The sequence below is a fragment of the Bubalus bubalis genome, chromosome 2 (genome assembly GCF_019923935.1).
Source record: "Bubalus bubalis isolate 160015118507 breed Murrah chromosome 2, NDDB_SH_1, whole genome shotgun sequence".
NCBI lineage: Eukaryota > Metazoa > Chordata > Mammalia > Artiodactyla > Bovidae > Bubalus > Bubalus bubalis.
In genome coordinates, this window is record NC_059158.1 from 82,652,836 (window position 1) to 82,917,878 (window position 265,043).

General features: G+C 37.9%; 1 protein-coding gene, 2 non-coding genes and 1 pseudogene across 8 annotated transcripts; 2 read left to right on the forward strand and 2 right to left on the reverse strand.

Annotated features, from left to right (window-relative positions):
• The first annotated feature begins 21,439 nt into the window (after positions 1-21,439).
• TRNAC-ACA lies at positions 21,440-21,511 on the forward strand. Its single transcript has one exon. It is a non-coding gene; the product is annotated as a tRNA-Cys (tRNA).
• Positions 21,512-31,161: 9,650 nt separating this feature from the next.
• On the reverse strand, positions 31,162-234,522 carry CSRNP3 (cysteine and serine rich nuclear protein 3). 6 transcript variants are annotated; one of them, XM_006065133.4, is made up of 7 exons: positions 234,392-234,522; positions 219,817-219,978; positions 196,865-196,953; positions 117,284-117,454; positions 60,010-60,269; positions 43,867-44,163; positions 31,162-41,672 (listed from the first exon to the last, which is right to left on the reverse strand). In XM_006065133.4, exons 3-7 carry the CDS (start codon positions 196,875-196,877, stop codon positions 40,620-40,622), a joined length of 1,794 nt encoding a protein of 597 aa, XP_006065195.1. In that variant the 5' UTR covers positions 196,878-196,953; positions 219,817-219,978; positions 234,392-234,522; the 3' UTR covers positions 31,162-40,619. The 6 variants fall into 6 exon arrangements, with proteins under 6 accessions (XP_006065195.1, XP_006065197.1, XP_006065196.1 ...); XM_006065135.4 differs by lacking the exons at positions 196,865-196,953; positions 219,817-219,978; positions 234,392-234,522 and adding an exon at positions 135,866-136,380; XM_006065134.4 differs by lacking the exons at positions 196,865-196,953; positions 219,817-219,978; positions 234,392-234,522 and adding an exon at positions 134,059-134,335.
• On the reverse strand, positions 73,695-73,801 carry LOC112583014. The gene has a single exon (XR_003107380.3). It is a non-coding gene; the product is annotated as a U6 spliceosomal RNA (small nuclear RNA).
• On the forward strand, positions 141,026-145,245 carry LOC123331125 (annotated as a pseudogene).
• Positions 234,523-265,043: the final 30,521 nt, after the last annotated feature.

The window sequence follows — 265,043 nt, forward strand, 5'->3', positions numbered from 1 at the left end:
CCACCAGGGAAGTCCCCAAGTAGTTGTTTTTTAAATGGTTGTAATAGTTTTTATTCCCACAGGCAGTATATGAGAGCTCTTAGTGGCTCTGAGTCCTCAGCAGCATTTAGTATTTTTAGCCTTTATGATTGTAGGCATTCTAATGAATGTGGAAGGGTATCTTATGGTTTCAATTTTTATTTCTCTCATGAACAGTTATTTTAAACACTTTTTCATGTTCGTGTTAGATAGTCATATATCTTTTTTGTAAAGTGTATGAAAAAAGTAAAGTCTTTTGTACATGTTTATTGGATAGATTTCTTTATTATTGATTTGTGGAAGATGTTCATGTATTATGAATAAAAATCCTTTGTTAGACATATGTATGGTAAATATTTTCCCCCAGTCTGAATTTGTTTGTTTTCTTAATGATATGTTTTAATGTACAGAACTTCTTTTTATTGAAGTGTAATTTATCACACTTTATGTTTAGTGTTTTGTATGTTCTAAGAAATCTTTATCTGCTCCAAGGGTGTAAAATTGTATTTCCATTTCTTCTAGACACTTTATTGTCTTATCTTTTATTTTAGGTGAATAATTAATCTTGAAATACTTTTTATATAGAGAGTGATGTACAAATTTGAGATTTATTTAATTTTCATACGGATATCTAGTTGTTCCACTATCATCTGTGAACTTTCTTTCCCCAAAGAATTGCACTGCTGTCCTTGTGTAGAAATCAGTGCCCTCTGTGCATGTATCTATTTCTGGGCTCTCTAGTCTGTTTTATCTAGATCTACATGCCTTTCCTTATGGCCATACTACACTATCTTGCCCCTTCATGGATCACAGCCTTGTCATGGCCAAGGGGCTTGTGTAACTCAATGAAGCTATGAGCCATGCTGTGCAGGGCTACCCAAGACAGACAGATCATAGTGAAGAGTTCTGACAATACGTGGTCCACTGGAGGAGGACATGGCCTTGAGAACCCCATGACAGTATGAAAAGGCAAAAAGATATGACAACAGAAGATGAGCCCCCCAGATCAAAAGGTGTCTAACATGCTACTGGGAAAGAGCAGAGGGCAATTACTAATAGATCCAGAAAGAATGAAGCGGCTGGGCCAAAGTGGAAATGACGCTCAGTTGTAGATGTGTCTGATGGAAAAAGTAAATTCAGATGCTATAAAGAACAATATTGCAAGGCACCCTGGTGGCTCAGTGGTAAAGAATCCCCCTGCCAATGCAGGAGACAAGGATTCGATCTCTGGTCCAGGAAGATCCTGGAAGCTGTGGAGCAATGAAGCTTATAGGCCAAAACTATTGTGCCTATGCTCTAGAGCTGCAACTACTGAGCCCCTGTGCCACAAACACTGAAGCCTGTGTGCCCTACAGCCCATGCTATGCAGCAAGAGAAGCACAACAGAGAAGCCCTCCTCACAATTAGAGAAAGCCCACACAGCAATGAAGACCCAGTATAGACAAACATAAATTTTTCCTTAAAAGAACAATACTGCATAGGAACATGGAATGATAGGTCCATGAATCAAGGTAAATTGGACATGGTCATGCAGATGATCAGATTGAACATCAACATCTGAGGGAACTAAAATGGACAGGAAAGGGTGAGTTTAAATCAGATGACCATTATATTTACTATTGTGGACAAGAATCCCTTAGAAGAAATGGAGTAGCTTTCACAGTCAACAAGAGTCCAAAATACTAGTACTTGGGTGCAACCTCAAAAGTGACAGAATGATCTTGGTTCGTTTACATGGCAAACCATTCAACGTCACGGTAATCCGGCTCTATGCCCCAACCGCTGATGCCAAAGAAGCTGAAGTAGACTGGTTCAATAAAGACCTACAACACTTTCTAGAAAGTGAAAGTCGCTTAGTTGTGTCCAACTCTTTGCAACCCCATGGACTATACAGTCCATGGAATTCTCTAGGCCAGAATACTGGAGTGGGTAGCTTTTCCCTTCTCCAGGGGATCTTCCCAACCCAGTGATCAAACCCAGACCTCCTGCATTGTAGGCAGATTCTTTACCAGCTGAGCCACAAGGGAAGCCCAGGAATACTGGAGTGGGTAGCCTATCCCTTCTCCAGAGGATCTTCCCGATCCAGGAATCAAACCCGTATCTCCTGCACTGCAGGCGGACTCTTTGCCAATTGAGCTATCAGGGAAGCACTACACTTTTTAGAACTAACACCCAGAAAAGATATCCTTTACATCATAGGTGACTGGAATGCAAAAGTAGGAAGTCAAGAGATACCTGGAATAGTGGGCAATTTGGCCTCGGAGTACAAAATGAACTAGTCAAGAGAACATGCTGGTTATAGCAAACACTTTCCCTTCTCCAGGGGATCTTCCCAAGGCAGGGATCAAACCTAGGTTTCCTGCATTGCAGGCAGATTATTTACCAACTGAGCCACAAGGGAAGCCCAGGAATACTGGAGTAGGTAGCCTAACCCTTCTCCAGCAGATCTTCCCAACCCAGCCATTCAGGTATGACCTAAATCAAATCCCTTATGATTATACAGTGGAGGAGACATATTAATAGATTCAAGGGATTAGATCTAGTAGACAGAGTGCCTAAAGAACTACAGACAGAGGTTCATAACATTGAACAGGAGGCAGTGATCAAAATCATCCCCAAAATAAAGAAATGCAAGAGGGCAAAGTGGTTGTCTGAGGAGACTTTACAAGTAGCAGAGGAATGAAGAGAAGCAAAAGGCAAGGGAAAAAGGGAAAGATATACCCAACTGAATGCTGAGTTCCAGAAAATAGCAAGGAGAGATAAGAAGGCCTTCTTAAAGGCAAAGAAATAGAGGAAAACAATAGAATGGAAAAGACTAGAGATTTCTTCAAGAACATTGGAGATATCAAGGGAACATTTCATGCAAGGATGAGCACAATAAAGAAAAGAAATTGTAAGGACCTAACAGAAGCAGAAGAAATTAAGAAGAGGTGGCAAGAAATCACAGAACTATACAAGAAAGATCTTAATGACATGGATAACCACAATGGTATGGTTACTCACCTAAAACCAGCCAGGACTGTGAAGTCAAGTGGGCCTTAGGAAGCATTACTACGAACAAAACTAGTGGAGGTTACAGAATTGTGGCTGAACTATTTAAAATTCTAAAAAAGATGCAGTTAAAGTGTTGCACTCAATATGTCAGCAAATTTGGAAAACTGGAAAAAGTCAGTTTTCATTCCAGTGCCAAAGAAGGGCAATGCCAAGAAATGTTCAAACTATCATACAGTTGCACTCATTTCACATGCTAGCAAGGTTATGCTCAAAATCCTTCAAGCTAGGCTTTGGCAGTATATGAACTGAGGACTTCCAGATATACAAGCTGAATTTGGAAAAGGCAGAGGAACCAGAGATCAAATTGCCAACATTCATTGGATAATAGAGAAAGCAAAGGAATTCCAGAAAAACATCTACTTCTGCTTCACTGACTACACTAAAGCCTTGGACTCTGGGAATCACAACAAACTACGGAAATTACTTAGAGATGGGAATACCAGACCACCTTACCTGTCTCCTAAGAAACCTGTGTGTGGGTCAAGAAACAATAGAACCAGACATGTAATATGGACTGGTTGAAAATTGGGAATGGAGTATGAAAAGGCTGTATGTTGTCACCCTGCTTATTTAAATTCTGTGCAGAGTTCATCATGCAAAATGCCAGGCTGGATGAAGCACTAACTGAAATCAAGATTCCTGGGAGAGATTTCAACCACCTCAGATATGCTGATGATACCACTCTAATGGCAGCAAGTGAAGAGGAACTAAAGAGCCTTTTGATGTAGGTAAAGAGGAGAGTGAAAAAGCTGACTTAACATTCAAAAAACAAAGATCATGGCATCTGGTCCCATCACTTCATGGCAAAATAGATGGGGAAACAATGGAAACAGTGACAAGAGTTTATTTTCTTGAGCTCCAAAATCACTGCAGACAGTGACTGCAGCCATGAATTTAAAAGACACTTGCTCCTTGGAGGAAAAGCTGTAACAAACAGACAGCATATTAAGAAGCAGAAACATCACTTTGCCGACAAAAGGGTGTATAGTCAAAGCTATTGTTTTTCCAGTAATCATGTGTGGATATAAGATTTGGACCATAAAGAAGGCTGAGCGCCAAAGAATTGGTGCTTTTGAATTGTGCTGGAGAAGACTGTTGAGAGTCCCTTGGACTGCAAGGAGATCAAACCAGTCAATCCTAAATGAAATCAACCTTGAATATTCATTAGGAGGTCTGATGCTGAAACTCCAATACTTTGGCCACCTGATGTGTAGAGCCAACTCACTGGAAAAGACCCTGATGCTAGGAAAAATTGGGGGCAAGAAGAGAAGGGGACAACAGAGGATGAGATGATTGGATGGCATTACTGACTCCATGGACATGAGTCTGAGTAAACTCGGGGAGATTGTGAAGGACAGGGAAGCCTGGTGTGCTGCAGTTCATGGAGCTGAAGAAACTAGTCTGTCACTGTTTCCAATTTTTCCCCATCTATTTGCCATGAAGTGATAGGACCAGATGCTGTGATCTTAGTTTTTTGAATGTTGAGTTTTCAGACAGATTTTTCACTCTCCTCTTTTACCTTCATTAAGCTCTTTAGTTCCTCTTCCTTTCTGCCATTGTGTCATTTGCATACCTGAGGTTACTGATATTTCTCCCAACAATCTTGATTCCAGCTTGTGCTTCATTCAGCCTGGCATTTTGCATGTACTCTGCATACAAATTAAATAAGCAGGGTGACAGTACACAGCCTCGTTGTACTCCTTCCCCAATTTGGGACCAGTCTGTTGTTCCATGTCCAGTTCTAATTGTTTCCTCTTGAGCTGCATACAGTTTTCTCAGGAGCCAGGTAAGATGGTCTGGTATTCCCTTGTCTTTAAGTATTTTCCACAGTTTGCTATGATCCACACAATCAAGGGCTTTAGTGTAGTCAGTGAAGCAGAAGTAGATGTTTTTCTGGAATATTCTTGCTTTTCCTATGATCCAACGGATGTTGGCAATTTGGTCCCTGTTTCATCTGCCTTTTCTAAATCCAATTTGTACACATCTTCAAGTTCTCGGTTCATGTTCTCTTGAAGTTATTCTCAGTGGTGGTGAGGGCTGAGAAAAAAGGACACTCATAAGTTGCTGGGAGTGACATAATCTTCCTGAACGGCAGTTCAGCAGTGTGTTAATTGCCTTAAAATTGTGCAAACCCTTTGACTCAACAATTCTATTTCTAGAAATTTGTCCTATAGTAAAAAAAAAAAAAAGCGTTTTTTAACTTTTACTTTAAGAATATTCATTAGGATTTTGTTTAGTGAAGGATTAGAAAATTATAAATGCTTATTTGAAGAAGATTGTTGTGAATAAATTTTTGTATATCTATACAATGAAATAGTATATTTATATATAAATTTATATATATCATGTAAAAAATATTTGCACTTTTAAAATCATGGCTAGACCCTTCACAAATCCAATCTCCACCCTGTAAAAATGCCCACTTTTCTGAGTTTTGGGTTTATTTTCCTATGTTTATTATAATTCTACTACATATGTTTATAATTTTAGTATACTATATATACAAATACAAACATTAAACATTACTGCTTTTGAAGTGAATTTATTTAGATGGGAAGTATATTTAGAATATACTGGATTTTTAAAAATCCAATTAGAAATCTGCATATTCAGAATAATCTCATTTTTTGTGGAAAAAAATCTGGGAGGATATACAACATTGTTACTAGGTTAATTCTGGGTGGTGGGGTAATATCTGATAATATAGATATCTTACTTTTACTAACTTATTTTATAGATTAGTTAAATCAGTAAAGGTGCTTATTGCATAGAAAACTATGGTTAGAAAGGATTATTTAAAAGGTAGTGTCCATTGAGGAAACCAGAATTAAAAGAGACACATGTACCCCAATGTTCATCGCAGCACTGTTTATAATAGCCAGGACATGGAAGCAACCTAGATGTCCATCAGCAGACGAATGGATAAGAAAGCTATGGTACATATACACAATGGAATATTACTCAGCTATTAAAAAGAATGCATTTGAATCAGTTCTAATGAGGTGGATGAAACTGGAGCCTATTATACAGAGCAAAGTAAGTCAGAAAGAAAAACACCAATACAGTATATTAATGCATATATATGGAATTTAGAAAGATGGTAATGATGATCCCATATACGAGACAGCAAAAGAGGCACAGCTGTAAAAAACAGACTGTTGGACTCTGTGGGAGAAGGCGAGAGTGGGATGATCTGAAAGAATAGCATTGAAACATGTATATTATTATATGTGAAATAGATCGCCAGTCCAGGTTTGAGGCATGAGGCAGGGTGCTCAGAGCTGGTGCACTGGGATGACCCTGAGAGATGGGATGGGGAGGGAGGTGGGAGGGGGGTTCAGGATGGGGAACACATGTACACCCATGGCTGATTCATGTGAATGTATGGCAAAACCCCACAATATTGTAAAGTAACTAGCCTCCAATTAAAATAAGTAAGTTTAAAAAAAAAAATAAATATATAAAAGTGTCATCCTTAGTACATTTTTCACTTCTAATTATTAAAGTAAAAACAACTACTAGTTGTCTTAGGAAAAGTAGAAGATGATTAAATTATACTTTTATTTACTTAGTACAACACACTCATGTTTGGTTTAGGCACAAATGAAGGCAATAATATTTTTGTGACCTATATTTCACTTGCACCACTGTGGAAAGGTCTCCTTACCCCTGTAAAAGACAGTAAGGAAATACCTGCATAAAATGTGAGAATGCAAAGAGAATTCACAGAAGCCCTTTAACCAGAGAGACGCCCAATCTCCTATTCTTGATAAGGGCAGGGTAGTGAGACCATATATTCTGCCTTATATTTATCAAGTCTTGGTATCTGGTTTCCAAGAAATTTGTACACATCAGTAAGTTAGACTTTAGGTGACTTATTAAAACGAGTAAGATATGATCTGTTCCCTCAAGGAGTGTCCAGTTCAGCGAGAAAGTGGACCACTGATCAGATGATTACAGTTAAGGTAGAAGTTGGGGATAGAGATGAGCACAGAGTGCAAAGAGAGGTAAGAGGGGTGACCCTGTTCACAACAGTGGGCATGTGGGTGTCAGGGAAGTTTTGCTGGAAGATATTTCTGGGAGCTTTACTTTGAAGGGCCACCTAGATTTAGCCAGACTGACTGACCTTCAGCTTCCCTCAGTAACCTGGCATTTACTCTTTGAATTAAGCATCTTTCACCCAGTCTTGAGAGCAGGAGGTGGGCCATAGTGAACTTAGAAGCAGAGAAAGCAGAGCTCATCCCCCTCCGGACTCTTTTTCTGCCAGACCTATTGGACTCACACCCCACATGCCCTAGCTTTGGCAGTCCCTCCCTCCCGGTCTATTTTGCTCTGCTTCCTGATTAGTGAGCTTTGTAAGTTCACAGGGAAACTGAAGGCATGCTATGACAGAGGTCCTCTTCAGCTCATTTTCTGCTGGCAGATATCCTCTATCAGAAGCAATATTGATCTTTTTCTTACACCGATAGGCTTGTAATTGTTACTGAGTTTTTAAAACCTAAAGTATGTGTTGTTAGAAATCACATTTAGTGAAAAATCTAAAGAATAGCAAGTCAATAACTGACATGAAAATCAGTGTTTACTGAGAATGTGGAAGTACGGGGCTGTGATTGGGAGGGAACACACAAGGACTGTCTAAGGTCCATTCCATCAGTATTTCTTAAGGTGGGTGCTCAGATGTTCATTCTTCATGAAAATGAAGATTTATATTTCATACAGTCTTCTGTATTTATGAAGCATTTTATAATTAAAAGAAAAAATAGTTAAGTAAAGAAGGAAGGAGGGTGAGTATGGTGAAGAGTTGGGGGTGGTGGTGGAGGTGAAATACACATCATGAGGAGGGTCCACTTTGTTTACTATTATTTTATTGTCCCTAAAATGGCCCTCTTGTCTCTCATCTGCCCTAAAGCATTAATGATAAATACTTATCTGTATAAGAGGCTTTGCTAAGCAAAATGCTCGGTGAATTGGATGTGGAACTTAGAATACTTCAGAAGGGCCTACCGGATATGAATGCTGTAGAGCCAAAGCATTGAACAAATGCAGCATAAAAGGATTTGCATTACGTTCCAACCACAGAGCAAGTGCATTTAATGGAGTTATAAGGGAACCATGGGAATTGTGTGTTTATATAAAGTAGAGTTCAAAGGGAGTTGCCAGGGTTTCAGTCGGGAAAGGGTTTGTGGAGGAGGCAGGATTGCTGGAGCCATTTAATAGAAGCAGGAGAGTTTGAACTGGAGGGAAGAAAATGTTTCAGGCTTTGAATTATTTGTGGTCCTGTTGCTGTTTTGACTATTAGGGGAGCAGGAACTGCCTGCATGGTGATCTCCCCAGGCCTGCAATGGATTGTCCAGGAATGCTCCACTGTGGCTTCCACTCCTCTCTGGCAGTCCTTTCCCCAAACCACAAAACCCAAATGAATGTGCTTTTCTTCTAAATAGGCATGACTTTGAATATGAAACCAAAATTTTTGGTTTGAGAAGAGTCAACATTTTGATGGCATTTATATTTCTGGTGTTTATTTTTCAAGTGCAGCAGTAAAGATAAACTATCCTCCTCCATCTGCGCTTACATCTTTCTATAGTTAGCTGAAAAGTGGTGCTCATCATGTTTATCACCCATTTTTGTCTGCTTGGTGTTTACTTTTAGATCTGTTTCTCAACAATGGGAGCATGTCCGCTCCTTGGCATTCAGATTCATGTTGTGATGGGAGAAGAGAAAATGTTACCAAAGGCCTTATGAGTCAGTGTTCCGGAAGATGATTTCAGCATCCTCTAATCTAACTCTGTTTTCTGCTTCTTTCTTTATGCTCTTGTCCCTTTTCATCATCCTTCCTCCTCCCCCATGTCCCAAGGTCTTCTCATTCTTCTACCCTCATTCTAGCAAAAGGCTTCATATTTAGGAAGACTGATCAAAGTTCCTCCAAGAGAAGGCTTGAGATAATATATCACTCCCACCCTGTTGTTCATCACAGGAAATTTTGCCTATATTGACTAGAGGGTGAAGGACATACTTATATGTCCTTTGGAAGGAATGATGCTAAAGCTGAAACTCCAGTACTTTGGCCACCTCATGCGAAGAGTTGACTCATTGGAAAAGACTCTGATGCTGGGAGGGATTGGGGGCAAGAGAAGGGGACGACAGAGGATGAGATAGCTGGATGGCATCACTGACTCGATGGACGTGAGTCTGAGTGAACTCCGGGAGTTGGTGATGGACAAGGAATCCTGGCGTGCTGCAATTCATGGGGTCGCAAAGAGTCGGACACGACTGAGTGACTGATCTGATCTGATAAAGAGTAGTTTAAATTACTGCTTCCCAGATGCTGCTAGTGGTAAAGAATCTGCCTGCCAATGAAGGAGACTCAAGAGATTATGGTTTGATCCTTGGGTTGGGAAGATCACCTGGAGGAGGCGATAGCAACCCACTTCAGTATTCTTGCCTGGAAAATTTCATGGATAGTGGAGCCTGGAAGTTTACAATCCATAGAGCCACAGAGTCAGACACGACCGAGCAGAGCACTGCTTACAGTTGGCCCTGATAAAGGAGTCAGTTTACTTGTTTTTGATAGAAATTTTATCCACTCATGGTAGAGGTATGATGGAATAATTTTTATATTCTCTATGTAGAAAATAACATTAAAATATCATCATAGGGCTATAGCATGCAGCTAAAATATGCAGTAAAATATAGAGGCATATTAATTAAAACTTATTTATTGATTTTATGACATGATATTTGTCAGCTTTTAAAAATTGGTCTTATTTGTTGAGATTTAAATTCTCACTATAGGTGTTTATCTTTGCACTCTATGTTCATAATTTTAAGTTTTGTTTTCATAACAAGAAACCCCCAAATTGTAAAAGCTTCCGCCTCCACAATACTTGCATCTGCCCCTGATGCTCAAGGATATGAACACTTGCAAACGTGAAAGCTGAACAGGTTAAGCTTTAATAAGGAAATTTATTTCCATATCCACATAGGAAGATGAAACATTGCTTCTCTTATGCTGTATTTATGATGTTTCTGATTCTGCTTTCTAACCCATCAAAAACATAAAAAATTGGTTCCTGCTATTGTGTACAACCATCTTTCCAAATAGTCAAATTTATGTTACACGTACTCTTTAGAGCACCAGCCACCCTAATTCTGAACTGTGCTTTTTGATTTACTGGAAACCAGCCCAGTGGGCATTGCCCTTGTGTACCCATTTTGATATAGTGCTTCCATGCACTGATATTTAATGAATATTTAATAGAGTGTGTTCAGCTAAATTAGGTCAGCAGCTAAGGTGGTAGGGGAGCGGTATTTTTTTTTTTTAAATGCTAGAGCAGCTTCAGATATCAAAGCACATTAGAAAACGGAGACCTTGACAGAGTAAACAATAGGGATTGCCCTCTTCCCTCCCCTCCTCCCCACCTTTGCCAGAGGACTCCAGGAGCTGCTTCAAATTCCTGAAACATCTAAGAGATATTTCAGTCAGTAGAAGCTTGGGCCTAATGCTGATGTGAAAACACAGGGAGAGAGGAGTTATAACCCTTCAGCCTGAATGCTTTGGAGGGTGTGGGGACTCACCGAGTTAGCAGAGTGGATACAAATTGTTGTAGAACATCGGAGGATTTAGTGGTGACTTGGCATTGGTTCTGCAACTTGCATTCAAATGGTTCAGGAGGAAAAATGAGAGATAAAGCAAAGATGATGAAAGTTCACACTGGGAAGGCTAGATGAACGGTACATGGAAATTTTCTGTACCACTCTTGAAATTTTTTATACACCTGAAATTATGTAAAAATAAAAAGTTAAAAAATGACAGCTACAACAAACTAAAAACTGAAGAAGACAATAAAAAAGCACTATGGGTCCCATTTTCAGCCTACCTTTTTCCTTAGTATAACGAAAACACTGACACAAACAATTTAAATAAAGGACTGGATCCGTCTCTATGGCATACATTACAGAAATCTGGGCACCACTGTTTTGCTAATAAATTATTTTAAATGCTACCAACCTGACAGAATTGGGACTCTGTGAATGAAAGGAATTTGAGTCTTTTAGGACTTGACAGAGGATTTCACATTTCAATCTACATAGATACTATAAGCCGTGTTACCCCTCAAGTATTTTGAAAAGTGGGATAAAGTTAGAGGTCCTAAGCATTCCAGCCTGTTATCCTGATTTCATTGTTGTTATCATCGTTTTTCACTGTTTTATATTCCCTAACTAGTTATATATATATATATAAAATATATACTTTTATATAAAATTATATTATACATATATAATATAAAACTGTTACATAAAACAGGTGGCTATTTTAACACTAGCACCACCAAGGCTTCCCTGGTGGTGCTAGTGGTAAAGAATTCACCTGCCAATGCAGGAGACATAAGAGATGTGGATTCGATCTCTGGGTGGGGAAGATACCCAGGAGCAGGAAATGGCAAACTGCTCCAGTACTCTTGCCAGGAGAATCCCAGGGATAGACGAGCCTAGCCGGCTGCAGTTCATGGGGTCACAAAGAGTCAGACACGACTGAGTTTCTGAGGAGCATATATCTATGTATAATTTGTCTTGGGTTATAGCCGTTATAAAACAAAGTAGGTGCCATTGATACACTTAGCTGAGGGTTTTGCACTGTGCTAGAGGAACGAAAGTTCTGTTTGCTAAGTGGAGGAGAGCTTTGACTGGGGTAAGGCCAGCCAGTCTGTTGTGTGGCTCTGAGGACACTACTGGCCAAAGAAGAGGGGTATGAAAAAGCAAAGAAAGATGCAAAACCACTTTCCTTATGGTGTCCCTGCATTCAGAAAACGAAGAGGAAACACTTTCCCTTTGTTTCCTCTTTTTTCACCTCCTCTGCCTTCCTCCTTCCTTTTCTCCATGACCTTCTATTTCCAGAGCTTCAGATAGGCCTCCTCTACTGTTCTTCTGCTGTGTTATTTTAAATAGACATTTAATATGCTACAAAATTTAAAAGCGTTAACAATTTTCACCATTTACTACATCTCCTAAAAGATATTTATGTGGTTCTAAGCAACTACTTTTGGAGAAGGAAATGGCAACCCACTCCAGTGTTCTTGCCTGGAGAATCCCAGGGATGGGGGAGCCTGGTGGGCTGCCGTCTATGGGGTCACACAGAGTCGGACACGAAGCAACTTAGCAGCAGCAGCAAGCAACTACTTTAGTGGTAACTTTAGGAACAAAGACTATAAATTAAGAAATGCATTGTGCAGTTTTACTTTTGAATTAAAACAACTTTTCAGTTTTGTACATACTCAGTTAGGTACAGCGATAAAGAGGAAACCTGACCTAGCTGGGATATTGGGACTCTTAAGTTTCATGTTCTAATGAAACAGCTTTATCTATTCTTATTGAACTATAGTTGATTTACAATATTATATTAGTTTCAAGTGTACAACATAGTGACTCAGTATTTTTATAGATTACATTCCATTTATAAGTATTATAAAATATTGGTTGTATTCCCTGTGCTCTACAATACACCCTTGTATCTTGTTTATTTTGTACCTCTTAATCCTCTAAGCCTATCTTGCCCCTCCCTTGTCTCTCTTCTCACTGATAACTGCTAGTTTGTTCTCTATATCTGTAAATTTATTTTGTAATATTTATTCATTTGTTTTATTTTTTAAATTCTTCATATAAATGATATCATACAATATTTGTCTTTGGTAGTGCCTCAAAAAGGTATATGTAGGTTATTACATGATCCAACAAGTCTACTCCTGGTTATATACCAAATAGAATTTAAAACATATTTTAACACACACACACACACACAAATTGACTCACAAATGTTCATAGTAATATTTTTCTTATTAACTAAAAAGTAGAAACAACCCAAATATCTATACACTGGTATGATATACCCATACAATGGAATGTTATTTGAAAATAAAAAGAAATGAGATCCTGATATATTCTACATGGATGAACCTTAAAACCATTAAACTTAGTGAGAGAAGCCAACCATAAAAGATCACTCATTGGATGCTCAATTTGTATGAAATAGACATAACCATAGAGAGAAAAAATTGATTAGTTGTTGCCAGGGGCTGGGGAAGTAGAGGGAGAATGGGGAGTGTCTATTAATGGTTAAAGGGTTTGTTTTGTGAGTAATGAAAATGTTCTGGAATTAAATAGTGGTGATTGTGGCACAGCTCTGTGAATATATTAAAAAATAACTTTAAAATAGGACATTTTATGATATGTGAATTGTATCTCAAAAGGAAACATGTTTTTAAAAGCTGTTACTCTACTGAGATGTAAACATTGAGGTTGCTATCTATTAATCAAGGAACTGAGAAGATTTTAATTATTGAACAAGGAAAATCCGGGGGCCTGACTTGGATTAAACATCTTTAGTTATCTATTCCTGCCTCACTATTACTTTACAGAGTATCCATAGCCCCAGAGCTAACTAGATCATCATCTTGAGGAAGAAATAGACCAATGGCAGTCTTTATCATGATCCCTACAGAGCACCTGTATGGATTCCACAAGACTTAGAGGCCAACACTCATCTGATGCTGGACAGCTCAGGAAGGGGCAGAATTTGACCTTGATTGAGTCTTAACATTCAAGAATAAGGAAGAGGAAGTGAGAAATACAGGTGCCAAGACAGTGAAACAGCAAATACAGGGCTTCTTCGGGGGTGGGAAATGTGTCTTCTAGTTTGCTCGTCCATAGGAGTAAGGATATAGGAATACTGGTAAAATGCAGAAAAGGTTGTGTTAGATTGAGGAGTTACACCTTAAATGCCAGGTTTCAGAGACAGAATCAAGCTAAGAGAATTCCACTTGTGTCCTGGACTTTCTATAGGTCAATGAGTGAAGTTAGATAATTTACTTCACTCTTTGTGCTGAAGGTTACTTTTCTATAATGGGAGATATTGAAATTGATTTCTACAGTGTTTTATTTGGGTTAATTCTGTATTTGTTTCCTATTACTGCTATAACAAATTAGCACAAACTTAGTTGCTTAAAACAACATAAACTTGTTATTTTATAGTTCTAGAAGTCAGAAGTCTAAAATCAAGACATTACAGAGCAGCATTCTTTCTGGAGGTTTTAGGAGACAATTTGAGAAACTGTTTCCTTGCTTTTTCCAGCTTCTAGAGGTCATCTGCATTTCTTACCTCATGGTCCTGCCTCCATCTTCAACGTGCCTCATTACAACCTCTGGTCCCATTGCCGTATCTCCTTTTTAAACTTTGACACTCTTGCCTCTGTCTTATAAAGGTCCTTGTAGTTACATTAAACCCCCAAACCTGAGGCTTCTCTGGTGGCTCAGATGGTAAAGAATCTGCCTGAAATGCAGGAGACCTGGGTTTGATCCCTGGATTGGTAAGATCCCCTGGAGAGGGCATGGCAACCCACTCCAGTATTCTTGCCTGGAGAATCTCCATGGACAGAGGAACGTGGTGGGCTCTCCATGGAATCACAGAGAGTTGGACATGACTGAGCAACTTTCACTTAAGATATACAGATTTCAAATGGGTTCCATTCTAGATCTTAAGGAGTGGGGTCCAGGAATATGCATTTTAAACAAACTTCTCCAAGTTTGAGAATCCATGCTATGAGAAAAGACATGTCACTCAAAATTTTTGTGTACAGGAGTGAGATTAGTAAGACAGTATTTTAACATAAACTTGAGCTTTTTAAAATCACGAGAGAGTTAAGCTCTGTTAAGGGCTACTTAAGTATTGGTCTACATTTTCTTTTTTTTTTTTTTTTTGTAACAGAAAATTCAGCAAATAATTTGGATCAAAAAATGGAAAACAAAAGCAAAAAGTTTGGGTGTGAGAGTGAGGGAAACCTGTTTCTGTAATCTGTGAATCACCCTAATTACTAAACTCCTTTGCTCGTTGGGGGAATTCCGCTTTAACATACCTGCTTTTGATACTGAAAGCTCAGCTTCTCTGTGCACTGGTGACGAGTCAGATCTTGGAGTTTTGAGTCAAGCAGAAAAGGATAGCCATATTGCTTTGCCAGCAAAGGCAACCACAATGGGCTAATGCCCTCAAGACTCTGTCCCCAACTTGGGGAAGATAGTGAGAAGTTTTCTAGTAATTGTTCAAAGACAGCATGATCAGCTTGTTGACATTCTTCTGATGGGCTGGTGGTAAGTAGAAATCAACATCATCAGCCTTCACATCTAATTGGTCTGGGGTCTTCATACTTGTGGGCAGCATACCATCATTAATCATAAACTTCTCCCATCTGGCGGTGGTTTCAGTCTCTACAAAATAGCTCAAAGATATTGTTGTGTGTATCCACTGATGGGGAAACAGGACCTTGGTCCAAGGCTGCTCCTGACTGTTTCTCTCTGGTCTCACATCCTCTCCCTTCACTAATTAACAACTGTTTGTATCTGCCCAGTGGAACTCAGAGAAGGCCATGGAGGCTGAATGAAGGTTGTTTCCTATAACCAAAGACATGGTGGACAAGAAAGGCCTTGTTCCAGGAGCCCCACTAGGCCTTGCATACTACCACGTTCCCATGGCATAACCTGCCAGGAGAGAAGCCTTTTGAACCCTGATGTAAGGATTCAAAGTGACTGACTTAGGGCATCTTAGATGGGTCCAGCTTGGGAAGTATCTAATAGTTGCAGTCATTATAGTGGTGTTTATATATATATATATATAATCTATATAAAATTTTATTTATTTATTTTTGCTTGTGCTGGGTCTTCATTGCTGTGCAGGCTTTTATCTAGTTGCAGTGAGTGGGGGTTATTCTCTAGTTGCAGTGTGTGGGTTTCTTCATCGCTGTGGCTTCGGTTGTCGTGGAGCATGGGCTCTAAGGTGCACGGTTTTCAGTAGTTGTGGTTCCCGGGCTCTAGAGCACAGGCTCAATAATTGTGGCACACAGGCTTAGTTGCTCCAGGACACATGGGATCTTCCTGGACCAGGAATCAAATCCATGTTTCCTGCATTGGCAAACAAATTCTTTACCACTGAGTCACCAGGGAAGCCCCCATTCTAGTGTTTTTAAAACTGGAGTACAGTTAAGAATTCTCTTTTTGCTTGTGTGCAAAGCTCATTCAATATGTTTAAACTCATGGCACTCACTTTAGTGATAATTAAGAGTTGGAAGAGAGTATAGAAACATTTTAATAATATTTAGTAGAAAGAGCTTGAGCTTTGGAGACAGACTTGGGTTGGAAGGACATTTGGTTTTTCCAATTACTTGCTGGGAAATCTTAACTACTTAACCCTTCTAAGCTTCAGTTTCCTCTTCTGTATATTATGCGTAATAAATCTTGACTTGTGAACTTGTTAAAAGGAATAAACGAGACTTAAATAAAGTCTCTGTCATGTTAGTTCACACATAGTAAATATTATTATCTCCCTTTTTATACAGAGGAGAAATTCTTAGCAAAAACCCTCTGTTGTGTGTCTTTCCTAAATAATACAGTTGACTAGCCTAAACTCTGAGGGTAGAACTGACGGCTTTTATTTGGAACCTAGTTCTTTGCAGAATCACAGTAATGTGGCTAATATAGTAATTAGAAACAGTAACAATTTTCCTGTTATAAAGGTGTGCTTCTAGCAGACTATTACCTGTAATGGCCCATATCATCGTATTTCCTTTTACTCCTCTTTCTTTGGCTACATAATTAAATTTACAAGCAACGAGGAGGTCAGTACAGGGCAGGGCACAGCTTATGTGGCAGTAGCAATAAAATGCTTTAGAGCAGATAATTCGCTACTTCAAATGAGATGGAGATGCTGAGGATGGTTTCTCTCTGGCCAGCTGTAGGTGATAAAACTCCATGGACTTAAATATGATTCTAGAACCACACTGTTCAGTGTAATCGTACCTAGCGATATGGAGCTATTTAAAATAAAATGAAAATGAACTAAAATTAAGTAATTTTTAAAAACTTGGTGACTCAGTTATACTGGTCACATTTCAAGTGCTGAGAAGTCACATGTGACCAGTGACCACTGTATTGAACGGCATAGAGCATTTTCATCACCAGCATTGTGTTAGAGCACCTATATGTTAAGGTTGCTCAATTAAGAATTGTTAATTATTCAACTATATATTGGGGAAAAGGGTGGGCTGTGCTATGAGAATAAGCTGAGAGGAAGAGTACAGGAAGAAAGAGAAAATAGAGTTTGTCTTCCTGGATTGACATCTGGTAATTGACAGTTGAAGCGAGAATAAACCATCCCTTAGGACAGGAAGCAGAAACACCCTGGCTAAAGAGTTCATTATGCTTAAGTCTGAAAGGCTGGGGATGGTACGTCTGATACAAAGGTCTGGCAGTCAGTGCGCCTACTAGGCTCCCAGTGGGTTCCTGCTGGCAGCTGTCACCATGACAACGCTCAAGATGAAGGCTGGAGCCCTGAAAGGAGCTGCTCTCACTCGGTTGCCCCACACCTCACACTTACGCTGAGTGGCCTTAACCACAGTCTAATCAATCAATCACTGTGAAATCCCCAGAGAGCTCAATTTAAGTACAATTTATTGCAGTAAAAAGTAAGACTTGGAAAAAATTTCAGGCATTAAATCTAATCAGCAAATGTAATGTTCAGCCTCTTTCTGTTAAAAAATCAAAACATAAATCTCATGGTATGCTTGTTGCTGTATTTGATCTTTAGGTAGGAAGTGGTGTCCCTTTTCCTTGCATTAAGATGACATTTCTCATTCAGGGTAACCATGGTAGTTATTGGTACTGTTCAGCGTTTGCTTTCTTTCCAAGCACTTAGTAGGATATCATTACCAAGCCCCTTTGTTTCTATGAAAGATTAAATTATCTTTGTTGGGAGTCAATTAAGATAACAGGAAGTAAAATGCAATTCTATTTCTGTCCATGTGATTTATTTTGGTCAATGCAATGGTCCTGGAACTGCTATGTGACTTCCAGCCAGAAATCTTTAAGAATCAGTACATAATTAACCACCTTTTTCCTGCTGCCTGCAATGTTTCAGATGCTGGAAGGTTCCATGGCTCCATCAATCTCAACACCTGCTAGGGGCAGCTTGAAGTAGAGTGCCCTCCCCCCATTAAAGATGGACCTGAAATGAGACCAGGTTTCAAACCAATGAGACTTAGAAGCTTGTTTGGTGCTAAACATAAAATATTTTCAAATCTCTTGACTAAAACAGTGGATATGCCAAAATTTAAAAAAAAAAAGAGTGAAAAATCTAATAAGAATGAACAATTTCAATGTAAACTGTCCATCTCAAGAGTACCCAATCTATCACTGGTCAGTGTAAATGAAAAAAATCACTTTAATAGTGTGATTACTTCCATGCCAGTATCATTTATCTTACCAGCAAAATTTATTAGTCTTGGTTTAAAGTAAAAAATTAGCCTTGCACTAGCAACTGAATTTTTCTACTCAGACTCCTTGATGAGAAAATCCACACAAAGACATCTGATGATACCTATATATAGATGCTGCATGCTTAGTCGGTTCAGTCCTGTCCCACTCTTTGCGACCCCGTGGAGTGTAGACCACCAGGCTTCTCTGTCCATGGGATTCTCCAGGCAAGAATACTGGGGTGGGTTGCTATTTCCTCCTCCAGGATATATAGATACTGAATTAAAAATTTTAATTTAATATATAGATATTTAATTTTTAAAATAAAATACTCCAGTCCTTATGTTTAAATACAAAAAAACAACACATACGCAGCCTATGGGAAAGGTAGGTGATATATAGTTAGTACATTATTTAACCTTTCGAAGATTATTTGGGGGAAAATCCTGGGGAATAATGTGGAAAACATATATTTTATTTTTACTATTTTAGATACAGTTGTTTAACTTTACTAGCTCATTCATGAACTAATGTAGTTGATTTTGAATGATTTATGGATGTTTCAAAATGCCAAATAGATTTTTAATGTGTTAATACTTGCCACAAAGTTATAGTCCAAATAATAAAGCAAAAAAAAAATAAGATTGTTTTGAACAATGACAGCCTCCTTATGGGGCTTCCCATGTGGTGCAGTGGTTAAGAATCCACCTGCAATGCAGGAGATGTGGGTTCCATTCTGGGTTGGGAACATTCCCTGGAGGAAGAAATGGCAACTTACTTCCGCATGTTTGCCTGGGAAATCCCATGGACAGAGGAGCCTGGTGGGCTATAATCCATGGTATCGCAGAGGAGTCGGACATGACTTAGCGACTGAATAACAACAACCAAACCTCCTCATTGTAAGCATATAGTCTTCAAAAAATGCAACTCATTTATGTATATCAATTCTGTCGTGTGTGTACTTGTGTGTGCACCTCATCCATCACCTCAAATAGTTTTTAAAATTAGATGTAACTATAAAAGTTTAAAAATGAAAATGTTAAAAGCAATTGTATTCCTTTATGATCACAAATCCTAACATTGGACTCTAGACGTCCACTGGGTATCATTAATATAAAAAACAAAGAATGATTCTGATGTATTTTATAAATACCATGGCTGAAATTTCTCCTTTTATCTTGATCCTCAGAAAATAAAATCTCCTTTATCAGAACCTTTTTTTTTTAAATGCAGTTAACTTAGAAGTTAATGAGGATGCTTTGGTAGTGTGTGTGCTCCCTCTTCTCTTTAGAACAGGATCTAGGACGTTCTGCCTGGTGGCCAGTAAGGGGAGCCATCACAAAGTAATTACGAACACATTACATTTCCTCCTAGAATGAACATTTGTGAGGATTTTTCTAATGCCCGTCTTGCTCTTCAGGGAATTTTCTAGGTCATCACTGACCACGCTTTGTGAGCCCCCAGGCTGTCATAGTGGGGGGCCATCAGATAGTAAATGCTGTAGAAATGCTCAGCTGCTGTGCTGTTTCTTTGGAATCCTTCATGTCCCACGCTGTTAGAAAAAGCTTCTATTACCTAGGAACCAGGCCAAAGGCTCTGATCTGAGTCCTGCTGTTTTAATGCCTGCCCCTACTCAGGTCTCTTTATCAACTCCTCTCACTCTCCAATAATAAATGTAAATTGCATGTTTCTTTCAAGTCCACCTACCCATGTCTTTCAGGAAAAGCCATTTGTCTCCATGCACCTGGAGCTAATTCTCACTTCTAGCATCTTATCCACTGAGCCAACCTCCTGCCCTGCTGCCTTCTCCCAGACTCCCCTCAATGTTATTTTACTTCTTCTGGAGGCCTGAGTGCATGTGTTTTCAGGTTGGCCCAAAATGAAAGAATTCAAGCACTGAATATTCCCGGTATGGTATTTCTCCACATTTGTTTCTGATAACTCAAGAGACGAGGTAGAGCGTTTGAGTGTGGCACCTAGCCAAACATAGATGTTTCAAGAAAAGTCAATAATGCATATTACAAACATGTTTTGGTGACCAAACACAGCCTCCCAGCTATAGGTCTCCCCTAGAAAAGTGAAGCAATTATCTCAATCAGTCAAGTGAAAAGGTCCATTTATACTTCAATTCTCTGGCTAATTCAGGCAAAAGTAAAATTTTCATCTGAATGATCCCAGTAATTGGCTTGCTGCTCTGCTTTACTAGTGAAAGCTTGACAAAGAGGCAGAGGCTGTTCCATACTGACAGGGAGGTTCTGATCATAGGGAACTTGTGCAGAGAAAATGCTTATAAGAAAGCACATTAGCAGTGGAGACTTTGTCGAGAAATTTCAACAAAGGTAGCTCCTAATCATAGATTATTAGATGAACCTTAGAATTCAGTCTTTCTTTTCTTCCCTTGTCACCGGTTACCCCTCTTCCAGTGTTTCCTGACTAGAGCAAGCATACATCTAGACACAAATCAGGAAATCTATGTATCCTCCTTCCTCGTCGTTCTTCTTCACTCAGTCTTTGACATATATTTTGATGTAGTTGCCACCTGTCTGTTCCCATGGCCACTGTCTTAGTTCAGGTGAGTGTTTGTACTTGGCTTGAGCATTTACTCATTTGATGGTGATTTTCTGAGGCTCTCCTCATATGCAGCCACAATGCCAGTTACTGCAAATACCATGATGAGCAAGACCTGGGTCCATCGATCATGGCTACTCTTAATTGGTTTTCTGCTTCCTGTCTTGTACATCTCCCCTAATCCATTTTATTTTGCTGTCGGACTTACTCTTCTAAAACTCCAAGTGGAATAAAACTCACCACTGCTTTATAGCCAAAGTCCTAAGTATGACAGACAAAGACCTTGATAAGCTGGTGTTGACTTTATGTTCATTCTCCCTTTTGCCACTCCCTTGTGGTCTTATGTTTGGTGAACCTGAACTTTGCACAGTTGCCTTGACTGGAAACACCCCTTCACTCCTTCATCTGGCTGACTTATACCTGTACTGCTTTATTACTTGGTTTTAATTATTACAATTACTTTCTCTATATTATGAAAACTTCTGCCTGGGTTTTAGGAAGCATGACTTCCCTGGTGGCTCAGATGGTAAAGCATCTGCCTACAACGCAGGAGACCCGGGTTCGATCCCTGGGTTGGGAAGATCCCCTGGAGAAGGAAATGGCAACCCACTCCAGTGTTCTTGCCTGGAGAATCCCATGGATGGAGGAGCCTAGTGGGCTATAGTCCATGGGGTCGCAAAGAGTTGGATATGACTGAGTGACTTCACTTTCACTTTCACTATGAACAAAGCTAGTGGAGGTGATGGTCCCATCACTCCATGGCAAATAGATGGGGAAACAATGGAAATAGTGACAGACTTTATTTTCTTGGGCTCCAAAATCACTGTAGATGGTAACTGCAGCCATGAAAAGAAAAGATACTTGCTCCTTGGAAGAAAAGCTATGACCAACCTAGACAGCATATTAAAAAGTAGAGACATTACTTTTCCAACAAAGGTTTGTCTAGTCAAAGTTGTGGTTTTTCCAGTGGTCATGTATGGATATGAGAGTTGGACTGTAAAGAAATTTGAGAGCCGAAGAATGGATGCTTTTGAACTGTGGTGTTGGAGAAGACTCTTGAGAGTCCCTTGGACTGCAAGGAGATACAACCAGTCCATCCCAAAGGAAATCAGTTCTGATTTGGAAGGACTGATGCTGAAGCTGACGCTCCAATACTTTTGTCACCTGATGCGAAGAACTGACTCACTGGAAAAGACCTTGATGCTGGGAAAGATTGAAAACAGGAGGAGAAGGGGACGACAGAGGATGAGATGTTTGGATGGCATCACCAACTTGATGGACATGAATTTGAGCAAGCTCCAGGAGTTGGTGATGGACAGGGAAGCCTGGTGTGCTGCAGTCCATGGGGTCACAAAGAGTTGGACACGACTGACAACTGAACTGAGACTTGGCAGTTAATTCCACAGGGGATGATTTCAAGAGTCCTTAGGTATCCGAAGAAAATTTCTATGTAGTGTAAACATCAGTTCTTTAAGCAGACCTCTTTCGTTATAGTTTTTTGTCTCTTTACAATTCTGATCCTTCTTCTCTGAATACAGTTCAGGAAGTGGATGTTCTTAAACTGCAGTAACCAGAACTGAAGTTAGCACTTCACAGTGTGGGTGGGTATCGGGGTGGTGGTGTAGGGGGAGTGGTGTGGTTAGGGCAGGGAGTCTATCATGAAGCATAAATCTGGTCTAGGTGAACATACATGTTCATTTTTTAAATCTAAGTCCAACACTTTACATTTAGCTCTTGTTACACGTCTTCACTTCCTTCTTTTGAATCCTGAGTTTGTGATGGACACAGTAATGTCCCATTCCAATTCATATCAGGCTGATGTTGTTTCTCTTTCAAGGAGGGCCTCAGTTACAGAGAGATACCTTGCTTAAAAGCATGACCAATCCAGGGTACTCACATGCAATGATTGATCACTGTGGGCTTAAAGACCTGATGTCCTTGGTTCACTAGGGGACAATTCCCATGGGCCGTATTGGCTCTGGGGCTCCCTGTGGGCTGTACTGAGTTCACATCACAGTTTCATTTATTCCTCTGTTTAATTCCTTCAGCCTCTTTGATTCTACAGGTATTAATACGTAATAAATATCTGCATGTCAACCCCCATTTTAGAGTCTGTTTCTCTAAAATCCAGTCTGACAAGAAATGGTTCAAAAAAAGTAGTCAATATGATGGGATTCTGGAGCTGCACTTGCCCTTCACTGATGGTATATGGACCACAGATGCCCAAGGTGGCAGCCCATTGGGGTTAGCGGAACTCAAACACAATGAAGGACAGGTAGGGGCACCTAACTGCTAAAAGCCAGAAGGTTGCACTTATCATAATGAATGTCAGAGTCAGAGTAGCAAGAAAGGGTCCTGACACAGAGAGCTATGGAAATGGCTCGTAGATACTGGTGTATCTACTGACAAAATAGATGGGCAGCTTTTATACCATCACAAGAAATTAGGATAGATGACTAACAGCCTAAAAGCAATCACTCTGATAAAAAAATCATAATAGCTCTTGCCCATTTTCCAGACCTGAGCTAGTTTTCAGACTCAGGATGCACTGACCCAAGAAGGGGCTAAGTCCCTAGGAGGAAGGACCCAACTGTATCATACAAGTCTATATGGTAATGGTTCCCCGAATCCTCCTAAAATGGGACCTACAACCATTTACTTAGATGACTGTTCACCAGGGAAATAGGAATATCCCAACATTTAAGGACTGTTTGATGCTGCATTAGACTCGACTATATCTGGAGAGTTGAAGCCTCACCATGAGCCTCCTGTTTAAGAGGGGACCTGTAAGAACCAGGAAATAAACAGAGTCCTAGTCCAGGGCTGGCTTAAGTCCACTAGGTTTGTAGATCCACCAGTGGTCAGTTCCCCTGTCTCAGATCACATAATTGAGATTGGCATATTTGGTATACATGAAGTCAGGACATTTGGCTATGGGATAAAGGCTATAATAGTGAGGAAGGCCAAGAGGAAATCTCTGAAACTGTTCCTTCCCCCTCCCTCCAATCAAAGTAAAATAAAATAAACAAGGTTGCATTCCAGGGAGGATAGTGAAAATTAGTCTTATCCTTAAATTAATGTGTCCAGGGGTGGAGGTCCCATCACATCTTCACTTAAGTCACCTATGTCCCCGTAGAATGCAGATAGATCTTGGAAAATGAGAATAGATAATTGCAGATTCAACCAAGCGGCCGCTGCAATTGCAGTTGCTATGTAAGATAGAAAGAACGTTTGCTAGAGAAGGCTAATGAACCTCAGGTACATGAGTGAGGTCTTTGATTTGCAAAATGTATTCCTTTCTCTTCCAACCAGAAAAGAGAAGTGAAATTGTTTGCATTCACGTGGATTGGGTGACAATATACATTTAGTTTTGTACTTTGTCATAATATAGTGCAAAGAGATATTGATTCTCTGGACATCTTGCAGTTAATACCACCCCATCTCTGATATTCTGCACATCAGGCCAGGTGAGTAATAAATGGTCAGCATGCTGGAGGCATTAGGTGCTCTAAAGGGCAGGAGATAAACCCTTTGAAGACTCAGGAGCCTGCCACATCAGCATAATCTTTGGGGATCCTGTGGTCTGGGGCATTCCAAGACATATCCTTCACAGTAGAAATAAGTTATTGCATCTCCTACCATGAGGAGGGAAGCATAGTACCTGGTAGGACTCTGGGTTCTGGAGGCAGCGTGTTGCACACCTGGGAATGCTGCTCTGATCATAAACTGGACAATAGGACAAACTGCCATCTCTGAGTGAACACAGAGCAGACAAGGTCTGTGTAGCAAGTCCTGGTTGCAGTGTCAAAGTGTGGCAGAAGCTATGACATCAGAGGTGATGGCAAAAGATGTGGTATGGAGGTTAGGGCAAGCACCTGTGGTATAATCACAAGCCAGGCCTGTGGATCAAGGCATTGCCGTTTGTAGTAGTAATTTATATGCCTTTTGAAAAACAACTCAATATATTCCTGAGGCTTGGTAGAGACTAAATACCTGACTAGGAGATGCCAAGTGACCATGCCTTTGGAATCAGATCTCAGAAGTTGGGTTCCAACAAAGCCACTAAGTCTAAAGATAAGGCAGGGCTACCAGTGATCCACAGTAAAATCAAAGCAGAAAGACTGGGGCTAAGCACAAACCAGACTGGAAGGCATAGGAAGCTGCATGAACAGGGAGCCCCATCTTCCATCTCTGTGCCAGCACCTCTCACTCAGCTCACACTTCTACCATGTGGAGGATTCCTTATGTCCATTCCTTATGGAGGAGGAAAAAAACTTGAATTTTGTTTGGAAAGTAGATGCAATGTAAGCCCAAAACGCATGGCAGCTGTTCTTCAGCCTCACTCAAGGGTTCAGTTCATTTCAGTTCAATTGCTCAGTCGTGTCCGACTCTTTGTGACCCCATGGACTGCAGCACACCAGGCTTCCCTGTCCATCACCAACTCCCAGAGTTTACTCAAACTCATGCCCATTGAGTTGGTGATGCCATCCAACCATCTCATCCTCTGTCATCCCCTTTTCCTCCTGCCTTCAATCTTTCCCAGCATCAGGGTCTTTTCAAATGAGTCAACTCTTCGCATCAGGTGGCCAAAGTATTGGAGCTTCAGCTTCAACATCAGTCCTTCCAATAAATATTCAGGATTGATTTCCTTTAGGATGGACTAGTTGTATCTCCTTGCAGTCCAAGGGACTCTCAAGAGTCTTCTTCAACACCACAGTTCAAAGGCATCAATTCTTTGGTGCTCAGCTTTCTTTATAGTCCAACTCTCACATCCATGCATGACTACTGGAAAAACAATACCCTTGACTAGACCAACCTTTGTTGGCAAAGTAACGTCTCTGCTTTTTAATGTGCTGTCTAGGTTGGTCATAACTTTCCTTCCAAGGAGTGAGTGTCTTTTAATTTCATGGCTTCAGTCACCATCTGCAGTGATTTTGGAGCCCCCCAAAATAAAGTCTGCCATTGTTTCCACTGTTTCCCCATCTATTTGCCATGAAGTGATGGGACTGGATGCCATGATCTTTGTTTTCTGAATGTTGAGCTTTAAGCCAACTTTTTCACTCTCCACTTTCACTTTTATCAGGAGGTTCCTTAGTTCTTCTTCACTTTCTGCCATAAGGGTGGTGTCACTTAAGGTTAGCTTTGAAAGATAGTGGCTGGGGAAGACATTTCATATGGGCAGAGCATCAGTGGTGTGCCTGGCTGTTCTGGTGTGGAAGGGAAAATGGCTCTGTTAAGATATATGGATCATGAACAGAAGTGAATGGCCTGGCTGATTAGTCAGGGTCCTGTGATGAGAGAGATCAGAAGATTAGGAAAAAGGAGGTCTGGGGTAGGATCATGCGGGTGGGCATATGAAAGTGGGCACACAGTGTGAGGATTGTGGTATTTCATGTTAACACTGACCAGACAGCATCCACGGCAGAAGGGCCACGAGACGGCACTATGGACCCATGCTGCCTATTACTTTGTCCACTGTCCACATGTGGCTTGTCCAAACTGAAACATGCTGTTGGTGAAAATACTGGACTTCAAAGATTTAGGAGTACAAAAAAGGAACGTAAAGTGTTTTTTGTTGTTGTTGATTACCTATTGAAATGTTTTTTTTTAATATAAGGGTGAATAAAAGTATTTTGAAATATCTTTTTTTTACTATTTTCCATGCAGTTACTAGAAAACGTAAAGTTGTGTGTGGAACTCACCCTTGTGGCTCACATTATGCTGATGGAGGCAGAAGAACTTGGCCAGCTAACGGCAGTGAGCCTCAGCCATTGTCTACTTCAGTGCTGCCATGATGGGCCCGTGAATTGGGCAGCAGTGGGAGACAGGAAAGTTATGCTGGCCCCTTGAGCACAGCCTCCCATTTACCAAGGTAGATAAAGCTACCATTGCTGCCCAAACTACAAAATGCCAGCAACAGAGACTCAATATGGTAAGCCCTCGATATGATGCTATTTTTCCAGAAGTCTAACCAGACACTTATTGGCAGATTAATTACATTGGACTTCCTACATCCTAGATGGATAAGAGGTTGTTTTTCATTGCTGCTGTTGTTTGCTTCTAACTTAAAAATATATATATATATATAAATATATATATATATATATATTCCAAGTCTGATTTTGGTTTTCTTAGCTGCAAGGCTTACAGTATATTTAATCTGCTCATATGAGACCCCCTATCACACCATATCAGAACAGTGAGCTAACTTATAGGAAAGGAAGTGTGTAGTGGGCTTGTGACTATGAGCTTTCCCTGGCCATATCATGGACGCAGAAGCTGCCGACCGGACAGAGTGCTGACCAGCCTGCTAATGGTGCAGCTGGAGTGCAAGTTTGGAGGTGAAATTCTATAGGATGGGGTTATGTAGTCTATACACTGGATCTTTATATACTATTACATCCCCAATAGAAAAAACACATGGGTCTAGGAACCCAGGCATTTCTTCCATAGGGTGAAAGCAGAAGTGGCCCCACTTAATAGGACCCACTGGGGAAAACTCTGCGTCCTGTTCCACAACTCTATAGGCTCTGCCAGGCTGGAGGTCCCAGTTCTCAAAGTGGGCACACTTTTATCAGGGGACTAAAGATTCCCATAGAATGTAAGCTGCTGCCTGGGCATTTGGGGCAGGGAGGAGAGTTGCCATCTTAGTAGAAGTAATTGATCTTGATCATTAGGAAGAGATGGGTTTACTGTTATACAGTGGGAACAGGAAGAACTATCCATTAGGATGCCTCCTGGGCCTGGGTCTTACCACCAAGGAAGCCACTGAGATTAGCAGAAATGGTTGCTGAAGAGAAAGTGGAATGTATAGAGAACGAGGGAGATGATGTGTATCAGGGGTGGTTCTAAGACCATCCGCAGTGGCAAAAGCTGTAGTTCATTCTCCTAACCAAGCTCTTCTAAGTTTTCTTGAATCCCAGAGGGCCTGCTCCCTGAAATTTAAATGAAGAAGTGGGTCTGAGTTGTGGTCTGTGAAAGACACAGATTTGTCACCTTTAAGAATTCCCCTCCAGGGTAGGGCTTCCCCAGCTTCTGAGAGTGCTCAGTAAACAGTTTCCAGTGTGCAGCTCTATTTTGGGGCATTTCTACTACAGAGGACCAACTTGCCCCAGAGCACTCCCTTCCCGGGGGACCACGTTCAGTGACTGATTGTAGGGTGGGTATAAAGTTCCAACCATTTTCAGCCCCCAAGCTTGGAGAAGCCCTTTCTTGTCCAGAGCACCCAACTGGGGATGGCTGGCTGGGGCTTTGTTGGATCTGCTTTGTAGCTTGATCTCCTCCTTACCTGTGTCCTCCTCAAGCTTCCACAAGCATTGGTCCCTAAGGAAAATCCTGGTTGCTAAACTGCATCTCAGCATTTCTGCTGGAGAGCACAGCCTGCAACCCCAGGCTCTGCGAGGTTCAGTCCTCTTCTTTGTACCATTCTCATTCTCTCTCTTCAGTTACCTCTTTAAACACCCTTTCACTCTCAATCTCACATCTTTATCTAAGTTCTAGATTCCTATTTCCTTCTGTCCATTTGGTATTTTCACCAGTATTCCAGCAACACTCCTTGTCCAAAATGAACACACCTCCTTGTAACACTAATTTCTGTTCATGATTTATCTATTCACTTGAATTCTTCCCTGTTCACTTAAATGCTCCACCTGTAGTGTCTTGAGTTCACCATCTTTTTGCTGCTCTTAATCTCTCTCACCCAAGCAGGCTTTCAAATAACCAACCTTTTCTTTGCCATAATCGTCTGGATCCCTGTCCTTGCTTGTCTGGAGGGGACCTGTCTTGTTCATGCTGCCCCCTTGTAGTCTAGCAAAATGTCCTAAACATAGTAGGCCCTTGACAATGATTTGATGAATGAGTAGCGACTTCAATAGCGACAAGGAAGATTTCCACTCTGGCATTCCCATCTTCCCAAACTGTCTGCATCTTGCAACCACTGTGCTCTCACACTGTTAAGCATCACTCTTACTTGGTTGAACCTCCTCTTCTAACACCTTCAAGATTTCCCTCCTTCCCTAAGGATAAAAGGAAGACTCTCCAGACTAGTCTTCAGAGTTTTACAATATCTGAATAGATTTTCCTCATCCGATTGTTCATTTGTCCCTCCAGGTATATCATCTGCTCTTAGCAGCGTCTTTCTACCCTGCACAGAAGGGGGTGACCTGGTCCTGACTCAGTCCCTCCTCAAGCCATCCCACATCTTGGAATCTGGATGTCCCCTACCTGTAAAATTTCTTTCTCCTGTTGAATCTGACACCATCTCCACCCTTTCAGACAGCCATCCTTCCTTCATCTGAACTCCTGCTAATGCACCACTCAGATTTGTACTGAACATATATCAGTAAACATATTTTAAGCATCTACTATATTCTGGGTGTTAAGTTGGATGCCAAGTACATGGTGAGTAAAAAGACACGTTTTTGGTTCTCAGGGAGTCCTGTAGAGGGAGTAAATAGGTAAATAAATTCAGTGAGACTTGAAGTGCTGTGCTGTTACTCAGTCACGTAGGCTGCTGACTCTTTGCAGCCCCAGGGACTGTAGCCCACCAGGCTCTTCTGTCCATGGAATTTTCCAGGCAAAATACAGGAGTGGGTTTCCACTTCCTACTCCAGGGGATCTTTCCTACCCAGGGATGGAACCTGCATCTCTTGCGTCTCCTGCACTGGCAGGCAGATTCTTTACCACTAGTGCCACCCGTAGCATCTGCATTTAGCATAAAAAAGCAGGCCATCCAGGAGATTCAGAAAGGCAGCATGAAGTTTGAAGGGGCATTTGAGTTTTTGTTCAAAAAATAAGTACTCACTAGAATTGTGCTGTCAGGATGTAGTTGTGGGGTGTATATTCTGGGCAAAGGAGGAAGCAGAGAAAAAATAGTGTAGTAGAGTCAGACACACGGAGAAGGCAATGGCACCCCACTCCAGTACTCTTGCCTGCAAAATCCCATGGATGGAGGAGCCTGGTAGGCTGCAGTCCATGGGTTCGCAAAGAGTTGGACACGACTGAGCGTCTTCACTTTCACTTTTCACTTTCATGCATTGGAGAAGGAAATGGCAACCCACTCCAGTGTTCTTGCCTGGAGAATCCTGGGGATGGGGGAGCCTGGTGGGCAGCCGTCTATGGGGTCACACGGAGTCGGACACGACTGAAGTGACTTAGCAGAGTCAGACACAACTGAGCAACTGAACAAAAACAGCAACGGCAAAGTCTAAGCAGTCTGTCTGTGGGCAATTGAACAAACAGTCTGACAAGTAAAACAGCTAGAGAGATTTGCTGTACCCAGATCTTACATCGCTTCATGGTGACATTCCAAAAGTGAAAGTCGCTCAGTCATGTCCAACTCTGTGACCCCATGGACTATACAGTCCATGGAATTCTCCAGGTCAGAATACTGGAGTAGGTAGCCTTTTCCTTTCCCAGGGGATCTTCCCAACCAAGCGATCAAATCCAGGTCTCCTGCATTGCAGACAGATTTACCAGCTGAGCTATCAGGGAAACCCTGGGTACATTCCAAAGAGTTTGTGTTTTATCTTGTCAACAATGAGAAAGGAACTCCACAGATTTTTTAAGTAAGTGAGCAGCATGATCAAATTTGTGTTCGGGGTGATCAATCACATATTATGATTTAACTTTCAAAAATATAGATCTAGTGTTCAAATGTAAGAAAAACAAGTTGTTTGAAGACAGTGACCTGTACATAATAGGAAATTAGGAAGGATCCATTTTCTTTTCTCTTCATTCTACTGCCAATAAAAAGAAGTTTGGTTACGTTGAGTCAGCATGATTAAACAGATAGGCATGTATGTGTACCTATGTGTACATATTCTAAATACCAAATCACACCGATTCCGCTTCAAGCAAAGCAAAACACAAATACTGCTAAACATGTGAACTGCAGGATACTACTTACAAAAGACTGGATTTGTCTTGGTAAAAATATCCTCCCCAATTTCACTGGAATAGGAAGTTCCTCTCTGGCCCTCATATTTGTTTACATGTCATTACTTGATGAAAGGGTTGAATACAGCTGAGGAAGAAAAATGTTATTAAGCATCTCCACTTAGAGATCAATCACAGTAGAGTTAGCACATCTTTGAGTCATTTCACAGGAACTGGCTTCACACACAACTTTTCAGGAATGTATCTGTTATACCGAAGGAGGGAGGTATTCTTGTATGTGTGTGACCGCTTTGAAGGTAAGAACAAAAGATTTACACAAAATGCAACAGTAGATACAATTTAGAAACTGGTTTTACTCTGCTGCAAACAAATGGACAAGATATTTGTATAATATATAATAAAAAGTACAGCATAATACAAGTGCCACTAATAAAAGAAACTTAAGGATAAGACTTAAAAATGCTTATTTGTAATATATATATATATATATACACACTGCAATAAAAAGCCACAATAAATACACGAATTTCCATGTCATTCATAATAAATACTGAAAATATAAATACAGAAGACTACAGCTAATATGAATAAATTATTACAACATAAGGTCCAGGTTAAGTTCTGTTGACTATTACTGTAGCTTATTTTATATACCCTTTGGCATCTTTGATGTTATAACTTATACACAAGAGAAATCAATCTAGAAACTATGTGACATACAACATGATGTCTTAGTGTAAAGTGAAGGTATGTATGACTTGTAGTTTGATTTTCTTCCCGTCAACCTTTCTAAGTGATTATATTGAGCATAACAGTAATAAAGTATCTGTTGAAATATTGTTGAAATTGAGTAAAGGTCATAATAAGAGTCAACAAAAAGATAAAACCAATCACAATATAGAAAATGTTATACGGTGAATTGATCCCACTGTGTTTAGATTACTTTTTTTTTTTTGCCAGTGAAATCCAACAGATAAGAAACAAAAAAACCCACAAATACTCTCAAAAGACTTCCCTTGTGTAAAGACCATTCCCAATGTCCGAATGGTTCAATGTAGACTGAAGGATAACACCCAAGTGCTTTGGATCATTTGATCTACCATTACATTCAGCTCACAAAATTTCACCAGAATTTGCAAATGTACCAAATTTCTATGGCAGCTGGAAAGTGGACACACAGTTGATGTCTAAGACTATGATCAAGATAAAGATACTGCAAAAGGTGACATTTGTCTATGCAACCAATTATACATACACATTTTAAATGGGGAGAATGCATTTTTGACCAATGTCAGATGACCTTTTCCTATCAAACTGTTATACCCTGTGACACTGAGGGAAACACATTGAAATAACAAAGTGCCATTTTCTGCATTAACAGGCATTAACCAGTACATATGTATTAATAGTTCTATCTTAAGAGGCTATTACACCAGAAATGCAATAAACTAAAATGAAAGCAGATCAGCTTTACTAAGACACAATAAAGGCTGAGGTTCTTAGGAACAGAGTTGTAATCTACATTTTTTTTTAAACTATTTCTGTACTGTAAATGTCTAGCATTTATTTTACATCAAACACTTTTGAAACATGTTTCACAAACTACGCCTCAGACTTATTTCCAAAGAGGTGTCTAGAGTCAATTAAAACATGGGCCAAATGATTCAACATTCTTTACATAAGCAATATATAGGGTTTTTGTTTTTTTTTTAAAGCAAAAAAAGGTTATTTCCCCTAATGTTATTTATAGGGAGCAACCACATGGATGTGGCTGTCAATTCACAAGATCATCTGAGTTGGGGGAGTTAAGCAGCTGTACCTAGACTGGAAAAAATCCTGTAGAGAGAGGAGAAATTGATTTCCAGGGTGCTCCTTATTTTCCTGCTGGTTCTAACTCCAAGCTGGAGGCAACTCTGAACAAACAGAAAAAGCTCTCTGCAGGCGGTGCTTGGATCAAGTGATGTAATCAGAAAAAAATCACCACCCTCCTGGACTCCTCCTTCTGTTTTCAGGCCTTGTCAGGAGAACACATTTTTAAATCATTGTGTGGAACCCTGAGAAGGCAAGCAGCCACTGTTTCCAAAACATGGGAACAAAGGCTGGGATCAAATGGTGGCTGAATAATTTCTCTGGAGTCATTCTATCCCACACCAGACTCTCCATCGCCAGTCCATTCCCCAGAAAAAGTGGGAAAAGTAGAGATTCTCCTTTGTCATTTTAGGGTATAGAAAGATGAATGAGAAAGTACCTATTTGGATGCAAGAAGGGAGAAAATGCTCCCTTTTTGTAACTGTAACTTCTCAGAAAATTGAGCAGTTTAAAAGTGGAGTCACTTGATCCTAGTTCTGATATCTGTCACTGGGGATCTGAAACAGTCACTTTTCCTGATATAGCAATGGCAAAACAAAAAAGAAGATAAAAACAAACCAAAAACTATAGCAATATTTGTCATGAGCAGGTCAAGTTACTGAACATTGTCCCAATATCCACATCTTTATTTTTAAAACTCTGATTTCTTAGGAGTCTTAGGGAATCATCAAATGTAACAAACACCAAAGGTAAAGGAAACCCAACTTTCTGAGGCTCCCAGGACAATGGCCCAAATCACCACATCTGTTGCCAGGTGCCTAGTTCACAAAGACAGGCCAAGACATTTTCCTACTGTGAGAAAAGCCTAAGAGAACTGGATTGTGTTGCTAAGGAAACCATCTTCCCCAGAGATGTTAAGAATAGATGGGTATCTATCCTGTAGGGCATGCCTGAGTGACAGTCTCCCCTAGAGGTAGATGGATGAGTTAGATGACCTCTGGAGCCACAGGGCTATAAAATTTGAAGAATACAGAAGAATCCCAAACTTTCCATTATTCACACACAGTTGGCCATCTTAAGTATCTTTGAAAAGATGAAACTATGCTGAGATACCCATTTGGCATGACTAGTGCCTAGTGAATCAAGACAGACAGTAACCTGTGGCAGTGGACCTTATTTGGTTATGGTAAAGATGAAATGACTTTGCCAACTACTAAAATTTAAAATCAATTATATTCAGAAATCATTTGGGTATCATTAAAACATTCAAGGATCAACACTAAATTAAAAACAAAACAACAGCTAACCTTGGGCAATTTATATTCTAGTTTTAGATATTTGGGTTTTTCCTCTTTAGAAGAATTCAGATAAGGATTTCATTTCATTTCTTCTTTCTCTTTCATGTTTAAGTATCTTTTCAAAATGGTATATAGATCTTTGAATTTTTTTTAAAGATAAGCACTTTATTTATGGCTGAGGAGAAAAGCTTGGTGGCCAACATAAAAAGAAGGAACAAAACAAAATTGGATAAATTTTGCTACAAAGTTAGAAATTTCAATTTTATTTTGTATAGGTTCCCTACTTCGAGACAACAACAAAACCATATTAGGAGGTCACACCCCTGACAGGGTCATTTCTGGTCCTACCCAACATGGCAGGAGAGCTTGATAAAGAGCTTGGGTGATAGACGCTCCTAGACAATTTTTAAAGAGATATTTTCTAAGTCAATTTCCCTTCTAAAAATATTCATTAATAAATAACTTGCAATATCCTGCTAAGCCAGATAAAAATATTGGGAGAAAGCCACAAGAGAAAGGAGAATATCTAACAAAGAAGTATTCCAAAATTACAACTGAAGTCATTCAAACAGGTCACATAAATTAATTTAGACAAAGGCTAGGCTAATTTCTATCATAAATTTGTCTTCTCCTAAACCCTTCTAATCAATATATATTAGCTTAAAAATATTTAAGCGGCCTCACACGTCACTAGAATGAGTCATTGAACTGAGCTGACTATTACCATGGTAATGAGTAATGCAAAGAAAGGAATGCCACCATTAGTACGCTGAATACAAGCATTGTCCAACATAAATTCTACATTCTTGAAACTTCAGTTCTGCCAGAAGCTTCTATGAGATGAAATAAAATGACACACTAGAGTTGGCTTTTCTTGAATTATAAGCAAGTATAGAGTATCAAGTGGAAACAATTACCCTGTATAGTGATATATTTATCACAAGTGAAAGAAAGTAGTCAACAACCTGACTTAAATCTTTGAAATTCATTTTCCATGAATGTACCAAGTATCTGAATTTACTAAAATCGCAGGCTATATGTTAGATTACAAAAACTGTATATAAAAATGAACTGGCTTAGGTTTTGAATCTGGTTGTAAAGACCTTCCTGCTTCCCATCATTCTGTCTGAATCACCACTGCCAGGATACAGAAATCAAGGCATTATTACACTTACTATCCAGACAGCGCAAAGTTAGACTAACCCCAGGGCTGCTTATCAAGTAAAACCCAGGTCACATCAAGCTTTTCAATTTGAATTTCTGATAAGAAAGAAAAAACCCAAAATACTTGCATTGTTAGAAAGGGAGGAATCTCTTGCTCCCTTTTGTAGGAGAGGGGTTGAAATAAAACCAGAAACAACTGTTTTAAATAATCACATTCAATATACAGATTTGGCAGGTGAAATATTAAAGAGCTCTTTCATTTCCATATTCATAACTTTTGACAAGAATCTATCAGTCTTTTTAATATAAAATGTGTTTACATCTTTAAAATAGTTTTTTTTTTTATCATGCTGTAGCTCTGTATTTTTTTTTTAAAGCATCAAATTATTTTTAGATAGGAAGATGTAATTGATGGGAATAGTAGGTCACAGATGTGAACACCAACTGGGCTGTGAGGGTCCACACTGTAACTTCTAGGTTTTGGGTTGCCATTTATGAATCCAGTTTTTCTAGTAAAATAAAATTCTAGTTTCTCAGCTCAGCTGAAACTTTGATTCTTAGGAGATACCATAACTTTTTAAGCTTATAGTCCATTCTCACCCCACCCAAAATTTCTATAATTCTAGTGAGTTTTCAAATTGCTGATATTCAGTTAAATTAAGTCAATTACATTCTTTAATGCTACAGAAAACATCTGATGAGCTGTGCTGTTTGCGCAGAGCTGTGGCATTCGGCTTAGGCATTTAAGTTACTCAAGCACAAGTTAGCAGATTTCAGAATGAATAATGAAATCAGTAGTTGCAAATTCAAGAGTGATTAAGGCTTTAGTTTTTGGTGTTGGTTATGGTAAGAACTCATAGCTTAGTTCCAGTTTTGAATTATAGTTGTCTTGCCTTTGAAAGCATGAAGCTAGTTCCCATTTAAGGTTGGTATTTTATACATCGACTACAATAATAAACTCTGAACTATCTTGAGACAACAAGGAGCAGATGCCATTTGAAGAGAAAGATTAAGTCTGTATTTGGAGAAATGGAAGTCTTGTGGCACCTTTTACAAGGGTAGTCTCTTAACTTTGGAGGATGTCGATTTTCTACCTGCTAATTCAATGGTTTGTAATCCCTGGCTAGAAGGATGCCGAGTGACCTGTTTTCTACAAGTTGCAAGGCAATGCTGTTGGAACCAGGAACTCAAGCTTAGCTATTTTATAGGCTCTTTGTAAATAGAAATGAGTGATGGTGTTCTACATTGTTGCTTCAAAGGTTTCCTGAAAGGTTTCCTGGGTTATGTGTGAGTCAACCTGCCTTTGAAACTGTCTGGTAGGAGTGCTGGTATAAATTTAGTATAACTTACCTAGGTCTAACACCAAAGAAGCAATTATGTGAAAATCTCTTTTTCATTGGGTTAAGTTCTTCTAGTTGTGGCCAAATTTAATTCATAACTTTCAGATAGAGAGGGAAGTAGGAGGATCCAGTGAGTTCTACTAATTTAGGCAAAAGATGTATCTTTTTTTTTTTAAGAAGTATCTTTTTTAGTTGCAGTTTTCATGTAGTCAGACAAGAATTGATGTCATCTTTTCTAACATCACTTTATAAAGTCATAACTTAAAAGGACTGTAATGAGGTTTGATTATTTCATTCCACTTTTCATCATTATCATAATCCCTTAGAATTGTAGTGTTTCCCCCTCTTTTTAACCACCTAGGACAGTTCCTCTAACATAGTAGATGTTCAATAAATATTTGTTAAAAGAAAGAATTGATAAACACATTGTAAATATGTTAAGACCAAAGGATTTTGACTTGTGCAACAATCTCAGAAGTTTAACCAAAGAATTAGTGATATATCAGTTAATAAGAAATAAATCATTCATTTCCTTCCTTAATGACAACCAAACGAGAATTCTGCCTAGAAATCATCTGTCAGAGGATACAATTTTAAAGAACATAATCATTTATAATCTCCTTTTTCCTTTGTTAATGTGTGACCAGTGTTTCTGTAATTTATTGTTTTTATTGGGGGAGGTATCGCTGGGCTATATATGATTATGAAGATTTTAATAATAAAATTAATTAGTAAGTATTAGCTTCAAATTTTATACATGATTGGCACTCTGGGAAAAATGCTGTTTCACCACAAAGAAAAGACTGGCTTTCAGAAAGTAACCATATTCTTCAATTAACCAAAAGACAGAAGACAAATGGATTTTACTGATGTCTTAAATAATCAATGATCAAGAGAAGGGAAAAAAAGTAAATCTCTTTGATTGATTTCTTTCTCCCAGAGGAAGCCTAGAATGACAAAGGAAATGCAAGCTGCTCCAGCCACTTGACTTGCAAATCAATTTGGCCTGGATTCTAACTGGGAATTAAACCCTAATAAAAGGTAGAGGGCTGGTGCTAAAACAACAGGGACTAAAGCACGGAGCTTTGCCATTGACAGTGAATGACTAAAAAGCCGTGTGTCAAAACAAGACTATAATTTGGCTAGCTATACTACGGGGGTAATACAACAGCTGCAGGTCAGGTTACTGTGTCTCCGTGTAAAGATCTGAAGAATCCACTGGCTGCGTCCAGCTCTTGGTCCCCATTTAAAAATGCTTAGAAAAACTGTAGCCCTTCCTGGCATGTGGGCATTTTTTTGTTGAATAGATGATCTATTAATGGAAAAAAAAAAAAAAAAAAAAGTCAAATGGCACACTGTGCTCTCTCTGCTTTTCTGGGAAAAAGTAACAATGAAATGATTCTACCATTAGTATCATTTACAATTTTGAGCCAGTATATTTAAACTATAGTTTTAAAAATCATCTTCATTTCCAGACCACAGTTGTAGATCATAAAACCGAACCAAATGCTAGGGTAGGGAAAATTCAGTACTCCTTATTGGCCTAAAATTTGTCATTCTGTAATGTGTGGTATTACACCTACTGTGTGTGTTGAGGGAGGCATGTGTGCGAGTGTTTTCATAGGTAATCTGTGTATGTAGGCAATATTTAGGGGTTAGGTTATAAATATATATATGAATGTTTGGAACAGAAGCTCTCGTGGCTGGAAGGTTAATAATGTGTAGCAGTGACTTTTGACCCCAATTAGACAGATAGGGGAAAAGCTCTGTTTTTTGTTTGTTTTCCTGTTTCTAGATTAAGCATCTTTTTGGAAATGAAGCTACAAAACAGAGTCCCAGTCCAACATAAACAAGTAGGTGTCAACCTTCTTGTGAAAATAAAGCTGAACTGAATTAAATATCCATCCTTTCAGAATCTAGACTGGCATTCTACCCTTCAATTCTGCACAGAGACACTTCTGCCCCACTCTGCCGCACTGTGTTCCAAGCATACGCTGAGTGCTTCACACATAAGTAACTATTTCAAAGGCTTGCAATGGTCTAATCAATATGGCACACAGGATTTTTCATGTGCTCAAATGAAGGAACAATAGTGTCTTGTCATTTTCTCTTTGGGCCTGTGCTCTTTAGATTGTATTGATAGGGGGAAAATTTTGGAGATCAAGCACTAAAAACTGTAATTTTACAGACAACATGAGATATGCTATCAAGATTTGAGCAAAACCCCAATCTGAATAGCCCAAAGGGCCTGTCATTCAAAAGGAGCATCCCTGCCCCCATTACTGCTACCTCCATAAAGACCAGCCCAAAGCTGCTTTAATATTAATACTAATGGTTCTAAGGTTGGGTTGGCTCATTGTGGGGGTAGAGCAGGGGCTGTAACCAACTGCACAGTGGAAGAGCTGCCAAGTAAACACGTTTTCCCCAAGTCTTAGTAGAAACTCTTCCATTGGAGGACTTTCTCTAGACCAAACATTTTTAAATTCAGTGAAATAAAATAGTATTTTTCTAAGGACTTGAGATCTACAATGTATTTATATCCGTATTTCTAAACATCCAAGTCTAAGAGACAAAAAATAAGTAGTGATGCAGTCACTGAATAGCAAGGCATGTCCACATTTCAAAGAGGCATAAAATGTGAAATGACATAACAATAGAAGGTCAAAAATATGAAACAGATTTAGCATAGTCATATTGCATTGGAACTAAAAAGTTAGAACACACTATTTAGTTACCTAAACTAATTTACAGGAAAACAGGATCTTAGAAGTCCTCCGACGAACCAAGTGCAGATAATCTAAAGGTGGGGAGTGCATGTTTTATTTCTATCTGTCCCCTTTTATAAGAGAACATGAGGTAATTAGAAAGTATTCAATGCATTCTGGACTGTTCTGCTAATTGTCCCAGGCAAGAGAAATCAAAATGCTTCAGAAAAGTAAGGCCTAGTTGAGTATTTGGGTAGAGGCCCCCACTTCAGTCAGCTAGTCACTAAGTGTAAATTTCATTAAACACTCATTTTTGTAGAGACGGATTGATCACGCTGTAGAAAAAGGCTGGTTGCTGAGGCTGTGTCTCTTCCATGTTTTCTCAGCCTCCTCTGCTTTGACCGAGTTAGGTCTTGAGAGTGGTGAAGGAAAACAGGTCATTTTTCCTTCATAAAGTATCATTGGATTGATTCCTCTATTTAATTCTATGAACCTTATAATAGTTACAGATTTTAAAAATGTTTTTTGTTTTTAATTTTTCATCTCAAAGAGTTCTTAGTCCCCACCCCTCACAAGGTACCATGAAGGGGCACTAAAGTGCATTTTGATGCAGGGGAGTAGAGTTTGAAGGTGCTGTCCAAGCTAAGAACCAAGATGATGCTGTGTTTAAAAAAGAAAGGCAATTCCTTCTACCTCCATCTCTGGAGTCAGCTGAGGGAGGGCAATGAACTAGGCCCTCACCAGAGGATTGTCCTAACTCTTGACTTTAGAGAAAACTGTGTAAGGACCTGCACATACAGACTCATTTGTTTGTCCAAAATAGCAAAAATAGGCCTATTTCACCCTTAAGAAAGTATTTGCAAATCTGATCAGACATGATCATAAAAACGTGAATGGATTCCAGAGGCAATCCATGTGGGCATGCTCAGTGGTACTAACTATGCATCTTCAGCTGAAAAGAACATGCTGCAGTTCGTTTTCATCAGAACATGACTTCTAGCTACCATAAATAAAATACACGTGGGGCAATTAAATCTTTTTCTTACAATAATAACTTTTACATTAAAAAGTCACCATCATCTTCAGATATATCGAAAATTAGGACTCTAAATCTCATTTCCCAGTCTCAGTTAACAATCTTGCACAGGCCCGATAATCCAAAACTTGGAGCTCTGATCTACACAGCTTGGCAGGTTTCACACAGTTTGACAGGTAGGCAACTGTGAGATATGCTTTTTTTAAAATTAGCATTTTCTATCAAAACAGTCTGAAATCATTTAAAATCCTCATAGAGATTGCGTTTGTGCAATGGCACAGTCGCATAGCTAGAAAGGAGAAAACAAAATACAGTCTGGAAGCTTCACCACGGGCCAAGTTTTCTTGGTCCTCAGTTGAAACCACAACGAGCCCAGGAAATCCAATTAAATACAGTGCTTTAAATAGGAGAAGAGTTGGTCCTAGAATAACTTAAACTACTAAACAGGGACAGTCTCGACCACAGGCGATTTGATGCACTCTTCGTGCAATCTACTCTTTTCTGCAAGGCTCAAAGGATCTTCAGCAGGATGCTCTGAAATGTGACTGTCACCATTCATCGCAGAGACAAACCCTTCCTGGGAGGGGCCTTTCAAGTATGAGTGAAATTCCACTTGAGGATGACTGGACCTGTGTTCGGGATATAAGCTATTGCAGGGCACGCCGCCGTCATTTTCCGAAGAGGAGCAGCAAACGATGACGGAGGGGTTGGCGGCTGGATAGTGGGAGGCGCCGTACGCCTCTTCGGCTTGCCTGGCGTAGTCCACGAACTGCTCCGGGGTCATGGTGTAAGGCACCAGCGAGAGGGTACCGCTCTTGACAGTCTCTCTTTCCGGATAGTTCTCAGAGATCTGGTTGGGAGTTCCTGGAATGTGGCTATCTATTTGGTAATAGAGGGTCGAAGAGTTGGCATAAAAAGGAGCGTTCTTTGCGTGGCTCTCGTGGACGGCGGTGCCATCGGAATAACAAAGGACGGAAGGAAGAGGAACCACCTCGGCGTGGGGACCCAGACCTTCCACGAAACTGTCCCCTTTCTCGTCGTCGTCCTCTTCCTCCTCCTCCTCCTCTTCCTCCTCCTCTTCCTCGGACTCGCTGGGGGCCAGGCTCTGCGTGCTGGAGTCCGTGACTCCGCTGCAGAAACTGCTGCCATCCTCTTCCTCCTCCTCCTCCTCCTCCTCCCCCTGGCAGTCTAACTCCTCGGCCGACTGCAGGTGCAGCACGGCAGCCTGCTGTTCCGTTTCAATCTCGAAATTGTCTGCGAGAGCATATTCGACGGAGTGAGCCACCGGGCCCATGGAACTACCGTGCGCACTTATCTCCCCGTGGCAGCCGTTCAGCGCGGGGATTTGCTGCTCTCGGTTTTTCTCCAGTTCAAGTTTCATTATTGTGTGCAAAAAGTGAGTCCGGACACGGATAGGATTAAATTCAATTCTACCTGCTGTGTTACTACATCCTTCTTTAGTGCAGCCACAGGGGAAAGACATTCGATCCACCTTGGGAGGAAGAACACAGATTAGCCCTCCTGGAACTCTTAAAAAATCAAATCAAAATCCGGTACCTCACGGCAAACCCTTGGAATCTGGGATGACAAACCCACTTAGGCCAGAATAAATGACAAACAGCCAACAGAAACAAAAGGGGAAGTGAAGGCTTAGGACAGAAGGGTTAAACTAATTTTAAACCTATGCTCCATATAAAAATGAGTTGATGGTATGGTTTTAATCCATTTATCCCTCCTGCGCTTTCTTTACTTCTGTTTCCATCCTCCCTTACCCCTTCTCTCCTGCCCATTAATTTCGGCCCCATTTCCCCCCGCCCCCCCACCCCCCAGTGCTTCTGTCTTTTTCCTGAGCTCTTTTTTCAGCAGCAAGCCAGCTCACACGCCCAATTTTAAACAAATTTACTGCCCTCATACCCATCTGCTATTTTTAGTCTAAATAACATGACACTCCTCACACTAGCCATGAGTTTTTTCTTTTCTTATTATAAAATGAACTTCTCTGCCTGAGACACCATTTAGTCTCATGCAGCCTGATAATTCACTCGCATTGGTTCACTGTCTTCTTCTTTTGGGTCCTTGGTACTTGATGCACTGTGGGGGCTGCGAGAGGTATGCACATTCATGACTGACTGGTGGACTCTGGTTTAGTTGCTGGCTTCCCCTCCCCTGCTCTCCCTTAGACTACAGGCTTCTCTAGAGAAGCTGCTTATTTAATCAATACCCCGAATTACTCCAATAATTGGAGTGATTGAGTGATTGGGTTCAGCAAAGGGTGTAAGACTGAGGTCCTCACTCAGTGGAATTCTGGGCATCCCAAGGAACGCCTAAGATATGCTTACTGTCTTAGACCCCATCTGTATGCAGACCAGGAAGAACTTGCCTTTCTTGCTACCTTATTCAAGCTCAGGAATTTCCCATGTTACAGAGAAGAAAGCAGATTTAATCCCAGTCATCCTGGCCCCAACAAAAAGCAGTAGCAGATGTCAGAGCCAGAATCTAGAGCCACTTTGGAAGCTGTGATTTCCTTTTCTGTGAATCCACCTCAAGCAACTGCTCAACTGATGAGAACTGCCTTCTCCTTTTGTCTGCCTGAGGGCTTTAACTGAAAAAGTTGAATTTCTGCATAAAATACCACCCCCTATTTAATCACATAGCACCAATGCTGCAGATGGACAGGAATCTGAGAATCATCTAGTTCAGGGGTTGGTAAGCTTTTTTTTTGTAAAAGGCCAGAGAATAATTTTAAGCTTTGTGAGTCATACAGTCTCTCCAGCAACTACTCAATTCTGCTGTAGAATTATGAAAGCAGTTATAGGAAACATGTAAACAAAAGAACAAAAACATGGCTGTGTCTCCATAAGATTTTATTTACAAAATCAGGTGGCAGGCCAGATTTGGCCTGTGAGTAATCATTCCCCAACCCCTGATCTAGTCTAGCCCATTCAGGTCAGAGGTGCAAAAACTGAACCCAGTAAGCTTACCTGACTTGCCAGTTTCACATAGTGGCAGAAAACAGAGCCAGAACTCAGTTTTCTGAAGTTCCAGTCTAATCATTATTCCACTAGTCTGCACCACTTTTAACCAATCATCATATTATAGCCCATGGATGGATTAGAGAATGCAAACTCAAATGGTGGGGATAACATGATCTCCTTGGCTGCTTGTTAGAAGCCAAAGTGAGCTCATATAATAAATGAATCCAAGGGGAAACAATTTCAACTGATAATTGCAGTTTGGATTGCCTTTCACACTATGTCATATATGTGTATATATAATATATTAATGTGTATGTATACACATTAATATATATATACACATACACATTTATATATTATGTATACTATGTATACAATACATATATTATATATACAAATAATATTATATAATATATAGATATATGTGTGTATAGGTAATACACATACATAATATGTAAAATATTATGTACACATATATTTACATAGATATGTATATATGCATGTTTATATAATATATATTATGTATAAGTATATATATTACATATACTCATGTCATTGAATTAGTATTTCTGTCTTCTTGAATCATGTGTCTTGCCTTGCTTCAGAGTTTTTTCCACGTGTGGGAAACTTCATTATATGTAACACAACTGCCTCTTTAGTGGGTAGTGTATGATGTCTTGCCTTTGGGTTCCCCGAAATCCCAATCCTTACCTGACATTTAATGCCTGCCAGGCTGCAGGTACACGTTTCTGGATCACAGAACACCCGGCAGTCACAACCACAGTCCTCTCGAGACAGGCGGATGGCCCTCAGCTCATGCTTTTCCTCCACATCAATCTTTTTAACTCCAGAGGCCCGCAGCAGTGCTCTTCGTTTTTTTGTTGGCAAGGGTTGAAGAAAGAAGTACTCATCCACCTCGGTATTGTCTAAATCAATGTCATCATCAGAAATGTCATCCACTGTAAGAGTGCTTGCTTCTTCAGATTCCACGGTGCCATTCTTTGTCATCTAGAAATACAAAGCAGCAAATAAGAGACTTAGCAGGTTTGAAAATTCCCCACTTTTGCACTTGGTAAGAATGAAGTTATTATATAACACTATGTCCCTATAATCCATAAGTGTTTGTGGATAGGTATGGGAGATTAACAGGTCTACACTTCCACTTACAAATGATTCATATGGGATGAAAAAAAAACAAAACTGTGAGTCAAATCATTTCCTCTTACTTTTCTCTTTAGAGAAGTTACAGGAAGGTACATGAACATATCAAAATGATAGGCTTTTATATGGACACAAGACCTGTTAATTGGAACTCTTAACCTCCTAATCTAGGAGCTACAGTTGTTGGAGCTTTCAGCCAGCATGATGTGAAACAGGCCAAAGGTTACAGATGCCCATCAGTGAAAGCTATCTTTAGACTCAGTTCGTGATGGACACATTTGATGTTGGGATAAATGTGTCCTTGTTCAGAGGTGATAGCATCTTAGTGGAAGCTGCTGCCACCTAAATCAGCAAAACATGTCCTTGAAACAACAACTCTGTCTTTTGGGCTCCAGAGAAGCCATGTACTAGGAAATAAAGTTTTGCTCCCCGTGCTGTTGGGATTACAAACATGGTTTCTGTACAGAATGTTCCATGAACAAGGCCTTGATACGAAGCAGTCAGTCAGGTCAGTGTGCTCTCAGTAAGACAAGAGCAGATGGCAGTGAGGCAGGCTCTTGCACACAGGTACCCAAACAAACTCCGCCCCCAAAGGAGTTCACAGGAGACGACCCACAGTGGTACCTTCTGCAATACAGCCCCTGGGCGGCTGGGTCTCATACCATAACTGTTCTCTTCCGTGTATATTTCTTTCCTAAATTAATTTCATTCATCAGGAAACCCAGAGTCAGTATTTCACTTCTTACTGCTATATCACCACAGAACATGTTTTCTTCATAAAAAAGCATTTAGAAAGAGACACTTTCTCTGAATATGAGCAAAACATATATTCTGAGAAGCAGCACAGGAATAAATGCAGAAACTCAGTAAGGGACTATTCAAAGAAGTTCTAAATAGAACTTTTTTGATTCTTTAGCTTTTCAATGTATTACTTTATGGATTTCATTAACTGTAGTCATTACTATGCTTTTTGATCTTAACAACAATTCAGTTATTACACAGTTAAAATACCCTGGTGACACCAGACACCATTTTCTCATCTTCATAGGAAAAAGTCTGACACTTAGAGAAGAATATTTATTACTGACCAAAAATCCCAAACTTGACAACTCTGAATGTATTGAAAAACAAATAAAAGGTTGATCTTTGCCCTCAGGTGGAGGAAACTACACAGTAGGAAGTATGTGTGTGTCTGTGTGTGTGTTGCAAAGAGTCCCTGAAATACATTCTCAAAAGCTGTTGATTTATTATATATATATATATATTATTTTTTTTTAACTTCAGAGCTTAAATCTATGTTCTAACAAAGTTAGGCATTTCCTTTTATTGGGTTTTGTTTCTTGCTGTGATCTGTAATTTATTACCTTCCTTGAAATTTCTTTATAAATGCATTGGTTAAGCTGTTTTCACTTTTCTTTGATGTCCACTAATAGGATATTACTTTGTTTGGCTGCTATTAGCAGTTTTGTTAATTCTTATTTGCCCACAGAAGCATCTTTCTATCTGTAAAGATTTGATTTTTGAAGGAAGTCAAGTGTATAACTGCCTAACATATACTCAATCCTCTGAGATAGGTAAATCTGCATTAACCAACAGGAAGGTTACCTTTCCTATTTTGTCATCTCTGTGGCATTTAAATTATGTTTTCATTAATTCTTGGCTTGTCTATGTGAACTTCATCGAAATTCTGACTCCGTAGCACATGCAGGACACCCAGGATTCATTTCAGTACCTCCTTCCTACTTAATCTCCATGTTCTATAATATTTTTGCTCCCTTGTGAAGCTGGTAACATCACAAAAACAACAAGAACTTCATTTCATATTAATAGAGCTTGATTTTTTAAAAAATAATGGCAGCTGTCATATAACACATAGAATCTAAAAATCAATAAAAATAAGTAAACATTTTAAAGACATGAAAATTTTTAGGACAACATGAATAACCCAACTGGCATCTAAGAATGAAAAAGAAACAACTGTATCTCAAATAAACTGCAGATGATTCTTAATCCAATACCACATGATCCACTGATTCCATTCCTGAGCATTTCATTCCTGAGCATTTATCTGGAGAAAACTATAATTTGAAAACATACACGCATTCTTGTATACACTGCGTGTATGAATGAACAATGCTGGTGTTCATTCACAGCAGCACTGTTTACAGTAGCAAAGACATGGAAGCAGCCTAAACGTCCACTCACAGAAAACAGATAAAGAAGATGTGGTGTGTGTATATATACATATATATATATATGTCTGTGTGATGAAATATTAAAACAAATGAAATGATCCCATTTGCAGCAATGTGAGTGGACCTAGAGATTATCATAATAAGGGAAGTAAGTCAGACAGACAAAGATAAATATCATATGGTATTGCTTACATGTGGAATCTAAAAAAAATGATAAAATGAACTTATCTACAAAACAGAAATAGACTCACAGACAGAAAAGAAACTTATGATTACCAAAGGGAAAGGAGAAAAGAAGGATAAGTTAGGAGTTTGGGAATAAAATATACACACTACTATATATTGTATAAAATAGATAACCAACAAGGTCGGTTGTTCGTTCCCTGTATAGCACAGGGAACTCAATATCTTGTAATAACCTATAATGGAAAAGATTTTGAGAAAGAGATATATATATATATATATATATATATATACACACATATATATACACACACACACACACAAAACTGAATCACTTTGCTGTGTACCTGTCACTTAAATTACAATAAGTAGTTTCATTTTAAAATAAAAATTCAATTAAGAATCTAAAAATCCTTGATACAGAGTGCAAACTATTTTTACTCTTGTTCAAGAACATACAAGGGCTCTAATCAAAGATTTTCAAAATCTCACATTATCACTGAAGTGGTCTGGCAAGGTTTTCTCCTCACCTATCCAATATCATCTCTGCCATTTCTAGTGAAGACTGGAACTATTCCAGTTCATCCTAGTTAACTGGCTTGTCTCCCCTCCTCACAGTATCTGGTTTGGTGTGTAACCACTGACAGGTACTATTCTCTGCTGTCCCCTCGGAAGTCCTTCTCCAACTCTCTCCTCCAGGATATGCCCAATTGCACCTTTAAAACTCAGGCCAAACCTACTGAGCTTAAATGCTCTTTTAAATTAGAGTATTGCATACATTATTTTCAAATGCATTTTCTATATTAGAGCAATGGAGAAATAAGTCAATGAGCATTTTATTTCTGTTCACTAACTCATGTTCATTTCACTTTCAAGATCTAGTACAACAAACTCTGGGGAGTCTTCCAAGATTTCCTCATCTGTTTTTGCTGACTCCTTTACTCCATGACCCATCTTCACAGGAATATTTATTCTGTACCATTTTTTTCTCTTTGACATGAATGATACCTTTAAATGTCTTTTTCCTAACTTAAAACAGAATCCTTGAGTTTTCAGACATTAGTTCATCAAATGCAGCCTCCTTATTCTATGCATTCCTGAAGCTCAGATTATTAACAATTACATCTTCTCTAAGACATGCTTATAGAATCTAATCCCCTAACTTCTATTTTAGTATGCTTTTCCCTGTATAAAACAGATGGATTCCAAGTTTCCAGTGGTACCTAATGCAGTATGGGGACTATTAATATAATGTGGAATTAAACCACAATGTGCCTAAAAAGTTCCTTTGTTTATAAAATAAATGCATACAGAGTAAAGAGCACATTCAAAAAAATGCTCTCTTTTGAAGTTGATTCCTTAGAAGACAATCTGTATCTTGGACCATTTCTGGCTCAGTGCTATTTTCCCAAAGAATGCTGCCTTTTCAAGAGCTCAAAGAAGGCTTGCCAAAAAAATGTGATTTAAGGAGAACATCAAATGATACTGACCTTCAAACCTGTTTGTGTGTGTGCGTGTGTGCGTGTGTGTATGACAGAGAATGAGAGAGAGAGAGATTGGAGGTGGGGGTGAAAAGAGAGGTGAGAGAATCAGATATGAGATAATAATAGCAATATGAATAACAATAGTTTTGAATCTGCATGTCACTGCTTCAAGCACTTTACCTGCATAAGCTCACTGAGCATCACAAAATATCTCATAAAGTAGATATTAGCATTAGATTGTTTAACTGATGGGGAAACTGAGGCACAGGAATGCTAAATAACCTGTCCAAGATCATAGGCAGTAAGGTATGTACTATGTCAGAATCCTAAATATTTAACTCTGCAGCTTGTATTCTTAACTGCTTTGATAATTAGTTAGATACACTCTTTTTATATATTTAATATATATTCAGTAATCTTTTGTGCTTATTTTGCATTAGGCTCTAGGTGTGTTGGTGCACAAGATATGGGTCTTGAAATCAATGGATTAAAGAGAAGAGGAATCTACTAATTTTTGAAGGTGGGAGGAGAAGGGGACAACAGAGGATGAGATGGTTGGATGGCATCACCGACTCAATGGACATGAGTCTGAATAAACTTCAAGAGTTAGTGATGGACAGGGAGGCCTGGCATGCTGCAGTCCATGGGGTCACAAAGAGTCGGACACAACTGAGAGACTGAACTGAATTGAACTGATAACGATTTCCTAACTGAACTTGGACACAGGGCATTGAGACTATGTAGAAGGGGCAACTGGTAGCTCAGATACTAAAGAATCCACCTGCAATACAGGAGACTGGGGTTTGATCCCTGGGTTGGGAAGATTCCCTGGAGAGGGAAATGGCAACCCTCTTCAGTATTCTTGCCTGGGAAATCCCATGGACAGAGGATCCTGGTGGGCTACAGTCCCTGGGGTCACAAGAGTGATAAAACTTAGTGACGAAACCAGCAGAAGCTGCATCTGGTGGTGGGGCAGGTGGTGGAGTGAGGAGGATAGACTTCACATCTAAGCTTGAATCTGAAGATGGAGTAGCAGTTAGCTGAACAGGTGGAGGCAGAGAGTCCCTGCTGAGCAACAATAGCTTTACAGGCCTGAGATGGGACAGAGCTTTCACTGGCCTACAAAATATGCAGACTGGATGAACTTGTGTGGCATCCCTTCCTGTCTTGGCCCATAAGCAAAAAACAAAAAGTAAATAAACAGAACGTTTTCAGAAAGTAGCAACCCCCTTCCTCTGCCTTTGCCATCTTCAGGTGATAAGTAATGTCTTAACTCATAATTTGATTTAATGATCCTTATATTTATCTCATTTATGTGAACATGTGTTTATCCTGCATTGGAAATATCTTGAGGAATGCTGTGTGTGTGTGTGTATTTGCTTTGTTCTAATGATGCTACTTAAGATAGGGCTTAGTTCTTGAGCCACTGTGTAAACTTGTCCAAACTCACTCTACAAATTAAAGGATTATAGCTTTTCTTAAACAGAACTGAAACTCCTTACTTTTGCAAATCTATCTGATATGTACTGATAAGTATGAGTAAACTGTTTCCAAAGCCCAATAGAGTAAAAGTTTTGCCCATCTAAATATGTTTGAGGGATGGGACATGTTACACATTACTTCCAGAATCACAGAGTGATTCTTAGACTATCCTGAATCAAGGACCAGATGGGATGGGGGAGTGAGTGGGGTGGGGGATTGGTGAGTGGGAGATTGTCAACTCAGTAGTCAATCGTTTTTTTTTTCTCCTGTACCATGTAGTGAATATATTCCACTGTAAATTCCAACAAGATGAACTTTTTGATGAATCGAAGGCTTGAAGAAACTAACTTAATGTAAAATAATTATAGCGAGGGAAACTACTGAAAACGTGGATGGACCATAATGCTAAAAACAAAGCAAAAACCCACAAAAATAAAAACACTTCCTTTCAGTGGTTTAATGTGTTCTTAATAATAAAAACTCCTGGTTATTACAAAGTCATTAACACATGTATCAATGATAGTGGCAATAGAAATGTGAAAAAATAATTCAGTTCCACAAACACTGATTGCTGCCTATAATAATGAGGATGATGTGGAGAATGACCCAAGCCATCATAGACTGAAAACCAGGTGCTGAACTCTCTACTTTATATAAATTATCTCACCTGATTTGGAAACAATCTTAGGAAGTATTTTAACAGTTGAGAAAATTGGAGCATGAAGATAATTTGCCAAAGTCTAGCTACTTAGATAATTGGTGATTGCCCTGAGAATCAAACTCAGGTTTGGTTTGACTCCAAAGCTTGAGCCAGGCTCACAAGACCAGTCTGGAGTGAAAATTCTTAGAATAATATTAATAGAAAACCTGTGTAGAAGAAAAGAGAAGGATATGGTTGCAGTTACACTCCAAGAGCTGATCTCAGGGCTGTGGCACAGGAGGTAAGAGAGCAGAAAAGCTTCCTTATAATTAGCTCATTCAGAAATTTAAAAAAAATATATGATTCATACACAGAGAACAAGAGCTCAAAAAAGAATACAGGAAGCCAGCTGAAGATATGACATTCTCACCAGTTAGCATTTCCTTTGAGTAATCTATTTTGTGAGCTTGTGGAGGTGTTCTTTCTAATAGACATGCCAGCAAAAGAAGCTAGTCCAAGTGATAGCTACCACTGTTGAACTCATGTGTCACTTTTCTCAGCTGACTTGTAACTCATTTACCCTGTACTATATGCTTAGTCACTCAGTCATGTCTGACTCTTGGGACCCCATGGACTGTTGCCCACCAGGCTCCTCTATCCATGGGGATTCTCCAGGCAAGAATACTGGAGTTGCCATTCCCTTCTCTAGGGGATCTTCCCAACCCAGGGATCAAACCCAGGTCTCCCGCATTGCAGGCTGATTCTTTACCGTCTGAGCCATCATTGCTTACCCTGGGGGCATTTAATCAGCATAGTATGCTGCCTAATTTTGTAGTAATATATTAGTTTTGGTGATTGGTTTTATGTATATCTCCCTCATTATAATGGGAATATGTTGAGAATAAGGACCACCAGCTACTAGTCTGCTGGGGAGATGACCGTGTAATAAATATGATCGAGTGTGGTAAGTGCAACAAAATATATGAACAAGTTACAGAAGCAGTGGAGAGGAGGAAATGACAAATAAATTGGGAGGCAGATACAAAGACACAAAGCAGAATCATTTACTTCCTATTCTGATTCCACAGTCTGTATCAAGAAGAAAAACCTTTAAACAAGAAATGGAAGAACAGATACGTTAGGAAGAATTTCATGTAGAAAAAGAAGGTGGCAGATAGTGAAAGAGTGCTCAGCAGTTTTATGTAAGAATCCTTGGGCCTGGGCTATTCATGTTTTAAATCAACGAAAAATTTGAAAGTTATGACTACTCTGCCTAGTATCTGCAAAGAGTCATGGGGAAAGGAATTAAAAGGTAATCAAAATGCAAGTGAATTATTATTTTTAAAAGTGCAAATTCTAGATAAAATTCCAAAAAAAGATGATTTAAAAAGATGGTCTCTATACAGGTGAGAACAGGGAACAGTAACTGTAAGACTATTGCCTGGGCTCACTCGGGAGAGAATGTCCATTTGTCAAGTTAAAGTCCATGCAGAATCTTAACCTATTAAACAAACAAAAGTGAGAAAGGTATCAAAAGCCCTGACCCCATGGAACATAACTGGAAAACCAGTGATCTAGTCTTGAGATTCTCTGACAAAGTTTCTTATGTTCTGTACATGGAAGGATGGAATACCAGCTGATTAATAAGGGTATGGTTGAACGCATGGATTTCAGTTAGTTGAAATGTTGAAAATATTTCAAGGAACAGAGATACTCAGACTCTTTGCACCACCAATAAGGTGTGTGCTGCCTAGAGATCCTATTGGCAGTAGAGATTAGCCCAGGAAAGGAATCTCCATGAAGGTCACCTGGGGTGGTGACAAGGACCCTCTGACAGGGTATCATGAACTTGGCCCTGTCTTGTTAAATGTAGTTTTTAAACAATATCTTGGATGGATAACTAAAAGGCAGGTTAGCACATTTTTCAGATGACAAGATCAAGTTCATTCAAATAAAAAAACCCAAAATTTTATTGACTGCTCTGTGTACACCATATATAGTACTAAAAAGGATTCTTACCCAGGAGATGTTAAAAAGTTTTAATTTGCATGATGATGCAGATCTGATTCACCAGGCCTGATATGCATGTTTGCTTCCTTGTCTTTTTGTTGTTGTTGATTTACTTACCACCAGCATAATATGAACAAACAAACTGATTAAGATCCAAAAAGCTCCCTGTACCTTTAGCATATACCTGTGGATAGAGTATCTACAGCTCAGTTAGCAGGTAATGTAACATATCCTTATGTACTGAAAAAATCCCATCTTGAGTGCAATGTCCAGATCAAGTTCCATAGTTTTTAACTGGAGTATAATTGCTTTATAATGTGTTTGTTTCTGCTGTACAAAACATGAATCAGCTTTATGTATACGCATATCACCTCTCTCATGAGCCTCACTCCCACCCCACCGCCAGGTTCCATATTTTGAGGTGGACATTAATAAACAGCATTATATCCAGAAGAAGTAACCAAGGCTATAAGGTGTCTGGAAAACAGAAGCATTAGAGAAAAGAACTAAGGATTTTTAAATCTATAGAACAGAGACACATGGAGCCCATTTAACCTATTGTCAAATATTTGCATGTCCATCAAGACTGCTTTCCGGAGAAGGCAATGGCATCCCACTCCAGTACTCTTGCCTGGAACATCCCATGGATGGAGGAGCCTGGTAGGCTGCAGTCCATGGGGTCGCTAAAAGTCGGACACGACTGAGAGACTTCACTTTCACTTTTCACTTTCCTGCATTGGAGAAGGCAATGGCAACCCACTCCAGTGTTCTTGCCTGGAGAATCCCAGGGACGGGGGAGCCTGGTGGGCTGCCGTCTATGGGGTCACACAGAGTCGGACACGACTGAAGTGACTTAGCAGTAGCAGCAAGACTGCTTTCAAACACTTGGAGTTTGGAGAACAGGAACAAGATTTATTCTGTGTCTCTGGAGGCCAGAATTAGGGTCAGAAGGTAATATTAGATGATAGCAGGTTGATCAATATGAAGAGCTTTCTAACAATTATCACTACAAAATGGAATGGGCTTTCTCAAAAAGCAGTGTGTGTTTATATTATAGGACACGACTGAGCGACTGATCTGATCTGATCTGTATACATACATATATATATATATATATATATATATATATTAATCCCAACCTCCTAATTTATCCTCCCTTTCTTTCATCTTTTGTAACCAACTATACTTCGGTAAAGCGTCTGCCCGCAATGCGGGAGACCCGGGTTTGATCCTGGGGTCGGGAAAATCCCCTGGAGAAGGAAATAGCAACCCACTCCGGTATTCTTGCCTGGGAAATCCCATGGACAGAGGAACCTGGTGGGCTACAGTCCATGGGATCACAAAGAGTCAGACACGATTGAGAGACTTCAATTTCACTTTCACTATACTTCAATACATTTTTTAAAAAAAGCAATGTGTTGGGTTGCCAGAGATGTGTAATAAGAGGCTGGATATACATATCTGCATTTGTATACCCAAATACACATAGGATATACATTTGATGAAAGGAATTCCTGGTTACACGTTATGTGTTGAATAAATAGCCTGGGTGCTAATGTCTCTGGCAAACCAAACTAAAACATTCATATCACTTTGATGTTCAGTCAAATCTTACAGTGTAAGTCTTTGGTTCATTAGTTGTTAATTGTAGGTGGCAATTTGGAACCAGATTCATTATGTTCGGCTGTTTTGTCAGCTGATAAGAACTTCAACAACCTGAATTTACAATGAGTCCTTGGTTTACATATTACCCCAAAAGTCACCAGAAAAGATGATAATATCAACAAATAGACATAAATTTTCCATATATTCCTTTATTCTTCCTTCTGGTTTAGACAAGCATTGTCTCTTTTAGCAGAGGCTAATAAGTGACATGAATCCAAGAGTGTCCTGGTAAATATTTAATAACTACGTCTCTGAAAAAAAAGGGAGGGGTGTTTCTAATTTGTTGTCAAGTTTTTTGTGTTTGTCTAATGTTGTGTTTGCTTTGTGCTTGTCAAGTCCCACAATATGACTATTCCCATCATTGGTGATTTCAAGATACCATGGGGGAAGAGATGAGTCCAATCCACTTTAGTGATGAATTTTTATAAGCTGACTCCAGAACACCACTGTGTGAACCCCACATATTAATGAGAAGAATCAGCTGAATGGATGTCTCCTGGACTCGAAGATCACTATTTATTGCATAGGAAAACTGTAGAGATTGATTACATATGTTTAATTTTTCCACTTAAAAATGCCAGCAGTTTTGAAGGAACCTATTCTTAAATGTATTGCATTTGCTCAGGGCTGTATTTTCTCTGATCCTCTCAAAATATGTTGCACATATGACATGGCAAGTATTTGGGAAGTCCATGTTTTCCATTTGGTGTTGGAGCAATGTATTCTGAAGTACTGGTCCTATATAAGCTTTTGAGTAATCTCTACAGAGGCTGACAAAGAAATTCTGTACGGAGTTTAAAAATACTAAGTGGAGTTTAAAAATACCAAGACCGGCACACTCTTGTCAGTAATGCCTAACGCAGCCCCCTCTCCTCATTCTGCAGGCACGGATCCCGGGATGAAGGAGTCACTCTGATCCATCTAGTAAGAACTGTCGTATGAGGAAATAGTTAAAAACCTATCCCTAAATTTGGAAACTATAGGTTAGAGATACTTGGCGTCAGCCATCTCTCACAAACCTCTAATGGCTTCTATCTCCTAGAACATTTAGGAATTTTACTTGAAGGTTAGTTAAATTATAAGACTGTTGAGAGGAAACAAGAGGGCAGGGCTGGAAGACTGGGCGTGCAGGTGGAGAATTATAATACTGTACAGGTAATTACTAACTGAATAAAGCACAGTCATAAATCTAAGACTGGGTGAAGGAAATTTAGACAGAGACATTTTAAAGTTTGCTCATTAAAGGAAGAGTTACCATCTGGCAACTCTTTTTTTATGAGGAAAGAGAGCAAACAACCAAGCATTACTCAAGGAACACATGGTAACCCCACAATGTAGAAACAGCTTTGACCTTAAAAAGGAGAGGAAGAACGATCAGGGTTGGGAAAACATTGAGAAAAAGAATCCAGTGAAAGTTGTGGAAACTAAGTTACATTTCCTATACCATGGTAATAGAATCCAGAAAAATATAATCCAGGCGAATTCAATGCCAAGGTTCCTTTGAAACATAGAAGCAGCCGCCTAATGGATTTTACAGATACACGTGAAATGGGAATAAAGGCTAATGTAATTGTTCAACAGAGTGGTGCAGATGATGAAATCTAAGTACTTAATTTGGAAAAATGTGTAGTATTAAGATGACTGCAATGATTACTGTGAAGAGCATGACATGTCTGAATGGGCTTGACAGGGAAAAAGAACTGTACTCTGTAATTTAGAAATCTAAAGCTAGTTATTTCTTCTAGAAACATGTACTTTATTCAATAAGCTTTCTCTATTAATTGTTTCTAGACAATGTTTGGAACAAACACCACCACCACCAATAAAGGCACAGTTGAACCCTCCCCCCCAATAAAATTGGATTCGTTCTACAAATCTAATTATATATATTACTTCTCAATATATCAAACTCATAATCAGATTGAGAAGAATCACTAAGACATTTTATAATGAAAAGCTAAATTTCTATCCTTATTGTGTTTCTGAAGTATTTTATTATAAAGAAACACGAAAACACATGTCTGTGTTCTTTTTACTAATCTTAAGACTATCATATGGGCTTCCCTGGTAGTTCAGCTGGTAAAGAATCCACCTGCAATGCAAGAGATCCCGGTTTGATTCCTGGGTCGGGAAGTTCCCCTGGAGAAGGGATAGGCTACCCACTCCAGTATTTTTAGGCTTCCCTGGTGGCTCAGATGGTAAAGAATCTGCTTGCAATGCGGGAGACCTGGGTTCAATCAGTTGGGAAGATCCCCTGGAAGAGGGCATGGCAACCACTCCAGTATTCTTGCCTAGAGAATCCCCATGGACAGAGGAGCCTGGTGGGCTACAGTCCATGGGGTTGCAAATAGTCTGACGTGACTGAGCGACTAAGCACACAACACAAGACCATCATACAGAGTAAAGTAAGTCAGAAAGAAAAAAACAAATACTGTATATTATCGCATATATGTGGAATCTAGAAAAATGGTATAGATGATCTTATTTGCAAGTAGAAATAGAGACACAGACTTAGAGAACAAATGTATGGAAACCAAGAGAGGAAGGGGGGATGGGATGAACTGGGAGATTGGGACTGACATATATACACTATTGATACTAAGTACAAAATATATAACTAATGACAACCTGTAGTATAGCTCAGGGAACTCTACTCACAGTGCTCTCTGGTGACCTAAATGGGAATGAAATCCAAAAAAGAGGAGATATGTGTATACATATAGCTGATTCACTTTGCTGCACAGTTGAAATTAACACAACATTGTAAAGCAACTATACGCCAATAAAAATGAATTTTAAAAAAAGGCCGCACTGGAGGAGATGTCATTGTATAAACTGATTCACTGTTTATGACCTGAGACACCTTGGAAAGACACACAGGTGGAGTGGAAAGAAAAACATCTCCTTTATGTCCTGGAGCTTTTGTTTCTGAGGTAAGTAGGAAGGAAATGACCCAGTACCAAGTCCACTGAGTTTCCTGGTGTGTCTTATCTGGTTGCCATAGTGAAGGCTTTGGAAGAAGTTTGACACTGAAAGCTTTGCAAAATGTTTTTGTTTTTGGTCAGATGTTCCTTCGATCTCCTCCCTTAATGGGCAGTTCACTGTCACCCACAGAGGACCATCCCCAGGAAAAACCAAAGTGGCAAAGTTTGTCCTTAATAATCCTCCCTTTCTTCTTTCGGTCCCTCTCTCTGCTACTGACCCTCTTTAGCTGCTTTAGCCAAAAAATGGAATCAATTTAGTCACATTCTGTTGCTTATCCCAGAGGTATATTACAAAGAAAATGTCATATTTAAAGTGAAATCTCAAGTACCTGATTGAAATTGTTGGATCCGTAATGTTTTTGGATGGCTAATTTTAGATTTTGGATAGCTAAACCTTAGACAAACACAGTCAATGATATTTAAAAACTCATTAAAGTTAATATACATTTTCCTCCATTAATACCCCTCAGATTTTTTAGTCAATGAGTCCACACTGCTTTGATCTTTTATTAGTTTTCTGTGAAATGTGTTTCCCAGTTTCTGAATACTTTCAATAGGCTTAGATCAGATCACCTTAGAATCCCATTCATTATCTTTTTTGCTTGGCATTCATTTGAAAGGAGTGATGATATCCAAATGCCTTTTGTTTGTATCTTCACCAAAATGGAAAGTTGCATGTTTTCAGACAAACCAAGGCATGACACCCACTCGGAAGATTGTCTCTTCAACTTCCAACAGTAAGCACAATGACAAAAGTAAATCAATAACAGAAGCCTCTTTTTGCTTTTTCTTCAGCTTGCTAAAAATAAAAGGGTAAAAGTAACTGAATACGAATTATAGTATCAGAATACATCACTGCCTGGTAAGGAGGAATGCTCCTGAAGGTATGTAGCTCCCCCAGTAGTCATTGTGTGTGTGTGCTACAAAGGTCACCACAATAAATCTTCTGGTTCTCAGATAGAATTACAGTTCCCCACCTGTTAAAAACCACTACACACAGTACCAAACCCCAGACAGGGATGACTCCCAATAGGTACAGAGATTGTCTTTCCCAACACCTATGGGGGGTAATCAATTAATTTTCGAATAGTAAGTAACAAGATAATAGTTTTCTATTGAGTGAGCCAGTTAACATCTTTGTGCTTCTTTATCTTCAGTTGTACACATGGTCTCATAATTTACCTATTCCAGTGGGTTTTTGTCAGGATTAAATTAAATAATGTTTATAAAATGCCTGGCAAGTAAAGAATCATTTAATGAATGGCAGCCATCACTATTATTCCACCAATATTTTGAGCTTGGAGAATGACTTCATCTTTTGAGTAAGGGTTACAATTGGTTTACAGTGAGTTAGAAAAGCAGAGTGTGTATTTCAGAAGCAAATCTGAGAATTATTATTAAATTAGGCTACATTCAAAGCTATCATGAAGAACAGCAACAATAGTGACTTGTTACCAAAAAAAATCTTAAGGGCCTTTCAATGAACTGTGTCAAAACTACCTCCAAAGGAGTTATGAGACTTGCTCTAGGCTAGGTTGTAACTAGCTTCGTTTAAGCAACTGTCTTCTTGCGCAGTTGGGAACAAAGCACATACATGAGGTGCAAAATACCTAAAAACAGGGGTTTTGAAACACACATCACACCTCTGCTATCTGACTTCATATCGGCAACTAAAGGTACAGGTGACACAGGTGTGCTTATGGTGTTTCTGCTACTTAGCCAGTGATCCTTTATGTTAAGCATTCTGGATTATGTAAGAAAAATCTTTGTCTTTCTTCCTTTGTCCTTAGATAATAATGGGAGGCCATTTACTATGAGCTGATAAGTTGATGGATCAATACAAATATAAAGAGTGTCTCTAATCGAGGAAAAGGTTTTCTGAGCTGTGTTTCTCTCCACTTAATCTCTAAGATGGCACAATGATAGTTATCTCTACCTGGATCCCTCCCTGACATCACTTTAATAACTCAAAAGCCTCTCAGAATCACCTGGATTCCTTGTCATATTCTTGTCATTGAGAAAGGTACTATCACCCACAACCCATTCAGTTTTGCAAGCCAGAAATTTAAGAGTCATTCTTGACAGTTCCCCACTTTCCTTCCAAATCCAACCCATCATCAAGGACTGTTGATTTTATTTCCTAAATTACTCCCTCTGTCCATCTCTCTTCATCTCCCCTACCATCAGTGTAATCTAACCTACCATCATCTCTCTCCCGGACTATTGTAACAGCCTCTTAACTGGTCTGACTCCATAAGCTCCCCCGACACAGCTACCCCTGGCCCTAAACCACTCTCAAATCAGAGCATGAACCAGATCACACTATTCTGCCAACCGACCCCATGCCTAAAACTCCTATATGACTTCCGATAGCATTAGGATGAGAAAAACAATGTCTTAATCAGACTGACAAAGCCCAACTCTACCCCGTTCACGATGCTCTACTCCTTCCATCTCTGCTCCAGGCTCACTAGCCTCTGCGAGCTCCCGGTGCTTCCTCCTGACACAAGGTAACTCAGCGTTCCCTGCTGCCTGAACCACTCTCACCAACCCTTTCTGCCTAGTTACCTGTTCAGATTTCAGTTCAATCGTCACTTTCTTAAGGAAACTCCTTGATAGCTGGCCGCCATCAATTCTCGGGTACATACTTTCCTAGCACCTAGCAACTTCCCTTTATGGTACTTCATGAAGCTGTGATTTTGTCTACATGATTAATATTTTTCTTTTCTGTTAATATGTAAGTTCCAGGAGAAAAGGGATCACATCTATTTTTCATAGCAGTTAGCCCCAGCTGAAGCACAGGGTTTATGACCTAAATAAATATTTATAGAGTGAATAAAAAAACAATGTCAGGGAAGTTTTCTGCCCTGTTTTCAGTGATGAGACTATACTCTTTTTCCTTTAAAAAAGCCTCAGCAGAGAGTCTGCTCGGAAAATACCCATTTTAATCTGTGGATCTAAATGTGAAAATGGGTGAATGCAACCAGATTGAGGTAAGGATTGGGGATTTGGTGAAAAAAAAAAAAAGTGCATTTCTAAGGTTTTTTTACCTTTAGCTTTAGAGAGTTCAGTTTTTCCTCCCTGAGGTGTTCTCTCAGCATCTCACGGTGGAGCCTCTCCTGCTCTCTGGCAAATTCGCCCAGGGTGTACTGGCGCACACTGTTGTGTCGGCTGGACATGCCCAGGGTGCTGCCGCCCTGGCTGGGCACACTCGTGAAGCCCTGCCTCCTGGTGAAGTAGTACACAGTGACGCAACTGAAATGCACATTCTTGGTCCTCAGCCGCTTCTCTCTTTTGAGGATGGAGGAAGCTGAAAGGGAAAGAAACAACTCAGAGAACAGCCCCACAGCAGTTTTCGGATGAGGTGACGAATTAGAAAATGCCACTCGATGATCTTAAATTTACGGTCAACCCTTTCTGGCTGGGAGACACTAAAAATGTTGTCACTCAGAATTGGCACAGATTCCGCATTCCTTGCTTAGATTTTCTCCTAGCTGTGGTGGAGTAGACTTTTAAGACCTCTATAATGGTAGTCCAAGAAAACTTTTAGGCAAGTTGCCAGTAGTCTGTGAATCAGTGGCAGAATTTAATTTCTCATTTCCCTTCACCTTTTAAGTTTTGCTTTCATGATTTTCACATGAGTTGTATTTTACTATAATCAGAAAAGACACATACTACAAACTCTTTGGCTCTCATTTGATATGGAAGGCACTTGGTGTGAAATAAATGTCTATTTTTAAATTTTAGAAAATTCCAAAATGCAATAAACATTTATAGAAAAAGGCTCAATGGCACTATTTAGGCATTTTTACAATCTAAATGTAACCAAGTTTTCATCTGATGAAAACACCAATAAGTAATATTACGGACAGTGGGACTTTAATCCAAGTATACATTGAGAATATAGAAAATGTCATGAAATATATCATAACCTTTACTATTAGTTACAGAGACATCAAGATGCGCAGAGCACCATGGAAGATTGAGATGAACTCTGTAGTTGAGAGGAACAGAGTTACACATTGACCTTTTGAAGTTGGAAGATGTGCCGGTCTGTTTATTTTGTTGTGAAGTAACCCAGTCTTATAGAATTTGAGTGATTTCTTTCAATGAAACAAAAAGAAACAATGAACCCCTCAGATGTTTTATATCAGCTAACATTTATGGACTGTTCAAAGAATTATGCAAAGGACTATGCATGAGTTATCTCATTTTATTCTTATGACTGCTTGAGTTGGAATAATCCAAGCCTCCTTTTTGAGGAAAACAATCCACAAAAGGTTAAATAACATGGCTAAGGTCATATAACTAGCAGTGAAAATGGGATTCATTATTCTAGAGCCCAGTCTTTTAGCCATCAGGCCACAGTAGAAAGCTGGGATCAAACTAAGCAAGATGAACAAGGCTAAGATTTGGTGCCACACTGCTTCTGGGAGATGTCAACTGCTCCAGACTCCAAAGATGATTTTTATTTGTAAGACTGTATAAACAATGAAAGAAAAGTAACTACAGGAGCACTGGATTTATATAAAAATATGCTTCTAAGGGAATAGAATGAACTTCCAAGTTCAGTTGTCTCATTTTCTCCTTATAAAACCTTCAAGCCAAATAGAGACGTTGCTGTGATACATATCATTTTGAGGATTTATATATTCAATAAACATAAACTAGTAGTTTTCCCAGGCAATTTCTAAATGATTGGATATATTGGTGGAAAAGACATCTGTGATCCCTGCCCACATGGAGCTTGCATTTCCAGTGATGAGAAACTCAGAATAAATAGACTCAAACAGAGTAAAAGAAATAAGACATTTGGGCAAGAATTTAGCTTTCTCAACTTTTCCTCCTCATTAATGCTTTACTTCTCTGGAAGAGATTGCCAGGGAGCAAATGCTTCCAGCATGTATGTAGTTTTTCCGTTTATTTTTTTCTAGTTATCTATGTACATGTTCACGGCAACATACTTGTACTCCTGGCAGTAGTGACAATTTTCAACTTAGATTTAAAAGCTCTGATCTGCTTCATAACTGTAAGTTTAAATCATCTCAAAACAAAGAAGAAGTTGTCAAAATGTAAAACATTTCACCATAGAAAGCAAAATTCAACCATGTGCCCAGTAATTTGCTACCTGATCCGACAACCTCATCCATCACCACCTTAAGCAGGCTAGAGCCTCTGATTTTTGGGTGATAACCTTGAACTTATTTTGCTCTTCATATCATAAAAATGATACCCTGAAAATACTATCTTTCAAGGCCATAATTTACAAATAAAAATATTTTAATGTACTCATTAAAATAATTATTATAAACACATCTGATAATTTTCTTACTTGTTTTTTAGATAATTCATAGTACTCTACATGAATTTCCTTTAGAAATTTTTATTGAGATTTTGTACCTACGTTTTTGGATTATAAAAGAATTCCACCTTTTGGATGAATCCACTGTACCATCCTTTCACAAAAAGCCATATTATATTTTCCCCAGAAAACTGTTAAGAGATGATTTTCCAAGGCTTGGAAAAAGACAACAGTGGCAGAGAGTAGGAGCCCTTCATCTGGGCTCCTGGCATTTCTAACACCGTCACAGTGCACATGGACTTACGCTTTTTCCTATCCGCTACAGCTTATAATTCAAACGTGCTTATACTTGTTTCAGCACTTGCATATTATAAGTAGCACTGTAGAAATATGATCAAAAAGCCTATAGAATACATTTTAAAGGAAGGCTTTGGGATGTTGTAAGATTAGCCTTATGAAGAATATTTTAAATGTGGCTTTCCTGAACTTAGGAGGCACTCATGTCTCTCTCTTCTGATGATTGAACTGGAGCCCTAGAACAGGCCCCTGTGGGCTGTCTCTTGCCTCCAGAACCAATTGGACTAACAATCACAGAATGAAGTTATCAAAAAAGAGTCTGTGTTTTTCAAACCTGAGAAAAACATGAGAAAAACAGATGAAATCCACTCAGCACATTTGCCATAGGGAATCTGAAACCTTGAGGCTACACCTACCTAGTAATCTGTGCTCTTTACAGGATAATTGAACTCAATGTTGTGTCTCTACAGAGTTCAGGGTTCATTTTACTACTGTGAGGTCAAGAGCAAGAAAAAAAAAAAAATGAAGGAGACAGTGGCGTTCATTACTGCTTTGAAAAATAACTAGTCTGTTTTCATATGCAATGCTAATTTTTTGCTGCCTTCTAGCTCCTCTTCTTTTATCTCATTCAGTTACCATCCTGCAGCAGAAGTGTCTAAGTGCAGCAGTATTATTTGTTCCAACCAGGACACAGCTCTTGGGACCACCATTATGGCTAGCACGTCAGGGTGTACTGGTATTGCTGTAAAATCATCACATATTATGGAGATAATATTGATCCTTGTAAATTAAAGGAATAAACAGCACAGAGTAACCAGCATTAGCTATCTGCAGAAGCTACCCATCTTTAAAATGCTTTTAAAAATGAATGAAGAAGAGAGTTGAAAAACTAATTCACGATGCCAGGGTGAGAAAGTAAGTAGATAAAATAAAATAAGTTATACCATACATTTATATAAAGAGTTCATGCTCAGAGTGGATTAAAAATGGAAGCCATTTGGGATTAGCAGATGCAAACTATTATATATAGAATGAATAAACAACAAAAATCCTACTATATAGCAGAGGGAGCTATATTCAATATCCTGTGATAAACCATAATGCAAAATAATATGAAAAAGAATATATATACACTTTTATGTATAACTGAATCAGTTTGTTGTATAGCAGAAATAAACACAGCATTGTAAATCAGCAATACTTCAATAGAATACATGTTTAAAAAATGGAAGCCAAAGCTAAGAGTTGTATAGTGTGTTTTCAGGGCCATCCAGGGTAGCCAGTGCTCTGAGGAGACACATATTCTGAATATTCTGATCCTACAGAGAAGATGAGTATATCAAGATATCAAAGCGGCCTCACATCAGGCTCTAAGAAAATGCAACCAACCTTGCTCCATTTTGACACACATAAACCAACCTGTTCATTCACATTGGAATATAACTTCAAAAGTCAACATGACTATCTGATTGACTTGTCAATCTATTTCTTGCTGAAAATAATCAAATTTGCTTTCAGGTTTATACTTCAGACATTTGTGAACATGTGTGTCGTTGCATCTGAGTTTGCTCTCTCTGTATGCACAGAGACCATTGTGCGTCTGAGCCTGTAAAACTGAAGACAAGATTCTCGATCATTGATTCCACTCTAGCGCAATCATTCTGGGGCCAGTGCTTGAGGAGTAATTCAGTTACTCTTAATGCACATTTGACTCTTTTAGTGTCAACAACTATCAGCAAAGTCCAGATATAGGTGGAAAGGCAGAGAGCAGTACACAGAACTATGTATTTTGGCTCTGAAGTTGCCACACGGAGGTTGAGAGTTTTTGGTCCAGTCTGATGTTAAACAAGGGGAAAACTGTGGAAAATATTAATTCTACCGTTTGGGTCTGATGAAGTTAATAGTATACTTCTTTCTCCTATGCAGTATGTTCAAAAGGAAAATACCAGATGATTTGTAAGTCAGTATTGAGTTTACTTTTCTTCTTTGCGGGGTGGGGTGGGGTGGGAATTTAGTAGAAGCAAAGTGAGATTGTTGAAATTAGTTTATCTTGGTAAATCCTGGGTAATAAAAACTTGTTTTCTTAAATTATACAAGCCAAGTTAATCAGGGGCTCTGAAAGTATGTTGTTTCTCACCTTTTGAAGAACAAATCAAGATCATATCAGTTATGAAGTCATGAAACCTAACTTTCAAACAAAAACCCCATTGTCATCAGAAAATATTTTACATAGGAATTAACAATAACAGTTTAGATATTAAATCAACTTCCAATGGTTAAAGTTATTAAGATTTTAAAAAATACATGTCCTCGATCTTTCCAAGGGACTTATACAAATCTCCTGTGATCATATTTTCACATCGTCTCCAGCTTGACGCAATTGTCAAGATTGGCCCCTCTTGATCCTGGTGTCACACACATGGTCTCAGATCTCAACCACAGGTAAGGAGTGAAATGGATCTAGCAACCAAGCAATATAGGAATAGTTCCTTTGAAAATGAAGCAAGTTTGCTGTCAAAAGTAATTCTTCCTTGTTCTAATTGTTCCCTTTTATTCTTTTATGTCACATTCCCAAGTTTTTCAAATCTACTTGCCACAGTTGTATTTTTGTGTTTTTGTTTGTTTGTTTTGTTATTTTGCTCAAGTAAGGTATTTAGGGAAATAGTAAATCTTTCAAGTGGAAACAATTCCAAAAGACTAATAAAAGGAAATGTCTTAAGGCACTGGGTAAATGAGAGGCAAATGAAAGTAAAGACTATTTGGGAGTATTTTCCTTCCAACTGTGAACAGAATTCAAATTACCTGAAGTATATAACACTAAGTGGTGGCCAAATCAATAGTATGTTATATTCAGGATGTTATTTTATATTCAGTGAGGAAAGATATAGGGCTTCCTTGGTGGCTCAAACAGTAAAGAATCTGCTGTGATGCAGGAGACCCGGGTTCAATCCCTGGATTGGGCAGATCCCCTGAAGGAGGCATGGCAACCCACTCCAGTATTCTTACCTGGAGAATTCCAAGGACAGAGGAGCCTGGTGGGCTACAGTCCATGGGGTCACAAAAAGTTGGACAGGACTGAGCAAATAACACTTTCACTTCATGAAAGATATACCATGTGCAAAAACAATCATGAAAGAAAGACTTTTCCAAACACTGGATCTGTTAGAGACAATATTGGGATATCCCCAATGTTTTGGAATTGAAGTGCTTTGCATTTCCCAAAAGGACATCAGAATGGAGACAAAGTCGGTAAATGTAAGAAAATGTCAGGACCCATCAAATTAGGGACTTTTTTCTTTTACTATGCCCTTATTTCTATGAAAGCAGCATTCAAAAACAAAAATCAAGGGAAGAGTAGCTCCCACTTGAAGTGATGCTTGAGATATCAAGTCCCAGTTTGTTTCTGGTTTCCTGTAGTATGAATGATCGCTCGAACTGCTTTTCAAACTGCAGCACATCTGTCTCTCCAGCCCCTAAATGCCATTCTTCCCCATCTCCAACCAACCAACCAATTTATGTACTAGCAACATGGCAAACCGACTGGGGAGTATAAAGTATGATAAACATAGGTAAGAACCAGTTAGCATTCTGATGTCAGTCCTTCTGTAGAGGAGAAATAGGTTTATAACTCACAGACAAGATTAGGTAGTTTAATAAGTATTTTCCATCCTAATAACAGGTTGAAAATATTCACAATGGATTACTCTGAAGACTAATAACGTCCTTGGGTATTGAAGCTTCTGAGTGGAAATAACTCAAGATGAAACCCTTTTGTTTAAATCGTTAGTTTTACAAAAACAAAACAAAAGAAAAAACCCTCTCATATAAGACTATGTGATAATAAATTTTCTATCAAGACATGTACAAATACTGCATACGCATTTAAGCAAAAAATTTAACAAGAAAACAGAAATAATATAAAAAGTTGACCCTTCAGGCTGGACGACCAACGCTTTGTTTTGGATAATGAGCATGCGCGTCACGTCGTCATCTATTCAGTCTGTCAGCTACGTCCACACAAGCAAGCCAGAGATCCGCGTGCAGGGAGGCAGCTCTCTCCCCAGTCTCTTGACAGCTACAGCCCAGGCTGCTCAGCACACTGCAAGCTGAATTTGACATTAGAGAGCGTGGTTTAATAGTGTAATCATCTACTTGCAATTCTCTGCTTAAAAAAAAATAAAGTTTATTGCCCAGGATTTTGATATATATTTAGAAAGCTGCAAATAAAAATTGAGAACTTCAACCTTCCAGCTTTGATGTCATAAATAATTATGATGATTAACTCACAAAGAGTGGTCATTTCTCAGAACTAGCTCTTTTTTATTCATACATTTGAATTTATTAAAAATGCCCTCTGCACTTTCCCCTTAATTCTTGTGAGTTATCTAAAAAAATAGGGAGGGGGTCATTTTATTCTCATACTTATTAGAACAAAAGGAATAAATGCTGTATTTTGAAGTTATAAATTTGAAATTAAAAAACTGAAAGAAATGAATAAGGACCTACTGTATAGCACAGGGAATTCTACTCAGTATTCTGTAATAACCTATATGGGGAAAACATCTGAAAAAGAATTGATATATGTTTATAACTGATTCACTTTGCTGTACACCTGTAACTAATACAACACTGTAAATCAACTATACTCCAATATAGTTTTTTTAAAAATTGAAAGAACAAAAATTTTAAAAAGAAATCATGTTCTCTCTTATCTTTAATCTTTATAGCTGATTTAGCACTAACCCTTTCACTGCTTACATTAGATTGATGCCCACTGAAAATGCAGTGTGACTTAGAAAGCCCTATCCATCAACATCAAATGCAATTAACACTGGGAATAGTGAACTGTTAAACTCAAACAAATTTAGATTAAACCATTGATTAAAATAGTACCATTAACTGAATGATCAACCAAGTTTCACTCTAATTTTCCTTTCTCATCAATTCATCCATCAAATTTATAGTACTAGGCATCATGAATCTTGGGATTCTAATTCTATATTTGATATGAAGTCTTCCTACTGGTCTTTATATGATAAATAGTGTGTTTATATAACTATCACTTAAATAAAGTTTATATATTAAAATCCTTTGGCAAGATATTTGAAAGACAATATAATATTAAAGTGTTTTGCTAAATTTAGACCCTGCATTCTGTTCAGTTCTGTCTCAAACAACTGAAAGTTCAGAAATTTTTTTCCCTGTTCCATTTATTCAACTGGCCATCTGACTTTATTTCTAGTAAGAACAATTTCACAGAAACTGATCAATGTTATCACTACTTTTCTCTGTTAACAGTATGTATTTTCCTTTAGATAACACAATAATTTTCCAGAGAATCTAAGGTTTCTACAGAGATGATATTAACATTTATATATGGAACATTGATTATTACTGAGGTCTTTGTCATCTCATTTTTAAAGAATGCTTTATTGTAAGCATACTATATCACTAATGAATTAGAGAAAGTATTATCCTATCCTCATACTTGGAAATAATAAATTGTTAGATAATGTACTTAATTCAAAATCTGAATTCTAAATTTGCTAATTTCCACTATACAGATTAAATTAAGGGGCACCTGCATTTTTCAGTCCCTCTGTTAGTATTTTCAGAATTATGTTTACCTCAGGAGTATTATCAGAAATATTACCATTGTAAAAAACCTTAAGAATCACAGATGGAAAGCATTACATATGCAGACTACTATCGTGGTGATGCTGTTAAGCCAAACAAAAAGTGTGTTCCTTTATTATCAGTGAGAAAATAAATACCACCTACTTCCCAGCCTGTTTCCTTAATCTCTCATATGTGCAATTAAACCCTAAAACTACATGCTTAAGAAATACATTTCACTGCTATTAAAGTAACAGCTATTTCCAAAATATATAAACTCTCATTTTATTAAAATCTCAACATGGATACCATCTTAGGACCATATCGTTTTTTACTGGGGAAAAAAAGGTAGTCGTCACTAAACATAAATATTCGCAGCTCTGGCTGCAGTCCAAGTTGTAAGCACTTTCCTCTGCTGTCTCAGCAATTCTCCTGATGTCAAAGACACATTAAAATAAATGGGAACCATATGGCTCCGCAGCAGAATACCCGCGCTCTTACAACTGAGAGGGCAATGCAATTCATTACCACCATCTGAGAAATATTTGGGGGACATGGAATATCTCAATGCAAAATAAAGCTGCATGAGGCAGGCCATTTGATTAAAATGCTCACACAATGACAGAAGGAGATATTTGCTATTCTTTGGCTCCACTAACCTGTTTTGCTGCTTTTTACATTTTCTCAGTACCACCATGAGCCTCCCCTGTTAGAAGGATTAAACAGCACTTCCCACCTGCTCAACGACTTCCCCACACTCTATCTCATCTGGCCCAACAATGTAGCCCCATCAAGCCTAATATATCATGATAATCCAGGTCAGAGCATCACTGAACAACAATAACAACAAAATGAAACAAAATCCTCAAAAATAACAAGAGCAACTAAGATCAAGTCATTCTGGAGAGGACTGGGTCAAAGGTAATGCACTTGAACTTTGCTATAAATGAGGAAATCTGGAAGCACATTTCTTTTTTACATCCTTAACCTAAAAAGCCTTTACTGTACTAACCCCAAACAAAAATCGAAATCATTAAAAAAAACATAAAAGGAAGAAATTCATCAGTGCTGTATTACTGGCTCCATATGTCAGACATTCCAAATTTAAAAAAGAGATCTAGGGCTGCAGGGTTGGGATTAAAATGGAGTCTGGGAAGGCAGCTGGGAGCGGGGCAGCTGGGGTTACTGTGGTACCTTCTGTCTCCTGGCTGTCAACGAAAGATTTGGGAGGGTTGTAAACATCAAAAAGAAAGAAAGAAAAACAAAAGAAAAACTTCATGGTTTTTCTACAAAAATAGTTGTTGGTTGATTGAGCATATGCTTCAACTTCTCATAATCCTCTCATTGTCTGTTTTAACACTTTTAAAAGCTACAAATAAGGAAACTGCTTAAAGTATCATGTTTGGCATAAAATTACCGCTCCATATCTACTATTAATAGAAAAATTAGTTGAGATTCAGCTCAAATGTCAACTTTAAGAAGCCTTTCATAGAATCCCTAATATGTGGTATGTGCCCTTTCTACACATTTCCAGAACACCCCTGACTTGGTATATAATATAAGTGTGTGTTTCTCCTCCACTGTCTGGTAAACACCCAGTGAGCAAGGAGTTCATGTTGCTTCCTGCAGAACCCTCAGGGTGCAGCACACACCCAGGCACTGAAGACTCACTTGATAAATGTTTGTGTAACGAAATGAGATGAATGAATAACTGAGCTATGAGGTAAACATGTAAACGTATACATTTCCTGAATACACTTTCCTTAATTTTAAATGATAAGATGGCATTTGACAGTTCTCCCTTAAAGCCTCGTGGTCAGTGTCTTCCTTCCTTCTTAGTTTCTAGTCACTTTATTTTCTGAAGGTACCTTTCAATAAAAGACATAATATACTGAAGGGAGGACACGTTGCCTTCATGGCTTCAGGGTACACATAACTTTTGTATTACAAACCATTTGAAATATGCTATATTTTCCATTTCAATAGATCTGACATAAAAAAAAAACAACAAAAACCCTAGCACCATAATAAACTTCTAAATAATCCATTAATAATAAGCTGATAAACCCATCTCTAAAAAGCAAGTAACTAGCAGGGGAGTTACCTGAACATTATAAAACAGTTTTGAAAGAGAAATCCTGCTGATAAAACATCACTAATTGGTACTGACCTCTAGCAAAAACAAGACTGAAATTTGTGCCTTTAGCAGTTCACTAGTGATAGATCTACAAAACAATTCTGTCTCTTGGTATTTAAATTATTATCTTTGCCTTAGAGTCATGACTATCCTGTAAAAATAAAATCATACCACACAAGATTTATTAATTTCCTATGGAATTTTATGATATATAGCCATGTTCTAAGACATCTAATTTACCTCTTTTTTGTGGTTGGTAGAAATGAAAGTAAAAGCCATGATTGTTGAGTTCCTGAGGCAAACTGCAGAAGCAAGCAAGGAGAATTTTGAATTTTTTTGAAATACAAGAGCCAGGCAGAACTGATACAATATAGGCTACTATGTAATTTGAGAGAAGGCAGCTATTTATCTTGTCTGGGACAATTTTACCCTGCAACTAAAGAGTTGTCCTCTTAATATTTCAAAGATCGGGGAAAAAACACGAGTTTCTGGGTCAGAAACAAACTACTTCATTATTCACAGTACAAGAAGTAGAACGAGCATCTTGTTTCTGTTGGTACTCCTTGTTCACCAGATTCTACAGGGGCAAGGTGGAGGAGCCAAATAGATGCTGCACACACAGTACGTTTGCATTATACCAAAAGCACAATGAGTTTGGGAATCCACTGTTTTTCTTAGCAAGCAGTAAACAAGCCTGTTGTTCAATGGGAAGGAGACATTACCTCATCCTTCAGGATGGTGGTGGTTTAGCTGCTAAGTCGTGTCCAACTCTTGCGACACCATGGACTGTAGCCTACCAGGCTCCTCTGTCCATGGGATTTCTCAGGCAAGAATACTGCTGTGGGTTGCCATTTCCTACTCCATAGAATCTTCCTGATCCAGAGATCAAACTCTAGTTGCTGCACTGAAGGCAGATTCTTTACCACTGAGCTACCAGGATCTCTTTGTAGCTCACAGATATTTCCCTTTGAAAACATCTTGCCAAAGGAGAGAATCAGCCCAAAGTTCTTGGGAATGTATTTGGCAGTTCCCAGGAGTGGACCCCGTTATGATTTGATATTACATCCAAATAGGAAAAGGAGTACGCCAAGGCTGTATATTGTCATCCTGCTTATTTAACTTATACGCAGAGTACATCATGAGAAACGCTGGGCTGGAAGAAGCACAAACTGGAATCAAGGTTGCTGGGAGAAATATCAATAACTTCAGATATGCAGATGACACCACCCTTATGGCAGAAAGTGAAGAGGAACTAAAAAGCCTCTTGATGAAGGTGAAAGAAGAGAGTAAAAGAGTTGGCTTAAAGCTCAACATTCAGAAAACAAAGATCATGGCATCTGGGCCCATCACTTCATGGCAAATAGATGGGAAACAGTGGAAACAGTGTCAGACTTTATTTTTTGGGGCTCCAAAATCACTGCAGATGGAGACTGCAGCCATGAAATTAAAAGACACTTACTCCTTGGAAGAAAAGTTATGACCAACCTAGATAGCATATTGAAAAACAGAGACATTAGTTTGCCAACAAAGGTCCGTCTAAGTCAAGGCTATGGTTTTTCCTGTGGTCATGTATGGATGTGAGAGTTGGACTATAAAGAAAGCTGGGTGCTGAAGAATTGATGCTTTTGAACTGTGGTGTTGGAGAAGACTCTTGAGAGTCCCTTGGACTGCAAGGAGATCCAACCAGTCCATCCTAAAGGTGATCAGCCCTGGGATTTGTTTGGAAGGAATGATGCTAAAGCTGAAACTCCAGTACTTTGGCCACCTCATGCAAAGAGTTGACTCATTGGAAAAGACTCTGATGCTGGGAGGGATTGGGGGCAGGAGGAAAAGGGGACGACAGAGGATGAGATGGTTGGATGGCATCACCAACTCGATGGACATGAGTTTGAGTGAACTCTGGGAGTTGGTGATGGACAGGGAGGCCTGGCGTGCTGCGATTCATGGGGTCGCAAAGAGTCAGATACGACTGAGCGACTGAACTGAACTATGGGGCAAATAGGGGGATAAAGGTGTCCATTGGAATCCATGGGAAATTGGTTCCAGGACCCCCATGGAACCAAAGTCCATACTCAAGTCCCTTAAGTAAAGTAATATAATATTTGCATATAACCTATGTATATCCTCCTGTATACTTTAAATGAGCTCAACATTTCTTATAATACCTTGCTGTTCAGTTGCTAAGTCGTGTTTGACTCTGCAACCCCATGGACTGCAGCATGCCAAGCTTCCCTGTCCTTCACTCTCTCGGAAGTTGCTCAAACTCGTGCCCATTGAGTCAGTGATGCCATCCAACCATCTCATCCTATGTTGTCCCCTTCTCTTCCTGCCCTCAGTCTTTCCCAGCATCACAATGTAAATGCTATGTAGATTATTGCAAATATAATGTAAATATTATGTAAATAGTTGCCAGAGCACAGCAAATTCATGTTTCTCTTTTTAAACTTTCTGGAATTTTTTTCTGAATATTTTGAGATCATTTGTTGGTTGAATCTGCAGATGCAGAATCCACGAATATGGGGGGCCAGCTGTGTGCATCCACATATACTCTCAGGTACCTCAGGATGTATAGAAACAGTGCCCCTTCTGGGGTCTATTTTCCCCTTTTCTATGCTACTCATATGACAGATGGGTTGTTACAGGAAATATTTTTTCCAAAGCTAAATGTGACTTTGGGCTATGAAGGAGAAACAAAGGTATAAAAAGGTTTCTTTTCCTTCTACATTTTAGGATTTTCTATTCCTTGGGATGGAAGAGAAAAAAATGAGCAGAGTGCGTATACTGAGTTTCATAAAAGTAGGATTCAACCCCGTCTATCTTCAAGAGCATCACTTCTCAATGATTCCTATGTTTCTTTTACATCTGGAGTGAACTCAACCTTGGATCCTTGGTTCTCAGCATTCCCCACTAACCAGTTCCCTGACTTCCTCTCATGTATATATGGTCTTCAATGTCTCTAAGTCTAAGGTTTTCTTTTTAGTTAAAAAAATGTGGAGTATATATGACTGAAGTATAGTTTCTTTACAATGTTGTGTTAGCTTCCGCTGTACAGCAAAGTGAATCAGTTATATATATACATATATCCACTCTTCTTTGGATTTCTTTCCTATTTAGGTCACCACAGAACACTGAGTAGAGTTTTCTGTGCTAAACAGTAGGTTCTCATTAGTTATCTATTTTATACGTTGTTGTTGTCTGTTACTAAGTCCTATCTGATTCTGCGATCCTACGAACTGTAGTACGCCAGGCTTCCCTGTCCTTCACTATCTTCCTGAGTTTGCTCAAACTCATGTCCATTGAATCAGTGATGTCATCCAACCATCTCTCTGACACCCCCTTCTCCTCTTGCCCTCATTTCATACATAGTAGTGTACATATGTCAAAAAAGTCTGGAACACTTCACAAATTTGCATGTCATCCTTGAGCAGGGACCAGGCTAATCTTCTCTGGATTATTCCAATTTTAGTATAAGTGATGCTGAAGCCAGCACTCTAAATTCAAGTTTTAAGTGACTTTCACAAGCAAAGCATTCATCTCCAGCCCCTGCCAGACACCAAAGGCAATCGGTGCTGGGAGATGGCATAAGGAAAAACGTAAGAAGCAAAATCAATTTGAGGTCAACCCTGCCTTGACCCCCCAGACTTCTGGTCTTTGATCAAGGATTCAGTAGGGATAACACAGGATGTTTTTTGAGTACTTGAATAATCTTGAGAGAGTTAAGGGACTATTATTGTTCCCAGATGGTAATGGATATAATTACTTTCCTTCGACAGAAGAAGTTACCCTCTTTTCTACAGCAAGCCATTGAAACTGAGAAAGACTAGAAAAGGCCATAGGTAGTTTTGAGCAAAGAACTCTTCGGGGAGGAGAGGTCTGGGTACAAGAATCCAGGGGCAGCTTAGGGGCATTAGGAAAAGATAAACCAAGACTTGGTGAATCGTTGCTGTGATCCAGTTTAAAGTTTCACGCAATCTATTACTACAAACCACTGCTACACATTTTGACAATCTATACATAAAGTAAGGATATTTGTACATAGGCCAGTTTTAATGGTAGAGGTGTGTAATCACAAAGTTTGAAAACTTACTAGTACACAAGTGGTGAAGCTGTAAAACTAGTAATGATAATTGGGTAATTTTAAAATGCTGCTTGTACTGATCAAGTTTTATTTGTGTGTTGACCACGTGCCAAGGCCTTTCTAAGTGCTTCATAGGTATTAATTCATTGAATCTTCATACCAATACAAACATTGTTGGAATAGGTAGACTGTTCAATTTTATAAATGAAACTGAGGTCCAGAGAGGTGAAGCGATTTACCAAAACCTCACAGCTGGTAGCAGAGCAGCCTGATGTGAATGCAGACAGTGTCAGTCCAAGGCTCAAGCTGTTAATCTTAACAATCTCCTGCCCATTCTTAGTTCTGGAATGGGCTAAGACTCTTTTTTCTCCCTTCTTATGTTCCATGACTTAAGTATGTTTGTCAGATCAGACTTGAATCAAGGATTGGCATCCATAAAAATAAAGAGGGCTTATGCCAAGGTATGGGCTTCCCTTGTGGCTCAGCTGGTAAAGAATCCGCCTGCAATGGGGGAGACCTGGGTTCGATCTGTGGGTTGAGAAGATCCCCTGGAGAAAGGAAAGGCTACCCATTCCAGTATTCTGACCTGGAGAATTCCATGGACTGTATAGTCCATGAGGTCACAAAGAGTCGGATAGGACTGGGCGACTTTCACTTTCATGTTCCATGAAAATCAGCTTTCAGGACTCAGAAAAAAAAAACCTGGAATTATAGCAATGAAAATCTAACTGCATTATTAAGAAAACAGGAAGAGAGAAAGCAAGATGCTTTTGTTTTAGAAGCAGTTAGAAGCAACATAGGTAGTAAACTGTTGTAAGCCTCTGCTGTTTTATTACCAGAATGCTAGTGGCCTGGAGCTATAAATCGTAATGACACAGGTTTTAAAGTCAGACACACCAGTAGGCTCATTGCTAACTTAGGTCAGTGACTTAACTCCTGCTTCTTTATCTCAAATTTCCTAGGGCTGTTGTGACAGAGTAGAGGTTATAAACATGAACTCTGAAGATAAAACACTTAGTTTAAATCCTGGGTCTGCCATTTGCTTGTGGTGTGACCTTGGACAAGTTACTTACTCCATCTATGACTCATGTATTAATATAAAATAGTTTTAATAATAAAACCCACTGTATAGTGTTGTTAACAAGGATTAAACAAATTAATATTTGTTAAGCATTAAATAAAGCTTGGTGCATAGTAAGTACTATGCAAGTGTTTGTTAAATAAAAATAAAGAAATCAATAAATCATATAATTTGAATTGACATAAATCATTTATATAGAACAGTAGAGTATGTGAAATGGAGAGATCAACATGTGTTAACTATTCATTGGCAGGGACTAATCCCATATGACAAGTGTTTTACAATGAAAATGCTCTATTCTGTATTTTCAGTTCAGTTCTGTTGCCCAGTCGTGCCCGACTCTTTGAAACCCCATGAATCGCAGCACGCCAGGCCTCCCTGTCCATCACCAACTCCCGGAGTTCACTCAAACTCATGTCCATTAAGTCGGTGATGCCATCCAACCATCTCATCCTCTGTCGTCCCCTTCTCCTTCTGCCCCCAATCCCTCCCAGCATCAGGGTCTTTTCAAATGAGTCAGCTCTTTGCATCAGGTGGCCAAAGTATTGGAGTTTCAGCTTCAACATCAGTCCTTCCAATGAACACCCAGGACTGATCTCCTTTAGGATAGACTGGTTGGATCTCCTTGCAGTCCAAGGGACTCTCAAGAGTCCTCTCCAACACCACAGTTTAAAAGCATCAGTTCTTCGGCACTCAGCTTTCTTTATAGTCCAACTCTCACATCCATACATGACCCCTGGAAAAACCATGGCCTTGACTAGACAGAACTTTGTTGGCAAAGTAATGTCTCTGCTTTTTAATATGCTGTCTAGGTTGGTCATAACTTTCCTTCCAAGGAGTAAGCATCTTTTAATTTCATGGCTGCAATCACCATCTGCAATATTTTGGACTTTAAATACTTTTTTTTTTCATTTTTGGTACATTTTTGTCATTGAGTATCTGACATATATATACACCCGACATAGCTGACATATATATTTTGGGAATTACACAAGGTCCTAGGGTTGTCGCTGAATAAGAGACAAAAGGTACCCCAAGTGAGGTTTAGTCTAAGGAAGATATTTTAATCTTGATTTTATGGAGGAGAAAATAGAGGCCCAGAGTGGTTCTCATCCAAGGTCACAAGCTGGTCGATGAGACACATGTTCTACTCTGTTTGGCTTCATGCTGTGAAATGCCCTTTGCATCTCCCTGTTCTACACTTTCTCCTCAGGTGTCAGCATACATCCTTCACTACTCTCAGTTTTGCTCCTTCTGTGTTGTGGGTACTGCAAATCCTGTCTATACCTCAAAATTATAGGATTTAAGCAACACTTTTCTTTTACCTTCAACAAGAATTGATTTACATTTATCTGTGTATTCATTTCTTTACCCACCCATATTTATCACCATTAACCTGGGGCCAGATCACTAAGATAATGAAGATACAGTGATTCCTCATTATTCATAGATTCTGGATTTGTGAATTCGCCTGGTGGCTCAGACGGTAAAGCGTCTGTCTACAATGTGGGAGACCCAGGTTCGATCCCTGGGTTGGGACGATCCCCTGGAGAAGGAAATGGCAATCCACTCCAGGACTATTGCCTGGAAAATCCCATGGACAGAGGAGCCTGGTAGGCTACAGTCCATGGGGTTGCAAAGAGTCAGACACGACAATGACTTCACTTTCACTTTCTTCTTGTTGAAACTTATTTGTAACCTCCAATCAATACGTATGGTACTTTCAATATCATTCACAGACATGCCCAGAGCAGTGCAAACTGAGTAGCCTCACGTTCTCAGCTGAGGCTGAACAAGCTGTTTCAGCTCTCCTATTGTAAACCAGCATCCTTCACATGGTATGTTTAGTGTCACAGGATATGTACTTTGGGGCTTTTTGTTGGTCAGTTTGCTGTTTGAAATGGCCCCAAGCATAGTGCTGAAATATCTGGTGTCCCTAAATGCAAGGCTGTGATGTCCTGCTAGATAGCTTTGTATGGGCATGAGTCACTGTGCTGCTGACGATGAGTTTAATGTTAATCAATCAAGAATAAAAATTAGGTAAGCTTCCCTGGTAGCTCAGATGGTAAAGAAACTGCCTGCAATGCAGGAAACTTTGGTTCAATCCCTGGGTTGAGAAGATTCCCCCAGAGAAAGGAATGGCAACCCATTCTAGTATTCTAGGCTGGGAAAGAAAAGCCTGGTGGGTTACAGTCCATGGAGCCGCAGAATTGGACACAACTCAGCAACTAACATTGCCACTACTACCTTGAAACAGAAACACACTAAACAAAGTATGCATTGACCGGTGGATGAAAACATGACCACAGGCTCCCAGAAACCTAACCCTATATTTCCTAGGAGCAGAGGTTCAGTATTTGCTAATTTATTGTTTGCTGCAACTTTATAGAATACAACTACTGGGAACAATGAGAATTAGCCGTACTTTTTCTCTGTTCATGGGCCATTTTCCAACAACTGACGGCTGAGCAAAGTTAATAGAAAAGTGACAAAAAGTGGTACTTAAATGATTAAAATATACAAAAAGTGTTCAAACTCACTAATGATCAAATAAGTAAAAATCAAAACAATAACAAAATACAATTTTTTCCCATTTAATTAGCAAATAATGAAAAATTGGAATAATCTTAAGTTGTGGCAAGAGTACAAACAGATGAGCATTTTTCTATACTACTGATTGGTATATAAATTATTACAACATTTTCAGAAGGCAAGTTCTCAATGTATATTCCAAGAACCTCAGAAAAGATTCATCTTTTTTTTTTTTTTTTCAATAAAAATAATTCTGGATCTAGGAATTGACCTTAAGGATACAGTAATCAGAAGTTTTAAAACGTATGTGTCCAAACATGTTCATTAAATTATGTATAATAATGACAAACTGAAAACCACCTAAATAGTTGACACTGTAGAAATGGTTGAGTTAAAATAAGGCTTTGTCTATATGAAGGGATAGTTCTGTAGCCAATAAAATTAATACGATTTTGCAGACATTTTAATAATACTGGAAAATGCCTGATACAATGTTCAGTATAAAAAATAGATTAGAAAACAAATGTTTACCAATATATAATAGCTATATAATAACACACACAAAAAAATACTGAGAAAATACATCACAGTGCTATTACTGATCATCTTGGAGTGATAGTATTACAGTTCCACAAAATCCATTTCTTTACAGTTTTGAATTTTCCAACTTTTCTACAGTGAATGCCACAAAAAGCAGAAAACTTATAGACATAAATTCTCCATTTTGTACTTCAAGATCATAGTATCTCTTTTGAATGTAAGACAATAAAATTGTTTAATGCATTCATGAAGTGGCATTACTATAAATGAGTCATCTTATACTCTAGCATTTATGACCATATGTTTCACATTTTCAAAATTCCATTAAACATAACTACAAGTCCTTATACATAGATTCCATAGAGTATGTTTAAGACCCTAAACTACTTCAAAATAGTTATGAATGTGTCATTCCTTGTCTATCTCATCACAACCAGCTAAGTACTAATTCAGAGACAATGCGGATGAACCTAGAAATATGTTAATAACTTCATCTCCATTAGCATGCCAGGTATACAATTGGTCTGTTCTTTCTTCACAGGACACCCTCACAATCACTGGACAGTCGTGTTTCTACCAATCTCTATCTAAAGATTCAGACAGGTTAAATCAGCCTCATTCTTGGTTCTGAAATCAAATTCCATTTCCTTGTCAGAACTGAAGTCTTCTTATCGAGAACCCTAGTCTCATTTAGTTTCCTCCTACTCAGAACTTGGTTTTACTCCTTCAATTCCAGCTACTTTATGAATAAAACTTGTTCAACCAAGAATCAACCAAGAATCAAAGCTCTATGACCTGCCTATTTCCTTGATCCCACACTATCTTCTGCCATACTTCTTTTCACCATATCAGCCATTTTAGCTAAAAGGAAATAACTGGCCCAGATCAGAGCCATATGCCATGATACTGTGAATAGGATTGCTGGTTTTCTTACATAGGGGTCAACCCTACTGCCCAGTCCCTACTGCCCTCAATCCCAATCCACTAGTCATAAACCAAATCTCTGTGTGCTCTGCTCCAGCATCAGTAAAAAGCAAAAGAATTTGTCGGTTATCAGTCAACTAATGCTTAATTCTCTAATTACTTAAAAAATAATACAAGAGTAGGAGAATTATCATGATGGAATTTTGGAATGGATGGGAAGAATATCCATAGAGTCTAAGTTTTGCTAGAATTCAAATATATGTGTAGTTGTATATACAAATAACATAGAGGTATGTCTAAATAGTCATATATCCATTTATTTCAAGTATCTAGTTGATTGCTAATTTGGTTCTAGTGAAGCCAAGGTTGTATACAGTAACAGTAATTACCTCTCCTGTGTTGCACATCAATGCTATAAGTTATGAGAATTAAATGGGAGAGATGAACCCGAATAAGGCAAATACATCAGCACTCCTGAAAGCACCTCAAGGCATATGTCTATGATGGGAGTTAGAATAGTTTTCCTCATATAGTTAGAATAGCTTTCCTCATTTCAGATCTCTGAAAACAGATCATCTTCCTATGTTATTCACTCCTTCAAAGAGTTCCTCGCAAATAAACACCTAATTTATGCACCCAATTATGCAGGCACACATTCATGTTTATTCGTTCATTGAATAAATATATACTAAGCACCTATAACCCTGGCAATTTCTATGTGGCTTCTGCATAAATTGCCAATCTGCTGACATAATGAGTTTGCCACTGGCCCCAAGCTGATAAGATAAGGATGTTCATTTGACCCAATGGAAGACATTGTTTTTCTTAATGTTTATAGGAACACTACTAAAACAGTGTCATGTGTTTACACAGATGTAGGAACTTGTTAGAACAAGAACCAGGTTTCTTTACTCTTTAGTCTGCCACTCCCATGCTGTGTTTGAATGTTTGAGAGCAGAAGCTGGAGGGAGCTAAAGGGCTTTGCATAATGAAAGGATGTGCCTTGCAGCTCTCAGGGGAGCAATTCAGGAGGAAAACGAAGTGCAGAGGAAGAATAGAGCTAGAGAGAGAAGCGAGGTTGCACTTTTTATCATGCAACGATTACCTATGACTCTGAAACAGATTTTCAATTCTGCAGAATCGGGTCATTCTCATGTGCAATCCTGCTGCGCTTGCATTGGACCATGGCCACAACTCCGAGATGACTTCTGCTATCTGACACAAAATCTAGACCAGTCCAGACTAGTTTCACCATTAGGTGAGATACTGTGTGTAGGCAGGATGATATTACCTCATATGTAAATAGTGTAACAAATAAGATTAGGGATTCAAAATAGCTATTTGTACTGCATGTACCAACACTCTATGATGCCATGTTTCTACCTGCATACAAATCACGCACTTGCTCTTTCTTCCTTACTGTCTTTCTTTCTGCTTCAACAAATGGCCAACCATTTTATTAAATGGCCAACCAACTTATTAAAGCAGACAATTATCCCAGACAGTAAACTCTCAGACGTGCCTTGCGAATATGGGTTACAGTTTCTGAAGACTTTGGAATTTAGTTTCCAATTAAAATTCTTTCTTTTCCTGGGAAAAAAAGACAGGCAGGGTTTTGTCAACCTGGATAAATCAAATTGCCCCGTGTGGTACTGGGATACATTTTATATATATATATATATATGCGGAGAGAAAAAGAGTACAACTTCCTCCAAGTTCCACCCACTCATCTCCACTGTGATCACAGTAAGTTTTTCAAACAGAAAGCTAGAGGATGAACCTCACTGGCGCCCGGAGGGCCCAGCCTCCTCGCACTGCTTTGGCAGCTCTCCCACTCATCAGACTCTCTGCTGCGGGGTTCTCAGTGTGGACAGTAATTCACAGGGGAGAGCAACCGGCTCCCTCTGCAGAGAACACCCGGAAGGAACTCCAGGCACCTCCTCCCCCAGCTGCATGCAGGCTCTGCAGGGAAGGTTCTGCTCAGGACCACACTGGCCAAGCCTACCAGTCTGCTGGGCCGGGAAGGCACCAGGCACCGCGAGCACTCCGGCGGACACCAAGATGAACAATCTGTCATTCCTTCCTAGACAAACTGACAATATAGCAAGGAACACAGAAGTACCTAAAATAGCAAGGCAACAAGGTGCTAGAATGGCTTTCCTCTAGAGGTCGTGTTAGCTGTAGTTTTCTGACACTGCTGCTGCTGCTGCTGCTAAGTCACTTCAGTCCTGTCCGACTCTGTGCGACCCCATAGACGGCAGCCCACCAGGCTTCCCCATCCCTGGGATTCTCCAGGCAAGAACACTGGAGTGGGTTGCCATTTCCTTCTCCAATGCATGAAAATGAAAAGTGAAAGTGTGTGCAATAATTATTGCCTAGCAGGTAAGTTTCTCCATGTTGATGAGAGCAAGGAGCATGCTTCATGTCTTTATCTTTTCAGCCCCTAGCACAAGGCCTTGCATACTCCCTCGTGTAATCCAGGTCTCTGTTCACGTGCCTTTTGCTCAGAGAAGCCCATCCATCATTCTTCAATCCTTTCCCTCCTTTGTTGTCAGAGTCCCTATCACTGCCTCACATTATACATTTGTCTGCTATCATTATGACCATCAGCATATAAACCTACAGGGCCTTATCAGTCTTTTCACCACTGTATCTTCAGTGCTGGAACATTGCAGAATGGGTGCTCACTGCATATTTTATAAATAATATTTTACAACAAATAAATACTTGTAGAATGAATGTATTGCTTTAATATTATAAAAGAAGTAGGGAATGCTATGAAAACTCAATGGAGAAATTCATCTTGGCTACTGAAGGATCAGGAAAGGTTTTATGGAGCAGGGCCTTGGAAGTGTGGGTAAGATTTCAATGGTACTGAAAAGAACCCCAAGGTTGCCAGTGGCAGAACACATTTAGGCACCACAGAGTGGATGGTTGCAGATGAAGTTCTGTTTATACTATAGTTACTAGTTAAATTTAACAGACATTTATTGAGCACCTACTATATGCCAGGCACTATTTTTAGCACTCAGGAAATAAACACAGGAGTTAGACACAGGACAACACAGAACAGACCAGCTTGGTTTTAAACTCAGATCTTGTGATCAGGAGACTGGATTTTTAGTCTGTTCTTAGCAGGGTGTCTCAGAAAGCTTGTAAACTAGGGGATTGAAGTTATTAGGTGGAAAACAAAGAAAGGCATTAGCATGTTGAATAAAGCAAGACTAAAGAAGCTCCAATTATCAGAAGAGATTTCTTTCTTCTTGTAATTAAAAAGTAAATATTTCCCAGGCTGGTTCATAAGAAATTCTAGAAAAATAACAAGATCAAAATACAATGAATGCCAGAATCTGAGGTTTCATGATAGACCACTGCATTCTTCCTTAAAGATAGAAACCCAAAACCTGCTGACTCTGGGAGGTTAATGATCTGTATTCCAATGTAGTTACAGGTGATTTAAGTGATAGAAACAATAAAAGACAGTGCTGGTTGCCTTTCTTTTAACAATATTATTACATTTTCAGCCCTCTGGAGTGAGCATCCCTACATTTTAATCACTTGAAATGGCATTATCAGGTAATGACAGAGATGAAGGCTTTCAGAGACAAGGAATCAGCTTAACCATTCAGTGAGCATCTGGTTCACTTGGGTGGTCCTTTTGCTATGTTTAAGGTGACAGGAACATTTGCATTAAGCATGACATGAAAGAGTGGTCAAATATCACAGACTGTATTAAAAAAAGAGAAAGAAAATAAACATGTTCACATTTATACCACAGTGCTCAGCGTTTTTCAGGTTTTATCTCATTAACTCTTGGCACAATCCTACAAATGAAATAAAGGGCTTCTACTCTGCAGGTAGGAGATGGAAATTGACAGCTGCCTAAGTCGCTTGGTCCTTGTCGTTCAACTAGACTGGAGAGTGCAAATTCTGATAAACACAGTAGCAAAATAAAAATGTAAGCGAATCATGAGGTATGCCACAACCATATTTACTGGGACTATCCCATGAGGAGATGTTCATTTAATCCAAGTTTTTTTTTTTTTTTTTTAATGAATCACAGTCAAGTATTCTACTGGAGAATTTCTTTAAACACAAATGGTTTCAATTTGTTGATTTCTAGATTTAGATTTGAAAAATGTAAATGTAAGACTCTCAAATCCCATTGCAGGGAGAGACTGTTGAAGAAAGGGAAAACAACATTTGGTTTTTCTTATTTCACTTTCTTTTTTCTTAATAGGATGTCAGGCTTGCGACATTGCTAAGAAAATACAAAGAACATTTTCTCATTAAATTCAGAATTAGTACCTAGGCAGTATTCTAAGCATTTATACAACGCTTAATGGTATTCTATTATTGCTCGTGTGAGGATGGTCATATTTCATTATCGTTTCTAGGTTTGACCACACTGCACAGAAACTGTGAAAATACTCCAAGCAATTCTCGAGTTGAAAGCTTTAAGTGCCAACAGTATTTGAACTCATCACTTTGAAATAGGTTCATGCATATTTTATTGCAGGGGTCAACAAACCTTTTTTCTGTAAAGGGCCAGATAATAACATTTTGGTTTTGCAGGCCATTCTGTCTCCTGCAGCTATTCCACTCTGCCACAGACAATATGTAATATGTAAATGGACAAGGATGGTTGTGCTCCAGTCAAACTCGACTTACTAAAGCGGGTGCAGGAGAGGCTAGGCTTGCAACAACTGTAGTTTGCTGAACTCTGAATGATAAAACAGATTACTGCTATAAAATATCATTTAAGCAGAAGACATATTCTGATTGCCTGATTACTAGTTTGTGCAACTAATCTGTTTTCACTGCTGCCTCTTTTATTGGGTTGAGGTCTTTCAGAGCATGGAGTGCATCTGGCTTTCCCTTAATATCCCTGGTATATTAAGGGCAGGACAACTGGATGGTTGCCAAGGGTTCCTTTTAGGGCATCCATAATGGGGTATTAGAATATCACAGGAATAAATAAAATATATGTGCCAGTAAAGCTGGATTTCTAGAGACTGGCAACTTGTAAATTGGTCTCATTCCCACTAAAGTATATAAAAAAGCCTTCACTGTCACCACTTATCTTTGTTGAGGATACGCATGGCACACACCCCAGGCTGCTTCTTGCAAGGAAAGGAACAGCCATGTCCCTGCACACACAGTGCCCACTCCCACCCAGCTACTAAGTCAGTTGCCTGAAGTTGTAGTCATTGGGAGCTGAAATACTGGAAGTGCCTGATATATGGCATAACTACTGTTTACCAGGAACATGTGATTTATTTTATCATTTAAATTAAAAACTGTCTTCTATGCCTCCTCAGAAGTGATCTGGTTCAGAAAACTGCAATAGCGAGGCAATTACATTTAAGTTGTAAAGCTATATAATGTGTAGTGCAGGTAATAAATCTCTCATTTTAAACATAATGAAAAAGGTATACAAATAATTGAAAACCCTGGCACTAGTAAGAGGATGTAGAACAAACAATTCCTCTCCCCAGGGCATCCACATGTTCCTGTGTGTCCCGGGGTAGGCTTTCAACAAATGTTTGTTGAATGAATGAGGGCAATAGGCCTTTGCTCCACCAGTTGTGAGGGATTGAAGGGCTAACATGGAACATGTTGAATATTAGCAATTTTATGATAAGAGATATAAAAGAATTTCTGATAACATTCCCACTGGAGGATAGCTGTGCAAGGTCAATGTCTCTTAAAATGGTGCTGAAATTCACCATGAGGGAGAGATATCCATGTCCAGGGTAAATGTGAAGTGTCTACCTTGTTTTTCATCTGGTATCCGGGAGGAAAAGAGATGCTGTGGAAGAGCAGTTTTTGGGAGGATCCTGGAGACCCAGGCTGGAGAAATTATTGGCGTCCAACTGAAGGGACAAAGCTAGCTCCACGGCAGGTTCTCATGAGTACCCAAAATGTGTCCACCACTTGCTACAGCTAGTGCCCCAGGGAGGATGTGCGCTAACAGGAGAAAATACGGTGGATTTCAAAGTGATTAAGGAAAAGGCATTACAAATGGGTAAACCAAGAAAGGCAACAAAGCAGGGTGAATAAACACTGGAGGAAATGGAATCAGATTTAGCAGTAGAAGAAATAAAAATTGCAATGCTAAATGCCGTTTTAGAAGAAAGAGAAAAGACCAATCCAAAATATGTATGCATGATTAAGATTAATACATTGTTCACCAAAAACACTAGAATTTAATTTTTCAGGCAGAAAAGGAGACAAAAAGGAGCTTTAAAATGTCTTTAAAAATCAAAGAACAAGCACCTCGGATGGTGCACCCCAGGTCTTATTTTAGTCTATATACAGATACGAAGATTAAGCTTTTATATAGTCTGTTGAGATTCTTTGAAAGAAAGCTTGTTTTAAACAATCAAACCCACCTGACTACAAAAGAAAAAGCTGCAACCTTTCTTTTAAGTGGTTGAGAACTGAACCACAGGAAATCAGCTTAGACTCCTCTAGATCAGAGAGAAGGAAGAGTCTGCTGAATACAGCAGGCAGGGCGTCCAGGATTAAAAGAGGGAATCAATGAACAGTAGAGTGCAAAATGAAGATAAATAAAGATGAAAACTTTTAAATGAAATAAAGAGAGGGTGATCAAATAGGACTAATTCTCAGCTAATGCTTCAGGTTTTCATGAACCCAGTAATTTGATGGTTCTGGAATTTCATGTTTACTAATTTGGTTTCTGAATGAAACATAACTAGAGATAGCTTCACTTCTCACTTGGAGACTATATCACGGTATCTGGAGGAAGATTACACTCTGCCTCCGACTCTGCCCTCTCTCCTGACTTGCTGCTGCTGCTGCTAAGTCACTTCAGTCGTGTCTGACTCTGTGCTACCCCATAGACGGCAGCCCACCAGGCTCCCCCATCCCTGGGATTCTCCAGGCAAGAACACTGGAGTGGGCTGCCATTTCCTTCTCCAATCTCCTGACTTGACAGGTACCCAAATGACCTTATGATGCTTCAGCTATTTCACAGAGATAGATGGATCACATGTACCCTCCTGAGTTCAAAGCATGTGAGAAAAAAAATCATGGGTGCTTTTCCTATGTGAAAGAGGTGCATGAACTGGGGAATGAGAAAGCGCAGCTACACCAAGTGAAGTGAATATGGGAGAGTTCCAGGGTCATGGGATCCGCTGTTGTTGCACATTATTTAATGAGTCAGGAGGAGGCAAGTGGTGAGCATACACAGTGGTCCTCTATCTATCCATGGGACCCGAAGCAGAAAGGAGGGAGGAACATCAGGAGAACAACTTGGTGAGATCCTGAAGAAGCAGATCACCCCTCTGAGCAGGGTCATATGTGATCCATGAATATTTTCTCAAACTTAATGTGTATCACACTCTAATATGAATCCATACATCGAACAGGCTGAGGCTAAAAACGATCCATTCTCTTCTTCAAGAATTCTACAGTGGCTCCAAGAGAGGGCACCAAAAGCATGGTTTGCATGTGGTGCGATCAAGTACAATGTTAAGGGAGAAGAGGGGTTTCAAAATGGAGAGACTGTCAGTGCGTCCTTTTAGATGAGGGGGAAAGGCTATTTCTAGCAGATTGCCACAAATAGTTTCTCAGTAAAAGTGGGCTATGCCTACTTCAAGGGTCCAGAATGAAAGAGAACTCAGGGAAGCTACCTGTGGCTACCATAGCACAGCAAGAGCAGCTAGTGCGAAAGACCTTGCGGGCAGGGTGGCAGAGGATTTCAGGCGATGGAAAGCTTAGCTTGGATGACACAGAAATCAAGAAAATGAAAAGGAAATGATTGCACCTGCTGAAGAGAGGAGATGGGTGGGTTTTTATCAGAGGAAGAGGTCTTCTCAGGGTCTGAGGAGAAGAATATTGAAGGGGAACATCCAGCCCAGTTAAATGGGTTCCACAATGTCTCAACACTGTCAAGTCCTGGGTGACAAGAAGAATCTTTAAGAGAATATCTGAGAAAACCAGGTAGTAGTAAAAGAGAAAAGTGTCACAGGAGCTGAGGGGTATTCAAAGGAAGCCATGAAGAACCTCTTCTCCAAAGTGCATGAAAGCATAAAGCCAGAATAAGCAACATGTATCACATCAGAAACAAGGAGGCCAGAGACACCGTCTATACAATGGCAAGGGGAGTGCTGCTGGAGAGAGAAAGGAAGAAGCTGTTCATTGTGCTCCTGGGGAAATGGGATGGGACTGGGGGTATGGGAAACTAGAGGCAGGAGTAGGGATTTTCTATGGTTTGAGGATAAACATAAGTAACATTATCCTTGTGTTAAAAAGCTTGGCAGAATAAAGAGTTTCCGCACTGGGAGAGATTGGTCCACCCTGGGGTGAAGCTACTTGACCATTGGGTACAAAGAGGAGACAGCGAGGGCAGTAAAAGGTGTTGGCAGCAGGCACAAAGAAACTGTGCATCTTGGCAGTGAAGCAAAACAGGAAGTTTTAAGATGTGTGCAGCTCTCGCCGATGCTTTGCACAAGGAACTATCGAGTGTTAGCAACACATGAAAACTTTGAAGAAGAAAAGACAATATTTATGCACCTGAAATATACCAATCTGTATGCACTGTCAGGATTAATTTAATAGTTACAAGCTTCTGTGTTAGTTACTACTAAATCTTGCTTTTGGCCCTTTCTACTCTCCTGCCTAGAATATTCTTATCCCAGAATAACCACATTGCTCCCTCTGTGCATTGCTCCTTATTTATTACGGGTCTCCGCTTAAGTTTTACATTCTTGGAACAGTCTTGTCTTCCCCTCTTTTCTTTCACACTCTCCTTTCCCTTATTTTATTTTTCTTTAAAGTGCTTACAAGATATGTATATTCTGCTTTCCCACTAACATGTTAGTTCCTTGAGAGCAGGGTAACATCTATCTACCCGAGGCTGTGCCCTCAGAACCTAGAACTGTGGCCAGCATATAAAAAGCACTCCATAAGGACTTCCCCCATAGTCCAGTGGTTAGAATTTTGCCTTCCAGCGCAAGGAGTGCTGGTTCAATTCCTGGTTGGGGAGCTAAGATCTCACATGTTTCATGGACAATAAGCCAATGATTATAAAAAAAAAAAAGCAATGTTGTAACAAATTCAATAAAGGTTTCAAAAAATGGTCCACATCAAAAAATTCTTTTAAAAAAAGTGCTCCATAATATTTTTTGGAATGAAAGAACTGATCATTGGCCCCATATTACAAGTGAGAAAATGAACTCAAGTTTAGTAACTTGGCTAGGACACAAACAAAATGATGGAGTCAGGATTTGAAATTGAATCCTTTGGACTGTCATTTTGTTCCAATTCCTCTGTGTGACCTCTTTAAAAGCAGAGCATGTACGTCTGAAGGGCAGCGTGACACTGTGTCGGCTTCCCAGCCAGACTGGGGTTTCAATCCTGGCTCAGCCTCTATTTAGCTTCCCACCTTCTTCAGGCTTTGTAACCTCTCTTGCCTGTTTCCTCTTTGTAAAACGAGAATATCTACCTCGCTGGGATGTGGAGATTAACAAGTATAACGTCTGGCACCTAAGCAATTCCTAGTGAATGGTAGGTGAGACTACTGGAGTGGACAGAATAAATAAAAGAATGAGGTGTTAGGAAGGAGGAGGAAATAGGGAAAGGCTGGGAAGGAAAGGTGAGAACTTCGGTGTGTTTGGCTTTTCCTTGAGAGCTGTGGGATGGAAAGAAGGCTTCTTGGTTAAGAAGCAGAAACCGGGCAGCTTTTGCAAAGCTTTGTAAAGGAAATTTATGAGGCCCCAGTTTAGCAATGGAGGAGAGCAGCTGGCCAGCAATGGACTCTGTAGATACCACAGTACCTCAGAACGGTGAACCTTCATAAAGTTGCAGTGATACAGGATGAATAAGTTTAGACAGCTAATGTACAACATGAAGACTCTACTTAATACTGTACTGTAGACCAGAACTTTGTTCAGAGAGTAGATTTTACGTGCTCCAACCACACACACACACACACAAATGGTAACTATACGGGGAGATGGATATATTAACCAGCCTCACTAGAGTGATCATTTCACTGTATATGTATATAATAAGACATCATGTTGTATACCTTCCATATATACAATTTTCATTTAAAAATTACAAAAAAGAAAGGGTATCTTGACGCTTTATGGTAAAAATGAAGAAAATCAAGGCGAAATTTTAAAAATATATCCTACATTGAGTGTATACTTTAAAATGTTGATTTTATGTGAATTTCAGCTCAATGGGAAAAAAATACAAGACGGAAAAAAAAAAAAAAAAACAGGTGAACCCACAGAACATTTGTTGTAATTTAAATCCCTGAAAGTGAGGAAATTGTGAGCTTACATCAAAGGGGGAAAAAGGCTGCCTTTGGAGGCCGTTTTAGGAAGAAGAAAGGGCTGGCTTGACAGAAGCCCTCTGTGTGATTCTGCAGCGCAGGCACGGAGGCTTTGTTCATGCCCTCAGGAGGTCTCACGGAACCAGGCTGGGGCGTAGATATGCAGAATCCCAACACAGTTCTGTGTTTTGATAAACCCTTTAGCTTCTGAATATATTGGGAAAAGTCTAAGGTAAATAAAATATTTAATAAAATGTCCTTATTAAAAAGACCAAATTATATAAAACAAGGGCTATTTTCCTTCTGCTCTTTCCCCCTAAATTCCAGGATGACTTTTCTGAATTATCTTTAGGGCCCAACCCAGGATGAAAGAAGAAACAAAGCAACTGACTGGAGTAACAGTGCAGGCAGCTAGGACTCTTTTATTGTTTGCAGGGACTGGGGCGGGGGGTGGGGGTGGGGTGTCGGGGGCCGGGGGTGGGGGTGGTTGGCAAGAGGAAGCTCCAGGGAGGAAGGGGAAAATGAGGCTGGTAGACTTCCTGTGGAGTCCAGGGAAATGCTAGACAAGGAGAACATAACTTTTGTAGAGAGGAGACAGTTAGGGTCATTTCACTTGAGATTGCTCTAAAATTGAAAGGAAAGTGAAAGTGGAAGTTGCTCAGTTGTGTCCGACTCCTTGTGACCCCATGGACTGTAGCCTATCAGGCTCCTCCGTCCATGGGGTTTTCCAGGCAACAGTGCTGGAGTGGATTGCCATTTCCTTCTCCAGGGAATCTTCCCGACCCAGGAATCAAATCCGGGTCTCCCGCATTGCAGGCAGACGCTTTACCGTCTGAGCCAACAGGGAAGCCCAAAATAGAAGGGAAAGGTGTTAGAAAAAGTGATGGTAAGAGGCAAAAAGCCGAGGCAACAGAGGAGTCTGAGGTTCAAAAGTGGGAACTGGAAGAGCAGGAGAGAGATTAATGACATCACACCATGATATCTGATAACTGAAGACTCTGCTGGGCAAGGACATCAAAGAACCAATAAACTAACTGTCATACAAAAGGCCTGGGTAAGACTCTTCAGAAAGGTGAGGGACAAGTGGATTTAAAGGCAGGATGTCTGGGTTGGAGGAGGAGAAAATGGGATATTACAGGTTAATAGCATAGAGACTGGTAGTTCTTTTACCGATATTTTGACTATTTCTCTGCTAATGTCATTTCAAGCTAGTCACCTAGCCTCCCTGACAGTGAAACGGGGTGATGAAGTGTCTAGGTTCTAACCAGTGGGGATGTGTAAAAATCATATGGGCAATTTCTAGGTCTTGTGTTTAAAAGAGGTGTCTTTCTCCTCATCATTCTTTTCTTATCCCCTACCCACGAGTGAGAATGTGAACATGCTGGCAGGAGACGAGTCAACCTATAAATTGTATGTGAAATATCAAAGGTCAACAGGATAGAAGTAGCCTGAGTTCCCTCAACCTGGGAGCCGCCAAATGGGCTGCTGCTGCTAAGTCGCTTCAGTCGTTTCCAACTCTGTGCGACCCCATAGACGGCAGCCCACCAAGCCCTGCCGTCCCTGGGATTCTCCAGGCAAGAACACTGGAGTGGGTTGCCATTTCCTCCTCCAATGCATGAAAGTGAAAAATGATAGTGAAGTCGCTCAGTCGTGTCTGACTCTTAGCGACCCCATGGACTGCAGCCTACCAGGCTCCTCCGTCCATGGGATTTTCCAGGCAGTGGGCTGCTTAGGCTTAGAGCTTTATGTTTAGGGTGAAACAAACTTTTATTTTCTTTAAGCTACATAATATCCTTAACCATAAGCTATATTCTATAGTGTAGCTAAAGTAGCTATTATTCTGTTACATCAGCCAAACTAATACATAGATACTAAAGAGAAGGCTTAAATATAAGCCTCTCTTTAACATACTATTTTTAAAATATATATTTGACTCTTACAAAAATATGCAGACCCAGAACTAACCCATCAAAAGGTCTATAAAGCCAGATGTCAATTAAGGAGACTTAGCTGGATAATGATGTGGTGGAAAAATACATGTACGAAAGAAGAAAGTGGGCTATTAGAATTAAAAATATTTATTTGCAAGGGAGAACCTTTTGAATTCAATTTGAGACACAGTCTCTTTTCTCACTGCCACAGTAACTTCTGAAATTATTGTTCAAAGTGGAAAATATGGCAGAACAAGTAAGATGCCTATTACAAAAGAAACATTTAAAAATAGAATAGAAAGACCAGAGCAAAGAGGGAACTTCTACCTGTCTTTCAAGATCCTTAGGAGTAGTGGAGGTGATGGAATTCCAGTTGAGCTATTTCAAATCCTAAAAGACGATGCTGTTAAAGTGCTACATTCAATATGCCAGCAAATTTGGAAAACTCAGCAGTGGCCACAAGACTGGAAAAAGGTCAGTTTTCATTCCAATCCCAAAGAAAGGCAATGCCAAACAATGCTCAAGCTGCACAACTGCACTCATCTCACACACTAGTAAGGTAATGCTCAAAATTCTCTAGGCCAGGCTTCAACAGTTTGTGAACTGAGAACTTCCAGATGTTCAAGCTGGATTTAGATAAGGCAGAAGAACCAGAGATCAAAGCTGCCAACATCCGTTGGATCATCAAAAAAGCAAGAGAGTTCCAGAAAAACATCTACTTCTGCATTATTGACTATGCCAAAGCCTTTGAAGAACTGATCTTTTGAACTGTGGTGTTGGAGAAGACTCTTGAGAGCCCCTTGGATTGCAAGGAGATCCAACCAGTCCATCCTAAGGAAATCAGACCTGAATATTCATTGGAAGGACTGATGTTGAAGCTGAAATTGTAATACTTTGGCCACCTGATGCGAAGAACTGACTCATTTGAAAAGACCCTGATGCTGGGAAAGATTGAAGGCAGGAGGAGAAGGGGATGACAGCGAATGAGATGGTTGGATGGCATCACCAACTCAATGAGTGTCAGTTTGAGTAAACTCAGGGAGTTGGTGATGGACAGGGAGGCCTGGCATGCTTTGGTCCATGGAGTCGCAGAGTCAGACACAACTGAGTGACTTAACTGAACTGAACTGAGGAGTAGGGGAACATGTTAAATTATCTAACGAAAATTCCCTTTTTGGTAAAGTTGATGGCTCTAAGGTGAAAGTGAAAGTTGCTCAGTTGTGTCTGACTCTTGGCTACCCCATGGACTATACAGTCCATGGATATCTCCAGACCAGAATGCTGGAGTGAGTAGCCTATCCCTTCTCCAAGGGATCTTCCCAACCCAGGGATCGAACCCAGCTGTCCTGCGTTATTGGCAGATTCTTTACCAGCTGAGCCACAGGATGTCTTTAAAGAGAAAAATAAATATTCAAATCCTTTGTGGAAATAATAGCATACTTAGAAATATCAAATGGGAAGACAAAACAACGAGATGCAAGGAGGAAACAAGACTAAGGCAATATACTTTATATCTCACAGGTATGAAGATGAAAATGTGTTTAGACTTTAATTAATCTATTTAAAATAGATTAATTTTTTTCAATGGTACAAATCATTAAGAACAAGATAGAGAATTTGATGAGAACATATATTAAGCTTTCTTTAATAAAGAAATACTATTATTTGCAGCTAAATAAAAACAAAGCAGTTCAAATATCCCCTCATTGGATGATCTTCTTGGTCTATATTCTTTTAAACAGAAATATTCTGCTTCTGCACTGCTTCACACATCTTTCCCTACTTCTATGGAGTCATTCTATGCTCCATTGAAAACTGTTTGCATCTCCGTTTCCAATCACTAAAAGTGGGAGTTCCTTGAGGGCCAAGTCATGTTTTATTTCTTTGTGTCTTCCATTCTTAGCATATCAAACGAAAAAATACTTGAGGACAATTTTGTCTGCTGGGAGGAAAGTGAAATGAAAAGCCAGAAAAGAAAGCCAAAGCTGGCATCAATGGTATTTCAAAAGAGGATTGAAGGAAGTGAGCAGAACACAAATAATAATATTTTGGTAAGACGCCTGCAGTAAAAGCTGCCAAGAACAGCTGTGGTTGGACAAGACTCAGCAAAGCACCCAGGACTACAATGATCCACAACTGCTTACCAAGGATGGTATTTGTTTAGTTTGGCTTCCGATTTCCAGCTTAAGATGTATCATAATGTGACCGTATCTGTATGTTCTTTCAAACATCAGGGAAATAAAGTAAGAAAAGCAAGGTTACTATATGATGGTCATTATTCTCTTAAAGTATAAGTTTGAAGAAAAGCAGACTAGAAAAAGACCCACTAAAGAACTGCTCATTACATATATTATACCATATAAAATATATAATCATATATAATATAATATAATTATATAATATATAATTATCATATATATAAATCATTACATATTCCCTGGTAGCTTAGCTGGTAAAGAATCTGCCTGCAATGCAGGAGACCTTGGTTCAATTTCTGGGTCGGGAAGATCTGCTGGAGAAGGGATGGCTACCCACTCTAGTACTCCTGGGCTTCCCTTGTGGCTCAGCAGGTAAGAATCTGCCTGCAATGCAGGAGAGACCTGGGTTCAATCCCTGGGTTGGGAAAATCTGCTGGAGAAGGAAACAGCTAACCACTCCAATATTCTGGCCTGGAGAATTCCATGGACTATATGGTCCAGGGGGTTGCAAAGAGTCAGACATGACTGAGTGACTTTCACATATCTATTTATATATACATCACATACACATATGAAAGAGAAGATAAAATTAAGGGATGGTAAACAAAGCTTGAGGCCACTTAATCCATAGGTAACATTGACATTTTGTTGTAGAGAAGGAATTATAATGTAATATCTTTCAGATAAACTCCTTCTATGCAAATATGTGAGCATCCACTGAATGAAAAGGCACTTTACAAATTCCAAAATGTAAGAAGATATCAGCCACAGAACTTCCCTGGCAGTCCAGTGGTTAACACTCTGTGCAGCCAATGCAGGAGACATAGGTTTGCTCTCTGATCAGGGAACTAAGATCTACATGCTATACTATATGACCAAAATAAATAAATAATTAAAAAAAATACATCAGCCACCGTATTTATGAGATACCAATACTACCCATGATGACCTTACATTACAAAATATAATGGAAAGTCAGTCACAATTTATCAAGAGTGTGCTTGCAGTATTTTGCAAATTTGATGGTAATATTTAAGTAAAACCTTTTTCTGCTTTATTAACCTTATGAACAATTCTTAAACAAAATAAACATTTATTTAGAGTTGATCTGAATAGAGTACTCATTTGAAGTGACAGAGGCATCTGCTGCTGCTGCTGCTAAGTCACTTCAGTCGTGTCTGACTCTGTGTGACCCCATAGACGTCAGCCCACCAGGCTCTCCTGCCCCTGGGATTCTCCAGGCAAGAACACTGGAGTGGGTTGCCATTTCCTTCTCCAATGCATGAAAGTGAAAAGTGAAAGTGAAGTCGCTCAGTTGAGTCTGACTCTTAGCGACCCCATGGACTGCAGCCCACCAGGCTCCTCCATCCATGGGATTTCCCAGGCAAGAGTGCTGGAGTGGGGTGCCATTGCCTTCTCCAACAGAGGCATCTAGGAGATACTAATAAGTCCTGAACTGTCTTCTTTATCAACCCCACTGGACTTGTCCTTATTTCTTAATAAATCATATTGGAGTATCTAGAACAATGGTTTTTCAATGTTTTCAAACTCAGGCTCCCTTTTAATATCAAAATTACCACCCCCCACATTAACTTTTAATTGGAAAATACACATAAAAAAGCTACTTTGGACTTGTAATTATTTTAAGTGAACATGTTTTATTTAACTACAACAGCATCTACATAGATTTCCAAAAAAAGAAAAGAAAACTTAAAATATTTATTTACTTTACAACATTCCATTTTTTTTTTTGTTTCTGTTTTTGAGCAGTAGATGACCAGATATCTTAGATATTTTTAGGATGTTTATATCATTATAAGTTCTGTCTGGATCAAATTGATCTTAAGAAAAACTAAAAATTTTAAGAGCTTATATGCTTTATCCAACAACATTTATAGAAAACCACATAATAAGTAATTATTAACTACAAAGTTGCTTTAATTCTACTTTAAAAAAACCTTGCAATTAAATAGTTTTGCTTAGGTAATACATGAAATCTCTAAAAATACAGAAGAAAAAGGCTGCATGTCTTTTGAGTGCCCACTTCAGATATATGCACTTCATCTGAGAATTTCTGATTTCCAAACCTTACTGTTACTAAGCATCTATTCCTTCAATGAGAGTAGCAGGCTTAGTCTTATTAATAATCAAATGAATGAGTTCACTAGTATGCTTGAAAAAACTCTTTAAAATATTTTTACTCAGAACTGCTAAGTCCTTCTGACTTAGGTGACTGTATAAGCAATTCAGTACCATTATCAGATTGAGCAAGTATAAGGGAACAGCACAGGTGGAAATTACCTATAGCAGGATATTTGACAGTAAACCAACTCTGGATACAAGACAAGAATTTCTGAGTCTCTAATGCTTCTCTTTTTGATAGTGCTTTTCATTGTGTGTGTAAAACTTTTATCACTGATTTTGAAAAGACATGTTCTCACAATATTTATACCATTTCTTCATTTTGCTAGCAGCTACCAGGTACAATCTCCATATTGGGAAGATGCCCTAGAGGAGGGCATGGCAACCCACTCCAGTAATCTTGCCTGGAGACTCCTGTGGACAGAGGAGCCTTGTAGGCTACAATCTATAGGGTCGCACAGAGTCAGACACTACTGAAGCAACTTAGTACACACACTTGAGGTACTATATGGGGGAGAAATGACACGTGACCCCACTCACCGAGAAGCATTGTTTGCTCCCTAAGCTCACTCTTAATGTAATATAATAGTCTGTGGAAGCAAAGAGTCAATGTGATTCCACAGTTGCTATCTTTAGCATGTGTGAATCTGACTCTAAAAGGAGTTGGTTGTTTGGTTGCTCAGTTGTGTCCGATTCTTTTACCACCCATGGGCTGTAGCTGGCCAGGCTCTTCTGTCCATGGGATTCCCCAGGCAAGAATACTGGAGCCGGTAGCCATTTCCTTCTCCAGGGAATCTTTCCAACCCAGGGATGGAAACTGCATCTCCTGCATTGGCAGGTGGATTCTTTACCACTGAGCCATTAGGTAAGTAGGTAAAAAAAAAAAAAAAAAAAAAAACTTGCGATTTTTTTTTTATTTTACAACTTATAAGTGGAAAATGAAGACACAGAAGAGGACACTCACATTCTTTTAGAAATAATTTTAGGTAAAATTATAAATTAGGAGAGATTTGGCTTTTGTGCTCTTTTCCTGGATTTCATTGTAGCTCTTCTATAATTCAGACATGCAGGACACTATTGGGGCCCCATGCACCTTCAATTAGAAACCAAGTCATTCACTACCTTGGCTGGATTGACAACTTCATGGCTTTAAAGCCCTGATATTAACCATCCCCAAAGAAATAATGCAAAGGATGGGTTTAAATGAAAAGGAATGTGTTCCTAACATGTTACAGCACTTTTGAACAGCCTTCCAAAGTCACACCACATAAATAACAACATTCATAAGGGTAATCCAGCATAATCCTGCTATATAATTCTTTTTCTGAATTCTAACACATTACCAAATCATTCTTTAAGTCAAACCCAAGTTTGGTTCTCCTAATAAACCCTTTATAATTAACCTCAGAGCATTTCCCAACCCTGTGAAGGCTATTATTTCTAGCACTCCATAATCCTTCCACATATATAATTTTCTCTGTGTGGGCCTGTAGAGAGGGGGAAAAGGTGAGTGGATAGCAAAGATGTCTTAATGCTGGCTTCACAATTATATGAAATGGTGTAATTTGTATAAATGTCAATTTGTTTAGTTCTTGGTTCATACTGTCTTTCTGCTAAATAACAAAGGTACCTAACTTTGTGAATTTAAGAATCCAATTAAATGACAGTATGGTTTGGGTGTTAGTAAATATTCGTAAATATTCGCTAATGTTGATGACAATAAGTGTGTTAATCAGGTAACACACTTCAATTTCTAAGAGGGGAAAAAACACTCTTAGTTTTTCAAGCATCTACTTAAAGACAGCACAGCAAATGACCTGCCACCACTGTGCTAAAAAGTCACAGATGGAATATTTTTGTTGGTACAATCTGTGTACAAAGATCATTGAGGACCAAACAGTTTGAACTGTGTTTTTCTGTTGCCATGGCACATTTTCATGTACTTGTCCTCTACCTCATTTCTGTAGAATTGGACAGTGTAGCTGTCTGATCAGAATTGGGGCTAGCCTGTGTCAATGGAGGAGAAAGAAGCTGAGCAGTGGTTAGTCTGGAATTGTGCCTGATATTCACACTTGAATTGTAACTGAGCTAACTGACCACAAATCAGACAAAAGCTCATGGCATAAAAAGACTGGAAATGGTTGAGAAACATAAGAGAAAAGTTGGTATTTTTTTAAAATATTTAAGTATGTATAAATTATCACCCAAATTATTTTTTAATTTTATTATAATGAGTGCTATTCCCCCACCAATTCTTAAACATTTTAAGAATTTGTAATGAGTCAGTACTTGTGATAATTAACAAAATACCATTTTATCAGTTAAGAAACACTAAAATTTTATACCCAGGGCATTCAAAAAAATAAAGGAAAAGTGTAGAAAAAGTTTAAGGTGCGTAAAAACTGGTGGGTTTAACAACAATCATAGAGCTAAATCTAATAGTTAACAACTGGCTCTCCACAAAAATGTATTTATTTATATAAAGAATGCATAGACCCACTATTTACAAATAATAAAATATAAATATTCTTTATTATAATTCCATTTAATGAATTGATTCTCACAGAGTTGGTTATTAATTGAGTTTTGCCTAAGTTTTGTACCTATCACCAACTTCCGGCTGCAAATGATAGATGAGTGTAGTTAAGATATGAACACTGGCTGACATTTTCATTTAAGAAAATGGGTAAGAGGGTTTCCCAGATGGTGCTAGTGGTAAAGGATTCACCTGCCAATGCAGGAGACATGAGACGTGGGTTCGATCCCTAGGTCAGGGAAGATCCCTGGAATAGGAAATGGCAACTCGCTTCAGTATTCTTGCCTAGAAAATTCCCTGGACAGAAGAGCCTGGCAAGCTACAGTCCACACAGCTGTAGACAGTCAGACATGACTGAGCAACTGAGCACAAACACATAGGTCAAAGGAAGATGAAATATCAAAAACACGCTGAAACTTCGCTCATCCGTCAAGGACATGAATGGCTCCTCTGCTAAGTAGGACCAAATTTTTGAAGACCAGAAGAATATTTATTCAGCTTCTTGTGTTATGCACACTGTAAAAGCTACAGAAATGATTTAATTTGCATTATTCACATTTTTCCATTGCTTTTCTACTGCACGATCTATAAAATAATAAATTGATAGCCCTGATGTGGGGGTATTTGCCAATTTCTGTGGAGCAAATAATCCCACCAGGGCTGGTAAGTTAATATAATTTTATATCAATATCATATTTATGGGAATAACTCAAAGTACACAATAAACATACAAGCAAAAGCAAAAGAGCTCTTATGATAACCATCAAAATAGAGTCAAACAGTATTTTTAGAATTTCTGTTTTGATGATTATGTCATTTTTAAGATCATTTAAAAATCAAAATGGAATAGTTATAGTTCAGGCATCCAAAATGAAGCCAGGTTACCATTATAAATGTGGTTTCAGACACCTTTCTTCATCACTAAGAACTTGAATTTTCTCTAGAACATATCAAACTCAAGGAAAACTCAAGCCACTTCAGACCCCAACCAATCCTTGCTTAACGAATTCTCTTACTGCTTACTAGCTCCAATCCTAATTATTGAAAACAATTTATGTAACCTTGCAGTTTTTTGCTTTCATCAGACTCCACCATTTTGTAGTCAGGGAAACACAATTTCAAGTGCTTCTTAAATCTGTTGTCTCCCAGGTTTTGTCTTAACAAACCCCAAATAAATGCCTCTTTACTTCAATCAGGTCTGTTTCTGAAATTTTGGTTAAGAGTTACAACCAATATTTTCACCCGTATGTCCTCAGACCTTTGGAAAAATGAATGAAGGTCATGTAGTACTCTGACACACACTCTTTTATACATGCATAATTCTATTATTCAAGAATTCTAAGGTAATTGATTTTGCTACTCCATATAAAGCATAAAATTGAAAATTGGAGAACTAATTGAGTACCAAGAATAACCACAAAAATAAAGTTAAAAAAACTTTGCATATGGCCAATATGCATTTAATACTTTGGCAAGCATTTTGTGGTTTTGTAAATATTACATAGACAATATAAAGGTAATCTTTATTAAAAGCAAAAATATATATATATGTATATTATAAATGTTTTTACTTTTAAGGCAATACAAATAAAAGCTGTACAATGAAGTTTTTTGGATTAAGATTATATTTTATACTTAGAAAATTAAATGATTTCATTTCATATTTAGAAAATTAAATCACACCCATATAGTTTTCTGCAAAGATTAAAATCAAGCCTAGATTAAGAACTGTAAATCAGAGGAGAAAAAGTTTCATTGAGCAGATCATTTGATGCTTCCGTAGAAAAGTCCCTCTGTCCTTGGGATTCTCCAGGCAAGAATACTGGAGTGCGTTGCCATTTCCTCCTCTAGGAGATCTTCCCAACCCAGGGATTGAACCTGTGTCTCTTGTGTCTCCTGCACTGGCAGGCAGATTCTTCACCACTGAGCCATGGGGAGAAGCCATAGAAAAGTAATTGTGCATGGTTAAAAATTCAGGTGCTAGAATGAAGTGACCAGGGTTTGAATGTGGTTCTGCCCATAACAATAGGACCCAGGAAGACACTAGCCTCTGAATTCCAGTTCCTTCATGTGTAAAATTAGGATTAAAAGTAACAGCTGTTAAGTGTATTAATGCATGAAAAGTATAGCAGTAAATATAATTTTTTTTTAAAAAAATCTCACATTTCTTTTACGATTTGAAAGGAAACCCACACTTCTAGTGAGTTTGGAACAGATTTTGTCTCTTAATTGGAAACTTTAAGAGATGCTAACTAGAACACCAGAAAAAAATTTTTTTTTTTTTAAATTTATTTATTTTTTAATTGAAGGATAATTGCTTTATAGTATTGTGTTGGTTTCTACCAACATGAATCAGCCATAGGTTTACCCCTCTCACTTGAACAGCAATTGTTTTTTTAATGCATATTCTTATTTATTACTTGTTTACTGTCTGTGCTGTGGGCCTGGGCCAAGCACAGGCCTCCACCCTGCGATGCTTTTCCTGCTTGTTACCCTTTTTCCTTTCTGGATCCCATATTCTGAGTATGTAAGTACACATTTTCAGCGCAACCGACTGCACTATCTTCTTTCTCGCTTGCTTCCTCCTCCCTCCTCCCTCCTTCCCTGACTTTTAAACCTCAAGTTACTATCTATTTCTTCTAGTACACTGTCCTTGATAAATGTTATAGAAAACTCTCCAGAAATACCTGTGCCAACACCGTACTTCTCTGTGCTGGTATTTACACAAAAGTCACCCTTTATTGATGTTCTGATAGTGCCTAGAATTCAGGAGAATAAGTCCAAAAGACATCGAACACCTGCTGTGACTCTTTCCCATAAATCCTGTGGTGGAGTGCACTCATAAAAGCTCTCACGGTTCCATTAAGATGGTCAAAGAGAGAACTCTGCAAACGGCTGATGCTAATGAGCTCATAGATACTTTTAAAGCCTGATGTGGTCAATCAAAGGGGAGGCAGCTGCCAAGACACCCTCTTCTCTGCAGCTCTGAAGCACTTCCTGCAGGGAGGTGGGCCTGGCTGCTGGTGCCACATGCCCAGCCTTAGGCCTCAGTCATAACAATGTCAGCAACTCTTCCCTGCTCCTTTTACTCTAAGAAGAAAATACAACTCAGAAAAAAAATTAAGGGGTTCAGCTTCAAAAAAACTTAAGAGGACAAAACTCTGATTATCTGTCCTGCATTTTAAATACAAAGAAAACAATAAGCCAATACACCTTATTTACTTTGAACCCAATCCATGTAATGAGTGTCAAATTAGCACCTCTCATTTGAAATGGAATCTATGTGCTATTTGATTAATTGGCAGTAGACTGTATATTTTCTGAATTGCATGAAGACAGTTAGGAAATGTTTTCAGAAGTCTGAGAAGTGATGCTAGAATGAGAAAGATTGTCAATGCTGTTTTCAACAAGAATTATGTGAAACAATATGATCTAACAATACAAAAGTACAGGATCCAGAGTCACGCTGACATAAAGACCAAAAGCTGGCCCCATTACATATTAGCTTTGTGATTTTGGGCAACTACTTAAAATCAGCATCATATACTTCATAGGTTATGCCAATTAAGTAAAATAACATGTGTAAAGTGTAAGTGCAGTCCCCAGTACCGATGTTTAATAAAAGTGCAATTAATGCCAGTTATTACTGCTGTAAGAATGGAGAGTAAACTCTGGAAATTCTTACTTCCGTATCTGTTGTATTGAATCTCATGATGTTCCCTAAATATTGTTCCCCTGCCTAGATCATGAGTATCAAACAGGTAGTAAACTGAACACGGCCTCAAGAAGAATTTCACTGGACTAGATTTGCTGTTCTTATTGTTACCATTAAATCTAAAGTCTTTTGGGGAGGTATACTCTAGATCCACCACTCCTTCTCATCATACACTTGGCTCCTTTCTCACAGACCTACGACTTGCCTGGATCTGAAGATTTATCTGGATTTGCATCTCTGATCTAGATTTTTTCAGACTTCTATCCCACTCTACCAAAAACACGACTGCCATATGTCTCCTTCCTCTTGAAAGCTATTCTCTGCTCATGTAGTTTTCCAAAATAAGTATTAATAAAATTTGTGTTGTCTCTCATTAGAGTCATCATTATGATAATAGCTAACACTTCCTGGGCACTTAATAAAAATCAAGTACAATGAAAGCATTTTGCCTGTATTCACTCATGTAAGCCACAATCAAAGTTCCAATGCAGATATATTTTTTACCAGTGTTTATAGATGAGGACGGCTTCCCAGTGGCTCAGGGGCAAAGAAACTGCCTGCCAATACAGGAGACACGGGAGATGCAGATTCGATCCCTGGGTCAGAAAGATAGATCCCCTTGGAGAATGAAATACTACTCTAGTATTCCTGCCCAGAGAATCCCATGCACAGAGGAACCTGGCAAACTACAGTCCATGGGGTCTCAAAGAGTCAGACGTGACAGAGACTGAGCACGCACGCACGCATAGATGAGAAAACCAAACGTTAGAGCTACTACATTACTTGCTACTGAGTAGACAATCTTTGAAGAGAATATAGGCAGTTTGAGTCTAGACATTGTATTTTTAACTAACAGATAGACTAGAAGGCCATTTATTGTGGATTTTAATAGTCATTCTGAAGGAATCATCCCAAAGTGATTATATTAATGGTGCGAGTTTCAGTCATGTGGTAGAAGATATTTTAGGACAGAAAAGCCTCTTAAAATATACTCCCTAAATGTCTGCACGTTGTGTTGACAAGTAGGGTTGACCTTACCAATTTTAAAACACAATTAGCACATAAATGAGACAAATGTAGATATTTACTTTTATAAATAACATTCCATGACATCAAATGACTATATATTTTACATTTTACACATAGTCCAGACAAATCATCCCTTCCAATTCTTCATTCTTTTGTGACTTTCTTTAGAGACTTTTAGTTAGAATACTCCTTTGTGGTAATGAGATATTTCAGAATGTTCACTTATACGTTTCAGATAAAGACAGCATTAAAGATAATTTTTTAACACCATAATAAGTACATGAATATTCTATTTATTTTCTAACATTTCACTGTTAATAGGACAACATACATTAACTCCTTATCCAACCATCATCACTTATTTTTACTCCGTCCTCATTAAACTGTCTTTTTTTATAGTTCTAATGTACTATGGGTTTCCCAGGTGGGGCAGTGGTAAAGAATCCTGCCAATGCAAGAGACGCAGGTTCAGTCCCTGGGTCAGGAAAGAGCTCCTGGAGAAAGCAATGGCAAACTACTCCAGTATTTTTGCCTGGGAAATCCCATGGACAGAGGAGCCTGGCAGGCTACAGTCCAAGGGATGGCAAAAAGTCAGACACGACTAATCGACTAAACAACAACAATAATGTACTATACTTTGAGTGCATTATCTATTTAATTAGGACATCCTAAAATGTGATCAATTAAAATAATTCACATGATTTTCTGTTCTTTATCTGGTGCAACCTATAAACTAAAAGTGCCAGATGGAATATTCTATGGGACTTGTATACAGGTACATTAATGGTATACAAACATAAACACTGAAAACACTAAGATGTCCTCAAGCATGATACTATAAATAACTCAAGCTAAAAGACCGTCAGAAGCGTATTATATTTGGAGGGAAAAAGGATTACCTGAATCTTACATAATTTAAAAGACCTTGAAAATCAATCTATTTCATTTTTTTTTTTCAAATAAACGATATAATCATGGTCAAAGCTACTTCTAACAGAACTAAAACTAGACTGAGGATCTTCTGGCTCCTCAGTTGTGACTTTTTCAATTAAAACAAACTGAAGGAATTTGCAGTAGAGTGTCTCATTCTCGCAAATTCAACTGATGCAATCAGGAAAGCAAAATCATAGCAAACCTAAATATTTTTCTTTCATAATAGCTCTCAAACACAAGCAGCTATTCACTGATAATCAAATAAAGAAACAATATTCCTTTTTAACACCATAAAGGAGACATAAAGGTTATGTGGGACTTACTGTGTATACAGTTTAACAGTGTATTTTATAAGTACAAGAAGCAAATTTTGATTAGTATTTTTCTAGATATCACTGTGCAGCCTGGAACATGACACCTGGGAAAGAGATGGCTCCCTACATTTTAGGACCCAGGCAATGAAGGTATGAGGTGTCAGGAAAAAATTTGATAACATCACTTGGCTATCATTGTGGACAAGAGAAAGGCACTAAATGAATACATTAAATTTAGTTCTACCTAATGAAGACACACAGCTGGAAATATCAACAACTTCAGATATGCAGATGACACCACCCTTATGGTAGAAAGTGCTGCTGCTGCTGCTGCTAAGTCACTTCAGTCGTGTCCGACTCTGTGCGACCCCATAGACAGTAGCCCACCTGGCTCCCCGTCCCTGGGACTCTCCAGGCAAGAACACTGGAGTGGGTTGCCATTTCCTTCTCCAATGCACGAAAGTGAGAAGTGAAAGTGAAGTCGCTCAGTCGTGTCCGACTCTCAGTGACCCCATGGACTGCAGCCTACCAGGCTCCTCCGTCCATGGGATTTTCCAGGCAAGAGTACTAGAGTGGGGTGCCATTGCCTTCTCCGATGGCAGAAAGTGAAGAGGAACTAAAAAGCCTCTTGATGAAAGTGAAAGAGGAGAGTGAAAAAGTTGGCCTAAAGCTCGACATTCAGAAAACTAAGATCATAGCATCTGGTCCCATCACTTCATGGGAAATAGATGGGGAAACAGTGTCAGACTTTATTTTTTTGGGCTCCAAAATCACTACAGATGGTGACTGCAGCCATGAAATTAAAAGACGCTTACTCCTTGGAAGGAAAGTTATGACCAACCTAGATAGCATATTCAAAAGCAGAGACATTACTTTGCCAACAAAGGTCCATCTAGTCAAGGCTTTGGTTTGTCCAGTGGTCATGTATGGTTGTGAGAGTTGGACTGTGAAGAAAGCTGAGCACCAAAGAATTGATGCTTTTGAACTGTGGTGTTGGAGAAGACTCTTGCGAGTCCCGTGGACTGCAAGGAGATCCAACCAGTCCATCCTAAAGGAGATCAGTCCTGGGTGTTCATTGGAAGGACTGATGTTGAAGCTGAAACTCCAATACTTAGGCCACCTCATGCGAAGAGTTGACTCATTGGAAAAGACTCTGATGCTGGGAGGGATTGGGGGCAGGAGGAAAAGGGGACGACAGAGGATGAGATGGCTGGATGGCATCACCGACTTGATGGACATGAGTTTGGGTAGACTCCGGGAGTTGGTGATGGACAGGGAGGCCTGGCGTGTTGGAATTTATGGGGTCGCAAAGAGTCGGACATTACTGAGCAACTGAACTAACTACCAAATTTGGCTTGAAAGTTTCTAGTGGGCTGCAGGGCTCTACTGTTTTTCGTTATTCAGAATATAATGGTAAACAAAATACATATGCAATAGCAAACAAATATAAAATAGTTGCAAATTGTGGTATGTGCTATGAAAGGGAAAAAAGGTGCAGAGAAAGAAAATAATGGGGATGTAGAGAGTGGGTGATTCACAGATTTTTATCCCAAGTGAAAGATACATAAAACTTGTCAAAAATTGTAAAATATTTCAAAGTTACAGATGTAACATGTACTTATTACCTACATTTAATGGATACTAGTATTTAGCATATTAACTTTAGATTCCTCCTTTTGAAATATAAATGAAAATGAGAAAGTACAGTTAAAGCACCCACCATCCATTCTTAGACCCTTCCTTTCTGGACTTCCCTGGTGGCTCAGATGGTAAAGCATCTGTTTACAATGTGGGAGACCTGGGTTCGAGCCCTGGGTTGGGAAGATCCCCTGGAGAAGGAAATGGCAATCCACTCCAGTACCATTGCCTGGAATGAGAAAGTACAGTTAAAGCACCCACCATCCATTCTTAGACCCTTCCTTTCCAGAGGTACCAATTTTCACATCCTTTTTGATCATCCCTTCCTATGTATATTTTTTGTTTCATAAAATAGATTGTTTTTCTGTGTGCTTTAATGATGTAAGTACTGTCTTGCAACTTGTAATTTTCACTGAACAGTATATATATATACACATAAACCTGACTATTCAGTTCAATCTATTACCTGTTTTGTCATTATATGAACAAAGCACAGCTTATCTGACCCTATACTGATGGGCGCATGCATGCATGCGTGCCTGCTCAGTTGTGTCCGACTCTTTGCAACCCCATGGACTGCAGCCCACCAGGCTCCTCTGTCCATGGGATTCTCCAGGCAAGAATACTGGAGTAGGTGCCATTTCCTTCTCCAGCGGTTTTTCCAAACCAGGGACTGAACCTGCCTTGCTTGTGTCTCCTGCCCCAGCAGGCAGATTCTTTACCTCTGAGCCACCTGGGAAGCCCATATTGATGGACAGTTAATGGTTAACTTTTCACTACAGGGTTTCCTAGATGTCATGCTCACAGTGCATCTGACACAGTACATTTTGAGAGCTCCTGCCTCAATATATGCTTATCAATAAATGATATTGTCAAACTTTAAAATTTTGCCATGTTGATAGTACATCATGTGTGAAACAGCGTCTTCTTTCAACTTTAATTTCCCTAATTACTAACCACAGAATTGAACATCTATTCATAATTGTATTAGCGTTTTTCTGTGTATTATATATTTATATTCTATGTCTATTTTTTATTGGATTGGCTTTTATTTTTATAAGAGTTCCTTTCATATTGAAATAGTAATCCCTTGTCAGTTAATGAATTACAAATATTTTTTTTCCTGTCTGTGCCCATTGCTTCACCTTTTTAATTGCATATTTGGTCATATAAAGGAGCTTAATATATGCAAATATATATTTCCTTATGCTTTGTGTTACTCGCATACCTGACATAAAGATACTCTACATTTTTCTACAAGTTTTATAGTATTTGATTTTTTTTTTTTTACATTTAGGTATTTAGTTCATTATTGAACTGATTTAGTTCATTGGGAATTCATTTTCATATATGGTATGAATCAGGGATCTAATTTTATATTTTTCAATGTGACTGGCCAGTTGTTCAAAGAATATTCACTAGAACAGTCTCTGCTTTTCCATCTCATTTGCAATGTCTCCTCTGATGTAAACTAAGTTGCCATTTAAATGTTGCTCTGTTTCTAAGCTCTCCATTTGTTCCATGTGCAGTCCCATGTTCTTTAACCACTATAACATTTTCAGTACTGAGATATGTTAGGGTAAGCACATCCTCCCCTTTCCTTATTCTTTTTCAAAATTTTACTGGGTCATTTTTTAAGCCCTTGACCTTTCACAGAATGGAGAAGGCAATGGCACTCCACTCCAGTACTCTTGCCTGGAAACTCCCATGGACAGAAGAGCCTGGTAGGCTGCAGTCCATGGGGTCGCAAAGAGTCAGATACGACTGAGCGACTTCACTTTCACTTTTCACTTTCATGCACTGGAGAAGGAAATGGCAACCCACTCCAGTGTTCTTGCCTGGAGAATCCCAGGGACGGGGAGCCTGGTAGGCTGCCATCTATGGGGTCGCACAGAGTCGGACACGACTGAAGTGACTTAGCAGCAGCAGCAGCAGCTTTCACAGAAATTTTAGGATAAATGGTACCTACATATTTTAATGTATTATGTAAAATTATAATTAAATAAAAATATAAGGAGTAGCATACTTTTTTTTTTTTTTTTTTCCTGGCAATTGGGAAAATTTTATTTAAGGCTTGTGATTTCTTTTTTTTTTTTTTTTTTAATTTTATTTTATTTTTAAACTTTACTTAACTGTATTAGATTTGCCAAATATCAAAATGAATCCACCACAGGTATACATGTGTTCCCCATCCTGAACCCTCCTCCCTCCTCCCTCCCCATTCCATACTTTTAAATCTCATTTCATCTAGCTCTTTTTTTTTTTCTTTTTTTGCTGGGTTATTGGAAAGCAACTCCAAGATAGTACCATTTTCCTGTAAAAACTTGCATATATATCACTAACAGATGAAGAGTTTGAATCAGAATGCTCTGGATGGGGTGATCAGAGACAGCTACCTCAAAGAGCAGATATTCAAGCTGGAACCTCAAATATCAAGAGTCAGTTATTGGAAGACTCTTCCAAGAAGGATCTTAGAGCAAGAAAGTTTGTTACATTCAAATAACTGAATCAAGATCAGTATGGCTGGAGTTTGGAGATGGAGGGAAGGCAGGAGAGGAGTTGGAAAGGAGAGCAAAGTCTCATAGATTTTTGGAGGCTGAGGTAATGAATACAACTGAAAGCAACTAAAGGACTCAAATAGGAAAGAGATGTGATCCAATACACTCCTGCATAAAGAAGAGGCTGATTTTCCTACAAGAGAGGAAGCTCAGAGCAGCTGGCAGGCTCCTGCAGCAGTCCAGAGGAGAGATGCAAGTCGTATGTACTGGGAGTACAACACATAAGGGGATCCGTGGACAGATTTGAGACCTATTATATAACATGTGACTCTAGGGGAAAGACAATAAGACCAAAACAGAATTTTTTTAAAAAATCTTAGGGCTGAAATAAACAGCTCAATATAGTAAGTCATCATTTATTAAGGCTACATGTGAGGTCCTGATTCTAAATTTAAACCAAACCAAACCACACTAAATGAACTGTACTTATATAATGTTAGTGGTATGAGTTGGTAATACCTTTTTTTTCCCTAGCTGTTTCAAAGAATGGTGAAGGTGAAAGCATCTTGGATTCTCTCAAGTGTGTTATATTGCTACTGCCTAAATAGCTGCACAGCATCCAATTAAATAGTGATGTTTCTGCCTGGGAAAGCTGTATACAAGCAAATGAAACCAGAAAGGTGCATGTACATGCTGGGAATACATAATTACAGTGGGAACCTATTTAAAACCCCGTTCACCATTACACATATTCGGATATAATAACCGATAAATCAGGATCCTGATATATCACAATGACATCCATCCAAATCATAAATTACAGAGTTAGCCTGAAAATTGGTATTTATTTCCACTAATGTCCATGTCATTATGAAGTCCTACAACAAATGCATCTTTTTTTCTTTATGTGATTTATTTGTACTAAAAAAGAAAACTCTTTACAAAGCTAAGTGCTATTTATCAAGGATTTATTAGCAATTGAACCAGCACCAGTCTTAGGGCTGAGACTATATGCTTAAGCTCTATACATCTCCAAAAAGATAAGGTATACACACAAATAACAATGGTGTAAAACAGAATACAATAATTTAGAGAAGGGCTGAAGAGCTATTAGACTGTAAGTTTCTACAGAACTGAATGGTGTCTCCTTTACTTTTGTATTTCCAGCTCCTAGTACTAGGGCTATGGCAAACAGTAAGTACTTAATAAGTGTTCATTCATCCACTTACACAAATATTTATTAAGAGGTTACTAGATACGAGACACACAAAGACCTAGCTCCTGCCTTTGCTGAGCTTACACTCATTCCTTTGAAACTCATTTTGAATGCCCTATTTAAAGACAGAAAGAAGGACATGCAGAAAAGGAAAAGAGGAAAGTAGGGTTCGTGGTGATGAGAAGGCAAGGTAATCTGTTCAATATGATGTCAGAGCTGGAGGGACTTGATGAGTCTGCTAAGTACTCTGTGCTTTGAGATGGAAGAGAAAACAACCCTAGGCACCTTAGGAGGAGGCCGTGTGGCAATAATGGGCAGCCAAGTTGAAAACACCCAGTTTTATCATTTTCTCCAAAACTTCTTAAAGTGTTCAGCTGTTTTGAATAAAAAGGAAATATGGAGTAAAGGATATGGGAGGAAAATGGTTAAGAGTCCAGGCCTCACCGCACTCTCGGCAAAAAAAGCCAAAACAAAAGAGTGAATATAAAGGGTGCTCTGGAAAGATATGTAAAGATAAAAAGTGGGTATTATGTTGGGGAAAGGGATTCCCAGCTGGTCCTAGTGGTAAAGAGTCCACCTGGCAATGCAGGAGACATAAGAGATGTGAGTTTGATCCCTGGGTCAGGAAGATCCCCTGGAGAAGAGCATGGCAACCCATACCAGTATTTTTGCCTGTAGAATCCCATAGACAGAGAAGCCTGGCGGGCTATAGTCCATGGGGGTCACAAAGAGTTGTACATGACTGAAACAACATAGCATGCACCCACATGTTGGGGAAAACAAGAGTATGAGATAAAAATATGGGTAGAGGGAGAAATGGAGTAGAAGAAGAAGGGGTATGGTCTGAGTTTAGAGCACTGAGATTTGATATTTCAACGATAGAGCTGTACTGGTTTGTCAAACTATTATGGGTAAAGCTGTGGACACAAGCAGCTATGAGTGGAGAAAAATGATATGAATGGAACAGAAGACTCCAGAATAGAGGTGGTCAAGGAAGCAAGAGGCTAATGGTTCAGTGAACTATCACATGGCTATTCACATCACGGTGGGAAATACTGGGATGCAAAGAAGATAGAAAACCATTGCCAAAGTGTTTGAAATACCAGGAGATTCAGGAAAGAGGATGAGTAGAATAAGAGACTTGGTAAAGTTTTCATAGAGAAAAAACATTTGATATGAGCCTTGTAGCAGGTACAGAACTTCGTAGTCAGAGATTGAGAAGCAGAGGAGAAGAACTTTCAGCCTGAGGGATGGGGAAAGGAAGGTCAGAGGAGGCAGCCATGGTTGACTATTTCTGATTCATTGCACTGGATTTCCCAGACCTCTCAGGCAAAATAATCTGAAAATAATTCCACTGTATATCAGTCAATGGCTTTTATAACACATTCAAGTGAGTATTAAATATTTTCCAAATGGACCACTAACTTGTATCTATTTCTTTCACTCAAACTACTTAAATCCCATATTTCCACTAAACTAAACACTTAATGACTTAACTGGTCCATGGCTAGTGTCCAGATAGGGACATGACCTACTATGTAAATCTGCAACTGGTTCCAGATCTGATCTCACAATGCCAGGCTAATTGGTTCTTTTCTAGCACAAGGAGATGAAGGGAGTCAGGGTCTGGGAAGGTCTTAATTTAACAGCTTATCAGAGGTTCCTTGCCCTATGTTGCTTATCTTTTCCTACTTGGTTTCTGCTCTAACTTAAGACCAATTTTGATCCTTGTTCTTAGAACCATATTATTACAAGGTAGGAAGAAGCTTTTGAGGGTCACATGGTGCCTACTCCTGCTCAAAGACTTCCCTAAAACTTCGATCTTCACTTTCTGCCTTAACACGCCTCCATTGTTTGAAAAATTATTGATTCAGGGATTGATTGCTATGTTTGTTTTTGCTATAGTAAGTTCTTAAGTTATTATCACAATGCTGAGTAGACACAACCTGTAATCTGAGCTGTATTTACCGCCGGTAGTCTATCATTTTGACATGTCTAAAAGCACCTACCACAGACACTGAACATAAGATACACCATATCTGTCAAAACTGAATCTAAATGTTCAATGCATGTTAACTGCTTGGTAAAGAGAATAGATATGTTTTGGTTGTACTTCCACCACAAAGTTTCATGTCAAGATCTGATTTCCATTGATTTTTAATCCCTAATCCCACTATAAAATGTGCAGTCAGTGGGAGGGAAATGACATTGGAGGGAAACGGTGACTTGGATGCACGTGGCAGCATATTCACACCCTATGTATTCAGAGAGAAACCGAGGGAAGTAAGGAAGGAGGCGGGAGGGCAGGAGACAAACACAGATTATAACTCAGCCATCGGGTAAATTAATATACCTCTGAATGTTAACTTCTACTTGTATAAAATGGGTACAATAATGGCTCCTAATCAAACAATGATTTTAGGCTACCCAGTGAACTCAAGAATGTGGAACTGTACATTAGAAACTCTTATCCTATATAAGACATCCACCATCAGATTTCACATGCAATTTACAATACCTATCATTTTGCCTTTTGATATTTCCACTTCCTAAATACTATATGTTTATTTGTAGAAACACTATGTTTCAGGAAAAATATGTGTTCCTTGGGGGAGGCTGCTTCATCGAACAGCTTCTCATTACTTGTGGGAAGTGCCAAAAACCTTGAAAGGGTAGGAAAAAATCATACCGGCTTCTCTGTAGCTCTCCCTGTGACAGAGCTCAAGTACAGGCTGATTGGCTATAGAGCCACAGGGATTTGATGAAACAAAGCGTTCCACAGCAATACAGAATCCAGCGGCTTCTATCTCAAGGGAAGTACAAGATATGACCTTGGTTGATCGCGGGCGAGTATGCTAGTTGCCTAGCAAAACTCCAGAGTCCAAGGAAAAAGGCATAATGTCTTTACTGATTTACATTTCGAAGCTTTTAATATCATAATGTGATGTGCTACAAACTGAATAGGCTTACAGAAAGCATGGAATAGCATGGAATTTTCTACTACCATAGATGCTGCCTCGTACTACATGATTTGTAGCAATTCCTATATTTGTAATGATAACAAAATATTATGTTACACAATATGTTAGTGCTTATAAAGCACTGGGTGTACCTGACATTTTAAATTTGAAAGACGAGCTCACAATGAGTGAGATTTAAATAACCGTATCTTAAAAGATCTGTGTGAAGCTTAATTTGGTTTCCTAATACCACATAAATTTGATAGTAATCAAAAATCCTTCTTTATGGTAATTACTTTTATTTTGAAAGTAGACAAATATATTAAAGAAATAAGATTCATCAATAATAATACATATTTCTAAAAATGACTTCAGATCAGTACATACTTTAATCTAGCTGAAAAAATAAATAAAACATTTTACAAAAATTTGTGCCTCTATTTGGGGCTAGCAAATGATTTGAAATACATTTCAAGAAACAAGAAATCTTTTTAAATACTCTCACATGGGTTAACATGTTCAGATCTTTTATACAGCAAATATTAATAATCTAGGGAGAATTTTTGTTTTTTGATGTTTGCCTTTTTTTCTCCCACTTTTTCTCCTTCCCCATAATGTTAATATGGTAAACTAAACAGACTATTAAATCAAAAGGGCACTTTTGATTAAATCAATCATTTAATTGTCTTTAAAAATGAAAAATCTCTGCCAGATTTCATTTAATACAAAGTTAAATTATCAAGTTTGAAAACTAACTATTGCCAACTACCACTGACAATAAATGATGAGTTGGAAATTTCAGTAACTTCTTGGGCACCACAAAATATGTCTATTTTATTCAACAGGAAAAATAACATCTGTTGGACATAACTCATAAAAAATCTTCACTAGCTAACTGAAGCATTGCATGATTTAGTGATCATGCCATTTGCTTACATAAACACAATCTAAACTACAGTTATTTTAGTTTAAATTTAAAACACTTTTTGTGAGATATATAAATATTAACTGAAATAAAAATTAACAAATATGAAATTAATCTATCATTCTAATACTTCAAAAAACCAAATTGCTTTCAGTTTTTAGAGTAACTTAATCATTGGAGAAAGAAATGGCAACCCACTCCAGTGTTCTTGCTTGGAGAATCCCAGGGACGGGGGAGCCTGGTGGGCTGCCATCTATGGGGTCGCACAGAGTCAGACATGACTGAAGCAACTTAGCAGCACTTAGCAGCATGATACAAAGACATTCCCTGGCAGTGTAGGTAAAATTGTGTGTTCTCCTTTTCTTAACACTACCTCATGTCTTCATGCTGTGCTGTGCTAAGTCATTTCAGTTGTGTCCGATTTTTTGCGACCCTGTGGAATGTAGCCAGCCAGGCTCCTCTGTCCGTCATACTCTCCAGACAAGAATACTGGAGTGGGTTGCCTGTGCCCTCTTCCAGGGGATCTTCCTGACCCAGGGATAGAAACTGCATCTTCTGCATGCAGGCAGATTCTTTACCATTAGCACCACCTGGGAAGCCCCATGTCTTCATAATTATCATGAAAATACATTAACTGTATCAGCTACCATAAACTTAATGAATCATTTCCCCACTCTTAGACACATGACCTTCCTCTTTCCTGCCCCAATCCCCATTTTTTGGCATTGCCCTCAACCATCAACATTTTCAATTATGCATTTTCCCTGTGTTTTTGATGTTTTCCCCTGTAGACAAATTATCTGAAGCATAGATGTATAGAGATGAATATCATTATGGCTCTTATATTTCCAAAGTGCTTTATAAATTTCATTGCCATCAATAGCAATATGGATGTACATACAATTTGTACTGTGACCATCACCAGCACTTAAGTACTGTACTACTATTTTTTATTGGAGAGAGGAACACTAATTTCATGGAGATGAAATTTCCACGATTTCATACAATGAAGTCTCACTAGTACTACTTTACTCTGTGTTATTACTACTATAATGCTTCAAAATATTTGCTAATTATATTTGCTATCATGTTGATTATCTTTGAAGGTATGTATCTTAATTTATATAAAAAATTTACATGTGTATTTTTGTATGCCATTAGACAATAATGCTTTGCCATACTAACTGCAAATTTCTTTCCAATATAGATTATTTTACTTTGGGCTTTGGGGGGATCAGGTATGTTTAATACTTTTCTATTATTAAATATTTTAAGTATTTTGCAATGTGACTTTTTTATGTTACTTCAAAGCTCAGATAACAATCCTACCAAACATTTAGCAAATATGTAATTTCCCCCATGATATGAATTTTAAAAATCTTTGTCTACTTACTCCATCTGAAATGTATTTTGGTATAAGTTGTGAAATGGATTTCTGAATTTTTCTATTTCAAACTCTAATACCAAAATCATTAATTAAATACTTCCTCCCTCTCACATTGTTTTATAATGCTCTATTCATATAACATATGTATATATAATATATAATTCTTATCTATACTACGTTGAGATTTTCTCTATTTTCCTAGATCTAATACAGTACCAAAAATGTTAAACTATATAATTTTCTATGATTATTTGATATCTGGGGTAGCTTTTCAAGATTTATGGCTTCTTTTTAAAAATATCCCTTTATTCTCATTAGCTTATTTTTCCAAATAGATTTTATTATTCCATCACCTCTAAGAAAGTCTAGTTGAGGGTTTTATAAAGATTATACTTTTATATCCACAAATTAATGTGGAAAGATTTAATAGATTTACCTTTATATCCAGAAGTATAACCTGTCTCTTCATTAATTCAAGTACTTTTCTAACTCACAATAAATCGCATTATAAAGATATGTCCAATATTATATAATAAAAGGGCAGAATGAGATAATAGAAAAGGTGAAGACTATGGGATGGGACACATAAATATATGGAGAGAGAGAGATATATATGTATATATACACACACATGTATATATGTGTGTCTAGTCTTAAATCCTATGTGATCTTGGGCAAGATATTTAGCCTCTTTGAGCCTCAGTTATTTCCTCTGTAAACCGAAGGTAGTGGTTCTTCCAGGATGGCTGTAAAGGGTAGGAATAATGTCTATAAAGCTATTGGATCACAGCATGTACCCAATAAATGTGAGCTATGAGAATAAATTTTAATATAACATGTGCTCAGTACTTGACATTTTACAAAGTTCTTTCATGTGTATTATCTCACTAGCTCTTTGATCTTCACAAAACCATCTTAGATGATGATGTTGTTGTTATTATCACTGTTAATATTAAGGTCAAACACGTAACATACATCTTTAAAATCAAAACACAAGCTCATTTCACACTATCATGACATTTGTAAATATATCTGAAGATCAACCTACATCACACAATTACTTTGTCCCTGAATATTTGATGACATTTTTGTTATAATAATTGTAGATGTCATCTCATTCTATTTTCTATGAATTTTGCTTGCTTAAAGGAATGCTGTTGATTTTAGTATATGTGTCTCATGTTCAATAGTTTTATTGAGCTCCTTATTAACTCTTAAAAATATGATTAATTCTCTTGGTTTTCTCGGTAGTCACATTGCCAAAATAAATTCTACATTATGTAATGACATATTAATAAAATCAGCTACTTAACTGAAAAATAAAAAACTAATATTAGTTATTTGTCATCATATCACGATATGTTAAAAGCTTCCTATGGGAAACATAAACTCAAGATTATTTAGCTAGTAATAGTTTCATTTAGCCTGTAGATTGTATTACCTTATGCAATTCTCTTGTCAGTCCTTCAAACCTCACAGTACCTTGCCTGACAGGAAGGTGTGATGCTACAGTGCAGTGGAAAAAGAGAAAGAATACAGCTTTTTTATTTTGTGGGCTTTAAATATTATTCGTAAGGATAAGAGAATAAAGGGATGTGTAGAAAGAGGTATAAACAGTACTTGCACATTTGGGAGAGTTTTGCTGCTGTTTAATCTCTTAAATCATGGTTGGCTATGCACTTTCTCAGTGAGCCCAGACTTTCCACTCCCAAATACATCTTCTCCATGTTTTTTTTTTTTTTTTCTCCTAGAGTATCATTTCAGCTATGATGAGGATACATTTTTTGTGCCTAGACATGTCTTTCCGCATCTACTGCCAGAGTAGGGCATTTCCTTTGAAAAGTAATAATAATAAAAAGTCATTTTTCATTGAATCTGTTGGTTAACACTATCAAATAATCCACTAAACAAAGGAATCCACTGATGCCTCAAAAATCTTTCATTTTTCCTTAATCATGTCTTGCTTTTAGTTCAATTGCACAAGCAAAACAAAATTAGTAATAACAGTTAAAAAGTCACCACAATGATACAATTGTTTTCACTGTAGAACCAAACCATCTGTCTCAGCCATGGCTTTTGTACTCACGGGGAAAATGATTAGAAGTGGATGGATTGACACTGTCCCCACTGTCAGCGCTTTCACTGCTGGAAACTTCATCATCTGATTCCCGCACAGAGGAGCAGGGCGAGGAGCCGTCAACTTCTTCAAACTTCCTCTTTAAAATTCCACTCATCGCTGCAGCGCTGTCACATGTACCTGTAACAGGAACGGGAGCAGCGGAGCATTGAAATATTTGACCACTGGATGTGCAGCCAAGGTCTCTGGAGTCATTTTTATATGGCTTTTTATACATGAGCTGAGTTTTCCCTTGAAAGGATCACTAAGCAGTTTTTTAAAAAATATTTTCAGAAATGAAATTAGATTAAATATGAGCATCTGACCATTTGCTTACCAAAATGTAACAATTTTTTAGACATATTTCATTTTAATGCACTACCTCTATTCCTTTTTGTTGGCAAGTTGAGAAAATCCACTTAAGTCTGTAAAATTCTGTAACAAAGATAAATGTTAATGTTCCCCAAAGTCCTAAACGATTACTGGAAGGAACAAGGATAAGTATGCAAAAACTTCATACTCAAGTTTTAAAATGCAAGAAACCCAATTAGCTGAGCACAACGAAGCATATGCAATCAGGTCTAAATTTAGGTAGTTTCCGCTTAACTATTACAATAAAGTGAAACGCTTCCACATGATACCTGGTTGCTGAAGCTGTCGCCACAGTTTCAGAAACCTCCTAAGGATATTTACCAGGGATATAGCACTAATTGGGTGGGAAGAGTGAAGAGTGGGAAGTGGAGGTAGTCTCTCCTAAATTCTTTCTCTAGGCTGAATGATGTGTCTTCTCTCCTTGAGCTGCCCTCTCTCCATCTTCATCATTTATCTTGACATATGCACAAGGGCATAAACTTTCTGCCAATGTAAACATATTTCAGGAATAACTTATCTACATATTAGCTCAGATATAGGTGGATGGTCTAACATTGCTAAATTAAATTAACTAAGCTGAAGGTATTACTAGGTTGATTCCATTCATTCTATCTTCCATCTTATTTATGTCAGCTGATTTTTAACTCCCATTTAAGTTCTTTGTTACATTATCTAGGTACTGGCTTCAGAAATTGCTGTAATTACCTCCTTCTCTATGCAAATCACACAGCGCACAGCCTGACCAGATCCCCAGAGCTGGGCCAGCTTTTCAAATTCTATTTAGATTAGCAGCATCAGAACCACCTAAGGGGGAAATCTCAGAAATGCAAACCCTAACTAATGCAAACTCTAAAGCCTCATTCCGGATCTACTGAATCAGAAACTCCCTTGGAGGTTAGGGCCTAGGACACTGCTCTCCGAAGCCCTCCAGGTGATTCTGACACATACTCAAATTGAGGGCCATTTGCCTAATTTCTAGTCTGTTCTCCAGTAGCTCCTTCCTTGAGTGTGGCCACACACCAGCCCCAGAGAGTTATATAACTCAGCACTCAATTCCCAATAAAATCTTCTGCGTCCATCACTGGTGTGACTTCTAGTAAAGTTAAGGACAGTATTAGATGTCTCTTAAGTATCATTAATTTCAATTTACTCTACTCATCTATTCATGTGTTTAGTAACCAGTAGGCATATGCTTGACTCCTTCGGTGGAGTAAGGGGATACAAATAGGAGTAGAATGTGTTACCTGCTCCCAAGAAGCAAGCATTCACTATGCTGGGCTGCATGGAATTGAGAATACCTCCAAATTCATGTTCTATTGCCTTGTTTTACTAATTTATGTCTTTTCATGACTTATATTAACAATAGATAACTGATAGCAATACGAAGATACTGCTCTGTCCACTCTTTTGAGAATAAAATCTCTACTCTGACTCTTCTTTTACCACTATTCAGATTGGCTTATTATTTTCTCTGTCTTAAAGAGTATGAAATGCATATAATGTTCATGCATATCTGAGCAGGGTGGAGGGGGAAAAAGATATTTTAAGTAAAGTTCCTGAAATAAAAGTAGGATAGGATATAAATTTGAAAACTGTTCACTTCAAACAAGATGCAAAGTAATTCATGAGGGAGAGAGACCAAGACACAAAGTAATACAAGATGGAAACCCATGTTTAAAAAGTACATTTTAAAATAAGATATTACAATGGTAACACTTAAAAACCATGTCCTTAAGTGCCACTTAACCATCTGATCTCCCCCAACTTCCTTAAGAAAGGCAGATTTCTTGACAATCAAGAACACCCAATTGGCCCAAAGGAAACTACATTCCAGCATGGCAAAACGTGGTACTTGGCACTCTTCTCTTCCTTTCTCACTTCCTCAAGCATGAGAGGGGAAATTTTTGGAGGGATGCTAAGAGAATTCAAAAATCTCTTTTCCCATTGTTGTTACATTTGTACTGGCAAGACCTGAAGCAGTGGAGTTGAAGGCTGACTGCAATTTTTGTCTACATCTTTGGGACTGAAAGAGCCTAAGCTCTTCCCAGGTCAAAGGAAAAAAGGAACTGACTGCTTAAGATGGGACTAGTATCTATGCTGAAAATTAAACATTCAAATAATTACAGGTGGGTATAACTTTAACTTTGGGCTTCCCTGGTGGCTCAGATGATAAAGAATCGGCCTGCAATGCAGGAGACCCATTGAAAGCAAACAGTAGTGGATGGGAGAGAATAATTAGCAGGTGGTTGTCCTAGTCCAAGTGAGAAATGGTGATACCCTTGATTAATATGTGTTTCAGGGTTCGATCCCTGAGTCAGGAAGATCCCCTGGAGAAGGGCATGGCAACCCACTCCAGTATTCTTGCCTGGTGAACTCCCTGGACAGAGGAGTCTAGTGGGCCACAGTCCATGGGGTCACAAAGAGTGACTTACACTTTATAACTTTATAACTTCATTCATACCAATGAAACTGGTTAAGTGCTAAACTGCTTGTGCAGCAACCAAGCATAACACCTGTCTAGTTTCACAGCCTTTAAAAAATATTATTTGAGTGTAACAAGATGTTATAACAAATTATGAGGGCTAAATGACCTATTGCTTACCAGCAGATAAACCTTAATCAAGACCTAATAGTGGAATGGTAAAAGGAGCATGTGGTTTTCTCCTACATCATCTACACTATCTCACTAGGAAGAAAAGAATACAAGAATTTAAAGGGAAGGTCTGTTAATAGAGGAGTTGTATATACTTGGTTTGCTTGTACCCTGTATTGTTTCTCTCAGAATTTGAGGGCAACCATATGTAGGTAGCTAGGTATAAACGCAGGTGAGCAGAATCAATGCTTGTCCTGTGGCTGCACAGCTCCTTAACTTGTCATATATTTTCTTCCTAAAGATGAGACATAATTAAACTTGGAAGGTATGAAGCCAGTGAAAAAGTGGTCAACATTTCAAATTGGTAAACAGCATCAAAGCTCGAAGAACAGAACATAAACCTGGACAGGCATTAATTTACTCTAAATATGATAAGCTGAAAATTTGTCTCGTTAACAGCCATTTAAATACAGCTACCATTTTCCAATTCAAGAAACACATGTTAATCAATGGTATCACCATTTCTCACTTGGACTAGGACAACCACCTCCTAATTATTCTCTCTCATCCACCACTGTTAGCCTTCAATGGGTTTTCCAGGTTGGAGGCAGAACGATAAATTTAAAATGTAAATGTGATCATGTCCATAGCTTAAAACTCTTAAGTGGCTTTGGATTGCCTTAGGATAAAGTTCAAAATCTTCAAAACGGCTTATAAAGTCTTTAACAACATACTGTGGTTAACTTCACCTTTTTGGACCATTTGGCCTTGTTGCCAGTATTTCAGCTCTAATAATAAATCACTTTCTCCAACCTGTCTTTTCTCTCTGGACTCTAAGCCCTTTGATGTATGCATGATTTCTTGCAATCTCCTTTTTAATTTCTTTTCCCATAGCACTTACCACCTCCTAAATCTATATTATTTATTTATGTACTTTTAGGTTTATTGATTATTTTTCATCCCCTGCTGGAAGATACAAAAGTGGGAATATTTGTTTTCTCTACAGATGTTCCAAGCATCTAGAACAATGCTTTATATCTAATAGGGGCTCAGTAAATATTTGTATGATGAATGAATGAAACTCTTCCATTTCCATAGTTTAATTATGTTGTCAGTGTCTATTTTCTCTGATAGACTAAAAGCTCCATAAAGCAGAATCATGTTCATCTCATTCACCATTCTATCTCTCCTAACAAAATATCTGGCATATTTGATTAGATGAGAATCAAAATGAGATGAAATTGACCTCAAAACGTCATACAATTTCTTTTTGCTTGCAAGCAACCCAAAAGCCAATTCTAGCTAACTTAAGCACAAAGACATCTGTTGGAAAAATACTGAACTAGTTGATGCAATCTAAGATACAGCTGAAATGCAAAATTGAGGAACAGCAGGAATAAGGACAGCTTCTAGATTACGGCTGTAGAAATTCCTTGATGAGTTTTTTTGGTGTTGTTTTTTTTTTTTTTAACAGCACCACTGTTACCGGGTTTAAGTCTAGCAACTTCTGTGTCTCACAGTTTAAGCCTAATGTTCCAAGGCATGAGCAACCTTTAGCCCACTTTGGGTCAGGTGTCAGTCCTGTGACCATTATACTACAGGGCCAATGGGCAAGGAGCCACCCAATTAGGTATCACTACAAAGAACCTCACCCAGAGGCTTCAATAAGCTCACCGCATTTCAAAGTCAATAGTCTCTCCTTGTCTAGCACTGATTTATCTAATTTTTTCGTTTATTAATATAGTCCATGAATTCATCACTTGGCCAGCCTCTTGGTTTGGGATTCCTTTTTCCCTACACTAAAGTGCCCTTTCTATTGCCAAATTCAACTTTAAAATTCTAAAAAACATCTTATAATCTTGGATATATGTTATTCTTAATTAACATATACTATTTATTTCATATTTGTATTAGATGTGAGAAGCCTCTGGACACATTTAAAGAAAAAGTAGTTGAAAAGTAGAAATGTCTCCATCTCTACTCAAAAAGATACTGATAAACTACACCAGATTTTCTATGATTATAAGTACAATTATTTTATTTAATGTATTTCTGGAAAAAATGTCAGAAACCAGAAGGCTGGAGGGTGAAAATAAGTAAGACATTGGATAAAACTGTACATTTTAATGCCTTGGGAAGAATGATTGAAGCTAAATTTTGGGTATTTATGTTGGAATTTATTTGGTATTTATGTTGGAATCCTGTTCATGTTCCTCTCTTTCAACAGACTAAAAATTTCATAGCTTTTCTAGGTAACTCACTGAGTTCTTACTATCTCATTTATATTCATCTTATGTTTAATCCTTTTTTCTTATGACAGTCTGTCCCTATTTTTAATGTTTTGCTATGTATTATAAGGAAATGGCCACAGAAAATATGGCTTAAGAGCATCATCAGTCTCTTAGTTCTGTACAGCAAGTTCTTTGATTTGGAGAAGATTCATTTTAGAGTTGCAAGATTTAGCAAATTAAAATAAAGGATACCCAGTTACATTTGAATTTTAGATTAAAAAAAATAACATTTGAGATATAAATTTACCTATTATTTGTTGCTCATCTGAAATTTAAATTTAACTGGGCATCCTGCTTTTCTTCTGACAACCCTAACTGGTGCTCTTGGCTCTTGGTGAAAAAGCAGAATGACTATGAAATCAAGAAAACATCTACATAAAAGATGCCACCTACCGACTGGAACTGGGGTGTCCCTGATAGTTCAGTTGGCGAAGAATCCACCTGCAATGCAGGAGACCCTGATTTGATTACTGGGTCAGGAAGATCTGCTGGAAAAGGGACAGGCTACTCACTCCAGTACTGTTGGGCTTCCCTTATATCTCAGCTGGTAAAGAATCTGCTTACGATGTAGGAGACCTGGGTTCGATCCCTGCGTTAGGAAGATCCCCTGAAGAAGGGAACGGCTACCGACTCTGGTATTCTGGCCTGGAAAATTCCATGGACTGTATGGGGTCGCAAAGAGTTGGACACGACTGAGGAACTTTCACTTCACTTCACTTCACTAACGAACTACCGCATATGAATTCCTGTCCTTTACCAATCAGACAAAACCCAGTAAATGAAACATGTAAGGTCATTAGGGTAAATCACAAGTTCATCAAACAACTGAAAAAAAGATGAGGGGGGTGGGAGATAGTTAATAAGTTAAGGGCAAGTGTGCCCTATCACTGATGCTGGAAAAAATGCATTTAAAAGGAAGTAATTCTGGCATGGCAAGAATTTCTTTATATTGAAATGGGGAGATATTTTCAGTGAGATGCTGTTTCTTCCCTAGGCTGATGGTTCACTTGACCTGCAGGTCCTTAATTCCATGGAGGCTACTTAGACCAAGAGCTATACATGGTCCTCTCTCAGGAACAAAGAGGTGTGTCTAGAGCCCCTCTGCTCAGTTTTACCTGGGTGTATCCTTTGCATTGGTTGCTTGCTAGTTTTGTCGTTAATCAAAATGAGAGTAACCTTTAACCGCAAAGGTCATTAACAAAGACCCTTCTGCCTTGGTGATGTGGCATAAATCAAAGGAGCATGTTAGCTTGCATTGCAACCTGACATGAAGGACATTTCTTCCTGGTTTATCAAAGAAGAAAATAATTTACTTTACATCCTCATCAAATTCTTCCAGCAAGCACAAAAAGTGAAGAAACCATACTCAAGTTCTTTCCCAACAACTCTGATAAGCTAAGGCTGTTCACTTCGGTCAGCAATGGGCCCAGAGCCCAGGGACCACTAGTGTCAGGATTCAGTTGCACAGAAAAAGCAGCTTATTCTCCTTTCCTGTTATGCAGAATGGAAAGCAATTTTGATGTTTCCTCTGGTTGCTTCACCAAATTCAAATGATGAGATGAGAAGCACTGCAAACAGGTTGATGAAAATACTGCTGTACGGCTCTCCTGTGATAGCAGGTGGGAAAAGCTTAGCTGGCAAAACCAAGATTATTCACAATGTCACACTTTATCAACTAGATTGTCTACAGGGCCAGAGAGAGGATGAAGACAGTTGCTCAATTGATGGTGTGCAGGTTTTATTCCAGTACTTAAGAAAAGAGGGCTTGTCTGAAAATATCTTACTGAGTATTTTCTGGTGGGATATCATTAGTTATCAAGAGGTGTTCCTAATTGCATGCGTGCTTAGTCACTCAGTCGTGTCTGACTGTTTGTGACCCCATGGACTATAGCCCACCAGGCTCTTCTGTCCACGGGATTCTCCAGGCAAGAATCCTGGAGTGGGTTGCCATGCCCTCCTCTAGGGTATCTTTCCAACCCAGGGATCAAACCTGGGTCTCCAACATTGCAGGTGGATTCTTTACCACTGAGCCACCAGAAAGCCCATCAAGATACAATTTTAAATGAGTTAGTTTAAATCAAAATCTTTTTCATCCTCAGTTTTTTATACCATGAATTTGAGTAATCTTTGTTCTGCCCTGACATTCACACTGCTACTGCCCTTACACTGTTACATGAATCAAATACTGACTATTGGCTGAAGTTGCTACTAAATAAGATAATTATTATCTTAAGAAATTGGCATCAGACTTTGATGCCTTGACCACACCATGCCAAACGGTCTCAGAATGCTTATGCATTTCGTTTTAAAAAGGGGGGATATCCTCTTCCACCATACTAGGCCATTTCTGCCTTAACCCATTTGGCAAGAAATTAACATAGCTGCTGCCAAGAAGATAGGGATTTGGCAATGAATTCACAAGGTAAAATCCTGCAAGGTGTTTCCATGGGGCACCACCAATGTGAAAAATGATACTGGTGGTTTGCCAATTCAAGGAGTGCAAGTTAGCCAAATACATTTCTCTTGTCCAGGTGTCTGCTTAAGCCAAAAATGCTGGGAGTGCTCTTGTCTAATGAATATTTTTGTTGGAGAAACAATTGGAGGGTTCCCCAATTATGTATGAATTCCTTATGCCAGAGTTACCTGTGACCTTGAGTTAAAGGTCTGAGTTACTTTATATATTTTGAATTTCGACAATTCTGTAGCTTGATGATTTGCAGTTTGAGAATTTAATTAAAGAAATGAATGCTTGCCCCTGAAACAAGTGCACACGTGCATATGCCATTTATCCATGGATTTCCTGGTTAAAAACTTCTGCTCTAGTGACTTAACGCCATTTCCTCAGCTTTGGTGGACATCCAGAACTTGAAAGAATAATTGATTGTGAACACATTAGTTTAAAGTATTCTAGAAGTCTGAGCATCTGTTGCCTCCTGTTCCTTTTACACTAGGGTCATCCCTCTCCTAAGGCAAGGTTCTTTCTCCCCTAGCTTCTTCTGCCATAGGTGCCAAAGAGTGAACTACATCTCCTGTGGACATTCCTTACTGATTTCAAGGGTTCCTTTCTAAACAGTGTCTGTCTTTCCTAAGATGTAGTTTAGACTGCCTCATTCCTTTTATAATAATGCCAGTCACCATTTGATGAATATCTATTATGGGCCAGACACTTTGCACCTATCCTCTGTAATCTTTTCCCAAAACCTGCAGGGTAGTTTTAGCAAAGGAAACTGTGGTTTCAGAGATCTAGGTCATTGGTCCAGGAGACCTGAGCCAGACTTTCTCTGAAAAATATTTCCTGACCAGCATCACACTGGGTCTAATGACCTCCCTAAATTCACAGCACAGCACCTGGTTGATGCACTGAGTAGTATTTACTATACTGCATCAGAATGACTAGTTCACCTGACTGTTTCACATACTTGACTGTAAGGTTCTTCCTGGACTGAATATGTATTCCAGTGCCTGTTCAGTAAATGAATGGTCATCAATTTGGAACCTAATCCTGGATCAGCTACTAACAAGTGGCCTAATTTTAGGTAAGAGGATTACCTCCTCTGGGTCTCAGTTTCCACTTCTATAAAAATAAGGGGCAGGGCATACCTAGTAAGAACAGGCTCTGATGCAGTACAGTCCCCACAACCAAGGAGTAAATGATAAAAGCTTGGCCTCCACAAAGGTGGACGCCTCTAACTCAGTACTGTCCTGCCTCATTGTGTGCAAACTGCAGTGTCTAAACTGATGCATGCCCTACTGGCAAAGGAATGGAAGGCTACTCCACTTACTAATGCTAAACGGGTTCTATAGAACCCCAATAAGCTTTCCACACTACCTGTCATTGGGATTAGTGTCCATATAAGATAGCCAGAACTTGGTTTTCAATGCTTCGTAACCCTAAAAACGTCGTTCATTAGTTGTTATTTGGCAACACCAAATAATAGAATACATGTGGACAGAAAGCCAAAGTTGTTCCCTAAAGTTAACTTTCAGGATGCACTTTCAGTTAGCAAGAGCAGAGAGACCCAACCAGGAACATGATAAGGCTTTTAAAACTGTTGAAAACTGATCAAGTGCCTGTTGTAAGCCCATTTTTCCTACCCCAATGACAAAAGTACCAATGAAAAATTTATTTTATGTGCTTCTGTTAAGACTTAGTCTAATTTCTTGGATGACTGGCAAGGCTTCCCACATTAGGGGGAAACAAAGGACCACACAAATGTGAAAGAATTTAGAACTATTACTGCAGCACTGGAAGTTAACATTTTTTTCTCCTGAGCACTTAAGAAGTTTCTCTTCAGTCATTTAGAAATGTTCTGACTAAATAGTAGAGTAGTCAGCATAGATCAAAAGATATTTGAGAGATATGACATCCTTTTCCTTCAGAAGAATCATGGGAATAGACTGAAGTGAAAGATCTTTTAAAAACACTTCCTTGTAAAGTACCCTAAAGTGGACATCATAATAAATATGATCAAACTTCAGGACCATACCCATCTAAGCACTGGGATCCTGCCAAAGATACCGTGCAAAAAAAAAAAAAAAAATTAAGAAGATTTGAAAAATTAGAATAAGTAGAAAAAGCACTTTACATGTTCTTTAAAATGATCACTACCTGAGGCAAGATATAGATTTTTCTTACTATCGAAGGCAGATAGTAAATAGTTATTCAACCTGCAGCTGACATTGCATGAAGCAGCAATTAGTAAAAATAATTTAGAGAGTAAGATTAAATACCTGAATTTTCAAGTCTCAGAGAAGGTTCTCCTGGCATAAATTAAAATCATTTCACAATAGAAATAAATCACACAGAGCTCAAACAATCTTAAAACTTGGAAACCCACTACTGAGAAAAGTTTCATCATTCAAACTAGTTTCACAAAAGCAGAATCATGATATCCCCCACCTCCCACCACCAATTTATCTAACACTTGGTATTCATGTATAGTCATCACAGAGCACTTCTAGGTATGCTACTGTTAAAATAATTTGTAAGTTTCTTCTAGATTTCTTTTGAAAACCCTTGTGGCTAAATCAATTGATGCAGTATTTCTAGACTTCATTCTGATACAGAGGAAGTTTAAAACAGCAGTGAGTCCATGAATATTTTTTTTGTGATTTGAACAAATTAGCGCTTTTAAGTCATGAGGCAAAACTGGAATCCTGCTCTACAACAGCATTGGATCAGCAAATGTTTCTTGGGCACAGAACATGAGCCATGCTCCCTCTATAATTGAAAGGTGCATATGTTAGGGGAAGGACACTGACGGAAACAGCCCACCCTGGCCAGACACCATAGTAACCATTTGCATGAGTTGTTTTACGAGAGGAGGTCCTGGTAAGGAACACGGAACTAATAAGCCACCACCAACTGGAGGAGTTCGGGAAAGGTCAAAAGGAAACACCACGTATCCGACCTCCTCCCAGAATCCTTCTCTCTGGCATCCATTTTGGCTGAGCAAGGCGTGTACCACCAGGAAGGACTCTGAATCAGAATGACTGGCTAAAGACAACCCGGAAAGGAATCCCATTACCATAAAACCCGAGACTGCGAGACATGTGGCAGAGCTGTTCTCCTTGGTTCCCTTACCCTACTGCTCTCTGCCCGGGTGCCCTTTCCCAATAAAATCTCTTGCTTTGTCAGCACATGTGTCTCCTTGGACAATTCATTTCCAAGTGTTAGACAAGAGCCCAGTTTCAGGCCCTGAAAGAAGTCCCCATTCCTGCAACACATAGTCTATGGATAAACCAGGAACTTTGGGTGGAAAATGAACAACTAATGCCTTAATTGTACAAAGTCAACATGGAAAAGAAAAAAATAGTAGAGCAAAGCCTTAAAAATGAAAAATTTTAAAGTAACAAAGGATATAAAACAAGAGAATTAAAAAAATAAACATATATTACCACATATGTGAGGATTCTGTGGCTATTATACTTCCAGTTGGTAGGACTATGAAACCACATATTTTGAATTTGATAACTATGGTGGCTGCCACCTCTACTTGTCCCATCTGAATATAAGGTATCAACTGCTCAGTACTTCCTAGGTATGACCTCTAAGAAACTCCTAGTGGGTTTCTATCTTTGGAAAACATGTCTTTTTCTCATCCATTGAAATCTTATCAAGAGTGTTGTAACTATAGACTTAAGCTGAACTTGTCATATGAGGACCAGAGAACCAACTCCTGTAGGCTGAAAAATATTACTAATTTATCACTATCAGTTCAGTTCAGTTCAGTCGCTCAGTCGTGTCCGACTCTTTGAGACACCATGAATCGCAGCACTCCAGGCCTCCCTGTCCATTGAGTCGGTGATGCCATCCAACCATCTCATCCTCTGTCGTCCCCTTTTCCTCCTGCCCCCAATCCCTCCCAGCATCAGGGTCTTTTCCAATGAGCCAACTCTTTGCATGAGGTGGCCAAAGTAGTGGAGTTTCAGCTTCAGCATCAGTCCTTCCAATGAATACCCAGGACTGATCTTCTTTAGGATGGACTGGTTGGACCTCCTTGCAGTCCAAGGGGCTCTCAAGAGTCTTCTCCAACACCACAGTTCAAAAGTATCAATTCTTCGGCACTCAGCTTTCTTCACAGTCCAACTCTCACATCCATATATGACCACTGGAAAAACCATAGCCTTGACTAGACGGACCTTTGTTGGCAAAGTAATGTCTCTGCTTTTTAATATGCTATTTCTATAGTTACCACTTATAATGCTCATATTCTATGCCAGGCATTTATCATGCCATTTTGTTTTCATAAAATCTCTTTGATGTGGATACAATTATCTCCACTTTGCAAATGAAGATGAGGCTTACAGTTTTCAAGTACTCTGTCCAGGACCACATGGATTGTAAATGGCAGACCATGCTTTAGAAGTGATGCCAGGGTTGGAACTTAAAGGTAAACTCCCAAACACCATACTATTCAGTCTTTTCACGCTCCACAATATAGTGTGAACTCACACTCTTTAAAACTACATAATAAAAGCACTTACTTATCAAGAAAACAATATACAATATTTTCCTGATTTTTCAGTTGTTCATGAATTCCCCTAGATTTACAATGTTTTGTTGTATTAGAGAAATTACCCAGGCTTGTTAAAGTAGTTCTCAGGCATTTTTAAATGCTAGTGGGCAAAAGAAGACCATGATATAGAACTTTTCCCCAGTATAGAACTTTTCCCCAGTACTTTGGACTATTCTAATTCTTACAGAATGAGAAGCAACATTTCTTCGGAATGTAAGAGACCATCTATTAACGGGTATGATATTAACCACTGTATGTATCTTAACATATACACTGTACTAGTGAATTTTGAAGACATAGGGATTGATGGTTCTGTTGTCTTACTTTTCTTGTATATGATTGGGGGGAATATTAGTTGTACATACATGTATACATGCATGCACACACACAAATGACTAAATAATGCATTTCTAAATTAATATGTGCATTCATAAGCTTACATGGAGATGAGAGATTGCCTGAGTAATAATTAGCATGGTGGTAGAAGGTGGTGTACCTAAAAGTCCCAGGATTTAAGAATGAAATAGACCACAACTCCTGAAATTGGTAAGAATAGATATATGCACCAGTGTTTAGTCAAATGCCACCAAGATAATTGGTCTGTGTGTTTTCTTTGGTATACCTGTTAGAAATTCCTCATTTCCCTATTAGAAAAGGTAATTTCAAATCCCTGTTGGTGTTTAGTATGACAGATTCTCATTGTAGCAACAAAAATCAATTTCTCATTTATCTGGAGTTCCAACATGATTTTAAATATCCTAAATGTAAGAAAAACGAAGACAAATTCTATGTTTCTATGCTCAGTATACTACATATCTGCATGTGTCAGAAGGTCAGCACATGGGGTAGTGTAGAGGGATGTTCACCTCTCCCCACTTTGCCCACCAAAGTCTAAGCTATATAGAATTTAATGTGAAATAAAGTACATATACTTCATTTTTAATTACTGTCAGATAAGGAGTAATTATTAATTACTAAAATAATAAATATTAACAGGAGAAAAGAAAGAGTAAAATATAAAAGGCACATAAAGTATATAGAAAGTATATAAAGCTATATGCTAAAAAGTGTATAATAGCAACACTATTTAGTACTAGACTTTCCTGTAGCTCAGATGGTAAAGAATGTGCCTACAATGCAGGAGACCCGGGTGCAATCCCTGTGTTGGGAAGATCCTCTGGAGAAGGGAATGGCAACCCACTCCAGTATTCTTGCCTGAAGAATCCCATGGACAGAGGAACCTGGTGGGCTACAGTCTGTGGGGTCGCAAAGAGTTGGACATGACTGAGCAACTAACACTATTTAGTATTGGGGTACACAGTTGAGGAACAGTGTTATCATTTGCTATAAGTCAGTGTAATGGTGGAAATAATGATTCTTATGCCATAAAGAAGGACCTAAACTGATTTTCACTTTGCTCAACAAAGCAGAATGATATGTATCATATCTTACTTCCATGAAACCAATAACCATTAAAGAAAAACTGGCCATTTAAGTTATAAACTTTACATATTTGGAAAATTGGTTAATTTAGTAGATTACTTTCCAACTGTCCTAGACAAAGTATTACTATAATGTTGCCATCTGTCTAATAATATGGAATAAAAATAAGACCTTTAAAACCATCTTACAATTTTATTATCCTTATACTCTTCAACAAAATTAATACAAGTCTATTTACATTTTAGAATAGGCAATAAAAATGCAATCATTTGCTTTGTTTCCTAAGAAATGCCAGGTTAAGATGAAAAAATGTGATTGTTTTGAATACTCAATTATTTTGAACATTTTCCATCTATATGTTGTAATTTTATTCTTCTTTCTTTTTCATAGGCACCAGAAGTTCAGGAGGACACATATATTGATAATACAACCTAAAACCTACACACACAATTTTGAGACGACAACAGTTATTTGTAGATTTTAGATTATGTTCCATCCTGCTAGACTGAGGACGACATGTTTGCCCTAAAATCTTTTCCAAGCTTACAATATGGTCTCTAGTTTCAAATGATGACAAAGACAGATTGGTAATCAGAAAGCAGGAAATTAATTTTTGAAAAATCCTTAAAGATTTCTTTGAAGTCTGATATAATACCACCTCTTAAAGTACACTAAGTATATGTCCTTCAATGATTTGTTTTTACATTACTCTATTTACTAACTTTCTAAATTTAATTTCATTTGCATTTATAGAAATGCATTTTTCTATATGCATTTAAGTATCCAGACCATGAACTTACTAGGTACCTGCTGCTGAGATTTGTATGGAAGCTGTATGGTTCAAGCAAATGCAAAAAAGACTTCAAAGTTTTGAGTAAATTTGCATAGAGACATAAATTCTCCAGGATATTCAAAGCCATAAATTTGCTGCAGGACATATATAGCTCTCTCGTGGCTCACGAAAGCACAACAATTCTCTTTATTTCACATTTGTCTATTACCACATTTTCTACAAGAATCTTCACAGGCGCTCCTTCTTTGCCCGCACTGTTTTTATTTCTATATTCAGAATGTGCTAACGGGTAGTAGCAGTTGCATTTACAAAGTTAATAGTACTGGACAGGCTAAATGAACTTTAAACCTAGTTCTTTCCTCTTCCCTGTGCCCTGCCTGTAACACATGTAGAGGGGTTGGTAGGTATAAACTCTGGGCATGACCTGAGCTAAAAGTAAAGAGGTTTGCTTTTCAAAATTGTTGGATAAAATATAGTTGACTGTAAGAAAGACTTTATTTGGATGTTTGAAATACATGTATGCATGTAGTATGTATGCATACATAGATAATATATATATATATATCATATATATTATATATAACATATAAATATATAAAATATATGTAAATATGTATTTCAAAACAATTATATACCTATATATAAAACAAAAGTAACCAAATATATTCTTTGGACCAAAGGACAGCATTTTCCATTCAACATAAAAAGGAGCGATTGACTTAAAATATACCCTCTTAAGCTGCAGTCATTACTGAAAGTTACAAATGAGAGTTTAGAAGAAAATGGCAGTTTATTTGCTTTTACAAAACTCATACAAAATATGAGTATCTTTTCCTAATTTAATCTCAGGATCCTAGATAAATGTCAGAATGTCCCCACAGAGAGATAAAGGATGAGAATCTGGCCCTAAATGACTACTATGAAGTGATTTCATAAATATTTAAAATACTTGTCCTTCACTGTTTTAAATGGCCATTCTCTTGTTTTGGTCTGCCCTCCATGCTCCCCGTACCCCATTTTAAAATAACAGATATTAGTGCCAAACTACCAAATCTTGATAATCATTATAATAAAATTAATACCCCCCCTTTTTAATGCAAAAGAAAGTAATTATCTAAACATGTGCTAGCTCTTTGTAGGTAAGGTTCATAAAACTCACTCAAAATATCTTAGGCAAATATGAAAGCATAAAGCAATTTCACGACAAAACATTATTTTGCCTCTTCATCTTTCCAACTTATTTTCATACACATATAACTATAATGTAAACATATAAATATCTGATGCAAATTACAGTAACATTTTTCCCCATCAGCATTGTAACTGCTGAATTGATATATTTGAAAATTTTAATGACATAGTCTGATCATGCTGCTTTAATTAAGTTTACTTAAAAATATGCTTTTTAAATAAAAAAGCAATATGAACAATAAAAGTGAGGACACATTTGTTTGGTTCAGATCAGACTTTACTATGATGTAATCACACATTTTACGAAAGTGTGAAATTTAGTCCATGGAAAAAGACTTTTTCCCTGCCTGTGACATTTATGAGGTTCACTTCACAATCCAGACTTAACTGAAAGGAAAAGTCATAGGAAGCTGAACATGTTGAGTTCAAAATAGCATTATCTAAAAAGTTCCAAAGAAAATTAATAACAATTATGAAAATTAAAGTATTTAAAGGATGCAACCCCCAAATAAGAAATTATTTCTTTGATAACATGTTTAGTAATGAAATACAGAATGAAGACTCTCCAAAATGAACCCTCTCTTAAAAGGAAATGAAAATATAACTTATTGAAACTGTCCTTATGGTATCATGTGGGTTATGAACAAAAGAACTCCATTATTTAGTTCCAGATATCTCACAAGAATCTTAGGTTCTTATTTAAAACAAAATTCTTAAAAATGTGAAAATCCTCTAAAACTTTAAAGTCTTGACATTCAACTAGATGTTTCAACCCAGATACCTCCCTGCAATCAAAAACTTTCTCCAAAATGGAATTATTTAGAATCCTCAATCCAATTTTTTTCTCTCATGATATTATTCCATTGGAACAAAACACCCACGTTTCAAATTGAGACAACATTAAGAAGATTTAATAAACTAGTTAAGGGAAGCTGAAAATCGAGAACACCCTGCCGATTTCTACAATAAATTAAAATAGTCAATCCTCATCGGTGTCTTTTATAGAAATAAAATCAGGCGCATCACGAAATCTGTCACCGTACCTGCGTGCACTTTAAACGACTACGGCACAGACGCTGTAAGATCTTCACTCTGAGACATAAAGCACACTTCATGTAACTGCTGCAAAACACTGCTGCAGAGGAGCCCAGTGCATTTTTTTCGGGCAACTGATCCAGCTTTCCACCAGCCCTGTGACCTTTGAACTCCCTTCTGCCCCCCCCTCCTCTCGCTTCTGCAGTCAAAGCCTCGGAGCTGGTCTCATTTGCATAAGGCTCGGGCAGCCCTCCAGCAGCTGAAACGGAATGCTGGGTAAGGAATTGTGGAACTGCAGTTCTGCCAGAATACCTGAATCACCCAGAGAACTGGAATCCGCGATAGGGGGTGGGCACCGACTGCGCCGGGCTGCCCGCATCACAGCCCCACCCCCAGCCCCCCTTGTCTATTAATGTATAAGTGTTTTTAACTCTTTGTTTTAGAGTCCTGCTTTCCCCTTCCCCACCAAAAAGAAGCTGTCAGCAGCGACTATGGTAACCAAGGAAACCCAAATAGTCAAATACTTCATTTAAATACATGTGGAAGGCCAATTTAAAATTTTCATTAACTCCTCTTGTTTTTGAAACATAGCTATTTTTCCCCCCTTGGAAGGCACAGTGCACGCATAATCAGGAACATAGGATATTTCTTTTTGTTGTGGTTTAAACAGCATCTTACAGGCATTGAGTACATGAAGTCACTGTGGTAATTCTATAAAATGTTAAATGCGCCCTAGTGCCTTAAGATCATCCTTAATGATGTCCGAGAAATTAATTGTAAAGAATTTAGGTCCCACAATGCCTTTAAAACAACACAGCAGTAAAAATGTAGAGCAAAGTTAAACTATGTGTTTTGATCTAAAGATTCATGCAGCAGTAATGCTTGTCTCTCTTTGGCAGAGATGTTCAGTGTTGTGCTATTATTTGCTAGAGTTATTTCTTCCCTTGTCTTCCTACACACAGCAGTCTCTCTATTTAAAACACAAACTCTCTTGCTCATAAACCTAAGAAGTGATTATTTTCTAGGTACAGAAGGTCATGTATACGTATTTTTATAAATACCCATGAAGGCACATACTCTTTTCTAAATGGTGAGTCAATGGAAGTATGCATCATCACATAATTAATCCATTCTTCTTTTTAAAATTAAGCTAATTTATTTTCTCCTTTAATGAGTGAATAATATTTATGAAATAAAAGGTTTAATACAATAAAGAAATATAACATGAAAAATAAAAGGCACACAACAGATTAATATAGGTATATGCTATTTTATACTTAAATATAAAATGCATTGTTCTGGGAGATAGCATTATTAACATTTCAAAATTTTCTTGGTTTTAAAATTTGTTATTTAAATAATTAAATATGTTAAATCTCTTGTAGTGCACTAAAAGATACCAATAAATTTTGAATGCTATATCATCCAATTCATAAGACACAAACTATTGCAGTACAGAATTTTTTAATCCTGGAAAAATAAATGTGAAGATTTTTATTTGAGCTATTTGTTAGTATTCTGCCATATGTTATTTCTGCATTATAGAAGGTTAGAAATTACTGAATGATTTTTTTAACCCATAAAATTTTAAATAGGATAAATAACTTTTCAGTTTACTATAATCATATAAACATTTCTCTATCACATCTGACTACATCAGCCATTTAATTGAGTTGGGTCAATTCAAGTGCATCCTTCATATTACACACTGTAAATATCTTGCAAAGTTTTTAAGGCAAAATGCACATCAGCCCATCCTAATTTAAATCCAATCAAACACAAGGAAGTGTTGGAGTAATTTATAAAATCACTGACCTGTTCAAATAGCTGTAGTCTTAGTCCTTGCACTCTTTTTTCATTAGAATCCAAAATAAATTGATTAACATTTTCTAATGTGTGTCAGCATCACCGAAGGCACTGTTCTTCCTGGTTCAGCGGAATCTTCTGAAATTTGCCAGCCCTGTGTTTTATTGCTGGTACCGTATGCTTTATTGTTCAGCGACAAGAGCTTCACTCTGCACAAAGACTCATTACCTACTGCTTGCTGCACGGCATCAGCCTCACTGAGGCTGCCTATATGTGATCACATGGGAGTTTTGTCTGAGAAAGCCAGGCATGCCACTGACTTCACTGTGTCTATGGATATTTTTATCAGCTGAGGTCTGCTAGGAGGAAGGAATAACAGATTAGGGAGCTGCTCTAAGTCATTAATGCAGCACAACTTATGGAAATCCCTTCACAAGATTTTTTTTATTATTATTATAGAAAACATTTGAGCAGGAATTCAAAAGAAGTTCACTAGATTTCATTTTAATAGGAGGCTGGAAAATAATTTAAGGAAGGGGAACTAAGGAAAAAGCTGTTTCCCACCTTTTGCTTTCTGAAAGTACTTTTGTACAAATGTTATTAAAGAACCTTACTGAACTGAATGATTTGACAGTATGTTTAACCTTTAGATTGCTGGTGTTTCTTTTTCTTGGTTGTTTTCTAAAGGATAAGTCACTGTTTCCCTCAAAATCACCTCAATGAAAATCTCAGTCACTAATAGATACGACATATGAATAAAAATAGAGATGTTCTAATTACTTTTGATAAAGTAGATGAGAGAGTGGGTGTCTTTTATTGATGTATATAAGTGAGGTAGATGATTAATTTATCTTCTCAAAAGATGACACATTCCTAGAAGAGCTGACTTAAAAGAACAATGAAGATTTCAATTTAAAGATCTAAAGGGCATGTGGTTCATATTAATTCTTAAAATCGCAGTAACTTATTTTAGACAGCTTACCTCAATAAAGCATCTGGTTTACCTCATCTGATTTCAGTGTTAACAAGTAGTTTCAAGCTGACTACTCAACATTTATAGTAATTTTTCTTCTATGTAAATATTGAATTAATACATGTACATATATACACATAGGTATAGTCAGATTATCTTTCCAAAGTATATTTTAAAATAATTACCTAAAATTATTTGTCAAAATTTGAAAATGGATAGTGGATTTCCAAATGAAAAAGCTATTTAATAATTGGAAGTTGATGAAAAAATAAACTTCTTATCTCTTTAATAATCTAAATTGAATTGGTAATTGAAAGCTTGTTTCTTGTTAATCTCAATGGAAATCTTAGGACAAATACATGCAATGTGCAACAAAGAGCACAGAAGTAAAAGTCAGAAACACCATACATAAATATCAGAAAATAAAATTTTCTGTACAGTTAGATATATGGAACATTTTAATAATGCCTGTAAGTAATATAGTAATCCTAAAAATAGTAAATCTATATACCTGTTTAAACTTTTCATTAATGAGAAGTTATTTTTTGGAAATAATTATAACTTAAAATTTTTTTGTGTTGGCTGAAATTTTAAAAAATAATTTAAAGCCAAAATAGGCATGTGTGGCTAAATAGCCAGTCTCTAAATATGATGATTTAACATCATTCTTTATAATATTTTTTGTAGTGTTAACATTGATTTAGAATGTTTCATGACTTAAATAAATGTCTTTTCATGGATTTTTCTTAACCTTGAAAAAATATTCAGATATGTTTCAAATGCCACCATTTTAATGTATTTGTTCCAAAATGCTCATGTTCATTTTCCCCTGCAAACAAGAGATGCGCTAAAGCTAGAAAACCTTGGGGCATTAAAAGAAAAAGGAAAACAAGGGTTTCTGGCTTATAGTGTAATTCTGGGTTCTTAAAGATATGCATATTGTAGCTAATATCTTTGATGATGTCATCATGTTAATGTACAAGGAAATAAACAAAAGGCAGCCATTTTTCTGTTACTGCATCACTTCAAAAACAGTGAAATAAAATGGTCGCCAAATGGAAAAAAAGAATCAGCAGAAAACTAAGTTACTTTCGAATTTTGGGGAGAGGGAGGGGCAAAGGTTGTGAAATTAAAAATAAAAATCTATATATATGAATTTTGTATGAATGTATGTAAAGAAATAATTTATAATAAGAAAGAACTGTATAAATACAAGGGATATAGATATAGAAAGCAGTTTAAACAAATTATCAGTAAAATAATATCTCCAATGGAAAGACTATAGTCTGTAAACAATGTATTAAATGTAAAAGCTTATTAAATTCATTAATGTTGAAAAAGGTATTTAAAGATGGACAACAGAGTTGGAAAGATCTAGAAAAAAACAAAATGATCATGAAACAGTAATAAGCTTCCCAGGTCTACTATTGTCTTAAATGACCTTGGTGAATTATTCTATCATCTTATGCCTTATTTGTCAAGTCTGCAAAATAGGAGCAGAAAAATCTTTGGAAAACATATCATGGAAATAAATAGCAATATTTTTATACTTCAGTTCTCTAAATAAGTTTTAACCAAGCATTGTCAACTAATATTAGTAAAGTAAGGAGAAACGATGTAAAATTCTAATGAATAGTTGAGAATTTTTAAATGCATTTTCCTAGTAGCAGAGATAAACAGTTCTAGTAAGTAGATAGGACTTTCTGAAATAAGAGGTGATTTTTCCCTAATACCTGCAGAAAATAAACTAGAAATGAATTTAGTAAGTAATTTGAAATGAATCTCAAAATTGCCTCAGGATTAAAACAAATTACAAAATATACCCATCCTTGCAATCAAAATTCTGTTACTTGGTCAGGGACATGACAAGAGAATTGCAGCAGAGTTTCTGATTCTCACACAATGAACAGCAATGCCTCTGCTTATATAACAGGTTCATCAGCCAAGAGTTCTTTACATTTGAAATTACCAGAGAAACACAAGATCACAGCTTAAAGAAGGAAATTCCATCCAAGATTAAAAGAAAATTTTAATTTGCTTTGTATATGAAAAGCTGTGAATTCAAAAAAGATATGTCAATTCTTATTATTGACTCTTACTAGCTTGACTTCTCTCTAATGACAAAGAGGCATAATAGAATCATTTTGTTTCCCCCTCTTTTCTACAAAGTAACTAAAGCTTGTCAGAAGTAATCCAGAATGTTTGCTATCCAATTCATTCAGTTACTTGGATATAGACACGCCAAGTGAATGGTCCCTTGAAAATTCTACTGCATGAAGAAAGATGAAGATTAACAGATACCATCACCTGCATTAACTAGAACCGTATTAATTGGCATGTACATACACACACACACACACTGGCATATACCAGTATGTCATGTTAGATGTACCCTTGATAAGGCTGGATTTTCAAGTTACCTTCACCCTTCTTTATAGTACATTCAAAGAAGTCAATAAGTTGGCCACATCAATGTCAAAATCCAGGACTAACTCAATTCAATTCAACAAACATTTGAGAGTTTACTATGTACTAAGCTTGAAAGAGTTGCTAGGGATATAAAAATGAAAAATACACCATACCCAAGAAGATTATAATCTATCTAGCTAAAAAATAAAAGTTGCTCAGCAAGTTATGGGAGGAGTAGTACAGCAGAGATATGTTTTCTAAAGTTTGACTATTTTATTGACTTAACAGGTATTTTAGGTACAATGAATATAATTTCTTTTCAATATTGTTTCATAAAATCATTTATCAAATATCATATCTAGATGTCTATATCTATATATATAACATGTAATAGCTACATATTCCTGTGGTATCCTTCTCATCAAGAGGTTGAATTTAATTTCCCTTGTCTTCATTCTAAGTTAGCCTTAATGATTTGCTTAACCAATAGAGGCTGCACAAGTGATGTTTTGGAGATTCCAAGGTTAGGTCCTAAGAAACTATAAAGCTTCCACTCCAGCCTCTTGGAGTCTCTTGAGTCTTCCAGGAGCCTTGAGTTGCCATGTGAGAGGAATAACTACAGTAAGACTGTCACAAAGAAGCCAGATAGTAGCACTCTGATCAAATGATCTGAACTGAGCCCAGGATTCTGGCCATTCCTGATGCCTAACCCATAGGTAAAGCCATCATGGACCCTCCAAATCTACCTATCCACCAAAGTTGTATCGTGAAGTTACCCTAGTTGTTACTATGGGGCAAGAATTGCTGAGCTGAGTTTTTCTCAAATTCTTGTCCTAAATAATTCAAAAGATGTAATAAAATGGTTGCTGTTTTAGGCACTAAGTGTTGTGGTAGTTACTCAGATACTGATAACTAGAACCTATTTATATGTGTAGGACAGAGACAACATAATAAACATAAAAGTACAAGAAAGGGCAATCTAATATATATATTAGATATATATATATATATATATAATATATATATATACACACACACAAATACATATATATATATATATATACACATACATGTTTCCCAGGGAGTGCTAGTGGTAAAGAATCCACCTACAATGCAGGAGACTTAAGAGACAGGGGTTCGATTCCTGGGTTGGGAAGTGCCCCTGAAGGAGGGCATGACAACCCACTCCATTATTCTTGCATGGAGAATCCCATGGACAGAGGAGCCTGGTGGGCTACAGTCTATAGGGTTACAAAGAGTTGGACACAACTGAAGTGAAATAGCATGCAAACATTCAGTGAAATGGATGCATTTAATGGATTAATAAAAGAAAATACAATTTGGGAGGGTGGAGAAAAAGGCAAAAAAAAAAAAAAAAAAAAAAAAAAGAGCGTGTCCAAGCCCATGAGGACTGAGTTATTTAAGACGATTGTATTGCAGGAATGGGATATCTGAACAGAGAAGAGATTGCTTCACTAGCCAGAAGAAAAGGGAATTCCCAGTAATGGTACTTTGGGAAAAACCCAGAAACAGGGGCAATAGCTTTACTATAAAAAGAGGAACTTTGAGGAAGCTTGGGTGGCAGGAGATTTAGGCATGTGCTGGGAGGCTAAAGGAGAAAAAAGGAAGTCTGGTGCCCCTGCTTGGAGTGTGATGAAGCTTGAAGTGCAGAGATTTTTGCAACATAGGAGACACTGGGAAGTGACCAAGGCATAGAAAAGGAGGTATGGTCAAAGTGATGAATAAGGAAAGCAACTTTGGCAGGAGACGAGCAAGGCTGCAGGCAGTCTGAGGAAGAGGAGATACGAAGAAATGATGAAACCCTGGCAACTGAGGAATGAAGAGAAAGGAATTCATCATAAAGAAAGAAGGAATTTTAAATTGGTTGGATAGGCCAAGCTCTCTGATTTATTGCATTAAATTCAACAGTTCTGTGATTTAGTTACAAATTATATATGACCAGTAAACAGCATCTAATGAGCTTTGTTAGACAGATTTAGTAATTTCATGGGTAGTTTGATTTGTATTGGCCTCAGTTTGTCCACTTTCAAATATTGTGAAAATTGGTTTACATCAAATTTTGTTAACATTGTGTTTGGGAGCTTACAAAAGACTATAAAACAACAGGATCTTCCTTAAATAGAGTATAGAGGAGATTACTTATGTTTCTTTCTGCTATTTGATTCCTAACTTGGGAAAATAAAAATATGTCTTAATTCTACAAAGATTAAAAAGGTAGATACTTTTGGATAATGGAAACTAAGACAAAATATGCCCCTCCACACGCCCCGAAACTATACACCATCACCTATCAAAATATACAAGTCTACTAGAGCTATATTTTTCTGATTCTTCATTCTATTTGGATACTAGACTACCAAAGTAGCAGATGTTAGGTTAAGCAGCCAGTGAACAGCCATGCAGAATGATGCAGGTTAAATGGTAGGTATTGCTATAATTGCTCTGCTGCATATACAATATGTACATAAATCATCTGAACATGGCTACAAAGAAGTCTTTATGCAAAGTGACCCAGAGAAGAAAGTATCCAGGTTTCCCCCTACCCTTCATTTTCTTTATCAGCACAAAGGCATTAGAAAACAGCATTTATCCAGAGAAAAGAGTAAATGAAGCAAACATCCTCTCTGAGAACACAAAAGATACATTTATTTCTTAGTGACCATCAACTTTGATTATAAAAATTTCTTTTTATGCTGAATTAGATGTCTAACATGGGACCAAAAATATGGAACTGGGCAGGTAAAAAAAGAAAAAGAAAAAAATAATAATTTAATAGGACCAGTGGCTTTTCCATATCAATGGGAAGGTTATATCATAACTGGAAGAACTATCAGTGGTAAAGAATCTGCCTGCCAATACAAGGAGACACAAGACATGGGAGTTCAATCCCTGGGTCAGAAAGATCCTCCGCAGAAGGAAATGGCAACCCACTCCAGTATTCTTGCCTGGGAAATCCCATGGACAGAGGAGCCTGGCAGGCTACAGTCTGTAGGGTCTCAAAGTCAGACATGACCAAGTGACTAAGCATGCACACAAAAGAACTATGACACTGCTTTGGGGTTCAAGACACAGGAAGGAGTTTCTTATATTTTATTTCACTAACACAAGTCTATAGGTACTTGACTAGATTGAATCTACTCTGATTTATATGAAAGAAAGAAGAAAGAAAGTGAAGTCGCTCAGTCGTGCCTGACTCTTTGCAACCCCATGGACAGTAGCCTGCACCAAGCTCCTCTGTCCATGGGATTTTCAAGGCAAGAGTACTGGAGTGGGTTACCATTTCCTTCTCCAGGGAATCTTCCCAACCCAGGGATTGAACTCAGGTCTCTCGCATTATAGACAGACAATTTACCATCTGAGCCACCAGGGAAGTCCCTGATTTATATGAGACACACAGAAATAGTTTAAGCATATTATTTACCTGAGTTCATTCATTCATTCACATATTCATTTTACATTCACTGATTACTATATGCTCAGAATCTGATTCAGTGCTCTGACAGTTTAAAGAGATGAATAAGTCACAGGCAGCAAGCTAAGTGGTTTTCCATCTAGAGGGAGGGACTTATATAAAGAAATAGATACAACATAATGGGATATATCCTCTAATTGAAAAATGTATAAGAACATAAAGACAGGAGTGAATAAGCTATATAAAAATAGCTAATAGTTATCAAGTACTTAACTAAGACTGAAGTGTTTTATTTTACACATATAAATTGATTCTTATAACAATTGCAACAAGCCTATGAGGTAAGTTACTTTTACCATCTCCATTTCATTGATGAGAAAACTAAGGAATAGGCTAGTTAAGTGACTTGTTAAGTGACTTGTCAGTTAAGTGACTGACAGAGTCAGTATCCAAACCCAGATAGTATAACTTTAATGCAGTGTGTTTCTGCTGCTATTGTGTTACTTGAGACAGTCACAGTGGGCTTCATAGAAGAGGTGATATGGAAGATGAATCTTAAGGGATGAGTAAGAGTTCTTCTGTGGAAAAGGAGAAGAGTATTCTGGGCAGAAGAGTTAAAATATATACAGAGTCTGAGGCATGACTAATGTATATGTGGAAGAAATTAAAAACTTTACTGTGAAAATGGTAAGTTTATTTGATCTTGATATGGGGTTGTGCATTTGTAATGCTGGCTTATTTGGAATTCAACTAAGAATCAGTTTGTACTTCTAGGGGATGTAAAAATTGCTTGACTACATCTGTGTTTTGTTATTAGACGATTCAGGAGAATGAATTGGAGAGAGGGTCTGGAAAAAAAGGACACCAAATGAGACAGTTGAAATACCCAATAGGAAAAGGTTACAAAGCTATGAATGAAGGCAGTAGCAGCCCTAGTTATGGAAAGGAAAGATATTAAGGAAGTAAGTCAGCAGATACTTAGGTGGGAATGAGGGGGAACCCTGAATCCAGGATTTTTTATTTGGGTCACAGCATGGATGATGATATCAGTAACCAATGTTAGAAATACAGAGGAAATCTTTCATGCCTAGGGCAGCCATGACTTGTGGTGAAACGTGTAGCAACTCCAGAGCATGGCATGCTGGATACACTGACTGGTATGTTTGCTCCTTATTCAGCTACCAGTCCCCATAAGCTGAGGGAATGTTTCCCCCAAGTTATTTTCCTAAGGAACAGGCTTAAGTATGCCCCAACAAGGGGTGAAGTAGAGAAGATCTGCATACAGAATTTCGTTAAGATTGATGGCAAGGTCCATCTGATTTTATGGATGTCATCAGCATTGACAAGACTGGAGAGAATTTTCCTCTGATCTATGACATCAGGGATTGCTTTGCTCTTCATCATATTACACCTGAGGAGGCCAAATATCAGTTGTAGAAAGTAAGACAGATCTTCATGGGCACAAAAGGAATCCCTCATCTGGTGACCCATAATGCTCACACCATCTGTACCCCGAATTCCTCATCAAGGTGAATGACATCATTCAAATTGATTTGAAGACTGGAAATATTACTGATTTCATCAAATTTAACACTGGCGACCTGTGGAGGTGCCAACTTGGGAAGAGTTGCTATGATCACCGACAGGGAGAGACATCCTGGTTCTTTTGATGTAGCTCATGTAAAAGATGCTAATGGCAACAGCTTTGCCGTCCAGCTCTCCAACAATTTCGTTATTGGCACAGGCAACAGAACATGGATCTCTCATCCTCGTGAAAGGGTATCTGCCTCAGCATTCCTGAGGAGAGAAACAAGAGACTGGCAGCCAAACAGAGCAGTGTATAAAATGATCTCTAGGTGACATGACTCTCAAAGTCTTTGTACTTAATTAAAGATATGGAGCCAGTCAGTGGTAAACACTGAATGCCTAAAATGCACCCAGAAAAAGTACAGGCCCTAAGAACACAAAGATTCCATCCTGAGTGTTCAGCGCCTGGTAGAGGAGTTCACAGACAAAATCAATTATCCAGATATACAGTTCTCTCCATTCTCTCAGTGGCCTGATTAAAGGTAAAGAAAGCACAATCAACTTCACAATCAAACTTCAAATCTGGAATACCATTAATTGAACTTAACTGTGATACTCATATAAGGAAACTATATAAAAGTGTTCTATGCAGACTAAGATCATGGTCCAGATCACAAAATCTACCTCCATGCTTTATATTAATCATACAACATGAAGACATACAAAAAATAAATTAGATTTCTCCTTTAGGCAGGTGTTTTAATGAGCTTAATCCCAAGGCTTGCTATTAATGCTAGTGACTGACTTCTTTGAAATGAGGAATGCGTTTTCTTTCCTGTTCATATAGTCAGCTTCCTGTTTAGTATTCATTATTCATATCTATTTTTATCAAAGAGCACTATTACATGAAACCATGATCCAAGTATGTTTGGCTCTAATTTTTAACTCTCCAGGGAAGGAAATTATACACCCTTATTGTACTGGTATATAATTGACTTTCTTGGTGGCTCAGACAGTAAAGAATCTGCCTACAATGCAGGAGACCTGGGTTCAATCCCTGGGTTGGGAAGATCCTCTGGAGAAGGGAATGGCAACTCACTCCAGTATTCTTGCCTGGAGAATTTCATGGACAAAGAAGCCTGACGGGTCCATGGGGTCGCCAAGAGTTGGACACGACTGAGAGACTAAAACACACACACACACACACACACACACACAATTGTGATATACACATGTGATCAGAGTGTATATGTGTTCCTTTGTATTAGACAGTGGTGTTATTTAATTCGGGTTATCAGGCTAAAGAACCTTTCACACCTATCTTAATTTGGAACATCAACATGCCATTGAAGAAAAGCCATCAGTCTTGTAAATAAATAGTAAAAAAGACTTTTGATCACAGTCTCATTTAAACTCTGTCTAGATATTCTAAGAATTTCTTACCTTGGATTAAGAATAGAAAGAACTGTAAATACATTTTATCTGAATACTGTGACTCCTGAGGGATTCCTGGGTGACTCCTGATAACTTTAGCTGACAACCAGGGATACCACAGCTATTGCTACTCTTTTGAAGCCAAAGCAAGATTTTAATCTTTGCCTCTTTAATTGCTGATAGTTATCTACGTGTATGCTGTCACTTCAGTCGTATTTAACTCTTTGCAACCCTATAGATGGTAGCCTGCCAGACTCCTCTGTTCATGGGCTTCTCCAGGCAAAAATACTGGAGTGAGTTACCATGCCCACCTCCAGGGTATCTTCCCGACCCAGGGATCGAACCTGCATCACCCGCATTGGCAGGTGGATTCTTTACACCCTGAGCCACCTGGGGAGCCTGATAGTTATTGACTGTTGTTGCTGCTGTTATTCAGTCACAAAGTCATGTCCTACTTTTGGCAACCCTTAGGACAGTAGCCCCCCAGGTTCCTCTGTCTATGAGATTTCCCAGGCAAAAATACTAGAGTGGGTTGCCATTTCCTTCTCCAGGGGATCTTCCTAGACCAGGGATTGAACCTGCATCTCCTGCAGTGGCAAGCGGATTCTTCACCACTGAGTCACCTATGGGGGAAGCCCATATTTATCTATGAAACATAGGAATTATGATGACTGAGACATAATTGGGCATTATATTGCTTCCATTTCCCAGCCATGCACAGTGAGGTGACTTTAATGTTGTCTACTGATGCTTATTACATTGTGTCTGTACAGTATCACTTTGACCCAGGAAGCCTATGACTACATTATTTCATTTCCCCTTATTTATTTATTTTTTCCCTTTGCTTTAATTTACTATATATTATAGCCACACTGAAACCAGGTGGAAGCAATAAATTTAAGACTTAATAATCTACAAGTATTACATTATTACTTATTACATATATATAATTAATATTAATACTTACTACTTATTACATATTTATCAATGTCATAGAATGACTAGTGAAGAAATTTACCAGAAATATAAACAAACATGATTACAACTAAAATGTATAAAAGAAGACTGGTGAGGAATTAAAGGAAATTAGGGATTATGTATGAGTTTAAAACAATATACACACTGCAAGTTCAGTGCTTTAAGCATAGGATAGTTAGAAAAGTAGAATCAAAATCATAAAAAATAGTTATCTCTGGGACATCAAGTAATAAATGATTTTGATTTTTGACTTTGGCTTTTTCTAAATTTTATAAGTGTTCTGTTTCCTGTTACTGATATAATGAAAAATTAATGATATAATTTTTATATTAAAATTAATTATGTTAAATTAATTTAATTGTAGAAAAAGAATTTAAAATTAAGGCTATTGTTCAAACAATTTTAACTGCTGTGATTTTAAGCCTTCAGATATCAAGGAAATTGAATTCTGCCTCCACACTCCACCCTTGGGCCGGATTTGACACAATGCCATCTGGTCTACCAGGTTTTTCAAAGATGTGATTTTTTTTCATTGATGAACAGATTCCTTTTCAACATTTTCTTCAAGCAACTACACACTGTGTGTGCTGTTTTTCTAAACTCACCTTTGAGGTACTGCAAGAATGTTCACGTGTCTACTCCCAGGCCTTCTCGCAGGGGCAGTGGACCAGAATGGGTGACTAGAGGTGGCACAAGAAGGTCTCAGTTCTGAATGAGCTGCTGAGCCTTACATTATGATACATTATTTTACTTGCCTGGAGGAGATGATTGTTGTTTCACATACAGAAGAAGGTAAGGGCCCTAGAGTAAGAGATACATGTTTAAATTGGAAGAAGACGTTGGGGATTAAAAATAAAAAATCCAAAGCTGGGCATTATGTAGTTCTAGTTGAAACTCAACAGCAGAAAAATTGGAAAGCCTGGGGTAAAAGCATCTAATTGGGAAAATATTAATGTATTCATACAAAATATTCCTTATGCATGAGAGTGCCTGGAAAACAAATGCCCAGCCATTTAACTCTGGCTTTCTTGCTATCCCAGAGAGACATGATGCTGGAACTTATGAACCTAATATCCCATTGTCAGTTTTGTTACAGTTAATCATATACTGGAAAAGTATAACATAGTTGGGGAGGTTCCCAGGCAACAATTTGAGGGGCGACTTTTAATCTGCAATGACCCATAAATCTTTGGTGATAAATAGGAGACTCTGGAATAGAAGCCCATCCTTGGTCCACAGGCCAGTATTAACTGAGAAATGGTTCTCTGGTTCCTTATTCTCTCTTCTTTCCTTCATCAATCAACTCTTGCTCACCCTTTAAGACTTAGCTCAAAATTGCCTTCCCTTTAAAACCTATCTCCATATCCCTTGCGCACAGAAAGAAAAAGCCATTCCTTTCTCTCTCTTTCACATGTCTTCACTTATTACTCTACTATCCACCTTACAATATCATAGTGTAGTAATGTGTTTGCATTTCTAGAAAGATACCAATAAACTGGGATCTCAAAGATAAAGGCTCCACATTATTCACATTTATATCTTTAGTGCCTCCCACAAGACTTTCACGCTGGGGGATGCTCAATGCTGTTGAACAAGTTGTTGCAAAAGTGTTTTTAGAATATAGACATAAAATGTACATAAGATTTTAGATAGCTGTCTTTAGAATATTTGATAATACTGGTAACACACAGGTTGCTATTCAGAGGACAGAATTATTGTTTAATACCAGCATCCAGTTTGTGTTTTCTGAGCTTGTCTCAATAGAAAACAGATGAAAAGCTGGAAAGATTGTGCACACTTCCTCCTCTCACCCATCACAACAGGGTTATGAGAATTGGATCGGACAGGGTATCTTGCAATTTCTCTCTTCTAGTAGCTGTTCCACAGCTGATAACACATTTTCAGCCTTGTTAAAAATTTCTCCAATGGATAAAACTTCTTCGGCCTTTTCCTCAAGTACCAATCATCATTACTATCCCCTTTGCCAACTATTTTTCTCCCTTCTCTCCTTTTTTTCCAAATACAGAAGAGATATGCTTCAACTGTTGCTATGTCCAAGAGCGGGGCCTGTGATTTTGCTTGTACTTGTTTGCCTAATGTGATCTCTTTGAAGTCAGAGGTCAGTTTCTTTCAGAGTACGGACACTTGCACATCAAGAGGTATTCAGGCTTTGCTAATGGGCCTTAACAAACATGTCACATTTCAGCTCAACACGTCTGCCAATATGTAAGCCATTTCAAGAACACTTTTTCTGTCAACAGAAGCTTTCTGTCAATTCATGACATGTGTTAAATGAAAGTATGTTAGATAGACTAAAATGTCCACACAGTAATAGTACATACAGAAGAGCTTTGTATTTATATTCGTTCAGCATTAAGTTCACAAGACTCTTAACGGTCATTAACATAAGAAATGCTTATTGAGACATTGATTGATGATGAGAACCCCCTCCCCCATCAAACCTACAGCAGATGGACCAGAAGGAAAAAGGGTTTACAAAGCAGAAATTTCTTACTCCGTTTTTGTTTATTGCAACTGTCTATTCTTTCCTCTTAAGGCAAGAGACATACTGTGCTGTGGAAAATAGTAAGATTTCAGTTTAGTTGTAGAAAATTTCATAGGACCAAAGAGATTATAAGGTGACCTGTATTGCAACAATTTTGTAAACGTTGCTGCTAAATTTATAGAAAAAATTACAACTTTATAATATTTGCAGAGAGAATAAAACCCAAAAGATTTCAGTGAATATATTGCCAAAATTGAAATGACTTTTTACTGAATATCAAGAGCACAGAATAAACAGAAATATCATTATTAAATTGGAAAAGTAAGAAATCATTATTGGAGAGGAAGAAAAAATATTTCAACCATTCTCCCTTTCTGAGTCCAATTTCATATGGCCTTTTGAGGGGGTTGTGCTGGGTAACTTGAATTTATTCAACCTTTTGATGGACTTGAATTTTCTCCTGAGATGTCTTAAACATTTCTTTCATCCTCAAGTAGCCATGCAAGAAAGAAGCACCACTTGTAACTTTATCCCATTTTACTGATGGGAAAAGTAAGACATAAATATTTCAAGGGACCATTTTCTTAGTTTAGACTAATGCTCTTTTCAGTCAAGCACTCTGGCTTTTTATTATTTAACTACAGAAATGTATTTGACAAGCAACAGTCCTTAGTAACTAATATAAGGAATTAAAGTCTTTCTTTTTATATGTTAGATAAATGGATAGTGTTTAAAGGGATGCTTCTTGTTCCTAAATGCACTGCATGAAAGTGGACAGCTAGAGCCAAATATAAAAATAATAGCATTTTTTGCTTCTCAAAAGTTTAAGCTTCAGTGAGCCAAATCATATCATAGACACCAGTGAAACAGTTTAGAGATTGAAGACAAATCACGAATGGAGTAGATCTGCAAGCCAAGCACATAACGGGAAAATGTCTGGTTCGCCATACGGACCTGAATTTCATATCTGATAAGTAGTTAGCCAAATTATACACAGACATTTTGAGTTTGCTTTTAGATAGAACTTTATCACCTGATTACTGTATTGCTTTTCTTCTTGTCAAAAACAGAGTGATTTGAATAACTCAAGCTCAACTGGGGAGCCAGGCTTCTGGTTGTTTGGGTGGATACTGTCACTAGAGATGGAAGGTTGTGGGGCATGAATGGAATCATTTGGTGAGAACCACATGGCTTTAGGTTAGATAGAAAAGACAGTATGGAGCCTGGGTTGGCTATGGACTAACTTGATAGATGAAGATGCAGGAAAAGAGATGGGCGCATAAAGACTATTCATACGTGTTACAAAAACTATGTTTGAAGTGAGTGCTAAAAAGGGGTCAAACTACCTTATTCTCTTATTTCAGAGATCTGTACCTTGGGGCATTTTCAAAAAATCTTTATAGAAGTCACTAAGCAACTTCTTCCATCCCTAGGAATATAGGTTTAATATTTTAAATTGATATTCATATTAAAAATGAATTTTTAGGGATGAAGTCCATTGATCCCATCATTTAACAAGGAAGAAATTTCCAGATAAGATAATAGTCTGTGAGCTCTCTAAGATAAGAAATAGGACTTAACTATAACTTAATATATAACCTTTTGTTCCTGGAACAGGATGAATTAAAAATGATACTGGTTTTGAAAAGTATCACAGAGCATAATTCCATAATATGGGATAAATAGGAAACTAGAAAGATGACTTAAAATGCAAATGTAATATTTTTCTGATTTGTTCTTATAGATCTCTTAACTTAGCTGTATTCCTTTAAATTCTAATGTGTCAAAGCTAAATGGTGACCATAGAACCTGATTTTGTTCATTAGTACAACTATTAGTCCTATTATACATTCCTTTTCTTTACTTGTGAATAACTGGGACCCCTTCCAAAGAATAGTCCGCTAATAAGTTATGTTTCATTCATTAAAAAAAAAAAAATCTCAGCTTCCCAACATTTATCTTAGTTTAATGCATTTAAATGTTGTTCAGTTAGAAAGCCTAAAATAAGATACTTAATAAAAAGCATGTTCACTTGACAATCATATCCTATTTCTCTTAGTCTTTATCTATGCTGAGTTTGATACCATTTAAAACAAGTGATCTTAAAAGTGCACCTCTATCAGTAGAGATCAACAGTTAACAGAATATTTTTCTTGCTGTTTCTGTCACCTTTATGCACTGTTTTGTTTTGGGTTTTTTTCTAGTACCAGAGTGATTTTTTGAGGAAAATGGCAAAGAACCAAAAATTGGTATTTTTTGAAAACTGATGCAGTTGGAAATAAAAAATGAAAATTCCCATATTTGTAATCTCATATCCCAAATGAATTGACTAATATGCAAAGGTTTTGATTTTTTTCTTTATACATGCCCCCTCTCTCTCTTGCTCTGCCTCCCACCCCCAAAGCTTCTGATATATCATTTCACTGTACGTTTGTCCTTTACTTTAGATCTAAAGTGTCTAGTGTAGAGGCAGCAGCCTGTGAGTGTGAAAATGTGCCTGGTTACTATTGCCGTGCATGTATAGATATGTTTCTCTGTCATTGGGCACTATAATGCTATCATCAGCAACTCAGAGTATTATTTTCAACAATCTATGCCTTACTAGATGATTAATAATTAGGATGATCATGCCAAGAAAAGTATCATCATATATTGCCACATTTCCATCTCCCTTTGGAGATGGAAAACATTTATTGGGGGGCTAAAGAAGATTAGATCACTGAGTGCTTGCAAAATCAATCTTCACATTCACAATGGATTATTAGGTAAAGTCACTAACACTTCCACATACATGCTGTCACTTTTTAAAAATGTTGGTGCTTACTTATATTTGCTTATTAATTTGTTGTCTTGTAATTGATATGCAATATTGTGTAAGTTTAAAGTGTACAACATGATGGTTGGATATATTTATATATTGCCATATGATTACCACTGTCATGCTGTTACTTTTTAAGTAAACAAGAGAGAGCTGATTGGGGTGAGTTTATGTATATTTATGTAAATATTCTTGTATGTGTATGTGTGTAAGTATATTTAAGTCATGATAAACATAAACCTTAAGCTAATCACTGTTCTTATGATTTCAGATGACTCTTCATTAGCAATTACAAATTTAATTTGTAATGAAAGGCCAGGTCTGGGCCGGCAGTGTATTCGTATGAGTAGGTATAAGGCAGGAGAAACCGTGACAGTGGCAGTGAATGAGTAGTATATGCCCAAAGGTGTTAGAATTCAAACTCTTAAAACCTAACATGCTGGCTAAATAAAATAACTAAAGAGCTGCCATATATTCTACTTGACAATAATTTTCCCCCTTAACTTTTCAACTTTCCTATGGTTTCTATTTTCCTCTTACATTGTTAGTAGCTTTTTCAAAATCTGTGTTAACACCTGATATTTGTATAGTATTTATTTTTAAAACCCTTTAGAGCTATACAATACTATTCAGGCTGAAAGAAAAGGGAAAACAGGCCAATTTTAATAAGAACATTAACTCTCTTTGACTACATTGACTCCATTTAGTGAACTGGAAATTAACTGAATAAGAAGCCAGCTTCCATTATCTTTACACCTCTAAACATAACATCAAACTTTAATAAATGTGGGCTCAGATAGTAAGAGAATTAAATGCAAGGCCCTAAGGGCAGAGGTTTCTAGGAATGTGCTTATAATAGAGTTTCACCTGGGATTCAATTAAATATTTAGTGAGAGTGGCTGAAAGAAAGGTAGTACGCTGAAACCTGTGTGGGAGACAGAGATGAATACGACACAGATTTTGTCCTCTAGAATGTCATGATCAATGGCAGCTGACACATTTCACCTCAAGTGTGGGGTGTATGTGGTGGTAAGGGGAGCTCCCTTTCCTTTCTCCTCCAGCCCCTACAAAACTGTTTATATTTGTACAATCCTATCATGCTTTCCCTGTTTCGTAGGACGAAGCATCTTTTTTCCTTTTCTTGTCCAATACCTCTGCATGTGCCCTTGATCCCACATCCTCCCTCTCTCTTCTTAGGAATTGTGCTATAAATCAGTGGTCAACAAGTTTTTTCTGTAATAGTCCAGATAATAAATATTTTAGGCTTTTTCAAGACATATGGTCTTTGTTGCAACTCTTCAGCCCTGTTGTTGCAATGCTAATGCTGCTATAGACAGTATGTAGATAAATCAATGTGTCTGTGTTCCAATACAATTTTACATATGGACACGGAAATTTGAAATTTTTATGAGTCATGAAATGTTATTTTTCTTTTTTCCAATTATTAAAAAATGTTAGAACATTCTATGAGCAAATACAATAAGTAGCAGGTCAAACTTGACTCTCAACCAGTTTGCTGACCTCTGCTATGAGTAACGGCCATTCTTCCATATCGTCAACCATTCCTTTTCTACTTTCTTCCTTTTAGCCTATAATCACACTAAGAAGAATATAAAAAATATTTAGCAATGACTCTGGATACTGACTGATGACTAGATTCTGACCAATCAGAATAGGGAAATCTGCCTCTCATATATCTAATAGGAGCCATAAGCAACTAGTGAATAATTTTGATGTGTTTAGGACAAATACCAACCCAAAACACACCTCATTTCATTTGAAAAACAAAACAAAGCACATTTTGCACTGCCATCTTGATATTGGTCTACTCTCTTTATACTCAATATTTTTGAAAATTATTGTAATTTATCATCTCTCATCTATTCTTCAATAAGACATCTGTTTCCATCATTCCTTTAAAACTGGCTTTTTCAAAAGAAACTTTCTCTTTTTAATTTTTCAGCCCTTTTTATGTGTTCAGTTTATGTCACTTACATTAAATCACCCTGCTGCTGCTGCTGCTGCTAAGTCGCTTCAGTCGTATCCAACTCTGTGCAACCTCATAGACGGCAGCCCACCAGGCTCCCCCGTCCCTGGGATTCTCCAGGCAAGAACACTGGAGTGTGTTGCCATTTCCTTCTCCAATGCATGAAAGTGAAAAGTGAAAGTGAAGTCGCTCAGTCGTGTCCGACTCTTCACGACCCGATGGACTGCAGCCTACCAGGCTCCTCCGCCCATGGGATTTTCCAGGCAAGAGTACTGGTAACTTCCCCTACGCATTTTCTACTTTTCCAACTTCTGATTCTTGGTTGCCATGGCAGGTTCCTCTTTATCCAGCCCTCTTTTCTGCACCCATTCCCACCTGGTATTCCCCAGCATTCTCCACCCACTTCTCCCTGTTCCCTGTTCTTGCCTTGGCAGTCTGATCCACTCTTCAGTTCAGTTCAGTCACTCAGTTGTGTCCAACTCTTTGCGACCCCATGAATCGCAGCACGCCAGGCCTCCCTGTCCAACACCAACTCCCGGAGTTCACTCAGACTCACATCCATTGAGTCAGTGATGTCATCCAGCCATCTCATCCTCTGTCATCCCCTTCTCCTCCTGCCCCCAATCCCTCCCAGCATCAGAGTCTTTTCCAATGAGTCAACTCTTCGCATGAGGTGGCCAAAGTACTGGAGTTTCAGCTTTAGCATCATTCCTTCCAAAGAAATCCCAGGGCTGATCTCATTCAGAATGGACTGGTTGGACCTCCTTGCAGTCCAAGGGACTCTCAAGAGTCTTCTCCAACACCACAGTTCAAAAGCATCAATTCTTCGGTGCTCAGCCTTCTTCACAGTCCAACTCTCACATCCATACATGACCACAGGAAAAACCATAGCCTTGACTAGACGGACCTTTGTTGGCAAAGTAATGTCTCTGCTTTTGAACATGCTATCTAGGTTGGTCATAATTTTCCTTCCAAGGAGTAAGCGTCTTTTAATTTCATGGCTGCAGTCACCATCTGCAGTGATTTTGGAGCCCCAAAAATAAAGTCTGACACTGTTTCCACTCTTTCCCCATCTATTTCCTATGAAGTGATGGGACCAGATGCCATGATCTTCTAAGATCCACTCTTAGAAGTGTGGATCTTCTAAGATCCACTCTTAGGGTCTCATTTTCACTTTTTTGCAGATGACCTCTATGTCTGTATCTCTGACCTTGACCTCTCTTTAGACTTCAGAGTCATTTCATCACTTGGATTTCCCTGAGGTATCTCCAAAGTCACCGTGTCAGACAACGAACCTGTAGACATTCCCACCAGACATGCTTCTCTCTCACATTCCATATCTTAGTCCAGCAACGCCACCCCTGTTACTGAAGCCAAGAAACTTAGAATCATTCTCAATGCTTTCCTGCCCTTACACCTAATTCCACTTAATTAAGCACTGACTTCTCCATCAAATGTTTCTTAATTCTGCCCCTCTAGCCACATCCCAACTATGGCTGCCTTTGCTCAGGCTTTCTCACTGAGCTGGACCACTCCGCTGGTCTAGTCCCTGCTCTCCCTTTTTATACCTGCCATCAGGTGGGCCATCTCAAACAATGTAATCAAGGAAACCACCCTCTCCACTAACCTCCTGAGTGACTCACTATTAGGATACTTAGCATGGTCCCACGACCCTCCACCATATAGATTCTGCTTCCTGCCTCAGGAAGCCTCTTACTTCCTATCAAATCCTATATGTTTTATTTCCATCCCACTAATAGGGGGATGGAAAAAAAACTAATAAAAAATAATAACACACATATATATAATGCCCTATTATATAATGCAATCCTATACCTCCATGTCTTTGAATATGTTATTTCTATCAAAAATATCTCCTCTTTTCTCCTCTGCCTAGTCCTACTTATTTATTCAGCCTCTGAATCCATAAGACTGCTCTAAGAGACTTTCCTCATTGTTTCCATTTTATTTTTCAGTTTCTGTTGAAAGTATGATTACTCTTTTCTCTAACTCTCTCAGCTTCACTATTACCAAACAGTATGGATAGTCATTGTCACTCGAGCTCCTACTCCAATAACTGGTAAACAGGTCTTGATGAAGACTACTTGGCAAGGCACAGGATTTAGAGTGTCTGGGTTCTGTTCCCAGCATCACAGCTTATTGCTCTATGGTTTGGGGTTACACTTTCTAAGCCTCATATTTAAAATGGAAACTCAAGTCATTCATGAAAAAAGTACCTTTGGGACACAGATTATGTTTCAGGCGTTTTTCTAGGCACAGAACAAATTCTCATCTTCAACGAACTTTCATTTTAGTAGACATAAGGGAAGGAGGGGAGAAAGAAAATAAATAGATAATAAGAAAATAACTAACATATACACTCTAACATATGGAAAGTGCACGGGGCATAGGGAGTGAAGTGACAGGATGGGGGGGGGGGGAAGATGGGAAATTGCAGGCAGTGATTAGGAAAAGTCTCACTGAGAAGTGATGTTTGAGCAGAGACCTGAAGGAGGTGAGCCATGAGAGTATCTACAGTGAAGAGAATTCCAGGGAAAAAGAAATAGCAACTACAAAAGATCTGGCCTGTTCCATAAATAACAAGGAGGCAAGAATGCTGGAAAAGAGTGAGCAAGGGAAGGAGAGAGGAGGAGACAAGTTGTCGGGGAGGTGGTCATGGGATCAGAAGAGAGCACACAGTACTATCATTTGTAGCCTCTTGTAAGGACTTTGAGTGAAATAGTCACTCGGGGATCTTGAGCAGAAAAGCAGATGATCTGAATAAGGTTAAAGATGACTCCGGTTGCCATGTTGAAAATATATCATGGGAGAGGAAGGCAAGAAAGAGGGCCATTTCGGAGGCTGTTAGCAATGAAGCAGATGAAAAATGATGGAGGTTTGAATCAAGTGAAGATGCTAAGACATGGTTTATTTTGAATATATTTTGGAGTAGCGTAAAAAAAAAAAAGACTTACTGGATTTGGGGTGTGTGAAAAGAGAGGAGACAACCTTGACTCCAAGGATTGTCACCTGTGCAATTATAAAGGGTGTTAGTGCTTTTACTGGGAGATCCTGCAAAAATTTCCCAAGGAATAAATAAGAATAGGAGTTTAGGTTAGATAAAAATAACTTTGAGTTGTCTATTATATATTTAAGTGAAGAAGTCAGATAGATAGTTCTGTCTATATATGAGCTGAATTTTATGGAAGGTCTTTAAGCTCAAGATTAACATTTTCCAGTGAACAAATTATATACAGAAAGCCTCTAGATTGTAGATAAAAAAGAGAGGCAGTCTGAGAACTGAGTCCTGTGCACCCTAGTATTTAGCTACTGGGGAAATGAGGAATAAGCAGCAAAGGAAACCGAGAAGAGTCGGCAAACATGGCAAAAAGAAAATTATGAGTGTAGCTTCCTGGGAGCAAAGTAAAGAAAGTAAAAAAATAAAATAAGACAGTGCACGAGAGGAAGTGATCAGCTTTCTCCAAAGCTACTGATGGGTCAGGTAAGCGGAAGACTGAGAATTGAATTTTATTTTATTATATTTAGAAACTCAAAGGCCACTGTGACCTTGATAAGCAGCTTTGATGAAGTGGTAGGGGCAATGCGTGACCAGAGAGCGTAAATAACTCTTTCAAGGAGTTTTGCTAACTGTGTGGATAGTAATGAGGCATAGATGGAAGGTGATATGAAAGAAAAGAGATTTCACTTTTTATGAAAAAAAAAAAAAAAAGGCATACTTACATGCTGATAGAACTGATATAGCAGAGGGAAATATTGATGATATGGGAAAGAAGAGTAAATATCAGAGTAATTTCTTTGGATAGGCAACAAAGAATGAGATCTCATGTATACACTGAGTGTCTGGCCTTGGATAGCAACATGAACAGTTCATCCATAGTGACAAATATTAACGGAAGGTAGAGCTATGGAGGAGAGCCTGCACCATTTCTCTTCTGCTTCTATTTCTCAGTGAAGTAGTAAACAAGATCATAAGCTGATCACAAAGATGTCAGGAAGAGGTGTTAGAAATTTGTTATAAGAAGAGAAAGAATGTCTTTTGACTTCAAGGAACATAGTGAACCTGGAGAATATGATAGGATTAGTGACTACCAGCAAAGCTCAGTTGAAATTAGTAGTTATAAGTTTAAATAGAAATAAATCAATACAGTTGTACATTTTTCTCCAATCATGTTCAACTGGAAATAGGTCTGAAATAGGCAATGTTAGGTTGAACCTGGGGTCAGATCATACCAGGAATGTACTATAAAGTGGGCGAGATGGGCAAAAGGAGTTGAGGATAAATTTAAGGAAGTGATTATAATAATGGGCAATGTAATCTAGTTTATTACTGTGGTGTTGGAGAAGACCCTTGCGAGTCCCTTGGACTGCAAGGAGATCCAACCAGTCCATCCTAAAGGAGATCGGTCCTGGGTGTCCATTGGAAAGACTGATGTTGAAGCTGAAACTCCAATACTTTGGCCACCTGATGCAAAGAGCTGACTCATTTGAAAAGACCCTGATGCTGGGAAAGATTGAGGGCAGGAGGAGAAGGGGATGACAGAGGATGAGATGGTTGGAAGGCATCACTAACTCAATGGACATGGATTTGGGTGGACTCCGGGAGTTGGTGATGGGCAGGGAGGCCTGGCGTGCTGTGGTTCATGGGGTTGCAAAGAGTCTTGGGGAAGAAAGGAAGACATGAGTATAAAGGTGGTGAGATCCATGCCTGGTAAGTCCCTAAGAGGTTGAAGAATTACAAGATTCATATTACTAGAGGGAGAAAGCAAGTAATACAGGAGGTAGAGAATGGTGATCACAGAAGAGTTCCAGTGAGATTGAGATCATGGAAGGGCTACAATTATTGGATATGAAAAGCTGTATGGTATATACACAGAAAGAAAGCAAAACATAAAGTTATTGGAGAAGGTAGTCAGAAACCTACCACTGGAAGGCTTATCTGCCTGGACATTGATATAACCAAGAATTAGATTATGAAGGTATGATGTTAGGGAGTACAACAATAAGACACTAAAACTTTCAGGGAAGGAAGGGGTGATATGGGGTTTGTAGATAGCTGTATATAGAGATATTGATAGCTTGTACCTTTTAGTTTGCTGAGGATTAAAGAAGATATGCATATAAAGTGATTTCCAGAGTACTAGTCCATAGTGAATTCAAAAAATATTGATTATTATTATCCTATCAAATCCATAGCTGACAACTATGTTGCCAACACCAAAGCCTATCTCACCTTAACACTGGCTGATGGAGGATAAGTATTATACTAAAACAGATGGTTAGTTTTCTCTCTAGATTACTAATAGCGATGGCTGTAGGAGTCTGAAGGGAATGGGCTTAAGAGCACAGGAAGTAGAATTTCTGTGATGTGATGATTTTGGTAATATATTAATCAGAAATTCCATGAGGTCATCATTTACCTATTTGCATAAAAACTAATAGCTTTTTTCTCTTTTAATTAAATTTCCATTTGAGCCACTCTGCCCAACATGCTTCTAAATGAAAATGTAGGGCAACAGAATGGGTCACAGATTTTGTCAGGACACTGGCCTTCCCAGCAACATGAGTTCTCAATATTTTGGAGGATAGTGTTCTTCATAAAATGTCTGTAAACAAGGATGTAGGCTCTTCTGTTGTTTATCATCACATCATGAAAATTAATAGGCTAGATTCTTCATTGAAAATAAATATGAAGGCTTTTTCACACTTTCTCTATTTATTGAATTTCTGTATTTCTTTGGCAACTCTTTAAAACCCTCTGAAGATTTCCTTCCATGTATCTGTCTCATTTGAGAACAAGTTGACATTACAGCCTAAAGTTGATTGGACTTCTGAACTTTTTTTTAGAGTAATCTACATATTTTTGTTTTGCTCCCAGATCTAGAATGATAGCCCAATATTTTATGACACATCCACAGAGCTTGCAAATCAGTGAACATTATTTTTACTTTGTTATGAAATGCTACCATTTAGATTCCTCTGGTAATGCAATTTTGTTCTGCTCCCAGCTTTCTATTTTAGCAACGAACAACCAGAATTAGAAAGAAATCATCATTATCCAGATCTGCAGGGGCTTTTGAAACTGATTTCTGCCATTGCTGGATACACATGAGTGTTTTTAATGTATAATTTCTCTATCTCCATTTGCAATTTAGCACTCAGGGACAACAGAGAAAGAGAAAGATGAGTGGTAGAGAGACAAACAGTGGGAGTCCCACTATTCACTTGGGTATTGGGGGAGACTAAAAGATTTTGGGGAAAATAGATAAGCACTCTGGAAATAAGTTGTGAAGGATACTTCATTTTCTCTTAATGGGAACTTCTAAAATGTCTGTTTCAACATCTTTTTGTAGAGTCACACTGGGGTGGAGAGAACTCATAACAGTGTGTTTATCCTAGGGTTCTGAGTGGAGATGAAATGACTAGGGATATTAGCCTGATCTAGCCAGTGTGAAACAAGAGCTTCAACACTCCGTAAGAGAATGACCTTGGAATTGCATTGAAAGCTCAGGCAGATTTGGAATCAAAGAACGAGAGCACAGGAAGGGACTGTGAAAGCTGTGTAGTTCTGGAAGCAGATCATAGAAAAAGGGTAAGAGAAAGTGGATCTAAAAGAGCAACTTCAGAGGTTAAAAAAAAAAGTCTTCGGGATGTGAGGTGGAGAAAGTGAGATTATATGATAAAATTAAAAATGCAGAGAAACTGTGTTTGAGGAAAAGCTGATCATGACTGTTTCATCAAATAATTGTTCTTGTCAGAGGCCTGAATCCAGGCAGAATGACTGATAAGAAAACCTTAACCCCCTATGGAATGATGGTGGCCTCTTAAGACACAGCTAGTGAATGTGAGCTGGAGACAGAGAAAGTAGGACAGCAAGGAATGGGGAAGATTCCGAAGAGCTGGGCCGGATTTTTGCAGTGAAAATGTATCTCTATTAGCTTAAATATAGAAACTTAAAAGGATTTGTGCCCTGACAGTGTTCTAGAAAACAATAATGGGTGAATCTTCATTTCTCCTCAGCAGATGAAGCCTCTTCTGGCTTGTTCTGTTGTCAACAGGAAAGATGTAAGCACATTTTAGTTCACATTTATGTGTAACATAAAGCAAGTTAAAACAGCTAGAATTTATTTGTCCCAGGAAGACAATGACTCTCAGTGAATTCTAAACCATTGGCACTTAATTGAGCTGTTAATACCATTCCTACTCTATTCAAAATAAATCGTCCACTCTGCTCCCCTTGATTTTTCTTTTTCCCACAGGATCACATTATAATTCATCCACAGACTTACTGATGTATTGAATTTTCTCTAAAATAAGGCCTTACTTACAATAATATTCTGCAACATCAAAATCACATTTTTCCTTCTTTCAGGCATCCAATTCTTTTCTCTTTTCCATTTTGTTCATGCACCACCAGTGATATTTGAAAATTTTGTTGATGTTTTATTAATGTCTTTTTTTGCCCTCAAATCACTAATAATCATCACCATGGCCTGGGAAGATCATTTATCATTTTACCACATCTTTAATTTCTTCCTAAAGCTAGGGTTATTTAGCCAGCTCTTAGAATATTCAAGGTCCTACGCATATAATGACAATTAAATTGCTTAAAAACATGGTATACTTCCCACTCTAAAATGTTATGATTCTTCAGTGATGAGCAACAGACTGCAGGAAAACCTTTGGGCTGGACTAATGATTTATTTTCCTCTGTACATTTCCAAGGTCATTTTGATGATTATCTCTAGATGTCAATATAAATGTGGAAGGACATATCACCTACAGCATATGGACTTCAGAAAAACTGAAAGCTTCTTTAGGCAGCCATAACAATGAATCTTTATTGCACTCTAGTGCTGTGTGGCCTTGTAGGGGATTTTAATAGGTAGAAAAAAATATGGTCTCTATCTTGTCATGCTAGATTCTGTCACATTTCCCATCCCTTCAATTCTTCCCAGTTTGTGTGCTGGTAAGGAGATGTATCTTTCAGCAATTTTGTGAAGATTTAAATAGAATAACATGGAAGGAAAATATAACAGTTCACTGAGAACAATAATATTACACGTAATTGAGAGCTATCATATTTAAACTTAAATTACAGTTGAGTAACTAGGGTGTATTTCTTAAGCAAAGCAAAAAAACTGACTCTCTAGCATAGGAAACCCCAGAGCTTTCTATGCCAGAGGCCAAGCTCTATATTAGCTTAGTTTCATAAGCCGACAGTTGCTATTAACTTGGATTAATTGACTATAAGTGTAAACTTTCAAACTGGTCCCTTAAGTTTAAATGTACATTTATTAACCTAACTTCAACTCTTCCAAACAAATCTGTAGTTTATAGTTGTGAACCTTGGAAAAGCTATGTATTTTTACACTGAAAAATTGAGAAGTATTTCTGGTACTTCCCAGATTTAATAGGACTCTGAGATGAAGACTTCATAAAAATGCAGTTTCTATTAGCTCAGATTATAAATAGAATCATCTTCACAATATGAAACACCAGCTCAAAATTATTCCTTCAGGCAATCTCAGTATAACTAAGAGCAGATTAAATAGCCAGATTCAGAGAATTCAAGAATTCAAAATAGTTTCCCTTAAGTAAGTCATAAAACTCTTTACTAGTCTATGTATATTCAGTGTGTGCATGTGTTTGTGTGTTTATCTCCTCAGTAAAAATATGTATATATAAATATATATATATATAAAACCTCAGTAAAACAATTACCAAAAAAGTTGAAATGATGGGAATGTAAGTAATGGGAATATTTTTAAAAGTCAATTCTCTCTTTATTTAGATTGGAATAGAAATTCCTAAAGGAGTAGTTTTGAAAAATACCATGAATATGTATTATATTAATTTTTGACATAATTCTGTCTAAATCTTCTATTTAAAGAGTATCTTGTCCATGATGGATTCTTCACAGAAATATTGAGATACCATGATTAAATATGATTCTTTAATGTCACTTAAAAAAACAATGCTATTGGTAGTTTTTATGTGCTTGCTCATGTTTACACTTCTCAATTTTTAGGATATATAACCATCTCCAAACAATTTAGATGCCTTTTTCTTGAAAATAATAAATGTTAAGACTTAATATGAAGCTCTTATGTTTTATGTCACAATATTAAAGTCTTGTTTGCTGTCTTTGTGATAAGACACAAAGACTTTTGGTTATATAACTAAATATATATATATTTAAATTATAGCATGTGAAAATAACATTATTTCCTATGTAAATCTAGTTATAAGGTAAATATAGTTATAGGAATAGTTTGGATAATTCAAATTCAAGCATATTTATTGGGCAGTTTGCCATGTGTCAAGCAGTAATGTCATTTAATCCTCAGCGTATCTTGGATGGAGCGGTCTATGTTACTAATCCCAGTTTACATCTGAGAAGGAGAGAAGTAGTTCTTAATGTCAGACTATTAATAAATAGCAGAAATGGGACTCTAATCATGTCTTCATAACCAAAGACTGTGTTTTGTGATACTTCAGGAAAAGCAAAGTTCTGTGATTAATTATTCCCAGTGCATACTTTGAAGGAATTTCCTCTTCATTATTGCTTAAGTAGTCTTTCTCCGTGGATCTGAATTGGCTTCGCCGGTGGCTCAGAGAGGAAAGAATCTGCCTGCAGTGCAGGAGACCTGGGTTCGATTCCTTGGTTGGGAAGATCCCTTGGAGAAGGAAATGGCAACCCACTCCAGTGTTCTTGCCTGGAAAATCCCATGGACAGATGAGCTTGGAGGGCTATAGTCCATGAGGTCACAAAGAGTTGAACACGACTGAGAGACTAACACACACACACACTCCGTGGGTCTGAATACCAAAATAATAAGGCAATTTGTTGAGGAAATGATTTAGCAAACCAAAAAATTAGCTTGTGCAGCAGCAGGGCTGAGCATGAAGTTTTGAGTTCCATATCATACTTTTCTAGGCATTTGTGTGCTTTACCATGAGTGTGCATTATTTTCATAATAAAAATAAATTACAATTTAAAATACTTGCAGTTTAAAAACAATATGCACTAATATCTTTTATTAATTTTGTAAACTGGCATGCTACAAAATAATATAAAGTATATATATCCACCTAAATGTTGATAGTGGTACCTCTGGATTGTTATTGTTAAGAGATTTTAACATTTTTCTTGTGTATTCTTAATAGTTTTTTTTTTAATAGTTTCCTGCACACCTGGATTTTATTTTTCTTATCATTATCATGACTTACTTTTATAGTAAAAAAATACACAAAAAGAAATATGCATTTTATTTTGAAAATAATTATCTGCACATGTACTCTTATTTCCTGGGTAAAGTTTGACTACCCTTTGGACTATTTCAGTCAGATCTAAAAGCAAAAATCATTGAGAAACTGGGAGTATTTTGAATTCTATGCAGGTACTTAATAGAAAAAAGAAACACTGTCAATATACATATGAAAAGATCCTCAACCTCTCTAATAATCAGGGAAATGCAAATTAAAACCCAGAGATACCAATAAAGCACGCACACTAGATTGGCAGATTTCAAGACTGATGATATTCTATGTTGGCAAAGGGAGGGATGTGATAGCAGGCTTTCGCCTACTTCATTGCAGAGACAGTTTTTTGTTGTTGTTCAGTAATTTGGCACTGTCAGAATTTTTGAATGTCCAACTCTTTTGACCAGCAATTCTACATCTAGGAGCATATTCTCTGGAAATACACAGGTGCTTTGTGTAGCACTATTTGTAACAGTGAAAAATTGAAAAGAATTTCAAATGTCTTTGAACGACAAAGGCGGACGACAGAGGATGATATGGTTAGATGGCATTCCTGGCTCAATGGACGTGAGTTTTGGTAAACTCTGGGAATTGGTGATGGACAGGGAGGCCTGGCGTGCTGCGGTTCATGGGGGTTGCAAAGAGTCGAACACAACTGGGTGACTGAACTGAACTGAAGTGATGGCAAAAACTACCACAATATTGTAATTAGCCTCCAATTAAAATAGATTTAAAAAAAATAAAGTATATGAAGAAAAAAATACATTTTAATACAAGATAAAACTGCTAGAAAACAATTTTGAATTTATGGGGTGAAAAACCGCTTTAGGATGAATCTGATTCAAATAAAATGTTGCATTATCTTTTGGAGCAATATTTTTATGCAGAGCACCATCATTGCAAAGGACAAACTTATGTAGTAGAAAGAGCAGGAAGTCAGACAGACCCAGATTGAGCCCATGTCTTTCACTTCACCTTGTGATATCAGGGAAGATACTTAACATCTCTCAGCTTCAGGTTCCTCATCTCTAAAATAGGAGTATTTGTAATATCTTACTACATAGTATAAAACTCTACCACATTATTGGCATCTAATATATATTATTTTTATTTTGGTTTTGCTATCTAAAAATCAGTGCCTTGTGAAGGCACTCACCATCTGCCTCCACAAGCTTGAAGTAACTAGTCACTGCAACTGCTGACCTCCAATATACCCTGAAAGGAGTTTGGGGTGGAGATCAGGAAGGAGGCACTTTGTGCTCTGAGGAAAATTGGCAGAACAGGCCTTCATATAGTTAGATATTTGCAGGAGAAGATTTTATGAGCCCAAATTCTTGCATTTCCTCATATCTAGAAAAGCACTAAAATCATTAACGGAGACATCTGCACCACGTGACTAGCAGCAAGCCTCTGCCAAAATGGGTGCCTGACTGCACGTATGCCCCTTACTGACCTTCACCTACCTCTCTGGTGCAGACTCTCAGAGCTGAGATGTCCCCTGAGCTATAGTCCTTATTTTGCCCCCAAATAAATCTTAACTCACAACTTTCATGTTGTGCTTTTTTTTTTTTCCAGTCAACAGTTGAGAATTACGTAGTATTTAGCAAATCACCTAAGATAGACTATTTTTCAAATACTGGATTTCATTTGAAATCACCAATTATAGGTTCCTGGATCCATTTATTTCTTGAGTGAGTATTATTAATAATACTCACTCTTTAATTTAGAATGTAATAAAGGTATACATCTTAAAATATACAGTGCTATATATGTCAACAGTCTCTCAATAAAACTAGGGAAAAAAGTAGTAAGGGTAAATTACACTAAGTGTAATAAAGACAGAAAATAAAATGTCTCCTTCATCAGTCAGTTCAGTCACTCAATCGTGTCTGACTCTTTGCAACTCCATGGACTGCAGCATGCCAGGCCTCCCTGGCCATCACCAACTTCCGGAGTTTACTCAAACTCATGTCCATTGAGTCGTCTCATCCTCTGTCATTCCCTTCTCTTCCTGCCTTCAATCTTTCCCAACATCAGGGTCTTTTCAAATGAGTCAGTTCTTCACATCAGGTGGCCAAAGTATTGGAGTTTCAGCTTCAACATCAGTCATTCCAATGAATATTCAGGACTGATTTCCTTAAGAATGGACTGGTTGGATCTCCTTGCAGTCCAAGGGACACTCAAGAGTCTTCTAAAACACCAGAGTTCAAAAGCATAAATTCTTTGGTACTCAGCTTTCTTTATAGTCCAACTCTATGGAAAAACCATAGCTTTGACTAGATGGACCCTTATTGGCAAAGCAATGTCTCTGCTTTTTAAAATGCTGTCTAGGTTGGTCATAACTTTTCTTCCAAGGAGTAAGTGTCTTTTAATTTCATTGCCGCAGTCACCATCTGCAGTGATTTTGGCGCCCCCCCAAATAAAGTCTGCCACTGTTTCCAGTGTTTCTCCATTCATTTGCCATGAAGTGATGAGATCAGATGCCATAATCTTAGTTTTCTGAATGTTGAGCTTTAAGCCAACTTCACTCTCCTCTTTCACTTTCATCAAGAGGCTCTTTAGTTCTTCTACACTTTCTGCCATAAGGGTGGTGTCATCTGCATATCTGAGGTTATTGATATTTCTCCTGACAGACTTGATTCCAGGTTGTGATTTATCCAGCCTGGCGTATCTCATGATGTATTCTGCATATAAGTTAAATAAGCAGGGTGACAGAGGTATAAGCAGGTATACAGACTTGACATACTCCTTTCCCTATTTGAAACCAGTCTGTTGTTCCATGTCCAGTTCTAACTGTTGCTTCCTGACCTGCATACAGATTTCTCAAGAGGCAGGTAGGTGGTCTGGTATTCCCATTTGTTTCAGAATTTTCCACAGTTTATTGTGATCCACACAGTCAAAGGCTTTGGCTTAGTCAGTAAAGCAGAAATAGATGTTTTTCTGGAACTCTCTTGTTTTTTTGATGATCCACTGGATGTTGACAATTTGATCTCTGGTTCTTCTGCCTTTTCTAAATCCAGCTTGACCATCTGGAAGTTCATGGCTCATGTACTGTTGAAGGCTTAGAGAATTTTGAGCATTACTTTACTAGCATGTGAGATGAGTGCAATTGTGTGGTAGTCTGAGCATTCTTTGGCATTGCTTTTCTTAGGGACTGGAATGAAAACTGACCTTTTCCAGTCCTGTGGTCACTGCTGAGTTTTCCAAATTTGCTGGCATGTTGAGTGTAGCACTTTCACAGCATCATCTTTCAGGATTTGAAATAGCTCAACTGGAATTCTTTCACCTCCACTAGCTTTGTTCATAGTGATGCTTCCTAAGGCCCACTTGACTTTGCATTCCAGGATGTCCGGCTCTAGGCTGGTGATCACACGATCGTGATTATCTGGGTCATGAAGATCTTTTTGTACAGCTCTTCTGTGTATTCTTGCCACCTTTTCTTAATATCTTCTGCTTCTGTTAGGTCCGTACCATTTCTGACATGCATGAAATGTTCCCTTGGTATCTCTAATTTTCTTGAAGAGATCTCTAGACTTTACCATTCTATTGTTTTCCTCTATTTCTTTGCATCGATCACTGAGGAAGGCTTTCTTATCTCTCCTTGCTATTCTTTGGAACTCTCCATTCAAATTGGTGTATCTTTTCTTTTCTCTTTCGCCTTTCGTTTCTCTTCTATTCACAGCTATTTGTAAGGCCGTCTCAGACAACCATTTTGCCTTTTTGCATGAAGGTGAAAAGAGAAAGTGAAGTTGCTCAGTCATGGCACTAGACCCTATCAAATCCTGCTTATTCAAGGACATTGTGTCAGCAATTCTTTCCTTTTCCTATGTTATTAATTTTTCACTGTCTACTGGATCCTTCTCACGTGAACATGCTGTTGTCTCTTCCAGTTAAGAAAATGACAATCTTTTCCCAACACCATTTTCTATCCAGTTACTGCCCCCTCCTTCTTTACTCCCCTTTGTGGCAAAATGCATTGAAATACTTAGGTACACATACACTAAATCTTTTCCACTCATTCTCTCTTAAATCCACTTAAATAGGGCTTTAATTCCACTGGCCCACAAAAGCAGCTATTAAGGCCATCAGTGGTCTCCACGTTGTTAAATGCAATGGCCAATTCTCGATCTGCCTTTGCTTGGCCCATCAGAAGCAACTGACACAACCCATCATGGGGTAGTCCTCTCTTCCCCAACCTCTCAATTAAATTGGAGAGGTTCAAGTCTCTATTTTTGGATCATTTCTCTGTTTACATTGACTGCCTTTGTGAGTGCATGCTTGCTTTCATGATTTTACATATCATCACTGAGTGCTGAGTGCTAAGTTGCTAGGATGAGTCCAACTCTGTGTGACTCCCTGGACTGTAGCCCACAAGGCTCGTCTGTCCATGGGATTATCCAGGCAAGAATACTGGAGTGGGTTGCTGTGCCCTCCTCCAGGGGATTTTCCCAGCCCGGGAATCGAACCCCTGTCTCTTACATCTAACGGCATTGGGTGTGTTCTTTACCACTAGTGCCACCTGGGAAGCCATCACTTCCCTGTTGAAGCTATATATTTGGTCCTAACTCCACGCCCCGCTACCTAACTGCATCCTCACTATCTCCACTGGGATGTTTAATGGATATTTTAAACTTATTGTTCTCGCCTGGACTTCTGATTCCCCCACTCAGTCCTGTCATATGTGACCATCTCCATCTCTACTCATCGTATTTTGATCCCAGTTGCTCTGTTGTGTTTGACCTCTCTCTTTTTCCAGCACTTCACAACCTGTCAATAGGTCCCATTAGAAATACCTACAGCACATACAAAATTAGACCACTTCTTACATTTCCACTGCTATTGCTCTGTCCAACTCTTTTTCTTAGTCATTCTTCTTAATTATCATAGCCATCCATGGCCTCACTGATGTCTTTGAAGTGGAGCCACTCCCCGCTGAAGGCCTCCATCCTGGCCAATTGCCCCTGATAGGCCTTGACTACCCCCTCCACTTCTCCATGTCCTTCAGTTCTTTACTTCTCTCAGTAAAGTGTCTACCGTATTTAATACTACAATCTGCCCCCATCCCCACTCTGTACTTCAGATCTCACTTTCCCAGTTTTATTTTTCTTTTTCCTTCATCTCTTTTTAACCTACTATATGATATTCTGGATAGTTTACCTATGCAGAATCTATAGTATTCTATATAAAGAGCATATAGGATATACATATATAACATATACACAGAACATAATGTTACATTAATTGCTTATTGTCTATCTTCTCTTTCTACGAAGTAAATCCTTATAAGGAAGTTATCCTTATCTCTTTTCTTTGTTGATGTGTTCAAGGCCCTAAAATAATGTCTTGCACATAAAATAGAAACTTAATCAGTACTTATTGAATGAATTATTTAAAACCATTTATTTTATTGCAGCTTCAAAGTAAGTTAAGTCCTACTATTTTAATTAACTTCTGCATTCATTAGAATATCAACACAATCCTGAAGAAGAAGAAAATAATTGAGTTTGATGACTGAGAAATCTTCCCTTCTCCCTTTAGTAAATCAGCTTTTTAAAAATAGATAGAAAATAACATATCTGACCTTTTAAAGCTATAACTAAATGATAATGTAGATGTGGCAATAGTTACATACCCAGTTTCAAATTCTGATTAAAATATAATTTAAATGTTCACAGGAGCTTACTTAAATCATTCAACTAATTTCTATTTCTATCTTTACTACTAAATATACTTTTAAGTTGCAAGCTTTTTGCTACAGATATTTTCTTCTATTTTTAAAAAAGCAGACCAATTAGATAAAAATTCCAATAGTAGAAAGAATAACAAATATAAGAATCCAGGAAGACCTTAGAGACAAGGGCTGCTATAGCTCTGTGGTCCAGGGAGATGTTGGGGATAGTTAGGGAAGATGATTGAAACAACCTGGTCTAGTAAATGTAGGAAATCCCCAAACCTCAAATTAAACATGAGTCAGTTGATGTTTCAGCCGATCCAGGAAGCCAGATAACTGTCCTCAGCATGTTTAGGAGAGGACACAGCCATATAACATATTTCAACTACTAGTAAGAGCTAACTGATTGCTTGATTTGTTTCAGAGGAGTATGAGAATCTACTGCTGCTTACAAAAGCATAGATCCTTGATAAATTCAGAGAATATTATTCAGATTTACTTCTGGATACTCCATTAAGACTTATCCCCAGAAATCTTGAAGATTATGAATATTCCTAAATAATCATATCTATACCAACATAAACTTTACTACTAAAAGAGAATACTATGATCAGTTGAAATTAGAATATGCAATAAATGTCCACTGAGTTGTCATTTCTAATCAAAAGTCTTAAAAAATTCATTTCCAAGAATTTCTGCAGAAAGAAGAGCTATCATAAATGTATTTAAGCATTTAACTCTAAGGATCACTAGGAATAATGGGAAAATATAAGCAATCTCATTGTTTAGAAAAGAGAATTTACCATATAATTTGATATACCCATAGTATAATATTATTCAGTCATTAAAATTGTGAGGCCATGTATATCTGCTGATATGAGAAGAGATTCATAACATATTGACAACTGAAGTGAAGTGAAAGTCACTCAGTGGTGTCCGACTCTTTACGACCCCATGGATTATAGACCGCCAGTCTCCTCTGTCCACGGGATTTCCCAGGGAAGAATACTGGAGTGGGTTGCCATGCCCTGCTCCAGGGTATCTTCCTGACCCAGGGATCGAACCCGGGTCTCCTGCATTGCAGGCAGATTCTTCACCCTCTGAACCATCAGAAAGTTAATATTACATAATGAAATGCTTGAGGGCTTCCCAGGTGGCACCAGTGGTAAAGAACCCTCGTGCCAAATGCAGGAAATGTAAGAGTTGTAGGTTCAGTCCCTGGGTTGGGAAGATACCCTGGAGAAGGAACTGGCAACCCACTCTAGTATTCTTGCTTAGAGAATCCCATGGACAGAGGAGCCTAGTGGACTATGTCCTATTAGATTGCAAAGAGTCGGACGCAACTGAAACGACTTAGTGTACACACACACACACGAGATGAAATGCTTGAATCTTTTGTTTAAGTAAACATGTATATACTTACATGCATTTCACTGTATATATTTCACAACATATATCTTACATATATATATATATATATATATATATTTACGTATACATACATTCACTAATATTGACAGGATCAACACCAAATGATAATAGTGAGTTTTAAGAGATTTATGAGTCCTAGGAAAGTATATACAAATATTTGTGTGTATGGGCCTTTTATTTTTCCCCCAGAAAGCTTTATCTAATTTTAAAAGGTTTGGTAGTCAACACTTTTACTTTCTCCACACAATTCACTTTCCCAGAACAGTCCCGTCGGTGATATTCTGCATTCGGCAAACTAATTTTCAAGAGGAAGGAGTAGAGTGTCATGAGTGCTAGGATGAAATTATAAAAAGTTATAGAAAGGAATAGGCAATTTGGAAAATATCTCTGAAAAGTCTAATCACGGCTCCATGGCTGCAATAGCTATGTTTGGAAACTACCAGCAAGGACATCGGAGTGGTGAACAGATTTCCAAGTTCTAGACTTGGCCAAGATTTTGGACAAATCACTAGACCATAGACCACACACAGTCTCAGGTTCCTCATTGGTAAGAAGCCAATTCTGCCATCTCCCTATGTGACCTTGCTTTCAGGACACTATATAAATGTCTTTAGAAATATAAAATCTGTAGAAGGAAATAATTGACTCTCTTCCTCACTATGCTGGCCAGTATGAGTTAAGTCCCTTAAACCTGGGGTAACTGGGGAGTTGTGACCTCATCAAGTGCACAGTGGAAGGAATGGAGACAATTGCTTGGGTTGTGCACCACTTAGAATAAGAGTTGCTGAGGGTATGAGATCTTCAGGGATACCATTAGTGTTCAGCAGGCATTGCACCTAGATTCGATTGCTTTTATAGGCATAGATGATCTAATTCACCTTCCTCTCCCATGGAGTGTGTCCCCTGGGCTGGGTACCCCGTAATGCTCTAGATGTGTGTGGAGAAGAATTTGTACTATAAAATGTTCAGAACACTTTGATAGGAGGTGCCGTCCATTATCTGGTAGTCAAACTTCCAATTTCATGTCATTTTAAAGTAGTTAAACACAGAGGAGAGGGGCCTTAGGATAGTCAGTGTCCTATAGGACAACCTCTAGTAGTGCTCATGAGTCACTGAGAGCCTGCATTCTAGAAGCGATGTGAAAAGTCATCACATTGAGAATAAGGCAAAAGGACTTTTCCTTTACGAACATCTCTAATCTCCAACAGGTAGGTTACACAATAAGTAAAAGAACTGATAACCTTTGTCACTGTCTAAAATATCCATTTGGTAGAGAGGATGTGATTACCTTGCAGGTAATCAGGTAGCAAAGTTCTAGAAAGGGATTGAGTCAAAATTTGAACAATGAACATTAACTGATCCTTCAGATAGATCAGTTAAAAAGATCAAGTAAAAAAGACTGATTGATGGAATATAGAATACAGACTCCTAATTCAAGACATCAGAGCAATACAAAGTGTTATAATGCAGCATTTTCTTTGGAAAGGCATGCTTTTCAGAGAAAATCTTGCCACATAGAAATATTGGATTTTTAAAAATATATGCAAAATGTTCCTGTGATGTTATTTCTAGATGCATAAATTATACAAATTATCCAGCAACTGTGTTAAAGATAAATACAGAATGACTACCACACTATCAGCCACAGAAATGGATTGTCCTTTCCAGGCAGGCAGGCTAGGCAGCTAAGTTCTCCCTCTAATTTACCAGAATACAGAGTTCAGGCTTTAGAGATTTAGACTAAGTAGGTACTTCAGAATTCAGCCAGAATCCTGTAGGGACAAGCTAGCAGGGATTCCTGTGGAAAGCAAAGAACTGGTGCAATAAAACTGGAAAGATCAATGAGATGTCTTGTGGAATAGAAGGAGAAAGTCCACATGTGTCTCCAGGGCTTAGTGAGCAGAGAATGATGAGGAGAAGCTGACTTCACAGTTAAGCACTGGAAGGAGATACAGACTGAGAATGCCTTGCCTAGCTGTAGAGCAAAGGACAAGTTCATAGGTATTAATTAAGTTTTCCATAGAATTAACAAAATTTTAAAAGCAAAAATAAAGACTTTCCAGGTATTGAGTAAAAGAATTCCAAATAGAGGATGAGATACATTTTATAAGCTTCTTTCTCAGAAAAAATATTAATTTATCCAATATTGCTTACACTAGTGGAAATGTTAAACATTGGGCTACCACCTAAAATTAAAACACCACCAGTACACTGAATTTAACAATAAAGACAGGGAGTAATTTGCAAAGGCAAGCCACTGAAGCAAATAATATAAACAAGTTCAACAGCCTATTCAATGCATTTTAGAGCAAAAAGAGAGAGAGAACTGGTTTCCTGCCAACACCTTGCCTCAGAGAGACAATGCAGTCTGCTCTCCAGGAATAGTAACAGGTTAGAGGTTTGGGTTGGAGAGTATTGTAATTTCATGTTGTTTTATTGGGGATGGACTACAGGTCAATTACTTCTGGCATTTCATCCTTTGGGTTTATTGGCAAATTACCAGCAACTCTGGAGATCTCTCCAGTTTAAGGATTAGGCATCACCTAGGGATTTATTCTGATTCCAAGTACCTCTAGCTTTAAGTCAAGAAATTGCCTTACAATTTACCGCAGAATAGTCATTAACAGACACCCTTAACCAAGAATCCGTCTCACGTGAAAACAAACAAAAAGTCCCAAGCATGTATTAAATTAATTTTTAAAATTTATGCCATTTCTACATCAATAATCATTACTGTTATTTCTGATTTCTTTCTTATTGTTAACCATATCTCCAACAGGTAACCACTTGGATTGCAAATATAAAGCCACATTCATTCAAGAAAAAAAGTTATACAAAGAAAGCTATGGAAAAAGAAATTTTAAAATAATTAAAATGCAGTAATTAAATATCTTGTTATACATTTGCTGTACAAGTCACACTATAAGTTAGACTAAGAAACAAAACTTTTGTCTTCTTGGAGTCTTCAGACACCTAAAAGATCTATGTAAAAATATTAAAAAATACACATAAATTTGGGGAAAATAACCAAATATTGGACAAATTGGTGAGGCTTTTATATCATGTAAGGTGAAATGTCACATAGGAGTGAGGGGAAAATTAGAAATGTACATGATAAGGAAGAAAACCAAATTGATTAACCATAAAAATTCAGTGTCCTAGTTGGGCGGGGTGAAGGAAAAAACAAATTATTGTCTATTCCTGTTTCTCTGTCAGGGAGACATGATAGACCTAACATGAAACCACAGAATAAAAACAGTGCATACTGATCTGTCGATTTTACTGAAGAAACCTAGAGGAAATGCAGCAAGTAGTCAAAACATCCTATTGCATTATAATAAACATAAATACACCATGGAGTTGTATGCACAGAGTGCATGAATTTTAAAGATAAAGGGCAAGATTCAAAGTTTAAGCCTGTCTTGGTTGCTTAAACATCACTTCACCTTCCCAACCTGATGTCCCGTGATAGTTCATACTTTCCAAAAATCCGTCATTAAAAATATTTCTTCACCAAATGTGGGAAAATTTTAAATATAGTTTGGGTTATTTTGAAGTAAGAAGTGATAGAAATTCATACATAACAATTTTTGCTATTTGAGAATTGGCTAGGGCAGATACCTAGCAATGGCAACAGATGCTAAATCCTTCAAAAATTAGGTGTATGTCCCTAAAATAGTATTCACAAATGTTATTGTCACATTCCAGAAAATATGTCAAGATCCAATGAAAGAGAAGCCATTTCATTATTCTTTAATGAAAGGTAGGGGAACAAATCAACTGAAGCAAGAGACTATTTCTATTCCTGGAGACAATGATGAAAAAATGGGAGAAATGTCAAGGCAAAATACTAAGAAGGATGTCACTGAAAATGTCAATGACTCATTTCAAAAACAATTCCACGAAAGGGCCCTTTAAGACCATATGAAAACACTGGAAGACCAGACACATTTCCGTCATCCCGAGTTATGGAGGAAGAGATGGAATGGAAGTGCAGGCAATGGGTAAGTGGTGTAGAACACAGAGCTAACTACTTTCATGCATTGGAGAAGGAAATGGCAACCCACTCCAGTGTTCTTGCCTGGAGAATCCCTGCCGTCTATGGGGTCGCACAGAGTCGGACACGACTGAAGTGACTTAGCAGCAGCAGAGACAGGTAAGGCAATCTTCAAAGAAGCAAGATTACTAGGGAGAGGGATGAAGGTGCTGCAGGAAACTAGAATATCAAGCCTTAAAATGGCTTGTCCCACTTTTCTCCTACTGTTTTGGGGGAAACAGCATAGTTAGAGGCAGGATACTATATAATAATAAAAATAACAATAATGAAAGAAATTAACCAATGCACCACGGGAATCTCAAATAGGGAGAGCTTAATTAACTAGATTTCTCTCAGGGGTATTTGTATTTATAGACATTCCTATAGTGTAGAATGAAAGATTTCGCCCCTTTAAAGGCTTGTAGTCACTACTGAACTGCTGAGGAATCCTGCAGGAGCAGAGCTGGTTCTTGCTAATAATGCTAAAGATAAAAACTGGATTTGTCCTCCTCCTTTATGCATAAACATTCTGGCTTTGTTTTCCTTACTCTCCTCAGAAGCCAAAGGTATAAACTCCACAGTTCCTTAAGGCAGAAGCTATTTCTTCTTCACTTAGGATTCTCAGTGCCTGTGCACATGGTAGATAATAAATGTTTCCTGAATTGAACAAATCAGAAAGAAAAATGGAAGGCAAACAGCAGTTCTAGGTCATAAATTTAATTAAGGTGAGGGAAGGAAACTCTAAGATCAATAAGAAGAGAAGAAAACAGAAAGGGGAGGATGGAGAAAAGGAAAAGCAAGAAAAAGAAGTAAGGAAACATTTAGAGGATACAGAAAAGGAAGTTTAGAGTGAGTAACATAATATTTCTTTGAGGTACCATAAATGAAATATGAAAAAAACTATGAGCTCTTTGAGAGGTGGCGTTACATTCTGAAAACTGCTAATAATTCATAACAAATGAGTATAAAATTAATGATAATTTTTTCTCCCATGTACACTTATAATACTGACAAGAGATATTGATTGCAGAAGCTCAGCTACCCCTTATATAACAGTGATATGAAATTGCATATAAATATCATTCATTATGTCTAGGATTTAGTGATACTGTTATTCAGAAAATTTAAGGTTAGGTTTCTGGTGTAAAGGGCTTTTGGGTCCCCTTGTTGTTCGGGCTCTGAATATCTTTACCATGTGGAAACAAATCCTGAAACTCAGCACTCACAAAGTCAGGATCTGTAAATCCACTGGCATTCAGTAAGTTGCCTCCTTCCCCCTTGTCTGTCCCTTTGCCATAAACATGAAAAAAACAGGATGGCACTAAATGTGTCAGTAACAGTAGAGTTTGCTATCCACTATCCTTCTCTCCTGACATTTGAAGACATTGTTTCATCTTCTATTCTGTGGTTCAGCTGGTAAAGAATCTGCCCGCAATGAGGGATACCTGGATTCAATCTCTGGGTTGGGAAGATCCCTGGAGAAGGGAAAGGCTACCCACTCCAGTATTCTGGCCTGGAGAATTCCATGGACTGTATAGTCCATAGGGTCACAAAGAGTCAGACACAACTGAGTGACTTTCACTTTCACTTTCTGGGCAGCAGAGACAATAAAGGGATGTGAAAAATAGAAATCAGAACTGCTGGGTTTTGTTCTTTTGGAGAATCCACTGACATAGAGGAAAGGAAAGGTAGAATTTCCTGCTTGATTGTTTGTTTTATAGATCACATTTTCAATTTCAGTTTGGAGACTACCATGCATCCAATACAATATGGAAACAACGGCTATAGCCACCGCAACATACAGTCTTTTCACAGATCTTAATACATATTGACTATTATTAATGCATATTATTTATTCATCTACTTAATTGAAAACACAATTTAAAATCTTGTTCTCCGGTGACACAACATTAAATGTGTCCCATGACTGACAAATGAGAAAGAATTACATGTAGTGGATCATGATTAAGTATCACTTTTGGGAGAATGAGTAGATTCTATCAGAATGTGTCTAAGCCAATGTCTCTGTGGCAGAGTGCTTAGCCTTTCAGTCATGTTAGACTTAGAGTGCACAGTCATTCAGTCACATTAGACTCTTTGTGACCCTTTGGACCGTAGTCTGCCAGGCTCCTCCGTCCATGGGATGTTTTTAGGTAAGAATACTGGAGTGGGTTGTAGTTTCCTTCTTCAGGGATCTTCCTGATCCAGGGTTCGAACCCGCATCTCTTGTGTCTCCCATATTACAGGCAGAGCACAATCTTATACACATTTCCATTGACCGTGTTGAATTGAAGGGTCTGACACATGTTTAACATCAAACACTCTAGAAATTCTATGGGAAACTTTGTAAACGTGTGGTCAGTAAATATGCAGAATAATAGTTTTAAAGACAGTTATTATATATTTCACTTCTGACATAACCAATATTTTAAACAGTTAAGTATAGTTTTCATGTGGTCATTAGATATTGACATGTTATTAATGGGGGAATAAAGTGAAATCATGTTCAGCTGAAATTTATGGAGACATTGCAGAAAACTTAGTCAACTGATTCTTAAGGAATAAGTAAAAAGAATTCCTAGATTCACTTTGAAGAAATCTGTTTAATCATGATCAATAATAAAGAGATAACCAAGAGTAATTTGAGGTCAAATAAATCTACATTATAAAACTTTGAGTCTGCATGTCTTGGACTGATGTTAAAAAGCAGTAACAACAATAAAACTACTGTTTTGGTTTTTGTTCTGGTTACTGTTCAAAAAGCTACCAGAATATTTGACACCTTAAACTGACAAATGTGCAGAAAGATTGTTTTGCCATATTTAATTAAAGTGAATTTTGGGAGCATACTACTGCTGCACACATGTGCATTTTTAACCTGGAGTTGAAAACTAAACTATCTTTTCCATCTTTTGTGTTTAACCTAAGAAAATCCTCTTAAAGGGAAATCAGGAACCTATGGCTGAGTGAACTTCTGATTTTACATGCAAAATTTGTGTGTATTTTTTGGAGGAGAAGAGTCATAGTTTCATAGGAAACAGAAACTTTCGAATGTTATCAATTCTGGTGATGTCAAGAATGACTAAATATACCATTAAATCAACTTTATAAACATACATCATTCTGTCAGCTTCTCCTGTGGGTTTTATAACATCAGCCTCACCACACTTAATTCAATGCCTTTCATCTAGTGAGTTCTCAGTATGTTTGCTATTGATAATGATACAATAGTCCAAGCCATGATCTCATTTTCCAGACTATGATCCTCTCTCTATTTTCAAGTTCCTCTCTAGGCCAGCCAGGTTTTAATTCTCTCTCATAAACCTGTCATTGTGATCAGGTCAGACATAAAATTTTCCAAGGCTAGTACACAAATTCTTTCTCCCTTATGAAAACTTGCTTCATTCTTGATCCTATCCTTGATGACAAGAAGGTCATCTTGTATATCATCCGTCCATTTGTAGACCAAATGGGTCTATAAAGGGAGGGCATCTAAATTTTGCCAAGTTTATTTTATAACCCACTGCCTAGTTCATGATTAAGGCCGAGATGACAAATTTTTCATCTTAACATCAGGAGGAATATGCTTTATTTTCCTTCCAAAACGGGTTTTACAGAATTTTAAAATGTGACTCGAAAAAATATCTAACACGTTGAGAATAGACCTGGTCCACAACATAAAAGTATTTATGAAGCTCCAACTAAGTTTTTCTTCTTTAGTCTATGAAAAATATGTAAAATATTTAAGTGTTTTTCTTCTTCCTAAGAATATGTTAGAGTCTAACACTTTTAACCTATATCTCTAACAATGCATTTTATTCATTTAAATAAGAAAACAAAAAAAGTAACAAAAATGTGGTAAACATAATCCAATGAATGTTTATAATCTGGACCGTATAATATATCTCTATTCTTAAATTATACCTAAGGTTTATACATGGGCTTCCCAGGTGTCTCAGTGAAAAGAATCTGCCTGCCAGTGCAGGAGCTGCAACAGATGTGAGTTCAATCCCTGGGTCAGGAAGATCCCCTGGAGCAGGAAATGGCAACCTGCTCTTGTATTCTTGCCTGGAAAATTCCACTGACCGAGAAGCCTGGCAGGCTGCAGTCCATGGAGTCCCAAAAGTCAGACACGACTGAGCAACTGAGCACACACTCTGAATATAAATGTATGAAAATGGTTTCTTAACGAATTTTTTTATAGAAAATTTCAGTGTTTTGGATGTCTATAGTTTAGCTTTTTATTATGAGTTGTGTATGCTTGCTCTAATAACTTAAATATTATAGGAATATGGGTTTGCTGCTGCTACTGCTAAGTCGTTTCAGTTGTGTCCAACTCTGTGCGACCCCATAGACGGCAGCCCACCAGGCTCCCCCATCCCTGGGATTCTCCAGGCAAGAACACTGGAGTGGGTTGCCATTTCCTTCTCCAATGCATGAAAGTGAAAAGTCAAAGTGAAGACGCTCAGTCATGTCCAACTCTTAGCGACCCCATGGACTGCAGCCCACCAGGCTCCTCCATCCATGGGGTTTTCCAGGCAAGAGTACTGGAGTTTAAAATACATGAAATCCATCATAATCCCACCCCAGAAAAGACAGTTACCATTACCAGTTTGGTACACATTAACACAATGCTCATGCATTATCATTTTAATAATATGAGAAAATTATTTACAGAAACATAGAAATATTTTGCCACTTTCTTTTTTCGCTTAATATTTAATTAATATATTTCTATATTAAAATGCATTAGAATCACCTCATTCTTTTATTAAAGAGCTATGTAATATTTCATTATATATTTACTGTAATTTACTAATCCATTATTGACAGTTATTTGGAAGGTTTCCTATTTTTCACTCTTCATCAGTTTATCAGTGAACATCTTTTTATGCTCTTATATGAGTGTTTCTGCAGAATAACTTCAGTGAGATGGAAGATTCAAAGGAATTATTGTGTTAGTAAATATTGGCAAAGTACCCTCAAAAAACATTGTAAAGAATTGACATGTCTACTGATAGTAAATAAGAGAATCTGTTTTACATACTTGCTAATGTTTTTAAAATCATGCAATAAAAATTTTTTTGAAGCTGGGGTTACAAATCCAGATGACTTCAGGGCCACATAGATAACAAAACATGTTAATGTCTTATGCATAGAATAAGGAAATCGGAACAGTGGATACTCAGCAAATTAATTTTTTAAAAAGCCAACTATAATAGCCAAAAAAATATATCTTGGGTTTTCAGGCTTCCAGTTTTCAGTCTTTGTCTTAATGGAATATATTTGTTTTAATTCTTTAATTTTAAAGCATAGGTCTTTCTTTACTAAAGAGAGCAATACAATCTGTGATAAGATCATTTCACCACAAACATTATCTTTATCATATTTTCTTCCTTCATACATAACAGATACATTGAAAACAATACAAAACATAGTCATATTTTGCCCATTCATAAATACAAGTAAAAGTTTTTATCAACTAGGTGCAAAGCTTTCAAATTTAAATATGTTCATTTTAATATATTCATATATCAGTAATAGTGGGAAAGAAATGGAAACACTACTTGTTCGGAACATAAGCAATATTCTGCTAAGATTTATATTTGATTTAGTGAAACGTCCTTGGGAAGAAAAAAGAAATTCTATTATTCTAGCTTTATAAAAAGCAGAAGAGGAAAATTTTAGTTTCCTTTTGATGATGGTGGTTATCTTGTCGTCTGTGGGAAAGGGTGAAGGCCAGGGAAAAAATTGGTTCTGCTTTCATTTTTCTAGTTCCACTGCATCAATAAACTTCTGGAAGTTTCAGTAGAGCACACAATGTGAGCATGAGGCAGCTTGGCCTCTGTTAGCACCTTGTTATGCCCTTTAACCTTATAGGGATGTCAAGTCGAGGTGGCTACATAAGGGATTCCCATTGTTACAGGATGCATCAAAAAGTGAATTTCAAAGCAGAATGAGTTTCCCAGTCAGTCTCACACGAGGGTGATGCTGATTAAAAGGAGAGTTTGGAAATACTCTTGTTATTATAATTCTACTTTTGTGTTTTTGACTGTTATTTAAGCTGTATTTCATTTTTTAGAAATCTGAAAAGTAGAATACCTAGAGATAAAATTGCATCTATTTTCCCAACACTTTCCATTTATATTTACCATCTCTGCTGGATGTAAAAGAAATTAGTTACATACTGTTGACAACTGGAAATCAAATCTATGTTGAAGACAATCCTTAAATGTTTATCTTCAAAATGTACCATATTATCCTGGTTTTAAAAATCATTTGAGAGAATAAAAAACTTTGAAACTAAGGGATTTTTTTTTTAGGTGTTCTGAAATAAGTTCCATCTGTTAGTTTTTATTTTTTCTTAATATATGAGGCCAGGAGAGAAATACTGCAAACCATAGATCCATTTCTTTTGATTCTTAAAGGTAATCATGAGTGAGATAAAAATATCATTGTTTTAGGAATGTATGTCTTAGAGTAGGACAGAATTGTCGAAGAGTAACACAGATTTTTAGATGCTTATGTTTGGCTTGATGTTTAAAACCAAAAAAAAAAAAAATAATCAAACAACTAAATTGGATAGGCTCTAATTAAAATGAAGAAGGGGCAGGAAAACATAAAGCTATAATATTTTGTAAGAAAAAAAAAGTCCAAGGGGCCTCTTTATTCATCATATTCATAAAGTGTTTTTTAAACTAATTAGAAGAGAAAAATTCCTTTTTAACATCTGTTATTATATTTAAATATATACTTTAAATTCATCCTGAAACCAAAACCAAAACACAGCTTGTAAATTTTATTCATTCATTTGTGTACCCATTTGTTCTTATACAAACCATAATGATGACTTTCCTTAGATTTTCCTTACATTCTATGTCTGGAGTTACAAATAACTTGAACTATGATTTTATTAAAATCAGGAGAGTAATTCACTATAAAGTAATCAAACATTTGAATGGAATTTTTCTCTCAGGTTTAGACTTCTGGTCCTTCTATTAGTATTAAAACTAATTTACAGATATTCCAATGCATATATAAACTGGGTAGCTCCTTGAAAAGGGAGTTTTTAAAGGACTTTCACGTTCTGAGCTTACAGAATTGGAGTATACAAACACACTCCAGTGGGGCTTCCCTGGTGGCTCAGTGGTAAAAAAATTTGCCTATCAATACAGGAGATGCTGGTTTGATCCTTGGGTAAGGAAGATCCTCTGGAGAAGCAACTCACTCCAGTATTCTTATCTGGGAAATTCCATGGACAGAGGAGCCTAGCAGGCTATAGTCCAGCGGATCACAAAAGAGTTGGACACGACTTAGTGACTCAAGAACAACAAAACACTCTATCCTTAAAATTTAATTTCCTTTGAAAAGGGATACTCTCTTTTATAAATTCTTGTAGATCTAGTCTAAGACAATGTTGCATTTTTACTGTATCTGGGAAACTACAAGCATGCATCTGTTAAAACTTTGTATTTCTCATGATTTAAAACCACTTGCAATGATGAACATTACTTAAGTATAATTTTTTCCTCTACTGCTTTCTATTTGTCTGTCTCAGATTTCCTCTAACTCTCATACATGTCAAGTTTAGTAAACAAAAAAGAATTTTCCACCTTAATTTAAATTTTTAATCACTTCACAACTACCTTCATAAATGTGGGTAAGAGTTTGCTAAAATTTTACTTTCAGTTAAGATGAACAGAGTATCTATGCCCAAAATTTTGTCATATGCTATGGATAAAAAGGCATATTCCCTGTCCTTGCAAAGCTTCAGAACAATGGTCTTCAAGCATGGCAAACCATAGATTCCCATCAGCAGAAAAAAAAAGTTTCTGCATGAACTCTACTCTTATGAATATATATATATATATATGCATTTATACATAATACAATGTATTATTGTACAAACATAGAAATTAGAAATGAAGAACAAATATAAATGGAGACAGTAATATTTTTGTTTCTCAAAAGACCTTGTTGCTCATTTCTAGGTTACATTCATTATACTTGGGAGCTCACTAGTCTTGAGAGGAGGATAACACAGTAAAAAGATAATTTTAAAAAAGCAGTTAATTATCTGATAGACAGTAAACATGAGGAGCTAGAATATGGAAAAAGCTCTGAACAAAAAAAACCTTTTCTGCTTGAGGAATCACTAGATCTAAGACTTTCAGTATAAAGAGGAGCTAGCAAAGCAATAAGAAAAGAGAAGAGGATGAACAGAAGAGTACTATATCAGAACAAGCATCTATATCAAGACACCAAGTTATAGAACCAAAGGGGTGAGTATAAGAGTTCAGGATGATGAATTGTAGAATCAAGGTTGAACACAATGAGTGAAGATGCTGAAGAAGAATGCAAAAGGCAGGTACTTGAGACAAGCAACTTGGATCGCATCAGTGTAGGAGACACTGTTGAAGAAATGTAGGAGGGTGAAGGAAGACATTTGTTTTAGATTGAGTCTCCGGGGAGCTGTGTTGAGAGTGGATTTGAAGGGACACAAATGGAATCAGGAAAACTCATCAATTAGGCTGTCACCATATCCAGCTGAGAGATGAAAAGCAGCAGAATTGAAGTGGTGGTCGTGACAGTGCAGCTCTCAGGAGGGGATGAGAAGAGCATGAAGAAAGACTCGGTCAAATTTGGTTGTAATTTTCTGGAAACACTGATGAGTGAGAAGCTTCCTGATTTTCATGACTGGCTATTCTTAAATGAGATGGTAAATACAGCAGCAGGAAAAGGTTTGAGACAGAAAGGAGATAAGCAAATTTTTAAAAATTAAGATTTACATATTAATGAGAGTTCCTTGGATTGCAAGGAGATCATACCAGTTGATCCTGAAGGAAATCAGTCCTGAATATTCATTGGAAGGACTGATGCTGACCCTGAAACTCCAATACTTTGGCCACCTGATGTGAAGAACTGATTCATTTAGAAGATCCTGATGCTGGGAAAGATAGAAAGCAGGAGGAGAAGGTGACAACAGAGGATGAGATGGCTGGATGGCATCACCGATTCGATGGACATGAGTTTGAGCAAGCTGCAGGAGTTGGTGATGGACAGGGAAGCCGGGTGTGCTGCAGTCCATAGAGTTGCAAAGAGTCGGACACAATTGAGTGATTGAACTGAAGATTTACATGATATCAACAGATAAACAGATAAAGAAGATGTGGTATATATATACAGTGGAATACTATGTCAAAAAAAGAATGAAATTTTGTCATTTACAACAACATGGATGAACTTGGAGGGCATTGCTGCTGCTACTGCTAAGTCGCTTCAGTCGTGTCCAACTCTGTGCCACCCCATAGACGGCGGCCCACCAGGCTCCCCCATCCCTGGGATTCTCCAGGCAAGAACACTGGAGTGGGTTGCCATTTCCTTCTCCAATGCATGAAAGGGAAAAGTGAAAGTGAAGTCACTCAGTCGTGTCCGACTCTTCGGCGATCCCATGGTCTGAAGCCTACCAGGCTCCTCTGTCCATGGGATTTTCCAGGCAAGAGTACTGGAGTGGGGTGCCATTGCCTTCTCCATGGACGGCATTACTCTAAGTGAAATAAATGAAAGAAAGACATACTGTATGATATCACTTATATTTAGAATCTAAAAAATAAAATAAACTAGTAAATATAACAAAAAAGAAGCAAACTCAGATATAGAGAGCAAACTAGTAGTTACCTGTGGGCAGAGGGAAGGAGGAAATGGAAATATGGGGAATGGGGATTAATAGATGTATTAATATTATGCATAAGATAAATAAGCTACAAGGATATTTGTATAGGGAACATAGCCAACATTTTATAAAAATTAAAATTGGAAAATACCATTAATCATTACGTTGTACACAAATCTTACATAATATTATATAACTATATCTCAATAGAAAAACACTATGAAAAAAATGAAAAAATCAAAACCTCTTGCCATTCTACCTTTGAAAAAAATCTGTATTTCAAATACTATTTATAATATTTAATTATTATAAAATAATTTAAAATATTTTAACTTCTCTGTCATTGATCTACTTTAATGCTCTTTTTATATATTATCTCCACTTTTTCATGTCTATTTTTCTCATCAAACATATTATGAGTATTTTTCATGTCATTAAAATTTTTTGTAAAAGAAATTTCAGTAGACAAATAATATTTTATCTTCTGGATGTACCACAATTTTTCAAGCAATTCTATTACAGAACATGTTTATTATTTTCAATGATTCAAATATTTATATATAATGCTATGATCTGGAAATTTATTGTTTGTTTAACATAATAAAGCATAAGCATACGGACCTTTAACATATTTTGCTACTAACATATTTCCATTGACAGTATATGTCAGTGAAAAAGGTAATAAAAAAATCTGTGCTAATTTGATAGACATAAAATTACAACACTTTATTTTCATTTCTTTGAATACTGTTAAAGATGAAATTTTTTATATGTTTATCAGCTATTTATATTTCATTTTTATGCATGTTGTTCTTCCATTTTTTAGCCCATTTTTATATTGGTATCTTATTGATGTTCATATTAATTTGTGAATTTCTTTACATAATATGGCTAAATAATAAAGCTAACCCTTCACTGTCATCTATGAAATAATGTTTTAAGTAGTTGACTGTTTATCTTTTTATGTAGTTTATGATTTCCTACACCTCTATATTCTATTTTTTTTTAATTACCCAATTTTTGGTAATAATAAGATGTATTTTCAGAAAATTTGGAGACTATTGAAAAACACCAAAAAAGCAATAAATTAAATCTACATCCAGCCACCCAGACAAAACCAACTTTCTATATGTGTGTGTATGTGCATACACCCATACACACATGCATTTATTTAGTCATCATTTCTTCCATGCATATACATCATTTAAAAGCATAAATGGCATCATACTGCAAAAACTGTTTTATAGCCTACTTTTGACTTATTGGTATATTGCAGATAATTCTGCAATAATAAAATATGCTGTTCAAACGTCTTTATTTTAACCATCTCAGGATATTACTTTAAATGGATATTAAATAATTAATTTATTTACTTCATTATTATCAGACTTGCAGATGTTTCTTATTTTCATTTTTTTAAACATTATCTTAATAAACATTTTTGTATACATAGTTTTGTGTTCGTAATTGATTATTTCATTAAGGTTTTTAAATATATGGAATTCCTAAGAAGATGCAAAGAATACAATTATCTGACACATAATGACAAATTACCTTCTAGAAAAGTTGAACCAATTTACTGGTCCATCCCTATATTATGACACAGTCCAATTCTCCACATCTTTACCAATAATAATCCACATCTATATTTACAATGTGTCAGACTTTGTATCTACTTAATTGATAGAATATCTGAACATTAAAAAATTTAAACAGTTTGCATAAATCCTCAGAGATAAGAATGAACTCAAAGTTCAGGCTGACCTTTAAATTGGTGCTCTCTGTCCATATGCTATACTATCTTGAAAAGTTTTATATACTTATATGACCATTATTACACATCAAATGTTTCTGGTTACTTAAATTATTTTAATATATATATATTTTTAATTTAGAGGTGACTAGAACAATTTTGGAGAAGGAAATGGCAACCCACTCCAGTGTTCTTGCCTGGAGAATCCCAGGGACAGGGGAGCCTGGTGGGCTGGCGTCTATGGGGTCGCACAAAGTCGGACACGACTGAAGTGACTTAGCAGCAGCAGCAGCAGAGCAATTTTTGCAAAAAGTTCTCAGAAAGCCTTGCTGCAGGTTGAGTCTGCCCAGTTGTGTCCAGCTCTTTGCAACCCTATGGACTGTAACCCAACAGGCTCCTCTGTCCATGGGATTTTCCAGGCAAAATATTGGAGTGGGTTGTCATTTCCTTCTTCTAGGAATCTTCCAGACCCAGGGATTGAATCTGTGTCTCCTGCATTGGCAGGCAGATTCTTTACCACTGAGCAACCTGGGAAGCCCCAGAAGGCCTTAGAAGTTTTCTTAATGAAGTTTATATTTTCTTAGTGATACCTAATAACTCTATATTTTAATTATATTGACTATTTTATCTTATATATTCGGTGAATATGTTTTCAAGTGTTTTTTAATTTAAATTTAATTTGAGGCATTTAAAAATGCGTATCAATGAGGTTCCAATAGAAATTTCTGCAGGATTTTTTGTGGATACTGACAAACTGATTTTAAAATGCACAGTGCAAAGAAATTTTGAAAAAGAAGAGGACACACACTATCTGATCTCAAGACTTGCCACAGAGTACAGGAATCAAGATTGTGATAATGGGAAAAATTACAAATGCATACATCAGTGGGACAGAAATGAGAGGCCAGAAATAGACGCACACAAATGTGACTGATTTTGATGAAGGTGCAGAGGCAATTTAATAAAGAGAGAGTCTGTTTAAAAAATAAAACATCTGGATGTCTGTATGCAAAATATTGAACCTCAATCTCTTACCCTATATAAAAATTTACTCAAAATTGATCATATATCTAAATGTAAAACATGACATTGTAAAACATTTTGAAGAAAAACAAGTGAAAATCTTTGTGACCTTGGGATAGGCAAAGAGCTCTTAGATACAACACCAGAATCGTAATTCAGAAAAGAAAAAATTAATACCTATGACTTCATCAAAGTTAAAACCTCTTATTCTTTGAAAACAAAGTCAAGAAAACAAAAACAACAAAAGGAGAAAATATATGCAAATTTCACATCTCCCAAAGGCTTTTTATACAGAACATTTATAAAGAACTCTCAAAACCAAACAACAGAAAACAACTCAATAAAAAAAAAAATAGGCAAAAAAAAAATATACAAAGAATTCTTAAAACTCAACAATAAGAAAAAAGATTAAAAAATGAGTCAAAGACCTGAACACACACCTTACCAAAGATATACAGATGGCAAATAAGCATATGAACAGATGTTCCACATCATATGTCATCAGGGAAATGTAAATTTTAAAAGTGAGATACCACAAATGGCCCAAAATCCAAAACACTGACAACACCAAATGCTGAATAAGATGTGGAGCAATAGCAATTCTTTATTGCTGCTGGGAATGCAGAATGGTACAGATACCTTGAAAGACAGTTTGGTGGTTTCTCACAAAACTAAACATACTCTTACCACATGACTTAACAAATACACTTTTTGGTATTTATCCAGAAGGTTTGGAAACTTAAGTCCATGCAAAAATCTTCTATTGAATGTTACTAGACGTTTTATTCATAATTACCAAAATTTAGAAGCAACCAAGACGTCCAACAATAGGGCAATGGATAAAGTGTGATACATCCAGACAATGAAATATTTTTTAGTGCTAAAAATAAATGTGGCTTTTTAAGCCACAAAAAGACATGGAGGAAACTTAAGGGTATATTACTAAGTGAAAGAAGTCAATATGAGAAGGTTATGGACTATACGATTGCAACTATATAACATTACGATAAAGGTAAAAACTATGGAGACAGTAAAAAGATTAGTGGTTGCCAGGGACTGAGGGTGGGGAGGAAAGAGAAATAGGTGGAGTACAAAGGATTAGGGGTGTAGTGAAAATACTTTGTATAGTATTAAAATAATGGATACGTGTCATTATATATTTATCCAAACTCATACAATGTACTGCACCAAGAATGAAACTTAATGTAAACTATGGACGTTGAGTGATTTTGATACGTTAATGCAGATTTATCAGTTACAACAAAGGTACCACTCTGTTAAGGGATGTTGGTAATGGGAGAAACTATGCATGTATCAGAGAAGGCAATGGCACCCCACTCCAGTACCCTTGCCTGGAATATCCCATGGACGGAGGAGCCTGGAAGGCTGCAGTCCATGGGGTCGCTGAGGGTCAGACATGACTGAGCGACTTCACTTTCACTTTTCACTTTCATGCCTTGGAGAAGGAAATGGCAACCCACTCCAGTGTTCTTGCCTAGAGAATCCCAGGGATGGGGGAGCCTGGTGGGCTGCTGTCTATGGGGTCACACAGAGTTGGACATGGCTGAAGTGACTTAGCAGCAGGCATGTATAGAGGTGAGAAAAATGTAGAAACTCTCTGTACTTTCCTCTCAGTTTTACTATGATCCTAAAACTGTTCTAAATAATTAAGTCTTTTTAAAAAAAATTGGACAAAACATTTGAATAAACACTGCACCAAAGTATATATAGATGGTGAACAAGCCCAAATAAAAATGATCAATATTATTATTTATTGCAATATGTGAACCGTGAACTTCCTGATGTTCAAGCTGGTTTTAGAAAAGGCAGAGGAACCAGAGATCAAATTGCCAACATCCGCTGGATCATGGAAAAAGCAAGAGAGTTCCAGAAAAACATCTATCTCTGCTTTATTGACTATGTCAAAGCCTTTGACTGTGTGGATCACAATAAACTGTGGAAAATTCTGAAAGAGATGGGAATACTAGAACACCTGATCTGCCTCTTGAGAAATCTGTATGCAGGGCAGGAAGCAACAGTTAGAACTGGACATGGAACAACAGATTGGTTCCAAATAGGAAAAGGAGTTCATCAAGGCTGTATATTGTCACCCTGTTTATTTAACTTATATGCAGAGTACATCATGAGAAACGCTGGACTGGAAGAAACACAAGCTGGAATCAAGATTGCCGGGAGAAATATCAATAACCTCAGATATGCAGATGACACCACCCTTATGGCAGAAAGTGAAGAGGAACTCAAAAGCCTCTTGATGAAAGTGAAAGTGGAGAGTGAAAAAGTTGGCTTAAAGCTCAACATTCAGAAAACTAAGATCATGGCATCTGGTCCCACCATTTCATGGGAAATAGATGGGGAAACAGTGGAAACAGTGTCAGACTTTATTTTTCTGGGCTCCAAAATCACTACAGATGGTGACTGCAGCCATGAAATTAAAAGACGCTTACTCCTTGGAAGGAAAGTTATGACCAACCTAGATAGCATATTCAAAAGCAGAGACATTACCCCAACAAAGGTTCGTCTAGTCAAGGCTATGGTTTTTCCTGTGGTCATGTATGGATGTGAGAGTTGGACTGTGAAGAAGGCTGAGTGCCGAAGAATTGATGCTTTTGAAGTGTGGTGTTGGAGAAGACTCTTGAGAGTCCCTTGGACTGCAAGGAGATCCAACCTGTCCACTCTGAAGGAAATCAGCCCTGGGATTTCTTTGGAAGGAATGATGCTGAAGCTGAAACTCCAGTACTTTGGCCACCTCATGCGAAGAGTTGACTCATTGGAAAAGACTCTGATGCTGGGAGGGATTGGGGGCAGGAGGAGAAGGGGACGACAGAGGATGAGATGGCTGGATGGCATCACTGACTCGATGGACCTGAGTCTGAGTGAACTCCAGGAGTTGGTGATGGACAGGGAGGCCTGGTGTGCTGCGATTCATGGGGTCACAAAGAGTCGGACATGACTGAGCGACTGATCTGATCTGATTGCTGCTGCTGCTGCTGCTAAGTCGCTTCAGTTGTGTCCGACTCTGTGAGACCCCATAGACGGCAGCCCAACAGGCTCCCCCGTCCCTGGGATTCTCCAGGCAAGAACACTGGAGTGGGTTGCCATTTCCTTCTCCAAAGCATGAAAGTGAAAAGTGAAAGTGAAGTCGCTCAGTCGTGTCCGACTCTTCGAGACCCCATGGACTGTAGCCCACCAGGCTCCTCCATCCATGGGATTTTCCAGGCAAGAGTACTGGAGTGGGGTGCCATTGCCTTCTCCTAAGGGCATGCAAATTAATAAAAACCACAATGACAATTAGAATGGCTAAAGTAAATATAAATTAAATAAAAATTGATAATACAAAATGCTGCTAAGTGTGTGAAGCAGTATGAATGCTCTTACATTGCTGATGGAAATGCAAGATGATACCAACCATTTAAAGCTTCCCAGGTGGCACTAGTGGTAAAGAACCCACCTGCCAATGTAGGAGCCATAAGAGATGCGGGTTTGACCTCTGGGTCAGGAAGATCCCCTGGAGGACATGGTAACCCACTCCGGCATTCTTGCCTGGAGAATCCCATGGACAGAGAAGCCTAGAGGGCTACTGTCCACTGGGTTGCAAAGAGTTGGATGTGACTGAAGCTACTTAACACGCACTCATCAACCATTTTGGGATACATTTTTGCAGTGTCTTAGAACGTTATAAACGTACGTAACACGCGACACATAATTCCACGTAAGCCTTTACCCATGATAAATGAAAACTTAGATTCTCACAAAAAATTCTAAACAAACGCTTCTAGTAGCTTTATTCGAAACAACAAAATCCAAACAACCCAAATGTCCTTTAAGGTATAAACAAACTATGATACATCCACACAATGGAATATTACTTAGCAATAAGGAACAAACTATAGAAATATACAACAGTATAAATCTATCTCAAATGCATTATAATTAAGGGAAAGAGGTTGGTTATAAAAGGCTACATTCTGTATGTTTCCATTGATATGACATTCTAGAAAAGGCAAAACTATAGTGAACTAAAACAGATCAGTTGCCAGAGATTGGGATGGGGAGGAGCCAACAAAGTGCAGCTCAAGGGAATTTTAGGAGTGATGACACCTTTCTGCATCCTGATTGTGGGGCAGATTATATGACTTTATGCAATTGTCAAATCTCCTGTAACTATATACCAATAAGAGTGAATTTTAGTTTGTAAATATAAAAATGAATAAATGATTTTTCATTTTTCTTTGCTTTCCTGCATTGCTGAAGTGCTTCCCTAAACCAAAGACACATAAATATCTGTGAGTTATCGAGCTTACTGAATGTTCAATAATAATTTTAAAATATTTAAAGTAATTTAAAATATTTTAAATCTTTATCTGCAGTTTAATGTGGTATGATGTATGCTGCTGCTGCTCAGTCCCTTCAGTCCTATTCGACTCTGTGTGACTCTATGGACTGTAGCCCACCAGGCTCCTCTGTCCATGGAATTCTCTAGGCAAGGGTACTGGAATGGGTTGCCATGCCTTCCTCCAGGGGATCTTCCCAACTCAGGGATCAAACCCAAGTCCCCTGCATTGCAGGCAGATTCTTTACCGCTGAGCCACCAGGGAAGCCCATATCATGTATAAGGTCACACTTTATTTTTCCCCAAGTAAAGAATTGTTCTAGTACCTTCTACTAAGTAAGCCATTGTCCCTCCTACTTTTCCCCATTCAAAATGCCTTCTTTATCAGACACTAACTGTATACGTGGGGTTGCTAATAGACTTCCATTGGAAGGCCTCCCCCATTGACAGATGATTATTTCTTTGTTGCATTTTATGATCATATGTATATAGTGTCTGTTTTTGAACTTTGTATTTCCATTGCTCTGATGATCTGTCTTCGTGTCTGTCCTTACCAGGCATTAATATTCTGTAGACATGTGTGTGTGTGATATGCAATTCTGTAGTTAAATCAAAGAACAGGGTTGGAGTCACTGCCACTTATGTCTTTAATAAACTCTTAAGTGTGGCTTTGCTTGATCACAGATGGCCAGGAGGGTGGAGGAGCAGGAAGCTGAGGGTGGGTCTCTAGGGAGCACTATCCTCTGAGCAGGAGTAAAATACCAGGACTTGTTGCAGGCATGTTGTTTGGTTTCTACAATATTTACTGTTTTCAATGAGTTGATTTCACTCATTTATATTACTTCTGGCTGCCTATTGGTATTTGAGTTATGGTTCTGACTTTGGGAAAGAATACAGAAAGAAGAGCCCATGAAAGGAGAGTTTGTGAAAAGGTCTCCAAGGGATAAGGTAGACCAAGAGGGAGGGGCGTCACAACAGCCCAGGAAATGAAGGAAGAAAAATGAAGTTAAAAGTGTCAAATACCCCTGAGAGAGCCAGTCAAGATAAGGGCAGCGGGTCATCTGAGCCTTCAGAGAGAGCGTGCTCTGTTAAATGGGGTTAGATATCAGATCGCACTGTGCTGAGCAGGGCCTGAATCTTGGACGCTGGAGATAATGAATGTAGACCGCTGCTATGGAAAGCCTGAATGAGCTGGGGAGCAGAGAAATTGGATGGTAGCGGCGGTGAAATCAAGTGAAGGGAGAGGTCAGTCTGCTTTTGTTTGTTGACTTACCTTTTTGGATAGAAGTTTGAAGAGCATGTATAGGTTGAAGAAAAAGGGTCAGCAAAGAAGAAAATATTGAAGGTAAAGGATATAAAAAAATTAATGGTAAAAGCTTTAGCATCAGTGATAGGGAATAAAATCAAATCCAGGCTTTGCCTTGAATAGCAGGAAGGACTCCTGATCCCTTAAGATTGGAGGAAAGAATGATGATAGATGTTGCTGTTTGGTGCTGGAGGGAATCACAAAGACGCACAAGGAGCTTCTGTACAATGACCTCAATTTTCTTGTCAAAATACGAGATTCACTGAGAGTGAAGGGCAGGGATTGTATGGCCCAAGTTGGGCGATAAACTTTTGAAATGGTGGCTGACCACAGAGTGAGAGGATTAGTGAACGCTACTGAGGGACTAACTCAGATTAGAAAACCATCTATCTGCAGAGTGGTATAATTCACTCCTATAGCGTTCATGGGCCTGAATTTAAGAAAAGAGATTTCTTATATGAATTCAGGTTTGTGTGTACAGTGTACAAAGGACAGGCTGTAGAAATGTGGAGAGTAAGCTCCTGGTGTCCAAGCCAAAGTCCAAGTAAGGCTTGGGAAAATGGAAAGAGCCACGGATTCAAGAAAAACAAGAGTGAGAGAAAAAAGATTTATTCATTTGTAGCTTAAGACCTATGTGCTGGTGCTGCTAAGTCACTTCAGTTGTGTCCGACTCTGTGTGACCCTATGGACAGCAGCCCACCACGCTCCTCTGTCCACGGGATTTTCTAGGCAAGAATACTGGAGTAGTTTACCATTTCCTTCTGTGACTCCCAATAAAAACTTGTTTTAACCTTGTTTTTTCCTTTCCCCTAATTTTCTAACTTATTTCACGTTCACTCATTATTCTGTTAGACACATTTTAGATACAAGGACAGATGAAAGCAAATGAAAGGAAACTAAAAACATATACAGATGGTTAGAAGTGAGTTTCACTTTAACAATGGTGGCTGGAATTTAAAGTGTCTCAGTTGAGCTTTGATTGAGAATAAGATGCTGCTGGTGGTTGGAAGGATTTTTGTTGATATGGGGTGGATGTTTATTGAGGTTGTGGAGGTTAGGATGTGATCAGTGATTCTCAAGTTGGGATCATTTTTCCCAAGGGGTTATTGGGCAATGTCTGGAGACATTTTTCGTTTTCATGGCTTGAGGGGTGGAGTCCTACTTGTGGCTAATGCTGGAGATGCTGCACCTTAAGACATCACCTTTTTAGAAGCATTTTGTGAGAAGCATAGTGCTGTGCAATCCATCTCCAGCGGAGTTTAGACTCCCACTCCACTGCAAATCTCTTTACTTACCCAGCTATTTGCATATGGATTCCTTAGGGGTTTATAGCATTCAAACCTACATTACAAGCATTGAAAATCTACGTGCCTTTCTAGGTCTTTGGGGAAATGATTTAATTCTCTGGTTAGCTCAATAAAGAAGTTGCCTGTACAGGAATAAGAAAAGCTAAGTAGGCAATGCTCACCTTTGTTCTTTTCATGTGTTTGCATAACTATTTTCTACAACATTAAATTTGCAGTTGTGGCAAAAAAGAGACTTTTCTTTCTTAGAATCTCATATTACTTACTTGTACTTGAAGAGCTTTAATAAAAGGTCATTTGAATGTGGGTTGTAATGGAGCATCGCTCCCATTGGTATAAACACTCAGCATCGTTGGCTAATAAAAGCCATAATGTGAACTTATGAATAATCCCCAAATAATTCCCCCTGTGCTTTAGGATTCATTATTTGCCCTTTTAAATCTAGCCTGTCTTTTTAAATATGCGTTGCTTGCATTAATAATACAATTAATTTCCCAGTAACACATCGGTTGCACAATTCTTGAGAACAAGAACCGTATCTTATTCATTTTGAAACAACCAAAGCTTCACTCAGCCCATTGTCTTGCATATGGTAAGTCCTAAATACATTTTGAATGATGTATTCTTGGATGAGTGAGGAAAAGAAGATTCTGAAGGCAAACACGATCAAGGCAATCAAAATAAAAGATCATTACAGAGAACAGAGTAGTTGTTACCAGAAAGAACGGGGCTGGGAGGCAGTGAACAGGTAGGGGATGGGTAAGGGGGGGTCAACTGTATGATTACAGGTAGAAATTAAATTTTCTACAGTGAGCATGCTATGTTGTATATAGAAGCAGAAATATAATGTACATATCCAACTTATATAATGTTATAAATCAATGTTACCTCAATAAACACACAAACAAAAATAAATAAGAATCATTAATATATTTCATTTAAAATTATTAATATTTGACACTGGGTCCCCACAATACAAAGTAGTCAGAAATTATCCACTTTCTCAAGTTATCCCATCAGAATGAACCATTTTTAACCTACATTGTAACTCAAATTTCCAAATGAATACTTTATGTTCATTTATTACTACAATCTGTTTATTATTGAATTCTTGTGTTGAACTTCGTGTTGGAGAAGACTCTTGAGAGTCCCTTGGACAGCAAGGAGATCCAACTAGTCCATCCTAAAGGAAATCAGTCCTGAATATTCATTGGAACGACTGATGCTGAAGCTGAAACTCCAATACTTTAGCCAGCTGATGAGAAGAACTGACTCATTTGAAAAGACCCTGATGCTGGGAAAGATTGAAGGCAGAAAGAGAAGGGGATGACAGAGGAGGAGATGGTTAGATGGCATCACTGAATCAGTGGACATGAGTTTGAGTCAACTCCAGAAGTTGGTGATGGATAGGGAGGCCTGGCATGCTGCAGTCCATGGGGTCGCAAAGAGTGGGACATGACTGAGTGACTGAACTGAACTGAAGCTATTTAATAAGAGCAGGCTTATTTTGCATTGCTTTTCTAGATTTATGACTGTAAACAACTTGGAAAATTCCTCACATATCCTTTTGCTCATTCACACCAACTGTCATTTTATTGAGGTCACACTTTTTGACGAAAGTAAATTTTTTTTACTGTACTTGGGAAAGTCAGGGAATGAGGTTCTAAGAATTTTAGAAGGATTGCTCTTTAGCGGTCCTAAACAATGTGTGTATATGTGTGTATGCAGTAACATAAGATACAAAAGAAATTTAAAAATTTGCTAAATAGGTATACATACCTTTACAAATTCAAAATAAAAATGTATAGGAATGCATAATGTTTATTTTTATCCTAACAGTGTTACCCTTTAAAAAAGTAAAGAAAATTTTAATAAAAAATGAATTCTATACTAAAAAAAATTCTTGTAATTATCCCCAATTAAATAAAATGATATATTTTTAGTATAAATGAATTTCCTGAAATCTTAAAGAGATCATTTAAATATATGTATTTTATATAAGAGCATTTTTCCTTATTATCCAATTACACATTAGCAGTAACAGCATGGGGAACAGTGTTACAGTTACATCCCAGATCTGTATAACTATGAAAAGGATAATGTATACTAACCTTGAGATCTCATGAATGCCAGTATCTTCCTGAAGACGCTATGCCTCTGAAAACATCTTTTCAGTCTGTTGATATCTCCTTATTTTTTCCTTAAAAAAGAAAACATGCTTCAATATGTTATATAAGGTTATATTTTTAAGAAGTAAAAGGTGTATATTTACAACAAGGTGTAAATATAACACAGAGAAAAATCAATAGGATTCTTGGAATATAAAAATAAGGTATTAAATTTAGAACTGAATGATCATACTGTATATAAATTAATGCAGAAAGAATATCCATCTTAAAAGAATGTAGTAAATTTCTAATCATTCATACGCTTTCATTCATTTGTTTACCTGTTATTCAATCAACAACTGTTACTAGGGACAAAACAATTAAAGGCACTTAATCTTAGCAATCAACATCACACTAAATTTAAATAACTTTCTAGTCTCCAGAGACTCATATCTTCAAGAAACAAAAATAAGCAAGAAAACCAGCCAAAATATTGTAGCTAGATAGTTGATGAAACTCACAATAAATATTTATTAGGATTAGTGAAATAATTTAAAGAGATGATAAAATCCTGGCAGTAATTAAATGCTTTTACTTTTTCCAGACTAAAATGTATCATATATAATCACTTTTTCTAAAGAACTAACAAACTTTCCATCCTAATAAGTTAAGATAAATCATTAAGTCCATATACAAATGTAAACTTTTTCCTGCAACACGATGTAGAGAAACTTGTGAACTGTGGTTCATTTGTTGTGTTTGCACAACAGCCAGAAATGAACTATCACTGATCATAGCCAGTAACAACAGCTAATGTAAAAGGGCTACGAATGGATTATTGAATGAAGAAATAGACAGCAAACAACTTATGCTGATGTCATTCAAACAAGCCTAAAACTGCAAAAATCTTTGAGAAAAAAAGTTGTCTTAAGAAAATTATGTCTCTAGGAGCCTCTTTCTCTGTTTAAACTTTATGTGTATCTTCATGGATATACATTTTAAATAGCTTTAGAACACACACAACAGTAGCATAGTGTTATCAAATTGTGGTTAGAATTACAGAGTTAATAGAGATAACTGAGTTCAGTTTGCTTCTGAGAAAGCCCAGATTCAGCAGAAGAATGAGAAATTTTGGAAAGATAGATTCAAAATTCAATTTTAAGACATTTAAATGTTAAGAATATTATGCATAACATGATGACATACTGAAGACCACTAAAGCAATAATTTACATCACCTTTGCACTTATTTTGAGGAATATTTCAGAAAATAACTGTCTTCTCTGTTATGATACATATCCTAGATTGCATGTCAAGCAACTAAGAACCAACGAGCAAGCATGCCAACAGAGCTGTACCTGTTTGTAATGTGTCCATTGAATACAGACTTTAAAAACTTACCTGAAATTAAAATCAAATACTAAAAATAAATTAGATGCTGAAATAAATCTGTCTATAAATGTCATTTATAATCTCAACTCTAATTTTCTTGTTAATGAAAATGAATCCCATATTATTTAAATGTCATTTTTATGTGTTGAGGTATCATTAAGATTTTATCCTAAAAATAAAATAAATTTTTGCTTCTATAAAAAAGTGGGGAAACTTAAATATAAAAACAAATCAAGAGGGAAAAAAAAGTGGAGAAACTGCTACCTAGTTTGGTTCTCCCTATCGCACAAACAGGAGGGCTACCATATATTTGTCATGTGTAGCTAACTCTAAAGGAAAAGACTGTGTTTTTTGACTACCAGTTGGAAAAATTGAAATTTAAAGCATAATTGCATTTTACAACCAAATAAATAAAAGACTTTCTGTAGTCATTTAAGGTAGTCTATAGAGTAAAGCAAAAATATTGGTGCAGAGTACATCATGAAAAATCCTGGGCTGGATGAAGTACAAGCTGGAATCAAGATTGCCGGGAGAAATATCAATAACCTCAGATATGCGGATGACACCACCCTTATGGCAGAAAGTGAAGAGGAACTAAAAAGCCTCTTGATGAAAGTGAAAGAGGAGAGTGAAAAAGTTGGCTTAAAGTTCAACATTCAGAAAACGAAGATCATGGAATCTGGTCCCATCACTTCATGGCAAATAGATGGGGAAACAATGGAAACAGTGTCAGACTTTATTTTTGGGGGCTCCAAAATCACTGCAGATGGTAATTACAGCCATGAAATTAAAAGATGCTTACTTCTTGGAAGGAAAGTTATGACCAACCTAGATAGCATATTCAAAAGCAGAGACATTACTCTGCCAACAAAAGTCCATCAAGTCAAAACTATGGTTTTTCCAGTGGTCATGTATGGATGTGAGAGTTGGACTATAAAGAAAGCTGAGCGCCGAAGAATTGATGCTTTTAAACTGTGGTGTTGGAGAAGACTCTAGAGAGTCCCTTGGATTTCAAGGAAATCCAACCAGTCCATCCTAATGGAGATCAGTCCTGAGTGTTCATTGGAAGGACTGATGTTGCAGCTGAAGCTTCAATACTTTGGCCACCTGATGCGAAGAACTGACTCATTTGAAAAGACCCTGATGTTGGGAAAGATTGAAGGTGGGAGGAGAAGGGGACAACAGAGGTTGGAATGGTTGGATGGCATCACTGACTCAATGGACATGGGTTTGAGTCAATTCCAGGAGTTGGTGATGGCCAGCGAGGCCTGGCATGCTGCTGTCCATGGGAGTCACAAAGAGTCAGACACGACTGAGCGACTGAACTGAACCGAAGTGAAAATTACATACCTGTAATTAACCTATAATTCAGACTGAGGCTAAGGAACCCTCCGTGATGAAAAAAAAAAAAAAAAAATGGACTCAAACTCTGATCTCTTTGAAGGTTAAGGATGTAAAAGTAAATTTGATGGGCAGGATTGATCCTAACTCAGGTCAGTCAAGTTCCTGAGAGGAAGTCATCACAAAAGTAAAATAATTTTAGAAGAATAAGTCATATTCAATGCCATGTTCCAAGACCTGAAGATATGAGAATCAACACCAGTTCTGGGCACAGTGTGCAGTGGCTGAATCTGAAAACAATTCCAGTTCAGTACCTTGGCTCTCTGGATGTGACTAGGAGACACTGGCTGCGTGAGACTGTGTGAAGAAGCGTGTGTCCACAAGTGAGAAAGAATGTCAAGAGGGGTGGAGCTAGGATCCATCAATCAATAGCACTCACTTGAGACCCAGGCAATAAGTAGAGGAATACCACCTAGATGATATAACCCAGGAAGATGCAGAGGCTGCTGGTCTTCCTTTGGAAGCCCTGTAGGCACATCTACATTCCCACATCTATGGGAACTGCCACTTTCCTGAAATCCTATGTCTATGATGTGATCATGCCTTAAGTAGGATCCCCCCCTAGCGTAGCCTGTTATACTTTTCGTGAATGATATTGCAATCCCATGGGCAGCCTTAAGAATGACAAGTGACATCTGGGACTGATTTGTGGATACATATAACTATCTCAGGAACTATGAAAAATATTCAAGGAGGGTGGCATTGATGGAATGGAGCATGTATACTAATATAAATGTTGTGTTCATCTAAAGAACCTCAGTTTCTGCTTATGAGTTCCATGGAAAACAAACTGACATAAACCTACATTATTATTTTAAAATGTGCACCTAATACTTACAGTTCACATCTGGTCTTTCCTCATACCTGGGGTTCAATTGAGAAATTCCCTGAGAACCGTTTTTTATTTACAGAAAGTTTTGCAATATTGCAGGGGGAAGGTGAATACCACCTCTTCTAGTTCTAGGCCCTGCGGCTTCTTGGTTGCCCATACACATTACTGTAAATCAGCCTAAGATCCCAGAAGCCATTCGGAGTGGCAAGCGAGGGTCAAAGAACTCTCCCATGTTTGTCAACATTTTCTCTAAATGGTACCTTTAGCAGGTCAGTGATGCACCAAGCTCTTGATGGCATGTTTTAATCAATAGCCATGCTAGACTTCACTGAGGTCATTGAAGGTCACATCTCAGTGGTAGCCTTGACTGAGTTATAAGATCAGTTTGTGTTGTTTTTAGTGGGTGATTCAGTGCTTAGATAGGATGAGATATAACTTGCTTATAACACTCTTTTAGCTTGCTCCCATCCTTAAAATTTTTATTTTTCTTGCAATTGTGTGGGGATTTTTCAAACTAAGCTTGTTCCTCTAAGGATCACGGAGTTTGAGATCCTCAAGTTGATCACGTCTACATATCTAGGAGCCTGGCTTATATCACAGTTTCAATATGTCAAAAGGAAATATTCTATGAACACAAGTGAAGAAATGTGAATTGTCTTTTCTGTGCTTCTAAGGTAATAATACAACTTGTAAGTTTGGTGCAACAGTTTAGTTACATTTGCAACTGCATCTCAAAACACAGTATTGTGTATTTAATATGCCTGCAACCAGCAAAAGCATCTTTCACTCTGAAGGACAACTTCCTGGACAAAGGAATCTAGCAGGAAACACCAATCTGTCATATGCAGTTTGGCCCTCTTTTTTTAAAGACAATAAAACACCACTGAAAATCACATTGACTCTATTTAGATTTATTTTTTAAGTAACAATACCACTTCAATTTTGTACCTACATACACCTGATAAAGTACAATTATCAAAATACATGTAGCCTTAATCCATTTTTCCTAACATGTGCTGAACTATAGTGAACAGTATCATATGACCAAAGAACTTTCTAAGATTATAATAGTATTTAGTCATTCTATTTCAGTAAAAGTGGGCAAGAGTTACTGAAACAAATTAAATCAGTCCTAGTTAGGATATTTATATATCAGGTTCACCATGGGATTCTTCCACTCAATCAGCTGTGCTCTCAAGCGTACAAAACAAATCTCTGAAATAGTTCAGATAGATCTCTATTTAAAGAATGGGGAAAGACATAACTATAATTACTAGGAATTTGCAAGAGCTAAAATAAAATTTGGGTGAAAATTTAGGTAAAAATTAAAAAACCCAAAGAAGTAGATAAATTCCAAGAAAATTGTAAGTTAGCAAGACTGACCTAAGAACAGGTGCAAACTTGACTTGGCAGATTATCATAAAAGAGATTGAAAATATTTTGCAGATTCCACCATCACAAGAGCAGATAGCATCAATAGGGTGCAGGGAAGCCTTAAAGAATCTTTACAGTAAAAGTCTCCAATAAATCATACACTTCATCAACAAGAAAGTTTCTTGACCTCTACATATTTTTTCTCATCCCACTCACATTCACATTTCCCCACTTACTGAATTTAGGGTCCATTATTCATCATTGTGGTCTCTCCCTCACATATCCACTCACCATGATGGCCTTTTTCCTTTCTTCTTCAAATAAATGTGACAAAAATGGCTAGTTAAACTCATCTCTCTTCCTACTATGAACATAGTTTCAGCCTCTCATAGCTGAACAGATGATAATGACTAGAGAAAATGTAGGCTCTTGCAAGTGGGTCCGCAGTAGCAGTGTCTGACAGTCTTGTTACATTTCCCTTATTAATTCATGCTTCAACTCTATACCACATAAGGCATCTTTACTTCTTTTCAACTGTCCAACATTTCTTCCCATCTTTTCCAACTCAGTTTATGATATTGCTTCTAAGAAAATTGAAAAAAACCCTATTCAGTTTCCCCTTCTTACCACCGTATTGTGTATACTCCTAACACTTGTACACACAGAGTCAACCTTCAATCCTGTTGTGATGGAGAAACTGTTCTTTCTCCCACCTAAGGTGATTTCCTTCTCTTAAGCTTTGGATTTCACTTCCTCTCACCAGTGCTAGGTCTTTGCCACTTTAATAATCCCCTTTCTCTTCTGCATCATCATTTCCCCCTCTTTTTACTGGATTATTTCCATTTGTCTGTGAATATGCTGTAATGTCTCCAAACTTAAAAATAAAGTCCCATTCCATCAGTTTCCCCATCTCACTATCACCTATTTCTCTACTCCATTTGTAGCAACTTCCCAAAGGAAGGTATTTTCTGTTTCTCAGATGTAATTTTACATTGAACTCCCCCAAATTAGGCTTAATTTTCGCAGTTCCACTGAAGTAACATTTATAAAGGTTATCAGTGAGCTTGAATATTACCAAATCCAATGGTAAATTGTCAGTCATTTTTTTTCCTTAATATCTCAAGAGAGCTTGACTCAGATTTCCTGTATTGACCTCTTCCTTTACGTGGTTTGTAGGATACCACACATAAGGTAGGATTTTCTCTTCATTTGTTGCCCTTTCTTAACTTCTTTATCTGATTTCTTCCATTATACCTAACCTCTAAAGCCTCTTGTGAATTGAACTTTGAGGCTTTTCTATGTGACTCTAGCAAAGCAGACCTGGTCCTATGTCTTTAAATGCTACTATTTATTCATGAATCCCAAATGTAGATATGTAGCCTGAACCTCTTCTCTGAGCTTTAGATTCTTATACTCACTATCTACTCTACAGGTCCAGTTACATGGCTAATAGGCTTTTCAAATTTAACATATTAAAAATAGTAATAATAACAAAAGAAAGATAGAAGGAAGGAAGGGAGTAGGAAGGAAGGAAATTGAGAAGGAAGGTAACATACTCCAGGCTTCCTCCCCTTCCTCCAGTCTTTCCCATTTCACTAAGTTGCATCACCATTTACCCAATGACTGGTATTAAAAAAACTTCTTTGAGAAATGGCTAATTCTAGGATTGGGGCAGGTAAATATCAGATGAACCTGAAGGATCTTACAGTGATGAAAAGTAAGAAAGGGAAGGAAAAAAAGAGGCACAATCATGTCAGAAGGACATAAGAACTGACCCAAAAGAACTCTCAGCGGTCAACGTTGGAATAATTTAAGCAAGAAAAATTAATGACAGTATTAGATTATAACCCAAAGAATAAAATAAATATCTATGAGTCAATACTGATATAAATAAATGACTGAATCAATGAATAGGGGAGAAGGAACAAATCTCCCTTACATTAAACAAATTGTGTGATATGATATTTATGACTTCACATAAAAATGCATATGTGTCTGCATAATAGAAAATTATTCAACAAAACCAATTTTGAAGCACAGAACGGTTTTTAGATATTGGGTCCACATTTTTTTTTTCAAGCAGAAACCAACTTTTAAATATAAAATTAATTGAAGGGCTCTTAAATTTACAGAGAAAATAGAGAAAGGCTGCTAGAATTGATCAGATTCCCAGGAAGTGCTTAAATTCTTACAGATGGTCCTAGGAACACAGTTAAATTACAGACTATGTTAGTCAGTGTACTTTCATGCTCAGTTGCAGAAAATAGAAATCAAACCTAAAAAAAGAAAAAGCAGCATCCACTGACAGGAATGAAAGAGGAAGATCTTTACAGCATTTGTTCCCTCCACTTTCAGTTAATGAAGCAGTCTATAGTATCTACGTTAATTATTTAGATTCTTTCTCATGGAAACCATGCAGGGTTACTATTCTGCAGGGTAGGAATGCCAAAATAAAGTCTCGAAGGCTTGCTCGCACTGCCCTGATAACTTCCATTCTCTCAAAAGAAATGAGAAAAAAGCCCACCAATTTGTTACATAAGAATGTGTCCTTATCTTCTCTGCCACTATAAAATGTAAGAAGCCTCACCAATATTTCCCTGTAGAAAGTGCCCAGAACCTAGTTAGTACTTAATGTTTTTACATACTTTTTCCACATTTCAGAAGCAATGCATGTAGTGGCAGACAGATATGGGGGATATATAATTATGTAATTAATCTGTCCCCAAATCGGTCTGCTTGTAACATGAAGGAGCACATCCTGCTAATGTCAGGTATAATGTGAGGATGAAGAAAAGAGGGATGCAGTCTAGATATTATATGAGAAAATTTTGTTACAGATCTATCTCTTGATACACTTCATGATAGATGACTTAATAATAAAGTGATTTTACCATCAAGTGAACAATGAATGAAACTTGAGTGGAGATATTTACTAATAAGAGTAGACAAATGAAGATTCAGTGCAGTTCAAGAAAAGTATTAGTGGCATGACATTGTTAGAAAAAGTGCTTAGATTCTGGAGTACCAAAAAACAGAGGTTGCCATCATTTTTATGTTTTCATCTTTCTTACTTCTGTGACTTTGGGCACATCAGTTTACTTAACATCAGTTTCTTCATCTATTAAATGGGCATATGAACTTCAATTTTGCATTTTGTAGGGAAATCAGTGGTCTCAGGTGGCATTAGTATTAAAGAACCTACCTGCCAGTGCAGGAAATGTAAGAGATGTGGGTTCAATCCCAAGGTCAGCAAGATTCCCTGGAGGAGGGCATGGCAACCCAGTCCAATATTCTTGCCTAGAGAATCCCATGGATAGAGGAGCCTGGCAGGCTACATTGCAACAGGGTTGCAAAGAGTCAGACATGACTGAAGCGACTTAGCACGTGTGCACACACTCAGGGAAGTCAGTGGACAAGCAATCAGGAAATGCAATTTTCAGAGAAAGGACAGAGAATGAATACAAACGAGTACATAGTTGACACACTATGAAGACATGAGCTATTTCACCACCTAAACTACTGGAGCCAGGGGTGGAAGAGACAGCTTCTTGTCTTCAAGAATATAGTGCTAGGAAGCTATGTATGTCTACATGTAGGCAGATATCTTTCATAGATCTTAAGGGAAACTCATAACCCCATATGCAGTGGGAGAAAGTAAGGCCCTCCTATAGTGAGAACAGAGCCAAGTCATGGGGGTGGGAGGATGCACTGAGGTTGTTATTTGAGCCCTAGAACCATTTTTGCCTGATATGATCTCACCCATGTCTCTCTCAGTTACATGAACTAAGATATCTCTTTTTCGTTTAAGCCAGATTGCATAGAGCTTTTTTCACAAGCAATAAAAAGTCCTGACTAACATAACCATGACTATTAACTGAATATTTTAAAGAAGTGCTAGGACAAATGCCAAGTATTACCAGTAAGAAATGCAATTAAAAAACGGATATAGTTATTTATTACCAGTAAGAGAAATTAAGTGAAAGTGATTGTGTTGATAGGTCCTCAGTTAACGTCATATCTTAAATTAGAGAATTTAAATGCCAAAATAAAAAAAGAAGGAAAGAAATCTAAAAAAGGAAATTTCTTCCAGCTTTTTAAGATAGAAGAACTAGTTGATTTCTCTGATTTGTGCCTGGTAAGCAGACTACAAAAAAATGCAGATCAATACCAGATGGAGGCTATCAAAACAAAAAATGGCCACAAAGAAACAAAAATGTATTTAAAATTAATCTGCAGCTACAATACGTGGGCTTCTAAACAGAGCAGTTTTATTTCCTTTTATCTTACCCCAATGTTGAAGACTTTATAAATAAAGTGGATGATTCATCCTTTAACTCATTTGCAGAACAGATAAAGGAGACTCAACAAACCATTATATCTATTTATTTGTATTAAAAACTAATATTTCTAGCTTTTCCTTCTTTCACATTAAGCAATATCTATACTTTATCTTTTTACTACTCCCCTGATTTAACTGATTTAATCACTTTGTCCTCATGAAAGTGAAAGTCAGTCAGTCGTGTCCAACTCTGCGACCCAATTGACTATAGAGTCCCTGGAATTCTCCAGGCCAGAATACAGGAGTGGGTAGCCTTTCCCTTCTCCAGGGGATCTTCCTAACCCAGGGATCGAAGATAGGTCTCCCACATTGCAGGCAGATTCTTTACCAGCTGAGCCACCTGCTAAGTTGCTTCAGTTGTGTCCGACTCTGTGCGACCCCATAGACGGCAGCCCACCAGGCTCCCCTGGTCCCTGGGATTCTCCAGGCAAGAACACTGGAGTGGGTTGCCATTTCCTTCTCCAATGCACGAAAGTGAAAAGGAAGTCGCTCAGTCGTGTCCGACTCTTAGCGACCCCATGGACTGCAGCCCACCAGGCTCCTCCGTCCATGGGATTTTCCAGGCAAGAGTACCGGAGTGGGGTGCCATCGCCTTCTCCATATATATATATATATATATATATACATACACCATAACTTCTTTATTCATCCATCCATTAATGGGCACAGGTTGACTATTGCAAATAATGCTGCAGTGAACATAAAGGGTGTAATATTTTTTTTTTAAGATATGACTTTATTTCCTTTGGGCATTTACCCAGAAGTGGCAATATGGTTTTAATTTTTTGAGGAACCTCATATTGTTTTCCATAGGTTCTTGGAAACCTATGGAAAACAATTTATATTCCTAAATGTACCAATTTACATTCCAATGTAATGTAAATTACACTGGACTGTACCAGTTTACATTCCTACCAGTAGTGTACAAGGGTTTCTTTTCTCCACATTCCCCCCAACATTTTCTATCTCTTGTCTTTTTGATATCAGCTATTCTAACAAGTGTGAGGGGATTTCTCATTGTCATTTTGATTTGCGTTTCCTTGATGATTACTGAAGTTGAGCATCTTTTCATGAATTTGTTGGTCCTTATATGTCTAGAAAAATTCTATTCCATCCTTTGCCCATTTTTTAATGGATCATTTATTATTCAGTTTCATGAGTTTCTTATATATTTTGGGTAGTAACTCCTTATCAGATATATTATTTGCAAATACTTTCTCCTTTCCATAGATTGCTTTTCATTTTGTTGATCATTTTATTTGCTGTGCAGAGCTTTTTAGTTTGGTATAGTATTACTTGTTGATTTTTGTTTATGTTTGCCTGTGCTTTTAGTGTCATATTCAAAAAATTCATTGCCAAGACGAACATCAGAGAGATTTTCCCATACGTTTTCCTTTAGGAGTTTTGCAGTTTCACCTTACATTTAAACCTTAGATCCATTTCAAGTTAATTTTTGTGAATGGTATATGACAGGGGTCCAGTATCTTTATTGTTATGTGAATATACAGTTTTTTCAGTATCATTTATTTAAAATGATACTTTAAATGACTATCCTTTCTTAATCGAGTGTTTTTGACTCCCTTGTAAAATATTAGTTGGCCAAACATGCCTGAGTTTATCTTAGGGGTGTTTAATCTGTTCCATTGTTCTGTGTTTTTATCCTAGTATCATAGTGCTTTAACTAGTATGGTTTTGTAATATAGTTTGAAATCAGGATAAGTGATGCTTTCAGCTTTGTTTTCTTTCAATGGAACATTTTTAAGTGGATTTTTAAAATAACCTTGAACATTTTTAAGGACCTCTTGTGTTCATGCATGTTAAGTTGCTTCAGTCATGTCTGACTCTTTGCAACTGCACCGACTGTAGCTCACCAGGCTCTTCTGTCCACGGGATTCTCCAGGCAAGAATACTGACGTGAGTTGCCTCGTCCTCTGTTCTCGCAGCTGGATTCTTTACCACTAGCCCCACCTGGGAAGCACATTTTATTTAAAGTAGACTCAAAGGTGGGCTTCCATGATAGCTCAGTTGGTAAAGAATCCACCTGCAATGCAGGAGACTCTGGCTTGATTCTTGGGTTGGGAAGATCTGCTGGAGAAGGGATAGGCTACCCACTCCAGTTTTCTTGGGCTTCCTTTGTGGCTCAGCTGGTAAAGAATCTGCCTGTAATGTGGGAGACCTGGGTTTGATCCCTGGGTTGGGAAGATCCTCTGGAGAAGGGAAAGGCTACCTACTCCAGTATTCTGACCTAGAGAATGCCATGGACTCTATAGTCCTTGGGGTCACAAAGAGTCGGACACCACTAAGTGACTTTCACTTTCATACACAAGGCAACAATGATTTTAATATTAAGAAAAATATTTTTTAGCTCATCATATTAGAAGTTTGAATAAAAATAGGATTATTTTTCAAAGTCTCTAATAGGTATAAAAATATTTTTAAAACTTAGAGACTCTGCAAAAAAATGCACTGCAAGAAGAAATGCACAAAACTCTTCTGTGGGTAGAATGACAGTTAAATATGGAAAGATATCTGGTATTCCTGGAATGGAATTGTAAAGATGTCAATTTGCCTTGTGGCTCAAATTAACCTATAAATGTAATGTAACTCCAATGGCATAGCACGTAATGTAACTCCAATGCCATGGTTTGTTTCATAGTTTGACAATATTCTTATAAAATTCAAATAATAATTATGTGAGAATAACTAATATGCAGAGTATATCATGAGAAATGCTGGACTGGATGAAGCACAAGGTGGAATCAAGATTGATGGGAGAAATATCAATAACCTCAGATATGCAGATGACACCACACTTAACGGCAGAAAGCGAAGAACTAAAGAACCTCTTGATAAAAGTGAAAGAAGAGAGTGAAAAAGTTGGCTTAAAACTCAACATTCAGAAAACTAAGATCATGGCATCTGGTCCCATCACTTCATGGCAACTAGATGGGGAAAGAGTGGAAAGAGTGGCTGACTTTATTTTTTTAGGCTCCAAAATCACTGCAGATGGTGTCTGCAGCCATGAAATTAACAGATGCTTGCTCCTTGGAAGAAAAGTTATGACCAAGCTAGACAGCATATTAAAAAACAAAGACACTACTTTGCCAACAAAGGTCCATCTATTCAAAGCTATGGTTTTTCAGTGGTCATGTATGGATGTGAGAGTTGGACTATAAAGAAAGAAAGCACCGAAGAATTGATGCTTTGAACTGTGGTGTTGGAGAAGACTCTTGAGAGTCCCTTGGACTGCAAGAGATCCAATAGTCCATCCTAAAGGAAATCAGTCCTGAATACTCTGGAAGGACTGACGCTGAAGCTGAAACTCCAATACTTTGGCCACTTGATGCAGGAGAAGAAGGGGATGAAAGAGGATGAGATGGTTGGATGGCATCACTGACTCAATGGACACGAGTCTAAGTAAACTCTGGGAGTTGTTTACAGACAGGGAGGCCTGGTGTGCTGCAGTCCACTGAGTTGCAGAGTTGGACATGACTGAGTGACTGAACTGAACTGAACTGAACTAATAGAGTTCTTAAAGAGTATAATAATATACTGTGTTTCTGTTTATAATAGTGAGTTATGGAAAATTGGGAACTCTTATGTGAGATAAAACTTACTACAGAGTCAGTATTGTTGGTTTAGGCATAGCCATCTAGATGATGAAATGGAAAATTATAGACACTGATCCTACTGTATATTAGAATTTGGTTCAAGAGGAGGACAGACCTTCAAATAGCAAATATTATATTACTCAATATATGATTTTAGAAAAACTGAAAAAAATTGTCTATTTTACACAGTATGCCATCACAATTTTCAATTGATCCAATGATCTAAATTTTTAATAGAACTCTGTAAAAGTTTTAGAGGAGATTATTTGTATGCAATTAATCTTGGGAGCTGAGATCTGCCTAAACATTTCTTAAAAGCCAAATCCATGAGTATATTTGTCCACATAACACAGTTTTGTGGCAAACATAAACAGAGTTGAAAGACCAGTGACAAAATAGGAAGGATATTATCACATAAATGTTAATGTAATAATACTTAATATAAAATAATGAAAGAGAAAATCATGATAAAAAAGAACTAAAGTAGACCACTTATACACACAAAAAAGGGTAAATAAATAATGTAAATAATTTGCTTTCTACTATTCAGAGAAATTCAAGTGAAAGCATTAAGGAAATATGGGTCTTTACCTACCAAATTGGCCAGGTATATATATATATGCACAGAGAGAGAAAAAAAAAATGCCTAGTTAGTCTGGTAACTAACTAGGGGGATTACTTTAGTTACTAGAAGTGAGCACATGAATTGGTAAAGCTTTCTGGAGGGCAATTAAAATGATACGTTTGAACTATGGTTTCTATTTTAGGGAAAAAATTATAAGCATGTTATAGCAGCAGTAATTGTATTAGTGAAAAATTCTAGAAAGCTATTGTAATGAATGGAGACACTAAGTCTTAAACTAAAATAAATTAATATAAATTGAGAAAATATATAATCGTGAAATATTGAGAAATATATAGATAATTTAAATTACCCATGCCACTATTCAGAGAAAACTTAAGATTTTCTGTTTCTATAGAAAAATACAATGGACATGAACTTGGGCAAACTTAGGGAGATGGTGACGGACAGAAAGGCCTGGTGTGCTGGAGTTGGAATTGCAAAGTGTCAGACACGACTGGGTGACTGAACAACAGCAACAATAGAAAATATGTGTTTCCCTTTCTGTTTCTAGATCTTATTGCTTTCATACCTCATGTGTGATATATTATAAATCGGATGAATCTGCAAAATAATTTTGCAATTAATGTGAAGTATTTATTAATTTGAATATATTTTTATGTCAATGGATACATTTGTTCAATTCTTTTTAGTGGCCACATGGTAATCTATTGTATCAGTGTTCCATATATTATTTAAACAATTGCATAGTATATAGTTTCTTTAAAATTTTTCACTGTAGGGAAAATATTACAAAAATTAAAGCTAAATTTTTTAATATTTATTTTTAAGTAATAAACTTTAAATATATTTATTAAAAATGTCAGTGTTCTCATCTTAAAATATTGAATTCTGATATTGATATTAATAAATTTAAAACTATGTAGGAAGTTTGGAAAGTGATTTCATTTATACTGACAATATTATATGCATAGTTGGAAACTTCATGAACATCTGATATAAAAACATTTTTCACATGGGTCTGTACCCATTGAAGAAGACCCTAAATTGTATCCAGCAATCTTAATCATTGGGTTAGCCTAAAAGATCACTCGGGTTTTCCTGTAATATCTTATGGGATAACCTGAATGAACTTTTTTGGCCAACCCAATAATTTCTATACAGTTAGCCTGTTTTAGTTCACTCATTTCACATTTAAGATGACAGAAATCATTTGATCAATTAAGACATGTACGTTTTAGAAAAAGTCATGAACATACCAAACAAAAATAAATTTATTTAGGACCATGTATTAAAAGAATCAAAATAATTGGGGAATTACTTGGTGACCTAGTGGTTAGGACTGGGTGCATTCACTGCTGTGACAGGGGTTTGATCCTTAGTTGGGGAGTTAAGATCTCATAAACCACTGAGCGTGGTCAAAAAAAAAGCAGCCTCTGGAAAATAAATTCTATAATGAAACTCAAAATAATATTAATGATAATAATAATTTATTTAAAACATCTAGTACAATGCTTGGCAAATGGCAATGCTTAATAAAGCTTGCTATTATGATTATTAACATTAAGTAATGTGGGGAACATATGGTTGTGAGAGCTGGTCTGTAAAGAAGATAGAATGCCAAAGACTTGATGCCCTTGAAATGCGGTGCTACAGAAGACTCCTGAAAGTCCCTTGGACAGCAAGGAGATCAAACCAGTCAATCTTTAGGGAGATAAACCCTGAATATTCACTGGAAGGACTGATACTGAAATTGAAGGTCCAGTATTCTGGTCTTCTGATGAACAAATGACTCATTGGAAAAGCCCCTGATGCTGGAAAAGATAGGGGGCAGAAGGAGTAGAGGGCATCAGAAGATAAGATGGCTGGAAGGCATCACTGATGTCATGAGCATGAACTTGGGCAAACTCCAGGAGATGGTGTCGGACAGGGAAGCCTAGCGTGCTGAAGTCCATTGGCTCACAAAGAGTTGGACACAACTGGGCAACTGAACAGCAACAACAACAATGTGGGGGAAATAAAAGACACAGTTCTTAACATCAAGGAACTTAAAATATTGCAATTATAAATTCCAACAGTTTCCATATTCTAGCTGCAAAACTAGTGAATGCTAAAAAAAGTAAGAGTTGCTCTGCTGAAAATAACAATTCTTATTTAGGTTGTTATCCTGAATTTCATTCATTCTTTAATTTATCATCAAAATATCTCATTTTGAGAGGACTTTTAAAATATATACGCTTCTTTGTTAGTATCTGTAAATTTTAGTTAAGTTTACTCCTTGATTTGCTTTTGCAGTTCCTCTAGCTTTATGCATATATTTTTTTTTAAATCTAGGCCAAATACATGATATATGTTTTATGCAGCCATGATCTTAGCATAGTATTTTAGTACTGATTAATGACCATCATAATAGTTAGATTAATCATCAATTCTGTTAGTAAGTAAAAAGTTCTAAAAGTGAGTGTGTGTATGTGTGTCTAGAATTATGAATGTATATATCTGAAATATGTACTACTCTAAGCCAACATAATGGTTGCCATAGAAACAGCAAACAGCAAAAACTCACAGCTGACATAGCAAGAAGATAAGGGGCAACACTTTTGGAGAAATTGTGAAATACAACAGGCTAAAAAGTTAGAAAAATTAACTGTGTTTAAAATTAATAGTCTTTATTTCTTCCAAACAAGTTTCCTCAAAGATGGAATTAAATACCCCAAATGCTGGGATTGTTAAGATTCAAAATATATACATTTTTTTTAATGTAGAAAACTGTAGGCATTAGTGCAAATTTTAAAATGAAATATGTTAAGTAGTCTTCATGAATAAAGTAATTTATTAATATTATTTAAAACTAAAATATGTACAATTTTTATATCCACTAACATTATCATTGAGCCTAAAAATATATACTACTGAATGCATTTCAGCCTCCAAACATCACAATTAGTGGGACCCACTATTGTAATTCAGCCAGAAATATCTAGTGCTTTTAGTATTTGGTGAAGCAGTCTTTACCAGCTTTCACAGTGCTTTGATAATCATTTTGATAGAATTTGTTTTTAGGTTTTCATTTCTATTTTTTGTCATGCTAAGACCACTGCAGATATCCATGAAGGATCTTAAAATGATTTAATAGTTCATTATATAAATCAAATTTCATAATATTTCATACAGATTTCTAGAGTTATAAATTACATAAATCTTTATTACCACTCCATTATTATAATACTTGTGAGATGAGATAAAACCAAATGCAAAAAATTGAGTATCCATTTCAATTTTATCTCACTACAAATACCTCCCTACCTGAAAATAAACACCATTCAAAGAAAATGCCTTTCTAGTTTTTAAGTATTGATCCTTGGTTGAAAATAAAATATTTATGTTTTGCTATATTTATTATGATTGCCCTTTCTTCATTATGCTTAAAAACTGTCATTTTAACCTTAATCTAATTCTCAATAGAATCAGTAAATTTCAGACATTTAACTATTATAGTTCATGCCAGATCACTGCAGCTGAACATATAAAACATATGGTACAACAATTCTGTGGCCCTAACACATTCCCAGTTTATTTCCAAACGGTTCAGACAAAAAAGAAGAAACATAAAAAAAAAAAAAAAGAAGAAGCAACATTTTCAAAGTACAAACAAGTTCTTTTCAGAATGAAATGGTTAAATATTGCAGCCAATTCAGAAATAGCAACTGGCTTTTTTTTTTTTTTTTTTTTTTAAGCAGAACCAGGTTTAATTCTTTTTTGCATTCACATGCACACAAATATACTTCCCTCGAGCTGTCAGAAAGCATCAGATTGCCTGATTTGCATGATGAATTTTAAAATCTTTTGAGAAACACAAGGACATTTGCTTCAGGCACTATGATTTTATCATCACCATCATAAACAACAAGTAGAATGCCAGTCAACCTCTGGTGATAGAACCAAAGCCAAAAGGTCTTAAGACTTTGAATGGTTAGTAGAACCATTGTTAATAGAATGATTAGTAGAATTTTAATCACCTAAATTCATGTGGATCCATTTTTCAAGTCACAATATTTCGCAGTTCGATAGTCATCTCTTTATTGCCCATGATCACTCTGGATGACCCCAAAATCAAAGTATGATTCTTATCAAGAAACTTAAAAACTCAAATACTGTAAGAAATATTTGTAAAAAAATTATATTGTCAGACAAAAATATTATGATCAGTAATGTAAAGGTGGTGTCTTTACTATTTAATTCAACTCTAATTCTCGTACTGTTCGTGAAATACCACTACAATATCAATTGCATCTATAGATATCCTGAGTAAAAAAGAGATGTGAGAAAATGGAAGATTTTTCTATAGTTTTCTATTTTGGATTTCATGCTAATAGGGTCTTATCCCTTGAATGACGTGAGAAATAGTACATTAACACCACCAGAACTATCTTTATAATGAGCTTCTATAATACCTAACTGAGAGTTAAAACCACAAGTGATGTGCTGTTTTCCTAGATTTACTATGATATAGACATATAAAATTTCATTTGAAACTTGGTCTAATTGTGTTTTTATATTTAAAGTCAAATTTAAGTTTTTCAGGGCTTAAAACAGGCAAATATGAAAGCCAATTCTTTACCTAACCAGTAAAACAATATAATTACTGCATTTAGTCAGAAGATGTGACTGAGTCTCATTGAAATGCAAGGTAAGTGGGTTTCTGAAGTCTTGAATTATTGAACAAGTAATGTAGGGTCCTGGAGTTCAAGGGATGGAAGGGTATCATTATCTTTTTTTTCTTCAGGGAATCAAGGATGACCATTCACCCTTCTGGCAAAAATGGAATGCACAGGGTTCTATTTCTAAGTAAATCAAAGAAACTTCTATTTGTTAGCTGCTGTTGAAGATGCACACTGCAAACTGCATCTCACCTACTTTCATCGTAATATTTTCACATTATCACAAGTAGCATTATGTCACCAAGACAAACCAATTTCATTCATGTAAACATAAAACATGTTTGCTCTAAGATATTTCCATCATTGTCAGGGACACACAAAGTCTCAACAGTCTGCCCTGTCACAGAAAGAGGAAGAGGAATTGTTCATTCACACTCAAATTGAATTCTCTGTCCCGTATTTCTTTAGGCTCATTGAATTTATTCATAAACTCATCCCTGATATTGTATTACAGCCAGGAAATCATGCTTTCTATAAAAGCCAACTTTAAAAAAAAAGGCAACAGAAGATGAGGAGCCAATTACCTTCACCAAAAGATGTGCTCATTCTGTTTCTAAGAGGAGATGGCACAAAAGATAAAGCATGTCTTTGACTTGATGATTTGGGTCCTCTACTTAAATAGTGACGAAACAGACCTGTTAGAGAGCAGCACAGTCGAGAGAAAGGCCGACCCTCTAGGGATCTACAATAAAGTTCTCTGCCGCTATCTCACATCTGGATTCTTGTCAAGTTAATCTCCCTTGGCTGTGGTCTCCATATCTGTAAAATAAGGGCGTCTATCTAGATGTTCTCAAAGGCTCTACTAGTTCTAAAATTCTTTGAATTCAAAATGAGGGTTGTCAGTACTAATTTTTTTTTGTCTTACTCATATAAAAGATCATTGGATCCTCTAAAAAAATTAAAATGGAATTTCTTCCTCAATTGTCCAATTTTATAAAATAATCTCCAGTTTTGTACTGGAGATCAGGCTGAGAATAACCCACAGAAAACAAGAAATCCCCCCATTACTGTTACATTTCCATCTATTCTTTTTGGCCCCTCCTCCCCACTGTTTATCCCAAATCAGAGTTTTGATCACACATTCAATTACAAGTTGTTCAATGATGCCTATCTCTGTTTCCTTACAGAGGAGTATCAGTAAATATTTCCCTCAAAACCCTTGAAAATTTGCAACAAAATGCTGAAAAAGCTAATCAAACGTCGCAGCTGCTTTCTTTACTAGCCTGCCGTCTCTGTACACAGTAGATGTCTCCTTCTCCACAGACTTGTGCCATGGTGATGAAACAGAAAAATTGGGACCAGATAGCAAAATAGTTATCAAATAGTTTATTTCATCAAAATAAAACCACTCTCCACTCAAACTTTTACCCTCCAGGGAACTGTTCAGGTGCTCATAACTAGTGCCTGACCTATAATTTTTCAAACCCCTCTAAACCACCAGAACATCACTTTCATCTGGAAAGTATCTTGAACTGCAATTGTAAGAGCGGATGGTGTTTAAACGAACATTATAGGTACTTTGTGAACTCATAAGCTATAGAAATCAATAGGCACCTTGCATAGAGAAGGCCTGAAATTGATTTTTCCAGGAGAGAGTCAATTTGTAACTTTAGGAGAAGCACAGACACCAGGGAGGGGGTTTAAGCATGCTGCAGGCTTTAAAAAAAATCGTGTGGAAAATGCTGCACTGCACTAGAGGAGGAGGATCTCAAAGAAAGAGGTTCTAGGTTGGTGGTGTTTTTCAGAAATGGCTAAAGGGGAACGAGTTGAGAAATACTAGGAGACCCTGCCATTCTCTGTGACTTGCAGAATAAGCGCTCTCAAGGGACACACAGAAGGTATTTAATAGTGTTCTGAGAGTCTTGAATTTAAATGCATACTGTTGCTTTTTGGGAGAAGGCAATGGCACCCCACTCCAGTACTCTTGCCTGGAGAATCCCATGGATGGAGGAACCTGGTAGGCTGCAGTCCATGGGGTCGCTAAGAGTCGGACACGACTGCGCGACTTCACTTTCACTTTCATGCATTGGAGGAGGAAATGGCAACCCACGCCAGTGTTCTTGCCTGGAGAATCCCAGGGACAGGGGAGCCTGGTGGGCTGCCTTCTATGGGGTCGCACAGAGTCGGACACAACTGAAGTGACTTAGCAGCAGCAGTAGCAGTTGCTTTTTGAAGGACAAGGGACTCTTTCTCTCCAGTTTTAAAAAATTTGTCTGAAATTATAAAAATAATGTATTTTGTTCTTGAAACTGGCAAGAGAGTAGATCTTAGGTTCTCACTACCACCAAAAAAGAAAAAAAGTTATTATGTGAGATGATGAAAATGTTTATTAGTTTGACTGTGGTAATCATTTCACAATGCATATGTGTATTAAAATATCATGTGCACATTGCTGCTGTTGCTGCTAAGTCGCCTCAGTCGTGTCTGATTCTGTGCAACCCCAGAGACGGCAGCCCACCAAGCTCTTCCGTCCCTGGGATTCTCCAAGCGAGAACTCTGGAGTGGGTTGCCATTTCCTCCTCCAATGTGTGAAAGTGAAAAGTGAAAGTGAAGTCGCTCAGTTGTGTCCAACTCTTCGTAACCCCATGGACTGCAGCCCACCAGGCTCCTCTGTCCATGGGATTTTCCAGGCACAGAGTACTGGAGTGGGTTGCCATTGCCTTCTCCAGTTGTGCACATTAACTATATATAATTTTTATTTATCAAGAAAGTATAAAAATTGTCTAAAAATTAATCCATTCACCAATATAGGAGTCTAAGTATCATTTGCTTCACTGGTGGCTCAGACGGTAAAGAATCTGCCTGCAATGCAGGAGACCTGGGTTTGATCTCTGAGCCGGGAAGATCCCCTGGAAAAGGAAATGGTAACCCACTCCAGTATTCTTGCCTGGAAAATCCCATGGACGGAGGAGCCTGGTAGGGTACAGTCCATGGGGTCACAAATTGGACAAAACTGAGTGACTTCACTTTAACTTTCAAGCCTTATTCAGTGTTCAGTGCTCTTCCAGGCACCATGGATGACAGGGAGGTACTGATAAATTTCAAACAAAACGTATCCCCCAATAAATCTAACTTCCCTTTGTAACCAGAGAATCTTAGTCTCCAAACAGCTATCGTTTTCTCCCTTTGCCTGGGTGTTCCTTTATCTTCTCCCTACTCTTTTATACTTTGTACAAGTTCATTAAAACTAAGTTTTACTTTAGTCAAGAGATAAATAATACAGAGGCTAAACATTATTATAAAGTTTTACCTATTTTTATTTTAAATCCTTCTAACAGTGATGATGGAGAATTCATGAAAACCAAACGATTTTTTGAATTCTTGGAGGTTGGGGAGAAGAAGTTTAAAGATGGAATTAGAGGGGTCACATTGTATAAATGTCAGTGTGTGGAGAAGGAAATGGCAACCCACTCCAGTACTCTCACCTGGAAAATCCCATGGATGGAGGAGCCTGGTGGGCTACAGTCCTTGGGGACGCAAAGAGTTGGACATGACCGAGTGACTTCCCTTTCTTTCTTTCTTTGGTGAGCTAAAAAAAAAAAAAACCCAAACACAAATGCCCTACAAAAATAATTCTAGGAAATACTATTGTGGAAAAGAAAAAACTTCTCTTTTGTATTGTATAATTTTTACTTTTATTTAAGGAATGCACCTTTAAAAAGAAATTTATACCAGTCAGGGTGAACTTAAGGGGCTTTTACTGACTTTTTTTAGTTTTTCTTTGAATGATACTAACTCTTCTAAAAAATAATTTTAAAATCACATGGTGTTGAATGGACATGGATATGTTAGAAAAGATTTGCCTGTTTCAAAGTCTTCATATGAGCATCTGTCACAAGGAATGCAACTTAAAATGGCTACAACTTCAAGTCTGAACCTATCACACTAAATTAAATGATGCTGTTCACATTAACAGCATAGGAGAAGTATATATGTACGTATGTATGCTCAGTGACTCAGTCATGTCTGACTCTTTGCAACCCCATGGACCGTAGCCTGCCAGACTCCTCTGTCCGTGGGATTTTCCAGGTAAGAATACTGGAGTGGGTTGCTATTTCCTTCTCAAGGGGATCTTCCTGACTCAGGAATCAAACCCATGTCTCCTGTGTCTCCCGCATTGGCAGGCAGATTCTTTACTGCTGAACCACTTGGGAAGCCCATATATGTGTAGAAAGCTACATTTACTGTAGTGCATGAATCTGGCCTTTGGTTTGAGGTTAACCAGTGTTCAAACAATTACAGAATCTTAGGGTTTCCAAGGCTTTCATTTCGGAGTAGCATTCTTTTAAAAACAAACATCATTTTCTCACACTGGAAGTGAATGTTTTGTACTCAGTACTGCAAATATTCCACAACTCATTAGCCAGTATTACATGTTCAAAAGAGCTCGAGTGATTTAGATTTCAAAAGGATGGCTCTGCTTCAGAAAGCTGAAGACACACAGGGAATTATTTTCACTTGCTATTTGCTTACCTTAGTTTGGACTCATTTCTGCCTCTCATACTCACTCACTCTGCAGAGATAAACAGGAGTAGACTACTGATAGTTAATGAACCCAAATGGTATCATGGTTTACAAATTAAGTCTGTTTTGATAAACAGCTGAGGGGCAAATATAAGCCAATGGATACAGATAAAAATTCCAAGAATCGACCATACAACACAATTTAGAGTACAATCTGAAATACAGCCTCAGATACTCACCAGTAAAATGGTTAGAAGTGGATGGATTGACGCTATCAACACTGTCACAGCTAAAAACTTCATCGTCAGATTCCTGCACAGAGGAGCAGGGTAAGGAGCCATCAATTTCCTCCAACCTCCCCTTGGAAATTCCACTGATCGCTGCAGCACTGTCACATGTAACTGTAACGAGCATGGGAACAACAGAGTACTGAAACATCTGACCACTGATTGCACAGTCTAGGTCTCCAAGTCGTTCTTTGGAGGTGGCGGGGAGGGCTGTAATTTTTTGCACCACATCTGCCAGACTATCATATCCATGCAGAAATAATTCTTTCCACAATGTTCGAAAGTATTTCTACCCTGATTCATTGCTATTTGCATTCTCATTCTGACAAGAGTATTTTGTAAGAAAAAGTCAAAATTAAAAATGTGAAATCAGAGGGCTGCATAAGGAAATATGGTTCAGCGTTTTGAAATGTCAAAACAGGAGTCAAATACATTTATTTGATTTGTTCTAGTAAATCGTGTTCTGTCATTGACAGAGCCAAGGTTCAGAACGAAATAGATCACTCACTTGCATGCTGTCATACCCAGAGCATACTGATTAGGGCATGTCTATCTTGCTTGGGATTTCTTTTTTGCTCAGGTACAAAGGCGTCTACTTTCCTGGGGCTCTTTGTCCGTCAAAAATCAAATTGGTTGCTAGGAACGGCTGTACCTACAGAATTTAGATGCCTTATCGTGTTTCCAGTCAGTTCAGCGGAGCTACAGGGAATTCTGGAATCCTGTACCATGGAGGCTGGCTGAATAAATTTTATACAGGCTAAATCACAGTCCCTAAATCTTTTGCTGGATAAAATATTAATTTGAGCCTCTTCATTCTTTGTATCAACATGGTCACTGAAAGCCAGTGTGAGGTAGCCTGATACATTTTTTAAAAATTGTTAATATCAATTTAGATGAGCCATTAGGCCTCTGAGAGTAATAATTTCCTCATAGCCATAAAGTAACTCTGATGATAATCAGTGGTTGCAAACACAAATTCTTACAATGGCAGTTAATTTCAACAAGTAAACAGGATCAGATATAATAAAATCATCTCAGTCCTCTCATTTTTCTCCTGTTATTTGTAACAAAGGTATCAAGAAATACTTCTCTACCCTAAGAAAAATGATAGCGTAGGAATCATAATAAATGATCTCACAACCAAAGAGACCATGGGTAGTAAACAGTGTAAACTGTGGAAAACTGGAGATGCACACACAGGCCAAGGTGGAAAGCCACTACTTAGGTCCAGGTCATTTCACCTCCGTGTTCTCCCAATTTGACCCACTCTAAAATCTGGCCAATGCCCCATTCACATTCAGGAGCAATCCTTTACACTGCTAGCTTTCACATGTCCCACTTCCTTATTAATTTTGTTTATAAAACTAAAATTAAGGAGTGATTCTTATGTTACCCTGTAATGTAAAGCCCGTCTTAGATTGGCTCTATAAGATAGACAAATAACGCTTTAGATCTGTGGCTTAGAAGAATTAACAGAATAAGTATTCAAAACATTCTCTTCCATACTAGCCCAACACAATACCTGAAATGCCTTTGCTAGAGACACATGAGTTGGGAGAACAAACTCATTTTACAAAGATGCTTGCACAATACGCACTACCAAGGAGAGGTGGTATCTTAAGCCATCAAACCTCAGCATGGCAATCCTATCTGTAACAAGGAACAAATCAAAATAGACTTTCTTAAAAAGTCTGGCTACTTTCATTTACCTCTCAGTGACCTCATGGAGTCTCAATGTCAATTTTGGTAGCTATACTTCTGTGGGGGAGTATTTGCTCCAAGTCCTTCCATTGACTAGCTTCCTCTGTTTCTATATTTTCTGCTTTCTAGTATTCTTAACTGCATACAGTTTTATTTCTGAGATAACATCTTCTATTTTATTTTGAAAACCTCAACACTAAACACCAATTCTCTTGTTCTTTTAATATATTCCAGTTCAGATTGTTGAGTAAGGGAATCTGAGTGTGTTCATTCAGATATTTATGCCATTCTAATAGAAAAGAAATCTGTTTGTTTTCCATACTTCAAGGGGCCATTTATTATTTATTCAATAAACATTTCTTGAGCTTCTACCATGTACCAGTGACTATTTTAGATGCTGCTGCCGCTGTTAAGTCGCTTCAGTCGTGTCCGACTCTGTGTGACCCCCATAGACGGCAGCCTACCAGGCTCCTCCATCCCTGGGATTCCCCAGGCAAGAACACTGGAGTGGGTTGCCATTTCCTTCTCCAATGCATGAAAGTGAAAAGTGAAAGTGAAGTCGCTCAGTCGTGTCCGACTCTTAGCCACCCCATGGACTGCAGCATACCAGGCTCCTCTGTCCATGGGATTTTCCAGGCAAGTGTACTGGAGTGGGGTGCCATTGCCTTCTCCATTTTAGATGCTAGAGAATGCTAAAGTAACGACACAGGAAAAAAAATCATTCCTCTAACAGTGTTCCCCTACTCACTGTTGTTGGGGAAAGGGTAAATAAACAGATAAGTAAATTAAGTATGATATATGTTCTGTGGAGTTAAATACTATGAAGAAAGTTAAGCAGTCAAGTGATATAGCGATCAGAAATTTGGCTGTTAAAGAACACTGCATTTTGAATTAATTGGTGAGCTCATGTTAGAGTAAGGAAAGTAAGGGAGCCAGTCAGTCTGACATTTGGGTAAAGAGCAGATCAAGCTATAGGAGGCAGGTGCCCAAGGTCCTGGTCTGGGCATAGGAGGCAATGAGTTTAGACAAGTGTTGGGGGCTAAATTGTGTAGAGACTGTCAAAACTTTGGATGTTATTCTACATGAGCTAGAGGGCTTAAGTAGTGGAGTGATAAGATCTCACTTATACTTTAAAAGGACCACTCATTCGCCTATTTTTTCTTTTTTTTTTTTAAAGAGGGCTTATGATAAAGGAGTGGGCTTCCCTGGTAGCTCAGGTGGTAAAGAATATGCCTGCAATGCAGGAGACCCCAGTTCAATTCCTGGGTGGGGAAGATCCGCTGGAGAAGGGATAGGCTACCCACTCCAGTATTCTTAGGGGCTTCCTTGGTGGCTCAGCTGGTAAAAAATCTGCCTGTGATGCGGGAGACCTGGGTTCAATCCCTGGGTTGGGAAGATCCCCTGGTGAAGGGAAAGGCTACCCACTACAGTATTCTGGCCTAGAAAACTCATGGACTGTATATCCATGGGGTCACAAAGAGTTGGGCATGACTGAGCAACTTTCACTTTCACTTCACTTATGATAAAGGAAAGGTAGATTTGATGGGGAAATGGAAAAGTCTAGAATTAAGGAGGACTTAGCAGCTCAGATGAATAGTTCAAATCAGAACCTGATAAGTCAGAGGGCTTAAGAGATTTCTTCTGGGGGAAAAGAATTTAGAAAGAGGTTAGAAGGGTGTGGAAGGTCAAAGTGCTTCCCAAAGCAATGTGGTTACTTAATTTTACCTACAATCACCTCTGGTATCTAAATCTAACAAATATTTGATGATAATGGAAGCCACCTTACCTGTTAGGTTTCAAATAGGACCAATTCTGATATGTCTGAGCACTTTGTGATACTGCTTTGGCAAATAAAATTAACAATGAAAATGTAAGCTTTCTTTCATTATTCTAAAGGAATACTTTTAATTTGGTAGAGAAGAGGCATTATATGGAAGGTGACCATTATCAAAGATTTACCTATTGATGGGAAAAATGGAGGCAAAGACTTAATAACTATTTTATCCACCACCTTCCCCAAAGTTACTCATTCAAGATTTTTTCAACGTAAAATTCATAATTACTACTTGTTACTGCAAGGGTTATAGGATTCTGGCTTGGAGCTGACCCTCTTTGAAGGCCATTGGTTGGAGAATCTCTCTTATCTGTAAGCAAATTATGGAGATTTTAAAAGAACTGCAGAAAACCTCCTAAAAACGGAGAGCTGTTGACGGATTTTTAAAAATGTTGATGTACTCTGTTTATTAGTTATAGGAAACTGTTTGGAAGTTTTTCCTTAATTGGTATGAAATCAATGTAAATAATTTGTGTGAATTTGCTCACATTTTTACTTTAGTTCTAGTGACCTTGAAGAAAGTTGAATAGTCATTAAGGAGAAAATGAACCATGTAATTACATAGCTCAGTAAATACAAAGAAAGGGTGGGAAAAAATGTCTCAAAGCAAAAGAAATACTTGGAGAGAGAGAAGAAAAGAGATTCATCCTACTTTGTGCTTGCCAATTTGATTCTGCTGTAGTGTGCTCCTGTTGTAGTACCAAAATTGCAATGTTACAATTATTTCCATGGCAACAGACACTGAGCTCATGCAGGAGAAGTTAAATTGTGAGAGAAATTAAGATGCTACCCCCATTCAGATGTCTGCAGTAATAGGTGGGAAGGGAGAACAGAATTATTATAAATATCCTTGATTGAATTTGTCCCAGCCACATAGCCCAGGGAGAGCAATTCTAAACAATGTTAAGTCACCCTATAACTCAGAATGCTCTTTTGAGAGTACATGGCTGGAAGAAACTGTTAGCAAACAGAGAGGACTATGAATGACTTAATTTATATTTTCTAGCACCTAAACAATTACAATATTTGTTAGAAGTCAAAGGTTTTAGAATTCTAATTCAGGGTCCCCTAACAAGGTCATATGTGTCCTAGGTCCAAAAAAAAAAAAAAAAAAAAAAAGGAGTTAAATTAGATTCTCTTTACCTAACTTAGAGGAATGCAGTATTGTTACTGAGCCTATATCCAACAATTCCTTTTACAGAGGTATATATTTCCTTAATAATTTTCCTAATATGTAAACAGTTAAAATTTTGTTTGTCAGTCAAACATGAGTCATATTTTAATTAAAATATTCAAAACAATAGCTGAATGCTTTTATACAAAACTGGACACTCAAATCAGAGAAGGCAATGGCACCCCACTCCAGTACTCTTGCCTGGAAAATCCCATGGACGGAGGAGCCTGGTGGGCTGCAGTCCATGGGGTCACTAAGAGTCGGACACGACTGAGCGACTTCACTTTCACTTTTCACTTTCATGCATTGGAGAAGGAAATGGCAACCCACTCCAGTGTTCTTGCCTGGAGAATCCCAGGGATGGGGGAGCCTGGTGGGCTGCCATCTATGGGGTCGCACAGAGTCAGACACGACTGAAGCGACTTAGCAGCAGCAGCAGCAGCAGCAGATACTCAAATACACTGTCTAGGTGTGTCATAGCTTTTCTTCCAAGAAGCAAGTGTCTTTTAATTTCATTGCTGCAGTCACTGTCCACAGTGATTTTGGATTCCAAGAAAATAAAATTTGTCACTGTTTCCACTTTTTCCTAGATAGTGTATTAAAAAGCAGAGACATCACTTTGCTGACAAAGGTCCATATAGTCAAAGCTATGGCTTTTCCAGGACTCATGTATGGATGTGAAAGTTGGACCATAAAGAAGGCTGAGTGCTACAGAATCGATGCTTTTGAATTGTGGTGCTGGAGAAGACTCTTGAGAGTCCCTTGGACAGTAAGGAGGTCAAACCAGTCAATTTTAAAGGAAATCAGTCCTGAATATTCATTGAAAGGACTGATGCTGTAGCTGAAGCTCCAATACTTTGACCACCTGATGTGAAGAGCCGACTCATTGGAAAAAGACCGTGATGCTGGGAAAGATTGAAGGCAGAAGGAGAAGAGGGTGGCAGAGGACGAGATGTTAGATAGCATCCCTGATTCAATGGACATGAGTTTGAGCAAACTCCAGCAGATGGTGAAGGACAGGGAAGCCTGATGTACTGCAGTTCATTGGATCACAGAGTTGGACAAGACAGCGCCTGAACAGCAACAATGCTGGATTCTAAGGTGGTGGACAAGATTCCCCACCCTCTAGTGGGCATTCTTTATATAACCCCAGGGTTGTGAATAGGGTGAAATATCACTCTTTCCACATCATATGGCAAAGGAAATTTGCATATGTAACGGAAGTCCCAAATCAGTGACCTAGTAGATTATCTAGGTGGGCCTGACTTAATCCCATGAAATTGAGATTCTCTCTGGTTGACTTTGAAGATGGAAGGGGTCATGTGTCAAGAAATATGTGCAGCCTCTAGATTCTAAGAGTGGCTCTAGCCACAGCAAAGGAGGAAGCAGGGACCCTATAAGCACAAGGAACTGAATTCTGTCAATGAGCTTTGAAGTAGATTTTCCCCCAGAGTGATCAGGTAAGAATTCAACCGAGCTGACCCTGCGTTCAGCCTCATGAGACATTAGGCTAAGAATTTAGCCACACTCTGTCAGACTTCTGATCTATAGCACTATATGCTAAAAGCAGGCATTGTTTTAAATTATTAAGTTTGTGGTAATTTGTTCTAAGGCAATAGAAAAGTAAGACAACATATATTAACGTTTTTAACTTTGTTGTATACATATGAAGTAAGCGTTATTATTGGTAAGCATTGTTATTAATATCATTTTCAGATTAAAAACTAAAGTACAAAGAGGTTAGATAATGAACCAAGGTCATAACTAGTCTTACAGGCAGCATTCGAACCCAGGTGTTTTAGTTCTTGAAATCATATTTTAATCATTACACTCTTCTTTGATTCTTAATGGTATCTTACTGCTTAAATCGTTTTTGCAATTTCACTAGCTCATACAGTACTAATTTAGCCAGCTGATATCCAATGAGTTAATTGCAGCTAATATGGAAAAATAGGAAGAAAAAAGGAATTTTTTAATCCCCTAATGAGGAATAGTATTTAGGAAGCCATTAAAAACCCTAGGGATTACTTTGCCCTTTCCATTCTTAGTTTGTTAACAGAAAAGGATGACTAGCAATAACAACTGAAATTGCATACCATTCGTGATTATGCCTTAAATTCTGTGGTGAAAAATGTACTATGTGGATCTATCAATCTTTACAATATCATCCAGGTAGATTACTGAATTTCACAGAAAGGGAAACTGAGGCTCAGATAGCTTAAGTAACTTGCCCACATTTACACAGGCAGTAAGATAGCATGTCTGGGAACTGAATTATTGTTTATATAAAGGCAAAGTTTGCTATACATTCCATCAATCATTATGCTATACTATCTAAAGAACTAAAGGTTAGCCATGGTTATCAATACAATACCCAATTTGCACTAGATGATGCACTTCTAGAAGCAGATGTGCTGACTGGCTGACTGAATCCTCCATTCAGGGGATATGTACATATGCCACTTAGCAACAAATGCAAAAATGCAATGTACACCACAGTACAGTCCCCACACATGAGTATATTTGAAGATATATTAGCTATTATCAGTCTTCTTTCTCTACAGTCTCCCCAGACAATACATCTTGTAATTTTTTTTTTTTTTTAAACTGGAAGTTCTATTCTACCTTGCTATGGTAGACTGGGACTTTCACTTGTCCTGTATTATTGCTTACCTTTGCCTTGAGACATACTGCTGCTGCTGCTGCTAAGTCACTTCAGTCGTGTCTGACTCTGTGTGACCCCATAGACAGCAGCCCACCAGGCTCCCCCATCCCTGGGATTCTCCAGGCAAGAACACTGGAGTGGGTTGCCATTTCCTTCTCCAATGCATGAAAGTGAAAAGTGAAAGTGAAGTCGCTCAGTCATGTCCGACTCTTCGCGACCCCATGGACTGTAGCCCACCAGGCTCCTCTGGCCATGGGATTTTCCAGGCAAGAGTACTGGAGTGGGGTGCCATCACCTTCTCCGTGAGACATACTAAACCCCAGTAAAATGGGTATATGAACTCTTAGCACACACCCTTGGTTTCTCTGTAGCTGATTCAGCATTGTCACCTGCCAAACATGATGACTTAAAAGTGTTCACCAGAATACAAGAAAAATGGCAGAAAGTGGATCTGAAGCAGAAGAAAAATATTGCTGAATAATTTAACCTTTAATCAGTGTTGCTAAATAACTTCAAATCAAGAAAGTGAGTATTAAACAAGAGTATATATATTATAGATTGATAAAACACATATTACTGTATTTTCTTACACAAACACTAAGATTTGTGTTAATATAAAATTATAATTAATTACATTAATATATAATTAGTCCATTGATTTAATATATGATGGGGTGTGTGTGTGCATATTCTACTCTTCAGAAACAGAAGAGTGGTATAGAGGAACAGCACGGTGCAGAGAGGCATGGTGAGTGAGGACTGTGCACAGACGTGATTCCTGCTAAAGTCAGAGAGAGCTCAAATGGAGTTTGCACAATAAAAAGTCTGTGATACAAGCTTTTTTGTAGCTTAATGACATTTATGTAACACAAACACTGTCACACTGAAGGGTGTTGACAAAGAAGCACGTGAAAGAAAGGGACGATCTTGGCATGTAATGCGTGTCTGTCATTGAAAAGGTATAAGGAAAAGGGTAAGATGACTCTCTGACAAGATCATTCACATATTTACTCTGAAAGCAAAACAATTTTGGTACAATTTTGATACATCAAACATATCAGGCATTATGATAGATGTTGATGACATAAGACAAAGGAAACCCTCTGCCACAGAATTATAACTGAGATAGTTGTAAAAGGTTGTAGAGAGGTCAGAGAAGTGACTGGAAGGACCACACTAAAAAGCCATGGCAGGGAGTACAAGACAGGCCTGAGGTGGTCTTAAGACTGCTCTTGGTGGTCCTGCCCGTAGTGCGTGATGATCTCTGAATACAGAAGCTTATAATGGAGTCCCTAAACTCAGTTTTCCATTTGACCCTCCGTTCTTGGGAACCTTAGCGGGCAGGTTGGGAGAGTCCACTCAGGGCCCTGTACTGATACAGATATCACAGTGGCCAAACAATCTAAGGTGTAAGTTTTATGAGCTATTAGAAAGGAATTTTAAGACAGCAATCCAAGAATTTTTTTAAATGACTTTTGAGAATCTTTCTCAATCTTTCTGCCTTAATATGCTGACAACATCAAAACCAGTTTTACCTGGGTAATGACTGATGAAAAATATTGATTTTCCATGGCTAGCCTAAGCTGACATAGAAAAGGAAATGAAAATCTTTGTAAATGCATTCAGGAGTCCTGTTTAAGAGGTGGCTTGTTTCATTTACTAAATATGTTGTGATAGATCCACAAGATGACAGCAGCTAACTGAATCAACACTTACTAGAAAACAAAACTGGAATGCAGTTTTGACCCTGAGAGCAAACTCACAGAAAGTCGAGGAGATTATGACAATAAGTCAAAGTGACCAGGATGACAGGAAACCCAAAGCAGGTCTAAATGGGGAGTTCCGTGCAACTCTAAAATTTCTGTGTTTTTGCACATTAGGGAGCATCTGGTACACCACGTTTCTTCGCCCTCTTCCAAAGTCTTCCCAACTCTTCTTTTCATTCATCCAGTATTTAATGCATTATAACCAATACTTAATACAAACATAGTGTTTGGCTGTTCTTGTTTTGCGTAGTTCTCAGTTTCCCACTACAATATCATTGTGAGAATCCTTCTCTGTGCCTTACTTTCTTCACAGGCAAAGTAAGCAGTCCAGGATGGAATTATCTCTACACTTCTAGAATGATGGAAGACTAAAATATTTAAAGGGAATAATGAAAATTAAATGAGTGTTTGCCAAAGGACTTTTGTAGTCATTATTGTTTAAAGATACAAAATTTTACATAAGAACTAATATTGTTAAAAATGTGCATGTGAGTCAGGAGAAATGTATCTATAGCAAAGTGTTGTGTGCACTAACTTTTCTTGTATTGGAAGATGATGTGTTAAGCCCTTGATCTAACTAAAGTACACAGACTCTCTGGCAATAAATCACATGTCTACTATCTATCTTTTTGGCCATGAGACTAAAATGAATGAATGGTAAAATTGAACTCCCACTAAGTAATTTTCTTGGTGAAGTGTCATCCTTAGAATTAGCATTGACATTTATCAAGGTCATCATAATCTTCTATTAAATGCTTGAAAAGTTATATTGAATCTCTATTCTCAGAGTATGTACATTCAGTGATTTTCAGGTCAAACTATTTAGTCTATTTGTCATCCACTGAGATCTAAACAGTTGACTAAGAAATAGAATGAGTTGCCCAACTGATACACTGAGATATGTAAAACATCCAAATGTGATCAGTACCTTGATAAGCAAATCCATTCCTTTGCTCCTTGATTCACAAAATGGTAACTAAAGAATAATAATGCTGCTTTGAATCAACGCCCTTTCTATACTGATATAAACCTTATACTATACTATCAGGTAGTAGATATATACCAAGTCAAAAATTAATTCTGATCAAGAATATTTTTGAGTTAGGCCTGTGCTGTGCTGTGCTTAGTCATTCAGTCATGTTCGACTCCTTGTGAGCCCAATGAACAGTAGTCTGCCAGGCTCCTCTGTCCATGGGGATTTTCCCAAGAAAAGTGAGTGGGTTGCCATTCCCTCCTCCAGGGGATCTTCCCAACCCAGGGATCAAACCCAGTGGGTGGATTCCTTACTGTTTGAGCCACCAGGGAAGCCTGAGAATACTGGAGTGGGTAGCCTATCCCTTCTCCAGGGGATCTTCCTGACCCAGGAATTGAACCGGGGTCTCCTGCACTGCAGAGTTGTGCTACCAGGGAAGCCCAAATCATGGCCTACCACAATACAAACACTAACATGGTTTTTCATTTGCTTGAATTACTTGAAGCACCTAGCACAGTTTGAACAGTGAAACCTGACCTGAGATCCCTTATCCTAGTGGAATTTCCATTTCTCCTAAATCCCACCCTTCCATTTCCAGCAGTGTAAGGTTATTTGCCAAGGCAGCATATTCTCATTATAGATATAAAGTTGTCTACCTATATTATAAAGGTAACTATTAATATTTCATATTCCTGAATACATTTCGTGAGACTTAAGAGACCTATGTAAACTCACCTATGAATCTGGCAAGCTACTTTAAGCAAATAGAAAGCATAAAGCAGTAAAGAATCACTATTAACAAACTGTACTTAGAAATTATCTGTAGCTAAAGTCCATGCAATGCATTCTTTTCAGGAACTTGAAACATACTTGATAATTTTGAATGTGCCTGAAATGAGTTATTTGCACAGGTTGCATAATTCATTTACTAGTCTATCTGATTTGTTAGCATGCTCTTTAATGTCATCTGTGTTTATGATGAAAGTGCTGCTATTGAAGTGCTTTGTGTGTGTTAATTGATAAAAACTAAGTACTTCCCATTATCCTAACTCTTTTTGAAAAATTACATAGTGACATACCAAGTTAATTTAACTTTAAATAATGTATTGCTTACATATTAAATATATTAAAACATGGTTTAAGCTTGTAGTACTTTATTTGCTCCATTGCTAACAATTAATCTAATAGACTAAGGTTAATATTATTAAAATAAGATATTATATGTCAAAAGCATTTAAACAAGTGGTGAAAGGGAAGATAGAATTAGGACTCTCATCTGATTTATAAAAAAATGCATCTTCCTGCAATGTAGAAGACACAGGAGGCACAGGTTTGATCCCTGGGTCAGGAAGATTCCCTGGAGAAGGAAATGGCTACCTGCTCCAGTATTATTGCCTGGGAAATCCCATGGACAGAGGAGCCTGGTGGACTACAGTCCATAGGTCCCAAAGAGTCAGACATGACTGAGCCCACATGCTTCTAATGATCCAGGAAATATATAGCAGCTTTATGCCGAATTTTCCCTTTCACCAAATAGCTGAGATAAAAAAATCATAATGATAATGTTTTAATTTAAAAAATTGCCTAGGGTAAAATACGATGATTGTTGTGATTTTTATTTTTCTTTTTTTTAAAATTTTTTTAAAATTTATTTATTTTAATTAGAGATTAATTTACAATATTGTATTGGTTTTGCCATACATCAACATGAATCCACCACGGGTGTACACGTGATTTTTATTTCTTATAAAGAAAAGCCACATAAAAATTTCATGTCCAAAAAATTGCAAAAGGTTTCAAATAAAACAGTAAGTATGTATATTTATAGTAATTCCTATTAAACTTCAAATATATTACCTTAATACTATTGAAAAACAGTTATTAGGTTGTTGAAATATGTGATTTTTTATATATGTTAGATATATTACAAAGGTAAGAAAATGACTACATTAACCAAAGATGGTCTGGACATTAAGTTAAAAGACATTTTTAATCTCATATGTCAAAATATGTATTTAATCCTTTTCACGATCCATAGACTGAACATATATCTCAAGCTTTTCTCTTTTTATGATTGAAATGACTGATACATTAAAAAATGCTTCTTAATTTATTGTCTTGCTCAGTATCCTACTAACTGCTACAAATATGAAGAGAAAAAAGAAAGAAAGTATTCTGCCCAGGACACAAAGTTGGATATAGTGGTCTCTATTAAAAACCTACATTTGAATCTTTATGTTTGCACTAAAGGAAAAGCAAATGATCTTCCTTTGGCATCACTCACGCAGCAGCCTTACATGGGTTTCATGTGTCTTGTTTCATCCTTCACTTGGACAGGAACCCCTTAACTGTTTTCTTTCATACTTTTTTTTCTCTCTTGCCTCCACTCCAGTGTGTGCATGCACACATGCACACATACACACACACACACATTCTTTTTCACGTAGTCTCTGCAGGAAAATCTACCATAGTTATCTCATGCAGACGGCTGCCCATGGAGGATAGAAAAGTCTGACTGAGAAAGGGTTTAACTACTTTTCATCCAAAATATGAGAGCCATTAAGCAAATTATAAAAAGCAGCAACAATATACTCTGGTTTTATTCAGAACCTTTCCCTTAGCGATTATTAAAAGGATGATATTTTTAGCCAAAGAAAGCAAAATGCATCTGCAGCAGCTGGTTTCCAAGGAAACAGAATAATTTAAAACCATGTGGAACTCTGCTCTCTAATTTTCATCAATTCCCCTTCATTCTTAGAGGTAGATTTACTTGGAATTTATAATTTTCAAAAAAATGTAGCTTCTGTAACTTATTTTCTTTAACACATTTCAGAAGATGAATATCTGATGCTACCTATCACCTCAAATTCCAATCTAAGGGGTGTATTAATTTCTACCATCATTTTGTTTTGAAAAACAAGATCAGAAGAATCCATCAATAATTAGAAACATGGCAGTATTTTAACATCATTAAATTTTTGAAATCCAAAAATAGCTCAAAATAAATTATGCAAGAGTATTTGCTTGGGTCATTATGACATTTAAGTGTGTAAACATATTATTAACTATGCTTGGCACATTTAGATAATTAAAGATAGTTCTCCATTCATTTAGATAATCATTTCATTCAGTAGTTTTTCTCCTCCTCTTTTTTCAATTTTGCAAAAATTGCTATGTTTTTGTATGTTCTTCAAAGGTAAAATCCATTTCTCAACAAAAACAGAAAGCAAACACAACACCAAAAAAAAAAAAATCCAAAAACATTGTATACGTCCATTCCTATTAGTTTGTGAATCATTCAAAAGAAGCATTTTTAAAATATATGAACAAGTCATCATTGAAAGACTTTTATTAATATAATCAACAAGTATTAATTGATGGTCAGTGTGTTCAAATCAGTAATAACCTTAAAAGGAACTCCATTTTAATGAGGTTTCCCAACCTAAATTGACCTATATTTACAAATTAAAATCATTATACAATTAAATGTACTTGGAGTAGATTATTTTTCATATGTCTCTGTTATAAGTATGTCATTTAAGTCTATCCTAAGGGTACATAAAAGACAATATTAAGAGAGAGAAGGAACTGGTAAAGAAAAATCTCAATCTTTGAACTGTTAAAAATATTGCCCTAGGGGTATTACCAACAATATAAATGCTGTGATGGAATTCTTATATAGATATCTTTGATTAATAAAACTACCAATGAAACTTTTCTAATAAGATGCTATTTTTTATAGCAATGTTTAATTCTTCAAAAACAGGTTTCTGGACTTTGAAAATGAAAACAGCTCCATGCATGTTGATAAAGACAATTATTTAATTATCATGTGAGCTTATAATTCACTAAATAGAATGATATAACTACTCAATAACATGTTCTTTATCAAGAGGAGTGAGCCAAATAAAATGCATAGAAATCATTCATGCTAAATTATTGTTCAAAGAGTCTACAACCTGCAAAAATTATTTTCCTAAGCCATTTCTTGTGTTGTAAATATTAAACACCACATGAAATTTTATACTGTATATTCAGAGAAAGCTCCATTTTCTCAGGACCTGTGGAATTTACCGAGCTTTCCTCAGTCTTCCTTCGATTCACAATAACATACACTTGAATAAAAATGAACAATAAAAGACACTTGATGACTCATTTTATCTATTAATTTTGCTCCAGTAACACTTGCTAGAAAGTTATCCAGGATAAAACATGCCTCTGGTGTTTTTATCAGCTAAGGATTTTATAGGGAGAAAGAACAGCTCATCGCAAGCTTCCTCAAGTAATATGAGGGACACGCTTTCAAGGAAATGTCTTATGGAATAATTTCTAGATCATAAAATTGTCTCAGTAAGAATTGAGAAGCATTCTCTTTTGAAGAAAAAGAACGTTTTCCCTTCTCTTTTGCTCTTACCTGTAAATATGGTTTCTGTACTTCGGCTCCGTCAGAACAGACTGAAGAGTTCACGCCTCCCTCTTCTATCCATCAGGCAGCAGCCAACCAATAACAAAAGCCAGATCCTGGCATTCTCCGGCTCATGCTCCCTGTCTGCTTTCATCCCTGTTCCCTCCCACCCCCACTCTTTTAGAGGACAAATCCTTGCAGCTGGGAGAGAGGCAGGGAGTGGGAAAAAAGGAATATGGAGAGGAAAGGAATAAAGAGATGAAAGATATTTCAAAGAACAGTTGCAAACTATGGAAAATATCTGCAGGTGAACTCGACTGAAGTAAAAATGTCTTGCTTTGGCTTTAGGAAAATAGGGCTGGTTAATCAATGCCTTACCCATCTGAAATCAAAGTGAAACACTCATGGTGGAGCTTAGGGACATTGCCTATTTTTCAGTTCCCACTGATTTTTTTTTTCCCCCCAGTGGAAAAAAAAATGATCTTCTCATTGTACGTTTTGATATGTAGATAGAAGAGGTTGAGGCTGAACATCAAGATAACATTAGCACATTTAGTTTGCAAAGAGATAAAATGAATCAAGACCCTTTACATTGATGTATAATACTATTTGCATTTCAACCTTTGTTGGGCACTGTTTTCACTTAAAAACAGCTTCTGAGCCTAGTCACAATGAAAAAGATGTTTAATCCCAAGCATTAGAATATTTAAATATTTCAAAGTTATGTGGTTTGCTTTACTTCATATTTCTTAAATGCTGGCATCAATTTCTCTAGGTGAATAATGGAACTTGTTAAAGATTAAAAAGGACTCAGCCATTTTGTTTCCATGTTTTGAAGTGACTAATTGAATTCCAATATTATTCTATTAACCTTGGGCAAAATCATTTTACTTCTGAAGTAAGAAGCATAACATATATATAAGGACATTTGAAGAAAATATCATCAGACTTCTCTAAGGCAATAAAGCAAATTTGTCCATAGCTTAAAGGAAGTTTGTCTAGAACTGACAAAGAATTTAAACTATATACAGCTTGAACTCTTAACTTACAAAATATCATACAAATCATGCCTCTTTATGATAAAAAGTGCTATTAATTGAGCTTTCACTAGTGAAGGTCTGAAAATTTTCCATGGGGAGACATAAATTAAACAACGAATGTTATCTCAACCATAGAGATGTGCACTTTCTACCTGAGATATTTAAAGGCTTTGCCATTCAATTTCTTAAATTAGTAATATGTCCTCATGGAAATAAGGCCAAAGAGAGAAAAATAGAGAAGTGACAAGAAAATATTTTTTAACTCCAAGAACAACTGGAATGAAAACAAGTCACTGGTATTCCTGGTAGTCCAGAATATAACTATGGGAAGGTTTTAGGGGTGTCAATCCGGTTGGGTGGGGAGTGACTGTCACTGAAATTGACTTTAGATAGAATTGCACTGGTTTTACCTTGTATGCATGGTTATTTGGGTTAGATTTGGGAGGCTCTGTTAGAGATAAAGGGAAGCTTAAATTATCTCTGATTCCCATTTCAAGTCCTTTCCTGTGAAAGATGCTTTCAGAGCTTCTGTGTAGGAATAACTGGAGGAATCCCTCGGATAGTATTTAACTTGGAGGCTGGGGCCCGTCTGAAAGAGAATCATTGCAGGAACATTTATGAAAAATGCAGATCTTCAAGTCACAGGCCAGACTTCAGGAATCAGCATTTGGGGAGTTTTTGGCCTAGCATTTTTAGCAAGTTCTCCCAGGTGATATTTATGCCAACCATGCTGTAGGTCATTGATTCAGTAGATGTGCATTTTTTTTGAAACAAACTCTTATCAGAATTTTTGTTCTTGTTAGAGTATAGCCCTGTTATCTCAGGGAGAGCGGAGAAAAAGAGGTTTTGGAGACAATGGCACCCCACTCCAGTATTCTTTTGCCTGGAAAATCCCATGGACGGGGGAGCGTGGCAGGCTTTAGTCCATGGGGTCGCTAAGGGTTGGACACGACTGAGCGACTGCACTTTCACTTTTCACTTTCATGCATTGGAGAAGGAAATGGCAACCCACTTCAGTATTCTTGCCTGGAGAATCCCAGGGACAGGGGAGCCTTGTGGGCTGCTGTCTATGGGGTCGCACAGAGTCGGACACGACTGAAGCGACTTAGCAGCAGCAGCAGCAGCATAACAGATTCAGCTTTGACATTTTGAAGTTTTTTAATAATCCAGGTTGAATTATTATGTAGTCAGTTGAAATCATGATGAAGTCTGGGGTGTAGATTTAATACAGACATCATCTAGGGTTTAACTAGAGCAATGAGAGTGCATGACTGCCCTTAGACAGTGCTTCTCAGAACTGTGGTCCAAGAAACCCATTTATCAGAATTTAAAATGCATCAGAGTTATGCCACTGTTATGACAAGCAACTATGCATTTTCATCAACCTCAAAAAGAAACCTCGTGCTCATTAGCAACTACTCTCATCACTTTCCAACCCCTAGTTCTAGGCAGCCATTAATCTATTTTCTATTTCTCTCTATATATAAATTGCCTATTTTAGATATTTTATATAACAAAATCATACAGTATATAGCCTTTGTGTCTGGTTTCTTTCACTTAGCATAGTGTTTTCAAAGTTAATGTCTGTTGTAGCATGTATCAGTACTTCATTCCTTTTTATTGCTAAATACCATTCTGTATCACATTTTGTTTGTTCATTTGTTAGTTGGTGGACATTTGAGTTGTTTCAATTTCTGGTTGTTGTGATTATGCCACAATGAATACACAAGTGTGTATACAAATTTATGTATGGACATATATTTTTATTTCTCTTAGGTATATGTCTAGGAGTGGAATCACCAGGTCATATGATAAGTCTACGTATAACTCTAAAAATATATTAAAAATGCACACTAACAGACTACTCCATACCTACTAAATCAGAATCTCTGAAGTGGGGCTTAGGAAACTCCATTTTAATGCATTTCCCAGCTACCTTTCCTGTTATACTACAGTTTGAAAACTCTCACTCTGGAAAGAGAAGTAGATTGAGAATCACACTCTGGGCATTGAAGAACAACCAGAGGTAGTGGAATGAAGCAAAGATGCTTGGAGAGGGGGAACAGGAACAGTCATCCTGGAGGGAAACCAAGATAATGATGGAGCAAAATCCAAAAGAATAAAGAATTTCAAGATTATATCTTATCAAGGCTCTGACAAGTCTGGTTCCTTGTTGTACATAGTGCAGTCCACTGAGGTCAGCTTAGGCATCCTCTGGATCTTGTGATGATGCAGAATCTCAGATCCATCCCAGTAAACTGAATCATAATCTGCATTTTAACAAGATCCCCAGGTGAGTAATATGCACATTTAAATTTTACTATTTTTTTCATGAAAATATTTTTGACATAGAGCACTGTGTAAATTTACGGCATCAGATCAGATCAGTCGCTCAGTCATGTCCGACTCTTTTCGACCCCATGAATTGCAGCACACCAGGCCTCCCTGTCCATCACCAACTCCCGGAGTTCACCCAGACTCTCATCCATCGAGTCAGTGATGCCATCCAGCCATCTCCTCCTCTGTCGTCCCCTTCTCCTCCTGCCCCCAATCCCCCCCAGCATCAGAGTCTTTTCCAAAGAGTTAACTCTTCGCATGAGGTGGCCAAAGTACTGCAGTTTCAGCTTTAGCATCATTCCTTCCAAAGAAATCCCAGGGCTGATCTCCTTCAGAATGGACTGGTTGGATCTCCTTGCAGTCCAAGGGACTCTCAAGAGTCTTCTCCAACACCACAGTTCAAAAACATCAATTCTTCGGTGCTCAGCCTTCTTCACAGTCCAACTCTCACATCCATACATGATCACAGGAAAAATCATAGCCTTGACTAGATGGACCTTTGTTGGCAAAGTAATGTCTCTGCTTTTCAATATGCTGTCTAGGTTGGTCATAACTTTTCTTCCAAGGATTAAGTGTCTTTTAATTTCATGGCTGCAGTCACCATCTGCAGTGATTTTGGAGCCCAAAAATATAAAGTCTGACACTATTTCCACTGCCTCCCCATCTATTTCCCATGAAGTGATGGAACCAGATGCCATGATCTTCGTCTTCTAAATGTTGAGCTTTAAGCCAACTTTTTCACTCTCCACTTTCACTTTCATCAAGAGGCTTTTTAGTTCCTCTTCACTTTCTGCTATAAGGGTAGTGTCATCTGCATATCTGAGGTTATTGATATTTCTCCAAGCAATCTTGATTCCAGCTTGTGCTTCTTCCAGCCCAGCATTTCTCATGATATACTCTGCATAGAAGTTAAATAAGCAGGGTGACAATATATAGCCTTGACGTACTCCTTTTCCTATTTGGAATCAGTCTGTTGTTCCATGTCCAGTTCTAACTGTTGCTTCCTGACCTGCATATAGGTTTCTCAAGGGGCAGGTCAGGTGGTCTAGTATTTCCATCTATTTCAGAATTTCCCACAGGTTATTGTGATCCACACAGTCAAAGGCTTTGGCATAGTCAATAAAGCAGAAATAGATGTTTTTCTGGAACTCTCTTGCTTTTTCCATGATCCAGCAGATGTTGGCAATTTGATCTCTGGTTCCTCTGCCTTTCCTAAAACCAGCTTGAACATCTGGAAGTTCACGGTTCACATATTGCTGAAGCCTGGCTTGGAGAATTTTGAGCATTACTTTACTAGCGTGTGAGGCTCTTAAGGTGTGGTAGTCCAAATGCATCCACAATTATGTAGTTTAGAAGTAAGAAGGCCCCTCCAAGGAACCAGATGGTCAAAGATAAAAGATTTTCAATGTATTAATGTAAGCTGGAGGATCAGTAGAACTATTTCATAGCTCTGGTCTCATAAGCATGAAAGTGAAAGTGAAGTTGCTCAGTCCTGTCCGACTCTTTGCGACCCCATGGACTGTAGCCTACCAGGCTTCTCTGTCCATGAGATTTTCCAGGCAAGAAAACTGGAGTGGGTTACCATTTCCTTCTCCAAGGGATTAAAAATATAGAAAATCATTTTTTCATTCCAATCTTCACTATGGATTTCATTAAAGGATTCTTAAATTGTCTTTTGAAATTGAGATTCAGAAGCATCAAATCAAAAGGTAATAAAGAATACTAAGACTACTCTAGAGGTAGATGAGCCACAGAAAAGAATGGATCAGCAAGACTTGTTGGCAACTACCCAAATGCTTATAAGAACTCAAGGGTAAAATTTGGTGCAACTGGCCAAAGTATTTTACATGTTGTTATAAATTACCTTGGTGCCAGGAGACTATCAGTGTGACTTTTACCCATGTGAGAACACCATGACAATCATCAAAGAGTAAGAGATGTTCAAAGGTATTTAATTAAAAACAGATGAAACTAGCTTCATTAGTTACTTGTGAGATATTAACAATGTACTTCTGAAAGTATGAATTCATAAAAATTTATTGAGATTTTTATATGAAAATTATTGTTGTTCATATTAAAATACAACAGTAAAGAAGGTCATGTCTCTGACTTTATGGAGCTCCCATGCTAATAGAGGTTAATTATAATCTTATCTATATACATTTATGGTCTACACTATAGAACAGGAGTGCTGAATTAGGCAGTGTGTAGAGACCCAAATTAAATAGCAGATGTACTTCCTGTCCTTGAGATGTATCCCAGGAGAATGTATAACAAAGAGGAGGATCATAGATTATAGCAATAATTGGAATAACTAAGGGAGCAAAGATGACAACATATTTTAGTGAGGAAAAAATGTACCTTGTGATCTCTTTGTTAAAGAGATTTAAGAGTCATACATTTTTATATGGGTGTTAATTAAAAAAATATTTCCCAAAGTACCACAAAATATAGAAGATTGTGAAATATGATGTATCAAAAATAAGGAATTTGCTGGGTGATAAGATGCTCTGGATAAAAATAAAACTGGCAAAATGGTTTCCTCAGGAATTTATGCTTAAGACAACTACAAATAGGGTTGTTAGTTTTACAATAATTGATATTAATAAAATGTTTTGAAAAACAGTAAAATAATTTATGTTCTGATTCTACTTATATTTCCTGGAGAGTCCCATTAAAAGCAAAACTAAAAAAAAATTATAGGTCAGCATTAATGAATAATAAAATAGTGGGTGATTTTCATTAGGGTTAAATATAAAGTTATTTAATTTAAATGTGATGATTTTTGAACATCAGCTGTAACTCAGGAGGGGACATATCATTTTGGTTTATGTCACCCAAAATGCCCACAAACCTACCTGTTTTCTAGAAGTATAATAAATAAGAAATTTTTAAAAGAAAAGTGTATTCATATAAAATTTCAGTTTTTCTATCTACACTTGAAATGCCACAGTAATTTCTGGTTACCACATATCAAGGAAGAAACAAACAGAAAATATATGGAGAAAGGCAAGTTCAATGATCATTGGAATTAACAGGTTTCAAGTGAGTTTAACCATGAGATTGGAAAAAGAACATAATCCAAGTTCTTAAAATGTTGATGATTGTGGATAATGTAAAGAGAACTTTATTTACCAAATTATAAGGCATCTAGAACACTTGAGAGGGGAATCATTTCATGATCAATAAATATTGATTTATTTATTGATAATTAATTATTGTCAATTAATTGTTTCCACTTGCTCTTCTCCCAAACAGTCCACATTTTAATTACCCAACATGTATGAGAAATTCAGTGATTTGGACTGGACTGGTTTCAAAATAATTTGAGGTTTAAATTTTCAGATTTGAAAAATGTATTAGAAGTGCATTTTATTTAATATTTAGATATGCAGAGCATAGCACAGTGATTGGCAAATACTGTGTTCAATAAACATGGGAAAGTATAAATCCATAGCAAGAGAGGAATGAAGTTGGGAGAAAATGCTGAGAGAAAAAGAAGAAAACAAAAAGAAATGAGAGAAAGAGAGACAGCATAGGCAAATCATGATAAATAATGATAAATTGATCTTGTCACTGTTGGTTATCCTCTAGAATTATATAGAGTAAGAATTTCAAACTCTGTGAGCAAAGCCAACTTCTAGAATAAAGAGGTAAAATAAAGATCCTAGAAATAAACAAAAAGTAGCAACCTTGTGAACCAGACCTGAGACCACTGTCTTCTTTGGGATTCATCTTTCTAATTGTTCTTTGTCCAGGATGTTCTGGACAGAAGAATAAAAGTAGAGGAAAGCAAAATATTGCCAAACTCCTTAATAGGAAGCAATTTGGCAGGTAATAGTAAGAGAGAGCCCAACTAACATGGAAATATGCAATACATCTTTAAGTTCCCTGCTGATTTTTTGGTTAGCTATCAGAGCCAAGAAGTTGAAAGGATGCTTGCATTTACGGCTGGTGAAGACTACAGAGAAAGTCTTTACTAAAGTGTGAGTTGGCTTTCCCCCAAACATTACATTACCCTTGAATGGAAAATTGATCGGATGACATATGGTGATAACATCTGCCACCCATGGATAAAGCCGTAGTGCCATGTGGGTGGTAATGGAAGCTGTAATAGTGCGGGTGGAGAATTTAATGACAGTATGTAACACTGACGAAAGTAACAGCAATCTGAAAGAAAGGAACAATTGCTGTAAATCTTAGTGAAGTGTCCTAAAGGATGATGCATCCTGTTCTTCCATAGTCATCTCAGAGGGAATGATGGAAATGAAAGATGCTTTGTCATTTTATTACCTCCAACTTGATCTCTGTTATAACCCCCTGGGAGGCATTTCTCCCAGATAGCATTTGGGTAGGCACTCTTTCCTTATCGGTACATAGATATTTATTACTAATCTGGCATGGTCATAGCAAGAAATCATAGCACATCAGGGTTATTTATATAAAAGACAAAAATGAGGGTCAACACATTACTTTTAAAGGTTTCTTTTATAAAATGTTTGTGTGGTAAAAAATCACATAATAAAAAACATACTATTTTAACCATACTTAACTGTGCTAAAGGCTTCTTTAAAATGTATTATTTAAATATAAATTTCCTGAAAGCAAAAGAAAACAAGTAGCAGAATAATTCCTAATGTTTCATAAATGAACTATGTTTATTTGTTTTGTCCCTCTCATACAGGTAGCTCAGCTGGTAAAGAAATCACCTGCAATGCAGGAGACCCTGATTTGACTCCTGGGTCAGTGAGGTCCACTGGAGAAGGAATAGGCTACCCACTCCAGTATTCTTGGGCTTCCCTGGTGGCTCAGCTGGTAAAGAATCTGCCTGCAATGTGGGAGACCTGGGAAGATCTCCTGGAGAAGGGAAAGGCTACCCACTCGGGTATTCTGGCCTGGAGAATTCCATGGACTGTATAGTCCATGAGGGTCACAAAGAGTCGGACACGACTGAGCAACTTTCACTTTCACTTTCCTCATACAGGAAGAAAAGGTGTAGTACCTGTAGCTGCACATTGCAAACAGAAGAGTTTTATTTGTAAAATAGCAAAAAGAACAAGGAAAATCTTGCCATGGTTATATGATAATGTGATGTTGGGCCAAAGTTTCCCATGGAATTCAAATATTTGAATTGGTAGCAGGTGTTCTGAGAGACTTGGCCAGTAAAATATTGTCAGGTGAACTTTCTGTTTCTCAAAATGGCCTTAATATCCTAATGCTGTTTTTAAAAGTATTCTTGATTAGTTCAATGTTTCCTTAAATTTCAAAGAACAACTTTTGGGTTTCCTCTTTCCTCAAGTAAAACAAAGCAGCAGCTGGTTCACCATGCAGCTCTGAACACTCAGCGGACGCTAAACTGACTCCTTCAGTTCAGTTCAGTCGCTCAGTCGTGTCCGACTCTTTGCAACCCCATGAATCGCAGCACGCCAGGCCTCCCTGTCCATCACCAACTCCCGGAGTTCACCCAGACTCACATCCATCGAGTCAGTGATGCCATCCAGCCATCTCATCCTCTGTCGTCCCCTTCTCTTCCTGCCCCCAATCCCTCCCAGCATCAGAGTCTTTTCCAATGAGTTAACTCTTCACGTGAGATGGCCAAAGTACTGCAGTTTCAGCTTTAGCATCATTCCTTCCAAAGAAATCCCAGGGCTGATCTCCTTCAGAATGGACTGGTTGGATCTCCTTGCAGTGCAAGGGACTCTCAAGAGTCTTCTCCAACACCACAGTTCAAAAACATCAATTCTTCAGTGCTCAGCCTTCTTCACAGTCCAACTCTCACATCCATACATGACCACAGGAAAAACCATAGCCTTGACTAGACGAACCTTTGTTGGCAAAGAAATGTCTCTGCTTTTGAATATGCTGTCTAGGTTAGTCGTAACTTTCCTTCCAAGGATTAAGTGTCTTTTAATTTCATGGCTGCAGTCACCATCTGCAGTGATTTTGGAGCCCCCAAAAATAAAGAGTGATACTGTTTCCACTGTTTCCCCATCTATTCCCCATGAAGTGATGGGACCCGATGCCATGATCTTCGTTTTCTGAATGTTGAGCTTTAAGCCAGCTTTTTCACTCTCCTCTTTCACTTTCATCAAGAGGCTTTTTAGTTCCTCTTCACTCTCTGCCATAAGGGCAATCAAATAGAGCAGAATGGAATGCCAAGGCCACTTTTTTTCATCCAGTTTAAAATTTTTCATCTACTTTAAACCAACCCAACTAAAATCACTACATTTACTTACCACTCACATAGAGTTCTAAAATGTTTTCATTCTCTTAATTTTTCTCCCAGTCTCCATGGGAGCAAAAATGACATCAAGGTTTTAAGTTCTGATTGTGGCTCAGATGGTAAAGAATCTGCCAGCAGTACAAGAGACCCAGGTTTGATCTCTGGGTTGAGAAGGTCCTCTGGAGAAGGGAATGGCAACCCATTCCAGAATTCTTGCCTGGAGAATTCCACAGACAGAGGAAACTGATGGGCTACAGTCCATGGGGTCACATGATTGAGCAACAAAAGCTTTCACTTTTCACTTTCACTCACCGAAGAGGATGCTGTCATGTTGAGACAGGAGGGAATGGCAGGGCACAACCATTAAGAGAATGACACAGCCATGGAGAAAAGCAGGACATGGGCAAAACAGGTTAGAACTGACTGGGCTCAAGATGGTGGAAGGCTCAACTTCCCATAAGACCTTGAGCCTTCTGTGCTCATTGTAATATAATACAGCATATCTAAGTGACACACCCACAGGCACTGGGACAGTTCAGAGGCTGACCATAAAAGGCCAAAAAGTGAGTGGTGGAACAATTCCTGGGAATCCCCACTCCTCCAAAATAGACTATTCTTTCCACTCATTAGCATGTGAAAGTACCTAGCCCATAAAAACTAACCACTTCAAATTTATGCACTCTCTCCTTCTAAGACAGACCACATTCTGCTACGGAAAGTGTATCTGCCTAAATAAAATTGCTTTCACCTTACTACAGGTTGCTGTTGAATTCTTTCCTACACAAAGCCAGAGACCCTTACTTGGCAGCTCCTCCTAGGAAATCTCCTGAGATGGCACTCCCTTCTCCTCCAATAACATGATTAATATTATTGTTGTTATTGTTATTTTTGCTGCTGCTGCTGCTAAGTCGCTTCAGTTGTGTCCGACTCTGTGTGACCCCATAGACGGCAGCCCACCAGGCTCTGCCTTCCCTAGGATTCTCCAGGCAAGAACGCTGGAGTGGGTTTCCATTGCCTTCTCCATTGTGTGAAAGTGAAAAGTGAAAGTGAAGTCGCTCAGTTGCGTCCGACTTGTAGCGACCCCATGGACGCAGCCTACCAGGCTCCTCCATCCATGGGATTTTCTAGGCAAGAGTACTGCAGTGGCTTGCCATTATTGATTGATAAAAATCAATCTGCAGTTGTGAACTCATCTGAAGCAAAGGATTAAGAATAAACATAAGCTTGCGTTTGTGCTCAGTCGTTCAGTTGTTTGGTCATATTCCACTCTTTTCGACCCATTGGACTGTAGCCTGCCAGGCTCCTCTGTCTGGGATTTTTCCAGGCAAGAATACTGGAATAGGTTGGCATTTCCTTCTCCAGGGGATCTTCCTGATCCAGGGATCAAAACATGAGCTTAGAAAAAGATAAAAATGAGTAGGTAATGTTTTATGGTATTTTCTCATCTAAGTGAAGCAAATAGTAATTGATCATTCAGAGGCATATATAATTAGCTTTAAAATGTCTCAGCATCCAACCTTTGTTTTCTGAATTTCTCAGGAAAAATTCTTTTAGATTAAGGCACATGAACTCACTTTAAGAGGAATAACAGAAGTTAAAAATGTTTGAAGTTTTCTCAGATAAAAGAATTGGATATACCAGTGAAATTGTAGAGAAAACAGGAATAAAGGTTAATTGTCTCATTGTGAAGATAAAAACACACCTTAAAATTATGGCAACAGGGTATAGGTAAGCAAAGTCATAGGTCTTTATAAGTCTCCTGGCCCCCTACCTACATGGATCCCAGGCAAACCTCTTGGCCCTCTTTTTCTTTTTTGAAGTTGTTTTATTTTTATTTTTTAAATTGGAATCCTCTTGTTTTGCCATACTATCTGGTTCAAACAACTATGAAAAGAAATCTTTATCCTATCTCTAACCTCTAGGTCTCCCTTCAGGTTACCCTAATGACTGCATATTGAATATGGGCATTTTATAGATCCTTAGTTCTAGATTCTTTCCTTTTACTATTCCCCTCACTTCCACCAGGAGGTTCCTGATACTATAAATCTGCCCATAGTTTTATGAGACAATACTCCTCATTTCTCTTTATTAATGTTTCTATCTGTGCACCTTCTTCCAACCAAAACAGGATCTTGGGTTGGAAATTCTGAGAGTTCCTCTGGAAAACCTGATTAAGAAAATCTTTTTTCCTCAGTCTGCCAAGGCACACATTTTATGAGCTTCCTAGATAATTGGGCCTGAGAAATAACTTTTTTGGCAAAGAGTAAATTGGTCTCAGGCCAATACTGGGTCTCTAGGAAAGATTGCTTAAAAAGGAAATTCCAGGAGAGTTATAATGTGGGAGTGGCCAGTGACCAAACAGGCATGTTTTCCTTTTAAATGCCATTACTAGCATTGAAAAATATGTATTTTTCTGCAGATGAAAACACAGTTATGTCATGACTTCCTCCCATTTTAAGGCTCAGGCTCAGATTGTGGAAGGAGGAAAAAACTCCATTTTCATGAGATGTTGCCCAGTGTATTCCATCCTCTACTTTAAATTCTGATGTGTGAAACAAACATGCATAGCCAGATAGCTCCCTAGTTACCACGCAGGTGCAGCTGCCGAACATAGCATGATTGCAACGAGTTTTGACACCAGCCATTTGTGCTTGAAGAAGTGTCTGATTTTTTACTTTCTCACGTGGTTTCCCACTCCTTTCGCAAGTGGGGGCTTTTATATAACACCCATTTTGGGTCAAATGACATCCATTTTTGGGAACCCACCAACACAAATGTTAATGATATGCAGATCTGGCCTTTCCTAAGATGGCATTGCATCAGCCAAACTTCATTTCCTGGGGAGGTTGCTAAGACAATTCATAACTCTTGCCAAATTTCATTAATGTGCTGAGTAGACCCAACGTTATCATATGGGTGTTTGTCAGAAGCCAAATCTCTGTACATGCATATTGATCATCTCCTTTTGGTGTATTTTTCCTGACTACTAATTTCCATAAAAATAGAAAGTTTGAGGAGTCTCGACAATGTGTGTTCCCTTTCAACAATATCCATCACAATATTTTTATGTACTTTCTCACATGAAAGCTAAATAGCTCTGCAGTCTCAAGAGATAGTCTCGCATTTTAATGCAGACTCCGGTTCCTCTGTTGGTCTTGGGTCCTCTGTTGTTATAGGTCATAAAATCCACCTTTGGGAAAAGCAGATTTCTTCTCCAAAGTTGGCAAACTGGACACTTCCACCTCCATGTCTCACAAGGTGCATATCTATCCCGGCTGATCATTTGCCGTGGCTTTCACTTGATTTCTGGAATTCGAAGTTCATTGTAACTTTGTAATTATGGAATATTCTCTCATTTCCCTGCATTTATACATTTTATTTCCTCTGCTCTCTTCCACTGAAAAGCATGGCAATAATCTACTTAGTTGTAGAGCCTCAGACAAGACACTGCCTGGTCTGCAGCCTTTCCTGTTTCTTTCAGGGAGATTGGGGCAGTCTTTTTTCCCTTTGCCCATCATCTCCATTATAGAAATGTGCATTGTGTGATAATGGTTTCTTTCCTGCCTGACTCATGTATTATGAGATAATGGTTTGTTTCATGCATGTGGGCATACATGACTCTCAAATATTTTTTAACTTTAACCCATTTTGGGTGGGGGAGACCTTTTGTTAAAACATGGCACCCCACTCCAGTACTCTTGCCTGGAAAATCCCATGGACAGAGGAGCCTGGTGGGTTGCAGTCCATGGGGTCGCTAAGAGTTGGACACAACTGAGCAACTTCACTTTCACTTTTCACTTTCATGCATTGGAGAAGGAAATGGCAACCCACTCCAGTGTTCTTGCCTGGAGAATCCCAAGGATGGGGGAGCCTGGTGGGCTACCGTCTATGGGGTCGCACAGAGTCGGACACGACTGAAGTGACTTAGCAGCAAACTCTACTTATGTCTAAATTCCAATGTGGAAAATAAAAGTACCTGATTACAGCAATAAAGTACCTCCTTATAAGAAGACTTGGGGTATGGAATTATGTACACATTTTCTGTGGATAGGCATCACTGTTTTTGTTATGGACTGAAAGTTTGTTGTTGTTCAGTTGCTAAGTCATGTCCTACTCTTTGTGACCCCATGGACTGCAGCACGCCAGGATTCCCTGTCCTTCACCATCTCCCAGAGTTTGCTCAAACTCATGTCCATTGTGTTGATGATGCCATCCAACCGTCTGATCCTCTGTCTATCCCTTTTCCTCCTGCCCTCAATCTTCCCAGCGTCAGGGTCTTTTCCACTGAGTCTACTCTTCACATCACCTACCCAGAGCAGACAATCAGATTAAAGATTTACTGAGCATGGCTCTGCCCAGCAGAACAAGACCCAGTTTTGCCCACAGCCAGTCCCTCCCATCAGGAAGCAAGAACTACAATCCCACAGCCTCCAGAATGAAAACCACAATCACAGAAAACTAACCAAAATGATCACATGAATCACAGCCTTGTTGTGGTGAAGGTGTGTGGTCCACTGGAGAAGAGAAGGGCAAACCACCTCAGTATTCTTGCCTCAAGAAGTCCATGAACAGTATGAAATTTTGTGTCTCCCCCAAATTCATATGTTGAAGTTTTAACCATTTAATTCAGGAGGTGGGGGCTTTGGAAAGTGATTAGATTATGAGGGTGAAGTCTTCATGAATGGGAATATTTCCCTAATTAAAGACTTCAGACAGCATCTTGTTCCTTCCACTGGGAAGCAGGAGCTCAGCAGAACCGGAATCTGCTTGCGCCTTGATCTCCGACTTCCTAGCCTCTAGAAGTGTGAGAGATAAACTTCTTTTGTTTATAAGCCACCCTGTGTTATACCAGCCTGAATGTACTAATACTTAAACTATAACCTGTATTAACCTTCAGGTAATATTGTAAAAATTATAGGCCAAAAATATTGATGCAAACACTGGACATTCCAGATGGATGGGGTTAAGCCAAAAATTTTATGACCCACTAAATATGTAATGCTGCTGCTGCTGCTAAGTCGCTTCAGTTGTGTCCGACTCTGTGCAACCCCAGAGACAGCAACCCACCAGGCTCCTCTGTCCCTGGGATTCTCCAGGCAAGAACACTGGAGTGGGTTGCCATTTCCAAATATGTAATGAAGATAAGCTAAAAGTAATTCAAATTCAAAAGTAACAAATAACTTCAAATAAAAATCTCAGACCAAAGACATAACAACATATTCTTCGCAAAAATTGAAGAAATTTCAAATATGTCTTTGTGTTTATGTGCAGTAGATTTGCAAATCTGCCAAGGTTTTTGAGGTAAATAGAACTTTGGGAGATTTAAAGTCACTGAATGGATTCCCAAATCTCCCAGGAAAAGGACAAACATTCCTACCATTGCCTATGGTCTATTACAATCTGGTCTCTGATACTTCACAGATTTCATCAAATTTCATGCCGATTTCTCCTTAATAGAGGTTCTCAGCCATTTGAATTTCCTTTAGTTCCCTCTGCCTCACAGCCTCATCCTCTGTCTATGAATACTTTATTTAACCTCTAACCCCTTTTCCATTGCATGCACCAATTTAAAGCTTGTTTATACTTCAGAAAGCACCCAAGAAAAGGGCATGAAATTTGATGAAATCTGTGAAGTATCAGAGAGCAGATTGTGGTGGACCATAGGCAATGTTAGGAATGCTTATCCTTTTCCTGGGCGCTTTGAGAATCCATTCAGTGATTTTAACTTTTTGAGTTGTTTTCTCTTACCCTGTCAGTTTATGACTTGTTTCCCATGGTAGTTTTGTTCTAATGTCTCATATTTGCACTTCTGAGTACTAATTGCTATTTGTGTTTACATATTTGTGTAGTGATTTAGTTAATATCTGTCTCCTCAATTAGATCATAAGCTCCATGAGGTGAGGGAAGGTTTTTGATGTACTCATCATTCAATCCCCAACATTCAGTACAACTTAATTAAAGCATGGGATCCAGATCCAAACCCTGATTCCAGTCCTGGCTCTAGAATGAAAACCTCCCAAGTTTTAGTTTCTTTGATACTATGGAGTTAGAAATAACACCTTCCTTATGGAGTTGTTTTGTGTGTGTTTAAAGAGACAATATTTATATTTATAATATATATACATATGTATATTTACATAACGGCTTTTCTGGTAGCTCATTCGGTAAAGAGTCTGCCGCAGTGCAGGAGGAAGATTCCCTGGAGAAGGAAAATGGCAAACCACTCCAGTATCCTTGTCTGGAAAATCCCATGGAAGGAGGAGCCTGGTGGGCTGCAGTCCATGGGGTCGCTAAGAGTCGGACACGACTGAGCGACTTCACTTTCACTTTTCGCTTTCATGCATTGGAGAAGGAAATGGCAACCCACTCCAGTGTTCTTGCCTGGAGAATCCCAGGGACGGGGCAGCCTCGTGGGCTGCCGTCTCTGGGGTCGCACAGAGTCGGACACGGCTGAAGCGACTTAGCAGCAGCAGCAGCAGCAGAGTCCAGTGCATATTATTTCACTGCTGATTTAAGTTTATGAATAGTTAATAATAGGAACGCTTGGTAATTTAGTTTTGAGTTTGAAATCCAACCCATGGACATTTCTATCATTCTTCTACCAGATGGAAGGAAACAGATTAGTATGGAGCTTAGCTCTGGAAGCTTCTTAAAGGTCAGAGACTTTTATGCATCCTCAGGTCTTCACTGTTTAGCACTTGCCAGATGTGTAAAAAAGTGTTCCAAAATATAATTGATAAATAACACTACTTCATGTCGATTTATATTTGGGTCTAAGACCAAATGTATGGTGTTATTTCTATCAATTTATCTCAATTTATAGGAAATGGGAGATTTGTTCAATGAGGATAGGTTGGTGAAAGGGGTTATTTTATTACAACTTCAATAAACTTTAAAACAAAGTCTTCCTAAATTTTGAAATGATGAAATAGAGTCTAAATGCTTACACTCTTTTCTGTCAAAGTTCACAAAAAGGCAGAAACTAGCAAACCTCATGAGCCAGACACAATGGGCAGCAAACTGAATATAAGGCATACATTGAATAGAATGCTTAGTCTGAATACAGATTTCCTTTTTCCAAAAGTGAGAATAAACACTCCTAATAGAAAGAATTTAATAGCAGAAATGCTACTCTTAGTCACACAAGTAGTATCTGGCGCTTATTAAGCACTCCACGAATCTCCTCTGAGGAAAGGAACAGAATGTGTTTATTTTGACCTCTCTTTTAAAATGTTTAGGTCTTCATGTTGCAGCAGAAGCAAAACAGTAACACAGCTTGAGCAAGTACAGCCCTAAAGAGTAAAACAGCATGAGCACGACAATTTGCACAGTACTAAGGTAAAAGCAGACACCGATAGAGCAGAAAGCATAGATGAAAGTCGCCGCCTACTAACTTCTTCTGGAAATATTCAGACAAGCCCACCTAGGGAAAAAGGAAAGAAAAAAAGAAAGAAAGGAATAAAATGTCTGGTATTAGAAGTGCAAGGCTTGCAAATAAAGATTAACTAATTCCCACCTAGCTGGGTTTTTTTAATTATTATTTTTATAGGGTGGAGAAATAAAGACATGAATTTTGTATATATATAAAAATCATGTACATGTACACACATACACCAAGCACGCATATTTGTTCTTGAGCTGAGTCCAGATCAGTGGTTTTATCTTTCTTTTAAATTTATTTTATTTGCCATGCTGTGCAGCATATGGGATCTCAGTTCCCTGACTAGGAATCAAACCTCCTGCATTGGAAAGTGTTAGTCGCTCAGTTGTGTCTGACTCTTTGCAGAAATGCACTCTTAGTCACACAAGTAGTATCTGGTGCATCTTAAGCACTCCACTAATCTCATGGACTTTGCTATCCCATGACTGTAGCCTGCCAGGCTCCTCTGTGCCTGGGATTATTCCGGCAGGAATACTGGAGTGGGTTGCCATTTCCTTCTCCACTGCATTGGAAGGGCAGAGTCTTAATCCCTGGACCACCAGGGAAATCCCAGTGGTGTTTTCTGTTTAGTAATAATTCTTAGAAAGAAACCGTTTCTGATAAAGGTAATATGAAGGATTGATAAAGCATTCCTTGACAATATCCTTGTGTGTGTGTGTGTGTGTGTATCTTAGTGAGAAGGGATAGAATTTTTCTTGCTTTATTCCTTCCCTTGCTGGGTAGGTTTGTAGGTGCAAACAAATCTATGAGGTTTGAACAGGCTATCTAAACAGCTTTGTCAAAGAAAAGTAACCACTTTCTTTATTACTTAACTATTATGGAAAGGGTGTAGAGAGTAAACTGTCAGAGTATCATACCATTATTTTCTTTCAAAAGCTAGTGTATTCCATAAGCACATGGTGAATATCAACAGAAACTGAAGTGATATATTCATAACCCAACAGGATTTATTGCATTTTGGACTTTGTTAGTTTGCCAGATAGGAAAGAATTAAAGAGAGAGGAAACAAAATCAGAGGAAGACAAAAATTGTAAGAATGTGTAGTGCTTAGAATAAACAACTGAAAAGCATATTGATAAAAACCATATGGAAATAACAGCAGGAAGCATGGTTTACTCACAATTGTTCAGTTCAATAAAATATGTTTAAGCATTTTACAGAGTTAAACATGTATTATTTACTCATGCATTCAACTGACTTGAAAAATCATGGATTATATTTCTGAAAAGGGGAAAGTTTCATTTATAAAACAGAAAATAAACTCCATGCTTTTATGTACCAGGGACTTTAAAAGCATGATCTCATTTAATTACAATGATACATTAAGGTAGATATCATGACCTCTAGGTCACAGGTGGAAAAATGAGATCAGAGAAATTAAATAAATTGAAGAAACTGAAGAGGAACTAAAAAGCCTCTTGATGAAAGTGAAAGAGGAGAGTGAAAAAGTTGGCTTAAAGCTCAACATTCGAAAACTAAGATCATGGCATCTGGTCCCATCACTTCATGGGAAATAGATGGGGAAACAGTGGAAACAGTGTCAGACTTTATTTTTTTGGGCTCCAAAATGCAGATGGTGACTGCAGCCATGAAATTAAAAGATACTTATTCCTTGGAAGGAAAGTTATGACCAACCTAGATAGCATATTCAAAAGCAGAAACATTACTCTGTCAACAAAGGTCTGTCTAGTCAAGGCTATGGTTTTCCTAGTGGTCATGTATGGATGTGAGAGTTGAACTGTGAAGAAAGCTGAGCACCGAAGAATTGATGCTTTTGAACTGTGGTGTTGGAGAAGACTCTTGAGAGTCCCTTGGACTTCAAGGAGATCCAACCAGTCCATCCTAAAGGAGATCAGTCCTGGGTGTTCATTGGAAGGCCTGATGCTAAAGCTGAAACTCCAATACTTTGGCCACCTCATGCGAAGAGTTGACTCATTGGAAAAGACTCTGATGCTGGGAGGGATTGGGGGCAGGAGGAGAAGGGGACGACAGGGGATGAGATGGCTGGATGGCATCACCGACTTGATGGACATGAGTTTGAGTGAACTCCGGGAGATGGTGATGGACAGGGAGGCCTGGCGTGCTGCCATTCATGGGGTTGCAAAGAATCAGACACAACTGAGCGACTGATCTGAACTGAACTGAACCCAATAAGGAATAATAACACAGAAATATCTGGTCTCAAGAATGTATCACTAACATCCTTGAAAACCTTGAACTCTACAGTCTCTCGTCAGTAAATGACATACACTCAGTATTTTGCACACAATAGGTGTCCACAGATCCCTCCAGCTTTAATCACAGATAAGAAACCTGTGGCGTTTCAGGCTTCATTGATGTGAATATTCACATCAAAGAACTAAGTCTCCCAATAAGTTTCTCTTCCTAAGGAAGTTTTTCTTCCTTAGAATTGAAAACTTAGTGGTAAACACAGATATTCATATCAAGTATTTGGTTAAAGGTGGCTACGGTAAGATTTTTTTATTTAATTTGAAGTAGGAGATAGATGGGCCCCTGGGCCAGGTAGATGATGATTGTCAAATGGAACAAAACTTCAGTTTTGTCCTCAATCAGGCAAGAATTATTCTTTTTTCCCTTCTTCCATTGAAATGGAGGGAATAAGTAATGGGGTGGGGGGAGGTGAGGAATTTGTTGCAGCAAAAACAGAAATGCATGAACAGCCTTTGGCACATACTAGCCAAACAGGCCTACAAGAGTTAAACTACTTGGTTATTTTTTAGCCATTACTATTAATACTAACAAACACTGGTAGCTGGACTAGGCCTTCACAAAGCTAATCACTCTCTCTCACAAGGCTAATTCTTCTCCCCCTAGCATTCTGCATTTCAGAAAGAAGGTCACTGATAATTTCAGGGACACAAGATTCTGCTGCTGAGTTGCCTGGTGCCAGCTGTGGTTATTCTGAAACTGCAGACGAAAAAAAATGCAATCTTTCATGAGGATATAAAACCTCCCCCTATTCCCAAGAGACAGGGGCACAGTTCTTGAGGTGCTAGCCAGCTGTGTTTCTCTTTTGCTTGGCAAAAATAATAAAGTTACTCTTTATTTCCTCCGAACTGTCTCCATATGTCTGTTTAACATCAGTGAACAGGGAGTCAAGATTTTGGCAACAAAGTTTGAACAATCATTTCAAAGGAAAATGCTAAAATTGTTTAAGGAAGATTTGGTAATGTCATACCCATTAAAATAAAACATGAGAAAAAACATGAGAAAAAAAGGCTCATATCTTTTTCCAACATATTAGTATCTCAAGCCCATAGTATCAGTGTTTGATAATATGTTTGATAAAGTTTGATAAAACTTATTAATAAATAATAGAACACTATTATGTCATTTAAGTGACTATATATTCATAGTAAAAGTGTATTTATTGATATGAAAAGAATTCATAATATGTACTTTATAAGCCAATTTTTTAGTGCGTGTGTGTGTATATACATACAGAGAATCCTGCCAATGCAGGAGACATGGATTTGATCTTCATCTGGGAAGATTCTGGGAGAAGGAAATAGTAACCCATTCCAGTATTCTTGCCTGGAAAATCCCATGGACAGAGGAGCATGGCAGTCTATAGTCCATGGGGTCACAAAGAGTCAGACACAACTTAGTGACTGAACAGCAACAACATCAACAACATCAAATGTTTGTAATTTTATTTGTGAAGGCAAGGTCATGTCACATAGATTTCCCCCCTTTTTCTTTTGCCTTTTTGCATTAAAAATTTTCTACATAGTAAATATACACTATCTACAATTACATAATAGATTAACATAGTACATAATTGCTTAAATGTCAAAACTTCATGGACATTAAAAATCCTCTGGTTAAAGCCAAAGGTTCCTTTTATGACTTTGAATCATTTTCAACACACAGATATCCCATTAAGTTGGAGGAGAAATAAGAGGTTTCTGCCAGGAAATCGAAGGCACCTTCCTGCTAGTGTGTTCTGTTAAAATAGAAAAACATCAATCCTGGCACAAGTGTGGGGTGACATCTAGTGAACCGTTGTTGCAGACAATTGCCAGGTTATGTCCTCATGGCTCCCTCTCCTGCCTCCTTTCTTTCAGTACACAGTCCTCAATAATTGTTCTTTTACAAAGCATGCATGTTTCCCCAATATAAAGAAGAAAATATAGAGTCATGCATTTAAGAGAGTCCACATTTTGTGGAACTTGGCACGAGAGAGCTGTTCAGTTTGCCATGTAAATAACACACACTCTTTTCTATGGAAAACAATGGTAGAGCTTCAGACTTTGGATCATGATATATCTAGCTTTTCATCTGTTAGTAGTTAATAAGATGACTCTAATTTGATAAGGCTTCCCAGGTGGTGCTAGTGGTAAAGAATATGCCTGCCAATGTAGAAGACACAAGAGACACAGGTTTGATCTGAGGGACAAGAAGATCCGCTGGAGGAGGAAATGGCACCACACTCCAGTATTCTTGCTTGGAAAATTGCATGGACAGAGAAACCTGGCAGGCTACAGTCCATGAGACCACAAAGAGTCGGACATGACAGAGCAACTGAACACACAGGTATTTGCTAAGGCTTAGGATAGGCAGGAAGTCAGTGAAGCCAGTGTCTGCAGTCAATCAACAGGTCACAGACCAACTCACCCCCAACCAACAATCTTGAGTTTTGGAGAACAGACAACTATCCCTATGGAGGGCCAACAGAGGCAAAATCAAATGCCTTGGTCCTTGGGTTCAAGACAAACAAGTTAGTGATCAGTACTAAAGCTCAAGACTGGACTAGCATGACCGGTAACTTAACGCTAAGCTGTATATTAGTGAAGTGGAAAATGTGGTATAAAGTCAGGATTGCTCCTAAAGAACTGGGTAGACAGTGGCCAAGTGGCCTTGGCAATGGGGAAAAATACTGCAGGCAGAACTTGGTATTATATGAAATAGTCCTCTGTAATGTTCTTACATAATCGTCTGCTAACTTAACACCTTAATTTAAGAGTTATCAAGATCTGATTTAAAGACTTGCCATGGGATAAAATATTAAATGCAAGTTTGGGATCATATCTCTCTTCCGAGTTTTAGAGAAAACTAAACCATAAGCAGAGATTTAAGCACGGGATATTGTGTGGCATCATACTCATACTTGGAGAAGGCAATGGCACCCCACTCCAGTACTCTTGCCTGGAAAATCCCCATGGACGGAGGAGCCTAGAAGGCTGCAGTCCATGGGGTCGCTGAGGGTCGGACACAACTGAGCGACTTCACTTTCACTTTTCACTTTCACTTTTCACTTTCATGCATTGGAGAGGGAAATGGCAACCCACTCCAGTGTGATTGCCTTGAGAATCCCAGGGACGGGGGAGCCTAGTGGGCTGCCGTCTACGGGGTCTCACAGAGTCGGACACGACTGAAGTGACTTGGCAGCAGCATACTCGTACTAAAAAAAATGAGATCCACTAAACTACAAAATTTAGAGGGTAGAATGGGGATGGGAAGTGATGAAAATGCAAATAGTTGGAGTCACGTGACAAAACTTGCTACTCATCTTTAAAAAGCATTATCACATGTTATCAATATTTGCCCTAAAACATGGGGTTGGGGGCTTCCCTGAGTGGTAAAAAATATCTGCCTACCAATGCAGGAGACATGGGTTTGATCCCTGGTCCAGTAATATCCCACATGCCACAGAGTGAGTAAGTCCATGTGCCAAAACTGCCTGAGCCCATGTGCTGCAGCTACTGAAACCCACTTGCCCTGGAGCCCATGCTCTGCAACGAGAGAGGCCACCACAATGAGAAGCCCGCACATCCCAACTAGAAAGTAGCTCCTCCACCCCCAGCCCCAATGAAACTACAGAAAAGCCCGTGATGCAACTGATGACCTAGCTCAGCCAAAAATAAAATAAATAATTTTTTAAGACGCCATGAGATTGGCTGAAGATTCTATTACACTGGAAATTCAGATTCTAGTCAATAAATATCAAAAGAGTAGAATAAACAGCTTTCATACTGGAATAAAAATAAAGGCAGTAAAGCATTATACTCAAAATCTGGAGATTAAACAAAATTGCCTCAAATCAAGTTGAAGGTACCAGTATGTACCCATTAAACTAGAAAAAGCAATAAAGAGCCATCGGTGACAGGTTAGGGTATAAAAGAGTACGCTTATATATTTTAAATGACATTGTAAATTGGTTCAAATTTTCTGTAGAGCCATTTGTGACAAAAGCTATACAATACTTTCTTTTCTTCGACCTAGTAATTGCACTTTAGGAAATATACTCCCAGAAAATAATCTAAAAGAAAACAAATAATTTGTTCCAAGTTGTTCATATGAAGCAATTTATGAAAAGGGAACTTTGAAAATACTAACTCAAAAGTCCAACAATAAGTGATTGTCCAAGGAAAATGTTTACTATCATGGAACACTATTAATAGCCTGCCTGTTAAGCTGTATGAACTACCTTAAAATAGACCCATCTTTATAGTAAGTAAGTAAATGAAGTAAGAAGAAAATATACATGTGAAATTTTGTTAAAATCATACAAACATAAATTAATGTGCATGAAGGCCATTGTAAGAGACTTAAGTGAGAGAAGGGAGTGAATTTAGTTTTCTTGATATATTGAGGACTTCCGCATTTCCATAATTCCAAGATATTTACATAATTCATATATTTTAATCTCAGATCAGTCTTATGACACAGATGTTATTTATATAATTTCTATTCAAGAAATCTATTTGAGTAGTTTGTCCATGGTCATACTGATGGACAAGTGACAAAGTGGGATTTGAACTCTGGGATTCCAAATGCCATAGCTTTTCAGTGTATCATGTAGAACACATTTCCTGAAGTTCTTTTTAAAACACACTAACCTCATCACATGACCCTCCAAGATAGATCAATTGGCTGAATACATTTGAAAAACATGCTAAAATATATCCTCTTGATATTAATTGGCATAATTTTTTGAAGTTTTAGAGCAATTAAGCCAGTTTACATTTAATTAAAACAGCATTTCCCAATCCTGTGAATTCTGTGTGTCTGTATGTGTGTGGTTGTATTTACACGAATACATGAGTGAACAGGGCACCTGCTAATAAACCATAGAACTGTAGGTCTGCAGAACACAGTTTGGGAAATACTGATTTAAAGTCTTGTGTTCACTAGATATATTCTTTTGAAGTTAAGTATTAAAATTTAAAATATTAAAATTTATAAAAGTTGATTATCTCTACTGTGTAAACCTCTAACTATAGGCTCTCAGAGGATTAAATGTAAATCAGGGAATTATTCAGAGCTTCAGTGGAAATAAACATATATCCATATTTTCTTCCTGCCATAAAGTGATAAGTAGCAACTCTAAATATTGGCACAGAAAATTACCAAAGACTCCCAGAGGTTGCTGCTGCTGCTGCTGCTAAGTCACTTCAGTCATGTCCAACTCTGTGCGACCCCATAGACGGCAGCCCACCAGGCTTTCCCGTCCCTGGGATTCTCCAGGCAAGAACACTGGAGTGGGTTGCCATTTCCTTCTCCAATGCATGAAAGTGAAAGTGAAAGTGAAGTCGCTCAGTCGTGTCCGATTCTAGCGACCCCATGGACTGCAGCCTACCAGGTTCCTCCGTCTATGGGATTTTCTAGGCAAAAGTACTGGAGTGGGGTGCCACTGCCTTCTCCGCTCCCAGAGGTTAGTTTCCCTTAAAGAAGCAAATTCGTGGCCATTTGTCCTGGTTATCCTGTAGATCAGGATAATAAGAATTTTGATGTTCTGAAGGTCCAAATATTATTAATAACTGTCCAAATGGACATTTAGGAAGAAGTAGAAGGTGAGGATTCTGAATCCATAAGGGGGCACATACAAAGAAACAAACCTGACCCAGCACCTTGGGAGATGATTGAAATAAACAAACACTAAGAGCTGTAACCCTCCAAGGTCAAGTTTAGTTAGGAATGAAGTTCTCAGCACTGAGCATGATGGAGAGGGCTGATGTTTTCCCCAAACCCAACACTTCAAAGTGTGTGCCAGTGGCCATTCTAGAGCATTCAGCCTCCCTCTCTGCACCTGACCTATGTTAAAATTTGCTTTGACAACCAGCCAGCTCTTAAACTAAACCATCACAGATGTCACAGATAGATGGCTGGCTTGGGTATTTGGTTAATTCCATAATCTCCATCAGCCTTTCATGGCTCTGCAACTTCTTGTATTGCAAATAAATATATGTTTTAGGTAAAACTAGTGATTTGTTATGGAAATATAGCTTTAAGACATGTAGAGTTCAGCCTCCCATGTACAACTCTGGTGCTATCTATGGAATGCTCTTATATTTTCTAATAGGTGGACTCTAAAGATGATGCTGTGAAAGTGCTGCACTCAATATGCCAGCAAATTTGGAAAACTCAACAGTGGCCACAGGACTGGAAAAGGTCAGTTTTAATTCCAATCCCAAAGAAAGACAATGCCCCAAAATGTTCACACTACCGCACAATTGCATTCATCTCACACGCTAACAATGTAATGCTCAAAATTCTCCAAGCTAGGCTTCAACAGTATGTTAACCATGAACTTCACGATGTTCAAGCTGGATTTAGAAAAGACAGAGGAACCAGAGATCAAATTGCCAACATCTGATGGATCATCAAAAAGCAAGAGAGTCTCAGAAAAACATCTGCTTTATTAACTAGGCCAAAGCCTTTGATTGTGTGGATCATAACCAACTGCGGAAAATTCTTCAAGAGATTGGAATACCAGACCACCTAACTTGCCTCCAGAGAAATCTGTATGAAGTTCAAGAAGCAACAGTTAGAACTGGACACGGAACAACAGACTGGTTCCAAATATGCAAAGGAATACATCAAGGCTGTATATTGTCACCCTGCTTATTTAACTTCTATGCAGAGTACATCATGAGAAACGCTGGGCTGGAAGAAGCACAAGCTGGAATCTAGATTGCCAGGAGAAATATCAATAACCTCAGATATGCAGATGACACCACCCTTATGGCAGAAAGTGAAGAAGAACTGAAGAGCCTCTTGATGAAAGTGAACGAGGAGAGTGAAAAAGTTGGCTTAAAGCTCAACATTCAGAAAACTAAGATCATGGCATCTGGTCCCATCACTTCATGTGAAATAGATGAGGAACCAGTGGAAACAGTGTCAGACTTTATTTTTATGGGCTCCAAAATCAATGAAGATGGTGGCTACAGCCATGAAATTAAAAGACACCTGCTCCTTGGAAGGAAGGTTATGATCAACCTAGACAGCATATTAAAAAGCAGAGACATTACTTTGCCAACAAAGGTCCATCTAGTCAAGGCTATGGTTTTTCCTGTGGTCATGTATGGATGTGAGAGTTGGACTGTGAAGAAAGCTGAGCACGAGGGAGTTGATGCTTTTGAACTGTGGTGTTGGAGAAGACTCTTGAGAGCCCCTTGAACTGCAAGGAGATCCAACCAGTCCATCCCAAAGGAAATCAGTCCTGCATATTCATTGGAAGGACTAATGCTGAAGCGGAAACTCCAATACTTTGGCCACCTGATGCAAAGAACTGCCTCATTTGAAAAGACCCTGATGCTGGGAAACATTGAAAGCAGGGGGAGAAGGGGACAACAGAGGATGAGATGGTTGGATGCCATCATCAACTCAATGGACGTGAGTTTGAGTAGGCTCTGGGAGTTGGTGATAGACAGGAAAGCCTCGCATGCTACAGCTCATGGGGTCACAAAGAGTTGGACACGACTGAGCGACTGAACTGAATTGAACTGCGACCATGACCCTGAGCACGCCCAACAAGTGGTGCTTCCTTCTATCAGTGTGCTAATCTCCTCTACTGCTCTGGGTCCCCAGAGAAGTGAAGGGACTTTCGTCTTAAAGACAAAAGCCACATAATCTGAAAACAGTTGTGCTGGTCAGAGAAATAGACACTGATAAGGAATTGTGAACTGATCAGCCTCGGCACTTATGATGCAATTATTAAACCACGGTTCACTCTTGGCTCACTCTTCAGTACCCAGCACATCACTATGGGACTGAGATGGACATGTCACTCACATATCACTCCTGTCTAGTTACTGATGTAGGATGTTAGAGGATGCAGGGCAAGCACTGTTATGTGCACTTAGAGGAGTATTCACCCTGCCTCTGGACATTTTGTTATTTCCAACATGTCTCAGTATCACTACACAGAAGTGGACTGGGATAGAATATCTGTGTGCCCACCTCCCAGATCAATTCAATCAGAATTGTTTGTTGGGAACTGGTTTTGGTTTTTGTTTTTTAAGTTTCTCAGATGATCTGGGCTGAGAACAACTGATATAGAGGGTCATTTTTATTTACCATTTCAAGTACGCCTTGTTAGGTATTTTGTGATTTAGGCATTTCTTAATCTTTGCAGCCATACTCTCACTTTCAGATTTCAGCCATTTCTGGTCTTGTGTGGTTTGTGAGACAAACACAATGTGCGATGAGCCATTATAACATAAAATCTTCTCAATGGTGAAAATTTTATCTAAGGAAATAGAAACTTTAATTTTCATAAGGAAGATCTGGATAAGTTTGCCGATGATCTATTGAAAATTCCTTGAGCCATTAGGGAAAAAATACTTTAAATGCAGAAAACAAAATGTGATGTAATAATGTAAATGCAGGGAAAGAGATTATTCTTGCAATTTTGGTACATAATTTTCTTTCTCTAAATTACAAATCCTAAACCCTGATGCATCCATCAAAATAATAATCTAGTAATAGAAAATATATCAATTTCCTTGCATTACTGAAACTTTAACTGATATTCAGAGACTGCTATGTTATTCTGCACAAAAGAACTTGGAGTTATTAAAAAATTCAGAGAACACAAATTAAACATTATTATTCTACTTGCCTCTCAGATGTTGGACTACTTACCTACTCAAACAAAGCCTCGTTGGCACTTTCTAATCACAAAATAAATGCCTTCTGGCTTCCATCAGAGATATAGAACAGTTTCCAGACGCTTCATCTCTGCAGAGTACATGCTTACATACTTCCTTCCTGACTTCTTAAGAAAATATTTATATCAAGCCACCAACATTTATGGTTGATGTACTGGAATTTTTGTTTAAGATCTGGGATGGTCTTAGGCAAGTTTTTATATTTGTCTGAATTTTATTTTCCTCAGCTATAAAATGAGAGTTTGGTCTAACCACATTTTGAGAACTGGTAGCTCATGGACTAATTTTGGCCTGAGGATATGTTTTATTGGACAAAGAGTACCTTTTTTTGTTTATTTTTTGGCTACACCTCATGGCATGGGAGATCTTAATTTCTCCATCAGGGACTGAACTACGGCCCCTTCAGTGGAAGCTCAGAGTCTTAACCACTGGACCACCAGGGAAGTCTTGGAATAAGAGTACTTTTTTGTGTGTGCATCAGTTGCCAGCATTTAAAAGATGGGATGTTACTGGGCAGCTATGTGTAAAAGAAAGGAACTAGAAAATTTTCTCATACCGTATACAAATACAAACTCAAACAGACTAAAGACTGAAATACAAGACCTGGAACATAAAACTCTGATTAAAAAAATAGACAGTAAACTCTTTGAAATCAGTTTTAGCATTTTTTTTTTTTTAATCTCTCTCTCTGCAACCAAGGCAAGAAAAGCAAAAATAAACAAAGGGGAACTAATTAAAGTTCAGAGCTTTTCCACAGTGAAGGAAGCCATCAACAAAATGGAAAGGGAATTTCCTCCATTTCTACTCAATGGAAAAAGATATTTACAAATGATATGTCTGATAATGGGTTAATATCCAAAATATATATAAATAACACATATAACTCAATATCAAACAATAAGCTACCCAATTAAAACATAGAGGGCCTGAATAAGTATTTTTCCAAAGAAGACAAACAGATGTCCAACAGGCACATGAAGAGATGCTCAATATCACTAAACATTCAGTCAGTTCAGTTCAGTCACTCAGTCGTGTCCGACTCTTTGTGACCCCATGAATCACAGCATGCCAGGCCTCCCTGTCCATCATCAACTTCCGGAGTTTACCCAAATTCATGTCCATCGAGTCGGTAATGCCATCCAGCCATCTCATCCTCTGTTGCCCCCTTCTCCTCCTGCCCCCAACCCCTCCCAACATCAGAGTCTTTTCCAATGAGTCAGTTCTTCACATCAGGTGGCCAAAGTATTGAAGTTTCAGCTTTAGCATCATGAGAAACGTTGGGATGGAAGAAGCACGAGCTGGGATCAAGAATGCCAGGAGAAATATCAATAACCTCGGATATGCAGATGACACCACCATTATGGAAAAAAGTGAAGAAGAACTAAAGAGCCTCTTGATGAAGGTGAAAGAGGAGAGTGAAAAAGTTGGCTTAAAGCTCACCATTTAGAAAACTAAGATCATGGCATCTGGTTCCATCACTTAATGGCAAATAGATGGGGAAACAGTGGAAACAGCGTCAGATTTTATTTTTGGGGGCTCCAAAATCACTGCAGATGGTAATTGCAGCCATGAAATTAAAAGATGCTTACTTCTTGGAAGGAAAGTTATGACCAACCTAGATAGCGTATTCAAAAGCAGAGACATTACTTTGCCAACAAACGTCCATATAGTCAAGGCTGTTATTTTTCCAGTGGTCATGTATGGATGTGAGAGTTGGACTGTGAAGAAAGCTGAGTGCCGAAGAATTGATGCTTTTGAACTGTGGTGTTGGAGAAGACTCTTGAGAGCTCCTTGGACTGCAAGGAGATCCAACCAGTCCATTCTAAAGGAGATCAGTCCTGGGTGTTCATTGGAAGGCCTGATGCTGAAGCTGAAACTCCAATACTTTGGCCACCTCATGCAAAGAGTTGACTCACTGGAAACGACCCTGATGCTGGGAGGGATTGGGGGCAGGAGGAGAAGGGGACAACAGAGGATGAGATGGCTGATGGCATCACCGACTCAATGCACATGAGTTTGGGTGACCTCCAAGAGTTGGTTATGGACAGGGAGGCCTGGTGTGCTGTGATTCATGGGGTCGCAAAGAGACAGACATGACTGAGCGACTGAACTGAACTGACTGTTTGTCTTATGTATTCAGATGCTGCTATGTTGGGTGCATAGATATTTACAGTTGTTATATCTTCCTCTTGGATTGAACTCTTAATCATTATGTAGTGTCCTTTCTTTTCTCTTAGAATCATCTTTATTTTAACGTCTGTTTTGTCTGATATGAGGATTGTGTCTCCAGCTTTCTTTTGCCTCCCATTTGTATGGAATATATTTTTCCATCCTCTCACTTTCAGTCTACATGCATTTCTAGGTCTGAAGTGGGTTTCTTGTAGACTGCATATATATGTGTCTTGTGTTTGTATCCATTCAGCCAGTCTGTGTCTTTTGGTTAGATTATTTAAACCATTTACATTTAAGGTAGTTATTGATATGTATGTTCCTATTGCCATTTTCTTAATTGTTTAGGGTTGATTTTGTAGATCTTTTTCTTCTCTTGTATTTCTTGACTATATAAATCCTTTTATCATTTGTTGTAAAACTGGTTTGGTGGTACTGAATTCTCTTAACTTTTGCTTGTCTGAAAAGCTTTTTATTTCGCCATCAATTTTGAATGAGATCCTTGCCGGGTACAGTAATCTTGGTTGTAGATTAT

Coding starts and splice junctions, on each gene's coding strand:
- CSRNP3 (XM_044934459.2), bottom strand. CDS start 117,551: ATGTATAAAAAGCCATATAAAAATGACTCCAGAGACCTTGGCTGCACA. Junction 60,270..117,283: donor CACTTCTAATCATTTTCCCC/GTGAGTACAAAA, acceptor TTTCCCTTTCAG/CTTCCTCCATCCTCAAAAGA. Junction 44,164..60,009: donor TGAACTCTCTAAAGCTAAAG/GTAAAAAAACCT, acceptor TTGTATTTCTAG/ATGACAAAGAATGGCACCGT.